This window comes from Ciconia boyciana, chromosome 1 (assembly GCF_034638445.1).
Source record: "Ciconia boyciana chromosome 1, ASM3463844v1, whole genome shotgun sequence".
NCBI lineage: Eukaryota > Metazoa > Chordata > Aves > Ciconiiformes > Ciconiidae > Ciconia > Ciconia boyciana.
Genome location: NC_132934.1, coordinates 138,897,327 through 139,124,694, shown reverse-complemented (window position 1 = coordinate 139,124,694; position 227,368 = coordinate 138,897,327). Strand labels below are relative to the sequence as shown.

The 227,368-nt window shown below is 41.4% G+C and overlaps 3 protein-coding genes across 7 annotated transcripts; 2 read left to right on the top strand and 1 right to left on the bottom strand.

Moving 5' to 3' along the window:
* Window positions 1-18,936: 18,936 nt before the first annotated feature.
* GPR143 (G protein-coupled receptor 143) lies at window positions 18,937-32,475 on the bottom strand. Its single transcript, XM_072852956.1, has 8 exons — window positions 32,092-32,475; window positions 30,286-30,395; window positions 27,211-27,305; window positions 25,761-25,853; window positions 25,160-25,269; window positions 23,722-23,830; window positions 21,053-21,170; window positions 18,937-19,596 (listed from the first exon to the last, which is right to left on the bottom strand). Exons 1-8 carry the CDS (start codon window positions 32,333-32,335, stop codon window positions 19,297-19,299), a joined length of 1,179 nt encoding a protein of 392 aa, XP_072709057.1. The 5' UTR covers window positions 32,336-32,475; the 3' UTR covers window positions 18,937-19,296.
* Window positions 32,476-46,518: 14,043 nt separating this feature from the next.
* Window positions 46,519-173,570, top strand: SHROOM2 (shroom family member 2). 4 transcript variants are annotated; one of them, XR_012040335.1, is made up of 11 exons: window positions 46,519-47,415; window positions 98,260-98,411; window positions 127,855-127,986; window positions 133,303-135,952; window positions 137,936-138,039; window positions 155,102-155,851; window positions 159,558-160,109; window positions 161,026-161,206; window positions 165,905-166,177; window positions 170,711-171,265; window positions 172,608-173,570. XR_012040335.1 is itself a non-coding variant. In XM_072849506.1 (10 exons), exons 1-10 carry the CDS (start codon window positions 47,197-47,199, stop codon window positions 170,975-170,977), a joined length of 5,277 nt encoding a protein of 1,758 aa, XP_072705607.1. In that variant the 5' UTR covers window positions 46,519-47,196; the 3' UTR covers window positions 170,978-173,570. The 4 variants fall into 4 exon arrangements, 3 of the variants coding, with proteins under 3 accessions (XP_072705607.1, XP_072705606.1, XP_072705608.1); XM_072849506.1 differs by having other exon boundaries at window positions 127,858-127,986; window positions 170,711-173,570; XM_072849505.1 differs by having other exon boundaries at window positions 170,711-173,570.
* Window positions 172,614-194,317, top strand: CLDN34 (claudin 34). 2 transcript variants are annotated; one of them, XM_072849509.1, is made up of 3 exons: window positions 172,614-172,700; window positions 191,514-191,649; window positions 192,999-194,317. In XM_072849509.1, exon 3 carries the CDS (start codon window positions 193,057-193,059, stop codon window positions 193,699-193,701), a length of 645 nt encoding a protein of 214 aa, XP_072705610.1. In that variant the 5' UTR covers window positions 172,614-172,700; window positions 191,514-191,649; window positions 192,999-193,056; the 3' UTR covers window positions 193,702-194,317. The 2 variants fall into 2 exon arrangements, with proteins under 2 accessions (XP_072705610.1, XP_072705609.1); XM_072849508.1 differs by lacking the exon at window positions 172,614-172,700 and adding an exon at window positions 189,904-190,250.
* The last annotated feature ends 33,051 nt before the right edge of the window (window positions 194,318-227,368 follow it).

Sequence of the window (227,368 nt, the reverse complement as noted above, 5' to 3'; positions counted from 1 at the left end):
AAAAAAAAAAGAGTACTTGTTCAAAGAGAGACTTGAATTTGAATACAAAGCTTTGGTGTGGTTTTATAAAGCACGGTTGGGTTGATGATTTGATTACAATCATTGCGTGTACACGGTTAACTTCCTAAGCTGCTTTTGGGTGGCGTTTCTGAGAATAGCACGCAGAAGCTCCTGGTCTGCAGGCAGCGGAGGGCAGTGCGGATGGGGCCCTGGCCTTGCCTCTGTCCCTTGAGGGATGCTTGAATAGGCCAGACCTCAGGATTCAAAGAGATGAGGTTGCTCAGTCTGAGTTCAGCGATGCTGCATGGCTGGCTGGCTACATAGCTGACGTTCCGTGGTTGTTCCCGGGATAGCTACTGCAGATAACTCGGCAGTGTCCGTGATGCCTGTTCCTTTTTCCTTCTTCCTTTTTTTAAATTGTCAGAACACCACCTTTCTTTGCCTGCCTACATGGAGGTAAGAAGCCAAGAGAAACAAAAATCTAAAAATCAGTTGGTTTGCAAAGCCAACCAACTGTGAGAGAGGCTGCTGGTCCAGAGTTTTCTATACAGACCGTCAGATTTGAAAGCAGCATATGTGAAAAGCTAAGAAAATTCACCTTTCTTCCCCTCCCCAAGACCCTAAAGACGGGGAGATCCTCAAAGATACTGTAGTAGGTAGTTTTCAGCTAAAATGAGGGCAGCTATTAAGGAAGGCAGAAGATGTAGTTGCAAAGGCTAATCCTAGCCTAGCGGGGTGGTTTTGTTAGGAGGTGGGCGATGGGGAGAGGGAGGCTTTTCCAGGCTGTAGTTCAACACTGATGTCTAAGCCTAGACCTGCAGAACTGCCCTCGGGGGAGCTCTCGCTTTCCTCCGCTGCTGCGGCGGCATCCCCCGGCTCGCGGTGCCTTTCTGCGGCTCCCCTGCAACAGAACAGCATGAAGCAACTTCTTGGTTTTGGACTTTGGTTTTTTTCATATGATATTTTTTGATGATTTTGTTTATAGTTCTTTGTAACAGAAGAGAAATGGAAAACCCGAAGTGACCAAACAGGATTGTGAAAGCATCGAGAGACTTACTGGATTTTTATCATTGCTGGCTGTCTGGAACTGGCCTTGAGGTGAAAAAAAACAGTTTCTGGAAAACCACTCGACTCTGTGGGTTAGAAGGATACTGAATCTTTTATGTAGAAAACACTGGGTCCCTTATGGGGCACTAAAGGGCCTGACTTACAGGGTTATACACACATTAACCCCATGCTACATCTTAGAAATTTCCTTTTAATTTGTTTAAAAAAAAGAAAAAAATAGCTAATTTTAGAGCCAAGTGAAGTGCACTTTGTCAAATGTAAGGGTCTGCTTTGTTTTTGGGTTTCTTTTTTCTTTTTCCCTTTTTAATTTTTCCTCCTTTTTTTCCTCCTTTTGCCTTTTTAAAAGATGTGGTTCTTTGTCAATTGCAGAAATGTTCTTTCAGCCACTCACTGAAATTCTGAATTCTGGCTTCTGCAGTTTTTATTGTCTGTGTCAGACTTGCAGCCAGACTTGGTTCTCATTTCATCATTTCCTAGGTTCTGTTGAAACAACATCAACCCTTATTTTGTTTCTCCCCCACCCACACTTTCTTCAAATTCACCTTGTGTATTGTAGCTCATTTGTTTTAAGGAGAGAATCAACAGATCATATTCAGTGTCTTGAATAAATTGCTATATTTTGATATTAGAGAATTCTGTGCGTGTTGTTCCTTATTCTTTCCTGGCTGTTTTGCATCCTGCGCTTAAGGGCTGGGGTTGGGTGATTTAAGTTGTAACGTGGTGTCACGACCTAAAGGGTTCCCCGGCCTGCGGGTATATAAAGATCGAGACCGTGGGTTTGTAGCATTTTGTAATAACATAAGGGCATGGAGGCTTTTTCCTCTGAATTTCTCTACGTTATTACAGATTGCCACAAATACCACACAAATCGCCACTAGCAAGGGTACCTATGATTAAGAAAGCGAATGTATCTCTCTCTCTCTCAAGCTACTACAAATCAAGCTATGCAAGCAATAGTATAGCAACAATCAGTAATATAGCAGCAATCAGTTATAGCAATAATCAATTATAGCAGCATCCAATAATAGCAGCAATGAAGTATATATATAATATTACAGGTTACAACAAAGTTAATACTAGCGAAGCAAACTTATCAATAATGTAACAGCAGATACACTTCTGATAGGTTACTTACATGCATATATGTGGCACCAAGCACATTAGATCCCAGAAGGGACCCAACCATCGCAGCGGTGGGAGGACAAACCAGAGCGGCCCCAGACGTGGGCTTGGTGGGGGAGCAGAAAGGCAACAGGCAGAGTCTCGCTTCGAAGATGATCCATGACACGGAGTTTGGAGTCAGCCAGGCGTCCCCAGCGAGGGTCCAAGGTCTTGTAGAGAGTTCACGCAGACCTGTTTAGGAAAGGGACAAGTATGTGCAGCACAGCAAGAGAGAGAGACGCTCTATTTTGGATAGAAAGTCATTTTTACATCCTAGAGACATAAGAGGGCGTAGGACACCACCACTTTGAGCAGCCAATAGATGCTGTTAATACCTGATTTTCACCTGGGACAGCCAATAGATGATGATGATTTCCATTCTCTCAGACCAATTTTTATTTTTCGGGACTTGACCTGTTCTTGCAGATAGAACAGCCTATGGCATTTACCAGTTCTTGCTTTCTCAGGGTGTTTTCCTCTTTTTCCAGTTTATTTTTCACCTTTTCAGACAGTAAGTTGCCATTACAGCTCCTTGGTTTTGTGCTTATTGAGGGTATGTCAGGATGTCTCTGGTTTCTGGTACCCAGCTGCACTTCAAAGATGCTGGCTGTGCTTCGCCAGGATGCTTCTGGTTCCCAGGCTCACAGCTCCCAGGCTGGCGGGCAGTTTCTCTCTCAGCATTTCAGTAGGCATCTTCTGTTCAGTACTTCTTCCCTTCTAACCAGGTCACCTTTATGGCTGCTCACATCACATGTTTATTGTTCAGTTTTATTTTCCCCGCTGTGATGTATTTATTGGAAATCTGTACCACTGGTAAGAAACCAATTTGAGTAAGATGGGGTTGAAGTACTTTTTAAAAAGTTTCCTGAAAAAGAAGTTTCTCCAGATAAAATAAACTGGACTCTAGTTCTGATCGAAGTAAATTGTTAATTTTTCTTTAAGCTAGCAAGGCTTAAATTCAACCGTGCTTGAGCAGTTGGAGGTTTTTGAAGAACTTCAGAATATTCCAGCTTGTGTGATGGGATCGCAGTCGCCCCTCTGGCAGGACCTCCCATGGGCACCATCTCATAGCTCCTCTCTCTGCCTGGGGCTTGCGGCACTGACACCTCAAAGGATACGGTGGGGTTTTTTTAGCTTTAACAGGCTGAATGTTGTGCGGTCTTTAGGCTGGGATTTATTCCACAAAATGGTACCCACAGTACTGAGTGGGGGATTCAACACGAAACATGGCATTTTTGCTTTGTGACCATGTAACACGCTGACCATTCACCTAAGCTAAGGCTGAAAGATTGTCAAAAACCTTCAAAAGGAATTAGCACTCCGATCAAACACAGTCTTACATCACATCATCTAGTTTTTAGGTGTTTAAGGACCTAGAGTTAGGATTGATACACAACATTTGGGAAGACTCAGGTGCTAGAAAAAATGGTATGCTGATGACGAGCACCTTACCATGTCATCAAATACTCAAAACAGAGGAAGTAATGCCTTTTCATGCCACTTGTCTCAGTTCGTGCTCTGAAATTTGCACAGCATTAACATAGAATTAATTCCCTGTAACTGTACGAGCTGAAAGCTGTAGGACAAATAGGTTTGTTCAGCTCTCACAAGACGAGGAACCACCAGCAGTCTTGGTAACAGTTTCTCAAAATAAAGAACGTGAGAGCTAAGGAGGCAGCCACAGTGGGGCTAGAGCTTTAGTAGGTAGCGCTACATAAAAGCTCTCACTTTACCTGCTGCTTGAATAAACTCTATGCGATGGTCCTATTTTTAGTCACATCATTTCCAGGCATGTTTCAAGAAAATGTACGACTGTCAAACTAAAATTGTAGTTTAGTTTTCCTTTATTTGTCCTATAAATATTTACTTAGCCTGTAAACTATTTGACATCTTAACACTGGAAGCATTGAGCAGTCCTAAACACTTGCTTCTCGCTTCTGTCAGAGCACAATACAATAAAAGGGTATTTGTTAGAGCTGTTCTGGGAAGATGTAATATTGCAGCATCTCCCTCAAAACCACTTATTTCCCTGCCATCTTCCTATGTATCATTTCCCATCAAGGGAAAGATCAGCTTCATCCATTAAGAGCACATGCAGTTTCATATCTAAGCTCCATGCTCTGAAAAGCAATTTTTAAAGCTTTGAAGTCTCTTAAGTGAAGAAATGACTCACTTGGCAAGGAATTTATCATCCTTGCTGACTCCTTTCCCCACAGGAAGGAAGATCTTTGCTTCCTGAGAGATAGGTTTTTTCTACTTCCTTTTGAATATACTCACAAAACCAAAAGAATACAAAACCTAATAACCACAGGAAAGCAGCAATAGCCTCTTTTCCTGCTGCAAGGTCTAACATCTTCTACCTTCACAGAAGAAGCCTTGACTTCACTGTGTAAATCATTAGTATTTATCTCAATACAAAAGATCAAGAAAAGATTCTGCTCATCTCTTTCCAAGTGCTTTCCATTAAAAACCGGGACAAAGTTGGCATCCTCGTCCTTCACTAGAGTAATTCAGCACAGTAAGAAATGCACAACAAATGAACGGGATTTAGTTGCAGAGCACTGCCATTCTGCAGTTCCAAAACTCAGAATTCTCTTGCTAGGCTCCTGAAAATCAGTGGCATCAAGAGAGCATCACGTCCCTATACGCTGTGTTGCAGTTCCTGGAAAACTCAATGTTTTCTTTGAGGGCAACAGAGAAAGGTCAAGCCCTTAGAAGGGTTTTTGAGACTTTCTACAATCCTTACAGCCACAGTGTCCTGCCAGGGGGACTGCAAGAGATGTCGAGTCCCTGCAGAGAGTGCCATCAGTGAGGACACTTACGGTGGACAGGATCAGAGACTCCTGAGAATAACAGAAATCTGATGGGAGAAGTCTGCAGCGTGGTGTTGCCATCTTTTAAGTCCTGGACAACGGCTTCTTTCCCAGAGGCTAGTTTGGGGAGAATCATGAGAAATTCCTGCGCAATGAGATGACCATGTCCAATCATCCACCCGCTCGCCTTCCTCCTGGATGACACAGGCAGAGAGCCTGTGGTTCCGTCAGCCCACACAGACACATTTTTTTTCATATCATCTACATTAAAGGTCCAGGTCTCATGACTCAATCAAGGAATACAGATCAAAGCAATTTAAAAAAAATCAAACCTTTCTAATCTACCAACTTTTAGAATGGCATTCTTACTTGGGCCTGCTTCAGTACAGAGACATTGCTGAGGACTGGAGTAAGAGCTGTAAAGATCTTTTCACGGACAAGAAACATCAGCTTTTAACAGAAAATCCTAGATATCCTAGATAGAGTGGTTTAAAAAAAATGTGTCTTGGTACAAAAAAATCCTCTGGACCCTGTGCCAGAGTCTGCAAAACATCCATAGATTCAGGTGTATTTCTCCAGACGCAAATTTGGAAACTGAAGGTGTTGGTATGGGAATAACCACCATTTCTCGTCACTGCAGAAGTTCGACCAGCCCGCCTGAGACTGGGGAAGCCAACAGAAGATTAACTGCATACATCACTGCAGACCCCTTAAAACAAAAAAACCCCATTTCTATCAATACAAACCAGCAAATTTCTGCCTGTTTTTTTTCCTTCTGCAGTGTCAATGAAGTGAGCAGAAATTATCAGCGCTCAGGTGGGGAGAGAGGGACTGGTCTATGCGCAAGCCGAGAACATGTCCCACAGCTTTCCCTGCCAAACCTTACATAAAATTTACTGCTAAAAAAACCAAAACCCACCCTGATCTATTTCTTGAGCCAAATCTATTCCAGTAGGACCTGAACTCACAGCAGCACCTTTAGCAGAAAAGAAGCCATTTCATCTTATTACATATTGCCACTTGGTCACTCCTTTCCACGTGCTGAACCACAAAAGGTTTGGTGCTCATTCCTCCTTCAGTGGAAAGATGAGCTGATCGGTTCCCAAAATGAAATTAATGTAAGAGAATGAAGAACATCTTGCTTTCTGCTCTATTATTTTGACCTAATTCATTAATACTGTCTTTCTCCTGGCTATTCCCTGTATGTCTTGGGCTGCAGAAGATATTATTGCCCAGTAAGAGCTGTTTATCTGGAGTCTCTTCTTGATGGACTTTCCCTTTGGACTTGCTTCTCCTGAGCAAATATCCTACAGTAGCTTCTTGGAGACCCATGTAATAGATTATTGCTTGAGTTGGTTGAAATAAAACAAAACCAACCAAACACCCCAGGTGTCACTGGCAATGGCCCTGAAAAAAAAATGCTGAGAAGACAAAGCAATGGCAATTTAATGAGAAAATGTTGCTGGGGTTTTTGATGGTGTTTTTGAAGGATATTTGGGGGCAGTAGTGAATTGCATGTTGAAAATTTAATTTCAATGAAAATTTAAGTTTTGGTAAACAGAAAGCTTGTTTATCATTCCAGTAGTGGCTTCCGGGGAGCTTGTTGTCATTGGTTTTTAATAAAAGCTATTAACATCTGGGGGAGAACCACCAAAAAAGTTCTAAAACAACAAAAAAAATTAATTTAATAGTTAACCCATCATCAGAAACTATGAAGTTATAATTTTAAAACCTAAGGAGTACTTACATGTGTATGCGCGTGTGTTTCTGTGTCAGTGTGCACTGACATATGGGTTTGCGCCTGAATATTTATGTTTCTTTCACAAGTGTCTACAGGAGCAGGACAAGAGGCAACCCCACAGTTTCGTAGGTATGATCAGCATCTCACCATCATAAAATGAATCCATTAACTGGGTATCTACAGTGTGGTATCTTCATAAAATAAACTAAAACAATACATACCATTTTTGTCTCCCAGTAATGTACCAATAAAACTAATACCTGAAACAAGTGTCATGAAAAAAACCACCCACTTTTTTTTTTTAAGGTTTTACAGCCCGGTAACCAATAGGCTGGTGCTCAGGCAGCTGTGCTGACAGACACCCATGCCGGGGGCAGGCAGCACCCAGACCCTCCCTTGCAGCCCCAGCGGGAGCCCTGAGCACGGGGCCGCAGCTCCCTGGGCTCCCCCTGTGAAAATAAATGGTGCCAAACTGGAGCAAGGGGTCTCCTACCCCTTGATCCTGTAGGGTCAGCATCGCTTGCTTTTCTCCCCTCCTTTTGGCCCAGTGAAGCTTTAATGTCATGGGCTGGGCGGAGGGGCTGCACCAGGCAGGAGCAGGACTGGTGTGATGGCCGGGCGGCAGCAGCAGCACGGGCACGTGCGTGTCCCACCACCCCGCTCCCCGTGGGAGGATAAATGCATCCAGAAGGGAGGAACGATTCTCAGACCCTTGTGGCTGCCTTTGTGTCTTCAGCTCATCTGCTCGTGCCTTTCACAGGTTTCCAGTTATTCAACGTCAGCCTCAGTACCATGTCAGTCATAGAGCTCCCTAGCGTCAGACCCCAGCAGACAAAGCAGAAAGGCCTCTACTGTATTTAAAGATATTTATTAAAAAGTCTTTTGTCTTTAGCAAAAAGTGTTTTGTTAATGTAGACGTGATTTTTTTTCATTTTAAATTCAAACATTATATTGAAGGAATCTGGGTATACCAGCTTTCAGACTCTAAAATCCCTGGGCAATAAGGAAAAAGCCTCCTTATCTAGCCGCCGCCGTATTGTTCTGGGTGTCACTGCATTCCTAGGGGATGGCTGACTGCCTGACACCGGGCGTTAGCAGAGCTGGGTTGTTACCCAGAGCACTCAGCATGGCGGGGGGATGCCTCTGACCCTTGGCAAGTCGCGTCTGGTGCCTTGAGGAAAGGGCTGGTGAGAAGAACGCTGTGCTCCCCGTCACATGGAGGCGCATGACTAGGGCAGGGCGGGAGGACGCCGGTTCACTGCCACATAAAATGTGGTGCTTGGTTAAGTGCTTTAGCCTAAGGAGAGAGTTGCGTTGTTGGGTCTTTTTTTCTTTTTTTCTTTTTTTCTTTTTCTCAAGGAAATTCACTCAAGATCTGCTGTAGCAGGCAAAACAGGAGCAGATGCTATCATGTGGCTACAGCTGCCATGAATGGCTGCCAGAATTTTCATGCTGTCCTGAGCCTTGGTGCCCTCTGAAGGGGGAGGACACTGCAAGGGCAACCCAGCCAACACAGCCGGTTCCTTACTCTGTGCAAAAACCCCACTGCATTGTTTTAAACCTATGTCTTTAAAACGTACCTTTTTAATTGGCATGATAAAAGAGGTCGTGTTTGGGTATACACATTTTCAAGACTTTTCAGGAGGCTTTTCACAGATGCATAAGTGTGTGGTACCTCTCCGGAGGCAGCTGGAGAGCAAGGATCCAAGGTCTCCATTTACCCTCTGCATCCCTCTTGGCTACGCTGTGTGAAAGCGTTCAGTAGGTCACGGGAGGCAGAGGAAAGCTGGTGAAAAATGAGGTTAGGGAAAGGCTTGGCCAACAAAGGTTGTCTTTGCTAACAGACACACAGTCATCCTGTTTCCCAGAGGGAGGGAACCCACCTCAAGCCACCATGGCTCTTTTCCATCCTGAAAGCCCCAGGTTCCTTCCCACGGAAGTGAGGGCAGAGATTGCCTGAATCTCAGCCCAATGTGACACCAGGGCACAAAGAGAGACCCCCAGTCCCCTCGGGTACTGCCACCCACAGCAGGACAGAGCCGCAGGCAATAGTGAGCTGCCACCTCGCCAGCCTCCCCAGGTCAAGGCCCTGGCTTTGCAAAGAGACAAAGGTCCCCTACGGAGAAGCCTGAAAGCTTAAAAGGCTTCTTGCCACCCCAGAATGCGATAAGCCCCAGCGACCAAGAGATGAAGGAGCAGCACAAAGTCTTCCCACCGCTTTCATCACTGGATGGTTTCCACGATGTCAGCAGGCTCACTCTCCACTGCCGGGAATGGGAATGCAGTCCTGCTGCTGATAAACCCTGGCAAAGTAACGAGGCCTGATGAAAAAGATGCAATAAGACCCCCCTTCTGATGTTACAAAGAGAAGTGGGGTCTTGAAAGCTGTCTTGGGCTTGTTTTAATCATAGATCTTCTCATTTATAAACAAGTGATAAAGAGGCCTTTTATACATGGTACGTCTTTTCCAGTGGATGCTTAGGTGGATTTCATGGCTGTCTTCCTATTGCTTCCAGGTGACAGTGGGCTTTTTTTGGCATGCTGATTTTTTTTTCAACTGACTGGTATTACTTCTTAAATTGACTGTGTTATTTTTATACAAATACTATTTTTACCTTTGGTCAAGCAAAGAATATCCCATTTCTTCTATTGGCACTTCACAGGGCAAATTTACCTGTTGTAAGATTTTATTCAGATTAAAATCATACCATACTCATATTTGTAAATATAAATGACAGGATGATTTTCATTCAGAGGCTTTATAGAGAGACACGCCAACATGCATGGCTGTTAGAAATAATTTCTAACCACAGCAGACTAACACCTCCAGCTGCAACTCCCTTCCTTTCCAGAGATGACAGCCATCGTGTGATGCGCAGCAAAACCCCCTGCTCCCTCATTTTCCTGACTGAATTCAGTCTCCAGATCCCTCAAAAGGCTCAGACTAGAAAATGCTTGGCGCACGCTCCCAGCTCAGAAAAAGTAACGTGAGCTTCTTCAACATTCATTACTCTGTGCCCAACACCTGACCAAAAGACCTAACAGGGTGAGGGTGAGAGCCCAGATCACAGGAGGCTTTGAATCACAGAGCGGTTGAGGTGGGAAGGGACCTCTGGAGGTCACCTGGTCCAACCCCCTGCTCCAGCAGGGTCACCTGGAGCCGGTTGCCCAGGACGGTGATACGGGAACTAGACATCAGGCCCAGGCGCTTCCAGTTCTTGCCCCCTGGGGCAGCTCCTTCAAAACAGATGCCTGCATTTTGGGAGCCAAATTAAGACTACAACCTGTTTCCAGAGAAGCTGACACAGTGTCACTGGATGACAATGGGTTTCGATCCCCCACTAATGTAAAACTGGATTCACACCAGCACTGTGAGAACCGAAGCTCTTCTTAACCCTCAAATGCCTTTTATAACAGAGCCTTCCCTTGGTCTAGCCACCAGGTTTTTAACCTGTTTAACCAAACAAAATGGAAACCTGAATTCAAACCAGCCCTCTACAGCTTGCCGTGTAAAAGCTGCACTCTTCTCACAGAAGGTTTGCCATTAAAAAGTAGTAGGAGAAACTCCAAGCTGGGTGGAGAGCTAGTGTCTGCTGGGGAGAAAAGCAATCACTTCTTAGACTATTTCTCTGTATCTCTGCTAAGGAACTGCAAAATACTATGTGCTGTCTGCCAAACTCTCAAGCAGCAATAATGCTCAGACTGATGCTCAGCATCAATAACTCTCAGATCACATAATGCTTCACAGGGACTGAAATAGTTTTCAGTGATCATTCTGACTAAAGGGGCCTTCACAGCTTCTTGTGGCTGAGACTTTCTGTCTGCAAAATCCTAATCTTATCTGGAAGTTGCCCAGAATATATCCCTCACTCAACATCATAGGGCATTTTTATTTCAGCGGGATTGCTCATTTCACCTTCATCAGAAGCTAATTCGTTTTGGAGTGAGGAAAGGGAAAAGTAGGACACTTCCACTCAGAAGTATTTGTTTCCTCACCCTACACAGGTAACTCCCTGCTGGGAATTCTCCCTCGTTATCCTCAGTACATATTAATATCAGTTAACATGCTCGGGGTGAGCACCCACACAAGGTGGCATTCCCATGTCCTACACATTTATGCTGCTTTCACCGCACCCTGCAGCCTCTGGCTTGTACACAGCCAAACTCCAGCTCTGGCTCCATGCACTGGTTTTATGTTAGTCCAATTTCCCAGACACATTATAGCTTTTCTAAACCTAAGGGCTATAATAGTCATTTGGGCACAGAAGGCACCTATGGTAATATAGATAACCAACAGATATCTTTTTCTAGTAGGTCTTTAACACAGTATTGCATTTTCACCTCTCATTCTGCTTGTAAAAGGTACTTAAAATAAAGACTGAGATAAATGTAGGCTCAGTCACACAGTCCTGCAAAAGCAAATATAGCTAACAACATATTAGAGTCAACTCTATGTCATTATAAGTGATAACGTTAACTAATGCTCCAATAAATACAATTGGCCTGAACCTGCCTTATCCCATACTAACTTGTGAAAACACACATGATGTATGAGACACTGAAGGAGCCCATCAAATTTATTTTGTTTTGTTATCAGGTAACCACTTGACAAAATAATCACTCCTGCAAAACGCAGAGAAGCCTGAACTAATTTCCAGGGCTCTAAAAACTCCCTAATCCTGAAGACATTCAAATCGAGATTTAGAGCCGAGCTTTCTACCTCTGAGACATAAATGTTTCTATATTAATTAGAAACACGGGCTTTTCTACGTGTGGATGCCACCTTTGGGTCTCAGCAATGTTTCCATTATATTGCGTTTGACCCAATGCACACAGTCCCGTTGGCTGCGGTGGGTTCCAGCAAGGTCACCCATCCCTTCAGCCTTCCAACCCTCACTCAAGTGATACCATGAACAGCAAAACACCTTCTCAAGCCTTTCAATTACACAGCACATACAAAAGCATCCCTGCCCATGCTGGTCCTTTCTGTAGATTGAGCCGTGCAAGTTCACAGCCCAGCGGGTCCTCGCTGTACCACACATTTAAACACACTGAGCGGGGGCAAGGGGAGGCTAGCCGAGAACACACTCTAAACCATGGGGCTATCAAAGGTCTAGGGATGGCTACAGTGGTTCTCTTTCTAGGTATGATGGTCTGATTTCTTTTCTAGGACTCTTTCAATCTCGTGTAGTGTGAGCACACAGAAGCTGGAGAGAGCTAGAAAGACACCCGTTCTTGTTAGCTGCATGGAAGAAAGTGCTTTAGTTCACTTTGGGGTTTTGTTTTGGGTATAAACTCAAGTGCTGCCATCACTCAGTGAATTTTCTCAGCCTTTTGAAAACTTTACCTACAAATGCCCTAATGAGTTCAGCTCTCTGAATGTTTAAGACTTTGCTTAGAGAGGTGCAGTGGGAGAAACAACTTTCCCTACAGCTCACAGCGTATCATAGGGAATATAAACCGCACGGGAAAACAGATTCAAAAGCATCCCTGGATTTGACTGTGCTCCCTATTTTTCTCTCAGTAAGACTGCATCTTCTTCAGCTGCCAGCCTGAATGTCCACACAGATGCATGCCTGTTTCTTAAAGGACGAGTGACCCAGACATCATAGAATCACAGAATTGTTTAGGTTGGAAGACCTTTAAGATCATCAAGTCCAACCATTAACCTAGCACTGCCAACTCCACCACTAAACCATGTCCCTAAGCACCACATCTACACATCTTTTCAATACCTCCAGGGATGGGGACTCAACCACTTCCCTGGGCAGCCTGTCCCAATGTTTGACAACCCTTTTGGTGAAGAAATTGTTCCTAATATCCAATCTAAACCTCCCCTGGCACAACTTGAGGCCATTTCCTCTTGTCCTATCACTTGTTACATGGGAGAAGAGACCAACACTCACCTCGCTACAGCCTCCTTTCAGGTAGTTGTAGACAGCAATAAGGTCTCCCCTCAGCCTCCACTTCTCCAGGCTAAAGAATCCCAGTTCCCTCAGCTGCTCCTCAGAAGACTTGTGCTCCAGACCCTTCCCCAGCTTCGTTGCCCTTCTCTGGACACGCTCCAGCACCTCCATGTCTCTCTTGTAGTGAGGGGCCCAAAACTGAACACAGTATTCGAGGTGCAGCCTCACCAGTGCCAAGTACAGGGGCACGATCACTTCCCTAGTCCTGCTGGCCACACTATTTCTGATACAAGCCAGGATGCCATTGGCTTTCTTGGCCACCTGGGCACACTGCTGGCTCATATGCAGCTGGCTGTCGACCAACACCCCCAGGTCTTTCTCTGCTGGGCAGCTTTCCACCACTCTTCCCCAAGGCTGTAGCGTTGCATGGGGTTGTTGTGACCCAAGTGCAGGACCCAGTACTTGGCCTTGTTGAACCTCATACAATTGGCCTCGGCCCATCGATCCAGCCTGTCCAGGTCCCTCTGCAGAGCCTTCCTACCCTCCAGCAGATCAACACTCCCGCACAACTTGGTGTCATCTGCAACTTAGTGAGAGCGCACCCTATCCCCTCGTCCAGATCATTGATAAAGATATTAAACAGAACTGGCCCCAGTACTGAGCCCTGGGGGACACCACTTGTGACCGGCCGCCAACTGGATTTAACTCCATTCACCACAACTCTCTGGGCCCGGCCATCCAGCCAGTTTTTTACCCAGCAAAGAGTACACCCATCCAAGCCATGAGCAGCCAGTTTCTCGAGGAGAATGCTGTGGGAAATGGTGTCAAAGGCTTTACTAAAGTCCAGGTAGACATCATCCACAGCCTTTCCCTCATCCACTAAGTGGGTCACCTTGTCGCAGAAGGAGATCAGGTTGGTCAAGCAGGACCTGCCTTTCATAAACCCATGCTGGCTGGGCCTGATCACCTGGTTGCCCTGTACATGCCGTGTGATGGCACTCAAGATTATCTGCTCCATAACCTTCTCCAGCACTGAGGTCAGACTGACAGGCCTGCAGTTCCCCGGATTCTCCTTCTGGAGGTAGATGGGCGTCATGTGCTAACCTGCAGTCAACTGGGACCTCCCCAGATAGCCAGGACTGCTGATAAAGGATTGAAAGTGGCTTGGTGAGCACTTCCACCAGCACCCTCAGTACCCTCGGGTGGATCCCACCTGTCCCCATAGACTTGTGTGTGTCTAAGGGGTGCAGCAGGTCACTGACCATTTCCCTTTGGATTATGGGGGCTTCATGCTGCTCCCCGTCCCTGTCTTCCAGCTCAGCAGGCTGGTACCCGGAGAACAACTGGTCTTACTATTAAAGACTGAGGCAAAGAAGGCATTAAGTACCTCAGCCTTTTCCTCAGCCTTTGTCACTATGTTTCCCCCCACGTCCAATAAAGGATGGAGATTCTCCTTAGCCCTCCCTTTGTTGCTAATGTATTTATAGACATATTTTTTTCTTGTCTTTTATGACAGTAGCCAGATTAAGTTCTAGTTGGGCTTTGGCCCTTCTAATTTTCTCCCTGCATAACCTCACGACATCCTTGTAGTCCTCCTGAGTTGCCTGCCCCTTCTTCCAAAGGTCATAAAGTCTCTTTTTTTCCTGAGTTCCAGCCAAAGTGCTCTGTTCAGCCAGGCCGGTCTTCTTCCCCACCTGCTCGTCTTTTGGCACATGGGGATGGCCTGCTCCTGCACCCTTAAGATTTCCTTCTTGAAGGATGTCCAGCCTTCCTGGACTCCTTTGCCCTTCAGGACTGCCTCCCAAGGGACTCTGTCAACCAGGCCCCTAAACAGGCCAAAGTCTCCCCTCCAGAAGTCCAAGGTAGCAGTTCTGCTAACTCCCCTCCTTACTTCTCTGAGGATCAAAAACTCTCTCATTTCATGATCGCTGTGCCCAAGATGGCCTCCAGCTGTCACATCACCCACAAGTCCTTCTCCATTCACAAACAACAGATCCAGCGGGGCACCTTCCCTAGCTGGCTCCCTCACCAGCTGTGTCAGGAAGTTATCGCCTTCCACACACCCCAGGAACCTCCTAGACTGTTTCCTCTCTGCTGCATTGTATTTCCAGCAGACATCTGGTAAGTTGAAGTCCCCCGTGAGAACAAGGGCTGGCGATTGTGAGACTTCTCCCAGCTGCTTATAGAATATTTCGTCTGTCTCTTCATCCTGGTTGGGTGGTCTGTAACAGACTCCCACCGTGATAGCTGCCTTACTGGCCTTTCCCCTCATTCTTACCCATAAACACTCAACCCTGTCGTCACCATCATCAAGCTCTAGACAGTCAGAACACTCCCTCACATACAGGGCTACCCCACCACCTCTCCTTCCTTGCCTATGCCTTCTGAAGAGTTTATAGCCATCCATTGCTGCACTCCAGTTGTGCGAGTCATCCCACCATGTTTCCATGATGGCAACCATATCATAGTTTTCCTGCTGCACAATGGCTTCCATCATCTCACTTGTCTTAAAATTACATTAGCTACCGTGTGGTTTCATGATTTCCATCTGAGATTACTGTGAACTTGAGGAATCCATGAAAATTAAGAAAATTTAAGATCAGATAAGTTTTCATCATGAATACACAAGGACAACTTCTGAATTACAAGTTAAGTCCTATTATACGGGGGATGCAGTGGGGGAGGAATCACATTTAGCATTTCACTTTCTAGCTTTCTCCATCTATTTGGTCTACAAGACCAGAAGAAGGGCTTAATGAGAGGTGTAGTTAGGATTTTGGTATTCAGACATATGGTGAACCTCATAAAAGCAGAGCTTTGGTATGCAAGAAGCTTGCCTATTCAAGTAGTTTATGATTTTACTAGTGCTCATATTGCAGCTTTGCAATTAGCCTGAACATCTGGCCAAATAAAATAGTAATTAAATGTATCAGACTGGCAGGTCAAATACAGTCCTATGTGTCCTCTCCCACCAACAAAGAACAGCTAGGAGCGTTTAAGAAACTATTACAGGGTATGAGAGGATACTTTTCCTGAAAGTTTTTATTTTATCTTTGAGGGCTTAAAAATAAGTTTTGGTGAATACAGAGAACACTTACTGTGTATGGTTGGATTTGATAAGCTGGCTGGGAGGCGAGGAAGGTGTTAAATAGAGGCAATTCTGCTGCACTGCCCTGTGTGCACTGATACCCTTTTTATGAGATTCCACTACAACAATTTTATTGCAGTGCATGGATTCAACTTTTGTTTTAAATGTACCTTTTTTTTTTCCTTCAGTAAATGCAGGAAGGCTTTGCTGTGCTCTGGTATGCGCAAAATATAATAAGCCAAAACGGACAATTGCTGTACTCTCAAAGCGTAGTACTTTAGCTACACGTATTTTATTAGACAATATCTGATCTCGTTCCCCATTTACTTCTCCTCCGAGTCACACTTTGCTGTTCCAGAGAAACAGCTGCATTCCTGCTCGTGAACTGAAGAGCTGTGTGACTGTGGAAGAACCCCCCTCCCACAGATAGTGTGAGATGAAGACCATAGATTCTGACTGCATCTATGGACTTCAGTATTGACAAGATCTTTCCCCTGTTAACCCAAGCCATGTTTGAAACACACCTTAGAAAACAAACGTTCAGGCCAGAGGCAAGCACTTCCCACATTCACGGAAGCAGCCTGCCAGCACGCTCCTAAAAATAAGCATTTTTGAAGCAACCCTTTGTACTATCAGAGGCTAGAAATCTGGATGCAGAAATGAGCACACTATGATGACTATGCAGATACAAATCATGGTCCAAATGAAAACTAGGATGTTTTTCTATGTGCTGATAAGCACAAGGCTCCTATCAGGAGAGGGTGGATGGCACATTTAAGGAGCCAGTGTTTAGGTCGGTGTTACAGCTATACTGTCCACGACACGGTGTCTATAGCGTGCCCTCGCTGGCTCTTGGAGCACACACTTAGTTTCACCCAAAATGAAGCCGGCTGCGGCAGCCGAGGCTGCCCCGTGACATGCATGCAGCAAGCACAGGCAGCGGGGGCAATCGGGAGATGCACTTCAAAAGCACGCTCCTGATGGGAAGAGATGGGCACACCCTGCAACACTCGGAGAAAGCAATGCTTTGCTTGAGTTGTTGAACGGTGAGGCAAGAACAAGGTCCGTGTGGGGTGAAATCAAATACGGTCATGGTTACACATGAGCAGAATCAATCAGCACCCCATTTTAAGCCATGGAGGAATGTCTCAGGTACATTCGCCAGAGGCTGGGAACAGCAGGTAAGGAAACTCTCCTCACACCTACTTCTTTTGCAAGTTAAAAACTGCTGTGGGTTTGCTCTGCCCCACTTCATGTTCTCAGTGCATCAGCATTAGCTTAGTTGTCTTTAAGCTCTCAGATGAGTCGTAATCTTTCACGATGACATCCCAATACAGAGACAGGCCACACACATCCCAAAGGCAACCTTGGAAGAACAAGAAAAGGAGGGGACAAAAGTGCAGCCCTTGCAGGAGGCTGTCCCAGCACGGGGGTGCTCCAGCACCAGCAGCCAGCTGGCACTGCCCAGGGGCTGCTCATGGCCTGGGGGGGCCAGGGCTGGGGCACCGTGTCTGACCCTGTCCCACACATGCCCTGGAGTAGCGAAAGGAAGGAGGGATGAGTTGTTCAGTCCTCTCACAGGGCCTCTTGCTGCAGCCTGTCACCTCCCAAGTGCTTTCGTGCCGCATGATTATTCCTGTGAAGCCAGAGGCTGTTTATTTGGGTTTGGGGTTTCGTAGCTTGGCCCACACCCTAGCATCTGAAAAGGTTTTCCACCAATTCCACCTCTGCCTTTTTCCTGCTCTTTTGAACCCCATTGTGATGGGTATTGTACCGAAAATGTGATCTCTATTTCATAAGGATCAATATAATCTGCTCCCAAGTCCCTGTGCTTTCTCTTCATACTTGGCTAGGAAAGAAATGGCTGTGATGAAAAGAAAGGACCTGGTGATCTGCCAGTATTTCTGACAACTAGAATAGCAATATAAAGCCATAAAACCACAAAGATTTCTACAGGGCACAATGTAAAAGATTTGCTACAAACCAACCACAGCTCTGTAATGCTCTGCCTAAATAATTATTGGATCATTGTTTAACACCTTTGTATCAAATGATTAGTTCAAGAAGGCGATTTATTTAAAATAGCAAATCAATATTTTTCTTTATAGTTTCTGCTGAGCCTGCTTCTCTAACCATCCTGGGACTTCCCTGAGTAACACAGCAGCTTAAGCTTCATGTTATTATTGCGCTAAACTTTCAGTTGTCGTTAATAATTATTTTTTTTTTTTACTAGCTGGGACTGAACTGGATTGGAAAAGAAAGGTGTGGACAGCCAGTGAAGTTCAGCCAAAGTGGATGTGAACAGGGTTTAAAAAACAGGTTTTGGGTTATGCCCGGCCCTGGCCACATGCTGAAGGAGGGAGGTTCCCTGGGGTCAAGGAGCTCCCCCTGTGCCATCGGCCAAACTGTACTGTAAACAGCTTCCAGCACAACCAGACTTAAATCATACTACTTCTACTTTTGATATGAAGTTAAAAGCCTGAGGTAGACACGACCATCATTTTTTCTTAACTTTCAACCAATCCAGGAAATTGTTTGGATATAGGTACTTAGGGCACTGCACCAAAAGAGGTATGTATCAGAGAAGATAAGGAGCATGGATTTAGTATCTCTTAATTCAGCAGATGAAAACATAAAATAGAGAACACCTCAGAGAAAGGACTATTGATTCTACTTACTCTGTTTTTTGATGAGCACTCAGATCATCTAGGTGTTTTTTGCAAATGTTATCTCTTAATGCACCTGCCCCTAACAGTCATAATCCTGTTAGACAACTACATATAAGGATCAAACTGAATCTATACTAAAGAATAGTTTGAAGGGTTATTTTTGCTTGGACGAGGAGTGAACTGGAATCATTATTCTGAAGTGTTTATGGAGCCTAGACTGGGCTTGATTAAAAAAAAAAAAAAAAGCCTTTCAGCTCCCTAGATAAAACCAAACTGAAAATTCATATAAACAAGCTAAAGGGAGACTATGTCAGTGAGATTCTACACAAACAGGGAATATTTGTGCTTATGTCAAAGTTTGCTGCTACTAATGTTTTACCAGAGTGTCAAGGCTGGAAATGGTGTCTCAGAAATCCTAGAGCTGTAATTCTGGGTAAGGAATTTTATGCTGAGCAAGGCAAGCAAGGCAACACATTTAAAAGCCCAACATATTAGTAGTCCATTTATTTAAACAAAAGACTCTTCTACCATATGGAGGTTACAAGAGATTAAAACAGAATGGATGAAAATGAATCATAAGTAACATACATCTTTGCAGAGATATCCTCCTGCTGAAAAATGATCAGGCTTTTATACCTTTTAACACATCTCTCATAAGGCAAATGAGGACATAAACCATAATTTCTCTCCATTGCACACGTTCTCTCTCACACAAATGCACACGTTATAGGAAATGCCATTAAGCCATTGGGCACGAACCTAATTCCAGAGTATGCAACGGTTCACACAGTGACGTGGTTTTATGAGTCTTGACAACGTGAGAAGTGGGATCCAGCTCTGCACCTATAAACTACCAGCCCTGGTAGATAGGAGAGCTCCTGGTTAACCTGTCATCACCACTAATGTTACCTTCAGACAACATGCTTATAGCCTCATCGGTCTGCTGGCTGTCAGTTGTCGACACCTTCTTTGAATCATGGATGTTGCTTTGGTAGTTCACTGGTGAGGGAAATGCATTTTCACCCACAGTTGATGAGGACATCGATTCCCAGGGTATTTCTCTCTTTCGCCATTTCAGGTCCACTCTCCATCCCGTCCAGCCATAGAAAGCTAATGTGAAGAGGAAGCCTTGCATCGGATTAAGAACCCCCTAGGAAAGAGAAGTGCAACAGGAGTTACACCAGCAAGGCTTCATTTTGAACTCCAGCAAAACACTTTGCATGCATTAACAACTTCCCTTTCACTGAACAACTGCTGTCTTTAAAAGATGCGATTTGCATGCAAATAAAAGTGTATGTTGTTCCCATTGCAGACACAAACAAGTCGGAGTGAAATACCAAGACCTGTTGTTCTAATATGCTGAGGCCATCCCAGTGAACAGTAAGCACTGAATGGTTTTCTAGCATGAATTTTAGCTGGTCAGTCCCCTGGTGTGTTTTTAACATTCCCCACAAGCTCTAGACTTTTTTATTCACAAAAGCAAATACTACATTTTTCACTAGAAGCCAAGTCAAATATATGACAGACACTAGCACACACAGAGTCAAGTTTTTTAAAACAGCAGCAATTGATCTGTCTGGAATTGCTGCAGATTCCTGAGCCAATGAAAATGTCCATCAAAGTGGGATGGAAAAATGGGGAGAGACACTGAAAAAGAAAATCCCAAGTGATTTCCAAAAAAATTGTCTCTGTTCCCAGTGCCGTGGGATGCTTGGCAAGTATACGGCTTTAGCTGTTTCCATTTTTCTCATGAGAAAAGAGCAAATTATTTTTACAGCCAATTTAAAAAATATCTCAGTTACTAGACCTGACCTCTTGCTCTGCAGGTGAGCAGGAGCAAGGTCCCTGTCACATGAACCTGTTCACTCCTTGTCAGAGGAGGAGGTTGTATCAAATGAGTTGCATCGCTTAACCCTTCAACCACAAAACGGCTCAAGGGCTTAACTACACAAAGCATGCTCAGGCCTTACAGGTATTTAACAGCTCCAGAATAAACTCTCTTGGAAAAAGAACCTGCAATATCACCTCTGAAAAATCCCTTGTCAAATATTCCAATAGGAGAAAAGAGGTTAGGGTACAGTAGGAGGCCAGCATCTTACAGATATTTTTTGGTGCATTGCTTTCAAGATTTTTCATGTATTTGTCCCCAAATGTCATAATATAAGATGCAACTATTCTTTATAATAAAGAAAACCCTAGTTACAAACAGAGAATTACAAGAAAATGCCCATTTTATTGGGGAACCTTCAGGAATCGTGAGCTAAAACTTTGTAGCTTGCATTATGGCAGAGGTTAGCAAGGTTAGACTAGAAATCATTGTAGTGGTCTGTTCTGTATCTTCAACTGGGTAGCAAACACTCACAGAGAGAATGCATACTCCAGTAAACGGGAGAAAAAGTTGGCCTTTTGGTACATTTTTGGCAAAGTTTATATGTGAAAAGCAGTCTCAGTGACTGCTCCTTCCTCTCTCTTACTTTCTGCTTTTCCTCCTTGATTTTCAGAGTGTTTATATCCCCCAAAATCATAAACCACCCACTACACTGGTGCTGTTCCACCAGTCTTATAAAAGTAATTTCTAAGTCTAAGCAATGTCGCAGCTGAACTACCATTATAATCCATGTGATCAGTGCAGCACTTCTGACGTTTTTCAGGAGCATTTCATTGATATCTGGCTGCATTTCAAGGTAGAACAAAAGGCTCTCGTTGACGATATTGGATGACCAGCTATTGCAGGAATAAAGAAGAGGAAGAGAACAAGACAGTTATATATACATATGTGTATATGTAAAATATGCTTTACTTTCAAATTATAGAAATTGGGATCACTAATAAGGAGAGTAAGATTTTTTTTTTAATATTAAGTCTCAATCTGAAGGGACCAGTAGGTCTCTGAGATCAAAAACTTATTTGCTAGCCCAGGCCTAGACAAAGAAATCAATATAACAAACAAAGAAACAAAAAAGAAACTGATCATCTGAGCTTGCTGCAGAACAGTAAATTGCAGGATAAAATGGAGATTATAAATAACTGTGATCCATAATGGGAACATCATGCATGCTGACTTCTTTTGCTTGTGTCTTGAAAAGATAGTGCTCACAGATAAGAAAACCAAATACATGCTTGGGTGTTGTAAAAGGCTGCAGAAACTCTAGCTGGAGTTAGAATTTCCAAGTTAGATTCCAGCAGACTTTCAAAATGTACATAAAAAACCTACAAAACAAAAACAAAGTTGACTTTAAAATCCTTGAAAATGCCATCAGCTGCTTGGAATAAAGGTAATTTCTGTTTCCAGAGAAGGATAAGCATAATCAAACCTCTTCCTGTGAAAGAAACTGGGGATATTCTACACTAAATAAAGGTTATAGTAAATGGTTGTAACTTCTTATGACTTCTAAACAGTCAGACCAGTGTTTCTTTATAGTTCTACTGCAGCGTCAGAAAGGAAACTATCAGCATCCATGTCATACTTTCTAAAGGGGTTTACACACATCCTTCCTGCAATTATATTTTTATCACAGTGTAAAACCTCCGGCTCTCCCCTCCCAAATCTGCAGGCATCTCTTCCACCCCATGTTGCCCCAACCTGCTGTCTTTGACTAACTCATCTCTTATTTGACCTCTGGGATGAAAGGGCATCTTCCCTAAGCTTCTAAGATGGGACTGCCTCAGTCTTTCCCTGCAGTAACCTTTGAGAGAGTTTTTACACTCTAAAGCTTATGTTTTATCAGGAGAACAAAATCCAAAACTAGAGTCGTGTTTATTTTTTTTAATAGGAAAGCCCAGAACGAGACGGAATGGAAATAAATGTCCCCACTGTATCCTTGGGGAATTGGTCCTTTCTTTCATGTTTGCTCCCAGACCAGCAAGCTGGCCACCATTCCTTAGGTTGCAACGCACTTCTGTGGTGCCTCTGGGCTCCAGAATAAGGCTCGCTCTTTCCAGAACCCTGGAAGCCTGGCTAAATCTCTGCTCCTCATTATTTCAACGATTTCCAGGAAGCCACGCTGCAGGCTTGTTCACTGCTGTCTCTCTCTCCCTCTCCTGCTGGCTACCCCACCCTTCGCTCTAGAAACCTCTCTCCCAAGCCAAGCGGACTCTATTATTCCCCAAGAAAAGACAATCATTTCCCTCCAGAGCACTCCAGTGTACAGCAGCCAGGAGAAGATAAAAAGGCAGTCTTTCTCCCTGCTCAGCCTTTTAAAGCAATGTAACATGCATTAATGTACCTGCGTATAAAAAAGTTAAGTAGTTGTAGAGACTGTGAAGTTTGCTCAAGTCATTTCACTACTCCTGGACCGTTTCCTTCCTCCCCCTGTCACTTGTGTTACCCACGTAGGTAGTAAACACTTCACAGCAGTGACCACTTCTTGCAAGGTCATTGCACAGACCCTTGTAGAGTGGATCACCACCCCTTCTGGTGCCTTTATTGCTGTGTGGTAATTGTGAGATTGCAGTAAAAACAGTTTTCTCCAAAAGCAGGACATATTTCAGCTCAGTTTTGCTGTGTCCTCCAGTTCCTCCAGTTCCAGTCACCACTCCGCTGGATGGTGCTGCTGGAGCAGAGGTGCAGGGATTTGGGGATGAGGTGTGTACCCTCCTTCCTTCCCCACTTCCCTTGTTCCCTCTCTCCTCTCCTCCCTATCTCTTTCCTGTCCTACCCCAAAGTACTGTTTTCATGGAGGAAGATGGAATATTAAAAAAAAGATTAAATGATCGGAAATATCACCCACAATCATATGGCAATTTCTTTTCTGGCATATAACCCTGTATTTCCAGTCGGTATCCATGCTTTTTTCACGCACTTGAGATCTGCAGACCACAGAGGTGGCTGCATTATATAATCATAGTCAGGGCCATGAAGGCAGTCTTAGAAGCATATTTATTGCAGGTTTTCAGCTATGTGTTTGGTGACAAGAGGCTCTGAGAAAGCTTGAGTACAGAAAACCATCTATCAGCCCACAGTGCTGGGGAGCTGCTGTTCCAGACAGCTTTAGCCTATGCCCAACCTTTTTTTTTTTTTTCTTGCTATTGTTTCTTGGGGTTATTGTTTTCCCTTTGGTTAAACATTTTTATCATTTCCTTGCAGCCTTGTGATGCTACATGAGTGATTCAGCTACTTTGTGAACTAGTTTAGAACTACTTCTTCCTTAGGCACCTTCCCTTCCAAGCATAAAGAAAGACAAACAAATGAAGCAACCCATCAGACTCTATGCTTGTCCCTGACCTTCTCCAGCTGGGAAAAAGTCAGTTTAAAACAAAATAAAGCACCTCTTACCAAATAACAAATACCAGCATAATTTTGAAGAAGCGGATCTGGATCTCTGTCCCCAGACGTCTTTCATTCTCTGTATAAATCCCTTGTCTCCCTTTGAGTAAGGAGGCAACTGGAAAGCATACAATTATGTTCTTGTTAGTATGTATGTGTGTATCTTGTTAGTTACAGGCACAAGGATCCAGAAGACAGATGTCTGTGAAAAGGGAACAAAGGAACGGATGGATTTGTCTCCAGCAGCAGTTCAGAAGCTGGAAGGACCATCATCAAGGAATCTCACATACAGCTTAATACTAAAGGAAAAGAAGTACATCCATTATGGATTCCTAAAATGAGTGATATCCCACTAGCTGGTTTTTCTTCTCTCAATCCCACTAAAAATAGAAAATAGTATGGTCAACATACTTTTATTTTATAACAAAAGGTAGTGCTTGCAACTTCTATGTAATGTGTGATATAATTACATATTTATTATGTGATGTTTAGACTATTATGCACATTATATTTCATTATGCAATTGATACAGCATTGGCTACACCTCTAGAACTTGAAGGTGTAACATCAGCAAAACTAGACAGTTACGCCACATGCTGTTCAGGTATCACAAGGAATAGACATATGCACAAACACAAATATACTCAGTGTGTATTTTCCCATAACAAGAGCAGCTTTTTATAGGAACAACTGTTCCTTTGAAAAAGAGTATTACTGAGGGATGCAGGATAGATGGGATGAAGACTGAACTGAGAATACAAGGTCTTCTGTTGCTGTTTTTATATATTCAATGTGTAGATGGTAAGTATGAATTCAGGTACTGCAAACATCTAGCACTGGTCATATTACATGCAAAGAATGCATTGAATCTGTGGCTTTTTTTCAGTCTCATTTCTTCAAAGCACTGGATAATAAATTAAATGGGAACTTCAAGATTCCATCTGAGTTGTGTACAATTCCCATTTGTTTCATAATCTCAGAATCAGGAGTGACAAAATTCTGATCATATTTTATTATTTTTTTAGCTCCAGGGCTGCCAAGAAGTTAAATCAACTATCAGGTCTCACCAATATTATCTTTAAACCAGAACAAATTACATTCCGAAGTGCAGGTTGGTACCAATACTACAGCAGAGTTAAGCATCCACTATACACTGCCTCAAATACTTTAAATCAAGAGTAATTTAGTAACATAGAAACACCTTTGCCAACCTGCAGTAGAGGTTTATAACAGCATAGCTTGAGTACGTCATCAGAGTGTGTCTCTAGGGCAAATTTCCCATCAAGATGGTATCTTCATTTCAATAGGCAACTCCCTCCCACCCTTTGCTGTATCTTTATGATTTAATGAGGAGCTATCTCACATCACTGAATACTCAGGCATGACTTTTTACAGTATTGTTATGTTGCTGAATAATACTGATTGATGCTGGCCATTAGGAACATACCTGCTGATACTGTCCTCCTAAACAGGATTGGGTTGACCACCAGCACTAGCAGGAGTGGGGCATAGGTTGTTACGTAATGTGGGATTGCATGCTCCAAGCCATTTTCACAGCTGAGAAGAAATCATTAACAGCTTATGCATTTTTTTTTCCACAGCTGACAGTTCTGGCTATTCTATCTATGTCACCTTTAACATAAAAAAATAAAAGGAATTAAGCAAACAAATGCTAAGCTTTTAATTCACAGACCTTCGCCACCAGTTCACATGGGACACAAAATTGATTTTTAACATGTACTGTCTGTGCATTTTTCTCAAATTTAAATGAACAAATACAAAGCTAAAACCAGGAGTGGGAGAACAGTGGCTCATAGCAGAAGCTATATCACAACCCTGCAGCATGCTCAAGTGCCTGTATTGCCTGGCATATTTCTTCAGGGCCCCCTGCAACCCAGGCAGGTATTTCTAGAATGCTCACTTACTCATGCTTGTCAAAGAGCAAGAAAGCCCAACCTTTGGATGTCTGTCTCTAAAGCTGACCAGAAGACATTCAAATGACCAGAGCGCGCTATGATTTCACAGTCTGTTCCCAGAGCCCTGCTCACCTGGAGAGAGAAGGGTAGTAAAGCAGTGCAATTCCCTCCACACAGAGCATCACTGCGAGGCCCCACGTCATCATATGGTACAGCACAATCGTACTGCAGGGACCAAACAGGACAGGCGTAATTAAAGACACCAAACCTTACACTTTCCACATTGCAACATAAAAAATAGGACCCTCACTGAAACAGCTTTACAGATATGAAATGGTGCAGAACAACACTGACAGTACACTAAACTAAGCAAAGCAGGTGGGGCTGGGGGGGACCTTCAGAAAAAGGATGAGCCAAAGCTGTTGTTTAGGCTTGCACACAGAAGTCCTGTGTACTCCAGCCTGCAGGGTGGAAAGCCTTTCCTTAACCCCCAAATCTCCAGAAGGAACCCCTGCATCCATCATTTCTCCTGCCGAGAGCAAATTAGGGGACTGAAACTTAAGAATGGAGCCACACAGTCAAATAAACCACCCTTCTGTAATTTGCAGAGAATTATGTTTAACTTTGAGAGTTGGATACAGCTCCCATCTTAGGGAGATTCAGATCTGTGTGTGTAGAAAGCCTTTTGATGTTTACTCTGATCTTAGAATCAAGGCCAAATACACATCTTTTTTTTGGTTATCAGGGATGGGGGAAGGAGGTAGGTCCGAGTTGTTTCAGACTAGAACTATGGCACTTCACAACATCAGGTTTATCCTCCACAGGCTGAAGTTAACTCCAAAATCCCTATTTTGATAACATCTGCCAGACGAACCATGTCTCCAGTATCCATGACTGCTCAGTATCATCTGGGAACCAAGTCACATAATTCCATGTTTAGCAGTAGCAACTGAAGGTCATTTTGCCCTTCTAACACCCAATTTAGAAACACCTCATATTTTCTGTCTGGCATTAAAGCATGGTCCTTTCCAAAGGGTTTCGGTTCTTCTGTTACAGGCATTGCAGAAAAATGTATAGTAAATACACATCGTTCTTCTTAAAAACTTTACAAATGTGATCAGAAGCGTAATAATGACAACACTGAGAAGTGGATAAAATAGAAAATCTGAGAAAAAAACCTGGAGAATGAACTATAGGAAATTCATCACTTCCCCCTCCAGCTTTTTTATTTTCAGGATAACACTTCTTTTGCCAGAAGAATCAATTTCAGGTACGGAGTAGGGACACAAATAGTTATCTCGCTGCAATAAAGTTTATAGAGCCCAATCTGCTCCCTATTTTTCCAAAGCTTAAATGAATTCAGTTACATTTAAATTCCAGTTGGACATAAACAAATCAATATCTGAGCATTGCCCTGGCCATTTAAGCACTTAGCACACCACTCATCCATATCATTACCTGATAACCATATGAACATCAGATGTTTGTACAAGCTTCGCTTACACACATAGATAGCTGCAGACAAACATGGACATACAGTGTTGGAAGAAAAATAACAAATTCAGAGCTTTAACTCTGGTACCTCAGTCCAGCTGATCTTCTTACCACCAAGTAAGAATCAACGGCATAGCAAAATAACCACCAGAAGCCAGCGCTATATAATAGCTGGATCCACATCTGCAGGGAAAAAAATGCTAAATGTCACAGCTGCTTCTCAAGTACCACTGGGGACAGGGGAGGGACTCAAACCTTTAGCCTGGTGATTTGTTCTTTAAATGTGTGTATTTTCCAGTTGAGATTATGAAGTATGAAACCTTACTCAAAATCACAGGAACAGCAGTGCTGCAGCCAACGGGTCAAGTCATAGGTAAATTGAACGGCATTTGCTTTCGCAGCTTATTCTGTTGTTTAGAAAACCTGTTATTTACCTCTCCAGTCCTAACCCTCAACGTTGTGAGTGAAGCCCAAAGAAATTTATAGTGAGGATGGTTTAATTTTAGGTTACATTTTAGTAGTTTCTCAGTAGCTGAGGCATGAAAATATAGCTGAGGTCAGTCATCACCACCGTGTGCCTATGCATTGTGGGTTCTGCATGCGACGGGCATTTTCTCCATGCACAAGAATCCGATTCAGGGAATGGTTATTAAGAAAAAAAGGTCATTAACAAAAATGTCACTCACCCTCTGGAAAAGTATCCATACTGAACTCCCTGACTGATTTCTTCAATAAAAATTGAAAGGAAACAGGTTCAAGTCAAGTTAAATTCCACAGCATTCATGAGCTGACCCTGTGCATTTTTCCCATGCGCCTATATAAGATAAGTGACCTTTCTTTGCCACTGTTTATAAATTCCAAATTTCTTCCCCATAGGAGCTGGCTCTTTATAATAGTCTGGAACTATTTTAATATTCAGATTACCTTCCCTCCGAGCCCTCTTTCAGTTCTTATCTGAATATCCTTTATCATGGCTCTGCAGTGGTATCATTTTACAGCTGGAAACCAACATACTTGTTACTGAGCCAAACATCAGTGAATAGAGACCTACCATTCCTTCCTCCAAAGGCAAATCAAGCTGGGAAATCAATCTTTCACCATGGGTGTAGACCCTACCTCTAGTCATTTGCGGCATGAATTATTCAGTATTTAATTCAAACACCATGACATTTTCCTAGTGCACAGGAGCCAGAATATAAAATTCCAGTCTTCCTTCTAATGCACTTTATCCATAGTACTCAGCATGTAGCTTCATCTGCACTTTTACATATTTGCTGCAGTTGAAAAATGCACAATTTACTATACATACACACACATATACAAAAATAAACTGCGGGGTCTTTCCACCCAGAAAATCGAACATAGACAAGACTGTCTCCAAAAATAATATAAATCAGATGCACTTAAAACCAAAATCTTCATGCTATCTCACTTTTTAGCAAAATGACACATCTTGCTGCAGTACCTGAGAGGGCACCCCTCTGCAAACCAGAGGGTGTTATTCAAAGGAGATGCCTAAAGGCCTCACCATTTGGAGTTTGTATTGGCTTGTGGTTAAGTGAAATAAAAAAATAGTACTAAAAGAAAAATAAAATAGAATCAGAAACATTTTATTAACACAAGAATACGTTAGGGGAAGTGAGTGGAAGGAGGGTTATTTTTCATTCCAATATAATTAAATCTAAATTTAGCAAGTGACTCAAATTACAGCACTTTGCTGGAGCCCAAGAAAGGGAAAATAAAAATTGTGGTAGACCGCTATGCTGCTCACCATCTAACCTGAGATCCACATGAAAAACAAACAGTCTGCATATAGTAAGTTTGTCACTGTTTAAAAATACTATTTTTTGTGTTAAGGGCCAGAAAGTGACGTTTAAAACATAGGTAAACATAGCTTTTGAATAGGATGTCCTTGCTAAAAGATATTGATGTTGCTGGTTTCCTCTTCCTCAAAGAAAAAAAAACAACATTTGCATCTAATAAGCAATTAATTAAACATGTATGATGGAATTGAGAATCGATAGATGCGTACAACTGATATTTGCTTCTGTGGCACAACACTATCATGTCTGAAATTGTCATTATATAGGCATATAGGGTACAATGAGTTCAATTTGGCACATATTATTTTATTTAAAAACTACTGGAGCGGAATGATTTTGTTTACATGCAGCATAGCTACTTCTATATCGTAAACTTTGAATTGTAAAGCTAACACTGTTATTGCTCATGCACGAATTCACTGGGCACTCTACATTCCTATTAAATTTGGGTGAAGTGATGATCTGTCTTATTTGTCATTCTCCATGTTTTAGTAAAAAACATGGCCTTTTTTCTTGCACAGTAAACTCAAATTATATGTCTCAGTACTGCGATTGTAATATTTGAAACTGAGTTTTAATCTGCACTTTTGGAATGCATTTACATTTTCTTATTCTTGCATTTTAATCCAGAAGATACTTAATTAGACTTGGCCAGATGCAGTCATTGAATGGCCATATAAGCAGCAATCTGAGCCATAATCCTACATGGCAGGGACAGCCCTTCTGCCAGCAGCTTTGCGTCTTTGGGTATATTTATCCTGCAGTCCCTCTGTGTCTCAAACACACGCTCTCACGCCACAAAAGCTAATTTGAGCTACCCGAGTTGTTGGTTTCAGTCGGTCCCCACTGCCACTGTGCAGGCTGTAATTTCTGCTGGAGAAGGTGGGCAGATACCCTCATGCTATGGGTGCGACGGAGCTGCCGGGACATTAGCAATGCTGTGCCAGCACAAACCAAATCGGTGGTTCCACAGCCCATTCGGGAATGTCTATACCCTTACGCCTCCATATCCCTGACTTCGGTACAGGTGTGCCCTCCACTGTCCCAGCACTCCCGCGACGAGAGAGTACTACAAAACGCTTGGGACCAGCCTGACCCGCACTGCCCTGCGTCCTCACGCGCACCGTGCGGCATCTAGCACCCTGCCCAGCCTGATCCAGGCTTTCGGAGGGAGGCATGAACGCACTTGCAGGGGTGTGGCAGAGGCTGAAACCACCATATCCAGGCTCTGACTCACAGCCAAATTTCCCTTCAGACGCAGTGGTTTGCCTTTCGGGCTCCCCACACGGAGGGACTGTCAACCGGGAGCAGGAGGATGGGGAGACGATCTCTGTACCTACCGCGCTCCCCACGCAGAAAGCAGAAGGCCACACGTCGGTCCCGTTCACCACAGAAATGTTAGCTATGAAGCCTGGGAAGCCTAGCCATACACTTGACCTGAAGATCATACCTAAAGAAAAAATATGTATTAATGCTTTGAATCTGCTGGCGTGATTCGAGTCACATGCTTCTCCCCAGCCACATATTTCACATTGTAGCCCAGATCTTGTGCGCCTACAGGAAGGCTATGGCGGCAGAGGAGCACATCAGGAACAACTGTGCTATTTAAACGTCGGTGTAATCGTTCAGGGAAAGTAGCCCCAAGAGTCTGAAGATGCTGGGACTTGAAATGCTATGTGGATTAAAATCTCACTTACTTACAGATACTGTCATACACTTCCCTAAAATAAATTGGGTAGCATCTAACAGATTGACATAAAACAGTAGCTAACTATTTACAATTTTATCGGCATATATTCATATGCTAATATTAATTTATCTATAATCCCTCATTGCAGAAAAAAGTTATTTCCCACTTTTCGCTGTCTTCATTTTTACAAGCAGCTCCTTTCCTCTCTGTCACAGGACTGAACAAAGCAGGGGTTCGGAATTAGGTGAGAAAAATACCCGTTTTTTAAAATGAACTTACAGTTTGTTAGTGAGATTTTCTAGGTTTGCTTGAAATAGGCATTAAAGCACCAACATATAGCAGAACAAAGCCACCAGGTTTCCCACCAAGAGAGAAGGTTTCCCATGCACCAAAGTGAGTCTAATTCAAAGACAGTGCTGGATGAATAGTTTGAGTCTGCCAGTGAAAGAGAAAGGGAGAAAAATAACTTTATCTATTGCTGGCCTCATCTGACTGAAAGGACCTTTTCCAGGTGAATGCACACACGTTTTTTCCATATCTCTCTTTCTTTATTTCCCCCTCTAATGTTTGTTTTAATATTGGTACTTATTATGTACCATGAGAGAACCTGGCTAGGTATAAAAGGAGAAAAGACCTGAAATCCCACTCCCTCCCCAGGCAGCGAGAGAGACTTACAAAACAGCAGTACTTCTGTTATCTAATGTGAGGGAAAAAATGTTATTGTAGAGACAAACTCATCCTGTATTTTCATAGCATGTGTCATGGTAATTTATACCTAATTTAGCAGTAAATGCCATAGACTGATGGGACAGATTTAGACACATTAGTTTCATTTTGACTCATGAGTTCTGTTTTATTCTCTGTTGTTTTATTCCTCCAGCCTATCAGCCAGGGGCCAGGCAGCCGGTTGTCCTCGATAAGGGAGCTTCGCTCGCATTTCAAAAGCCTGTGTCCAGCATGATCTGTGTATAGCTGCAATTCAAAATCATTTGCTGTCGATGTGATGTGCCCAGAGAAGTGGCTGGCACACGAACAAGACAGCAAACTTGGTCTGAGAGGATTTAAAGACATATAGGAAGTGTTTTTCAAATGTAGTCCTAAGGATCAGCTAAGTGTTTGATGTCAGCTTTAGTTTTAAACGTGCTGCCTCGCCTCCACTTTTATGCCTTACTGTGAGAACCAGCCACTGTTCTGGATTGTAATTTGTTTTAAAGCAGAGATTTTGGTGTAGATTTGTCAAGAGCTTTTACTTCTATTAAACTATTAAACAAGGCCTTTGTCCCCCAAAGGGCCATCATTTTCTGATCTCACTTAGCCCAAATCTTCCTGTGAATATGTACAGCATGTTTCCCTCAGAAATCGCTGTCGTCCACTCACCAGCTCCATTTGGCTATGGTACCTCAGAGCAACAAGAACCTGCTACAGCAAGGGTGAGGGACATCAAGCTGACGCTTACCTAAGCCACCAAGGATGTCACAAATGGAGATAAGGAGAAGGATGGTGGAAGAGGAGGAGGCTTTGGGCATCTTCCGCGGGCTCTGTCCCTTCTTCGGCAGGAGCTGCAGGATGGTCAGCAGCAGACTGACGGAGGCGCTGCCAATGCAAACTCCGCAGAAGACTTGGGGCTGGAAGCTCATCACTAGCTGTGTAGCTGCATCCCGGTTCGGGCAGCAGTAGGTTTCTAACCTGGGAGAAGCCATGAAGCGTCCAGCTGGTGGAGGGGCCCCACGAGCAGAAGAAAACGCTGTTGCTTCCCCAAGGCAGCGTTCGCTTTTCCTTCACCCTCCCCATTAGTCCTAAGTGGTGAGAATCACGCGATCAATGGATCATGTGCTGCTGCCTGCTGCTGCTGCTGCTAGAAGTAAATCCCCTAGAGCTGCCTTTCTCAGCCTCTCCTAGCAAGATCAGATCCGAACAAGAAAACACAGTGTAATCTGAAACATGCCCCATGCTTGCTCAGAGCCATTGGCAACAGTTCACTCACATATTTCTGCTTGCACAGTATGTGATACAGGAAGACTTAAACTCACCAGAGCATTGAAGATGGTTTAAAATAAATAAGGATGCAGATACCAAAGGAGAAGCATTACATTTTAATTGTGTTTCTCTTTAGCCCCATCCCACACAGCACCCTTTAATTACTGCAAATTAATTAAAAAGATGAGTCCAGACACAAGCAGTCCCAGCCTTTACAGGGAGGAGCAGGGCTATAAATCCACACCCTAACCCAAATCTAAATTTTAGTGATCCAACCCACCCATCCCTGTAATTAAAATTAGAAATATGATATCCTATCACTGTAGAAAGAAATTACATTTAGAAGACAATGTTAACCTCATCCTATTTAAACCGCAATCACAAAAAGTCTTCTCTTTAGTCTGTACTGTCTGCGTCAGATCAGCTTGATGTGGAAAATTCCATGACTTTTGATTTCTCAAGAATAATTTTCTTTTTTTTTTTTAATTTGGTAAGGGTTTAATATGAAAACAGGAATTTGACCAGTAATATTTGGTTTTACTTTATAAGCTAGACAATATCCTTTAATTCAGGGGTCCTATTAGCCACAGCAGCAAATACAAAAATTAACTCTCCCCTCTCAGATGAGTTTCAAGCTCCTTGCGTCAGCCCTCACCCCTCCAGAAAATTTGTTTGTAGGAACACGTTCAGGAAATACAGGAGGGAGCATTGCCAACATACTTGAAATGAACTGGATGTTAAATAACACATTCATGGATTTTACAATTAGTCCTTGTAAGAACAAATGACCTAACCTTTAATTTTTTTTTTCCAATGTCCCAGCTTCATAATTTTAGCAGAAATTATGAAGGCCTGATGAATGACAGTGGGATGTTTTGTGTGCAGGGGTTATAAAACACAGAGGCTTCAGCCGGTATGTTTGCCCTCAGTACAGAAAACAGCCGTCAGTCCTGGGTAAAATGGTACCTACTGAGTTCTTCATTACACAAGGCACCTTATACGCTTGATCCCAGCGCAAGAATGAACCCCACCAAGCTCATCAGCCTGCTGACTGCTGGTGGGGGCCCTGCAGCCTCTCGGGGCGGGACGGCCATGGCAGGGCTGGGGTGGCAGCTGGAGCCCAAGCTGCCGGGCATGTCGTGCGTCCACCCAGCCTGCTCCCAGGGGACTCCCCAGTTCTCTGCCCGGGCTACGTCACCTGAAGAGCAGGATGATAGCTTGCAGATTCAGGCTGCTACACACAGGTGTCCACACATCAGCAAGGTGTCTGAACTCTATAATGGGAATTTAGGCATACACATCATTAAAGACTCTGAAATCCAGGCAGCTGAGTTTGAGGCTGGAAGTTACCTGGATGTTTTTGCTGCTTTCCAGCACAAAGAGATTTTCCTGCTCCATGGATGAGGACAGGTGACTGACCTGGATGTTGCAATCTTATGCTTTGTTACTACCATGTATACAAAAATACACTGGGGACAGCAAGGTTGTGAACCAGATTGCCCTGCTCCAGAAATACAAACTCTTGTTGAGGTAAAGGAGAATACCTATGCTCTGTTGTCAATACAAGGCTCTGTTGTCAGTACAAGGTTGGGACTCCTCAGACTTCATTCCACCTCTGCTAGAGCAGCAGTGCGTAGAGTTGCCACCTCTCTGTCAAGATACTGCATTGCAGTCTACCTGGCTACTAAGAATCAAAAATTACATTGATTCCACAGAGACAGATTATTATTTAAAATAAAGTCATCATATACCACATAAACAATGCAAATACATATAAATTAAAATAAATTATGTTTGCTCTCATTTGAAGCTGAATTTATATTGCCTGGTTTATACTTAGAACAGCAAAACTTTTAGATTATTAGACAGAAACTGTTGAATAGAAGCCTTTCATTTCCACTACCAGTTTCTAAAATTGTTCCCCTCACTATTCCTGTTGCCATTTTCCTTCTTTCAAAAATTTGAAAAGCATGTCAAGTTGTATCCTGATCATTTGTTCTAGCTTACAGATGGGAATGTTTTGTATGTTTTGCTTTTTCTGCTTATCATCTGTTTTTATTGATCCTAACCATGGTTTTCTAGTTTGCCCATGTGGATTTATCATATCATTATTTTAACTTCTCCCTCCCTTTTATTCAGCTACTTTGAAACGACCTTCATTCCTCAATTGTAGTCTTATACTCTGGAGATTATTTTTTTTTATGCTTCTCTCCTTTTCTCTCCACAGGTTTGCCAGCTGTGCACCCTACTGTTATTGCTTTACTTCTCTGAGTGGAGGATTGCTTTTTAACCTCTTCTTCTGAGTCCCTTCCCTCTTACTTTCTCAGGATCTGATGACACAGTTACTTACAGAGGGAGTGATTTTTATTGGAAGCAAAGAATATGACCTGTAGCATACCTAATACAAAAAGAAACTAAGGTGACTCATGAGTGAATGGATACCTGCCATGACACAAGTAGGTGTGTCTTTACATGTGGAGATCTGAGGCTGAATGAGAGATGGATCTGCCAAACTAATGAGCCATCCAATATCTCAACTGGTAAGATCTAGCTAGTCTCTGGCCCTTGTTGCTGGGCTCAAAGTATAAAGAGTCAGAACAGTCAAAGAAATTCAAAGCTGGTTTGGTAGTCTTATACCTGAGATTAATTTGGCTTCTCATGATTATGAAAATAAGAGGATAAAAGCTTGGGACAAAGGCAAAGGAAACAGAAAAGTAATGAAAGAAAGAGAAGAGTTATTTTGCCTTGTTAAGGAACATCATTTAGTATTCAATAAAACTTACATCGTTCTACAGGTCCTAATTCCCTTCCTTCTGAAATTATTGACACAGTTCCCACTGCCGCCAGTGGTACGAAACAGACCCACGAATATGGTATGTCTCTCATTTCTGCACCAAGGCAGGATCTCAGTTAAGCAAATGGTGTAGCTTGGAGAAAACCATTTGCACACATACAAGAAACATTAAAAAAACTCCTTCGCATTGCAAATACCAATCAATCAAGTACAACATTGCACAACACTGAAAATTCCAGTCCTGGTTTTATACATTGGCAGCGATGTGCTCAAGAATGAGAAAAATACTGTGCTCCTTGCAAGGAGAACAGGCAGGTACTCCACACACACAGCTTTTAGAAATACCTACTCACGCTCTCCTCGGACCTGGGACATAATGTTTCAGTCCAGTCCATGTTCACCATTAAGATGAAACACTGGCTTGCCTGCTTCTAAGGGAAAGCAACAGGTTTACAAAAATATGTCAGGCATGCATTTCTGCTGTTAAGGAGTGTGCTATAGCTTATGCTTGAGTGTGCAGTTACAGATACTTTAATCACTGTTTTAATTAAATCTGGGACTACAGCACTGGTTTACAAAGGAGAAGGAAACTTATGGATATAGAGACAGAGGAGAATTTATTTTTACGTTCAATGTACCACTGCCTGAATTTACAGCTCCCAATGAAGATCTTAGCTACCTTACAAATGTAAAAACTGTATTTTGTCAAAGGTTCATGACGTCACAGTCTTTTGCACATTACCTGACAGAGCATTTCCCAAACTGATGAAAGCTGGGTCTGTCTTCAAGCTAAATGGATGCAATAAAACCAGTTATGGACTCCCCAACAGATCCTGCAATATGTTCTTAAAGGACTTAACACACAAATATTCTATATGCTTAGCATTGTTCTTCATTTCATCCACACAGACCTCCTGCAATTAGATTTACTTTGGAAGAAACTATAAGATATGTCCTTCCAATAATTATTAGTACTAATTTTTAAAGCTAATTTTAAACTGGCATTTCACTTAATGCATAACTGAAATGAATGGGGAAATTCACACCCCATTATTTCTATTTCAAGTTTTCTGTAAATTTAGGCAGGGATATTGGAACAATAGAATCACTTTGAATATTCAAAGCGATATTCAAATCATCTGTCATGATTATAACAGCTACACACTCCATTAAAAACAACTGGAAGAAAAACAGAGGTATCGCTTCCCTTCTCTCAGTGATTTGAATATAATTATAGAGTTGTAAATTATTAATTTACATTTAAGGATGGTGAACATTAAAAGGATGAGAATGAATGTCTCTCCTTTGCATAAAAATAATAATGTTTGAGTTATTTTTGTTTTCTTTAAGAATGAAAACACAAATACATGAAATGAGTGTGCATTTGAACAGCTCAGTAATTGTGTGTATTTGACTGATGCAACCATGTTACAAATATTTTACTGACTTCTTATATACCTTCTCCAGGGAATTGTTACCCTACCTGACTTTTGTGAAGAAACATACAAAAATCAGTTATTGAAACTCTGCCTATTATGCATTTAAATTAGTAAATGAGGTCTATATGGATGAAGTACAAAATAACTGAGTAGAAAAATGCATCCATAAACTGGAGAAAACAATTTTTGCTTAGAGACTGGAAGAACAAAATCCCCACTTCTTTATGCCAATGCTGAGAATATTACAGTCTTTGAACCTGCATTAAGACAGATTTTGTGCCCACATTTCTGGACAAATTCCACCATTAATCATTGTTATTGTTACATTAGTTCACAGAACAAAAAGATACCTCCCTTTCAGCGTACATGTAACAGAGAGACCTTGTCCCATACCTACACAGACTACAAGAGACACAGTTTGCGCAGGAACTGACTGATGAAAAAGACTGTGAAAAGAAAGAATATTATCCTCTCCAAACACAGTGATATTGAAAATTGGAGCTTAATGTTCATAAGCGTGCCGAGGGGACCCTGGTCTACAAAGATATTGAATGTCTATCCTGTCCTCAGTATCTTCCAAAGGTATCCTAGGCCCCACTACTTCTGCATTCTCTTTTAGAGGTTACGTTAGTTGGTTCCCTCAGAAGAAATTAGGTGGGATACTCTTACATCCTTGTTACGATTCTTAGACTGTGGGATCTTGTTAGAATTTATCTCCCACCACCCAGAAGTTATATTTTCAAAGCCCATTAGCACTAGAAAATTATCTCATAAAGCCTCTATTCCCAGGCCAATCTACGTAACCAAATCAAAATATGTTACAGCACTAATTTCAAAGCTCTTACAATGCAAGAAGTCTCCATGGCTCTGTTAATTAAATTTCTAAAAATGTCAGTGTACCATGGCCAGTTAGATGGTCTTGTTGAATGCTGTAACCTCATATTGAAGGGAATTCTGACAAAGTATGCAGTCACCACAGAGACCAGCCGATGCTCCCCTTTGAAATCCCATGAGCATCACTGGGTTTCTTCCCTCTCCAGTGGCTGCATGGCCAGCAGTCAGCCCTGCCGCCTGTTGGGACTGGGTGAAGGAAAGTCGCAACCTTCTGCTCCACAAGTTGTTGTCTGGTAGTTTCTGAAATGAGCAGAAAGCCCAAAAGCATGCCTTGGCTGGCTCAAGGAATCAAGAGGAAACTCGGTAATAACAGCAGAAACATTATAGTGCAGGAAGCACTTAAGATTCACTCTTTCGACTTTTCTGTTCTTCAAGACTTCATGACTTCTTCATAACGTCTTCTTCATGATCATGACTTCATTGTCAGAGGTGGACTTCACAGTCCAGGGTGGACAAAGTAATGAGACTGACCCTTCAGCATCCAAAGTAGTTTACTGGGTACACTCTTCAGGCAAGCAATATGGCTACACTATACGCTTATATTATAGCTTGGCTACCTCAGCTGCTTCCATTAGTAAACTTCCTGGGAGCACGACTCCAGGAAATTGGTTGGTCCTAAAACTGCTTCAGAAAATGCAGTGTTCTGAAAGAAATCCTCTGTATACCTTTAATACTACATAATTAGCCTGGAGAAAAGGAGGCTGAGGGGAGACCTTATCGCTCTCTACAACTACCTGAAAGGAGGTTGTGGAGAGGTGGGTGTCAGTCTCTTCTCCCAGGTAACAAGTGATAGGACGAGAGGAAATGGCCTCAAGTTGCACCAGGGGAGGTTTAGACTGGATATTAGGAAATTTTACTTCACTGAAAGGGTTATCAAGCATTGGAACAGGCTGCCCAGGGAAGTGGTTGAGTCCCGATCCCTGGAAGTATTTAAAAGACGTTTGGATGAAGTGCTTAGGGACATGGTATAGTGGTGGTCTTGGTAGTGTTAGGTTTACAGTTGGACTTGATGATCTTAAAGGTCTTTTCCAACCTATACAATTCTGTGATTCTGTGATTCTGTGATTCAGACTTTCAAAAGAAATTAACCTTTGGGGTTGTAATAGGATCGGTGTTATCACAGAAGATGGGCAATAAAACCACTCCCCACCCTGAAGCTGTTTCCTCAGGATGTTACTAACAATGCCCCACTGACATGAGTACACTCTACGCTGTAGACAAAATTCAGGCTAACAAAGCAGTACCTCCCACAGCAGCCTTGTCCTTTCTAAGTCTAACACAAGCCAGGAAAAGCTCATCTGAATGTTGGCACCTCTTCTCATTTGTATGACTCAGTAGGATTCCCTCAAACCTCCCCCCTCAAACTTCCCATCAACTGCTAACTGTTCTGCCTTGGTCTCCTGAGAGAGGAGACTACATCCATACCTTCAGTATAACGGGGCACAGCAGTCTATGGGGAGGTGGCATGCACAGAAGGAACTTCTGCCCCCTATGGACTCCTGGGCATGCCCAAACCAGCCTTATATCAGACATAATATCACCAAATTCATGTAATATCACAGGTCTGGCACTGCTGGACCATAGCCACTTGTGCATACCTGATGCTTTAGGGCAAACTGCTGTAGCACTGCAAAAAAACCCCATTTACTTCATGCTGCACGCATGCTTAGATGGACTCTCACAAGATGCTACATCCTGTGACCTCCACCTGGACACAGTTCATGTTCTGTGTAACCAAGCTGAGAGTAGAAAGGTCATTTGTAATGAAGGATTCGTGTCTATTTATAGAATGCACTGAAAGATTTATTTACACATTGATGATGATAGGCAGAAAAAAAGAAGGTCTGTTTGGGGTTAACTAGCAAATGAAGACAAAGTCCAAGTGAAAAATACCAGATTACAAGGCTTTTGTCTGCTCTCATGCATACTCTGGCCTCTTGCTATTTATCTACCCTTTTAAAAGCCTTCACAGCATTCTCTGCAAAAAGAGCATTTGAAACGCTCCCTTTGGCATTTTCCCTGATCATCCCTGCTGCAGTGATCATCTTCATCAAGTACAGAATTTAGGTAAAACATTCTGTGATATCAGAGTTCAAATGCATTAAAGACTGCTTGTTAGCCTCTGAGGCTATGTCCCTCAAGTAATTAAAATGGGCCAGTGCCTGGTTTTTGGCACCTAAGGGCAAGTGGCACAGCACAGTTTCTATAGAGAATGTTATCACGTAACGTGTGTTATCAAAGAAGATGGTCAATGAAAAACACTCCCTAATGTACCATGATCAGAAATGCAGCAGCAAGAATAAACGTTACAAATGATGCTTCACTGAAATGATGGAACTTCATGAAGCAAAAAAAATATCCCAGGTTAATGAACACATAATTTACATGACCAAATATAGCTATATAGTGTATACATATATATGCATATAGTGCTGAATTCTCTTCTACAACTAAAAAGGGGTGGCTTCATTCATACTGCTTCATAGTAAGTCACTGGCCCACGCTATCCCCCGAACTGTGCCCCAACATTGCCTAGTTAGCCTGCTGACAATGAAGCAGTACGGACTGTCATGTACCAGTGCTTCAACCTGTGTGCCCTCTCTCTGCTTTTTGGTTTCTTCGTAAAGTGGTAGTCTGAGATGTTGTAATACGAATTGACAAAGGGCCCTAACACAGGAACTGGAAAAGGCACAGGTATACAGGTACCAGAGGGACTATGGCCCAAGGCATGACTTAACTTGTGCCTGAATTTGACTGCCAGCTGAAAACCCCATCCCCAGGGAAAATTGGTTACCTATTCACCTCCTCTTGTTAGGTTGTATGTTGTCTTCTGACTCCACATGAGGAGTTGCTATTGCCCTTTTCTTTGACTTTCAATCTTGTTATCATGCAAAATCATGAAAATTATGAACCCCAAAGTGGGCTATGAATTACAGGAGTCTGTGTTGGACTCATCTCCTTTTTCTCTGTCTACAGTTCTAATGGGTCTCAAGATCTGAGCCAAGAATATTATTGTCAGCAAATCATGGGCTTTTTTCTCTTGGTCACTCACAGCCACAATTTGTTCCACAGTGAGTGCTCTCACCCTCAGAAAATTGCTCACAAAGCATATGTGTTGTTGTGAGAATACATAAGAATTGAACAAAGTTTGAATCAAAAACTTCATGCGGATAGAAATACCAGAGTATCATATGAAATGCTATTCTTTCACAAATTTCAGCTTTATATAAAGCCCTAGAGAAAGAACACAGAAGCATTTTTTTTTGGTCCTAAAGAACTGAAGAAGTCAACATATATTTGAGTATCTATCTGAAAGGCTAAAAACTTCTAAGGGTTTCTCCAGCACTAATTATGTGCTGATGAATCCTTATTTGCAATACAGGAGAAACAAGACACACTTGGGAAAGGTTTTTAAAGTGCCTAAATCACACAGGAGACATCCTGATGGAGTGTTTCAATGTGGTATTTTTCATTCTGGGAAAATGGATAATTTGTTGAAATCAAAGTGTTTTGCAGAAGAGCATGATTATGCTGAATCTATCAGAAGAAACACGGCAGGTTTCCAAAGTAAACCCTCCTGGTTTCCAGCTATGCCAGGATGTCTGTCTCTTGGGCTGCGACCCAACCTGTTTCTCCAGGTTCTCAGGACTTTCAGACTCCACAATAAACTGTCAGCAGCTTGCCAAACCTTGAATTACTTGATCAAAAAATCCATCCATTTCTTCTACAGGAACTTCTTATCACTATTTCAGTTGTTTTGGTCTTTGTGATGGTTATTTTCAAAGACACTAGAGTTTCAAACAGGAAGGAGCTGGAAGCCACTGTGGAACTAGAAAGCTACGATTTAATCACTATCACTGAAACGTGGTGGGATGAATCTTTTCATCTTCACTGTAGAGACCACACTATACATACATCTCTATCTATCAACATTTCTTCCACCACTGGTGACTAAAATGATATTTCTTCAGCAACTATGGCAGCTGATTACACAGAAGAAGCTGCATTGGTACAATTCTGAAATAGCTAGGTTATTTTGGCAAATGCCACTGAGGACATGTACAAGTCCACTCTGCCTTTTTGCCCGAGGATGCAACCCCTGTAACTGAGGTGACAGAGCAGAGCCTGTGCCATGGATCAGCTGCTCCCTTTCATAGCCCAGCATCTTAACTTAAATTGTCGATGAACTATACACACCCCAGGGCATCAATTTTTTATTTCAAATGGCTGAGGCACTTTGTCTCTTCACTGAACTGTGATGCTTGGTGGTTACCTCCAGGAAAGGAGTGGTAACAAACAGTGGGAGGTTGTAAAGGCTTAACTCACCTCAGTTCTTTACGATTATGAGTCAGAAACCTCTACTTCTTTCAAATTGCTCAGCTGCTGGGAAAAAAAAAACCCTGCTGGCATTGCAAGGTCCAGCACAATTAATGCTCTCAAGGCTGAGAGTAAAACACCCTATTCTACAGTCATCCTGCAAGTATCTCGCACAAGTTAATGCAAGGTGTCTTAAGGAAAAGATATGTGGTGTATAGCCACAAAGGTGAAACAGGCTGTGCCTTAGCAGCATACTGTGCCTGATACTGTTTAAACACAATCCTGCCATAGAGGACTTTATTCACAGTTTTGGTAATCTCAATGATTAAGTAGGGACCAGGTACGCAATCTGTGCAACAGAGGGAATGAAGGCCGAGTAAATTCTGTAGAACAAAATTTCACTTGAAATTGTTAATTAAGCTTCAAGTACCAAGGTAGGAAGACAGAAGAAGTACTGTGGAAGGAGCCTGGTTTACTGCAGAAAGCTTTTGTTGTTACAGGGCAGGGACTCGCAAGCTGAATTTGTGGGAACCATCCCTTAATAAAGTTTGATAGCTCCTTATGCATGGCGGGAGGAGGCATTTGGGGAACTTTTGTGTATCACTGTAAAGTATCTTTGATAATATTAACAGCACATGTTATTACAGAAGGGAATACTTCTTATACCACATTGGTCATAGCTGCATCATTCTCTGTCCCTAGCGTGAAAGTCTGTTACTTCCTTTGATACATTTATGGCACTCTGATGTCTCTTATCTTGCATATCTACCTTCTATTGCTGACTTTTGTATACTCAGGCAACATTTGACAAGTGAAACAAGATGTATGGGAGAAAACTGAGGGTTTTGCCACTGAGGGTTTTGTTAGACAAATACAGTTAGCATTGGTTTTCTCATTGCACAAAAGAAAAGTAGTATTTTAGAATACATTTACTAAATCCTTGTTCTTTATGACTATCCAAAACCTTATGAAGGCTGGCAGAAGCTGCAGAAATTCAAGTAATAAAATTATCACAGTATTTTAGGAAGAGCATGAGTACATGTCTCCAGCTGGGTTCTGAACAAGCCTCAAATCCCATAGAGAGGGAGGATATAAAAGATGTGAAGAGAAATTTGACCAGTATGACAAAAGAGAATTTCTGTCTTTCTTTGGTTTGTCAGACTTACATGTATGAGGAACTTTACACAGTGGTCTCTTAGTTTTCCATTGGTAACATTAAAGGAGAAAAGGCAAAAAAAGGTGTCATGCAAAATAAAGAAATCTGATTTCTGAACTATCAGCTACAGGTTGAGGATTTGCCTAACGACTGTGTCAGACCATCAGGCTCTAGGCAAACATAAGCTAGAAAATTGTTCTTTACTGAGGTCTCTCTTAATCAGGAGTGTGAAAGCTTTCAGATATTCTTTCTTTAGGCAACTGCTTCCCCTAGAGCTACATGTCCACATCTTCCACTGATGTAATTACAGTAGCAGAGTTCAATGGTTTTCATTTGGCTTCCTTAACATAGGTGCCAGTTCCTGGCTCTACATATTCCAGTTTTAAAATCTGTGCTCAGATTTCTGCATCATTTTCAATACTGGATTTATAAGACCAAATCAAAAAGCCAGAACAGTAATGTAGAACTTCAATTTCTCATGGACAACAAAAAGTTCAAGACGAAGAAGAATGAATGTTTGCCAGTTGAAAAAGAGGGGATACAAGCAGAGAAGACATTTTTGGGAGCACAATTTGCTCTTCTCATTAATGATGTAAACGATTTTATTTCCGTTTCATTTCAATGTGCATACGTAGGTTTACACTAAAGTTCAAATTGTTATTCTGGATCTTTCTTTTATTATCATGCTTACAAACAACAAAATCGTATACTGCAGCTCTTTAAAACTTCCAGCTATAGGTTATTGAGTATACATTGCTGCGTAGACAACCTGATATGTGTTACACAAACATAACTGAACACTTTATCTCAGATTCCAAGAACAACCGGAGACAGGACATGGAGAAAACTATTTGTATTTCCCTTTACCTGTGCTTTTTTAAAATTATCATTACTTGTCTTACAATTAGCACTTCTTTATATGATAGAAAAGAATTAGAGAAGAAATCTGACTGAGGATCTGCAAGTCATTTGAGGCCTTATATAACTTGATGCAAAACTTAGCTTCAGTATAAGGTTTGGATTTAGCAGGATCCTCTCAGTAAAGCCTTTGACACCGCTTCCCACAGATTCTCCCAGAGAAACTGGCTGCTCATGGCTTGGACGGGCGTAGACTTCACTGGGTAAAAAACTGACTGGCTGGGCAGGCCCAGAGAGTTGTGGTGAATGGAGTTAAATCCAGTTGGCGGCCGGTCACAAGTGGTGTTCCCCAGGGCTCAGTACTGGGGCCAGTTCTGTTTAATATCTTTATCAACGATCTGGACGAGGGGATCGAGTGCACCCTCAGTAAGTTTGCAGATGACACCAAATTGGGCAGGAGTGTTGATCTGCTTGAGTGCAGGAAGGCTCTACAGAGGGACCTGGACAGGCTGGATCGATGGTCCAAGGCCACTTGTATGAGATTCAACAAGGCCAAGTGCCAGGTCCTGCACTTGGGTCACAACAACCCCATGCAACGCTACAGGCTTGGGGAAGAGTGGTGGAAAGCTGCCTGGCAGAAAAGGACCTGGGGGTGTTGGTTGACAGCCGGCTGGATATGAGCCAGCAGTGTGCCCAGGTGGCCAAGAAGGCCAATAGCATCCTGGCTTGTATCAGAAATCGTGTGGCCAGCAGGACTGGGGAAGCGATCGTCCCCTGTACTCAGCACTGGTGAGGCCGCACCTCGAATGCAGTGTTCAGTTTTGGGCCCCTCACTACAAGAGAGACATGGAGGTGCTGGAGCGTGTCCAGAGAAGGGCAACGAAGCTGGTGAAGGGTCTGGAGCACAAGTCTTCTGAGGAGCAGCTGAGGGAACTGGGGTTGTTTAGCCTGGAGAAGCAGAGGCTGAGGGGAGACCTTATTGCTCTCTACAACTACCTGAAAGGAGGTTGTAGCCAGGTGGGGGTCGGTCTCTTCTTCCAAGTAACACGTGATAGGACAAGAGGAAACAGCCTCAAGTTGTGCCAGGGGAGGTTTAGATTGGATATTGGGAAAAATTTCTTCACCAAAAGGGTTGTCAAGCATTGGGACAGGCTGCCCAGTGAAGCAGTTGAGTCCCCATCCCTGGAGGTGTTGAAAAGACGTGTAGATGTGGTGCTTAGGGACATGGTTTAGTGGTGGACTTGGCAGTGCTAGGTTAATGGTTGGACTTGATGATCTTAAAGGTTTTTTCCAACCTAAACGATTCTATGATTCTATGTGTAAGTTGGTGCCATTTGGATCCCCCTTCCATGGCTCCTTCTGTCCCTTAATCATGAGGGAACCACAATCATCCTAATCAAATATATTTCTCCTGTTTCTGTATGTGCTCCCATCTGCTACTGGGATTGATGACCTCAGATGCTCGTAATGTTGAAACCAAAGTTTTCTGTCGGTATTAGAGAAACGTAAAGGTATTACAGAAACAAACTGCTGCCTTTAGATCAGGGCAGGAGGGTTTTCTGAGGAATGAGTCAGCTGAAACAGGAGTTAGAGGATCAGACTACATAAACATAAGGGCCACTTTCAGAGGCAAAATATGTGAACTGTCACATATATACAAAACCTTGAAATCCCACTGCATATACCAGGCACCTCCTTGAGACTATGTCACACGTGGAAGTACCCTAAGGTTCACTAGTCTTTCAGAAACTAAAATACAGATTTTCCTGTGTCTTAGATCAAGCAGTACTTCACCTGCTCGGCAGTGAAAAGCAAAGGACGATTGTGTGCTGGTACTCAGGTACTCCAGGCCAAATCCGGTCCTGATTTAAGCCACTGAAAGTTCCTATAAAGTGATGCAATTAAGCTGAGAGAATGATGCCCAGCAAGAAATAAGCCCGGCCCAGCCCGGCCGCGTTTCTGACCCCTGAGGCCTCCGGCCCCGCGATCCCCTGGCGCCGGGGCGGGCGGGAGCAGCCCTCGGGGGGGCCGGGGCCTCGCCTCACCTCAGCCCGGCCCCGCCTCGCCCCCGGCTGCCGCTAGATGGTCTCGGAGGGAGAGCGAGGCGGGCGGGCCAGGCACGGCACACGCGAGGGCCTCTCCCGCCCCACAGGTGGTGGAGACAGTGCGGGGCAGGGGAACGGCCGGGAGCAAGCACCTCCCTCGGCTCTCGCCGCGGCTGCCCCCTGACCTGCCCTCCATGTTGCCTGGCTTCCTCCCGCCCCGTCGCCCCCACCGCTTAACCCTCACCCTCCCGGCCGCCCTCCCCAAGCACCGCGGCGAGGCGGGAAGAGCCGCCCCTCCTCTCTCCTCTCCTCCCCTCCCCGGCCGGCGCGGCGCGGCCCCCCGCCGCCTGGCACCGCGAGGGCGGGGCGTCCCTGGCCGGGGGCAGGCCGCAGCGGCCGGCTGCCCCCTTCCCCCAGCTGCCGTGAGGCCGGAGCGGCGCGGCCACCCTCCACCTGCTCGCCGCTTTTGTTTGGGGACCGGGGGTGAAGGAGAGGCGCGCCCGCCCCTGCGTGTGGCGGGGCGGGGGCAGCACGGGCACGGCTCCGGCCCCGGGGTGGCTCCGGGCTCACGGACCCTCTGGGTGCCGCCTTTGTCTGGCGGCCGGCCCGGGGCTGCTCTCCTCTCCCCTTCCTACTCCTCGCCCGGGGCGATCGCGCTGCGGCGCTGCCCGCTTTTGGGGAGGGGCGAGCGGCTCCCCCGCTGGGGAAGCCCGCGGGGGAAAGCGGGTTTCGCCCTCTTTCCGGGGCGAGAGGGAGAGGCGGGGGCGCTTCGCCCCGCCGCGCTCCTCCCGGCGTCCCGCGTTGCTCGGCGGCGTTTGCCCCGCCGCCAAGTTGCCACAAGTTGGAGCCGCCCCCCTGCCGCCGCCGGGTTCTGGCCTCGGCGTGAGACAATACCGCGGGCTGCGGAGGAGGAGGGGGCGGGCGGGAGCAGCTCTCGCCGCCGATGGGGCCGGGCTGGATGGCGCTGCGGGGCGGGTAGGTGGCTCCGCGGGCTGCCGCCGGCTGGCGTGCACCGGGGAGCGGCCGGCAGAGGCAGGCGAGCCCCGGCCACGACGGACGCCGCTGGCGGCGCGGGGGCTCCATGGAGGACGTGGGGCTGCGGAGCGGGCGGGAGCGGCTGGCCGGCGGCGACCCGCGGCTCGGCGCCGTCCTGGTGGAACCGGCGCCGGTGGTGGTGATGGTGGAGCAGCGGGCAGCGGAGGGCTACAAGCTGGTGGAGGTGCTGCTGACCGGCGGGGCCCCCTGGGGCTTCACCCTGAAGGGCGGACGAGAGCACGGGGAGCCCCTCATCATCACCAAGGTGAGAGGTGCCGGGGGGCGGGGGCGGTGGGTCCCGCCGGCTCCATTTTGGCGTGCCCGCGGCGGTGACAGCCCGGTGGTGGCAGCGGGCCCGGCCGCGCCGCCTGCCCGCAGCCCGGGGTGCACCGCGGGGCTGGGCTGCTGCGGCGGTGCCGCCGGCGCCAGCGCAGGTGCCGCCGGGCCGGCTCCCTGGCGGCGGTGCTCTGAAGGCCCCAAGGCGGCCGTTGGTGCCCGGGGAGTGGTGCCTGTGGGTGCTGGGGCACCCGCCGCCCGGCACCGGGCGCATCCGAGCGCGTCTGGGGCAACAGGTTGTTGGGCGCCGGCAGCCTCGCCGCTCCGACCTGCTGCTTCTGGTCGCTCTTACTCCCCATTAAAAACCTGGCGCAGGCGTTGCGGGCGCTGGTGACTGGCTGGGGGACCCCGCTGCTGCCAGCGCAGCCCGGGACCCTGTGCTGGGCCCTTCCCTCCCTCCGCGCTCCTGGCGCAGAGGAGACTAAAGCCCCCGGCTCCGAGGCTGGGTTTTCTCCGCTGCTGTTGCGCTTGCAAATTCAAAATAATTAGGGTAACCTTTTGTATCTCCCTCCTCCTTTAAACAAAAGGTCTTGCGGATAGTGACCAAATCCATGCTCCCAAGACGGGGCGAGGGGGAGGCTCCTGGGTATATATACACTTTGTGGTTGCCCCCCCCCCTTTTTTTTTCCTCCTCATTGCTTTTTTTGTATGTCCTTGTGCGCTCACAGCTTTAATCTCAGTGTATTGGGCATGAGTTAAAGAAATACATCACATTTTCTAGAAAATATTTTTCATCTGGGTGTGTTTTAACTTAAGAACCCCCATCCCCAGTAATTGTTGGGTTTTGCTGTTCAGACAGCTTTCTTGTTGCACAGTGAAAACACATTAAAATAGATCCATATGTAGTTGGAAAAAAGTCCACATTACTAAAGCACGTTTTGCTCAAGGTCTGTAGGAAAGTTATATATGCTTTGTCTACAGGTCCTGTGGATTCTGCCTGTTCCCATTTTAGAAGTTCACAGAATGTCAGAGGTCAACAAGTCGTGTTTTATCCACAGCAGAAATTCTTCTAATCTTATTTTTCAGTTGTTTTCATTGTGAGTTGTCCAGTTGGTTCCCTTCTCCCACCCTTGAAGCAGCTGCATTATGGGCTTTCTAAGTTAGGACTTCTGAAACCATCTTTTTCTAGCTCTCTTCCCTACTGCTGTTTTTCAAGGAACGACAGTCAGTGGCAGAAGATGTATATGCTGAAAAATGACTGCATGTCTGTTGGCCTCTTACCAGTGCCCTGAATTATAGAATATAAAACCTGGGAGCGTTTGAGGAAAGGAGAAAAAAGCTACTTACTATGTATGTACTAGCTATCAAGTGCCACATCAAATAATTCCACCTCTCTGGTAATGGCTAATAAGTGCTACATCTAAAGACTGATCAGTGATACTTATTCATAATGTTACCTAGGTATTAAGTAACAGGCTTAAGTATTTGTGGCATGAGGATGTGGCTGTGGTATGTGGAGAGATGTGGCTGAGGATGGGAACCTTGTAAACTGGGTCTGTTGCAAAGGAATAATGAAGTAGAACCACAGCATTGATACCTCCTGAAACCATGCTGCTGTGTGGAAGAGAAATCTGGGTCCATCGGTGCTGACCTAGGAAGCAGAGATCACCTAGATCCTTGGGTCTAAATTTTGGAGTGTATTTTCATTTGCCATTGTTGGATGCAAGTGTATAGAACTAGCATTGAAACCAGGGACTGCAGCTTGTGTCCCCCATGTCCCCAGGAGTCCAATCCTTTAGCTGCAAAATCTTCCTCTTGGTTTGGCCCACCCATCTTGGTGTTGGGTTTTGTTTTTTTCTGTACTGCTTCTCGTGGTGGAAAGCTACTGGGAAGAACAATTTAGTACTGGGTGGTTAAAACAGTCCCTCCTTGCAGCAGGAGATGTAAAGTTTGTCTCTTCTCAGCTGAAGAGAGCCCTGAACCCGAGTTACCCCCTTCCTGAGTGCACATGGGGATCTCCAGCCTGCCACAGAAGGGGGGATGCTGCTTCACCTGCGCTTCTCCTTTCCCTGTGGCATGTGCCGTCCCTTCTCAGGTAGGCTGGTGCCTGGGCAGTGGGGGTTCTGAGAAAACCCACTGGACCAAATCCTTCAAGATACCTATACATGTGGAAAAACTCCCGGTTTTGTGGATTCAAACTGTGCTTAAGTGTGAGCTGGCTATGGAGCTCTGCCTCACTCTAGTCCAGGGTAGCTCTGGAGAAGTGAGGATGGATGACACCAAGTGCCACTTCTTAAGGAGAGGAATGTGATAAGGTGTGAATGGAGTCTCAGATAGCAGCTACTTAAGGAGGATTTCTAAAATTCTGCCTGTGTCCTTGCTTACCACCGTCTCAAAAGCAAGATCAGCCTTTGAAGAAAGTTGCTCCTTTATGTAAATGCTGGAAGGTCTGTGGTGTAAATATTTCATGCTTTCCTTAGCATATATGGGACAACTACCGTAACTGTCTGAAAAATAGCACCAGAAAATACTGTAATTTAAAAATTAGTGAGCAAGTGTACGTTGTTCATTTTGCAGCGCTTTCTGTGTAGCACACCTCTTGGGTGTTAGTTTCTCTGGTTGCGTGGCTATTTCACTTGCTGACAGCAAGGGAAACGTTTCGTAGGAGATATCATAGGGGGAGTCTAGGGCGAGAAGAGCTGCAAACACTACTTGGGAATTTATTAGCTGGAAATCTAGTCAATTAAAACAAGAGTGTCCTTAGATCCACCGAACTACCAATAATCAGGGAGGGGAAGGCATGCTAAAGAGGAGAAAATGCGTCCAGTCTCAGCAGGGGGATAAGCGTGTGCTCAGCTGCTGGAATGTCGGGAGGGAAAGCGCTTTGCCCAGGGAGAGGTCAGCCCGCAGTCACGCTGCTGGTGCCCCGTAGCGGGCCCTGCCCTTCTGGGCTGAGCAGGCTTCCCTGCTTCATGGTAGTGTTTCTTTCTCTACTGAAATAAGACTTGGAGGAATAGTCCTGAACCAGGTAGGTAGAATGTCAAGTTCACCTGCCAGGCGCAAGCCTTTTTATTTTCTTTTTTTTTCCCCTTGCCGTTTTTGTTGTTGCTGCAATAGGCACAGAGAAAAACGGTGCATGATACAGCTTGCTCGATCTTTAAACATAGCTGGTCTTCTGAAAGTTGCCCCACCCATCTGCAAGTGGTGTTGCTAATATTTAAGAAAAAAGTCTTTTAGCGTTGTCGTTGTGTTGCTTACTATTATTTTTATAATGTCCCTTTAAAAAAAACACTTTAGATTTTTTCTGATCTTTGCATGTGTGTATGATAACATTCCAAAAAAATTGCCCAAAGGCAGCTTGTTCTTGCCTAATTTGACATCTTGAAAGAAAGGACTTGCTTTTTGTAGCAACATGTGTATTTCAACAGAAGGTGCAATGACAGCCTTGAGGACTTTAATTAGAAGTCTCACAAGCCTCACTTTATTTTTTCCTCTTTTTAAAGAAATTAAGTAAATGCTGAAGAGGAAGATCTTACTGGAAGTAATGAAAATGAAAAGTCAAGATACTCAAGTGTGAATCTTGTGAAAATCTCCCATAGCTGCATTATCTTGATTATTTTTACTTTAAAATGACTGTTATCTGAGATGCGCAACTTCTGGTGTCAGTCACAGTGTTGATTGTGGGTGATGGATAGAAAGTCATTTCACTTCCTGTACTAACAGTATCCTTAGAAACTCTGAAGTTGTTCTGCAGTCAATGTTATCCTTATTACATTAATAAATATGAAAACATCATAGATTATGCATTTCAAGAAAGATTGATGTATCATTTAAATAAATTCCTCTTTAGTATCAGCTTTACAAGGGCCTACAGCCATACCTCCTCAAGCTATGATCTCATTGCAGGCTAATCAAGGCTGGGCTTGGCTGGTATTTCGGCAAGATTTCCAAGTGAAACCTGGACTGTTGCAAGAAGTTGTGTTGTTGACTTAGTAGATGGAGTTCTTGTCTCCTGAATCAGTGCTGAATTTGTGCCCCAGCTGGAGGTGCTGTCTTTCAAGAAGCAGCAGTATCAGACAAACTCCGAACCTTTGTTTATTTCTCTTTATTCCATTACGCATTCCTAATGTGCTGCTGTCTATGGTTAGGTGTGAATTGTTATTTGTTTAACCTAATAATTATTTAAATTGTATAAAGGAGGGCTTTTCTATTAATTGGCTGCAGGACTTCTCCATGTGACTTGTATCTATTATGTCAGTAGTAAATGAAGTGATTACTGTTTTCATTTACATAATTCTTTATCCTTTGGCCTTAAACGTATAACTAAAAGCAATTACTTAGATTGCTATACTGCAACAACATTTGGAGGAAAAAAAAGCTTTAATGGTGCTGTATACGAATGAATCAAAAAAAGACATTTTCAAACATAAATACCAGTTGCCTCCCTCAAGTTAGGTGTTTGAGGTGAGCTGCGTTGCTTGTAGACATTAACAATTCTTCAAATTGGCTGTGAAGCTTGATGTCCAGAAAACCAGCATTTAGTGGTAATCCTGGGACGTTACTGACCACTTCAATGTAAATGCAGTCATTTGTGTAAACAGCTGATTTATAAGTTATTAGGAACCATTGTACTGTGGCTGAGAAGGAGAGTTCTAATCTAGGTCTCCATATCCTGATGAATTTCATTTGCTTCCTTCAGTTTTAGAAAGATAATCCATGAAGGAGTATCCGTTCTGTTTTCTATCCATATTGTCTTGGTCATCAAAAAAACCAAGGAAAATTGCTGAGCTGTATGGACCATATTTTGAACATGTATCTTAACCAGCACTTTTAAATTAATGTATCAAATCACATTCTATATTTCTTTTGAAACCTTTATTCAATTTCTCAACTTATAAGAGGGTTTTATTGTTTGGGAAAGATTGGTCTGAGTTGGATCTTTTCTTTGTGCTGTTAAATTTGATAGTTGAGAAATTTTAGGAAATGTTTGTATATTAGAATGAATGTTTCAGGACTAAAATAGTATCATGTAGCTATTTATCTTTTTCCTTGTCCAATATGTTAAAATTTTTTTTTTCAGTGCTGTAGAAACTGTTTTGAGTGGTGTTTACCTTTGTGTCTGGTTGCTGGATCCCAGGTCTCGATTATTGGAAGAGAGGAGTTGGTTTGCTTTGCAAGAGGGTATTCTTGCTTTTTACTTTGGTAAGCTGATTGATGAAGGGAATGCTCTCAATTTTAGCACTTCAATGGCTTTTGGATGAGCTCTTTATTATGACTGTTAATTTACTGGCAGAATGGAGGCCACCACACTCATAGGTGGTCTAAATGATCTGGCTGTGGAAGTCTGAAGCCCAAGAGAGGGTTTTTTTGGCAAGAGCATTAACAGTTGAAATGCCACCAGTACTGGAAGTTGCATTTTAAAGCTATCTTGGGTATTGCTACAGGTGATCTACAAACTGTGTAGGGAGTTGAAATGAGAGGATGGGTTAAAAGGCTTGTGACTCAAGAAGTTTCAAGTCAGTTGAGTTACATGCTTAGAAGTCAACAGTGTGAGAACGTGATTTAAGAAACTGTGTGTGCTTGCGGTCCTGAAACTGCAGTTTTCCTTTGTGCATTTCACACTACGTTTCAGGACAAAAATCCTCCTGAGAAGGAGTTAGAATGCTGTGTTTAAAGCCAGAGCTAAGAACCTTCCTCACAACAAGCAAACTTTTAACTTCTGGAAATACTGGTTGCTTCTGAATTGCTTGTTTTTCTCTCCTCTGCATCTCCCCCTTCTAGCTACTTAAGCAAAAACTGTCAAATCTATCATGATTTTTTTAGTTTAAAACAAAATACAAACAAAAACATTCATGTCTCTGGTGTCTGGCAGAGGAATTGGTGTGTTTTGTGGAAATAGTTACTGCAATAGGAGTTAGACAGTGGGATTGCCTATTTGAATGTTTGTTAATTTAGTCTATTTAAAGGACAATTTAAACTTCTTTTGTTAGTAGTGTCTGTTGCTACTTTTCAGTATGAATTTTGGATGCTACCATAGGCATTAGCATAAAAATAAAAGACCAGCAAGAGACCTCTAGTTATTGCTTGCTGTTGTCAGAGGATTGCCAGTAATGCCATTTATTACCTAGTTATCCGTCAGGCTTGTGTTTTTGTTTGCTTTTTTTTGTAAGAGGAAAAAACAATGTGGGCTTGTGTGGTGTTTATGCATTTGCTACATATGCTTTACTCAATGGACTGTATATATTTTTTCCTGTATAACATAATTAATTTTGTGTTCTCCTGCTTAATGAATATTTAAAGTATGGGAGTGTGGAAAGAACAAGGTAAATGGGAAATGAAACCTGGTCATGAATAGATTAGAGAAAACAACTGTTTAGTAGTAACCAAGCCAATATTACATCACATACATCAGCTTTTTGTTTTCTTGAGGAAAACCATTTGTGTTTAGTCTTCTTATGTATTTGTAATCTATATAGAGAATACCTAATATGTATATAGATTTAGTTCTGTGGGTCATTTCACTACAGAACTTTGAGATAGGTCCCAGTCATTAAGCAGATTTTTTAACTTGCTATATGTTTAAGTGATACAGTGCATGAAATGTTTCCCAGAGAGGTCAACTAAAAATTCACAGTTATGTTGAGACTTCATCCATTTAATCTATGCAAATTTGCTTTCTATTGTCTGTGTTTTGAGCCTATTTGATATAAGGTCAATTGACTTTTTTTTTTTTTAAATATATATATAAAGAAAAATACTGATGCCTCCCTGTAAAACTTATGAAAGTCTTTCTGGGGTTTTGGTTTTGTGGTTTTGGGGGGATTTTTTTGGCTTATCTTTAAGATAAGAAACAAATTTGGAAGCTTTCTGACTCCACATGGCACCATATTTTCAGTTTCTTAAAGGTTATGCAGCAGGTATGCTGTGTTATTGCCCTCCGCCCAAGAATAGTATTGCCACTCTGGATTTTTAGTAGTTCTAGCTTTTGTTCTTCTCGTAACTTCACCAGTATGGTCAAATCAGAGCAAGACAGAATTTAAGGTTTATAGAATGGGTGACTGAATGCTTTTTGTTTGAATACATTAATTCAGTGATGGGAAATGTCTACAAAGTTTTGAACTGTAACCAGTTTCCAATTCAACTTAATGTACTTGCAGAATGTATTTGTATCCCTTATGTATGTTTTGCCTAGCAGCAGACTTTTGGTGGTGTTCAACCCAGACTTAAGCAAGATGTTTAATAGAAGTAGATATTTTTGGAAAGTCATTTGTAGTGTTTAAATTAGACATAACTTAAGTGCTCCGAATTGCTTTCTGAAGGTACCTACCATTTGCTGTCAGCTGTGTGAGAAGCTGAGGAAAGGCGTGCTTCCTCGATACATACCTAGATTCCTATGTAGGTACCTGTAGTAAAATGAAACATACTCAAGCAAGATTATTGTCTGCATATTTGCAATGTGTGTGGCTATACCCCAAACTGTTGGAAAATTCTTTTTCTCTGATTGTGCTTTGTTTCTGAACATCACAAGAACATAGCTTTTCAGTTTGATTTATCAAGCTTATCGGGGAGAGTCGTAACCTACCCAGGACAATGACATTTGTGAAGTTAGGAGAGAACTTACTTCCTTTCCCTGTAAGTTAATACAGTATCAGTATTCAGTCTCTATTTAATTCAGAGCATTCTTGGTAAGCACAGGTCGGGTCACGAAGATAAGAGAATGGCTTCTGCAACATAACAGGTTATTGGGGGATCTTCTTAGTGGCCTTTGCATGTACCTGAGGGTCATTGTGGAGTGACAAACTCGCCAAGGCAGAAAGAGTCGACTGTTTGGTAAATGCTGGAAGTGCAGCAAATTGCTGCTTTGAGAAACTAAATAGCTTTTTTCAAGTACACAATTCTTGGGTTGGCTCTTAAAGTAGAAACAGGTGGAGTAGAGTGCTTGACTATAGAAAAGAGGTGGTTATTTCAAAGTTCTTCTGAACCTCCTGAACCCCTGGCAAAATCAACTGAAAGCTTTAAACTGTTTAGGCAAAGGCACAGTAGCATTGACACTGAGGGGAAGGCTTCACGTCCTGTGTCCCTATACTTCTTCTGCCTCAGCCCTTATAGAAAGGAACCCTTCCCCTCTGCCACCAGCCCTGCTCTCTCCCCCTTTAAATCTCTCTCTCCATTTCTAAATTATTAGATTCTTTGAGATATTTAAATTCTTCAACTTACTTACCCACATCCATCAACTCTGATATATGGGTTAGGAAATATGTTGTTATGTTTCTTAGATACAGAGTTTCTAAAGAATTTTACTTAGTCAAGAAGTTTTTGAAGGATGTAGAGTGGCTTGTTGTTCAAGGGTGGTACAAAAGGCAAAAAACAGTCTCAGTGACTGAAAGCTGGAAATAGGGAATACATGGGGAACTCTACTGCGCTGCTTGAGAAGCTGTATCTCTTTGCACTGTTACTAGCTATCCCATTTCATGCGTTCCTGCAGTCATTTTTCTAGCTGAATGAGCTTTTAGAAGGAAGAGTAATCATGATCGGGGGTCCTCTCGTTATGGATGTAGGTAGCCTTATTTGATGCTTTCTTTGCTTCAGGCTCTTAGCTGTTCTGTCAACCTTGTTTCTGAGATCTAGACCATTTCTGTAGTCACAGTAGTCTAGTCCTTTGCTATGTGTTTGTGTTATCTGCAACAACAGGGTATCTAATGTTCTGATAATAGCAGAGAGACAGTTATCTAAGCAGTTTGGCAGAGATTCTAAGAATGCTTTTGCTGATGTGTGAAGTTGAATTCAGTTTCGTTTTGTTGAAACTGTAGCATAACCTGATGAAACCAATTCAGAGCTTTTTTAAATGGAAATGCATTAACTTCATTCTAACTTGTGCTTTTTCTTTTAAAAGGAAAAAGATCCAAGTGTTAGTGAAACTTACTTGAAACAAAATCCAGAGCCTTTTACAATGGCCAGGCACTTCAGTTTTAGAGTAACAAGTTCTTCATCCTCAGTTGTTCTATTACATTCTCTCTGTAATGGACTTGCAGTCAAGTCTGAATAGCTGAAGCAGGGAGAGATCTGTCAATGGGGAGCATGAGAGTACAATAAATTTGTTCAAAAGTGAAGCACAGGTACCTACTGCTGTACTCGAAATTGCAGTTTCAGTACTTTTCCTCTTCAGTAAAATAGCCAACTGTTCTCAAAATCCCTTCACAAAGCTATAAAACCAGATTATTTTGGATTTTTTCTGTCTCTTGAGATAAAACATACTTTGTTTTATACTTGCTTTGAAAGCTTCCAACATAAGCTATGAAACAAAGCAGCATCTCCCAGCTTCCCAAAAACATAAACTATTTAGCATTCTTTAGGAAATAAACCTCTGATTTGGTTCAGTGAATACTGTAAAAGGTTACTGTTGGGGGGTAACAATATTTTATTTGGAAGCTGTGTATTTTTCAGTAAAATACTATAATCTTTTGGGATAGTATCATAGAAACATGATTTCATGGTAAAGGAAGCGAAACGCTTCCTACACAGTATCAGTTAGTCATCACTGTGTTCATTTTCTTAAACAAATTAGATGCAAAAATGAGTTTGTGGGTGTCTAGCTGGCCAATACATAACGAATTCTCCAACTCCTGATGAGTATTTGAATTCTGGATAATGAAGTCATTACAGTATTGTAAATTGCTTTCTTTCCTCTACAAATACATATTTTGTTGATCCAGAAGAGAGGAGAACATTAGATTTTCATTAGAGACATTTGCAGTTGCACGCTTTTTTTTTTTAATGGAATAGCAAAGCATCCATTTCACAGTCATTCATTTAAATGAAAGAAAGATGGAAACGTATTGTGTTGGCATAAGGTGGTGTTTTGTTGGGTGTTTGGAAACAAGGAAAGAATGTTAAGATGATAACAGGGAAAACTTGAAGCTTTATATATCTATTAGATATAATTAATAGTTAAGTCAAGATTTAAGAGGAATGAACACTTTCCGAATTAGCTTTTATAAACAATTTGTAATCTCTTTCTTACATTACTATTTTGGTAAGGTGCCTTTATTTCTAAATATAAAGGCTTCTGTAAAATTAAAAAGCAGTGTCTTGTTCTGAGGCTGGAAGATGTTATATAAATACTGGATTCTCCTAAATGCAGCTCTAATGCCATAATGTTATTTCTACTTTCCAAAAAGTTGGTAGGGCAGAACTTTAAAGCTCTAAGGTAAACTTTTTCCCCCTTTTAGAGTATGTATTCTTAGTATGTGCAAAAACTTCTGTATTTCCTATTCTTTTTCTTTTCCCTGTTTTGTAAAAGGTAAAACAACAATTTGCTCCCCTGCTTTAAAACTTAAACTACAGTGATTTATTAGCAAAATAGATTTTATTTCTATAGTCTTTACCTTCTGGGAACTTGATGTTTTTCCTGACTGCTGGGGGAGATTGCTATCGAGAGCAGGGAAAAGGGCTGTGCCTTTCCTGACACCTTGGAGACCTGAGGAGTTTCTGTGGTTGCTCAATCTGATGTTAGGGAGGGGTGTAAGGCAAGTCTTTTGTTGCTCAACTGAATTTCTTCTGGCTGATTAAGGAAATCATCATCCTAAAAAATATCATCGTAGCCGTGACCTGTTATGTCAAAGGTGTAGGTGATTAAAATGTGAGGGTGGAGAGGCGCTTTGGTGGTAATTTGGTTCCATGAAGCCCGTGATGAGTCTGAGTTTGCAAAGCTTCAACACAGAACCCTGTGAGAAGCAAGAAACTGGAAATGTTAGTGAATTGGAAATTGGGAGATCTAGCAAATACATTACCTCATTTGCCACAGGGTGCTTGTGTGCCTGTGGGGGGTTGTATGGCGGCTTTGCCTCAGTCTCTGGTGTTGAATAGGAGTAACAGTATTTCCTGACTTCACAGGAGTCTGTTTCTCATGAAAGAGACCTGACACTGAAGTGCTGAAATATTATGGTGACAAAGACTTTATAGTCTTTCTAGTAAAACCCAGAGCCCAAATATATGGAAACCCTAGGAGCACATAAAGAGAGTTGTCTTAAAAGGCCACAGTTGTGCAATTTTGTCAGGAGTAAATTCTTCACAACAGAAACCAATGCTTTGTGCTTGTGTATCTCCAACGTTGGTCATAAATAATAAACTGAAGTGTACAGTTAGATCTCTTTCCACAAAATTAAAGGCCACTACATGCCCAAAATGCACAGATGTTCTCAGTGCCTCAGAAAAGTAGAAGAGGTGAATGGAGTGAGACAAGCTGTTGGCACCTGAGTGGGAGGAAAAAAAAATTAATGTGGACTTCTTATATGAAAGGTCAACCAGACATTTGAATCTGTGAGATTTGAAACATTTGTTAGCAATAAAGCTTCATAAGGGAGTACATTTTGTAGCCAAAACACATGTCCTTGCTGACCACTTGAATTTCCTTCAATTTCTGATGACTGACCTACTTACAGCGCCTCGATAGAAATATACTCAGTGGCTAGAAGACCAATGGTGAATTTATGGTTCATCATCATCGTCTAAGGTGATAACATAGGATACAAGTTTCAGCAGAATGAAGGGAGCACTTAAATGTTTTCTTCGAACTGCAGACAAACTTAAAAATTTGGTTTCTTCATCTGCACATCACCAGCACTAATTGGAGTCTACTATTTGCTCCAATATGTCGTATCAATGATTGGTACAATCACCCCGCATTTCAACCTAAAGGCTAGCATAGACTTTCTGTCCTAAATCCAGTGCTGGAAACAGCAGGTCTTTAGCAACCTAGTTTATTTTGCTGAAAGCTGACTGGGGAAATGTTGCATGAGCAATTTAATTAGCCGATTAGAGGGAGTGGAGATGAGCAGCAGGGAGTGGCAACATGGTGGTATACAGTCACACGCCCCACAGTGACTTACAGGCTGTAGTCCAGCTGACTTGCAGTGAAAATTAATTTGAAGTTTGGAAGTAATTTTAGAAAATAGGAGATAAGCATTTACAACTTCTGAGTTTTCATTAATGAGCAGTCTGAATCCAGACCTGTAGTCTTTCTTCATCCTGTAGTTTCAAAAAAATGCATCTAGCCCTCTACTGAGGACAAAATGGACACTAACTGTTATTAAGATCTGAGTAAAAAAGAAAGCGGTTTTGCTTATTTTAGTTTTTTGCTCCCAAAAAATACTTCACATGTGAAAATCTAGGAGAGCATGTGCACTAAATCAACACTAAATTAAGTCATGACACATTATAACTAGGTCTGCATCTGTTGTGGGTACCTCTTTGTCTAAAGGCTTGGAATTTTCTGGGATATTTATTGGTGCTGGCTGCAATTTGTTATGGCCAGGTTTTCTTCTCTTTGAGTTCTAGAGAAGTTTCTGTGTAGACTTTTTTGTGCAGCTTGTTTTGATATGAAATAAAAACTTGGTTGTATACCTCTTAAGAACATACTGCTAGAGATTTTGCTTTTTTAAAATGTTTTTGAACTTTGGACTGAAAAACTTTCTTTTAGATTTCTGATTTGTTTAACTTCTTTGTAGCAGTTCCAGTGCTAATTTAACTGCTTCTTGGTCACTGGAAAGCTGTGTCTAGATCTAGACTGTTACAAAACATTTCAAGGAAAATTCTTCATGGATGTGTTTGACTCTGTTAATAAGACTTGGCTTCCACCTTCTAAAACACAGTTGCAGTCAGTGTCCTGAAAATCAGCTCCCCTCCACCCCCAAAACATCAGTCTTTAGACACTGGACAGTAATTCTCATTTGCAGTAAATTGATGAGAGGAAGGAGAAGGCGTGGTATTTGGCCATGAAATTTGGCATGTTATCATGTATGCTTGTGAGGAGTCTGGGCTAGGGTTGTATATATAACACTTAATTACAGAACTCTTAAATCATTCTACAGAGTGATTTGCTCTGTAATTTTTATATTCTTGTAATAGTTTTTGTTTAGTTGCTTTTACTTATTTTTTTAGAGAAGACAAAAGAAATGTGGCATCCTAGTGGTGTCCATGTAATTTTAGCAACTGAACTGCAATTTTTCGAACTAACAGGAGCAATGATATATTGTTGTTTCCTGTGGGGGTCAACAGTAGAAGGGGACTGGAGTACCTTGCCCACCAGGTTTAGGTTTCTCTGCCACCAAAGGTATGTTGGATTCAAGAACTCGGTCTCCAGCTTCTGGAGGGAGTGTGTTGTAGTTGCCTCTTCTTCCCAGTGCTTGGTCCCATCCTTTTCTGAATTTCCTTTAACCAGTTCCACTTTTACCTCTTTCTTACCTAGAAGTCTTATCCCTTATCGTTCTCCTCACTTGAGTGGTTCTGGACTCAATTCCACAGACAAAATCTTCTTTCTTTACCATTTTCTCTCACTCTGCTATTTTTGTCCCTAGCTCCAAATGTTGTTCTGCCTTTTTCAGCCACGTGCAGTTTGGCTTACATGGCCTCCTTCCTTTTTCGTTGGCATGTCTCTGCTTAAAGCTCTAAGCCTACAAAATGTTTAGCATGGAGGATCTCCTTGCAGGGCTTGCAGTTGGTTGACATTTCTGATAGCTGGGCACTTTCAAAGGTGTTTAACTCAAGCAACATAAAGCATATACGCACGTAGACAACCATGTGCGCATCCTGGATGCTGTCAGATATACCCCATTACTGAAGCAGGGGTCACTAGAGCATTTCAAATTAAGTTGTCAGTTTTGCTTTTTAATGTAAGCATTTATTTCTTAATTTTATTTCTTCATTTGTTTCTTGGAACTGGATGAACCATTGAATTGGATGAACCATTTCAGTTTAACTTCAAGAAAATCGAAGGTTTGAGGCCAACGTGCACAATGGAAAGTTTTTGCCTAACTAATTAAAGTATGGCAAATTCAGCAATCACTGAAAGAAAATATGGTCTCACAATGGGAAGCATCGAACAACTTTGATTAGTGACATGACTAATACCACCTGTGGTTAATTACTGAAATAGACCTTAGAATAAGACAAGATGATTTTTGTCAAACCATGGCTTAGATACTACTTTATTAGAAAGGTTTAATACAGAAATAAGAGCAACAAAAAGATGTCTGCACTTGTTTGTATTTAAATTTATGGTACAATGAAGAAGTCGAAGAGAACTTGGAGGAAGAACAGTGATTTTTATTTTTTTTATAGTTGTATTTGAAATTAATGAGTCTGCTTTTTTTAATTCAAAGCCAGAGTACATATAACAGACTGTGATCTGGAAAAGTATCCTGGATATTGGTATGCCACAGAGCACATGGGTTTTTTTCTGCCTCTGTGACTCATGCAGCTAAGACGTCTCATCCAGCTTTAGTTTTGAAGAGAAGAGTGTCTAGCGAGGTTAGTGGATGTTTTGTAGTGTTTGATGATAGTTGTCCAGGTGATGATTAAATTGTTGTGAAGTGCCAGAAGAATGTGTCTCCTTTTTGAGGTATTCTGAGAGTTATTTCCCTTTCCAATTAGGCTGTGAGTTGAGGCAGAAGGAGAATGATGTAGTAGTTACACATTTTAAAAAGCAGAACTAACTTTAATGTACACTGACAGAAAAGGAATTTTCCATTCTTGAGCACATATTATTCAAAGCTTGCAGTTTTGAAAGGAAAGCAGGAACACCTTATGACCTCCAGCACATTCCAGTGTTTTGGTTTTGAGGTTTTTTTTGTTTTGTTTTTAAAAAGTGACAGTTTCAAATGCATTTTGTTCTTATGTGATTTACGTTCACAGATCCATTTTCTGAACTGACCAAAATTCTGATGATGGATGCCAGTTTCTTCAAGGGTTCCAAGGTTATATAATTAAAATTAAATCTCAGAATTCCTAAGCTTTAGTTACTGAATGCTGGACCTCAATCTTAAAGCACTGCAAAAAAATTCCCCTGTAAGCTCTATCTCTGTTACAGCACTTCTTCTTGTAACGCTATGCAACTTGTACACGTGGACTCTCTTAGAAGGGAAGAAGAGCCTAAGATTTTTAGTATGGAACCATGTGAAGTTTAAGATGCAGTGCCATCACAAAAAAGGGAGAATGTGGTCTTGGGTGTTACAGACAAGGGTACGGTTACCATAAATAGGTGGGGTTTTTAATCTGGTGCACTGACAGTTGACATGGGCTTCCAGTTTGTTAAGAGGATGTTGAAAATTGAGTAAGGTGCTGGAAAGCAGCATAAGTTACTTAAAAACTGCCAAAATGTATTTTACTCAAGTAAATTGAAACACAGACCAAAATTCAATAGATTTTTAATCTAACAAATGTGAAGACTTGTCATCTTTGAAATAATAGTAACAGTTTCTAACCTTAAGAGCAAAATTCTAAGGCATATTGCTTAATGTTTTCTGTTGCTTGGTGGTTTGGTTTTTGGTTTTTTTTTTTTTGAAAGATACTTGAACAAGTTATTGGGCTCAGTATCAATGTAGCTGGAGGAAAGCAGATGAGAAATAAAGTTGGATTGTGAACTGATAGACCCTTTTAGTATTTTGTCCATTCAAAGGTATTTAGTTTCTGAAGAAACAGAAATGGACATGGGGATTCCAAACCAAAAAGCTTTGAGTTGTATGATGGCAGAGTACCTGCTAGCAAATCGTAAGATCTGTAATCTATAAAGCTGTTAATTAGTCACAGAGGAACTGAACAGTGAAACGTTTGACTGCTACCATTCAGGTTAAGTACAGGAAGAAATGGGGTTTGTTTTTGTAATGCATTGTGTTTGCAGGATACTCAAAGGAAAATATGTGGCTTTGTTGGTAGTTAAACACAGCTTTGAATCCCTGTTTTTCCATGATCATAAGATTGTTTATATAAGATATGAGATCAGATCTTACTCTGAAATAGTACAGTATTTTCATTTATCAGTTAAACTCCAGGTGACTTTTAGATTAGAGTGGATAGTGTTTTGAATTTCTTCAGTCATTCCTTATATTTTATCCCTGTTTTCTTTTTTAAAGGACAGCAATTTCTTCTGTCGTTCTGGAAAAATCACTGAGATTACTTAGATACAAGTTGTAATTAAATGATTCTACTTAATGTCATATCTCTATATAATGTTTCTGTATTTTGTATTATTTCCTGCTCTTGTCAGTGATTCTTAACCTTATGTTTAGTGTTGTGTTAGTGTTGGAAGTAAAGCTTTCTTTTGTAGGTTTTTCTCTGAGTTGTAGAAAATCCTTAAATCTGCCCATTCTCTTTTTAAAGGGCCCATCTTAGCAGTGAAAATAAGCTCCTTAAAATATTTAGGGTTGAAAATTGTTTTTATTTCTTAATTTGGATTCCTTAGTTTTCTTATTACTTGTACAGTGGTTTTAATTCCTTCTCATAGTTTGGTGTACTGTCCCTAATGATGTGTAAATATATCTGAATCATAACCTGTTTTTAATGAAAACAAAAGATGATGCTGCTGTACGCTAGGTAGGAACATGTTAAAAGTTCTTCAGTACTAAGGTATAACAAACCTCAGTGATGATTTCTTCCCCACATCAATGGAGGCCTATAGTTTTATGAAATGCTGTTGGTGCACGTCTACTTGTTCATATCTGTCAGGCATTTCATTTCTGCTTTTGAGTTCAGATTATTTCCAGATCCTAGAAAATTAGCTTTGTAATAAGGATGATAAATTCCCTTTGAAAAACAGATGCCTAAAAAGATGCTGATTTTTTTTAATTTTTTTTTTTTACTGGATGTTGAGCCAAACAAAATCTCTCTTTGTCTGTCTGAAAAATCTGTTGGCCACAGGATTTTCCTGTGCCATTGTTACTGATTTATCTGCTTGTGTTCCTTGGAAAAAATTGGAAATACTCACTGCATATTGAAAACAATAGAACAGTGTGTGTAAGAATGAGCTTGTATGGGTTGAATTGCCACCAGCTTTTTTTCACCTGTAGAGCAGCTTCATCTTACTCCTTGAAGCATGTTGGCAGACAGTTCAACTAAGATACTGCAAGTAGTGACATGGCAGTAGAAAGAAATATTTGAAGCAGACTTAATATCAATGCAATAACATACTGGGTATTGCTCAAAGGTAAGCTAAGCAAACACTGCTTAGGGGATTGTATAGTACAAGCAGACCATTATTATTATTTTTTTTTTAAACTAGATCTGGTTCTTCTGGTTCATGTGCACTTAATGTCAAATATTGTCTGTCTTTTCTGCCAGCAGTATATATTCTGAGTGGAAAATACCTTTAGAGCCCTCTACTTCTTAATATTGATGGACAGAGTAACCACTTTTGTAAGACTGGCTGGCTACTGTCACTTAGTAAAATGGCCAAAAATGTGTGTAAGCAATCTGTGACATGGTAACATTCATCAGCCTGCAAGTGTTGATCCACCTTTGAGACCTGCATTGAAGATAGTAATGGTATAAGCATCAGACTTGGTTATGGATTTGAACCTTTGTGCAACTACTTGCAGCCTTTTGCAACTAGTGACTATATCTGCTAGTGGTGGCTCCCCACTTTCCTAAGAAATGCCAAGTACATAAGTAACCGTACAGGATAAGGCATGGTGTTCTGGAAGATGGCTATCTAGCAAGAAAGCATGTGGACACACCACATGTTCTCTGGTGATGTGAAATTTACTTCCCTTTAGCAAAACAAGATGTAGCCCCTCCCCTCTTAAGGCTAGCCCATGTGGATCATAAAATAAACAGAAGGATTAAAGCATAAGGTTGTCCACTTTGACTTGGTTTAAGCAATATACTCTATAGTCTGTAGGCTTCACATTGAAAATTAAACAAGAAGTGCTTGAAGAAAATGTTGATGTGCTTTGTTCCCTTAATACATGTTTTGAAGATGGAAGTGTGAATTTCTTCAGCTTGAGTCTGAGCTGTACCACTGGCACCGGTGACAAGAAACTTCAGTTTGTTCTGCTGAATCCTCTCAGATTCCTCTCAGAGGAATCTGTATGTCTGCCAAATCAACAACGTGCTGGAAGCTGCCTGAAGAGTACAATAGCAGACTTTCTGAAGTTTTACAAAATTGTAACTTCTTGAAGGTGAAAACCTGTGCTTTCATATTGGAAATGCTCAGCCACACAGCTGTGGGATTTGGTATGCCACACTTAAAGACAATCCCATGATTTGCTTGGGGGTGGAGACCTGTGAGGGTGTGCAGCAGCACCGGAGGTTATTGCGCAAGATCACCATAGCAGCAATTTGTGGTTATCTCGGTGGCTGTATCAGTTTTGTGCTCGTAATTCTCACAAGGAAAACTTCCTAAGGAAACCTGTGTCATACTGATGTACGGTAGTTCTGTCATAACCCGGCTGGAGTCAGCTTTGTGACTCGTTGAGGATGGGAGATGTATCAAGGCATAGTTTCTGGTTGCTTTATAGTTTCAGAGGGAAAGATCTGCGGGGAAATAAATGTGGCTAATACGTTTGCAAATGAGATGAGCTCTTAACGTGCAGGTCATGAACCATAATGATGTATTGGGCGTCCTCACTGATGAGGAAAACATCTTGGTCCTGCCAATCAAAGATTTCCATCAAGGGCTAGATGTATTTTTTCCTGATCTGCTCCAGTCTCTGTATAATGACTGTGGCAGGAACATTTCTGTGTATTCTCAGAGAGCAGCTTCTAATTTGTTTCACATTTTACATTTCATACATTTAGAGAGAACCAGTATTTTCAGTGCTAAGAGAACATATCCTGCTGGTTCACAGAGGAAAAAATAGTTATAGGGTAGCTCTGGAAAACTTAGGAGACCAGTAATTTCAGTTGAAGTTATGTTGCCTAGGAAGATTCCTGTTCACTTTATTTAAGTGTGCATTTATGGAGTCACTGCAAGTAAGAAGAAAACTTATGTGAACTATTTTTATTTAGTCATAAGTTCATGTGACTGGACTAATTTTATTTGGCCTTAGTATTCCGAGCTTTTGTAAGAACTGAGTATTTGCCAGCCTTATTTAGGGATTGCAGTTGCATTTTCCTCATGCAGCTTTAAAATTCTCAGCTAACATTGTTTTATTTCATAAATGGTAACTATTGTCACAGGTGAGACTGTTGGTGATGAGCCTCTGTCAGTATTCACTGATAGAATAGTGATTCATCTGTGCAGTCCCAACCAGAGAGCCTGGTAAGCTAGCTGTGCTTTCAAGTCAGTAACATTTCCTTTTTTAAAATATAATAAATAATGATACAGATTTGTATCAATCCATTGCGTTTTTCGAAAGCTTCTCTTGGGCATTTAAGCTCAAAATAGCCTTACCACTCCACACGCAATGTTGCCGTGAATCTTGGAGGCTAAATGGTACCATACAGTTGAAGGATTTTTATGGAATAAGTATATTGCCCTTATTTCTCTTCCTTCATCATTGGATGTGTTTGTCCTTGTCTCCAGAGTCAGAGCTCTGTTTTTTGTAGCTCCTTCATTTGAGATTTATTCATAGGATGGCTCTGTTCTACGGATGCTGTCTTCTAGTGCTGTTTTTGAAAACCTTTTACTCTTGCAAACAACAGCTGCTACTCCTGACTATCACAATATTGCTTAGAGACAGCATGACCTTGCACCTCTTTCTAAAAATGCCTTACCTGTAATTGTTGACAGTATCCTTTACTTTCAAATCAAAAAGGAAATTATTTTTTGTTAGTCTTGACTTGCTAACATCGTGCATTTTATGGTAGCTACTGTATAGCTAGTTTAATGTGCTCTTTGTTCTATGGATTGATTTCCTCCTTCCTTCCCCCAGCCTTCCTCCTCAGCATGGTGAGACAGGGATATTGTCTGGGCAGTCATGTCTGCTGTATCTAGGAACATGAGGACAGCCGTAGTGAGTAGGGACAAAGTCTACCAGACCTCATTTCCTGCTTTTGGAAGTACCGGGGAGTTAATAATTGAGGAATGGTTCTAAGAAGCAGAAGTATAGTGTTTTTTTTTTTTAATTATTATTTCCTCTCTTTCCTTTCCTTTTGATACAGTCTTTTAATAGTCAGCAAGTTAGGGCTGTCTGAATCATTCATACCTGCTTTTAAGAAAAAGGTGCTATTTGACACAGCTGTCTAACTGGCTTTATTATATTTCTGAAGAATAACTGTCCATCTCCATTTTGTGGATTCATGATAATGTGTTACAGATTCCTGTGTTACAGACTAATATAAACTACTATATAATAGTTCTTCTTGCCACATCTTTTCTAAGCTCAAGTCCGTCCTGATTAAATTCTCCTTATGTAAACATTGGTCAGTATCTCTAAGCAGCCTGTTCTTCTCCCTTACATTTCTAAATTCTGCTGGATTCTTGTTTGGGTGGGATGACAAGAATTACATGAAACTTTCAGTTTATGATAACATAGGGGATTGATTGACATGGTACCATCATGTGTGAGTGAGAAGGGAAAGCCATTCCCTTTCTGATAATTCCAGATGTTTTATTTGCTTGTCTGCTGTTAACCACTGAACTGCTGTTTTCAGAGCATGGCCTAATGTGATGCAAGTAAAGATCTCTGGCCAGCTCCCCAGTGCCTGCCTATGGGTCTGTGTTGATTGCTTGTGGGTGCGTGGGAGAGTTTTGTGTGTGTGTTGCCTTATCTACAGTGACTTTAAGCAATGCAGTCTTTATTGTGTGGCTCTTTGCAGCCAGTGCAGCTTTGACTAATCCAGGTAGTCTTGCATCATCAGTAAACTTTGAATTGTTCATCCTCTTGCAGATCACTTATTTAAAAAAAACAAAACCAAACGCACAAAAAACAACACTAACAAACAAAAACCCCAACCAAAACTCCCAAAAAGCAAACAAAACTCCCAAACAAAAAAAAACCACCCTCCACAGCACAGGCCATAGTGTAGATGCCAGTGAGACTCTTTCAGTATACTCTCTCCATTGTGAAACTGGCCTTTTTATTGCTATCCCTTGTTTTCTCCTAACTGGGCTTTTAGAGAGGAATTTTTTTAATCCCATAGTTTCTTTTAAGAAGTTTTGGTAAGAAACACTGTCAAAAAATGTAATAAACTTGGGGGGGGAAGGTGTATTGCTTGGGTAATTCTTCATGTTGAGTCCTTCAGAGAATTGTAACACAACTGTGAGAAGCCTGCAGAAACCACACTCTGCTGCTGTCTGCTGCGTGTTACTAATGCCGTCTCTTCTGTAGGGTGTAAATCGGTAGAAACTATGGTACTCATGTAGTTACCTGAATTTCTCAGGACTGTTGTGGGGCCACTGTAGAGCTTACTGTCATATATTGCCTTAATTTTGTGAGGTAGCAAGGTAGTTTTAAATGAGAGGTTATACTCTGCAGCATGAGTTGCTTTAAAACATAGTGTACTCTTGACTTGTTGAAGGTGGTTATGCGTTTGGGTTGGGGTTTATTTTCTGCATCTTGCTGATGCTTCAGTTTGTGACTGTTCTACTGATTCTTTTGTAAGGAATTACTCTGGTATGTGGGAATTTCTTGGACTTTCTCTGAAACTTTTTTTCTCAAATTTTACAGAATGCTTCACCGTTAGTGGCAATGCAACATCTTGCTGAGTGCGTCTGTTGTACACAGATCGTTACTCAGGATCTGCAGAGTTTGTGACTGCAGCTCCAAATTATTGATTTTGGCTTCCCAGATCAAATACTGAGGCTCCTTTCTTGATCTCTGAAAGTTTCTAGTTCAGTTCTTGGCATTCATTAGAATAGCAGCATTGTGATTTTAAGTGAGCAGAAAAGGCTGTATACAAGATAAAGCTGTATGGTCCTATTGCTCTTTAGAGAATGACTTGAAATAAAACCTGATTTGCAATGTGAGTGATGTGCTTGATCTCATAGACACCTGGCCAAAAGCAGTTTTAACAAGCAGCTCTATTTTTCATTTAATACCTATATTAAATGGTATCCTATTCCTGCTCCTATACCTTGTTTATAAGACAAGAACCTGATCCCATTTTCTGGTCAGGGATAATTACCAGCAAAATCTGAACATGCATTACTTGAGGGTGGGGGGCAGGGTGTTGTGTAGTCTTGCATAATAACAGTCCATAGCTTAGTTATTTTTTATAAATTATTAAGCATTCTTTAAATTATTGCTTAATCAGGTAATTGGCCCTGTCTTCTTTCTAGGAGGCAGCTGTTTCTCAGTAAGACAGTCCTATTTGTTGGACTCCTGTCTGTCCAGCCAGTCCTGTTCTGGATTTGTTGGACAGTCCTGACTTACTGATCTTAAAAGCTTTTTTCATATCTTGTTCTGACTCTGAGGCTTGACATTTGAGGATGGCTGGGCCCAAAACCACTTGCATACATTAATAATGCTTTGTGTGGTTTTTCAGTATGCTCTTTTTCTGTCTGTGGTGTAGCATTACCTGGCTGTATTTGTTTTCTTCCATTTCTCTAAGTGCTTAGACAACATAATTCACTTATCTGGCATTGTCCACGTATGGACATCATTCGCTTTTCTCAGGCTCTAGGAAGCTGTGCAGCTTTTGTTCTGCATTAAAGCCACAGTTACAACGTTGCTTCCCTTATTTCAAGAAGAGTTCTGAGCTGTGAGTGAGCTTTCTGAAATGACAAGTCTTTGGATAATTGTTTGGTTTTTTTTTTTCCCCAAGGTAACTTGTGCCAAAATTGAGATTATTGGAAAATAAGGGCATGTAAGGTTGTGTTGTGAAGTAAGTTTTACCCAAGGGCCTCAATCCTGCTTTCAGGATTTGTTCAAAGAAAACACTTCTCTCTTTGAATCCCATTTTGGCAAAAGAAACTTCAGTGTAAGATTGAGGCTTCCTTTGTAATCTCCTTTTTCTGTTATTTTGTCACACCCTTGTTTACTTACATCTGTATGAACTCAACTATGCTTTACTTAAGAGAAAATACTGTTAGTCCCAACATACTGTGTGGGCTCACTGATGGGAAAATACAGCAGCCTGGCTTCTTAGCTGAGCTGTGGGTTTGATTTACTGTAAATGGGCTGATTAACCGTAAGATGCCATACTGCTGGTGTTTGTGTGCAAGGAATCTATGCAGCATTTATGCTGAGTTGCTTACAGTTTTCTGTTTCTGATCAATGGATTTGTTGTAGTTAAATATAAGGAGATAACATTGGTATAATAAAACTTGAAATAAAATGTAGAGAAATAGGCAAGACAAAAACTTGCTCTTTTGTGAGCTGCTCAGTTTGTGCTCAGTGTTTCTAGCTCTTTTTCAAGTATAGACCTAGCTCAGATTTTTGTATTTTGTTATTAAATAACTGAGAAGAGATTTGTGATTTGCACTTACAGTTGTTCTGGAGAGTCTTAATAGAGACTAATTGATGAAGGATCTGTGCTTTTTAACCCTTTCACACAGAGGGATTTAGCAAGTGCAGTATTCCAGTACTTTCAAAGAAAGAATAGAACGGTAGTCTCTGTTATTACTATGATTGAGGTAAATTAGGCTATCCTAAGGGTGTCGTTGTAAAAACCGTATCTTTTGGTATTTGGTTGTTTGAGGTTTTTTTCTGTTTGGATGACAAAAGAAACTTTTCAAGAATTTTGTAGTTGATGGACCCTCTCTCTTCAGTAACTGAGATAAGCAGTAAAATTCTCATACTAGCAAAATTCTCATATCTGTCTGTTCAGTAGAAGACAGAAGTCTGTCATCCAGCCTTATCATTCTACCATTTTGTACCATCTGTAGACAATTAAGAAAACAAGGTAAGAAAATATTGTTTGCTTTTTGCTCTGTATAAATAAATGGAAGTGAGCATAATAGCAGCCAAAGGAAACATTCCTCCCTGATTGCAGCAAGGTTTGTCCAAAATAATAGACCTTGTATTTTGTAAATGTTTGGTTTGCCTCTGATGTTTAACATTTTAGGCTCTTTAATGTATTTGGGTGCATACCAGGCTAAGTGTAAAATTTCAGAATCCATTGGTGGAAGTCGTCTAAGACAGGACCACCTGCTGTGTTTGCTCTGCTGTTTCAATTGCTCTCTTACACAATTTCTTCCGTTGCAAGTTGAGGAAGATGGAGGAGGCCACTCAGTTAAAGTATTACTTGGCATTGAGTGTTTATGCTGGTCACCACTTTCCTAGTTTTGGAACAAAAAGTTTTATAAAAATGACGTGTCTTGGAGTAAAAGTCTTCTAGATCCACAGAGGAATGGATCCACAGAAAGCCGAACCAAGGCTGAACTGCTTCTGCTTCCCGTGAAGTGATGAGGAGATCGTGAGACTGTTGTTTCCTGTGCACATCAGTAATTATTCTTAGGTTTTAACACTGCAGTAGCTGTTGAGGCTGTGTATGAAGCTAGCTCTGTCACTCTAGTCACAGCACTACTGCTGGCTAATGAACAAATTGTTAACAATAATAAATTCTTCAGGCTTTAAAAGTGTCTTCATGTAACTAGTATTACAGAAACAAGAAGCACTTTAGTATGAGACTAAATAAACCATGCAGAACTGTATGGTAAACAGTAATGATTTTGGCCAAGAAGCATCTGAGTCAGCACAGAAGATGGTCTGAAACATTCCTTCGTCTTGTGCAAAAAATAAGGGCTTTACTTGTATGGAGAGGATAGTGGTGGTCAGCATACCTCTAGTTTTACAAACAGCCTTCTGCACCTGTGGTAGAAAATCAAGTTTGTGAACGTAATCCAAATGAGGGCATTGTGTCTCTACCTTACAATGTGCCTGTGACTGTCGACTAAACCAAAAGCACGGTCAAAAGGGAACCTCCAGAGTTCGTAAGCAAAATTACGTCTTGTCCTTAGTCCAGTCCTTCTCTGTATGAGAAGGCCTCTCAAATGTTTGTAAACACTGATACAGAATGACTCACAAATCTTTGAGCCATTTAAAATGCTCAACTCTAGCAGCATTTCAATTAAAATCTGCCTCGAGGAGCTGGTCTTCTGGGTAAGGTGGTGCTGGTGTGGGAGACCTAGAAATCATGCTTCAGAAACTGCTGCACACTCTCTTCTTAGCCATAGTTAATGCTTGGCAAATACTGTCAAGTGATTAAATTTGCACCTTACAAGTTATAATGAGGAAATCATGCTTTAATACAACTTAAAGTATTAAGATAAATCACAGGCAATTTAATGCCATTTTAGAGGCAACTCAAATGCATTCTGCCACCTGGGTCTGTCACTTACATAGTCATGTCCTGGTAACAAGGACAGATTTTACTTTCTGGACTCTGCTGCACTGAGCATATATTCAGTAATGTAAACAGGTACAGTAATGGAAAAGCAGTGGGTAGGGGAGCGTTACACCTGTATGTAAGAAGCCCTGTGAATGTTGACTGGTAAGAGTATTTTTAAATTTCAAGACCTTATTTTGTCCAACTCTGAGTTGGTTCACATAGGAAAGATGTTTTGGGCAAATCCATCTTGTATCAAGAAAATTAAAGGATCTAAATAAGAGACATCTTCACTGTCTACAAAGAAAGCATCTGTAGCTCTTATTTTTCCACACTGAAAATAATGCTGCCTAGTAGACTGGATTTCATTTGCACCATTACTCTGTAAATACTCTAATGGCTAATGATGTGGGTCAGTGGTAGAATGGGTGTCTTAGAAGCCATTAGCCTGTGCATTCTTGGTTGTCTTTTGATAATCTTCATTGCTGCTAATCTTTTAAAATTTATCTGAAAATGAGCAACAAAAATTTTGAGGTGATGTTGTCCAGGTTTCCATGGCAGCAGTGGAGATGGTAGTCTTTCACAGAGGTAATTTTTGGTCTGGTTTGGTTTTCTTTCTGCTAGCTCTTCTGTCTGTATGTTTTTACTCTCCAGCTCTTAGTTGTGGTCGGTCCATGTCCTTTCTACCCCAGCCCCCAACTCCGACACTGGAACAGCTCAAGGTCAAGAATCTGGCTGTTAAAGGAAACTGTTTTGTTTTGCATTAAGATTAATGGAGCTTTAAACTAACCAGGAGAGAAGGATTGTTCTGCTGAAATTGTTAAACACATCCACCCTTTTCAGCAGACGGGTTTTTGTTCTCAGTAGTGCTGGAAATGAGTCTTTAACAGATTGCACAAGCAGTAAGATATTCAGTGCAAGCACGTAATTCGTTTTTTAATGAAAGGTGAGATTGGATATGTATAAAAGTGGTGATCATAATTAAGAACTTAAGTAAACCCTAGACCATAGTATTGCTCAGTAGGGGATCATTCAGTTGGAAATAACATAAAATTATAGTCCTATGCCTTTGTCCATGTGTATGCTTTATGTTAGATTACTCGAACAATGAGATACACTGACTGATCACTTTTCCAAGTGATTTGATGGATACATGGAGAGAATACAAGGAAGGGCCTCTGAGCCCTCCTTGTTGTCTATTCAAAAGGCGTAATGGATCCCACCTTTTGCTCTAAACATCTTCAGGATTCCTTTTGGGAGCGATATGGCAGCTGCTTAAGTGATTTTGGAACAGAAAAATCTGAAAGTAAAAGTCAAGCAGAGGTGTTCTGTCAGTAGCATATTTCTCATATGTGTAATCAGTTAACTTCTGATGCTTTTTCTTCCCCATTGCTTTCCAGACACACTTTGCTAGGCACTCTGTCTGGCTTGTGCAAGCATTGAGAAGCATGACCAGCAGGATGGCTCATGCCCTCTCTGTTTAATTCCATGTATTGGAGGGTGCAGTACTGGAAGTAAAATATGGTATTGCCACTCAGTTCTGGTTCAGTCCAGTATAACTTTGGCTGACTACAAGCAGGCAATAACTTGCTAGTCTTTCTGATGAGTAGGAGGAGTTCACTGCATGTGTGCTGACCGCAAAAGCCTACACTGTCATTTTTCACTGAGAGGTTACGCAGTCCAGAGATGAAATGTTAATGTTTCCTTTCAGCCGTACACTTCCAAATTCTTGAGGCCTTTTTTTAGCCAGTTCACTTGCATTTATTGCTGGCTAAAGTATTAACATCTTCTGCTGTGCAGTACTTTAGAAGTATAGTTATCTATTTTTATGTTCTCCCTGTAAGACAGATGATGAACCCTAGGGGGTATAAAGGCAAAGACCAACAATTGGGGGTTTCTCCTGCAGCTGGAGTTTTCTAAAGAAAATAAATCAAATCTGAATTTGTACAGGAATGTTTGCCTTGCATTCCACACACTGAGTCAATTTATCTCAGGGGCTCTTTTTCCTCCTCCCCACCCTCTTTAAAGGCTTGGTGACTGGAAAAAAAAAAAAAAAGGAGGGGTGTATGGTAGATGGTAGAAAGAGATTTTGTAGCCACTGGTGCCAGGAATCATCAAGGAATGCTTAAGTAGTGCCTCTTGTGACAGCATCCAGTCTATTGGAAAAGCAGCATGTGCCATCTGGCTTCGATTTTGACTTAATTAAATGCATGCAGCCGTTTTAACAACTCGGCTGAGATTCAGCTGTCTTAACATTTTGTAAAGAGCTAGAGTTCGTATTTTGTTGGGGAAGTTACAATAGTCACCTGATTTATGTTGTTCAGTTCCCTTTCAGTGTGGTCCATGCAGTTTGCTGATATTTGAGTGACAATTGTGTTTAAATAAACTCTTAAGACTTCCTGACTCTTCGAAGTCTGATTCAGTAGGGTTTTTCCACTCTAGATTCTGGGATTTTTCTTAGAACTGCAGTTATTGTGGAATTTTTTAATAGCGAAAGGAGATTCTTAAGTACAGCCAAGTCATTTGTCTGGGAAAAAGGCAAACTTCTTTGTTGAAGAAGTCAGGTTACTCCACCCGAAGACTCCATATCAACGGCATTTTAGCTCTGAGTGGGGAGGCAGGAAGGGGAAGGATGGGGGGAAGGAGGAGGATGCTTTCTTTGCTATTATCCAGAGTCGTCCTTAATGCAGAGAATAGCAAGGAACTACTTTTCATGGCCAAGCGAACCATCTTGTACTGATGAGAGCCTGTCCTTTTAGTTCTCTTATCTGTTGTTTCATCTTGCATCTTTACTCTAAGAATAACTTACCTATGCAGATGAAGGATGTTGAAAAAAATCTCTGCAAAATCCTACCCATGCAATTGTAATTTAAAAAAATACTTCTGTGTTGTTCTGAGTGCTAGGTATCTTGATTTTGAGGCTTTATCATTTTCACCTTTAAAATTTTCAAAAAAAAAAATCAAGGGAAGACATTCATAGAAATAGTATTATTTTTATTTAGCATCTAGGTGAGGTGAACAAAGACTCATTCAAATTGCCCTTTTTACTTCTAGTTTTATCAAGTTGACTAGTGATACTGGTGACATATTAATGTAAAATAAGTCTTCTACCATATTTTTGAAACTTCCAAATGGTCAATTTTTCTCTTTTTCATCCATCTGTGGAGGATTACCCCATTTGTTCCCATTTTTATGATTGGGAAGGGTATATTCTTGGAAGGCCCTTGCTGAAGAAGGATTAGTTTTATAGTTACATGTGCAGGAGTATCTGGCCCTTTTCTAGTTCTATATTGCAATAAAAGTTTTTGCAATGTTTTTTAATCTTTCTGGATCTCTTATTTTTAGCAAGTTATCCTTGGCCAGTTGCCACCCATTGTATGAATGGAATTCTACAGCTCTCATTATGAATGTCAGTTTGCTTAGACCTCTTTAGCTGATTCAGTAAGTACAATATCTAGATCCCTCCTGCTGTGTCTTAACAGCTGTGCTGCAGGCTTTGGATAGATTTAACATTTCATTTACATCCTTCTCTTCCTCCCCCCACAAAACAAACAAACCCTCTAACCTATAATGGGCACTCTGGCCTGCTCGTTCAAGAAAGAAGCTTTATGAGCTGGTCAGCAAGCCTTCACATGTCCATTTCCCTTTACCCATTCATGTTTGAAATCAGGATTTATTTAAAAAAATTTTTTTTTTTAAAAAAAAGCTGTTTGGACAACCTTGGTGATTGGTCTGCTATCTGTAGAAGAAAAATAGCATGAAGAGATATCTGTCAAACTTTGTCATGCAATTCTGCTAAATGTGTCTTAGAGCCTGGCCTTGAGAGCCCTGTTCCCAAGGGTGAGGGACTGCTGGATTTCTGCTTTCATATGTGTTGAATTCTTGGCCTCTGCATTCAGACTGCTGGAAAGGTTACAAATAATATTTCTTGCAAAGGAGGCACTTATTAGCGATAACCAAGCAACATCTTCCTTCTAATGTTAATCTGATTACTGTAGGACTAATTGACTCAAAGCAGTTGAGAATCGAGGAGCTTTAATTTCTTTTTGCCCACGTGTATGTGTAATCATCAGGATAAGGAGAGGCTGGGTATTTTGAACAGCTCAATTTGTTTGGAATGAATTTCTCAAAATCACTTTGCTAATATGCATTGCATATGCATTATTATTTTTTTTTTACTGCAAAGTTAAATAATTGAATGGAGAAGCCCCCAAATCTTTCCTTTTGTTGATTATGAATTGAGTATCAGAGCATGAGATTCTTTTTCCCTGGTATCAATGAATTTAGATTGTTTTCCTTGTGTTTATCCCAAGTCGTTTTAGTGGGATTGCTGCATGGTCTCTCTGGGCTTGAGGGTAGCACTATTGTAGTGGTAGACATGCTTTCATATAATTTTCAGAAAGCATTTGTCTACTTTTCTCTGATTTTGGAGACACACCAGCAATATATACAAACCACATTCACAGTTTTACTTACCATGAAACAGCTAAGCAAGGCAATGGAAGCTGGGATGTTGGAAATAAATATCATTCAGGAAAGTTATCTGATTGTTCTGCCTGTTTCCTCTCTGACCACATATTTATTTGTTTGAAGGAGACTCTGTAGGACAGAAACTTGAGCCAGAATTAGGTTGGGATAAGAGGAAAGGAAATGATTCAAGCTAGCAACTCTTACTCAGTGGGATTGAAGTTGGCCACAAGTTCATTTGGCAGCACCTGTGATTTAGGATTGTGGGGCATCACTTGAAGAGCCCTAAGAGACTGCAAACTAGAGAAATGCCTGAAATTGTAACCAGGTTATGCTATGAGTCCCTGATCTGAGAGCAGGAGTGTGATTTCTTACCTTCATAGTATATGTGCATCAGTGCTTGGGAGCCCTTTCCCAGCTGATGGTGTAGCAGAGGAAGCTTTGGGAGTTGACTGTACAGAAGGTCTAAGAGTTGAACCTGCTGATTAGTGGCTCAGCTGTAGAGTAAGTCAAGAAGGGTGTAAAACAACTGAAACGACCATTGCTTTGAGTGAGACTGCCTCTCTACAATTCTTTGGCTCTGCTCTTGTATGAAAGGTAGTCAGCTTATCTTCTTTAACCTGTTACTGAGTTCACTTCTGCTTCTTCTTGATCCACAATTTTAATTTCAGTTGCATACTTATTCTAAACTTAAGCAAAAATGTTTGTTTGCTTTGTACTTGTAGTAGATGCTCCCTGTAGAGGACTGAATTGGTGCTTAGTGTTTTGATGAATCACAGTGCATTTTCTTGTGTACTTCAATTGTAAGTTCTCTGTATGAAGAAACAGTCTCCTTGAACTATATTCTTGTAGCGCATAGTAGATGGGTCTTGGTGCTTGACTAAGGCTCTAAAAGACCATGATGGTGCAAGCTTTTCATTGTTTGTACAGTTAACTGTGGTTCTCCATTTCCTAATCTTTGGGGGAACTGACTTTTGAACCTGAAGATATTTTTGCTGTTTCAGTTTGCAACACTTACGGTATATAAAAGTGTATGCATGTACGTGCATATAGTATGAAATGGGGTAAAAGGACTCCTAAGGTGAAGATTACCTTTACGTGAATATCTTCATCACCCCTTCATATTTCTAATTGTGAATCAAACAATTAGAGGAGGGAGTTCTAATCAAATAAGCAAAGAATGTAAAAACATGAGGTCTCAAAGTCCAAGAGCCTCACCCCTTCAAAAACTAAGGAAGAAAAGAGCTATGTAGCTGACTTTTCTAGGATTGTTGATCTACTTTCATCCAATGTAATGCTTTTCATACAAGAATTCAAAAGTCGTTACACTGACTACAGTTTAAATTTTATTCAGAGAACCAGCACTGTGTCTTTTATTAAAACACCTGTACATTGCACTGAAAAATAAAATCAGCATCTTCTGTGTGGCATAATTTACTTGGTTATTATAACAGAAATTTAATTGTGACTTTTGGAAGTGCTGATTGGAAGACACAAGACACTTACTGAAAATTGAAAATTAAAAAACTTACTTGGAGTTTGAAAACACAAAAGCAAAATAACTTTTCCTCTCTATTCACCACCTTCTCCTTTGACTACTGGAAAAGAGAGAGAGGGTCAACACTTTAATAAACAGCAAGGAAGATTTTTGAATAAGTTCTCTAAGACTTTTTATTTTCAAAGAATATTTGCTTTAATGTATTTTCAAGTATAATATTTTGACCAGCTTCAGTTTTATGCTTTCACAGTTGTTGAGATTTTTAATGACAGGAAGACTGCAGGTTTCAAATCATTAGGGTTTTGTACATTAATTATGATACATAGCCTTTTCTCTGCCAAAAGAATTGTGATGATAAATCTTGAGTGGGAAGTTCAGGTTTTTTTACTTGTTGTGTGGATGTGTGATGAAGGGAGCTTTTAATAAGGAGAATATCTCTGAGAGAAGAGAGGTTAAAGCAAGCCAGCCTCATTTCTTCTTAAATGTTTGGAGGTTTAGACCTGAGAGAAGAACGCGTCTTTTCTCCAGTGTGGATAGGCCTTGGATTTTCTGGATTTTGTTGATTGAAACCTGCTCCGTGACATGTAGACAGGACGTGTGAAGATAGACTTGTTCCACGGGCAAAACAGAAAGTGGAGGGAACAACGTACCTTCCTAATGTAGGTACATTCCTCCTGGCAGGCCAGTCCTGAAGGGTTAAGGTGGTCCTTACAGCACTGAGAGTGCCACCCCAGTCCTTGCACCTTTACAGGCTGTAATACAGATAATGCCAACATACAAAATATCTTAGTTACTTGTATTTACAAGGCAGTGAGCAGTATGGAAAGTACAGTCGCATCTGAAGCAATACAGCCATGTGCATGTTTTGTAGGTGGGGATCTGGGCTGCAATAAACTCCTTAAGTTATATTGCTCAGATGTGAAAGCAAAATATTATTTGTACAGTGACAATAGGTGAGTGTGCATATAGTAGATAGATCCCTTTTAAAATATAGGAGGGCTACGACCTTGCATTCCAGAGGAGATTAAGTAGAAAGCATCAGTAAAAGCCATCTGTAATCAGATTCTCTGCACAGTTTTTCTTTTAGTGCTTTTGATCCGAGATGAAACCAATGAGTGATGTGAAAGTCGCCTTAGCAGAGCATGAAACTTCCTAACTTCATGAATTTGGCACATGTTCAAATGGCTCTGTGTGGGGTCAGTTGTACTTTAACCTTGAGCTTTAGGCATGCTGCTAGAGTGTCCAAGCATTTGTATTTGTCCTCTTCTTTCCTTGGTTAATAAATTCTGTCTTAAAAGTGAAAATATTTAACAGAATGACATTTTTTTCATTTTTTCCACAAGTCAGATGTTAAATGTCACGATCCAGATATCTCTTCTTTTTTTTTTTTTAACCACTTTCCAAATGCAGACTACTATGTTAAATCATTTCAGTTTGGCAGCTGGCCAAAGTTAGCTGAGGAGTTTCTTATCAAGCCTAGTCATTCTGCAAGCATTCCCTTAAAACTCTCCTTGAGTCCAGAGAAATGAGCTGGTTAGGTCTTGCTGTGTTTCAACTCTGCCTGCCCGGCATCTCAGCAAACTATGAATTTAATAGCAATGTGCTCTAGCATTAAATACTTTGGAAGGGATCCTATTTTGCTGTTGCTCAATGCAACAAAGAAATAGCAAATATATCACAGTATTGCTTTCATGCCAATTAAAGCAATAGATATTTGGTATTTGTGGTTATTCCACACTATGGGACAGAGCTTGATGTATTTTCTGTAGCAGTATTGTGTTTGTACATGTCTTGTGCAATCTGTACAACTTCCTTTAAAAAAAGAAAAAAAAGCTTTTCATGACTGGTGTTGTGTGGCAGTTTCCATTAGTCTAAAAGAAAACTTGTTAAATGTCAACATGTTTAGACATTACCCTAAAATAATTCCTTAATGCTCTCCAGTGTTGCCAGTGTGCCCATTTAACAGAGAGGTGTTTTGTCTCTTCAGCCACAGAGCAACTGCTGAAGACTATACCTCAATTGACTGGGTTATTTTGCTTTCTTTCCTTCTCCCCAGTTAATTGATTTGGATCACTTTTTTGCTTGGCACGCTACTTAAGTCAAATAGGTCTACAGTAAGATTCATACTTTGCTACATATCTTACATGCCACAAAAAATGTTGTCTTTTTTTTTTTTTTTTTTCCTACAAAGCTCCTTAAAACACTCTTCTGCACTTCCATGGCATTGACCGAGCAGACAGGCAGATTTTGAAGGCTGTAGAGTGGATCTGTATTTCATCTCTTCCATGTATCGGTTTGTTTAGCCTCTGGGATGTGATCATTTGCAAACAGTGTACAGCCTAGTACAAACTATTGTAAATTTGTCAGCCACAAAACAACAGAGAGAATCCCTAACTCAAATTTTATACATTGTAACTTTTTCCTCAAAGGCAAGCTGCATATTTGCTAGGCTTAGGCAAATCTGTAAATATTTCAATCTTATTAATATTGCAATACTGTAAATTTTTCAACGCCATTTATACTTGAGATAGTTATATAAAGATAATATTCAGTACACTGCAGAATAATGCTCCAGCGTAAAAACAGTGTGCTTGAAAGCAAAGGGAAGGGTCTTTATTTTAGGGTGAAAGGGCAAAACTGCTACTTCAAATGTTCTTTAGTTTTTCTACGCTGTAATTAGCTGATGTTAGAGCCTGAGTGTTTCACAACGGCGATGGCTGGGGTGGGACGGTTGCGAGAGAGCCTTCAAGTAGGCATGAGGTCACCTTCGGGACCTTCTGTACAGCACCGTGTTTGCACAAATAAGAACACAGTTTACGAAGGCATTGCGTAGATCTTTTTGCACCCAAGTGCCCATGGAACCTCAGGGCCGCTAGGAGATGTCTGTCCCACCGGCACCCTGGAGCAGGCAGGCGAGAGCTCTAGGAGAGGCGGCGTGCTGTGCAGCGAGGCCAGCAAACCTCGCCGCTGCCTCTCGCAAGGGCCGATTCGGCTTTGCTTTCTGGTCCGGTGCCAGGAGGTTGCTGTGAGTTGATGTACACCAGCTGATGGAATTACCCTTTGTTTTCCCCCCTTTGGTAATAGGGCAGCATAAAAGCAGCTGTGTCACAAATGAATTTTGGTAAGGGCATATTTTTATTTAGCTTTGTGTTCTTTTTCCCATTTTCTTTTTTCTCTTTCTTTTTTAATTTGGAAAATAGCTGTTACTTTGGAAAAAGCTGATACGGCCTTGTAGGTTAAGGACGATGCTCCTCTGAAAGGAGGCTGACTGTTGGGGTTTTGGAGTTCGAATAACTTCTTCCACTGTGTTCTTAGGAAATTATGACATGTTGCAAAATGGAGTTGCCTTAAAGGTGCTTTTTTTAAGGTATCATTTGCTGTACTGAAAACATCTGCAGTGTGGAAGTTGATTAAAATGTGACTTTAATTATTGTTTTTCTTTAGCACAGGATTTGAGTATGTGCTGATAAAAAAAATCTTACATAAGATTTATTGGTAAATGAGCTGCACTCTTACTTCTAATCTTGTGATAGAAGACTCAAAGTTTTTGAAATTAGTATCTTTTCTGTCCCTGTGCTGCTTATATTCTAAATCCTCTTGACAAGCAGAGCAACTGTTGTGCTCCTTGTCCATATGTATAATTAACAAGCTGCTTGTATTGCCTCCTAATCTAGATTATCATCCTGAAGAAAAAAATTTTTTCCTTTTGCAAAGAGAAGAGTGAAAGGCTGAGGTGCAACGTAATACCAGCATGGAGGAATAGCATTACCAACTAATAACACTATTAGGAGAAGCAGGCTTGTGTTCCTTATCACGAGACCATTTTTTAAGGTGCACAGTTTTTAAAACTTGGCTAATTTTTCCTTGTTTGCATTTGACAGGCTCTCTGCAAGAATCCTGAAAATGCACATTAGGATTTAGTGTGAAGTAAGCGACGTTTTTATTGAGTTTTGAACTCTTAGTTTCCTGTTTGTAGGAAACTTCTTTAAATTACATTTTTACAGCTTTGAGCCATTTTAGTGAGTAAACCATAGCATCGTTAAGTACACTAACTTACATGTTTGTTCACTGTTTTGTGCTAAGCTCTTGGAAAATTGATACTGAGATAGCCAGCTATAGTTCTGATGTCAGATGATATTGCTGGGTCTGTGGCAGCAGGCTGTCTGGTCCTGTATCTTTTAGAAGATCACTGTAGAGAACATTGCATGTGTAATAGAGTTTATGCAACCTGTATTCCTCTGGAGATTTGTTTACGGTGAAGTAATGAATGGGGAAAACTAGTAGCCTTTAATGCAATCAACACTGTTGTGGCTATGCCAGGTAGGACTAAGAGCATGAATTTCTGAAGCAGAACGAGTAGGCTCTTTGTAGACTTTCTTTTTTATTCCTAGTAAGTTGCTGTACAACATAGCTGTGTATTGGACCCCCAAAAGTGCTTCAGTAATTTTCGTTAATAACTAAACTGTCCAACTTGGAGGCCTGTTCTTTGCATGTTGTGCCTTACTGATAAATAGGAAATATGCTACTCCAATATGAAATCAAGTACAACAATATTCCAGAAATAGCATATGGATATTCCTCTGGATCACAGCCTTTAAACTTCATGGAAGAACCACCATACAGAAAAAGTTCTAGAGTATGAATAATAAAACTGTGAGGAATTCAAGAGTATGTACTAAAAATATAGTACTTTCAGAAAGTTAAGTAAAATTTTGAAGCAGTCCCGAAATGCAAACAACAACTATAGTAGATAACTGGTAAAGGAGGGAGGAGAGAGGGATTGGTATTTGTAATGAGAAAACTATGAACAGAAGACAAAAACAAACTTGTGGTTTGGATAACCACATGGAAAATGCAGCGAGATTTTGTTTGTAAACTTAAACTGGATGATGCCCAGACAAGGAAAGACCTGTGGCTGATAACTGTTATGGATCTGTTGTAACTCTAAAATCCTGTATGTAGCCAACCAGTCTTTCCAGCTTCATGTAACTAGGTGATATTTCAGAGTAAGAAAATTCCTGCTTTTTTCTGTACAGAAACATAAACCAGTGGCTTAGAAAATGAAGGAAATAAGAGGTACTGTCTAGTAGATACACCATGCTTCCTTTAACTGGTAATGTCCATGCACTTGAGAGAGCTTCATGAAATGTTTTGTCTTACAGTTACTTTGTAGAGCTTGGAAAATAAAGTATGTGAACGTGGGAGAAGTCCCTGCAGCTTTCCTCAAATAATGAAAAGGGAATTTTAGGTCTTTTATTGCACAGTTGTCTGACTTCCTGCATTTCAGTCTTACTCATGCTCTGGAAACCCCCTAATATAAAAGGCGGCAGTTCTTCCCTCTGAGCTGCTCAAGAGGTATCAACCGCAGCCCACATTGGCACAATACTGTGGCTGCTAATATCTGCTGTGTGGTACAGACCCAGACCAACTTAAATGGACTATTGCTAGCCCATCTCTGCCTTCCTGTATCTCGGAAAGAACAAATGTTTCTCCGCAGTTTACTAGAAGTAGAGAGTATTGTTGAGCTCACTGGGAAGCTGAGAGTTTTGGGATGTACTCCCAGAAGGCACATCTGCACCTCTAGAGACAAGAACAAAACCCAAGAACACCGGTGCAACTTTCCTCCAAATTCACGTAGCTGGCATGTCTTTCTGGTGTGTCTGTGTAGTGCTCTTCTCTCACCAAGGTGCCTTTGAAGGTACAGACCTGTGTTTCTGAAACACTAGATGTACATAAACAGGAGGAGCTAAGCCATCTCAACTTAGACTTCTCATAGTCCTTAGCTGTTCTTGAGACAGAGAAACTACCACCACCACAGGAAATAGGGATAGCTATCTAATAAAGTGGTTTTGTACTGACCTGATTAGTAAGTAGTATGTTCTTACTTTCGACAGCCCTCAACTTTGATCTGTAGTAGTAATATACTCTTTTAATATTAAAAACAAACAAAAGCAAAAGCTTCAAATCTGCTCTTAGGTATACCATTTGTTTTACCTGTTAAAAGGGAAATTGTAGTTCTTAGCAAAAGTAGCAAGGTTCATCTTCAGGAGCTGAGATGACAAATATTAAAAAATACATTAACTGGTGTTCAGCTGCATAGCTAGGTGCTAAGTGCTAGAAATAGGTAATCCAGAAACCTCCTTGTCAAGCAAGGAGCTGCTTAAAGAAATATCCCAACATGAACATCTGTACATAGAAACTGTCTGAACTCCTCATGCCCCGCCCTGCCCCCCCTCCCTTCATTCAAAGAGGAGAGTCAGGACTGCAGTAGCAAAATGAACTTACCACAAGTTTAGCGTGAACTCCTATTTCTTCCCTCCCCACCCCTTTCTTTTTTCCTTCCTTTTTCTGAGTTGGGGACTACTAATTACTCTTCTTTTAAAACTAAGCCAAAGTAGGCAGCAGTGAAGTGGTGCTTGCTTATCTTTTATGCTCTATCCAAATGTTGGGATGCCTGTCCAGAAAGTGGGAGACGCTTCCTTCCTCTGCCTGGAGGGTTCGAACCCACACTTCCTACAGCTGGGAGAGTGCCCTAACCACCAGGCTGGATGCTGGGACGTTGTGGTGCTCCTCACTCGTTGTGTGGAAGGAATGCCGGATGGGTGGGGCTGGGGTGAGAGTACAAAGGGAATGTGATTGTTGTTGTTGTTTTGTTTTTGTTCTTTTCCTTCTTTTTTTTGTGTGGACCATGACTGGGATGCTTTTTGGAGGAAAGGTGAGCGGACGGTCTTAAGTACAGGTTTCAGCTCACGGTATTTTACGTCAATAATGAGTAACATAAAGTGCATAAATACTAGTGGAAGTAGAGAGAGAAACCTGCAATTACTCTTCTCTATGAATGTGCCACATCTGTTAGATGTTTGGCTAAGAGAATGCCTTTTCCCTTCTTAATAAGTTGAGATTAAAATGTATTGCTGCGTCATTATCATTTAAAGGACGGGAGATACTCCATCACCTAAAAACCCAACCTATTCAGCTGCAGCCCAGTCCTCAGCATAACTGAGAGAACTGCTCAGTGGTGTACCATTCTCTCCAATTAATGTTTTTTCATCACCTTAAAGTACACCCACTTATTCTTCAAGCAACTATGAATGAGGAATCCCAGGAAGGATTTACCGGTGGGTAAAAACTCATTCAGCCAAATTTTGAGAAACAGCCTGTTATTTCTAAAGTAAAAGAAGGCAATTAACTGCCTTGGTGGAAAGATTGCATAGACTAATGCACAGCCTGAAGTAAGCTTGAGCTATAGATTTTAAGCTTCAGCTGGGAAATGGTAGAAGACTCAGCTGGATGATGGATTTACCCAAGAATGCAAGACATTCCCCAAGTTTCTGGAAGTGACATGGTTCAGCCGTGCAGGTAGCTGTGTACCAGTGAAGTCTAAGCCTGCATGGTTGGTCATCCAGAATGAAGGCAGGCATGAGGCAAAGGCAGCAGGCATCTTCAGAAATCAAAGTATTATTAGAATTACATGCCTCTGAATGCAGTTTTTATTTAAAAAAAAAAAAAAGAAGTAGTTTTCATCCTCCTGATTGAGTTTGTGATGCAACTAATGTAATGCTAATTATAGTCTTAGATGCATAACAGAATCTTCACCAGATACTACAGTTTCCCGAATCACAAAATGTTGAATTATCCTGTAGAAGGCTGGTCAACCTCTGTCCCCAAAACAAACAATGCAGAAATATGTTGCCTATTTCATTTGGAAAGCAGAAGGCTTTCCAGTTGCTGGTTTAGTCAAACCTTCAACTTTCTTTTAGGATAATAAATAAAATCTTAATAAAAGGTTTTCCTACAATTTAGAGTGTAAAAATTACTGAATTTAGAGAGAATTTAAATACAGCACAAACAATTTTGCAGTATGTAGCTGTTGTAATGTAGTATGCAGTTTAAATATTTGAGTAGCATTCAGAAGAGTAGATTGTTTCTCTGCTGGTTTTAGTGACGATAGATATTTTTGTTGAACTTGACATGTAGCTAAGTCCTGTAATGCTTTGTGACCTAATGATCTTTGCAGGATGAGTTTAAGATTTGCTTTGAAATTTCAACCTTGAAGTTCGTGTTTAGAAAAATACTCCTCCTTCATGATTGAATCTCAGCCTACATGTGTAGATCTTATGCATAAAACAAAATTCAGGGGTTTTGTCTAGGGAATCCTTTGTACTTCACCATTTGACAAATCAGGTCTCTGCTCAAAATACGCTTTTGGGGGAAGGCAGGCTGTGGTGACAGGCTTGAGAATGAAAGGCAAGTTTTGAATGTAAGTACTGCCTACAGTGGGCAGGCTCTCCAAAAGACCATATTGCTTTTCTCTGAAGATGGTCATAAGAATACGCCTGTGGGAAATTGTCAGGACTATCAAACAGTGGGTTAAAATACTGCTTTGCTCCTAGCTCTTGCATACTTCAGTGTTAGGCTTTTAAGACCTGTCTTGTCTCAAAGGAAAGCAGCTGTTTCGTGGCGTTCATAAATAATACAGACGCTATCTTGTGGGTTCTACAAAATACTCAGTTTCCTTAACCATGTTACAGACTCATTTCAGAATGTCAATACAGGCAGCCTTTAATGGTCTGTCAGTTATCAAGATGTGCAAGTTCAAAATCTCCTGTGCAGTACGGTATTTAGAACAGCCAACCTCCTGGCAATGCTGACATCCTAAACTGGCGTGCTAAGACATGAATTTTTCATTAGTATGGTTGCATACTGCTGGAATACATGCTTCTGAGAAGTGGTTGTGTTCACCAGCATAGGCAGCAGTGGGAGACATAAGCCATACGTATGATGACATGCACATGTGCATATATAGTGGTCCCACCACCAGTGTGGGAAAATAGAAGTGTAATTATAAATTTTATCCTGTTGTGCAAGAATTATTGTACAAACATTCTTCCCCAAAATTCCACTCATACTTGAGCAAGTGCTGTGCGGTAGAGTTGTGACTTGTGCTGCATGAACAGGATGTGTCTTTTAGTAAGTGCATCTGCACAGATACTTTTGCCAAACAGAAATACAGATGTTTGTCAAACTGAGTAGTTTTGTCATAATTAAAGATAAACCTTCTTAATCAGGAAAAGCAGCTAATCGCGTGTGTAATGTTTTGATATTTCTTTAAAACTTTTAAGTCTTTGGAGTAATGTGCCTGCTCTTAGAGCTAATTATGTTTGGGACATGTGTTATACAATGGAGCTTTTGAAAAAGAGCTACAAATGAAAGCCAATTTGGAAAATGTCCGTTCAGAGTAGTAAGCATACCCTAATTGGAGAATATAAGAATTCTCCTCCGCTACATCACAACTTACTGCTACATCCATGCAGCCTTTTGAAGCTCCTATTTGTATGTTTTGTGTAAATTTCCATTATTTTAATCCATGGTGATTTTAGTGCATTAGTTGCTAATTCACAGCACAATCCTATAATTTCTTAAGAAAAAAATAACCTTTGTCATGTGAGTATGAATTACATGACCCAGTATAATTATCTTATTGGTTAATTATCTCTCATTAATCCTAGGAAGAATTAGACCGCTAAAGTAGAGAAAAGGTGGTAAGATGCTCGCAGAGATGCCAAAAATGCTTGCATACCTAATTCCTATGGTAAAATTTTCATGAGGAAAGAATTTCTTCTAATGTTCCGTGATGATATTAAGTAATGGAGTTGTAAGGAATGATGTATAGAACAATTACACAAAATGAAGAACCTGAAATTAAGAACACCTAGGTCTGTTTAGAAAAAAGGAAAGCTTATTTTTTTAAGAAAGTTTGTTTTGTTTTGGTTGTTTTTTTTTTTTTAATCTGAAATATATGGCAACAGAATACTGATGGTTAGGGGGGAAAAAGGGCAGGATACCATAATGCGAATGATGCCTAGGGGTATAAAGTGCTATAGATTAGTCCCTCTCCACAGAACTGGATTTTGCTTTTTTCAGGTTTCTGACTCAGAACAGACTTAAGATGTTGGTGCTTAATTCTAGCTACATGAATGTTTCATGCCCCGCTCAGATGAGTATGTGCCCTAGGAAGGTAGGTGGGTACTATTTAATCTTGTCAATAAACTGCATAAAAACACTGGTAGGCTCTTTATTGACATGCTTTTATTACTGTGGCATCATGAGAGATTTACATTGATTGTATTAGCAGTCTGTCTCTGTAAGAGTGACCCTTTGGTGTTCGACCATACCAGTCCGCTCAGATACTGCAGGTTGACAAGGTGGAACAGCTTGGGCAGAAACTGCCATGCAGTCCTTTCTGCAACTTGCTTTGTGAACCTTGTTTGGTAATTTTAGAAGCAATTGTGTTGCAGTTCCTGCCCTAGAAAAATATATCTAATGCTGTATTTAGTGTTTGCTTTCTTCATCTTTTCGTGTTGAATTCTGGGTGAAAGTGGAGTGGGGGGAACTCTCTTCCTTTACTGGGACACTAATAAACAAGAACAGAGGAGAAACTAAGGGCAAGGTTGCCCAGACGTTCTTTGTTTCTATAATAATATGCATTTTTGTTTTCTTGAGGGTCATCCCACTAGCTTCCGAGTTTTTATTGCTTTAAGAAAGGAGAATTCAAATTGCATACGGAGTGCACAGCAGAAACATGGGTTTGGTAGAGTGGCAACAGGTATCTGCATCTATTCAGTTTGAAGTACTACATACTTACAGTAAATGGGGTAGTATAAATTATATAATGATGAATTAAGACAGCTTTAGGGTTTATTGCCTCTTCTAACACAGGGATGGGGGAGGAAGGAATAAATGTGTCTTTTTGTTTTAACTTGGCTTTAAATATTGGAATTGTTGAGGAAGATGGTGGCAAAGGAAGGCTTCAGTCTGTAATTTGGGTGCTCTGTGAGCCTGAATATCTGTTCTGAACAGGGAGCAAAAGTTAATGCAAAGAACAAAGTAAGTCTGTTGTCAAATTTTTAAATCCTCAATTTTAGGAGGAGCCTCAGCCTTCTTTTGAAGGGTTTTTTTGTTGTTTTCTTTGCGGAGGAATGGGTAAGGGAATTAACAAACAAGACGTTTTAAAATTCAGCACCTTAGTGAGACTTCTTTTTCTTTAAAGTTGAGTAATACTGCAAAGGGGAACTCTTGTTGAAGAAATTGCTATTAGTTATTATGAGAGCAGGTCATTCTCTTCTCATTAATGCTCATGTCTGCTAGGTTGTTTCTTAGACGTGTAACATTGTGTTCTGCTCACTGCACTGCATAGCAGTGGATTCCTAACTGAATACTTTAGCATTACTTTTACTTTTGTGATAAAATCAAGTTTTCAGGAGTTGATAAGAATATTCTTACAAGAATTATTTGGAATGTTATACTTGCTCACTGTCTGAAAAATGAGCATCTGTGCTATGATAAAAATGGAAGACCCCAAATAGCAGGCGTGACTATAACCCAATGATGGTATGAGTTTGTCAAGGTAAGTATTCTGTTAAAAATGGACTATTTGAGAGAAAGTATTTAAAATAGAAACCTAACACTGTTTGTAAAATTCCTGTGGCTTTTGGCAGACCCATCACAGTGTTTTTTTGAAACTAATAGGCAAGGAAGCAGTTTTTTCTGTTGCTGAGTCTTAATTAGTGCTGCCTGTGTCTTAGAGGTGTTGCTTTTTTCTGGAAACCACAGCAGTCTATAGACATAGGCATAGATGCAACTTAAATTTTATGTAAAAGGTTACATTTAGACTGACTGAATGAAATAGGTGAAATTTATTTTCAGTAAGTATTCTATTGCTACTAGGTCTTTCAGTGTCTTCCTTTGAGGCATGTCAAAGTTCTTCACAAACAAACTATAAGTTGATGAAACCAGACTTTCCCTTTGTAATTAATGCACAACTGGACCTACATGACCATACAGACACACTCCTTTTTTTTTTTCTTTTTTTTTTTTTCTTTGACTTGTCAGTAAGTCCTACCCTTTCCCTAGTTATGCAGTGGTTTTACAAGCTGCTGGATTGCATTCAGTATATTATTGTCAAGGGCACATTGACAAGCTGTGACATTATTTTCCTGGGATGGACAGGAAGGCAGAGAGATAAGCCAACCTTGTTGGAATTGTATGGTAGTTGCAAAGTAAAAAGCCTTGAACCTTATGATCGTAAAGATTACTTTGTCAAGTTGCATTTTTCCTCTTGGAAGTCTGTTCCTGTTATCAGTTCGAAAAGATAAAATGTGAGTTGTTTCTATGCATAACCTTTTTTAACCATTCTTATCATTGCTCGTAGTAGCTGAAAGTACAAAAATGTAGACCTATAAAAATGCTTAATGTTAACTGCACAGATTACATATATAAACAGCCTATATATATATAATCATCCTTAAGTAAACTTGCACAAGTGAATATGGCTAAGCTAACCCTTTCAAACTTCTCTGGTAGAAGGTTTGTTAGAATAAGTAAACTGCATATAGAGAAAGAAGTTCTCTTTTGGCTTTCTGGCTATTTTTTTTCATAGCACAGGTACGTGCTCCTTTCTTATATAGGTTATTTTTTTCATTTTGGAAAAAAGATAGAAAGGTATGTTTAAGAACAGTGTAAGATATCCATGAGTTCAGATGGGTTCCTCTGGGTTGGATGCCATTAGCTTCTGTAAAATGCAAAACCAGACTCTTGGCTGAAAGTAAGTGGGAGTTATTTCTCAGTAATTCTTGAATAAGACGTGTACAGCTTGTCTGGACGAATGCTGTACTAAATAACAGCAGTAGGAGGGTGTCTAGATGTTGATGAGGTGCTAGAAAAAATCAAACCTTGAGCCATGCTTTGCAAGTGTTAGATTGGTGTGAGGGAGGAATGGGACTCGGGTTCTCCAGGTTCAGGATCAGCACCGACAGCAGGCTTCTTCCACCGCCCCTGCTTCCAGCATCTCCATCTTTTCCACTCTTGTCTTGGCCTTATTCTTACTTCAGGTAAGCTGGGTCCATTTTTGCTTTGCTCTGGTGCCAGCCTGGGCTTGTCAGGACTGTAAGGGCTAGAAAGCTTCCCTGCCGGACTTGTGCTACCCAGGAGAGGCTCTTGCATAGAAGGATCCCCAAAGGCTACAATTTGTACCTATTCAGTTGCTCTGTGGAGGTGGAATATACGCAGGCCTGCTGGTGTGGGTTAGGTGGAATATGTGAAAAGGCCTGGATATACTTCTAAATGCTATTGTGGTAAATTTAACTGAATTGGAAGAAGTAAATTTTATTCGGAAGCTGTAAAATGTGTCTAGCAAAGTTTAGGTACTAATAGCAAAAAACCCCCATCCCTGACACTATGCAGTGCCACCTTCCTTTTCCTGATACATTAGCTCTATGCTTTCAAAGCATCAAGGGGGTTTTTAGTTGTTTTGTTTTGTTTTAATTCTAGTACAAGTGTTAAGCAGTGATGAAATGTTTCCAACTTCTATTGCTGAAACAATGGAATCACTTTGAAAAAAACTTCAAAAATAAACATCTGTTGTTCAGTTTTTAAAACCTACAAATCTACGTGAAGTCTCTCTTCCTGATACTTTTCATCTGGAAATTGTTATCATTAGTTTCTTGGGGCAAAGATTCATTACATTTTTAACTTCAAATACTTTAATTGGTCCTCAATTTGCAGAGCTCATAATGGCCCTGTGATTTAAATAGACTAAGACATAATAACAGTATCCTCTTAGAAATAGTAACTGATGATTTATAATCGGAAAGGTCTTCTCACAAGCTAATGGTAGGTATTATTTTGAATTTATGTTGGAATAAAGTATTAATCAGTTTATGCATATGCATTAATTTTTAAAAAAGGGAAATGGTGAGTGTTTTACCATACTTTTTAAACACTTCTGGTTTGAGGAACTCTGAAGTTAGGTTTCGGCCTGGAGTCAGTTTTTACAGCTGTAATAAATCCCCCAGAAAAATGGGCTGTTCTAGTGGAAGTGACAGGAAGCCCTTAATCAAAACAGTGGAGTGGACACAATTATAAAAATTGAATAAATACTTAAAGAACTGTACCAAGTGTCGGCGTTTCAAAATATGATGCTTTCTTTAAAACAAAACAAAACAAAGATTGCTGGGCAAATATCCAAATGTTTAAATACACCAAAGAGCAATTAGAAAGGGCCCTGATAGACTGCGTCCTATTACTGAACTCTACCCTTTAAAAAAATGTTTCCAAATTGATTTTTAAGAACCACCTGTTGACAGAAGGCAGTGCTCCTGCCAGCTCGCGGTCTGTGCGGCGCGATGGGGGACGCTTTGAAAGAGCAGCTGGCCAAGGCGGGTTTCTCTGCTGTTCAGAGGTTCTGTGACAGTGACCGTGAGCCATTGCCTTCAGGTCTAGGGAGGAAAGAAACTGCTGTTAGGGAAATGCATTGCCCTGGACTAAACGTTCCTAGAATTCAGTGCTGTTTGCTCTGATGTTTAAACATAATCTGGGGAAGAGCAAGTATGGACAATGGCTGGTGGGGTGTGAAATGATGCTACCAGGCAAAAGGGAAGTTCTGGCTTCTGTGTTAAGGTAAAGTGTCACCAAATGCAGCAGACACTTACCTGCCTGATCAAAGTGCAGCCATTGCCTGGTTAATACTATTGGGTAGAATTGCATAGGCCCAGATTTTGCAAGTTGGTAGCATATAGTTAAGCTTTCTTTTCTTTGTATGCTGTTCCTTAAAGTTCATGTTGGGTGGTTAATGGTGGTTGTTGGACCCGCAGTCTGTGGGGAGAGGTGGTTTGGGGTTACGGGTACCCTCAAGTGACTTGAAAGTTTGTGTGGAATTCCTTGCTTTGCTGCAGACATCCTGCATCATTTGGGCCTTGTTTCCATATATGCTTCTGAGCCCGTCTCTAAAAGGGAGATAGAGTTAGTTCCATGCGAGGTGTCCTTCCAACAGTCTTTTTAATGTCCAAGTACTAAATCACAAGTGGGAGAGAAAGGATGTGAAAGGATGTAAAATCAAATGCATTAGCCTTGCCCAGCTTCTAGAACATGCGTGCCTGTGCGAGATGCCTTACGTATACACACCCATTCTCTTTGGACCAGTTTGGTCCTTTTGCAGTTTGCACCCATTTTATCCTGCCTCAGTTTGACCCATGAGTCTGGCTGGTGAATGCAACCCTTGCCACTCAAGACTGCATTTGCAGAACATATAGCTGGAGTTAGGTCAGTTCGGTTACGTTTATACTGATTCCTCAAAGTTACACAAATGCCAGGCTTGAACTGTAAAGGTATTTCTCCTTTGTTTAACTCTGTGCAAAGCAAAATAATTAACACTTCCTACATTTTACTTGTTCTGAAGATCTCATATGAAGATTGTTAGTTTTTTGAGAAAATTCCATATTAGATGCTTGTAAGACAAACAACCACAGAATAATTTCTTGGCTGTATGAGAAGTGAATTATGATAAAATAGTTTATCATAGCCAATAGCAGAATGCTGATAAATGGTGCTGTTTCTTCCTGTGTTTGTCTCTGGGTTTGGGTTTCCATCCTGTCTCCCACCCTGTCCAAAGAGAGCATGGACAAGAAACTGTCGTCATTATAAACAAAACTAGATCTCTTGTGTGACACAGCATTTCCCCAACCTGTCTCCTGCTTGTTTATACAGGTGCCTATAGAGGAATGTGGGTATTTTAAGTAAAGCATCAGACCTGATAAACACAGAAGTGAAGGGGTCACATTCTAGAAGTGGTGCTCCCCATCAACACTACAGCATTTTAAAGCTGCAAATATAGGCCATTATTTTCCCTTTCATGTGTATTACCAACAGTGGAAATACAGACTTGTAAGTGTCCTTTGAGTGTGTTTGTGTATCTAGCTGTTAGACTTTCCTCCATGGCTCAGCTCTTCCCCCATTTCAAGGCTCTCTCCTTTTCACAGGAAGAATTTCACATACCAGTTACACGTGTGGTGTTTTTTCAATCACTTTTTTAATCCTGTTATCTACATCTGCATCTTGTATCAGTGTCTCTTCCTGTTTTGTGGCTATGGTATTTTATAACCAAAAATAAATTTGGCATGATACGACAGTTAATGCAGATACCATTATGATGGCAGAACTCTGCGGTTCCAGTCCTCCCTGACGCACGGATCCCTTTGCTGTTGGCTGTAGGGAGGTCATCAGGGACAGCAGGGTGAGAGTTGGAGGCTGTCTAAACAGATGCTTTTAGTCAACAAACATCCTTTTTGTCTCCTTTTGAAAACACTTTTTTTGGTAGCAATATCAACATCCCTGCTAAGGATAGGAAGTCATGGTGTTTACTGTTGCTAATTTAGCATAGTAAGAGGGGTATGATTTTTTTAATACATATCGAAAGCATGGTTTGAGGGCATTTCTAGAACTCTCTACTCATCCAAGATAGGCAGTGTAACTATACCTGTTTTTTGAAGGCTTATGTCTGTTATTTATAAGAAGATAAGGTGTTGATTGTTTTTCTCGTATGTGTCTTGTTTCCTGCTATTGTTATAAAAACGTTAAGATGCATACTTTATGGGCGTTCAGAGATGCATACTTTATGGGTGTTCAGTGCCTGCAAGTACTCCAGACTGAGCAGAGGGGTTGTTCAGGGTTATGTCCAGTCGCATCTGCCTGCTCACAGTGACTGAGGCAGATCTCTTCGTGTTGACTGTTCTTGACAGACTTCATCTTAACACCTCCCTCTGCATTTGCAAGGCTTTATTTTCAGCTATCAGTTTTTCTGGGCACCTGAAATTCAGAAAGAAATTGGATGTTAGTTAGATGAATAATACGGACTTAAATCCTGAACGCGGCATAGCATAGTTAACTCTGTAGATGGATGACTGGAATACCTTCATGTTTGAGGCATGGAAAATAGTTGTGAAATTTTCAAGTGCAGATGCTAGTTCTAAAACGTTTACGCATTTTGGTTGGGATTTACAATTCTAGTGAAGGTCTGATGAGATGGAAAGTTTTATCAACAGGTGAATAAATAAAAATAATAAAGGGTAAGACTAGTAAACAGAAAAAGAGAAAACCTGAAGGAGAAGCTGGAATGAATGGCACTGTCCAAGTTTGAGCAGAGGAGGCAGGTTAGTAGGGCAATATTTTTGAAGAGGTCTTTTCCTCATAGTTTTTTTTTTGGCTGTGTTTCTTTAGATGTGTGCAAAGCCTAATGCTTTTTTTTGGTCATTATGACTAAAAGACTTCTAGTGAAGAAGAAATTTTCTGAAGAAATTTCTGAAATACAATTTTCTGAAGAAATTGTATTTTTCCTGTCTAGCTAACTTTTCCATTTCCACTTAAAAGTGCATTGTCAAATGGAACAGCGTTCATGCAGCCATTCAGGGATCCAAGTACAAAAGGTTTATGTTTAAATTTGTTCAGCTCAGAGAGACTTTTACTTTGAATGGATGTGTAGTTTTTATTCTCCCTAGCTGCAGCTGATCTGGAGGCAAGGTATTAAAGAAAGCCACTTCTAGTTTTCATGAGGACAGCTTCAGCTTTGTGCTTAGGGTTTGATTTTTAAAATTTTTTTTTGAGGGTTTTTTTGATTAATGTTGTTTTGGACAGCCAAAGTCTCTTTGGAAAGCTTGCACTATGTGGAATGTGTAGTCTCCCTGCTGAAATGAAAACTCAGAGGGGGTAACTGAATACTCCCTGCTGTCCGTGCATTGCCAGCCTGAAGAAAAAACAAACACACTTACTGAGAACAATGAACATTCCTTGAAACCCTAGGAGACAGATTTTTGCCTTTTTTCTTTTTAAAGACAAAAAAAGACCCTGTTGAGGTCTTCAGGCTCAGGTGGCAGGGCCCAGGGGCTTCTCACCCCTTGTCATTTGGTTGGTGCCTTGCTCAGGGCGTAAGGGCCGCAACTGGTTGGCATCTACATTTTGGAGTTTAAAATGTGTCTACAAGATACTTTCCCTATTTTTTTATTTTTTTTTTTAAATCTGTTTGACCTTCTCCCTACAATTCTAGTGATTCCACTCTGACTTTCATTAACATTCTCACACTGACCTTCTGGGCTTCAGACCTTCAAACACAGTTTATTTAGTAGAAACCCAGAAATGCATCTGAACACTTGAAAGACTTGCGACTACCTGTTAGGAGGTTTGAGATTCATGAGTCCCCAGCTGCCTCTTCTCTTGTTCAGCTCTGCCTGACTTCAGGGTCCCTCGTATGGCAGCCACTCCGTATTTGACATCCCTGAGCTGAAATCTTTCCTTGCATATAAGTGATTTTCACTGCTGCTCCCTTGTTTTCAGCTTCACTGAAGTTTTGCAGTGATAATTCGGTATTCTGGTAAATTCTTGATGTTCAGAGGATACACAAGCAGGTCAGAGGCAGGTCATAGCTTCAGAACTAGAGGTATCGGGATGTGGAAACTTGCTCTGTCTTTAATTACCTGTGTTTTTATTCAGATAAGGAGTTCTGGAAATTAAATTTTTTCTTTAGTATTAATAATGAGCATTTTAGAATGAGGTGTAAGACTAAGCATTTTATATGGCATTCTTTTCAGCTTAGATTTACAGGTCTGAAGATTTTTAAGAACATTTATCCTAAACTTACATAAAGAGAGCTTTTATGTGCCTGCAATGAGATTGCTAGGATGTATGAGATCATCCTAATGTACTTTCATCAAGAGATATTGCTTTATTTTATTAGGTTATTTAATTTATACTTTGGTTGCTGGAGTGTCCCTAAAACCTGTACTGTGAGCTTCAGAATTCTTGCAGTTAAGTTTCCTCTGGATTTATCTAGTTGTTGATTGACTTGGTGCCTCAGAAGATGGCAGTTCTTATGAAGCTTTCTGCAGCTGGGCAATTACCAGGATTTCTTCTTTGTAGGTTCACTGGTGTTTAATAATGTGGAACTTGGAGATACTGTAGTCAAGGCACAATGTAATGAAGACCTAAATGAAAGACTTTGCTTTGAAGACAAAGTGTCAAATCTACAAGATGAGGTGGGATATGGTTTGTGAGTAAGTGAGGGAGGAGTAAAACTAAATGCGTAGATCATGAGCCCAAGCAACTGAGAAGCCGGAGGCTGCGTTGACAGCCAAGGAGATGGGAAGAAACTGAGAAAGCCGAGGGCCTGAATTGCAAAGTGCTCAACACCTACAGCTATATTTGAAATCATTTCAAACTGTTGGTACTTGCTAGTCTGGCTGATCGAGCTTTTGGGATTTGTTTTAAATTTTAAAAATGGGTAACTCGTAATGGGTTTGTTTCCTTCATTGGGGTGGGAATTACCAAAAACTGACTCTAGGTTATCTTGTGTGTGTCTTGCCACGTGTTATGAATAGTTGTGTAAAAATTCAGTGCATGCAAGAGATGCCTGTGGCAGCAAAATAATCTTCCAGTGAATTTCCCTTAGTATTGCTGTGTTCTTCAGCAGTGTGACATGCTGTTTTTCTTCCTAGGATCTCAGACTATCATCTCTTCCTCTAGCCAGAGCTGTTAGTTAGCAGTATGAATTGTAAATTCTCAGATATTTTCCTAAATGTTGTATGCCTGATGAACATCACTTTATTTTCCAGACCAACTTGTTATGCCATATTTTGGGGTTTCATAGCATGCCATATTTTTGGAGTTGGCTCTGTGGTTAACGTTATTGACTATATGGTTAATATTATTGATTACCTTCTCTAGAGAACCAGATTTTAAGATGCCTGCCCAAAGCTCTATTTGCAAGTATGATTACCTGTCCTGTATTGAACAGAGCTCAAGATCACAGATGCTTTTGACTCCCAAATTTCCATTGGGTTTTCTGGTTTTCTCAGGTTTCCCCCCTTCCATTTCTTTCCTGTTCTGATTGTCTCCATGTCATTACTCTGTTTATAGCGTTTTTAAATGTATTTTTAAAAATCATTATAACCACTTAATTACTGTATTGTATGAAGCCAATATTGAAAGCCCATTAACTTATTTTAAAGGTGTCACTACGCAAGCGGAATGATTCTACCATATGATATGCTTTTTCTTCAGATTGAAGATGGGAGCAAAGCTGCAGCTGTGGACAAGTTACTGGCTGGGGATGAAATCGTTGGCATCAATGACGTGGGCCTCTCTGGTTTCCGACAAGAAGCAATCTGTCTGGTGAAAGGTTCACACAAGACGCTGAAGCTTGTAGTAAAAAGGTAAGCTTGTGTCGTTCATCTGGAAAACCAAATGTGTTCCAGGCTATAAGCTACTGGGCAACTAAATTTGCCAAGACTTGGCAAGATAATGATATTCATTCAGTGTTGTTAATGTGCGTATTATGCGGTGTTACCTCCTTCTTGAACACAAGACTCTTTATGGATGAAGACGTAGGGAGAGGTAGCCTATTGATCAGAGCAAAAACTGAAGCAATATATTCTGTGAATACTGTTGTGATGTGATGAGTTCGAGACTATTCCTTTCTGTCCTCCTGAAGTGCAGGGCCTGAAGCAGGCTCTCCATCCTGGCCTGCTTCCCTGCCTTTGGTGTGCAGACACGGGGAATGCTTTTTAGTGGGCTGTGAAGAGCGAGTTACATGGGAAGCTTTTGGAAAAGTGTTTTTGCGCTTTGTGAGAATATTTGAGGTCTCAAGCGTTTCTTACATGGTTTAGGTAAAGAGTACTTTCAGTTAGTTATTAGTGAAGGGGGAAAACTGAAACAGTTCATCAAAACAGACCATGATATGGTAACTTTTTGTTTTGTCATTTTGACTTATGACTTTTAAGTTCACAGTTTTTTAGCTAACTTTAATTAAAAATAAATTTCATAAAATAATTTTGACAAAAGTGAAGAGATATTAAAGTAGGTTAAATCTTGTAACTTCTGAATAAAATTTCAAACCAGGAAATTTGAACAACAAAAGATTTCTCATTCATTTCCTACTCCGATGAATCAGAACTTTCTAATTAATTACTTTTATCAAATTATACCAACCAGTCTTTCATGAGAGAATTTGGGTGTCTTTGTTAGAATCAAAAAATAATTTTGTTGCAACACTGAAAATGCTGAGAATTGGGGTTTGACAGGTATGATGATCCAGTCTGTGAATATAACCAGTGTTTGAGGCTGTCTTAACTGAGGACTATCTTTTGTGAAATAGCACTGATAGGTAAGAGAGGTACAAAAGCGTGCTTTTCCCCTTGGGTTTAAGAAGGTGTTTTTGACAGAAGGAATTATAGGAACCTGAATCTCTTTCACAGGTGATAGTTTATATCCTCACCAATAGCTACTTCCGGAAGCTCTCTCAAAATTTTTGTATCAGTAAAGCTAATAAATGCAAAATAAAATGCATTCACAGCTACTATAAATCATGTTGATGTTCAGTTTCAACTTGCACTGGCTATTCCAGTAAAAACACTTTTGCTAGCAGAGGTTACATCAGCTGTTTCTGTCACAGAAAGGGAGAACTTCAGGGTTGAGAAGTTTTATAGACATTGAAGAATCTGCCAAGACAGCAAATCTTAATTACTATGAAAAGCTTCAGACCAAGTGGAAAGATTCCCTCTTTCTTGATGCTTTTCAGTTTTATGACAGTAGCTTGCTCAGAATCTGTGAATTCTGATCTATCTTTGGAAATGGCAGAAAGCTTGATGCTGAAATACCCTCATAAGAGACAAAGCTATGCTATTCTTGTCATTCCCAAGTACTTCACTCCATGCATGTGATTTTGGAGAACTTTCATACAGCTAATCAAGCACCGGTTTGCTGCTGGGGATTTGTGGCCATTCCCTGCAGGCAACAGAGCCCCATTGCTATGCATGCCTGCATGCAGTTTGGTGCAAAGCTGATGGATTTTCATCAGTCCTTTCTCATCCCTCCTTTTTCCTTCCCTAGCACATGTGCAATGGGCAAAATCAACTGTGCTGTTCTAGCCAAGAGGCTGAAATAGTGGCTGTTGTTAGGGAAAACATTTTTGTCTTACATTCATGAAGATTTACATAGCTCCCGAAAGAGGCAAGAGCCTTTTGGGTCATTGACAAGCCTGCATAATATTAGATAAAATTTCATAAAACTTACTGAATGAAATTAGCTAGGGGTTTTTGTCTGTGTTTTTTCAACTTTGCTCTTTCTCTTGGAAAGTTGCCTTAGGACATCAGTCCTTTGACGGTCAGAAGCCTTTTAACACCCAGACTCATTTTATTCTTGGCCAGCTTGTTCTCATGCACTGCTGTCTGTGTGCTGAAATAGCTTTTCTTTTCCTGTTGGAAGTTCAAATGATGCAGGTTTTTATAAAAGCCTTGTTGCATGCTTTCTTCCAGAAGTTATGGTTTGAACAACAGTATTGTTTTGTTCTGTTTGCCCTAAATCTTAGGCTGAATTTTTATGAGTGCTTTAAACAGTCCTGTCTTTAAGCAAGCCAGTTGTTTAGTCTTTGTATGAGCACTCCTGCAGGTCTGGATTGAATTGGATCAGGGAACTGATCTGACTGCAAAATTACTTGGGGAAGTAGGTTTTCAGCTGGATAGGACCACCACTTTCAGAGGCAGTCTGCACTTTAATTAATTACAGCAATCTTGAAATAGCTGCCTTAGCATTTTTAGACTATTTCAGTCTTCTTTAGATCCATCCTTACAGTTCTCTGGGGAAACTGGGGATAGTCCCACAATTCCCTTTCATTGAGTTACACATAAGATGAAGGTATTGATCTGCAAGTTGTCTTAGCATCTTTTTGTCCGCTTGCCCTGTGTCCTGTGTCCTGTGATGCTTGTCTGTAGCATTGATTTAACATTTTATTTTCTGTGGGTGTCAGTGTGATAATCTGAAGCACAAAATAGACAAATGGTTTGAAGTTCAACAACCCCGTCCTGAAGGTTAAAAGAATCTTTGTTCTAATCATGTTTGTCCTTGCTATCTGTGAGAGGTAGCTTGGGAAGCCAAGATCTAGATTTTGTGTTGAAAACTTTTTTTTCCCTAGGGTTGTTTGTGGTATCTATTTCTAGACTGATCCAGAAGTGAAAAGCAAACTTTTTAAAAAATTATCATGATGTGGAAAAATTACTTTTTAACAAAATTGTTCTGGAAAGTAGAGAAATTCCTTCCTATTAATGTCAGTAGAATTAATCTAGGAAAATCAGGTTTTATTTGTTACTGCTGAGAAGCGTGTCCATGTGAAATTTGTCCGTATGGGTCACTCCTCCACACAGTAATGCCACATCCTGATCTTATATTGATCTAACTATTTCTGTACCTGGGAAGCAGTAGGGCATGCTATTTTCAGTTTAGAAGTCTGATGTACCTACAGCCAAGACCAAGTGAAAAAGTTTTGCCATAGTGAGTAACGTGTTGCATTCACAATAATTAACTTGTGACTGTGGCAAAAGTTTCTCAAGGGGCTGGTGTTGTTCAGCAGTGGTAGCTGGCTTCCACAAAATTATTTTTAGCCACTACTTTTAAAGAGTCTGATGCTTGGCTTGCATAGGAAAAATAACATTGGTCTCTAAATAAAAGTGCCCACAGTACCAAATACTCAGTATAAATGTGCTGGCTATCGGCACACGCACTTTGCTGTACCTTTTGGAAACATTGCATAGTTGCAGTCTAAACCAGATCAGGACTGTGCAACTGGCTCAACAACAAACATGATGTTTAAGTGACTTACAAATATTGATGGTTGAACAAGCACGGTGTACCTTTGGTCTTGGATTAAAAGAGGACTCAGGAGGCTTTATGTTGTTTTCTCAAGTGGATTTGTCAAAACAACACATCTTAATTACATGCTGGTTCTTCAGTGTAGTACTGAGTCGTTTCTCAAGTAGATTACTTTCTTAGGAAAATGGAAAGGAAAGTGTGCTTAGGACACTTCTTACAGGAATTGTATGTGGATTTCTCTTGTTTTGGAAAAGATGTGTGCATGTCTATATATACACACATGTAAAATGGTTCTGAGTGTTGATACTGGGGTGGCTACCATATTCTGTGTAATTTAACTGTTCTGCATACACTGACTTAAATTCCCTTCTAGTTATTAAATATAATCTCCATTCCTTTGCGCATGTTAGACATAAGCGTATACCACAAATCCATGAAAGTTTGGAGTAGTTTTGGAGTAGTTCTGGCCACATTGCGTACACATGTGAGCGGGCATGTTTTCTTTTCTTTTATATAGCACTTCGTTTTGGTGCCTTTATGTGACGAAAGTGCAAGCTGTTTTTGCAATGCTGGGGAGTCCCTTGTTACAGGAGAGGGAAAGAGAGTGAGAGCAAACACATCAGAAGTGTAATCTGAATGCTGAAATTTTCTGTGCAAAATCCTAATAAGGGAAGTAAATGTCATGATAAGTGAACTATAAACATGTAGACATGGAAAGTTAGGGTAATCTTTATTTGCATGGCACTTCATGAAGACAGCCAGCCATTTAATTGAAGCACAGCAGAAGGAGAGTTTTTAATGAATGTCCTGAGGGCTCTGAGATTGTACAGTACTGTCTCTGAGACCTGAGCAGAAATCTGGAAATAAAAATCTGACAGTCGTTTACAGTGTTCAGATGGGAGATCACTGAAATTTTGTCATGTTGTGAGCGGAAACATGCTCAACACCACCAGTGACCTTTCTGTAGTGGGTTTTGTGTAACTTACCAAGGGGATCTAGTCTTAGCCATTTGTGACTTGTGGAGCAGCTAGCTGTGCGCTTCATAGCTCCTTGTGGCTGCAGGAGTACTGCCAAACTTGGCAATATCAATTTGTGAGATGACTTGGGAAGATGAGAGATTTGTGTTTTCTGTATAATTACCAGCTACGGATGGAGGACTGTGAATTCTGCCTCTTACCTGTGTTTGGCCACTTGATAGTTCTGGTTTTGTAAACATCAAAATAGTTAGTATAGGAAACAAGTAGAAAAATACATGTAGTTTTGCAGATTTTAAGCAAGTATTATACATATTTAGTCCACAGTTATGGCTAAGTGTTGCTCAATAAACCACATGCATTTGTGGAGAACCGCTGTTCACTAGGAGCAAAATATCTTTTGCCATTAAATTTGATTCCATTGCTCCTGGAACTAGGGTTTGTTACGGCAGAACAAATAGCAGTGATTTCTCTCTTGTTGCCCAGTAGCCGTGATTCTTTTGAAGATTGACCTTGGCCTTGACTGACCAAGAACAGATTTTGTTGTTGTTTGTTTGTTTGTGTGTTGTTTTTTTCTTTTTAATGCCTGTATTTTCAGACTTCGGAAATAGGTAGGAAACTGCAGTAGGGCTTTCCAGGGCTGTATCTGCATGCACGTACCATTGCTGTAAGAAGTAGGCAGGTAGCCCCTCGCAACCCATGTTTCTTGGAATTGATGTGGGTGTGGAACAGCACGTGCTGGTGCAGATCTTCGGTATACGTACTTTGCGAGTGGGTATTTGTAAAAAATGCACACAGCTTTCAAGTTCAAGGCTGGAACGTTTCTGTCTGGCTGCAGTTGATGGAAGGGCTGCAGGGTGGTAAATCCCCGTTTTGCAAATTCACTGAGAAATGGGTCAGTGCATTGCTGTGGGCCCACTCTTCTGCAGAAAGCAGGGTGGCCAGTTTTAAATGTGTGCCAGATAGGATGTCTACCAGCCCCTGCTCTTAGCCAGGTCTTGTGATGGAGAGAGGAGCAAGCCATGCATGTTGGGATGTGTGACAAGGCATCACCAGGGCAGGGCCTCTATCTCTCTCCTTTGGTGCTGCCGGTGAGCTACTATGGCTCATGGAGGGACGGCAGGAACCAGATAAGCACAAATGTAACGTGTTGTGCAAATTGCACAGCACCTACAGGCCTGGTTCAGGAGCCCTTGGCGTGGATGTCCTGTGTTTTCAGGAGTGCTTAGCAATCCCAGCAGGATCTCCCATGAAGGAGTGCTTAATGGAGCAACTGTCAAATAAGCCACTCCTGTAGGTGTAGCCACTCTTGCCTCCTCCATGGGTAAACCTGGGGCTGGCCAGGCCTCCACTATGCTGCTGCTGCTCCTCCTCCTTCAGCTGTGTGATCCTGCGTTACCGATGGGAGGCACGGACATGACAAAAGGAGGAGCGCACACTTTCATCTTGTATTTTCAACAAATTATACCTTGGAAGAGCCCTGGTGGGGACAGTTTCCCCTGGTTGCCTAACTGTTGGTGCAGTCACTTAACTGACATGGAAACAGTGTGAATCCGTGTTCCCTTCACCATGACCCTAACCATACTACCCAGGTGTTTGGATGTTCCCTGTGCCAGCTGTCTGTTTGGTGGAGTGTACATCTAAAAAGCACTTTTATTTCTTAATTTTCTGCCCACCTCACCCATTTCTTAGCTGCGTTAACGTGATTTGATTCACGCTGTTAGTGACACACTAAAGGGCGCTTGAGGAGAACATAAGCTTCAGTTTCTCCAATGGATGGTGCATTGTCCCTGGTTGCAAAGAGCAAATTCTTGTCTTGTGTTTTTGGATGTTTGTGTTGTACAACTGTCGGGACTCTCCCGATACCGATGTTGTGACTGACACGTTTTTATGTTGTGGCAACTTTGATTAATTTATTTCTTTACAAATCTGAAAAAAACAGCCTCTAAAACCTGAATAACAGAAAGCCAAAAACACAACAGATGTCACTGTGTTTTACCAAGTCAACTCCGTTAGGGTGATGTTTGGAGTACTGGAAAGGGCATAGACATTTCTTTGTGGGTAAAAGGAATCCCCTATAATTTGAATATGCTTATTCAAAAGGTTACTTGTGGCAATGATATTCAGTTTTGTGAAGTAATTACCAAAATTGGGCTATGTTGCTTTTTTGTGGAATGGAATATGCATCAGGTGGTAACAACCTGTGAGTCATGACTGGTTTTTAGGGTTTTTTTTGTTTTTCTTCAGTCCTGCAAACACTTGTCAAAATGGTTAATTTTGAGCATGAGTAGTCTCATCTGACTTAGTGTGAGCACTCACATGACTTAAGATGAAAAGGTATACAAGTGCTTACAGGATTTAACCAGAACTTTTTACCAAGGCGGTACATTGGATTTATTCTTAAAACTGCTTTCCACTGGTGAATTTCAGTGTAGGTGGTGGGAACTGTAATATGTAACTCCTCGGGTGAGAGGGGGAAACAGGTGAGCCTTATAAAATTTGGGGGTCTGAAGACTTACTCATTTCACATAGTACTTTCACGTGCACACACACAGGGTTTTTTTGTGTGTTTGATAATACTGTAGATCTCTGCAGACTCCTGACTGAAACAGAATTGTAACCTCATCCATTAAATACCAAATAAATAATGTTTTTATGTCAGGAATCTTCTTTGCATTTGGAAGGAATGCTTCTGTATATGTTGTATGCATTTTGAAATATTGAGTTTGGGATTGCTTTTAAGCACTTGAGAGCATTGGGTTTTTTAAACACTAGTCAAGAACTTTGACAGGCACATGTGCAACTTCAGGAGAGTAGTAATAATACTCCTGTTTCAGTGTTTTGCAGTTCTCTGTCTAGTACTTTTATTTTAGGTTACATATTTCACTTCCTGAAGATTAAATGACTGACGAGATTGAGAATTTGGACACTTCTTAAATGTTTCAGTGCCAAGTAGCCTACCATGCTGAGTGGAGATATTTTATGCTCTACTTGGTCAAGTGACTACATGTAACACCTTCCAACTTGAAAAGCTTATAAAAAGGTTTTAAAATAATTTCTGAATCCAGCCCTTAACTGCAGAAGTATGACCACTTAAAAGAAGGGCAGGAATGCAAGAGTGTTGCAGCTTTAGTTACTGAATAACTGAACAAATTTGCATCTTATCTCTTACACAAGAAATCCATTATTTTATGGTCGTTGCTGCTGAATCTGCATAATACTGGATCACCTGGCAAAACAAAGTCTGCCAAAGAGAGACAACTACCACACTGCTGAGTTATATGGCCCTTGTGCTTTTAGTCCAGCTTCATGCTGAGTGCAGAGGAAGGACAGTGACAAAAGCTGGGGTTTGGGGAAACTTCTGCTGTGTTGCAATTGAAATCAGAGTCAGTTCTTTAGTCTGGCTCACAGAGCAGCCTTGCCAGCAGCAGGGCAGCTGAACCAGGGGTGGCATCTGATGGGGAAGAAAGTGCTCTGGGGGATGGTAATGTCTTCAAAATCTGATCTGGCATAGGACATGTCAGAGCAAAATAGCTTTCCCAAATAAAACTTGAAGTATCTCAGCTTGTGGCGTTGTCTCTGTGGAAGCTCAGTAATTTGCATCATGTGGCTATAGTGTTTTAACCAGGAATGAGACGAACTAAGGCTGGGCCATCTCCTGAAATGCCCTGGGACTGGAGGAACTCTCTCCCCACTCCCATTTTTGGGTCACCTTGGATGTGGTTAGGTAAATCACAGCTGAAATCAGTGTGGGAATGTACCACACCTGTGTAGAAACACCAGTTGGTATTTGGAATGTGGTTTCTGAGGACGCTCAATTCGTTTGGGACAGCTATCAGAACGGTAAGCTCATTGCCGTAAGCGGCTGGGAGGCAAAACACACCCATTGTTTCTGGCCACAAGCAACGCAAGGGTTTCCACGGCCGCATGCTCCAAGGACACGGCAAGTTCCTTCTTGCTGAAGGCAGCGTGTTGGGCCGGTGCAGGCAGCTGCGTGCTGCTGTGCTTGCGAACTCTGTCCTGGGCAAAGGTGGTGGTGGGGAGCGTGTCCAAAGGCTGCTCTGATTCCTGTTTCTCGCTCCTGATCCTTCGCCTCAGCCATGGTGAGGCAGCCTAAAATCCCCCGTGTATTTTGACTCCTGCTGCTGCTGTTAGCTTTTGCCCTGTCGAAGGCTGCGTTTTTCTTCAGCATTACTGGTGAACGAAGCCTGTTTTTGTATTATTAATTTTTGTATTTTTTGTATTTTGTATTATGTTAAAGGTTAATTTCTTTAGCACCTTACTTGCATAGCATGATAATTTTCAAAATATTTGAAAGTAAACCCTGCTGGAACCAGTGTTTATAGCTGGTTTTTCCATATGTGAAGCACTTTAGATGCTTCCAGATGATAAATACTCATTAAAAAAAAGTTTTATTATCCTTTAGAGGAATTCTGATAAATCATGGTGAAAACTGAGGTAAGAGAATGACATCAGGAGTTTAATACTATCTAGCCATCAAAAGGTAGCGGAATATGCACAAAATAAGGATGAGGCAAAAGTATTTATGTAGCTTATATAATATAACATAAATCCCAAGATCAACACTTTTATCTCAGACATCCAGATGTGCCTGTCTAGTTCCCCAAGGCAGAGTGAGGAAAAACAGTTCCAGAATATGAAAAGCTTTATCATGGTAGTCTATTGTGAATTTCGCAGGCAGGAAGATTGATGGTGTCATACCTCCTACAACTTAATACCTCATTGTCGACAGTGCATATCTTATTTATAAATGAAATTGCTGTTCCATCCTGCTCAAGCCTGTGCAGTTGGGCTGAGGTACAAGGAAAACCAGAGCAAACTGTGATGGTGAAATCCTCATTTGCTCAAGTTAATGACTGAACTCTTTAAGGGCACTAAGACTTGGTAATTTATTTGCATTTATTTGTTTTCACAGACCACAGCAGAGCATTTTGCAGGTCTCTCTAGTTTCTTTTTATGTAAAATGCAACTTACTAGGTTGTGGGATAGGAAAGGAGCCACTCTGCTGTGCTGTGACAAGGTAATACTCCTTCCAGCCTGGCTTCTTTTAAAAGAGGCACTGTTGACTGTAATGCGGTGTTGCTGTTTGCTCCATTTTCAGACACAGGCTGACTGGCAGACGGGGGTCGGACCAACTAGTTACCTGACGCTTGGGAGGAGAAAGCCAAGAGCAGTACTACTGACTTTATAGGTCTTGCTATGCTTGAGAGCAAGGCAAAAGGCAGTTGTGTAGATCTTTGTGTGAATTTTGACAGGTGAGAATAGGCATTTAAGGTAAGATATGCTGCTTTGCTAAAATTTTAGGGATTTGGACAGATACCGATGTCATAGAACGCTGTCAGTAACTTGTCTGTCAAAATACTGGTTCAATTTGTCATTCTAAGACATCTGAATATTAATAGGTTGCTTTTATTACTTCTTTTCTATCTTTTAGAGCCGCTCCCTCCCCCCAGAAGTCCCTAAGTTAATCACATGGTTTTTTGGTTTTGGTGGTTGGGGGCTTTTTTGTTTGTTTGTTTGGTTTGGTTTTTTTTCCAAATTCTATGTCAGTTCTTTTTTAGGGATACTTTTTGGGATTCACTTCCTTTTATGATAAGATACTGGAAGCTGAAAATGCAAAAACAGGAACTCCTCCTGTTTTGCATGGAAAAAAATGCTGCAGTTCCATTTGCTGCTTCCAGAAAAATAGGCTGATGTTGTTGTTGTTGTTGTTAGAATTTGTCAGCACTTTTCTTGGAAAGGTAAGTAAGAAGGGAGTACGAGGTATTCAGATACTCAGTGCATAGAGACCAAAAACTAACAGCAAAGCCACAAATGCAGTTTTGATGTTTTAGCTAATTGCATTAAGTTTTAGTGAGTTACAAACGTTCAAAAAAATGGTGATATCAGAAAACAACCTGTTAATTTCAGGTGTCTCAGTTGGAGTGAGTCACTTTAAAGGTGCCTACAATCCAAAAACTGCTGAGTAATCTGCCTTTGAAAACAAAGAGAAAGAGCACTGAATGTGTCTCAAAGTCCACGTTCAAAAATGGAAACACCCAGAATCTCTCCTGACTTCTGAAGATCACGGCTATAGCAATTAAATGTCTGAGGACTTCTTTTAAATGTGCAAATAAGACTGCCTGACCACAACAGATGCATTTTTTATTTGTTTTTATTCGGAACAGCTTCAAGTCTGTAGTTTTCCCCTTGGTTGAATCCTTTGCTGGTAGCGCTCTCTTGTGGCTATTACTTTCATTAAATGACTTAAAAGGGATTTCAAAAATATGTATATAATTTAGAGATTTCTGCCTTAGAACACACACAGTCTCTTTTGGATAAGCATTCCTAAATTAAATATTTTTATTTAATTTTAAAAATCATATATTTTAATGATGCAGGAAAGTCAGTCTAGACAAAAGCATCCCAAATGTGCTTCCCAGAAGATCTCAAAGGCGGCATGCGTATTGAGCGTTCAGGTTTTTAACCGCTTTTCATCTTTGTATTTTTGGCGAAAAGCCGTGTCCCTGAGGAAGGACAGGTGAGAGGCTCGGAGGGGAGTGAAGTCCGCATTGGCAGCCAGTCAGGTGGAGGAGAGACTGGGACGGGCACCTTTGGCAGCAGGCTTGATCACAGATGCTGCTTTTCCTGTGCTGCTGCTCTTGGTGATGAGCGGGTTACTCCCCACAACTTTTGTTATTAAAACAAACAAAAAAAGGATCTGGGAAACCTTTCCCAGTGAAACTGATATGCGTGTTCCTGGTGAAAGCTTTTCACCTTGAATCGCTGTTTTCTGATTCCACGGATGGGAGAGGAAAACGTGGTGGTGGGCTAACTCTTGACATGTTCTGTTTTCAAACTACAAAGCTCTTAGCTGGTGTGTTATTTTTCAGTAAGGAGGTAAAGCCTTCTGGAAGCTCAGATTGTGGCATGCAGTGGCTTCCTTTGAACTAGGAACATACACTTTCCCCCTCTAAGAAAAGAGCAGTTATTAATGAAAAGTTGTTTGGTACCACATAGACTCGATACCATCGTGATTACAAATCCAGTGTCATAGCTTTATAAGCACGTCTGCATTAATACCAAGTGTGTGAAGTTGGCTGTAGGCTCCTTTTCCTTCTACACTGTAATCCAACAGCAACTAGAGTAATGATCCCAGGTTATTTATTTAGTTGTACTCTCTTGGAGAGAGGCAGGTTTACACTTGAGATAAGGCCTTGAGTGAGAGGGGTCTTTGCCCTCAAAATACTTGACTGTTGAAAAGTCTCTGTTCTTCGAAAGGCTGAAATCTTTGTGCATGGCATTTGTCTGGTCACCCACCTTCCCTGATTTTTGGATCCTATGAGTAAAATAAGCACAGTAATAATCCCAGTCCTTTCAGGGATATTTTTAAAATTTCAACTACTCTTTTATAAATGCTTTCATAGCAATTACGTGACTGTTTATTTCCAGCTGTTTTCCAGCAAATGTAGTGTCATGCCCAACAGTCCTTGTAGTGAAGGTAAGATGAGCTTGCTTTGTCTGTTTGCTGTTCTGGCTGCAGTCTAGCAGGACAGCTCGTCAGTATCTAATTGCAGATTAAGACTGGAAAAAGGATTTTTAAAGCCAAATTAAAAATCCTATTAGCCAACTATATTTTGAGGTTTAAGTTTTCCTTTTCTTTAAAATTAAGGAGATACATGCTATTTAACTTGTTTTTCCTCTTTTTTTACCCCTGTAATTCTAATACTTTTTCAGGCAGTGGATTCAATAGTACTCGCTCTATGCAATTTATTCTTGTTACGTAGAGTGAAGATGGACTTCCTGCTGGAAATTCAGGAAAAAAGCTCTTTTGTCCACTTGATTTTACTTCTCTGTTTTGCCAAATAAGTCACCAAGTATAGAATAGTATTTGTCAGCTGGACTTTGCATCCTCATTCACACAACAATAACTCCATGTTTTTTTAAACTTTTTGAAAAACTGTGTTAGAGAAGTGACCCATCAAACAAAAGTCTGTCTTTCTCTGGACTGAGTGTGCACGTGCACATACATGCATGTGTGTTCATGTTGATAAGCAAGGGATAATGCTAGCTTACCTTTATTCAGACTGCTTCCAAGACCCCCTCATTATATTAGCTTTAACATCTGTGAGAAATCAATACTCTCACCTTTATGCGAAGTGCAGTCATTTTTTGATAGAATATTGCAGTCTGGCTGGGAAAGCTAACAGCAGCCTGGCCATCTAACTTCCAGCAAGTTCACACAGCGGAGCTATTGGACTTCTTCAGAATTGTGTAATTCTGCTATATGCTGTTTTAACTAGATTTCTTATTAAAATCCAAATATGCCTGCATAAAATAAGACCACTTCTTGCCCTTTTGCCAGCCTCCTCCTCGCTCCTGAAGTTTGAGGATTTCTGTAAATCCACGGTACTTCCAGCATTTGCTTTGCGACTATAAGCGCATCCTCCTTTGACCTGTGAAAAGCCATTCATTTTTCATATGCAGGATGTGGGTCAGTCAGTTGGTAAGGATGCTGCGGTGCAGTCAGCTTCTTGTGGCAATCAGTCTGCTATGTTACAGCACAGAACCAATAAAAATGTACAGTTGTTGTGTGTTTAGTGTGATGGGCCAGTGAACCTAAGGAAAACGTGGTCTTGGCATGTATGCCAGTATATAAGAAGAAAGTTTCTCACTCTCCTGGGCTGATCCTTAAGGATACAGCAGAACTAATCTTTTTCATTTTCCCCCAAATAAACTCTGTGCAGCCTGTTACTGTATCCTTTACATCAGGTATGATCATGGTCAGCAACCGTAGCAAGCTTACATGTGCAAATCTGGCCAGCAGCAGGGGATTAATGGTGTGACTATGGAATAAAGCTTATTTTTTCCAAAGATTATTAAAATAAATTGTCCTTTGAAAGAATTCCCCAGAACTTGTAACATGAGTCTCCCTGGGGGATGGAAGGACGTACCTGCCACTTTTCTCCATAGGCGATGATTTCCAATGCCTTTCTGAGTACTGAGGTTATTTATTTCTAGGGATATCACAGGCTGCCTCTCTTTTGGGGGAAGTGCTGCTCCCTGAGAAGACTGGCTGGTTGGTTTTAATGTATAGGAAAAACATCTGTAACTCTCAAATGCTATTGACAGCCCATCAGATCTTAGGAGGCCCATGTTGTTCTGGAGATTTTCTTTTAGCTTTGCTCCTTGAGCAGATTTGTCATCTCATAGTTGACGTGAACTTCTTTACAATGTAGTGCCCCAGAGTGGACTGTTCACCCATATATTTGCCTAGAAGATTGCAAAAGGAAAGGATGGAACAGCTGAAAAAAGCAGTTTCAGCGGCATAATGTCAGTGTATTTTCCACATGCCATGTCAAACACCACTTCAATTTAAAAATAAAAATCCCCCCTCCCTCCTCCTCCTCCAGGAACAGTCCTCTGGTTTCAGGCTTTGCTCAGCTTGGAAAAGCCAAGCTCCGCAGGCAATGTTCACTGGGGTCGGGCAGCAGAGTCTCTGGCATGACTAATCAAAACTGCTATGGCCTCTTAGCGGGGAGCGGTAACAAGGCTCCTTTGTGAGTCTAATTATATACCCTAAGCTGGCACAGCGGCGCGGATTAGCAGGAGGAGGACGGTCGGTCGCTGAGGGCTGCAGGGTCCCATGCTCTGCTCCGCCAGCATCACCCGCTTTTGCCACGGACGGAGCCCAGGTGGGTGCTGCCTGCACCCCATGCATGCTGCCCCAGCCCATAGCTGGGGCCCCATTGCTTCTCCCCCAGCCCCGTCCTGCTCCCTGATGTGGAGGCTTGCCCGCTGGCCAGGAGCCATGCCTGATCCCTGAGGAAGGGGTCTGGGGAGGAGGCACTGCCTGGCGCGGTGCCTGGGTAGGTACCTAGGGCTGCACCGGGGAGGGAGAGGCTTCCTGCCAGGCTGGCCAGGAGGCAGGGCACTGGCACCCCAGTAGCTCCAGCAGCTCCTCACCCCTACGGCCCATCGCTGGGATAAGCAAGCGCTTGGGGTGCCTTTCTCTTGGCTTTTTTGTATCTTATTAACTTGACTGGGGGGGGGGGGAAGCCATGCAGGGCTGTCTTGAATGCCTCTGATTAAAATTTCATAATAGGATTGTTGAATTGGAGTCGGCAGATGTTGAAGAGGGGAGGTGACTTTGAGAAGATATTTTGCGGTTTACTTGCCAATTTGCCTCCCGTTTCTCACGCAGAGCTGGCTTCAGCATGCTTTGTGTTGCTGAGCAAAACCACTCATCTCCCAGCGAGGCTGTGCACTGGGATGGTTTGCAGTTGCTACTTTCGAACAGGTCTGCAACTAGTTTTCTTGAACAGGTCTTTTCATCCCAGTGTGTATCATCAAGACAAACGGAGTAGCAGAGTTAGCGTGTTAGTGAAACTTAAAGTGTCAAGGCCTGAGAGTTATTCAGTTTTCTGCTTTTATTGGTGTGAAAAGAAAATTGAATGGAAAAAGTTTCCCAGGCTGTGAGGAGTTTGCCAACATGCACAGAGGTTACACAAGGATGCAAAGGGATTTTTACAGAACAGTGCAAGAGGAAACGAGTACGCTGATAAATGTGTGAGACCAAAGTTGTTTGTTCCTCCCTGTAAATCTAAAGAAGGGATTGTGGGATTTCTTTTTGGGAAGGAGAGGTATATGAAGTAATGAACAAAACCAGGAAAAAAAAATATTTTAAATACAGTTGTCTTATGCAGTTTGGTGAAGGGGAGGGGTTTAAATGATAAATTTGGCAGAATGGGATTTTTTTTCTCACTGCCAGTCCAGTCGCTGCTTCCTGCCTTTCAAGAACATATGCTGTGAAGGTGGGGTGCCGGAGCAGCGTGGGCTCAGGATGTGTTTCTGTCTCTATCTGCTTAGTGGTGACCAGACAGAGCAGCCAGCTCCATTAGAGAAATCCTTAATCTAGTGAGGCTAATGGAGCTTCCCTCCAGCGGGAGCTGCTCGAATAGGAACTGCCCATTGTATTTGTGGGGCAGGATCCCAGAAGAGTTAAGGTCAACTTCTGCGGGTTACTGTTGGTTTATAATAAAGCATAGTAATACATAGCAGAGCGTTGGCACGTAAAACACATTACACATTTCTGCTGAGCTCACTGAACTTCAGGTAAAGCTATATAATATTAGACTTTCATTAATCACTTGGAACACATATGTAGTATTCAGTGTGTCTCTTTCAGTGATCATCTTATATATAAGAAAGATATCTTTTCTGTTCTTTGAGGCTGTTTAAACTTCCCTGAGGGAGCTCTGTGCCACCCTAATGCCAGCGTTACAACCCAATTTTGTTTTCCAGCTCAAGAAGACTAAATCTAGTACATATAATGCAAACAGCTGAGTATTCAGTGTTAGACAGAGCCCTATTCACTGCTCTGGGTTTAAAAATAGTGATGTAGTCGCAACTTTCATGTGAATATAGTGTCATTATTTATTATGAGATTGTCCATAGATACTTTCCATCAGGATCCATACCTTGGTTTATGCAGGAACAGTGCATGGATGAATTCAGTTATTAAACTACTCAGTCACTTCAGAGGGATGCTGAGAGCCTCTGTGGCTTTTTAACACACAAGCTTTAGCAGCAGGAGTAACTATTTATGAATATTAGCTAGAGCTTTTTTTCCTGTATTTCGTCATCCATTGTAACTGATCTGGCCTTGGAAAATCATTGAGGTAGTTTCCGATGTGATTTCTTTGTATCCAAGCACATGTTTCAACTTGCGGTTTTTTAGTTTTATTTTTGCCAGATTGACTCTCTTGTAAAACTTATTCTTGGTGATAATTAGGGTGACTAAAGATTGAGATCTGAAGTGGTGGTGTGAGGTGGGCTGGAAGAGGAATAGTCTATTGAAGATCTGTGGTGTTATTGCTGTGAAGTGATTCTGTTTTCAATCTTGCTCGGAAAATAGCTTTTATTTTGCTGTGAAGTGACTGAACCCAGCTTTCAAGTCTAATGATGTTAAATTAGGTGCATATCTTGGCACATTCAGTTTCTGCAAAATAAGCCTCAAAGCCTGCAAGAACATTACCCACTAAACAAAGTCAGCTCTGCTCTGGGAATCACAGAAGTCAGAGTTGTCTGGTCACTTTTAAACTTCCAGCTCTAAGTGGTTTTAAGTGTTTTAAGGCTGCCATACATCTGCTCCAAATAAGGCCTGTATGTATTCCCAGGGTATCCAAATCAAGGGAAACAGCAGTGTTGCAGTTAGTAGGGTAAGTAGGGTTTTATTTTTTTGATCAGCAAAAATTTACTGAAGACTTGAGTGTCTTTACTCAGTGGCTGGACTGGAGTGGGTTCCTCACCTGGACCAGCGTCTCGGGCCAGCGTCTCTGGGAGCTGCTGCCTGAGGGGCTGAGCCGCAGGGGTGGCACAGGGGACGGTAACTTGTCCGTGTCCACTGCCGCTTCTCTGGGGCAGGGGGTGAGGTGGCTGTCGTGGGTGAATCTTTGGCAGAGGTATTGCCAGTTTGATATCCTTGCGTTCATTGCATTTCCTTTTCGTGAACTCGCAGTTTGTGTCTGTGTTTCTGGATGGGTCTCATGTTATTGAGAGGAGTAAAGAAATTAAGCCCTCTGTTTTCAGGATTCAGACATACCCCTCCGTTTGTGTGTGTGATGGAGGGAGGAAGGTTTGGGCAGGGGTGTAAACAGGGGCAAGTCTGTGCATCCTGTAGGTACAGTACTGTGTGCAGGGAGGGACCCGTCTTCTCCAGGCATAGCTGCTAGTCCCTTTGCAATAGGAAGAAGAGTATCGCTGTCTCTAGATGACCCAGATACTCATCCGTAAGAGAGACGATGCAGGGGAAGAAAGGTCATTCTTATCCGTTGGTGCTTCTGTGGCCATCAGCTGGATCTTAGTCTTGCTTAACCACTGTGTGATAAGGATCAGCACTGTCTTGTAGCAGGGAGGGTTGAAGTTGGGGCCCGGCTCTGTTTCTGACAGAATAAAATGGCAGGAGATGAAGCGGGATGTGGAGCCAGCCCCAGCAGAGGGGCCAGCTTCTTTCACTTGGTTCACTGCAGCCCCCATCTCCCCTCTAGGGACAGAGGGCGGTGGCCTTGCCTTTCTCAGGGTAAGGCACAGAACTGCAGCCCTGCAGGCTGGTAGGAGCTCTCGGTGACAGCAGTGACAGTGTTACACCTGCCCATGCAGATCTCCTGTACTTCAGTGAAGAGTCTCTACACACAGGGTTGAAGAAATTGGGACCGGATTAATATAGGCATAGGAGGAGAGGAGCTCATGCTCCAAGAAGTTGCAGGAAAATATCTGCTCTTTGCCAATCAAGAAATTGTAGATGGATGCGTAAGTGTTTTAAATCGTACTGCTTCTTGTTATAATGCTGTTACAGCTGCAGTCATCAGTTGGAGTTTAAGAAGGGGATATAACTTGGAATTGAACAATTAGCTTCTCCACCTGAAACTTGAGCTGCCCCTGGGAGGTAAGGAGGGAGAGGTTACCTCAGAAGATGATTGTGCAGCTATAACCACCTTATGCCTTGGGCTTCCAACACGTTAAGGCAGCTGAGATTTCACGCCCAAATTATGAGCTCTGTAATGTGCCAAAACTCTAATGTCTGTTTTAATCGGAAAATAGTTACTATGACAATAAAAATCCTTTTTTAAAAAACGTGCCATATATCACAGAGTGATTTACAGTTGCATAGCTATCTCCAAATGTCACATTCAGTGGAAGCACCATAAACTTTTACCTGCACTTGTATGTGTAGTCCAGAAGGGGCTCCTCCAGAAGAGGGTTTTATTTTTTTCTCCCCCCCCTGCCCCTCCCGTATTTTTTTATGCAGCAGTTTTTCCTTTCAAATCTCTGTTGTCCTTCTGAGACCAGGATGCCTCGAGGGAAAGTTTCTGCATAAAAAGCTTATTCAGTTCTTTATTAATGTGGAAAATACTCTAATTTTTTTCTACAGTATTGCACTCATCTTTTGTCTCGGTTATGGCTAAGCTGGAATAAATGGATCCTGGATGCTGTGTGACATTACCAGTGTTTATTTGAAAGATTACCTGAGAATCTCAAGTGTTGTGAGAATAGGCTGAGAAGAAATATCTGAATACTTAACAAATGCAAGCTCTTAAATAGATCAGCAAAAAGACTTCATGTGGGCCTGTTGAGTTGATTCTACTTCTTATTCCAGTGTTTTTTCTGGCTAAAAAGGACTATATCGTTGGTAATGGAGACCTGCGGTATTGTTCTCAGTATTTATTTCATTGAATATCGTTCCTGCAGTGCATCTGCTTTAGCCATTCCTTTTTGTGAACAATTTTACTACATAATGTATAGTCGAGGTTGCATTACCCTCTGCATTTCTATGCCACCACTACCAGCATGGTTTCAACAGAGGTTTAGAAAAGGCTTTTGGGTAGGGAAGTTTAAATTGGGCCACAAGGTTGTCATTCTGTATGAATTCCCTTAGTGGTCCTGTTGGCTGGTATTATTTTCAGTATTCCTTCTCTTATATTTTGCTGAACCCAAGTCATTTCTGCTGCTGTATTTGGGGAAAAAAAAGTGATGTGGCACTTGAAAAGGTTTCAGAATAGCTGTGGGAAAGCCAGAATTTGACTACTGCTCTGACGTAGAAATAGTTGGAGGGTTGAGCTAGAATACTGATGCAAAGTTCAAGAAATGGGAAACTGAGTTGTCCCTGGTACGGCACTGTTGGTCTTGTAACGTCAGGACATCCATACCTCCTGTGGACGTCCTGTGTGGTGGTGGTCTTGATGATGGTGTGGTGGTGGTGATCTTGATATTACAGCTTCAGACTGGACAAGAGAGGGTAGTAATCATTCCCTGAAGAAAACAGAAGCTGTTTGTGGCCAGTTTGCACCGGTTTTAGATTAGGAATAAGATGGTTTGTTATTAGGGGTTGGTATGCTGCTCCTCTAGCTTCTGCATTTCAGAAATTGGATAAATAATTCCCATCTTAAGGAAGGACAGGTACTGGGTTAATTTTTAGGCATGGAAATTTATAATTATGGTATTGTGAATCCAGAGGTGTTGAGAGTAAGATTTTTATAGAGCTTGAGATACTGCTTTTGAGGTCTACAGGCTGGAGAAAGCTCAGTTGCCAGTGTAGGGTATGTCAGGAGTAAATCAGGGTTGGGTGGACTGGAGCAGAGGGAACTGAGAGAATTGGAGATTTCTTTTTGAGAAGAGTATTTTGTTTGGTGATCTTGTCTATGTACTTCTGAAATGTCCTGTGGATTCTGGTGGAACAGAAGGCAGATCCTTGTCTTCCTGTGTTTTCTTCATTCATGTTGAAGGTCAGTCAATATACACATCCACACATGGTGTGGGGTTGTATTTTTTTAGGCATACTATGTTGATTATTCTTAGCTCGTAGATAATGTGGGGGGTTTGCATATAGATATGTTGAAATTTTGTAGGTTTTGGAAGGTTCAGCTCTGGAGCCTAATTCGAATTCAGGCCTGCAAATTGTCCCTAAACTAAATAGATTTTGAAGGCAGTTTATCGAAACCATTAAATAATTCTTACCAGCCATTGATAGAGCTCTTAGGCTAGTTAATTATACTAGATTTGACACACTGGATTTAATACATATTCAGTGTTTTCCTACATGTTTTAACTTGGTTATTAAGTGACTACAGCACCATCTTCTGTCATTGCAACTTTCCCTCTGATGCTACAGTAGACCCACAAAAAAGCCTGGCTGGCTGCCAACGTAAAGACACAGGTGGGAAAAGACTGTGTAGGAACAGGCCTGCAAAGGGAGTGCAAGTGTGCCACGTTCTTGGAGAGGGGAAGGTGGGAATAGCCAACCTCAAACAAGTATGGGACAGGGGCTGGAGAGAGGAAAGGATGCAAAGATGGGGAGGCGGTGACGGCTCTCCATGGGGAATCGCACTGGTGACTCCATCCAGGGAGATGGTTGAGCTGAGTGAAGAGCTGCCAGTGTGGAAGGTGAGGATACAAAAACTTGTTGGAAGGAGCTTCTGTATTTGCTGGGGATTAGGAATTGGGTGGACTGCTGTTAGACCAAGCTTGTTCATTGCTTCATGGTTATTCAGTTGTTAACAGCTTTCCTTCACTGAGACATAATTTTCTTCAACTATAGTGTGTTTTCAATATATTTTAACCAGAAAGGATAATAGTTTACTATTTGGTAAGTTAGAGGGATTCACAAAGTTGATTAGGAGCCCAACTTTCATTTATTTTTTTCTGCTCGTCAAAGTCATTTAAACTTTGAAAGGAGTTGAGTATGCTAGGGCAGTCGTAGATTTGTCTAGGATGGCAAGGCTGCTAATAACTTCTTTTGCATGAAAATTTTATTCTTTATTTTTAATTTCTATACACGGGTTTCAGTGTTCCTTGAGACTACCAACTGTTCTCTCTCTCAGCTGTTCATCTTCTGCAGTTTGTGTGTCTGTGTGTGTTACGTGCACGGTCTCAGATGTCTGGGTTTTTTCGCCTGTGGCTAATCCAGCTGTCACTGGACAAGGGGATGTAGGCAGCGGGGCTCAGCTGTCTGAGGTCAGAGAAGAGTATTTTCATATACCGGGCTGATGAGTTTTCATCATTGGTTCATCCCATTCCAGTGAAGTATGTCACAGGGGATTTTCCCAAACTAATAGATGCTAATACACAAGGAGAGGTGGTTCTGACAACAGATGGGGTGCGTGCTGCTGTTAATGGAGAGAAGCAGTCTTGAAACAAAAACTCTGGTATGGCTTGAGTGTTGCCAGTAGTAATTTGAATTTGTATATGTGAGCCCTCCTGTGTTTATTTTGGAAAACAGTGCACAGCTGGCAAACTAACAGTAATGTTGCTGGTGACAATTTCTAATATTAAGACTTCACCTTTAAATGTACTTTCCTAGGCTATTGAGCTGGCATACTAGTTTTTTTTTTAAATCTCACATAAGCAGCACTTGATCAATTACAATGTGAAAGCATTTCTATTTAATCTTCAGCAGATACCTCATACAACAACTTTCAACAAATTTTCATTCCCAATAAAGTTCCATTCAGGGATTTTGTTTATTCAGGGAATAAGTGTGATGAAAGAGAGGAGATGGTGTGTGTTGTTTTTACAAAGCTCACTATAGATTTGCAGATGTAAAAGGCATTGCCTTGAAATACTTACCATGATGATATTTACTAGTAGTTTTTCAGGTTTATTGCTTACCACAAACAGGCATTTTACACATTTTAAGTTTAATCTCTGTAAAAGTGAGGGTGTGATGTCTCCACACAGTTAACTTGAAATTTCAAGTCCTGATGTTTCTGCCTCAGCTAGGAAGGCCCTGTTTGTTGGCTTTTGAGAGGGGTTTATGCAGTCACTGCGTGGCTCACCCAAAGAAAGCCTAAATTTACTGTCTCTCCTTGAAAGGACATTTAAGGCTCTCCTGGATAGACGGTGTGAATGCTGGCATAGAGTGTACTTTAGAAAAAGCATTTAAATTGCTGCTGTCTAAGCTCAGGACAGTGGGAAGTTGGGGCATCCAAGGCTGAATCTGAGTGAAAGGCAGTAGGATACCCTTACAAAAAGGGAACAAAGCAGTTCAGGCTGTGATGCTCTAGAAGGAAGCAGGGAGACAAATTCAGAAGTGGACTGTGGGTCAGGTTTTAGCGGGGTTTAGGTATATTGGGAAGACCAAAAACCAGTGGTGTTGAAGTGCAAAACCGTCAACCTGGTCAGAGAAGTTGTGGGCATATTTTGAGTTTTGAAAAGCCTAAAAAGTGACTTTGCATATACGGATGGGAATGTGTGTGCATGTATTAAAAAAAAAAAATATATATATATATATATAAACTTTTTTTAATAACCCATATTGGTTATGAACGACAGACAGTGAAGGTTTACTTCAAAATATATTGTGGGAGTTTTTTAGTTTGGGGGGGTCCTTTAATATGGGATTGTTGCATGAAAATTTTCAGGGGGCTTTCTGCATTTTTCTTCCTTCTTTTATTCTTTTGCACGTACACACCACCCCCCCTTCCTTTCTTAATTTTCAAAGAAAATGAGGAAGAAATAAAGTGGGAGAGTAGCTGTGTTCAGGAAAGGTGTTCAACCTCAAGTTTTGGATGCTTTGTCCTCCTTTTAAAATCACTTTTACCCATTGCTTGGTTTTCTGTTACATCCAAAGATACAGACAGGTATGTCGGGAGGCAGGACAACACTGAAAATGGCAAGGGGAGAGGAGGAGATTGTATTGCACTTAACATAAAGCTGCTTTATGGAATTGATAACAACCGTTTGAGCCTAGATTAGGATAGGTCATGATTGTACTGAATTATTGAGAATGACACAAGAAGCTGTTCACATTCCTTATATAGCTTTTCTGCTGGACCTTAGTCTTTTGCCAGATTTTAGGTACTTCATTCCTATATTACCATGGCAGATGGATCTGCCAGTGGTGACTGAAGTAACGGGAAGTAATTTAAATTCTACGAATATAGTTGCCTGAGAGAAAAAACACTTAATGTCTTTGTCTGCAGAGGGCGATGACTCCTTCAGTACTCTATAGAAAGGAATGTTGTTTGTCTACTTGAAGGGAGGGTAAGAAGAAAGAAAGATTTCAACCAAATAAGTGCTCATTCAAAAAAATACTTGATTTGTTCAGGTAGAAATTTTATCTTTTTTTCTTTTTAGAAAAAAAAAATCATCCTGTTCTAGTTGTGTGCTCCCAGATTAGGCAGTTGGGTGAGGTCTTCACAATCTGAAGGGAAAAATATATTGAACTATTTTGTGAAGGAAAACTGGTGACAACACTATTTCTTCTTATTATTTGAGGCCTCTGTGGGTAACTGCAGCTTCATGGTGGTTTTCAGCCTCCTTTCGCACCCCCAAGGATTCAGGAGGAGACTAAAAATATCTGAATAATGTTTTTCATAAATTGAATAAGTGATTTGGTAGTTTTACAGTGGCTTTTTCCATACCCATTGAATTGCATTGTATGTTGCTCTGTGAGTGTATTTGAATCCATTGAGCACAAGATTTTTTTGCTTTTTTTGGACTCTTCCCCCCCCCCCCCCCCCCCCCCGCACATATAGATTTATAAAATTCGTTAATGAAGTGTTGGTATGTCTGTCCCATTGTATGCATGTTATTTTAAAGGAGGTGAGGTGAGAAAGCTGGGAACTATGAAGTCATTTGGGATTTATAAGGGGACAAGCAAGGGCACCTGTCCTGTCACTACAAATTCTTGAAATTTCTCTACGTGGAAAAAAAACGATGGATGAATGGCTTGCTGAGGAGATCCCAAAGACTGAACTTCTCATAGTTACTTGCCTGGCTGGCATGGGGCAGCAGTGTTCATAACTAGCCATCTTAACAATGTATGAGAGGATTTTTTTTCCATAGGACAAACAAGTGCAGCATGATTTGGTTTATTTGGCTTTTAAACACTCCAAGGGCACCTTGTGAGACGTACTATTCAGTACGTGCAGTGTCTGAGCGTGCTGCTTCTTTGAGAATACCAATGAATCGTGCATTTTAAGCACGTGTAGGTTTCTGGTTTATCTCAGTTCTGCAGCCTTTCTGCATTTCCTTAGCATCGCGTCCTTCACGTGCAGGCAGGGCAGCCTTGTAGCCATTTACCTTACAATGGAATCGGGACAAATTCCTGGTTGTAGGCAAGGTTTAAAATAGCCAAAAGCAGTTTGGACTTCCTGCTGCAACTGTCAAAATGTGAACTCTATTAAAAACAGAGCACTGGAGAGAGGCTTTGCGTCACTACTGAAAAGTCTGAGTTGCATCTCAGTGAATGGAGGGAGAAGAATTTTGTTTTGATAGCTGCTGCTGAATTTCACTATATTGACTAGTTCCCAGATTCTGGGGCTTGCAGGGAAGCTGTACCTTGAAACACGGGGACTTGAAGCACTGTGAAACAGTGATCCACAGCTTTGCGAACAAGAATGTTCTGTAGAAACTAAAGTGACTGAAAATGGAATATGCTTTTTTAAAGAACCTTTAATGTAATCACTACAACAGTTTTAACTCAGAGAATTAGTGCTGACAGTGTGTAACAGTTCTTTGTAGACACAGCTCAGTTCTGACTGAGGCTACTGACTCGTCCCTCCTTTTAAATTAGAAAAATTGGTAATTCTTGTCTAAACCCAGGTTTTATTTCCTGCTGCTGCTGCTACAGATGAGCAGCAGGAAGCATTGTATTCACAAGGACTGGCATCAAATGCCCGCTTCTGGTTAGATGTGCCACAGGGGGAACCCTGACTATAAGTAATTACTACTGATTCGAAGCGGTGCTGTGAATTCCGCAGTCTGAGCGCTGCAGCCCCTGGGAAAAAGACACGACCCTGCAGTGTGTTTCAGAGTCACAGAAGAACAGCGTACCACTGTTAATGGCCTGAGGAGGGATTAATTGTCATGAGTAATGATAACAATAATAATAAACAACGAGGAGAGCTATTGTATTTTCAGAGCAGATGCCTTCATCTTGGCAGGCCTGGCGAGCCGCGCTGGGCTCCCGCGGGGCTGGCTGGGCGGCGGCCCCGCCCCTCCCCGCCTCGGGCCCCGCCCCTCCCCGCCTCGGGCCCCGCCCCTCCCCGCCTCGGGCCCCGCCCCTCCCCGCCTCGGGCCCCGCCCCTCCCCGCCTCGGGCCCCGCCCCTCCCCGCCTCGGGCCCCGCCCCTCCCCGCCTCGGGCCCCGCCCCTCCCCGCCTCGGGCCCCGCCCCTCCCCGCCTCGGGCCCCGCCCCTCCCCGCCTCGGGCCCCGCCCCTCCCCGCCTCGGGCCCCGCCCCTCCCCGTTCACGTGGAGATTTAAAAACCTTATGGCAGCTTTGTGCTGCCTTCATTAGCGTGGGTGAAACCCGGCGGTGGGGGGCTTTATGGTGAACTGGAAAGGAGTTTTGGGGTCGGCCCCCCCCGCCCAGCTCAGCCATTTTGAAGAATTATTTAGGTTGAATGTGAAAAGTAATTGTGTGGATCGGTAAACTTTGGGCAATGTGAGGACATGAAATAACAGAAGATAGGCTTTAAAAAGGGAAGTGGCTGGGCAGTCCTGGTTAAAATGCCCCATTGGTATGACTCTTCGTTCATTTTCACATTTCCAGAGTTTTACCTAGAAAATTCCTGTAGGAACTGTTCATTACCTTGTTCTTGAGATGGGTCAGAGTGTCTTTGTGTGGGTATGTCAGCGCTGCTGGTATTAAAAACACCTCTTTGAGCTGAAGAGAAGGGGCCAGTAACGAGATGAATGACAGCCAGTTTTCTATTTCAGAAATACTGTAGGGCCTCTGTCACATGTAGCTGCCGCTACTTGCAGTGGAAGATTTGCAGCCTTACGCTTACCTGTGAGCCAGCAGTCAGGCCTTCCGTCTCTGTTGATTTAGTAGAGGGCTGGAACAAAACATTAACAGGCAAATAAATCCTAGCAATTGCTTTCCACCTGGATGCAGGCTTCTGGCACTGCCTGTCCTCCTTTTGCTTTCGGACTCCAAATGCAAAAGCCTCTCTGGTAGGGTTACAACAAGGGTGCTCTTTGGTAGATGGGAATAAAGCAGAAATTCTGTTGTGGGGGGAATACATGCCTCTTGCTGTTGTATCTGCTGGCCTTTTATCTGAATGGTACCTACAGGAATTCAGAATGTGTCTGAAAACAGAGAAAATGGCTCATATTCATTGATATTTTTGTTGTGTGCTGAGATAGTTCAGTTACTATATTCAATTTCCTGTCTACTTTCAATTTTTAAGATATTTTTCTGATTTTTCTTGTTGTTTACAGATACATCTGCTTGTCCAGTTTAATTATTTTTCTCTCTTGGTCAAGGAAGTACATTTTCTCTCCCCCCTCGCCATCCAGTCAACCTCCTCGGTATTGCTGCAGCAGTCTGAGCCAATATGTCTAATCTCTATAGCCTGTGAAATTCAGAATGTCTTACTGACTTCCAAGCAGTAACTATAAAAGGACAGATTTATTCTGAAAAACTGGATTGGAAAGGTTGTTTTATTGCTAAAGTATTTGCACACAAATGTCACTGAGACCACTATCCAACAGATTGCTTATAGTCAATAGAAGTTGTTTTTTTCCCTTTGTATCGTATCTTCAAAGCTTATCAGCATTTTCCTTCCAGCAGGTTTTGTAAAAGCACTGGTAGAAAGACACTCTCGGTGAAATGCTTTTATTAATGCTTCCATTAATGCTAGAGGTTTTCTGGGTTGTAGGTTCAGATGATCTCATTCTGTCACTCAGAATTAATACAGAGTTATTACATTAGAATATAAATGCTCAGCTTCCAGCATCTTTAGTTGCCTGCAAAATATTCCTGGTTTGAGTCTTTTAATCTTTTCTTTCCAGTATTTCTACCCATTTGTGCTGAGTTTTGGAATCAATAGTCATGCTATGCTCCATTTATTGTTAGAAAAATTTTGTTTCTTGAAGTGCAGGAAATAGTAAATGTAATTAAATGGTGAGAATCCAGCAGAAAGCATTGTAGACTATGCACAGTAAATTAATGTTTAGTCATGTTGTGGACTTCAGCGAAAGCAGGTGTCTGTGTGATTCCACCCTCCGGGTATCCCACCAGTATTTTTAGGCTGTTCAGGCTATTATGTCTAAAAAAAAAAAATAATCTCTCAAAAATATGTGCGTATCCACAAATACAAAAAGTGAAACAGAACTTGTAAGTTCTTGTCCACTTGACTTGCCTCACATCACAACTCAGGCCAGTCTGTTCCTCCCCTTGCTTGGCTGCTCAGGAAGATGAAAGTGGTGGTGGATATTGTAGCACAGAAAATGCCATCTGAAAATGATGTTCATGTGGCGAGAAACTATCTTATGAAGATCTTGAGAAGTTCCATGAGGTACAGTACTGACTTTACAAGTGCATCCCTTCTGTTCCTTCCCATTGATTGAATTCCTCTACCATTTGCCAAATCCGTAGCAAACCATCACAGAAGTCCTCTTTCCCAACCTTCAACACTCCAAACATTGCTTGTATTGTGCTAGTTTTCTAGTCCTGTTTCCTTAGCGGTGCATCATAAAAAAGTAATTGTCTCATAATAGATAAACCTTTTTGCTGAATTGATGCCTAGGAGGTCTATTGAATTTGCCTAAACAGGTATTTGTGGTTTGCCGAGCTGGTATCAATATCATTAGAGGTGAGCTGTGGGGAAAAAAACCCTTCAATGTTCTGTGCAGCTGAACAGTGGAACGATTTTTTTCCATACCTGAACACAGGCTTGGGGCCCTTGGAGTATGCAAGGACTGTCTGGAGCCCAGCATCGCATGGCTGAGCAGAACCTTTTGCACTTGGTTGCACTGAGAGTATTTGGGCTTCTCCACTGATTCTCTGAATTTCATTTTCTGACAAGAAGGAACAACATAGTGATGCTCTGCTTAACTGTTTTCTCATTGTCATGCTGGGAAGAGTAGGCTTTTGTTTATGGAAACAATTACTTCTTTTTTTTTTTAGTGACAGTAACGATGCTATGCTTCTTAGTGAAATTACAGCTTCCCTGTAGAATTATTATTCTCCTTTTGTAGTCCTGCATGCAGACTTTGGAAAGGCAATTCATCATATCTTCCTGAATGTACTGCAAAAAGCAGTGTACTCAAATTTGACCTGTTTTGAAGATACTGGGTTTATAATGACCTTTAGTTTTGTACTCTATATCCAGTGGCTGTCTCATAACCCAAATTTATAAAAAGGGGGAATGAGTAAAAAAAAAAAAGGAGAACTGCCTTTAGAGTTGAAGTTGAAAATAGGGAACACTTTCTCAGCTTAGCAAATTACTTTGTAACTTAGACAAATTACTTAACCTTGCAGTAATAAATTTCATAAATACATAGGTAAAATACACAAGTGCATTAAAAAAAACCCTCAAGAGCTAAGGTCCTGTAAGCCTTTGTTTCAGACTGTGGCTTGGAAGGATGGGATTTGTCTCACCTTATACCTCATCTAAATTTTAAATTACACTTCCCCCAAGATGAGCCAAAGAGAAGGGCAGGATGATTTACCTTCAAGAAGTTCCTACTTCGTTCCCGGGTGACTGAGAGGGTCTAGGCAAATTGTCTGTACTCAGGATCTGCTCACTGAAACAGAAGTAGCTGAATTCCACCCAGACTGCTTATTTAACATTGAGGAAAAAGAATACGCTTATTTCTTGAGTGCCGAGAGGTGTTATAAACAGCAAGTCCTTGAAAGGAAGTGCAAGCTGTTGCTACTAATTCCTGAACAGAAGGACGGGGCAGAGGAGTGTAGAGCAGTTTTGCAGAAAGGTTTGCAAGGTACAAAGCTCTAACAACTTACTGTTGTACTTCTTAGAAGGGATCTCTTCAGTTACATGAGCATGTACATTTGGAGGTGATATCCAAGTAGATATTTGGGGACTTTGAATTGCTGAACTACTTTTGAGGTGTATTCTTTAGAAAACAAACAAAAAAACCCCCAAACAAACAAAAAACCCTGCATACCGGGGGTGCCAAACATTTCAAGAGCTGAAGCAGAGTGTGGCTGGAGTTAAAATTATTAGTTAGATCACCCATACTAACTTGTATGAAGCAATGTACATGGCTTTGTTTCTTCCTGTTATTAACTCTTTTCTTCTCACCTCCTCCCATAAGCACATACCTACAGTAAAACCTTGCCAAAGCCCTACTGTACTGTTGACATGTTGTAAAAGAGTCATAAGTCGCAGTGTGAGCTTTAACTGTTAAAGCTCTGGATACGTGTCATGTACTTTAAAATTTGTTTGCCTGTTGCCGCCCCTCATAAAAACCACCCCCCACCAAAATAAATAAAATTAAAAAAAAAAAAAAAAACACAAAAAAACTGAAAACCAACCAAAAATCCACCCAAGCACAGACCTTGGAGAGTATTGACGTTTCACTGCATCTCAAGCATTTTAAAGGAATGCTGGTGTCTTTTCAAAACTGGCATGCAGGTAGAAAGTTGTCTCATTGGCTGTCATTTGAAGTCATTATTCCTCTGCCCTATCTGTATAGCATTTGACTACTGCCCTGGTAGATTTTTTGCTGCGTGTCACCTTACTGAACTGCTTGCATTAAACTAGTACACTCTAACTCTCTCGTTTTCAGAAGAAATGACCTAGCCTGCAGGCCTCACTCCTGGCACGCAACCAAATTTACAGAAAGTCAACCTGAGACAGCCACGTCACACCTTTCCTCATCCAGCGCCTGCGCTTCCTGGCACTCACGCTATCATGCAAGGTGAGTCTCTGTTTAAGTTACATGCATTAAGCTCCAACAGCGAGACAATAATGATGTAGGTCATGACGTTGAAAGTTTTTTAAAACCATGAATGCAGAATGATTGTTTTATACATCTTCAGTATTGCCTGTCCTTTCAATGCTTGAAGGGGGAGCATGGGAAGTTTGACATATGGAGGAGTGGTTTTCAGAAACAGTATGTGATATGTGCGTGTGACTGAAAGGTAAGAAACTAGCTTTAAAGACACTCAAAAGATTGTTTCTTGCTCTGCATTTCCTTTCAGTGTCCACTGGTAAAATCCTAAACCTTTGTAAGTGAAAAGAAACCATCAAAATTCACATACTTGAAGTGAAATAGTAAAGGGAGAAGAAATTGAAAAATACGGTTTCAGACTATTAAAAAGCCTTTTCCTAAAGGGGGGGTGCAGAATGTTTTCCTGTTGGACTTTAAGGTATTACTGGTTTTATTAGTTAAACTGTCTGTCTGTAATCTGATCTTCCCTACAGCTGTGCTTTTGCTTGTGTAGAGAGGTAGTAAGACCAATGATTTTCAGTCCCTGTTTAAAGTACCTTAATATTTGTTAAGTCTCATTCAGCACTACAGGAGAAAGGCTGACACTCATGCAGTTTTAGTTGTGAAACTTTAAACTTTGAGGTAATGCCTGTTTGTGTCTGGTTACAGGTTCTTGTTTCCTGCTGGTAGGTGACATTCTTCAGCATTTTCACAAGGGTGTTTTGTTTTGTTTTCCTTTTGTCACTTTTATCTTCTCAGTTCCCATTGGGCCAACATACTTATACTGAGTGTTAAAGAAAATGAGTCTAATACACAATCCCAGTTTGGAAAGTAGGCTTGTGTTTTATGTACTTACTGCTGTACATTCTCCGTCATTAGTTCCTGATGTTAATTTATCGTGATAGTTAAAACAGAAGAACATTCATACTTTAAGATTTTATTTTATTTTTCATGTCATTTTTACAACCTTTTTTACATTGTTTGTTTTCTTTAGGAGCTCCCTACTGTTTTTAAAATAACTTGCTATCTGCCCTTGAACAAATTATGAATGTTAACATTTAGACAGAAAGGTATCTTAAATGCATTTTGTAATACTTCATTAGCAGGAGTTTTAGCACATTATATTTCTCAAATCCTCGATTATAATTGCTGCTGTTTTACACTGATTTAGAGTTTGTATTTAAATTTCATGTAGATGGGCTGAATAAGATTTATAGATTTGAAGACAGTAAAAGTCCTTGTACATAGAAGCAAAATTCAGAAAACTCTAAAAACTTTATGGAGTTCCTGGTCGCAATACTAACTCAAGACTATTTCTACTTTCAGTCTACTGAGTCTTTTGACGGAGCCGTAAATCAGTTTATGCTTCCTGTTCTTCCTGATGGTTGTCCTTGTACCTTGTGAAAGTAAAATATCACAAGACACGTGTCTCAAAGTGTGATTTGATAGGAGCTGGGTGAATCACAGTATTTAAAAAAGAAAAAAAATATATTAATTTGGTTCAAGGCCAGTTTGAAATGAGCTTTGGGCAGGAAATTGTGGGTGTAAAGGAAAAGGGGGAGGGGAGTAGAGCAATCCTCTCCCCCCACATATCAGAAATAGCAGCAACTGCTGGTAGACATCAGTATTAATAAAAAGGGTAAATTCTGCTTTCTCAGATGCTGCTCAAAGATTTAGTGGCTTTAGTCCAGTCTAACATCAGGGTTCCCAGGGCACTGCCATCCTGAACCCCTTGGATGCCTGTGCTGCCCACTTGAAAGGTGATGTATTTGGGAGATCTGTCAGTCCTGGTGTCTGTTGCCCAAGACTGTTTCAGTGGCAAAGCTGACTTCAGACTGTGGCTGCTGGAGACCCATCATTCCCAGAGTGTCAGCCCAAGGATTTGGGTATTTTGACGTTCCCAGTTGCAGAGGGGGGTTCTCTGGGCTTGCTCGTCTGCAAAAAGAGAAGGTGAGCAGCTTCAGAAGCTTCAGCAGCTTCCCCACTTTCAAAGTACAATTCACAAAACCAAGAAGCACCATGCACTCGAAGTCAAGCACCAAGCTGAATGGGATGCACAGCAATCAGTAGCTGAAAGCAGCAGTATGCAGGGAGATAATAAAAGTATCCCCAGTTCTTGTCCTTCCTTGAGCTAAGCATCTGAGATTTTAGGCTGTGAATACCAGTCTCCTCTGAATGTGCCTGCCTACGTTCTGTCTGTGAGCGTGAAATCCAAATCACTTGTAGAACATAGAGTTCAATCAGGGGGAGAGATGCTTTTGTTCTCTTCCAAGCAGAATATACCTGGATTTTGTGTGTCGGGCAGGTGGGGCGCAGCTGGACAAAACAACCCTCTGAAAATTGTCCTTACTACCTAGGTAGATGCTAGATGAAGCTATGGGTAATTTGATTTGGTTTGGTTTGGGGGGGTGGGGTGGTTGGTTTTGGTGGGAGTTTTTTGCCAGCCTGCTGAATTTGGACCTTTGAAAAGGTGCATGAAGCTAGAGGAAGACAGACAGACCAGAAGAGACTGCACCAGTGTAGATAGGAGAGAGGGTAGTTCTGGAGCCCAGCTCTCCACATCCACCACTATATTGTGTATTTTTATCATGTGACTTTCCTTCAAAAACTGTAAGCTATCTTGGGAGCACTAGGCCAGGTCTAGGTGCCTCTCACACAAGGCTAGAGTGTTAGACCTTGTAAGCTTTTGGTGCCTTAATTTCCCTCTGTGAGTCTTCTGCTGTCTTTTTCACAGAAGTCATACCTTAACAACATGGATGCAGCCTTTTTTCCTAGCCCACCCTAGACTAAGGCTGAGTACACTTTTCTGGGAGACGTGGATATGAACTATCTTAAGTTGCTGGAAGTTTAGAGACTTCATTTTCTTCCAGTAGGATATACTATGATAGAGGACCTTATGTGGTTTGGTGGTTTTTTTTGTTTTTTGTTTTTTGGTTTGGTTTTTTTTTTTTGGTGCTCCTGGGTGTGCAGTTGAAACCAACAACCTCTTCTACTTTGTTCTGGCCTTACAGGTGTGGGTGTGAGGCAAGTATGCTTTGAGAAGGCTGCTTAAACTGAATTTTTGGGGCAATTAGGGTCAGGTACATCTGGTCTGTAATCCCATGCGGTCTGAATGTGGTCTGATTTGCTGAGATGATGCCGTTTCTGGGAGGGCCCAGAAGCAGAAACTCGTACCCCAGGGTTGGGGGAGTGCTTATTGGCCAAAGATGTTGTTTGTAGATTATTCCTGGACTTTACCTGCCAGACTTCAACCAACAGCATAGGTGCTTTTGTGAATCCACTCTAAAATAAGCTATTGAGAGAAGGTTATCCTGGGATACCAGACTCTGGTAGAGAAATGGCTTTTGGATTCTCTTCCATGTCAGGGTTCGTGGGAGGATTGCCCTGCAGTTAAGGACCACAGGATGCCATGCTTTGCAGTAACACACCATCAGAAATTTTCCTGTTCTTTCTTTGAAGCTTTTGCTGCATCTGCTGGGTTTCCATTAGCCATTTTCTAGCAGGGCTTTGACCTCTTATGCTGATGATCTCTGCTTCACATTTGATACCAGTAGATCTACATGAGACTTGTAAATTGTAAATTGAGACTTTCCTGCACAAGTGTCATCTTTATTTTAATCGATGCCAAGTATCTCCTTACTGCTGAAGAGGAGGGAAATATCAGCAATTCATAGCAATATCTGGCTTACATTCTTCATTAACAAAGGAGATCCTAAAAATGACCAAGGCACTTTTTACACGAACCACAGTATCTGCCTAAGAAGACAATTAAGATGTTTTTAAGTATTCAGCAAGATGTTTTAAAATGCTGAAAATAAAAGAATGAAAGAACAAAAAACCCACAAGATGAGGCCAATGCTAGTGTATCTTGTTAATAAAATACTTTTAGAAAATAAGCACAAAGTATACCTTGTTATTCACATAAATTGCTTTTGACCATGTTGTATAAAAAAAAGTTACAAAGGCTATAGTAATGGGGGGGGGGAAGCAATTATCTTGTTAATACTGAATTCCAAAGAACTGTTTAGTTGACCTTTGCAATATTTTTGACAGAAAAAAAGATCTGTATCGCTCTTTGTATTTTTTATGTGGACTAATCTAATTTCATTGCTAGCTTTCACAGGTTTCTTTACCGCACAAGATTTGATAGATGCTTCATATAATTATAGCTACAGGGAAGTGGAATAATTCTGGGATTTCTACCAAGGGGCTTTGCATGCAAGGGCAAGAATTTGAATTTGGTATATAAAAGCAGGAGGGGCTGCCAGTGAAGTTCAAACAGGGAGATATGATGAGAATAATTGGAAAGACTATCGTCTCAGCATCAGTGTGTCAGATTGACAGGAGGTGGGTGCTGTGAAAGATATAAAAGAAAAGAAAGAAAACAGAACAAAACTGATGGGGTAGGAAAACAACAGAAGCAGCAAGATTTTGAAATGGTGTCCTAGGCAAATGATCCAGAGAAAGTACGGTGTCAAAGATGATGTTTCTATAGAGGAAAGAGTGGCAGAGAGGAACTGGTGGTGGTAAGGATTCTGAAAGGAAGGTCAGAAGTTTAGTTTTGGCCATGCAGAGCTTACGTTGCTCTGGCATCTCTTCCTGATGTTTTCCTCTCAGTATTGTGGAACTGGGTGGAATTGAATGACATTGTTGTAAGGGTGTCAACCTGAGAGTGGTTTGAAACCATATTGGCAAGGTGCATGTGGAGGCTCAGAACTAAAATGGTGGCATTTGAGGCAAATGTTTTTAGTGAACCTCTCTTTAGAAATGAAAATACTAAATGAATGGGCAGATTTTGATAAGCCGGATGAGGGAATAACTTCATGAGCTGAAAAAGTTTAGAGTAAGATTACCAAAGACGAACAGGGAAGTATATGAGTTTAATAGCCGAAACAATCAGGGTGCGTGGAAAATAAGCTGAAAAATAAGTTGGTGTTTGTCCTGGGAAAGAGGGAGCTAATGGAGCTCAAACTAAATTTGGCTAAAAGTAGAGTCAACAATTCGCAGAGGGAGAGGGGAGCATTCAAGGAGATAAATGTGTATGACTTATTGGTAAACTTACAAAGGGAAGTTGAGTTAGTTATTAAGGTTTTAAGCTTTGAATCAGTGGCAGAGTATAAAGATAAAGCCCTGACTTTGTGTTCAAACTTCCAATTTTATTACATTGTTTGTCCTGAGTAACTGCTATGCAGATGGGTCTTAACCAATGTTAGTAAAATTGGTGGCTATATATTTATAATTATGTTGTGGCATTTTTTGACTGGTATATTTACGCTGAGGCTTTTTGTTTGTTTCCTACCATAGTTGTTCTTCTCATGACCTGTCAAACTCGTGGGATCAGTCAAGTCTACATCGCACTTCTGACCAATTCAGCTCTTTGGGAAGTATGGACAGCTGGGACCACACTCCACAAGTAGCCCAGTATGGAAGACTTTCTTCTGCAAGGTCTAACAGTAGCATTGATCATCTAGGGAGCCAAAGTAAGCGGGATTCAGCCTACGGGTCTTTCTCCACGAGTTCTAGCACCCCTGACCACACTCTATCCAGTACAGACACTTCTTCAACAGAGAACATGCTATACAAAGTAGGCCACTGGGAGACTGCTAAGCATGGAAACAAGTCTGGCCAGTTCTTGAATGACAGCAGTGGAACAGAGGACAAACCTGGGTATTTGCCAGCTCCCATCCAATATGAGAACAACAAAAGTCCTAGAATAGAGGAACACCCCGATGGCAAGCTCACTAACTCTGGAAGATCCAGTTTTGGACCTGTCTGGTATGTTCCTGATAAGAAGAAGTCTTCATCTCCTCCCCCCCCACCTCCACCTCTTCGTAGTGACAGCTTTGCTGCTACCAAAGGCCATGAGAAAGCCCATGGCCCTGCGTACTCAGAGGGTGCCAGCACGCAGCACTTTACAGTCCTGAACCGGTCTCAGCCCAGGAATGACTGGAACTTGGAAACTGTGGAGCAGCAGCGGCGGCCCTCCAGAGCATGTGACAGGAGGGTCAGCAGCTCAAATTATAAATCTGATCTCAGTTCAGAACACACTTTTTCTTCGACTGGTGAAAGGTACAATAGTAATGCAGGAACTGTGAACAAACTGCAGTCGTCCTTGTCCAGCACTGATGTTCGGTTTGCACAGCCTGCTTACACTTACCACCACCAGCACCAGTACAGTGATGAAAGCACTTTTTTTCACAATGCAAGGATCATAGCTGCACCTAAAGATCAGCAACATTATCTGTCCTATAGTGGCATTCAGGAGTTACCTACAGATCATTTTCATGGCTACAGTCCAAACCAAGCCAGTCTGCTCAACACTTCCTCTTCTTTGAACAGTGCTGCTGAACAGAAGTTGGACAACACTGGACAGAGTCGCTATTATTGCGTGACAGCAAAACATCCTGCTCAGGGAAGCTCAAAGCCACTACAACTCAAGGACGACAGCTGGAAACCTGCGGTGGGGACTGATGCATCGCTTGGACCTCACGAAAATCCCACAGTTGTCACAATGGTCCAAAAACCAAAATACTATCTACCTCAACAATCTGTTGAATATTCACTGAAAGGATGTGAGAACAGTAGTCATTACCCAGTGGACAGAGAGGGGGATGCTAGGTGTGCTGTAGTAGAAGAAACTAGAAAACCCAATCATGCTGAAAAGTCTGGACAAAAGAAAAACTTGGAGAGCAGCTCTGAGGAAAGTGAAACTAGGTACGGTCAGCAGGAGCATGTAAAGGGCTGTGTCCTTACCACTGAAAACAGATCTGCTCAGAAAGATTTCAGGTGGGGGAAAGATGAGAGTAGCAAGATTTCTCCTCAGAAGACCCCAATGTTGCACTCTTTAGCTCAGGAAGGGAAAAAACAGACTGACAACAGCCCAGAAGCGGTAACAGAGCGACAGGCCCCATTTGACACTCACCTGTCTAAACAGGCACGAAGGAGCGATCGTTTTGCAACAACCCTGAGAAATGAGATCCAAATGAGAAGAGCGAAGCTGCAGAAAAGTAGGAGCACTGCTACTTTAGTAGGGTCATCTGAAACGGAGGAGTGCAATGAGACCTGGAAGCCAGATTCAACAGAAAATGTCACCACCTCCCCAGACACTAACTTTACCAGCACATACAAAGATCACCTCAAGGAAGCACAGGCCAGGGTCCTGAGGGCGACATCCTTCAAACGGCGGGACTTGGAGCCCAGCCCCGCTGAATATCTCCCCAGGTCACCCGAGCGGAAAACTGGTAGTTACAACTCTTCGTTATTGGCTTTGGTTTCTGAAGATGTGTCTGGATTCCTCGAGGCTACGCAAGGTAAACCGAACCCTACAGGGAGTGGCACCCATCACGTTTCTCGTATCGGAGCCAGGAAGAGGTTCACAACAGAGCAAAAACTGAAGTCTTACTCTGAACCGGAGAAGATGAATGAGGTGGGGATGTCAGAGAATGAGTGCCGTGCTCATTGCCGTCCAAATACATCTGAAGAAGCCCTGGGCTCATTTGCAGACAGGTGGAAATTTTTTGAAGAAACAAGTAAGCCTTCATATAGGAAATCGGCACAGAAACCAGCTCCCCCTGGTCTAGCTGAGGGACAGCCTGAGAGGACGGATAGGAAAGCTCACGGTGGACAAGAGGGAGAGGAGTCGTGGTATGAGAGAAGAGGTCGGGCAGCCTCTGCTGGACTTGAAACTGCACATGCTTCAAAAGATAACGTCCACCATAGTAGCAGCAACAAGGCTGCTGATAGGATTGTGAAATCTGAACAGCCGCAGCGCCTGGGAACCTTTGCAGAGTATCAGGCGTCATGGAAGGAGCAGCGGAAGCCGATAGAGCCAAGGAGCTCAGGAAGGTACCATTCAGCTGATAATATCCTTGATGCAGGCCACGAACAACATGAGAAACCCCATTACACCCACGAGAGGTCTAGATCATCCCCTTCTACTGATTTCTACAAACAGGTACAAGTGTCTTTCGCATTATCCTTTAAATGGGCAGGGGCAGGAGAGTGGTCGAGCGGGAAAGAGACAATTTTTATGAAAATTTCCAGTTTAGGAACACAAGGTAGTATGGTGTTTGCCTTTTGTCATTAAGGGAATAATTCTTACAGGTAGTTCTCCTAAGTAAAATTAAGATCAAAGTTTGTATTGCACGGGAATTGAGTGTAGCAAAGAGCAATTGGATCAAGTAATTTCTTGTGTGTTGTAGCCAGATGGAAGAAAACAACCTGGTTGATTTGATAATATCCTCTTTTTTACAGTAGAGGTATAGGAGGATGAAAGCAATCTTCACCCAGAGTTATTTCTTCATTGGTGTGGCTGCCTTCCCCATTTTAAGGCTTTCAGTTCTCTGAAACTATGAAGAAAAATGTTCCAAGGGGAAACAATACCTACTTTTGTCTAATTTTGTTAATGGTCCAATCATTTTCCATGGATTTCCTCTTTTCTTCTAAACTGGCTTGATGCAAAAGCTACATAGGACAAAACTTCTGCCTAATAAAGTTTAGAGATTAAAAATATGCATGTTAATGTTAAAGCTACACTACAGCAAAAAATGAAACTGCTTAGTGTTTTATTTTATGTCAATTGCTTGATTTAAGATGTATAAATTTATTCCTGAGAGAGATGCCAAATGTCTGTTCAACTTGCAAGTAAATATTAAGTTAATTTTTAACTGAGCAGGGCCAGGGAATGGTTGGCAGGTTGCAGGGGAAGTAAACAGAGAAACCAAGTCTCTTAAGTTCTCTGTTTAAAAGATGTTGTTCAAGCTGCTACAAGATTTCCTGATGTGTATAAGGAGTCGTAGTGTGTTCAACCTGTGTTGAACTTCACCTTATGCAAGAAAAGGATTGAAGCAATGCAGTTGTATATTATTTTTTCCTTTTTTTAATCTCTTGGTAAAAACATTGCATCCATATGTACATACACATCCACACAGCACCTCCTTGTGTGTGTGTGTATATACAGGGAGTAGAATGAGAACAGCTCAAAAAGAAACAAAGTATGTTGATCTCTAAAAGTTGTGGATTCTTTTTCTTTAAGTTTTTTGTATCTTTAAGTTTTGCAAAAGTTATTTTTTAAGTCTGCGTGCAGACTTAACTATGCGGATAATTTACGAGGGTAGAGATTCCAAGCACTGGGAACATTCACCTGGAAGTTATTTTGAAAATTAAATTAAGTAAATTATTAAATAATTGCCTACCCAGCAGAAAAATCATCATATAATCTATTCTATGTATGCATTTCTGGTTTATTAGTCAGTGCCTTTAAGTTCAGTATAGGCCTCCTGGGGCAAAAAGCAGACACCTGTTTAGGCACCTGGAAAATATGGTGGTGAGTGCATTGAAGATGCTTACAACAGACTGAAGTAAATAAAGATGTTCTTTCGCATATATGATTCAGATGATTCCAGTGCTAATGCGCAATTAAGTTTCCTGTAGGTTCAGTGTTTGTAATGCAAAGCTATGCTTTGGGTGTGGTTGTTTGAAGATAGTGAGATAATAAAATTCTGGAGCCGCGATGTTGTGTGTTTTACCGAGAAACTAAAGTACGCGCTCAGGGATTCAAAAGCCGGTGCGTACTTGCCTCTTCTAAAATGTGAGCAACTCTTCTGTAACTTCTTTGCTGCGTGTTTTTGTTTTTTGGTGGTTTTTTTTGTCTTTGCCAAATGGAAGTTGCGAAGGTTTATATAAAAGTTAAGCTCTTCTGTAGATCAGCACAGTAGAGCAGTAACTCGAGCACAGCCAGGTCCGTAGTGCTGCGCAAGAGGTCACATAGCATACTGTACCACTTAAAACCAAACAAGCTTAAGACATGCTATGCTGTTGACTTCATGTATATTCAAACAGAGCAAACCCACAAATAAGAGGTTCCATAATCATAGATTTTTTGGGAGTCTGAAACATGATGACTTGGTGTCTTACTTGTGCTATAAACCACTTTTAGGAAGTCTCAGTTGAAGTAAGGAGGCAAGCAGAGGATTTAAAGGAAGATGGGGAGCATATTTTCTCTAAAGTTAACAATCTGGATGAAAGGAACTGCACTGTAAGGTAAGTATTTCTTAATTTCTGGCTTTAGGAGATTTCTTATGACAACTCTGATCTGATCTTTTCCTGACTCAAACTGGAAGTTTTGCTGTGATGATTTCAGAGTTTTTGCAATGGCTTTTTCCCTTGTTTCCCTCCTCTCCACATACTTCAACGTGCATGATAGAATTAATGTGGGATGGAAATTTATGGGGACTCTAGGGTGAGTTCGAAGAAATTGTCAAGTGTTGAGTGTATTATGGTTTGTTTGGAGCCAGATGATTCTTATTAGTGTGCATGAAACGATTCAGATATTTTTCATATTTATCAGTTACAGGTTTTTGGCGGGGGGGGGGGGGGGAGGGGATGCTTGAGGTTTCCCAAAAGAGTTTTCCAGTATTCTCCTTGGCAAAGACAGCATGCTACTGAAACACAGTAGTGCTGTAAACTGGACTTTTCTCTACTTGTGCCTTTACAGAATGCAGTACATGAACAGAAGCCACCAAAAGTTGTTTTCCCATTTGATCAGCTCTGCTTTTCTCTGCTAATTCATGTTTTAATTAAACTGTACAATATTTTCAGACCCTTTTCAAATGTATGACTGTATGCACAGTGCAGTTCAAGTCCTTAAATGTCTAGGAGGCGGGGGGGGGTGCCCTCCTCCTGGCCTGCAGTTTGCCAGAGCTGTTGTAATGTAAGCAGTGATTTCAGTGATCGCTGATACTGCGGCTGCTCAAGTGGTGTGTGGCAGCTGAACTGAGACTGTGCACACACCGCTGTTGCAAGGTTTGATAGCTCCGGTTTTTGTAACAGAAGAAACACATGTATAGGAAAAATAATTTCTATGGGCTTTCCTCAGTTCTATAAGTGGTATTAATCAATCAAGGGGAGAGAAAATTATGAACTGTAGCAAACACGTACTCTAGTTGTGACCGTAAAAGCTTGTAAAAAAATTTGTATGTATTTGTGGTTTTATACGGTTGTATTTTGCATCGCTTATGGCCCAGCTGAAGAGACCATCTGCTATTTTGCTAATTCTTAGTAGCCCTTTGTACTTACCGTAGTGATTTCAAAATGAATAGCCCGTGAGGGTGTGAATGTGTGCGCCTGTGTGCGCGCGCGCGTGGAGGGGAGATTGGGCTGGAGGGGAGGGAGAGGGGGAGGCGGCAGCATGATCGGCCGGGAGCAGACGTGCTTCTGTAGGCAGACAGCATCTCTGGACAAGTAAAATGTTTTCCATCCACCAGTGCTGAACCCTAGTCACAAAAGCATGTGAATAATACTCCTACGCCAGCATTTTAGCAGTGTTTGTGCAGTACAATTCTTGCTTTATAATCATGGAATCCATGAAAATCACATGACTGGGTACCAGCTGCAATAACGTTTTGTTGTTGGTTTTTTTTTTAAAGGCAAAATCTATTTTGACATACTATTTCAGATGTAGTATTTGGCCATTTCACCGCATTACAGGAGGTTTTGTAAAATGATCTCTTTCGCAGTCTTTCCCTCAGCACTTGTGTTATGCAGAGGGTTTATATGTCTTCCGTATTAAAAAAAACTAACTAAAAAAAAAAATCTCATTTGGGGATTTAATTCCTGTATTGTGAACTACCACTGCATGATGATGAATGGCTGTCCTATGGGAAATAATATGTATTTCCATGTACTCTTTTTTTAATAAAGCATTCCTGTGCTCAAAAGGAACTGGACTCATCATGACATGAATTGATTTTATGATTTTTGAGCTACCCTAAAGGCATTTCGTTTCCTACTTTTAAAAGCTAGCAATCCGCAAATGGCTAGCAAATATACCTAATCTGAGATATATTCTAGAACGTGAATATTAACCAAACCTAAGGTCTTCCTTGTGGTCATATTTAATATTTTCTTTGAAAATTTGGGTTTGTATTATATTGCTGATGGCCCTTACTTTGTGCTACTGAGACCTGTGTGCTACAGCTGCCTTTGTGCTACCAAAGCCAGCGTGACTGTGCTGGACACAGGAACATCGCTTCGGCATTCGTGTGAGTTAAATATGCAGGGACCCAAGCTGAGAGCCAGCTCTGGAGTCCACGAGTGCCTTCTCTGGGTTAGAGACTGCCCAATGCTACAGGGTGCCTCTGGCCTCACTCCCTGCTAGTTGTTTTGCAAAAAAAATGAATAATTTGGGTTTGAAATAAACTTTGAATATTTACTGTTACAGCTTCCCTGATTATTTTCAGGAGAAATATGAGTCTTTTTAATGCACTGAATCTAGAATGAAAAAGGGTTGGAGTATTGTAAAAGCAAATGGTTAAAAATGGGGAAAAAAAAAAAAAAAAGTGCTTGATAAGCAACTTTTTTTTCTCCTGGGTTTTTGCTGCTGGTTCATTTTGCTATAGTATTTTTTTGGTGCTCTTTTTTTAGCACACAGTTGCAAAACCTAAATTGACAATCTTTCTGAAAGTTGTTTTGGTTTGTTTTTTTTTTAAAGTCTATGAAGATAATTTGTGAACTCCTTTCATCTTTGGGCTGTATTTTTCCCCTCTGAGATTACTGAGTGCTTCCAGTGAATTCAGGTGGTTTCATCTCCCTTTTCAGAAAAGCTGCAACATGTTCTTCCAAATTGCAGTATTTAATTGCCTGGAGTATTATTTTTATAGGAAGAGAAAACAGCGGTCCATATTGGCCATTCTCATCTCTCATGCAAGAACCAAGCCACTCTTGTTATGAACTTACAGGCATGCAAGCAGTCATCTGACATGAGCTAAAGATTTTTATATCAAGGTTCTATGCAATTCTAAATGTTTTTAACTTTAGGACCACTTTAAAAGTTTTATGTGAGTCTATTGATCTGTGAAAAAAAAGTTGATGCTTTTTTGTTTTTAATGATACTACTCTTTCTATTTCTAATTAGTTACAGAAGCTTAGCTTTTTACAGATGTAAAGTCTGTCCTTTAAACAGCTCGGTCTCTCTGTATTTGTCGAATGACACATGCTGGTTATATAGTTAACTTCCCTATAGATGTCTCCATAATTTCTAAACCGACATAGCCCTTCAAAAAGTTAAAGATGGAAATATGTGCTCTGGCTTGTAGTCTGTGGCTTCCTGCAGGATGACATGGCACACATAAAAGTCAATCTGCATCAAAAGAGTAGTGCTTTTTCATCTCATTCTTAAGATTGCCATCTACTAGCGATGTTCACAGCCATTGCTCTTATTTACTTTCTAAGAACATTTGACTTGTATCTCTATTAATTTGTTTCTGCAATGTCTATGAAAATTACATAATTTCAAAAAGTGAAAAAGGATTTATGAGATCACAGGTCGCAGAAAATCTTTCAACATTTAATAGGTGTCAAGTACAAGAGCATGTGCCTGTCAAGTATGGGACCACAGCATGACTCAACTCTAACTAAACACTGTAAGATGTTTCTTTTAGACCTTTCATGCTGTACTAGTTGCTCCTGTCTCAGCTCTTGAAGACAGAGGAACAGCCTTTACCATACAAAAACAAAGTAAAAGTCATTCTTGATGCCTGAGTTGACCTAAATGTGCAAGTTTAATGTTGTAACCAGAACTATATAAGCAAAATGTTTTCACCTTCCTCCCTTTTCCTCTTGAGGAAGAAATGGTATAATCTTGAGCAACTGCTTCCTTACAAACCAGTGAAAAATGACTTTGGCAAACATTTCATGCATGTATTAACAAGCTTCAATATTTTATGGTGCAAAAGAGGGCTAAGTTCTCTGTTCTGTACTTCACCTACAGCTGTTGTCATTTTTCATGTAAATTCTTCTAAAGGAAAGAATATTTCCTATCAGTTTGCTAAGTATAGAATGACCTAACAAGTAGTATTTTGTAGGAAATAAATTATAAAATATGCATGATTACTTTTTTATCTGATGTGCAGTGTACAAACAATTTCTATGTTCATTTTATTCAAGAGCGTATAAAGTGAGCTTATAAAGTCCTCTTTTTAAAATCAATTTAAGTATAATAAGGATTGTTATAAAGGTTTAAGTGCTCTTTTTTGAGGGAGATGAATTATTCAGTTAAAGGGAGAAGAAAACATGCTTTTTATGCAGCCAGAACATACCAGTTTGGCTGAAGTAATGCTTCAGATATCTGAAGTCCTAACGTAATGAATTTACATGTGAAAATGCCTTCTTGCATGAAGTTAAAAATAAAAAGTAAATTGCAATTTTCCCTTTCCAGCAAGTTGTGTGCAGCTATTTGTCGTCATCGGGAGGAAGTGCAGGAGAGCCAACATGCATCCTCACAGGCTCTTGGCCATTAACAAAGAACGAGAGCTGCCGAAGCCCTTTCTACTTACATTAGCATTTCTTTATCATTAAGATATAGATTATTAAGGCATCTGCCAGACCACTTTTTTTGCCAATGATGTCATTGTATGTATCATATGGACTAATGGATGATGCCGTACAGTCTTGGGCTGTTTCAAAGCTTGTATTTTGTCTGAAACTGGGAAAACACTTCTGTGGCTCTTCCCATGCATATAGAGGCAACAAAGGAGAGAGAGTCCAGCAGCATCTATTCATGTAGTGGGAGTCCCCTGCCACCTTTCATCTTCCTTAGGTTTCTGTAAATACTTGTAATTAGTACAAGTTTCATTGCCCTGAACCACTATGCCTTTCCAGTGTACTAGTGTATCTGACTGACTAGTAACAGCTAAATAAATACCACGCTTTGAGACAGCGTAACCTTGAATCACTGATACGTGAAGGAGGTTGATGGAAGTTGATTCTTAAGGACAGTCATGCTAGGGCAGGCCAAAGGTCTACCTAAGCAGGTTTCCTTTCTCTGACTGAACAGTAGCAGATGCTCGGAGAAAACAAAAATAACGCAAACACGGAGCCATGCTGCCGGCTATCCTTGCCCAACCTCTGCTGATCTGCAGCTAAGAGGTGCAATCCTAAGTATTTGCGGTTACAGCCCTTGATGAATTTTTCTTTCAGAAAAGTGTCTAACTGGTTTTGGACCCACATTGACTTTTGACATCCATAGTGTTGTGCTGATGTGTTGTGTGAAAGAGCACCTCTTCTGCGGGGGGTGGGTGGGGTGTCTCCTTTGTGAAAGCTGTTGTATGACTTTGCCCATCCATATTTTCTTCTTCTGTGTCTTTCCACATTCTCATATGTTCCTTTTGGAGCAGTGGGAGAACTGCAACAACATTAGGGTGCACTATGAATTCATAAAGTTTCCTTTATCTTGACCTTTTTTCTTTCTTTTTTTTTTTTTTACTGCTGTGGAGTACAGCAATGATCTGTTCATAGAACGGTTTGTGAAATCCAGCTTTTCCTTCCTGCATAGCAGTAATTTCAGTTATACATCATTGTATATGTTGCTGAGGTATAGGAAAAGCTATCCTGTGGGTTACTTTGCATTTATTAAATCTTAATTTCATCTGTTGTTTTATGGCCTATTCACTCAATGATAGGAAATCTTTGGCTTGTGTCTTTATTAGTCAGAATAATTTCCTCACAGCAGCAATTGTTGCCACCTTCTTTTTCACCTCTTTTGTAAATCATCTAGATCTAACCAGTTCTGTTAATCACGTGATGATGCAAGTGAGGACTTTGTCCCATGGCAGTCAAATTTTTAAGAGCCTCTAGTGAGAATCTTTTTTTTTTTTTAAGACTCTTCTAAAAATCCAAATAGTCTCTGTCATCCAGATCAGTGTTGTCCACGTGTGTAGTGACTCTTTCTAAGAAGAATAATGCATCTGAGACATGGCTTTTCTGCACGAGCTCAAATGATTCTTTGTCATTTTAACATGCTAGTTAGTGCAGCTGCTGAATCTCTTCATATCATTTCTGCCTGTTTGCTTAGTTTAGATGTTGTTTATAGTTCTGAAGTTCTCCAGATTCATAATGAATATCTTTTTTTTAAACTCTTGCTCTCTTTCTCTCATTCTTTCTCTTCAACACCCTCACACTTTCCCTCCCCAAACACTGCGTGTGTCCCTTTGCTCAAGCAGTTGCCCACGTATCAGGGGAATGGGTAGTTGTGCATCACAGATACTATTTCAACAATTTCCTATAGGAGTTTCGGGTGATTATCATATAGTCCAGGTAACTCATGACTGCCCACTTAATGGTGGACAGTATCTGAGAATAGTTCCCGCATAGGCTGTTCTTTGCTCATGGAGATGTGAAGGGGACTCCATGGCTTTTTTTGTTTGTTTGTTTTGGGTTTTTTTGTTCTACCACTTTTAAGAATTTGTACCTCAGCCTTTTTTTTTTTTTCTTTTTCTTTTTTTTTTTAACCTTATTGTGTTTATCTGTCTTGCTAGAATAGTTTTGGATTTTCCTCATTTGGGTAGGACTTTAGTTCTCTGGTGGATGTCCTTTTAATTACTGTTTAACCCAGCTGTTGAAGGGGACAGAGAGAGGGGAGGAAAAAGGGGGTGGTCTTCTGGGTTTTTTGTAGGTGTTATGCATTTTCTCTGAGTTTCGTATCTTGTGTCTTCTGTCGCATGTTATCTCTTAGCATTATACCATCTGGCTTGTTCCTTTTAAAAACATTCCTCTCATGTACGTAAATGCCCTTTTCAAAATTAAATACCACAGTGTGGATTCTTGATCTTTCAAGAATGATTAATCTAAATACATATGGCCACTGGCACAGGATAGCTCTCCAAGTAGCACAGTTTTGAACCAGATTCTTCTCATACCTGAGGATCAAGGCAGGAGTTGCACGACAAATTGTCCCACTTGTAGTCTTTTTCGTCCTCCTGTTGTCCATTTTAAAACTTTCAGGCTGCTTGAGCCGAGAGATGTGTGGTTCTTCAAGAGCATCCGAAATGCATTATTTTGGGATCTCAGACTGGTTGTGGCTAAGTGAGAGTGCTAAAGCTGGCAGGCTCCTCCCATTGCCTTCCCATTCCTCGCTCTCCGAGCGGTGCTCAGCCCAGCGGCTGTCAGGTGCATGTCCTGCAGGTCGGTGTGATGCTCTGCTCTGGCTCACCAGCAGCTCCTGGATCTCATTAAATGGGTGCTGGACTGTCTCCAAAGCCTGCACTTGGTTTATAGTACATTACAGTAATGTAGCCCTGTTTCTCCCCCATCCAATTTGCTCCTTCCCCACACCCTTGAAAGTGTGGCTTCTCCCTCTACCTTTGTTAGGTGAATTTTGAATCCCTGTTTCTAAACTTGAGGGTAGCCACCTCACATAGCCCCGTTTGTCTACTTCCAGCTTCTTATTACGGAGTGAAGTTCCTTTCCCTTAATTGCTGCTGGCACATCTGTTCTCCACTGCGCATGCAGTGACAGCTTAGGGGTATGCGAGGCCACCGTGGTCTGATAAAAGGAAGTGTTGGAGGGTAGTTTCTTCTTATGGGAAGTTTCCTCCCCTGCCCCCAAAGGTAAGTGTTACTAAGCGTGAGAAGCTGGGAGAAGTCCAATATGTGATTCTGAAGGTACTGAAATTGGGGGCAGGCAAGAGGAATGGCACACAAAAAAGTTTGTGGAGAGAGAAACAAAGATGATTTTGTAAGCATTAGTCCGTTTTTGTGTTCTGGTTTAGTTTTATTGCTTTCCCTGGAAAGAGGATTAGAATGAAAACTATCTAAAGACTTAAGTTTTTGTTGCTTGAAATCCAGCTATTTTCTTGTGGCTATCTTAATGATAACAGTTGAGTAGGGAGATTAGAGATAATATAAGGTATAGTTTCCAGTGGTTATACTCATAAAAGCATCATATGCTGATGTATTGTAGATTTTATTTTCCCTTAAGTAACTTGATGAAAAGCATATTTGGAAATAGGTGACTGATTTGTCTCCTCAGTGCGGCAGTTCATATATTTCGAACATATGGAGTGGCTTTATGGCGTTCTGGTACTAAAAGCTAGCCTGTGAAATGTTCACCTTCTGCTATAAGCCTTTAGGCAACATGGATTATGATTTGCTGTCACGCAGGAGACTGTTTATGCTAGTAAATTGGAGTAAAGTTTTGTGCTAAAAAGTAACGTGACAGCTGTAACTTCCATTTCTCTGCATGGGCCAACCAGACTTGCTACAGTCTGTTAACCAGTTGTGTTGTATTATGTAAACGGGTGAGTCTTCTTGAAGTCATTCTCTCTCTATCTTGACATCAAATAGACAGCTTTGGGAGATATAAAAATTTTAGGGCAGATATAAAAATTTTAGGGGAGGATAATAACTGGATATCAGTGCTGTATCGTAATATCTAAACCGCTGTATGTGATTTTGCATGCAGTTTAAATAACATTTTCCTCTGAAAGTGGTCATCTTTAAAATGATCTTTTAATACATATTAAAGCCTTATCCACAGTTTCGCTATTAAGTCTTTAATGTGTTCTTGTAGAAAAATTGAAAGGAGCTTGAGCTTTGCTCTGATGAAGGCCATGATGCCTTTGGTTTCTAAAGATGGAGCGTGGGGGTGGTAATTTGCTCATGCAGCATGAAAGCATTTAGTTCTTTCCCTGCAGAATCTCCTGCAAGAGAGAGTGCCTGTACACACAACACATGCAAAAAAAATTCAAGCTGGAGGGCTGTTGATGAAGACTCTCCTAAAATTAAAGACTTGGTTATTTGAACATTGTATAGAAAGGAGCCTAGTAACACACTGATCTTTTAAAATAATTTTAAATTTAAAACTTGTGGAACTGTTGTTGCTGAAATGCAGATCATGATTTTCACAAATGAAAGGAAAAACCCTTAAAATTAAAGGACTTTTAAAATCTCTCTCTCTTTTTTTTTTTTTTTTTTTTTTTTAAAATAACCAAATCCAGGGGGTGGGGGTGGGGGAAAGGAAAAGCTTTGAAGTCTCTGAGATCTTTTCCCTGAGGTCAGAAGTTTCTGATGATGTAACATACAATACAGACCAAGCCTTCACTTATCAAGGTTAAAGTTGACGGAGCTTGTATGAACTTGTCAATCATAGGAAGCAGGCAAAAACAAGCCAGCTGTTGTGAGGCATGGCTTTGAAAATCCTCTGTGTTACAGTAAATGAGACGCAGAGGTTGAGACAGATTCAGTTCTGTGAGGCTTTCAAACTGGCTGGCACATTTGCAAGGATGCAAAGCTCAGATATCCAGTGAATATGGGTAAACAGCTGTAAATCCTGGTAAGATTGTCTTGTCTTTAGTGTTAAAGCGTGAGAGAAACAGCTAGAGGCGTGCGCCTTAATTACCTTTTTCTGTCAGTTCTGAACAGAAATTTGCAGTATTAATTCATACAGTATTTCTTTTGTTCTCCAGGTCTTTGAGTACAGGCTGCATCTCCTGTCCCTATCAGCAGAAGCTACAGTAGCAAATTAGGAACAATGCAATGCTTGGTACAGAATTGTATTTTGCTTAGCGTAATCGACTGCTCTGTTCACTGATGGGTTGGGAGAATGGGGGAAAAATGTGAGTTAAATCCAGCTAAGATGCTCTGTGTGCATATGCTTGCACACGCGCGCTGTTTTTAGCAGCTTTTGTTTTCACAGTTGGCATCATGCACGCTGGAATTAGAATGCAGTGCCTTTTGAAAATATTTGTTTTCTGGACTGAGGGCTGCAGTGCCGTTGTTGTGGCTCAGGGTGCCAGACTCGGGGTTCCTCTCGGCTAGGGGTGGTGCGAGAGCTTTTCATCTTGTTATTTTCCTGGCAAGCCTGTTACTGTGAGTGCAGGCTCGCACGAAGACCTTTTCCACAGCAGCAGGAGATATTAGCTGGGAGTGTAAGAGAATTGGATGTGACTATTGGAAGCAAGTGGTGAGTGCGGCTCTGAGTGAAAAGATGGCTATTGAAATGTGTGCATATGCATGCTAATTAATTTAAATAACTGGTTTAGAGGTGTTTTTTTTTCCTTTAGAGATGAGCTATGTGTTCATTTTGGTGCCTGCCTGGGAAACCCAGGTGACCTAGCTATTATTCACAAAGTGTTTCATTTTATAGCTTCTGTTCTGTCAAAAATTCTGTTACCGAATTTTTGTTCAGCTGCAAGCAGCTGTTTTTGATAGTAATGGCAACAAGAAAATAGCAACAGCATATCAGGAAAAAAAAGTCTAGATGTAAAAAAAATAAAATAAATCAAAGGAGTGGCAACTGGAATGTCGGGGGTTTTTTTAATAAATTGACAAAACAATCATTTTTCTTCAAGCTTTTTTTAATGTGACTGTGATTTCCTTGTTAGTAGTGTTGGAAAGTATTGTCTTTTGTCTCCGCAGTGGTTGCCATTTGTGTAATATGATGGCTCTTGTTATACTGTTGGGATATTCTGATGATTGAATTCAGTGTGTAAGTACAGAACATATTATCTGGTTGACTTAAGTGAGCAGAAGTCATTTTAATTTCATGCAGGCAATCCCCCTGTGTGCTAGGACAGGCATGCAATAGATAAAGCAAGTAACAATACAGCCATAAAAATTATTTTTTTATCATTGATTTTTGATGTGCAGCAGAATGGAGGAGGGGTTTTTATCTTCTGAACTAAGGAAAGAAAAACATCCCCCCCTCAGCCCTTTCCCACAATATTCTTCCCTATGCTGTTATAAGAAATCTAATTTTAATCGGATTTGATTTTTGCTGTTGGCCTATGTGTTGTGCTGTTATCCGTGACTGACTGGCCTACATTTCATCCATCAACATATCTTTGCTTATCTACTGCAGGATTGGAGTGGGTCTGTTAAATTTGTTTCGGATTTTCATGGGGAGAGAGGTGACATCTTTAGAAAGAGAAAGAATGTGAGATGAAAACCCATTGCTGCGTATGTTGCCATGCAGGCAGGAAGGGAGAGAGATTCTGGTGGGATTGACAGACTGGCGAGCGGTGGCTGTTATCATATTTCATTCTGTGACAAAGGCAGGTGATAATGCAAGGGCTGTTAAGCGAGGGTGACATTTTGCTTTATCACATTGGGTGCAACAACTAAGCTGTATTTACTGGGACTGACTAAACAGATAGCTGCCATCAAGGCACAGATAATGTTAACAGGCATTCGGAGACAGAACTGGAAAACCAAGACTCACATCATGATAAATGTGTTATAGTGTAACAGTGATGTGCCATGGAGTATACTTTGTGAAATATCTTGCTGGTTTTGTACCTTCAGTTGTCTTCTGAAGTATATCAGGGCATCTCCTTTTCTTTTTCTCTTTTCTCTCTTCCTTTCTCTTTGAGAGGGAGCATTCTCTTGTCATTCAGCATTCATTATTCTTTTCATCTTAACACATGCTTTGGTTTTAAGACCATTTGCTTCAGTAGTGCTTCTGGGATTCTAGTTGCTGTCATCTGTCTCTTCAGACCAAGGCAGTGAACAGCTCTACTTCTTGGTAGTGACTTCTGTGCTGTGCCTCTTCCTGGCGTGACCATTATGGTACAGTCATGGTGATTAAATGATCAGTTCTGTGGAGGGTCCTGTATTCTATGCATTTGTCTTTAAAGATTTCTAAGTAGTTTTGTAGTCCAAGCTCTCATTTGGCATCCTTGGAATATGCTTCATGTGTCACTATATGGTGGATAGTGCATGCTATACTGACTCAGTAGTAATAGCAGATACAGTGCTCATCAGAAAAATGGACCACTGGTAATATCATTGCCCTTGTATTGGATGTCCAGATTGTGGTGTTCTGGAGTCAGTGTCTCCTTGGCATTGCAATATTAAAACCAATTTGAGGATTTCAAAACTTTTGGGGTACTGGTGCCTCTGAAAGAAAAAGATGTGGGACTCAGATGAGAATTCAGATGCCTAATAGAAGAAAGATGTCTGCATGCAAGTGAAGTCCTGACTCAAGTTATAATCCATAGAGATCTTGGGCTTGATTCATTTGGCTAGACACAGGTGTCTAGTGAGACCTGAGATAGCCCAGCATATCCCACTTGGCTTCCAGCTCTTTAAAGTTTCTGAAATGGTATAAGACACCTATGTTTGGGTAACTAAATTGATCCCCTAGGCAGTGAAACCAATGCGTGATTTGCTTGTAGAGATAACTGTAGGGTGAGCTGAACCTATTGGATTGCATTGAGCGTATCAATATGGATTAAAAAGTGGTATTAGACCTCAAACTTCTTCCTAAATTTCCAACACTCTTACCCTGTGCATCCTGTTCCAACTTTGTAGCATCCTGTTGCGGTCTCAAGCAGAACTATACTGTGTAGAAGAAACTACTCTTTATTTGCAGACTGGTGGAGAAGTGCTTTTGGATCCCACTGTGCCAAGTGCCAGGCAGATACACAATGAAAAAATAGTTTCAGCACATAAAGTTCACAGCTGAAAAAGTAGCATATCGGTGAGGGCTCTGTCTATAAACAGCTTTGGCATAAGCAAAGAGTGTGTTTCACAATTGAGGTAAGCCACATAATTATCTGTTTTGAGCCAGGTCAGCTCCTTGATTAAATTTTCTGTGGGGCTGTACAATTCGTACTGCTAATACAATGGAGAGAGTGGGAAGACAAAATCAGAGTGTAGTAAGAAGGAGACTGCCTCTTTTGGCAAAATATGTGCATTTAGATCAGTTTAAAGTGACTGCAAAACTGTGACCTTGATTATGAGGGCGTTGTTGCTGTTGTAGGGTGAAGACTCTTATGGAGGAGTCTTACTCAGGTATGAATGCCTTTTCCCAGTGAAGCTTGTAGCGTTTGAGAAGGAATTTAAGCTAAATCAGAAACAGCCACTCCATTTGCTCTCCTTTGCCGGTTAGTTAGTGCAGGACACATTGTTGCTTACATAACCATGCTTATGTTTTATGGCGAAACTTCTGCACAGAGGTCAGGTCTTTAACAAGCGATGCATTTTTCAAATGTTGGCTAACGCATTTTTGCAAAGCTTATCTAGTCTGTGATTTTAAAGTTGCAGTGTCTTGTGGCACTGTGTGGCTTGGCCTGAAGCGTTCTCAAGAAACTGTAAATCAGACAGATAAAAATCAGACACATTGAGTTGATCAAAGTGACTGTCATTTATTGAGGTACAACGTTCGATCAGATTGTTCTACCTCTATGTCCAGATTTACTCAAATCCTAAGTATGGGGCAAATGAAGGAAGTGGTTTGTTTTTTATGGCAACCAAAAATGTTATCCTTCTGATAGGCATCTATACATGATGATTCATTTTGGTAATTGCTCATTGACTCCACTGGCAGGCACCTATTAATGCGTGCATGTGTGTATATGTGTATATATATCTCTCCATGGTTTAACTTGCCTGTAACAGCTTACACTACTGTTACCTGTCTCTGGTTTGTTAGAATAGCCTGTTGTGTTATTGCTGGGGGGCTAGGGCGGCTGGACTAGGGAGGAGGCTTGTTGATTTCCCTGGCTTAGTGTTTACTTGGCCTTTACATTTCAGTCGTGAGCATGTACGCCCCAAGCTAACAGAGCCAGAAGGAAACAGAGAGATGTACTTGTCCATCTGGGTAGAAAATACTTAGTGCCATTATGGAGATGCACATTTCCACTCCCACGGTAGTAAGCAGTGGTGGTGTGCTTGGTGGCTATGGCCATTATGTGGAAGGTACAAGCCACAGAGCAGAGCTCTTCCCGAGCTCACCTGGCCGACGAGCACGCAGTCTCTTGTGTCTCTGCACAGACCTCTTCTAAATGAGAGCTTCTCAAAAACGTGGAGGACTGGTTTTTGTAATGAAGCAATTTCTTCTTTCTTGAGTTAGAAGCATATTTTCAATTTCTGCCCCCCACCATTTAGATATGAAAGCTCCTATACTTAATTCCCTTTATCTACCTTAAATACCAAAAGCAGGTACAGTAGAAAAGGCTCATGTTAGCCTCCTGTCCTAGACTCACCCTTATGGAATACCCCTTTGTGTCAAGAGCGTAAGTCTGTTGATTACACTTCCTTTGCAGTTCAGGTTAAGTGAGTGGTGTAAGTCATCTGACAGTCAAAGCTGTAACGTCATCGCATGCCAGGGATGGGGAACGTGGCGTGAGCTTCCCCGATTCTGTTGCATCAGGAAGGCTCTTGCATTGGAATAGTTGTGGCATTGTATCATGGGGATGGGGGAGCTTTGCGTTTGAAGATAACTTAGTTTAACGTTTTTAATGGTGACTGGTTTGTTATCTAAAATGAAAGTGGTAATTAAGTCAATTGTCATGTTTTCAGATGATTTGAAACTGTTTTGTCTCTCTCACTTTGTGATGTTTGGTTATAAATGGTAAGTTCCTTTCAGTGGTACGTTATCCTTGCATAATCCTATGGGCCTCATTTCCAACAGAACCGTATTCTGGGCATATCGTTACATGAAGCACTGACAGATTTAAATTAGCTTAGTGGGCTTCTTGGTATTGATAATAATGTAACACCTTTGCAGGTTCTTGCCACTGTGTTCTCCTGGGGCTTGAAGCTTGCTTTCTTTTCCTCCTTTCTGAACAGTAAGCTCAAATCTCTCCAAAATAATGTGCTAAGCATGTTTTGCATGAGGACCCACTCACGCTGAATGCAAACTAGCCTCAGTGTTGAATGTAGCCACCTTTCCTTGGACCCATTTTCTGTGGCACTGCAAAATGTTTGATTAATTTTGTGGAAGCTGTATGAAGGCACGTATGTAATCTCTGAATTTTATCTCCACGTTTGCAAATGTAGCATCTCTAAATTTCTCTGTGCTGTGATTCTTTATTTCCTTTTACTCTATTTTGGAAGGTGACAGGACTAATAAAACATTCATTGTTCCTGAGCCAGGGGAATATTAAACAAATTTGGTTACATGCTTTCGATATGTAAACCTGTCAGATTGGTGGTATACTCTGTCCTGTTTACTTCCACCAGCACACCCACTCTTGATGTGCATGCGAAGTTCAATGTATACTTTGCAAACTGGCTGAGGTCATGCATGTAATTTATGTCTTTGTGACATTTTGTGCTGTGCCCTTGATTCTGCCGTGCACCTAAGTGCCGCTGTTATACTATCTTATGTTATGGCTTATGTACGTGAAGATGAATAGAGAGGCCTGAAGAATTTTTTGGCACAGGTTAATTAGGAGAAAATTGTGCTCTATGTGGGCTACCTAGACAATGAAAAACACTGATTTAAACACACTGTTTCATACTTAAGGCCTGCAGTCTTCATTTGGTAAATATTTCCATTAAAATTAGTGGAACTATTTACAGACCCAGTTCTGCTTACATTGCACTTACTAGGGAAAACCAGCTGACTCTAGAGACGTCATGTAACCAAATCTGAATCGTGTCGGTCTTTCTGGCCTTACATCATTTTACTTAACTGTCCTTCGTCTAATGTTAAAATAGGAGTCAATAAATACTGTTTTGTAAAACAGAATTGACTCTGAATTTTTCAGATGACTCGAAGTTGTCTGAACCAATTGCTTTTAGTTGAGCAATATGAAGAGATCTGAGTTTGAACAATATTCAGCTCCTCATTCATGTTAAATTGAAAATTTATCTGTTAAAATTGAATTTTAATATTTAACACTTCACATGAAAGAGAGAGATTGTGCATGTGCCTGTTCGGGAATTAAATGGTGAAAAATCCATCTCTCTTGGAAGTATAATGCTATTTTATTACTGACAGGTAAAAATCAGTGTGAAGTACTATTACTAAAAATCCCATACATCAGGCAGTTTAATTACAATGTCCAGATTTTTTTTAGCACTTTTTTCCATAAGTGCTAAAACATCACAGATGCAAGGACTAAAAAATAATAATTTTGAATGTAATTTGATCGTACAGGTGTGAAAGTAGAACCCTTATTTAACCAGTTGTCTTCCCACAATACTTCATTTTAGAGATTTATTTTAATTTAATTAAAATAGTAATGCAGTGTGTAATTGCTCCAAATTTTTTTCTTCTTGAATTTATAATTGACTTAACCTATTACTTATTTTATGTGCTTTTATCTCAAATTTTGTTTTCATACACACTGATGTTAACCGCTTATAGACTTATTCTCAAAACTGGTACAGTTTCAGCTTACGCTGAAAATTCAAGTTAACTTTATTTTATAAATAGGCTGAGAAAGATGCCTCTTTCACAGTCCCCTCGAAAGAAAGCTTGAGTAGTGCACGTCTACAGGGTTACTATTTCAAAATACAGAGTCCAGCACTGTCGGTAGCACCAGCAGCTCTCTGAAGCCTTTTACTTCTCTGTTGCAGTTTCTTTTCTAAGCTCACAGTGTCTCTTCAGCCTTCTTTAAGCAGAGAGCAAACCTGTCTCCTCTCGGGGCTCCAGAGGTACTTTTGTTGTTTGGGTTTTTTTTTTTTCTGCCTTCTGTTTCTTTCCCAGTTTGTCTTTATCTGGTGAGCACAAATGAACTACATGTCTTGTGGCACAGCACAAGCCTGGAGCTGCGAAAGCCTGTTTTGTGGCTAGAAAAATAGAGAGTGTAAAATTGGAATAAACCCAAAAATATTTCTGTCTAAGATAAGGCCTTTTTGGCCATTGTTTGTCATTTGTGCTGACAGGGCAAAAGAAGTTCAAGTTTAAAATAGGCCTGACTGGAAAACACTATCCGTTCTAAGTTTTCTTTTGTGCCTTTTTTTCCAGGAGATGTTCATTTTCCCTTTCCCAGTTTTTCAGCTTCGGCAAACATTTTCTTTGCACTCATTTCATTTTTCAGCAGTTATGCAAAAATTCGACCTCCAGATTCATAATTAAAGTCCACAGTATTCAATTCACATTTAAAATGACACTGAAGCATTAATTTTTGCACATAGAGAAGAAACTTGTTTTCCGCCCTTCGTTACTGACTCTGAAGCAAGAAGAGAATTAAATTTTAGTATTAGGATTCCTCTTCTTGAGACAGTTTTATTTTCTACCAACATTTGCACATTTGGCTGTGCCACATACATCAGCGCTGGAGGTATGCTGTGCATTTAACTACGCCTTGCACACTGCAGCGCCTCGGGTTACCCGAAGGTTGTGTCACATCCTGTGGCACTCCATACCCTAATTTAGCCTGACATTATGCTTCGACTCATTGTATTAGATTAGGTACACCGTGTGTGCCCATACATGAGAGGATGTTTTTGTGCCGTACAGTTACCGTAGATTGGAGGAGTTGGTGTTAAATGTTGGATGTGATCTCGGTGTTCAAGCTTCCTGGATCGGTGTGGTGGCCTTGCGCCAAAGGAAATAAATCGGCAGCATGCTAACGACATGTTCTTCTCTCTAGGCAAGCTGACACAGGGGCCCTGAGTGAAAACCCACGGGAGAAGAGGGATCAGCTGGACCAGAATTTAGGCCACAAGTGGAAGGCATCTGTCAGACCTTTGCATGCACAAGAGCCTACGGTTCTGCCTCACGAGAGCCGAGGGAGGTCTGGGACATTGCCTAGTGATTACCGATACTCTCAGGAAAACGTGAGCGAGAAGAGCAAGGATCGTAGCCTGCCTCATCTCCCCTGCTCTGAGCCACAGACCTTGAACGAGAACCACTCCTGTCTGTCCCGGGGCAAAGGAGAGGAAAACCATAGGGTAGAGCCGGCACTGCTGAACAAGAAGCGTGGACCTGCTCCTCAGAGGCCACCACCCCCTAAAAGAGATAAATACAGGCGACCGGATAATTCTGCGCTGTCACTCGGCACCTCTTCTGAATCTCTGCTGGTAGCACCCAGCCAGCCCTTTCTGTCTTCATCCCCCAGCTCCACCGAAGTATTTGCCAGTCACTCCTCTCTCTGTCAGAGTCCTGCAGCTTTCAATGGAAAACTGAAGAGTGCTAATCCACAGCAAGAATCATCCACAGAGAATGTTTGTCAGCACTTAGAAGAAAAAACGCACCTTAGGTCTGAGTCTGTATTATCTTCCAAGTATCGGTATCTTCAAAAACCTGGCATGGAGACATCAAGGTCCCCTTCTCCTCAGTTTGCACCACAGAAGCTCACTGATAAACCTCCTGTGTCCGTACAGGATGAGAATCCAGCCAGGTACTAGATGTTACTCCTTTACTGTTTTATTAACACTTTTTGCCCAGGTAGACCTTATTAATGGTTGACTGTTCATTTTCTTTACTAAAAACACATCCTTTGGGCTCATTAAGTATGAGCCATCGCAGCATGTCCTAAAGAGACCTAAGACTTGTGTGAAGTTCCAGTTGGTGCCGTTAAAGTCCTTTGACTGGTCTGTGGCTTCTTTTAGATGACTGATGCTGCTCAGGTGTTGCAGCTGGTAGTTAGTGGAAAATGAAAGGGATGTATTCAAATGGATTTTCCACTGTAAGTCTGGGCAAAATCAGAAGATTCCCTGTCATCATTTCCCCTACCCGAGTCTGTATACGAATATGAATTGATATAGGGACAAAGCAGAAGTGGGAAGGGAAGCTGTATCCTTTGTGAGAACATCTGTTTTGAAAGCACACGCAGTAAGGTACACTGCCAAATCATGACTGTTTTCATGTTGCTTTTAAGATGAAACATGGCACTCCAGGTAGTCTGTGAAAGGGTCCACAGCACTGTTTGAGTTGAGATGGGCTGAAGATTCAGCAGGAGAACATCAGTCCTTTCCCAGGCTAGATAAACTCAGAATTAGACAAACCGACTGAAATTAATTGATCGTTGTGTCTGTCGTATGCTGCTAACATCATAAAAGGTTATTCTCCCACAAGATAACAAACTCTTCCAGGAAGCTCAGGCATTTTAGTTTTCATAAATCCTTCAGCACTATAATTCATGGTTAAAGAAGGAAAACAACCTCCAAACTGAATGAATGCAGAGGTTGCTTTTCTGAGCAAAAGTAGTTGGAATAGCTTTTCTCTACTGTAATGTAAATAGTTGAATAGACTCAATCATGCTGTTTTCCAGTGTGCCTTATGACACTGAAAACATGAATCACTTTTTTTCCTAAATGTGCCTTGATGTTTTTCCTCTTGTAACCAGAGGAAAAAAAATGAGATTTAATCTTGCAGTGTTTTTAACACAAAGTAATAATATGGTTTACTATGAAAAGTGCGACATGTCATGTGAACCCTAGCGTCTATGTGCAAAGGTAGATGATAGTAATGACTTCCTTAATGTATTGCTCTGACTTCCTTAATCTATTGCTTTATGCATAGGTACTAAGGATGCATAGAAAGCGAATTGTATTTGTCTTTCCTTCTTACTAAGTTTTAGTGTTGAAATGAGCACTGAGGTGTGCCTAATTATATGCCCATATCTGAATGATAATACATTTACCCTGCAAATCTTTCGTTAACATTTAAAATTCTTAAGCCCAGGCAGCTCTTGTTTGTGCACAATGTATTGTCCCCAGTTAATAATTACATCACTCAATAAAACAGGTATGGCAAAAAAGGAAAGATATGCAGGCCATACCTCTGAACCTTCTATATGGTATTTACTATATGGTATTTATTTCATATGAGTAAAATATGTCAAGTAGATTTATCTTAATATGCAATTAAGTAGATTGGGTTTATTACTTCTGTTGGCTCCTTGCATATGAGCTCTTGGACATGCCAGTTTGCATGCTGTGGGCAGCTAGGTTTCAGCATGTAGCTGTTTACTCTTAGGAACGTGTCTTGTTTATCAACAGGATAAATTGAGTGTGTAGGGTTTCCTGCAGCATTTTAGGTAGAACAGTGTAGTGTGGGGAAATACTGGTGGTGTGCAGAACCCAGCTATTTCCAAAGACAACTGTTTAGCAATTATAAAGATGAAAAGAGCGCATCAGTAGATGTGCATCAGTAGATTTCCAGTAAACGTACGCTCAGGTCAAGGAGTGACTGTGCTCGTGGTTGGAGTACAGCTTCGTAATGGCCACAAGCAGAGTTGCTGCAAGTCAAAATTTCATGCCACAGTTCCACAAATGGAAAACCTTCAGAAATCAGGAGGATAGTGATTGCAGAGACAGAATTTCTGAAGCACCTGCTGTTGAACTGTCTTTGCTCTGACTGAAATCAGTTGACTTAAAGATGCCTTAAGTATCTGGAAAATCTTTTACTACGCTGAGAGGAATGTAGTCAGTCTCAAAACAGATGCCAAGCATTTTAGGTAAAGAATTGCAGTCAGCTCACTTCTCTTCCAGTTGCCCTACACACTTACACATGCATCTTGCATTTCCCCCACGTTCAAAGATGTGTTCCTCTTCACAGTCTGGTGGAGTCCAAAAGGTGTGGGCTTTATTTAAAAGCAAACAAAAGACAGGGCTGGGGGCAGTGGTAGGCCTCTGCCGAGCTCTGCTGCAGCCAGGAAGAGAGCCCACGTCTGCAGGCAGGGAGCTGGGGCTGAGCGGCGGACACAGGAGCGAGCTCTTTAAAATGACAGTCGCCTTGAATGAAAACACCCTGATCGAATGGGAGCGGGGGGGTTCAGCATGGGCCGGAAAACCTGCCCCAAAGGTTGGATCAGTACGCCAAAGCATGTCCACAAAGCACTTGAGGAAAGTAAATGCCTACTGGGAGGCTGGACGTCCATTCAGAAACAAATACACCTTTAAAATATAAGATACAACTTCTGAAAAATATGAAGTCAAACAGATTTTGCTATTCCCTACAAAAGAAGAGTGCAGCATAACAAAGTAGAAGTTTATTTTTAAGGAAAGTGACACACCCACACTTAGAGGAAAAGAGCCGTAGTATGTCTTGCTCACTTATCTGAAAGGCGGCAAGCAACCCAGCCAGATGAAACCAGATATTTTAGCTAGTAGGCAATGTTCCTTTACTTGCTGTAGAGCTTCCAAACCCACATTATGACAATAATTTTAAACTTTCTGCAAACTCAAAACCACCAAACTAGACTTCAGTTTCTTATATGGTTTACATCCAGTACAGATGTTTCAGTAATGTTATTTAACATGTTATTGTCCAATTTAAAAATCTAAGTTAGCCTCCTCTTTAAATAGCTTGCCTGTGCTATGCAGTACAGAATTTTTGCTATAAGCTTCCCTTAAAAGGAGTATCCAGAATTGTGTTATCCTCTTCAGTGGCTGGTTTTTCTCCTTTAAGTAGAAAACCAGGACACTCTGGTGGGATCTGTTTATTAAACTTCTGTATCTTGTGTGAAATTTTACAAATACAGATTCTTTTTTTTAAATTGTGTAATTACGTTTTGAATTATTTCCAGGTTTTCCATGTGTGATTATTTGTTATTCTTGTAGCTCAGCAAAGACCTAGCTTGCAGGATGCTTCCATATGGTCTGTTGTCTCTTCCCTTGGAAGAGCTGGGAGTTGATGTGAGGGCATCACAAACTCCCCAGACAGCTAAGCCGCCTGTCAGGCCAAAAGCTGAGGCCACTGTTGGATCTGTGTGAGGCAATGAAGTTGAGCTCGAGGCGTGTTTTCCTCCATACGTGTGGCAACAAAGGGTTAAAAAGCAGTTCAGCAGCACTGTCTCAAATCTGAGGCCTGGCTGCTGAGATTGGACCCTCATGTTCATGGAAACAAACAGAAGTCCTGTACCCTGAGTATTGTGCAAGGCTGATATTAGGATTACTTACAAATGAACTAATACTATTTAAAATGTGTGGGCAGAAAAGAAAACATGTAGATTTAGGTTTGAGATACAGTGCAAGGACTATTCCATTACCTAGATCTCTTATCTACCTTTTTTCATATTTGGGCTTCCCCTCTGATTTGCAGATAAGAATTGAGATGTAAGGTTCTTCCATTTCTAAAGATGAATTTTTCTTATTTTCCAGAATTGAAAGGGTTATAGACAACAATACTACGGTGAAAATGGTTCCCATCAAGATAGTTCATTCTGAGAGCAACGCTGAGAAGGAGAGTCGGCAAAGCCTTGTCAGTACTATGGAGCCTCCTGCTTTACCCAGTGGTTTGGAAAAGGACCAAATTAAAACACTCAGCACTTCTGAGCAGTCCTATTCACGATTCTGTGCTTACACGAGGCAAGGTGTAGAGCCAGAGCCAGAAGCCAGAACCAAACCAGCTGACCCTCAACCAGCCGAAGAACCTGGGAGCAACTTGAAGGACAGCAGTGCTGCCACACCAGCAGTCAGCTATGTAAAGGCCAAAGAGAAGACCTTTGAAGACTGGAAGTCAGAGGAACTAGCCAGAGAGATTGTGGGAAGAGATAAATCTCTAGCCGACATACTAGATCCTAATGTGAAAATAAAAACAACAATGGATCTGATGGTTGGAATATTCCCTAAAGATGAACACCTCCTAGAAGAAGCTCAGCAGCGCAGGAAGCTCCTGCCAAAAGTTCCTTCTCCAAAAACTTCAGAGGATAAGTGAGTATTGCTTTCTGTAGGCCAGTGGTTCCTTGTAAGCCGCTGTCCAAAGTGTGCCAGTTTTCCTAGGGGACTGAAGGTGAGGATCTTCCTGCTGTTGAGGTTTGGGGCTTTTCTAAGACTTTTCCATTAGAATAGCTGTCAAGCATAATACTGCTCATGATACCATTAATGATAGAGAAAGAACAGTGTTGTGCAGTATGAAAAGTTTCCCAAGACCTGGTTGAAAACTATTTGTCTACGAACTTAAGGAATAATTAACTTTTCCCATTTCATAGTGATTAGATATTTTACCAAGATCATCTGGTCTAGTAACTGGATAGAGAAGGAACAATATTTTAGCCTTTTTTATGTGCTGAAAATTTGCAAAGACAACTTGAATTGGGCATGAGGCATTTCCTGGAAGTGAATGAGAACAAAGTAAGAAAAGTTTTAAATTCCATCCATGTTGATGTTCTGTGGGTCTTTTGTTTTCTTGATACGAGTTATCAAATTAAGTTGTAGCCTTCTCAAGAAGTTCACATGTAATTCCATAATCAAAAAGATAAATACTTATGTTGTAGTATCCCACATTTGGCAGTCTGAAAGGATGCTTTCTATGACACTGAGGTCTTTGCCCTGCTTAGTAAAATGTAACTTCACATTTTGTTTCCAGCTGAGATATCTTAGGTGCATTTCACTCATTGTAATGGTGAAAGGTCTTCTGCACTACTTCAGTTTTAGCTTTTGGTGGGCATGTGCTGAGTTCACAAAAATTTTCTTCACAACCAGTATTTATTTATCCTATTTCCGTAGGTAATGGCTTTCTGTTGAACGCCCTGCTTGCTTGATGAAATGATGGCTTTAAAAGATTGTCCTTTCTTTTCAGTGATTAGGGCGTCAAGGCAGTTAATGAAAGTTTTTTACTTTTTACCAGGAAAGAGGAGCAGAGCGCACCATCTGCCATCTCCCTGACAACCAATTCTACTTACTACAGCACATCTGCACCGAAGGCAGAGCTGCTGATTAAAATGAAGGACATGCAGGAGCAGCAGCAACAGCAGCAGAGCGAGGATGATTCTGAAGACGAGCTGGATCATGACTTGTCAGAAAAAAAGGTAACACATTTCTAAAAGTGTAACGGGAGGCTCTTGGTTGCGTGCATTTCATTAACTGTGAATTTGCTAGGTAAACAGCCCTAAGTAAAAGGCCTTCTAGATGTACAGGATCACTTGGAAAATCAGCCTGTGTTTTTTTAAGGGCAGGAGGGATTGTTAAGTGTCCAACTGTGAATTTAGGAACTTGATATTAGGTGCTTTTTGCAGCTTGATACACATTTTGGAAGGTCCTAAGGGGAAAAGTTTTGGGGAGGTTATTTTCAAAGATTGTTTTCCACTTGAGATTTTAGTGTATTTCTCTCACTTGCTATATACAAAGGAACAGTAGTGCTTATATATCCCACTGTAACTGGTGGTGGTTCTAGTTGCTCCATATTTTTGAAATTTAGGTCCAAGATTTTGGTTTGTCATGAGAGAGGGGGGAAGAAACACACACACACACACTCTCTTCACACTCCCCCACGCCTTTTTTTGTTTGTTTGTTTGCTTTCATGAGCAACAAACCACTTTGCCCTCTATTTCTCCTACCTCCCAAATTAATAACAGTAGTGGTGGGAGACAGCTACTCATTACAAGGGAGGCAGTCTTCTCCACTCTTGTTCATCCTCATCCTTGGTGTTGTATTTGTGATCGAAGGTCAACATAATCCCCTAGGTGTTAAAATGATGATATAATGCATTTCTGTGGTTTGAGAAAGTGTTGTCCTACGTTAAAATCATCGCACTCATCTCATTAGTGATTTGGCACAAAATATTTTAATCTTAGTTCCCAGTACAGCTAAACTGGAGGAAATGGTCTGTTTGATCAATTAAAGTGATGTACTTAAGTCTGTTTACCTAAGCCAGTAATGCAATGGTGTGCAAATCTTATCTGTTAGTGTCAGCTCTCTGCTTAATAATCAACTGCCAGGGTGCATTTGGTAATCTAGTCCCAAATAAATGTCTTTTAATTAAATATTGGGAATATGTTTAGTTGCTAAGAATGAGAGATTCGTTAGGAGATTCCCACCTCTGATTCAGTGCAGGAGTGGATGCCACTGCATTTGAGGGGGCTGTAGTGTTTTTTGTTTATCTTTTTTTCTTCCTCAGCCTTACCTCCCTCCCTCTGCCCCCACTGCATCATACAGTTCAATACAGCATGCACTGCCCGGGGCATGGCTGGCTGCAGCGGGACAGCTGCCCTTACCCTCTTGCCAGAGAGCCGCTGAATCCAACAGCTGTACTACTTAGACAAATTAAGGATTTCACTGCATTTGGAATAATTTGGTTTTATCTGGTGCCACACATGACAGTCACATTCATCGATTTTGCTAGAATTAGTTTCCTTCTCATTAATTATGGAGTGTATGCGTGGGGAGGGGGTTAAAATTAAACCTTTCTTGTTTGCCCAACAAACTAAATACTAAAACTTTTATAAGCAAAAGTGCCATTTATTTTTGTTGGTGTCTGTTAACAGGAAAATCATGTTCACCCTTTACATACTCCTCCGTCTGTCCCCCCAGCTCCAGTATACACCACTAATCATGTGACATAGGAAGTATTTCATGAAGAACTTTTAGCAGAGCTCCCCCCTCTTCTTCTCTGAATATATGTATTGTCGTAGCCATGCACATATTGCTGTTTACTTCTCTCCCTGCTCCTCCACGTGTGTTAGGACGCAAGCACTCAGTTCAGTGGGCTTTCATCTTGGATCTTGTCAGAAAATGTATAAAACTCATGGTAAGTGGGTCAAGGCATCTTTATAAAACAGCCAGAATATGTAACTTGGCCCAGCTTCACATATTTGGCAACAGTTTAACAAGGGATCATTAAGGACCTGAACACTTTAATAGCACACTTTACGACTTCAGTTATTTTAGAGGAGGCATACGCCCAGAACCTGTTCCTTGATTCCTAGAAATTGCTCAGTTCTGTTACGAGATATCTTAATTGCAGTCCACTGTGGAATGATTGTAATATTTGTCAGTCTCTGCTCTGCAAACCAGAAATGTGTGGTGCTCTTTTTTCATTTTGAAATAAGTATAGGAATCTCATATAGAGTTGTTCAATTTTTTTTTTAACTTTTTTTTTTCTTAATTTGGGACGATCCCTGTATTCCCAGCTAGCAGGAATGGAATGTGTCTCATGTACTGAATTTAATGTAGGTTTACCGCAATTATAAAATATTGAACAGATGTTGAAGACACTACAGGAATGTTTTTTGTAGTGAGGAGAATCCACATGCGGCTAGGAAGTGTCTCCTTTGCCTTTAGGAAAGTTTCAGCAACTCTTGAAGAGTGTAAAAATAATTGAAGAATACCAGGTTTCTTCTGCTTTCAGGCCTGAACTTCACATGAAATGGGGTGGTGAGCTGAGAGCAGAGTAATTTACATAAAGCATGCCAAGCAGTGAACCACCTGAGCAGCACTCTGAGCTACTTTCTGTGTTGCTAGTCAGATCAGCAAGAATTACTGGAAAAAGATGCGGGTTTTTTTTTTGTTTTCTTGTTTACTGGTACAGAATTCACAGCTATAAATTATTAATCTGCCAGCTTCAAGATGTAGATTGGAGCTCTTCTGGTTCAATAGATATTGAATGTAATACAGGTTTTCTGCCGGTTAGCAAAAGCACATAGTGAGCTCACAGTTGCTGCATCCAAAGGCTGCTTCATCTGGGTAGGAAGCAATCAGTGATCATAATCCAATTCTTAACAGATATGACAGTCTTAAAGAGGGGTGAGTACTTATGGCCTTCTCACCTGCAAAAGGGGTCCTTTAGAGGCTAGCTTCAGCTGCTTGGGGACATCTAAATAGGATGCTACTGGGAAAATGGCTTTTTTCTGTTTTTTAAAAAAAGAAACTTTACGAGAGAGCTGATCTGGGTTGTCAGACCAGATTGGTAAATGTTGAGCACTTTGATGGCTTTTTTTCATTCAAGAAAGTTGCAGCAGAGCTGCAGAAGTGAAAAACTCAAGATAGTAACGTAGAGCACAACAGTATCCTGTTGTGTTTCAGATAGTAAAACAGCAGCATTGTGCATGTGCATGTCATCTGAGGGAAATGAGAGCGTAGCACTGTGACCTACATAATCCAAATCAAACTGCATTTGCATTGAGAGAAGGGGAAAAAAAAATAAAATCCTGCAGATTAATCAGTCAGTAAAGCAGGCATCTGTAGAACTGCTTACTACCTTAATCTTTTGGGCACCCAGACTAACAGATAACCCAAATCCCGATTAACCTGGCCTGAGTATATTAAATCAAAAAGGAGAAAACTGGCCTGGATAATCCATGTGTTGAATTTCTACCTTCAAAAAGGCTGTTAAATTTTCAGGGTGTAGTTGCTTTCTGTTAAGATGGCAGATTTTGTTGTTGGTGGTGAGTTTTTGTGTTCCCAAAATAAATTGGCAATGACTGTTCAGTGATGTCTGAGAGCAGTAGCTGCTATCAGTATGATTCTCAGTAATCATGAAGGTTTGTAATCAGACTTGCATTTAGAAAGCAGAGTTCCTGAAGAATGTCATGAGTAATTTTTTTCAAAAACAAATTGAAGTGGTACTGTGAAATAATGACTATTTTAAAGGATGTAATTTTCATTTAGAATTTGCACTAAGAGGTGTATGTTTAGAGAACGCTTTGGAAATTTTTCTTACCTGAAATTAGCTGAATACTAAATAGGCTTCTGCATTTAAATTAATGAGGCATTTTTAGGGTGTGATTCATCTCATGTTAGGGTAGACAACTAGCTGAACTGAATTCCACCCCTTGTGCACAAGTGAAAGCTAATGGACATGTAAGAAATAAGTCCTCTTGCCCAAACACAGGGAGGTAGCTGGGCAGCAAGGATGGAACACAGGTCACTGAGGGAGGAGATCTGGGTTCTTGGTCTGGCTCTGCTGGTGATGCACCTGACATGCTTTTTCTAAGCCAGGGCATGTGCATCCCAGGCAATGGGGGATTATACTAGAGAAACCCCGACAAACTGCAGGTGAGGTGGTATATTCGCCTGGCATGGGACAGTGACAGCCAAAAAGATGCTTGTTTGGTCCTTTAGCAGAGACACTTTGCACAGCTTTGCACAGGGCTGCTTTGTACCATACAGAAGTAGATTTTGTTCCCTGTTCTGTGCCACAGGGATTATGTTTTCCCTACAGAAATGTTGTAAGACAGTGTTAATGCTAAGATTTTCTGAGAGTGGAAGGACTGCTATTGGAGGGATGCTAACATTATGCAGAAAGGAAGAAAAAGCTAGACAGTGCCCTAGTTTTAACTGTGTCATGTGGAAAATACAGGATTGTTTTCCTGGTACTGTTTATCTTCCTAAGTGTGGCTCTTGAGAAAGGTATTATGGACCTGGCATTTACAGAGAAAAGGATGCGCTGTACTTTATGCTGTTACATAGCAGGCTTTGAAGCTGTTCAAAGAAGAAGCAGGAATGCTTGCTGGGGGGGTGGAAGTCCTTCATCTTTTGCCACAAAGGTAAATTGCTTTAACGCAGGTCTCAAGCTGAGCATCGTAGACCTCATGAACATCCTGAACCTTTGAATCCAGAGGCATAGACCTTAGACATATACTTAGACATATATTTATTTGTAATGCACTCATTGTCAAAGCCACATGGCAGTTTCAGTGTATTAAAATGCTAGATTTCTGACATAACTTTCAGAAGTGGGGAAAAATGCAGTAGTGCTAATAAATTCTCATCCCCTTTATTTTCCACAGCAAGAACTTATTGACAGCATTAGTAGGAAGCTGCAGGTGCTGAGGGAAGCACGGGAGACACTTCTGGAAGACATCCAAGCAAACAATATACTGGGGGAGGAGGTAGAGGCCATTGTGAAAGAAGTCTGCAAACCAAATGAGTTCGACAAATTCAAGATGTTTATCGGTGACCTTGACAAAGTAGTCAACCTCCTGCTGTCGCTATCAGGTCGTCTGGCCCGGGTGGAAAATGCCCTTAATAACCTGGATGAAAATACCTCTCCGGAAGAACGGGTGAGAAAGGCCAATAATAACATCACTGCATTTAGTGAACCTGGTGTGGGGGGTTTTGCTTGGTTTTGTTTCTCTAAATTGCAGAGCTCAAGATGAGGGATAGTGAATGGATAAATATCATACGGCCATTTTCTTTAGATTTCTCTTTGCCTTGTTTTTGCTTGGAATACTAAAACTACAAGTGGCTTGGTGAGGAAAAAGTGGTGTTTTGGGATGCAACATACTGGAAAACAGACTTAGCAAAAGTTTAAAGAAAGAGGGGAACTACTGATAAGAGTGTAAAAGGGAGACAAAAATATTCTAACAAATCAAGATAGGAAAAGGAGTGTCACTTTGTGCTGTAATGCAGAAAGCTTACAGACTTCTTTATACTCAGCAAGGATCTTAATAAAAGTCTATAAGGTTGTTACAAAGAAAATGTTTCTCATCTACTACAGCTTCCTCCACAAAGCCTAGCAAGGAACAAGAGCAGGAAATGACAGAAGGACAAGTCTTAAAAAAAAAAAAAAAAAGCCAGGTGGGGGGGCAGCAGCAGCAGGGGGGAGACATTGCAAAAAGAATTTTTCGATAGAAAACATGTTTTACCCAACCAGAATAGTCCGGTAGTGATGTGGAGGAATCCAGCAGATGTGAAAATTTCAGGAGCATTCGAGGTGCTCTTGCCTGTTGGATCCCACCTCTGCTGGCAGCACTTTGTTTAGCTCCAAATCCCAACAGGCCTTAGCTGGGAAGCAGATATCTAGCAATACAGATATGCACCAAAGGAGAGATGTAGACATGTGTGAAACTTAAAGGCTAAAATAAATAAAGAGAGAGGGTGGGGGACAGGTATGTGTCAAGTGAGTTTAGCTTCTACAGTTAAATGAATGCGAAGTGGGAATTTTGGCTTGTAGCTGTGGACTGAAATGCCAGCAGTCCACCTAAGTGTTGTAACAGAATTTTTTCCGTGGGCTGTGGATTCATACTTTGTTTCTTCAGCATGCTCCATTGTTTCACCAATAAGAACCAGTAAGTGCTGGGACTAGTCTGAGGCTGTGTTTTTGCTGTTTGGCCCTAGCTGCTGCCAAACATACTTGTTTAATGGCTGTCCAGACCCCTCTCTGACTGAGGCGAAGGGAAGGTATTTGACAGCTTATTAGAAGGCAGATCAAAGCTTCTGAAACTTAAAGAAATTTAATCCTTCTTTAGACTTCCTTTTTGCAGGTTGCAGTTGCCTAATGGGCTCAAAGATGGGAGTGTGAGCTGGGGAAAGAGCTACCAGATGATACGAGCATATAAGAAACACAGTTTGAGAGCTGTGATAAAAATAGCTTATTGGCTAGGTGTGGAAAAGGAGGAAGGTGAGTAGGTGGTGTAGTAAGGGTAGTCAGAAATCATCTGTGTGCTCTGCTGTCAAATGTAGACTGACAGAAATCCAAATCCCTAACATATTTTAATCTCCATTCATCTTCTCATGCACTGACACCAAAGTCTTGCCATAGTAACATCAGAAATATATCTAAAAGTGTTGCTCAGAGTTGCTTCTCAGATGGATCAAGTCCCCAGGTACTTTGACTATAAATACAATGCATATAGGGTTACATGTGCATTTCTTTGAATTTAGGCTGGTGTGTGTGGCTTTTTTGGTTGTCCTTTGGTATTTTGTGGGTCACATGATATTTGGTGTACTACTGATGTACCATATAAACAAAACAGGGGAGATTACTTCCATCCCTGGGGATCATATCCCTAGTGATGACTGATTTCTTTTAACAATTTTTTTTTAAATCTGTTGTTGTCTAATAAACACTACTCTGATAGTTTTCCACTTTCTAGGAACCACCAACAGCTCGGCAGACTTTCTAAATAAACAGTCTGTCAGCAGGCAAATAATCACTGCTGAATTAATATTCTTATTATTAGATGCTTTGTCATAGGTCTCCTTTGCCACAAGGAACAGTATCAGGTATTTCAACTTTAGCTTCTGAAAGGGGCTTCACCTGAAATAGCTACCAGCCCCCTTCCTTCCACACAGTGAGACCAGTGTCCTCTCATTACTTTCCTTATCAGTTAAAGCCAGAGTGTGTTGAGAACCCTGAAGTGCTGAACCAGCAGTCCACAGATGTAATCAGGTGCCTAGACCCACAAAACCTGTTATTGCAAGACTAGGGACAAGTACCAGGGATAGTAGTTTAGGAACTGGATGCTGGGAAGCCAAATGCATGGAGGGAGTTCCTTTCAATATGGCTGTGGTTCAAAACAGCAAACAATTCTTCAGAAAGACTCTCGATAGAAAGAGCCAAAGATTATTATATCAGAGGAGCTTCAGATGCCCTGTGTTTGGCTGGGGCTTCAGAGCAATGCTAACTGCAAAAAACCCTTCTGCACTCTGCTTGGTTTTGGTTGGTTGAAGATGGTCAGATGAAACCATCTGACATCATTTACGCCTTTAGGCCCGGCGAGCCATTTACCCATTGCTCAAAGAACCTCCTCTAGAATGGTGTCTTGAGCCTGCTACAGTGTGTTTCACTTTACCCTTCAATACAGGCTTTCTTGTGTCAGTCATCTTTGACAGAGGTAAAAGCAAATTCAAGAGGTATCTCATTTGCCTTCTTCCTTTCTGCATCCCACTTCTCTTAGGTATTCCCTAAACCTCCACAAGGGCAGAGGTACTAAGGTGTCATGCAAAGTTCATAACGAAATTACTGTTTACTTCCCTTAAACTGTCAGGTTACTCATATTCGTCTTAAAGTAATGCCATAGGCTTGGTAAGAAGAAACCATACAACTTAAATCTCAGGAATCGTTATGAAGGACTAAACATTTGATTGGTCTTGTGTCTGTTGACAATGATAGCGAATGGCTTGAAAAACAGAGCTATTTCATCCCATGGTTAGGCAGGTAACTCTACAACTGAGCTACCAGCTGGTTGATATATGCCCTCTTGTGTTCATCAAATTCCGTCTAACTCTGCTGCTGCTCAGCGTATGCACAAGCTGCAAGGCTGCCCTGGGGAGCGGTCTAGCCATGCTCCCAAGTTTGGGCTTGGCTGCTAGTTCACCTGATGAATTTAGGAGAACAGTATTTCCATCTCTTTGCAGCAGATAGTTCTGCTTGCAACTTGCAGTGGGATTTTTTTTCCCTGGCATAAGCTCAAAGGAAGATTAAACTGTGGTTTTTCTAATAATGTGTGATTTCTGTGACTTGTCTTCCATAGCTGTCTTGAATCCCGAGTTAATCTAGGCTGTGTATTTTAAGTACATTGAGAGCGCAAGTCTGAAAGCGTTTCACCCTCTGAGCTTTGTGCTGTCTATAGAAAAAGAGGCAGCACAGGATATGCGTGCAACTCTGACAGATAGGTCTATTAAAGCTTGCTGGTCTGTATCCCCCTTTGTCCCATACTTCCATCTTGAAAAGACTATTTTGTAGTCTACAAAAACACTTTTCTGTAAATCCTTTAGGCTTATTATAGCATGTGTGATTTAACATAAAGTCCAAATGAAAAAAAGGGACACATTTATTTGAACAGACTGTGGCTTATTTGAAGACATAGGTTCTCAAAGAAAATTCATCTCTGAAGCAAAACTAAAACTTATGGAGTGGTACCTCTTATGGGCACTTTTTAATTAAGTTCAGAAGTCTGTACAGGAATTCTTGATGTCAGAGTAGGCCAGCCATACTCTGTCACTGGAAAAAGGCAATCACTTCGAGGCAGACATCTGAAATAGGTCAGATTGATAATGCTCCTTTCTTTCCATATACTGCTAAAGGAGTGTAGCTGAGCGATTCAGGTGGGGCTGTCTAGTGTGTAGACAGGTGAAGTTAGGTGAGATGAACCTCACCCTTCTTGCTCATACATATGTGTGAATGGGATGTAGCTCCTGTCTTTCTTCGTGTGTTTCTCCATTCAGCCTCCCTTTTTCCTATTTTGTCTCTTGTGAGGGCACAAAGCCCTTTTGGGAAGATAATGCTTTTTTTTACTTTTTCTTCCCTCCTGTTGCCTTGTCACAGCTCTTGCTCTTGCTCATGTCTTAAGACCACACGACTTCACATCTCATGGAGAAGCCATGCAGATTGCAGCAGAACTGCGAAATACTGCAGTGTCAGGAGCTGTGTGAGAACAAATTGCTCTGTTAATTAGTTTGGTTCTGGGTTCTCTAACCAGAGGTGTTTAAGTGTGGAAGTTCAGTGCTGTGTATTGAAGATGAGACATTGCTGAGTGAAGTCTTAATTTGGAGAACTTGGATGTTTCTCAAAGGCAACTGTATTTTATATAACTATTTTGAACTATTAAACAGTAAAGTAGTCTTTAAAGTTCTTGCTATTGAGGCCAATAGAAATTAATGGTGCATCTTTCATTGCTTCATTTTTTTTTCCTGTTTGTTAATGCATTTTATTAGAATAAACTTCGAGGAGCAATCTCATTCTACCTCTCTAAGTATTCAGGAAAATCTTTGTGTTTGCAGATAAAACAAACTTGAGACTTAAATACTGAAGCTGTTGTCCCAGCCCGGTGAACCCAGTGAATTTTTAACAGTTTTTCTTTTCTCCTAAGCGGACGTTGGTAGAGAAGCAGAAGCTGCTGACCCAGCAACACGAAGATGCAAAAGAACTGAAGGAAAACCTGGATCGTCGAGAGCGTATTGTCTTTGACATTTTGGCGAACTACTTGAGTGAGGAGAACTTAGCAGACTATGAGCACTTTGTAAAAATGAAGTCGGCGCTCATCATTGAGCAGCGAGAGCTTGAGGACAAGATCAAGCTGGGGGAAGAGCAACTGAAGTGTCTGACCGATAGCCTCCAACCTGAACGGCTCAAATAAGAGGACTGAGTTTGACCAAGGATGTGAAAAATGGGAAAGAAGGAAGGGATGGGGGAGTTTCCAAGTATACAAATGAGTATCTTGGCTTGTCTGAGTGTCCAGTGGAGAAAAGTGCACAAGAGAAAAATAGCTCTCACAACAGCAATAATGCTCTCTTTCATTTTTTTGAGATGATGTATTTAATTTTTTTAGAACACATTTTTATTGCTGGACTCTACAGCTGTTTCTCATTGCTTAACTTACAGAAAGCTCCACAGAAAAGGATAGACTCTTAACCTTTCTGCTTCAGTAAGTTGAAAGTCTGTGGCAGTTGTGCATGCAAACAATAATGTTTTTTAGAATAGGTTGTATTCTTTCTTTATGTTCAGATGCTGTACAGACTGCTGGGAAACCCAACAGAAATTTGTGAATGCACACAAATTTAGAAGCTCTAAATTTAGTGGCTTTTTATCTTTTTTTAAAGACACATTACATAGGGGAAGTGTGCATCTTATAGCTAATATATTCAGATTGCTGAAATGTAGTGTCACTCTGATCCTGTGGCATCAGACACTTTTTTTTTAATATTGTATATAGGATGGCACTTTCCCCTTGCAGTAAATAACTTTAAAATCAGTCTCAGTTAAACACTTCTTAAACCAGCTTACAAATCACCTAATGGCTACCTTGCTGAAGATTTTTTTAAAATTATTTTACAAGACATATTTGTACACCCTCTTACTGCAATGCAAGTGATTTTCTTTACCAAGTTTTACTTGATTTAAGAAACAGGCTGGAAGTACTGTGCTGATTTTGTTCAAAACATTTCTCATCTAAATTATTAGAAGGGTCATTTGCTCTTTCTTGTGCTTTTTATGCATGTTTTTATTCTTCCTCCCCCAAAGCCGCTACACTTTATGAAAATACATGTAGGCTAAGGACACTGCTTCTGTTTTTCTTCTGACTGCTCAACGTTGTGATGGTTTTATATAGACAGTTAAGTTATACTGAAGTTGACCTACGTAATGCTGTTCATTCTTTCCTCTTTCTCAGACTACCAAATGCAATATAAACACTTCTGCCATGTAAATACTGTGCATTACTCGGAGCAACTCTGCTTTGTTACTGTGAACATACGTGGGGTTTGTTTGGTTGGTTTTTCCATTGCACAATGATAAATGAGAGGATGCTACTTCACAGTATCAGATTACTGGTTGTGTTCTAGTAATCCTGCCATTGACTTATAACAGATTATTTCCAGTAGCTCTAAAAAGAGGTGCTAACTCATGTTTTAGCGCAGTAATAGGTTACGCTGACTTGTTCAGATACCTACAGAGAAATTCTGTAGCGTCTAAATGTCAAGTTCTATGTTAAGATAAGAGTTTTGCAGGCAAAGGAAAGTCTTGGATGACTTTGTGTATATGCCATTTACATTGTAGTACGGAAAACATTTATCTCTCCGTAGACAAACAGGTTGCCCAACAAGAAGCCATTTTCGAGGCGGATGTGAATGCCAGTCTGTAGCCAAGCAGGTTGAAAAGACAAGTAGTTAGGTGTTGAAAAGAGAGAGAAAATAATTCTTCCCACTATTCCTGCAGCGGCAGCATTCACAAAAGGTTTTCTGTCCTTACCTGAACCCTCTCTTTTGCAGGGAGAGAACCGGAGAGGTGCTTGCTGATCAGCAAATTCCTTGCAAGCTGGGGAACTAGGGAGCAAAAATCTTCTGGAACCAGTTCCTTTACAGGCAGGTGCAAACATTAAAAGGACTGTTGCCCCCCTTATAGTGCACTACTTTGGATACCTGGACCAAATCTTTAATGAAATTATGTTGATGTGTATCAGTTGAGGTCAAATGGAGCTACCATTTGACAAGACCTACAGCTGACCTTAGTTTCTTCCTCCTAGTTCAGAAATGTAGTCTCTGGCATCTCACAGTTATTTGCTGCTATGTTCCTAGGACAAGTGATCCCTCTGTCCTTAAACTTATCCCTTAACCATAACAAACCCCAAACTAAACAATTCCCAAATAAATTATGCTTGTCTTTTAGCTTGGAGAAAAGTGTGCATTGTTTTATCTGTGGCATTTTAAAAATTTTACATATTGTGGTTACTCTGAAATGTGTATGTGAAATGTGAATAATAATATAATTACAATGTGTTTGTATACAGTACTTTGATTTAGATCTTTCTGATAAAAGGTAGCAATATTGTGAATGCTATATATATTACCCTTTTCACAGAACAGTTGCGTAGACACCATTCTCTCCTTTCCTTTTTTAAAGCTGTGTTGAAAATCTCTCACCTCGGGAGCCTGAAGATGGTTGCCTCCCAATGTTATATGTAAATCTGTAAATAGCTATACTGTTGCTTTTTGAAAAAATCCGGTGCTAATGTTTTGCCTTTGGCATCCTGGGGATGGCTGTTTCTTCACCTTATGTTGTTCTCAATTCTAGATCTCTTTGTATAGTGAAAGATTTCCACTATGTTTCTCCAACTGTTTGGATCCTGCAGCCCAGAGTGAAAATGTACAGTTTTCCTGCCTGACACTTAACACTTACCTACTGACAAATGGTATTGCTTGACTTTGAGAAAATAAACTGTATATTTCGATGTAGAGTTAGTTTTTGTGTGCAGTTTCAACTGTCAAAACCTACTGTTTTGCTGTGCAGTGTTAGCCATCTTGTGGTGCCCATCAGCAGTGCCTGTACCTTTTAAAGGCCAGGCCAGTTATCTGATGGTCTGAAGTAGCTTGCTCTCTTTTCACAGATTATTTAACATGTTGACTTAATTGATCATTCTCAAGTTCCCAGTGTAAGTAAGTACCAGAAATGTGTTCATGTCTATTCAGTATTTTAAGTGTGTAAGTATGAGAGGGCAGAAAGAAAGATGTGTTATGAGGTGGATAAAATAAATCAGTCTCTCATGACTTGCAGAGTATATACCAGGGAAGGAGTTAAGATTTTTCTACTTGGGCAATTACACTGTTTCGGCTTCATCCCGTGTTTAGAATGATACTTTGTATGGAAATATCTAATGTCAGTGGTTCTCAAGATTTTTTGCAAGAACACATCACCGTGAACTCTCCATCTCTAGCAGACTTCCACAGAAACTGTTTTATTTCAATTTAATGGGGGTCTCAGATTAACTGCAGAATCTTCTGCCTTATTGGGAAACACTGTCAAGTGTGCACAAATTTGTTGTAGAGGTGACCACAGATAATGTTTTATGGTGTGATAAATCATCCTGGAAATCAATTGTCTGTGAAGGTCTTCACCGTAGAAACTATCTGGGAAAAGGAAGTTAGGGAAGGAAAAATACTTGGCTATTTGTAGGATTTTTCTAAACTTCTAATGATGCTTTTCACCCCGTTCTTCTCCCCCTCTGTATGTACATGGACCCACCTCTTTGTGCCTGCTTTCCTGGGCACTTCCTTGGCATCCTAATGCAGGATGGCAACTATAGGGGAATAACAGTCTAGTTTTTGTGTACTGTTTGAATTGGAAAAAATTGCTTTTCTTTAAACTGAAATTAGGCTCTTTATTTTCTGTTCTGGGGTATTTGAGACCCTCAGATTTCAAAGGAGTGACTGTTTCACAGTGTTCTTTCCTGATCAAGCTCTGTTGATTAATTCTGATGTACCAAATTGTCTCAGTTTTTACAGCTGAAGTAATCTGTTGGCAATCCAGTAGCTAGCAAGGCGTTATGATGGGTGCGCAGTAGAACAGTAACTCCTATTCTAATGGTGTCCAGTCATTTATTGCAGAGGTTCATAAGTTTGTCCTAACTAAGGGCTTCTCAGTTGTGGGATTTTTAGAGTATAAATTGTTTTTTCTACATACTTGGGTGGAAACTGCCCACAGAGTAGATGTTACAAAAATTAATAATTACATCCTAAAAGTGCTGGGCTATGTATTATCAATTGTCAGCAGTAGTAAATTGGACATCACATTCACTTACCGCAGTTCCAGTCTGTAAGTTAACTAATTACAATGATCCACAAATTGTACGATGGGTTACCCATGTGGTTTAGCAGTTCACCTCTGAAATCCTGGGTTTCATTCTCCCTACCTACTGTTTTCATAATGTTCCTATGAATAAAGTTGTTCCATTTGAAGTAGGTTAACTTAATTGTAATTTAATACACCTCAGGAGAAAATCTGAATTGAAGTAGATTCAGTGTAGTTCAAATAGCAGAAGGTAATTTCTCTCCCAGACTACACCAGTGCACCTACAAGCAGAGCAGGTATAACCTTACCTTTTCAAGATGGGCCATGCTTAGGACCTTTTTCTCAGTTGTAGTCGTGTGGGCAGACACTTTATACGGCTGTTGTTTATCTTAGGCTAAGAGTTTTATTTCAGTCAAAGCAGCTGAGCCTTTCCTGAGAACAAGGCTAGTAAAATGGGGTTCTTGAGGGTTTTTTTCCCTCCTATGTTAAAAATTCTCACAACGGCTTCATTTGTAGGTGCTTTGATATCTCTGTCTTAGAGGCAGTCTCCTAAATTTGGCAGGGGGGGATGGCCTTGTGACTAGGCTGTGCCTGCTGCTACTGCCAAACATGTCAGCATTAGTGGAGTCTATTGCTACAGATCTAATTCTCACTTCCTCTAATTCTTCTGGATGTAACAAACTGCTAACTGGTAAGGTTAACAAGAAACTTACCCACTAACTGTCATTACCTATTGCCTGCTGCTGCTTTCAAAAACCTTGCCTGGTGCTGGCTGCTGCCATGGGTGGGATACCGAGAATATCTGGACTACTAATGCCGTGGTTTCTAGCATCTCTTCTGGGACGAAGCAGGACGAGGAGTTCTGTGCATCTCCTACTCATGTAGGTGTGAGTTGCTAACCTGAAATACAATAGTACCACTAGAGAAGAACCAGATTCCCACCACATATCCACTTCTATTGAAATCTTTTTATTTGCTATTTGTGATTGCCTATCTTGACATGGGAGAAAATTTAATTAAAGCGAATAGATTTGTGACAGGGGAGCTGAAGATCTACAAGGTGTTGGAAGATACAGAAGAATAATCATACTTATTTTTGGTAACATAAATCTCCAGCAAAACCCTATCTAAGTGAAGCCTGCATGCCACAAGTCACAGGTGAGAATACTCAAGAATTCTAGATCTGTGTTCATGGAGTTAGTGAAAGAAAGGCTTTTCTTAAGCACATAATAAGTTGCAACTATGTTAACTAGACTTTATTCATTCCAAGCAACTTTCGTAAGAGGAGCCATTATTAGCTCAGAAAAAGCTGTGGTCTGACATGCATTAGCAAGAGTTGTTAGTTTGCTGCTGTTCTTGTGATAGCATCATTTGCTAGCCTCTGGATGGAGAGCATATTCTGTAAACCGGGTAATGGATGTATAGTTACAAGAGTTCTACCAAAATGTTCTTTTGGTAGAGCTGTAAAGTCCAAAAAGCCTGGGAGGAATTAAACAAATCCTCCTGATGAAGATCGTTTCAAGCATTTAGTTTCAGCATCTGTTTCACTTCCCAGCTGTCTTCATAAACTGTTTGTTACTGATAAATGAGGCTTGTGTCTTTTCGAACAGCCTCAGAGAAATACAATGAGCAATTGCAGACTAAATAATAAGCAATGGAATATAAGATTATTTATCTCCATATCTAAATAGAAAAGCATGAGTCTTGTGAGTACCATTCATAGCCACTCCCAAGAGTTACAGCTTCAGCAGCTTTCACATGCAAGTACGGTTCCTCCAAAGATAAAAAGGGAAATCAAGCTGTGATGATCGAAGTGGCCAACATTGACTGGAAAGGGGTGTGGAGGAGGTCAAGTTCTTATTAGTAATGGGGTGATACAGATCTCAAGGAAGTGAAAACTAAGAAAACCTGGAAGGATCAGTGCCCTGAAGGAAGAAAAACTAAATAAGCAGTAAAGTGCATCAGGGCTGTGGATTTCCTGCTTTGCTCTTTCTCCATACCTGATCCAGCAAGACCATACTGTCTCCATATGCTAGGGCAGGCATTTTTCATTACTGTAGTGTAAAAAAACATTGAAGTATCTTTGAAACTTAAACTTAAGCAACTTAAATTTCAGGTTCTCAGGTCTCACTGTGTTAGGAGGAGACCATCGTGCTGTTAAACGCACTTAGTAACGCCCCTTTCTTGGCTTGGGAGACGCTGGCATGGCTCTCTGGCAGTAACGAGCACTCGACATTGAGGAGTCGTCATCCTTTTGCTCTAGTCATCCTAAATTCTCTAAACAGCCCAGCTAGCGAGGTGTGCTGAGATGCTTAAGTCACCAGGGCTGTGAGATGAGGGTGTTTTTCATCTCGTACAGCACGCCACACGTTTACCAAGTGACCAACCTGGCTTGTTCTCCAGGGTTTTGCTTCCACAATTGCCACCTCTTCAGAGCTTGCTTTACCAATCAAAAGGTTGAGGGCAGAGCAATATCTAATTCCTGCTTAAGCTGGAGCATCATGTGCTGCCAGGAAAGTATGACTTAGAAAACCAGAAGCAAAGCAGGCCTAAATATCCAACCCAGGCATTTGGGTATCAATAGGGAGTGGAGGATCTTGCATTTCTGTACCTAGGACTACTTACATACTTCGTGGTAGGCAATCGGTGAGTTAAAAAGCAGGAACAGTCCAAGGAGAAGGGTGACTAGAATCTGCCCTGCTGCCCTACCTACCCTCCAGATGCAAGATATAACATCAGGCTCTGAATCCAAGCTTAAAGTGCTGGCTAACTGCAGCATTAAGATAAGTGCCAAAGGCTGTTGAGGATACAGCTAGAGATACACCTTCCTCCTGTTTTTTTCCAGCCCGAGGTGCCTGGGTGCAGACACTGATACTAATATCAGTACTGAAGTCTAACTCTTCCTCTTTAGTGTGTATGGACTGCTAGATCTGGATTAGCATTTAGGTACATAGCTGGGGGCCTAAATTAGGAGCCTAATTGCCCTTGATTCCCTCTATAGGCAAGCTGAGATAAGGTTGCCAAAAGAGCTTGGTTTAACCCAGATACCTCTCCCTTCCCCACCTCCTCTTTCTCTAGAAAGACAAAGCTCCTAATTTAGGCATTGAAATCAAAAGTGGGATTAATCCATTCCTTAGGTGCCTAACTCAGTATTACATTCTAAAAGCCCAGGTATTGCAGTACACAGCATTAATTGCAGGTCCATTTGTCAAATGCCTGCACATACTGAATCCTTTTGATTTGAATATAGACTATATGTCTCTGGGGTTTGAGATCCAGGGATTGTTACAAAACGCTGTTCAGTCACTCTGTTCTCCAAATACGCTGTGTGTTTGTATACATGTGTAGGCTGAGAAATAAACAAAATAGGTTTTCCTCCTATTTTTACTGCAGTGGGGGAAAAAAAGAACTAGGTGAGTAAACTCTGTTGTCACACTGGTTTTGCAAAGGTGGAGTTATTTAGACTAGCATTTTTATGCAATAGGCAGTTCACCACATAAATGAGAGAGGTGATTACAAAAGAGGTCCAGTGGTAATGGTCGGCACTTGCCACATACATGGCAAACAATGAAGAGGAAAGTTGTATAGAGCAAGACTGCTAGTCTGGGTGTGATCAAACAAATTTCCATTTACATATGGTGACATGCAAAGCAATTAATCAAGGAGCAAGTGATGGAGATCACATGGATGGGGTGATGGAATATAGACCAGAAAGCAGTGGCTCTCAAAAACTGCATGGGGTCACAGTGAATGAACAGCTCATATGGACTCTACGCTCTAGGAAAAAGGCTGGAACAGTGCCTTGGAAGAGAAGGGGAACATGGGGAAAGTAGTATCTTGCTATGCAATATTACTGAAAACTTTCTAAACTGTCTAAAATATTGTGTCTAATTCTACTATCCATATCCAATGCAAAGGTGTTGAAAAACTGGGAAAACATGAGAAAAGACTCATCTAAATTATTAGAGGGTAGAGAGGCTACCAAAACTGAGATTTAAAGATGGCTATGTATGCGCTACCCAGCATCACATACAAAACAAGACTCATTTAGCAGAGAAAGTCCTATCAAGAACCAGCGAGCACAAGACAGACACATGAAAATAAAAATGAGGTGCAAATGTTCAAGTGTGGCAGGAGTACAGTATTGGTGTCATGAACAGTGGGGAAAGCGTGCAGTGTGAAGGTCGGGCGTTCAGTCTCTGGAAGTCAGGAAATTCAGAATGAAAACTTTATGGTCACCATAAATCCACCTTTCGTGTTTGAAGGTCTTACATTACATGGTCACGTACCAAGGTGTGACTACTTTGGTAAATATTTATATTGCCAATGGTTTTATAACTGGTCTTAAAAGAGCAGAGGTAGTTACAACATGTGGCTTTTGTAGACTGACAGGCAGGAAAAGTAGGTGGGAGTTTGCAAGTCCTCAGCTTGCAAATGGGGCTTGAGTGCTCTGGGTGGCACATCTCAAGTCAGATGATCTTTCTTCTTCCATTACAGACCCTCTCCATGCATGCACCTCCAGGAATTGCCCCAAACTCTTCTCCGTATACTGGTTAAGTTAGTTACTAAGTTTGCTTTTGTTTTTCCTCACGTTTTCTGAGATAATGCATTGTATACGGGCAAGTCTCCTACCAGCGCTTCTGTACTGACAAACTTAGCTGTCCGTAAAAACATTTCCCTGGGCCAACATAAAGCTGATCTCACTTCATCAGCTCCTTCCAGGTGGTTGTCCCCCCTTTTTGAAACTGTCCACCATGTGTGCTGGAGCACACATCGTTGGAGGATCGATGGCCTTGCATCTCCTTTGCCTTGTAATTTGTAAGCTGGCTACATAGTGCTTTGAGGGAAAGCGGGGGCAGTTTGAAACCTCTTTTCCCCAGCACCCAGGTAAAAGACAGACTAGCGCAAGGATAAAAAGTAGAGCTGTCTTACCTTTGACGCAGAGTTGCTGCAATAAAATGCTTTCGAAAAGCAGCTGCCCTTCACATTTTTAAGGAATATGCCCTGTCTGGAACTCTTTACAGAACTGCATCCTTCTGCTCCCCACCGGTACCCTGCTTTTGATGATAAGACAGTTCATAAGAAATCTATTTTGCTTTCTGCAGAATCCTATTTTATTTGTGTTCTGTCTCGCCAGAACATTTGTACCTATATCGTACTGCATCAGGCTGAATAAGGTATTGATCAGTTGAAAGATCACAGTCATTTTTCAGCTATGACGATAACCAGGAAGGGGGGGGTAGAGGCACAGAAACCCTTTTAGGGTGTCAGTAAAGATCCTGAAGATCTTCTCATAGCTGAAGTCATAGCCATGATGAGCAACTAATCAGCTAATGAGCAACCAGTGATTCACACGTTTCTCCTAAACCTCTCTGATTTGTGCAGGAAGTTGCTTTGTAAAGCTTTAAAACCCTCATGATATGTTACCAGCTAAAGGTTTCTATTGATCTCTTACTTTTGTTCCCTTTACTGGAAATTTATAGGAATTTGATTTTCTTGTGACTTCTAACGCCTGATAAGAACAAGCTGCTAAGGCAGCTCCAATGAAGTGAAAAAAGCCTGGCGTTGTAACACTGCGTGCTCCCGCAGTGCAGAAACACTGCCAAGGCGGAGCGAAACCCAAGTGTGACATGTTGATAACATCCTCCCATCAGGTGGTCTTTTCCACTAGCTCTAAAATGTCAACAAGTCTGAGGAAAATGTCTTTGTTAAGCTTTGAATGACCTACTTTTGGGTAGCTGGGAATAACCAGAAGACTACAAGAGTGCATCTAATTTTAGCAGCCCTTCATTTTGTGCATGCGAGCTTTTCTGTTCTGCATCTCCAGGAAAGACATTGATTTATTGCCGAGCCAAAGACAAATTTTGTTGGTTTTAAATCAGCCCCATGTTGAGTCACGATCACAGTGAAATCATCTCTCTTGAAATTATTGAGTCTGTAATTGTCATCTCAATTTTGCTTCAAAAACTAATACTGAGCCCATTCCAAAAGATCTATGGTTGCTGGTCTCTGAAGAAAACATCTAAACAACCCATGCTGGAGATAATCTGGGCAGCTGTGTTCTGTTTGTTTCCATTTCCCCCTTGGTTTTAATTGACCGATAGTAAAAGGGTAGACTTCTTCATAGGAAGTTTCTGCAAGTCTTCTAGCTCAGTAATAAGGGCAATCCGGGAAAAGTTACGTACAAAAAAAAGAGTTGTTAGTGTGTCAGCGGGGACTCTGAGGACTCTACTGGTGGCATTGATGGAGGACTACAGATCTCTGACATAGTTTGGGTAGAAAAAGCACTAAACAAGTATTTGACCATTGATAGGGATATTAGTGCTGTGCGAGATTGTTTGGAAGGAAGCAAGTCTAGACATGGGTGAAGTACAGGCTTCCCAGCTTCCAATGCCTAAATTGGACATTGAACACTGTCTCTCTTGCTAGAAGAGACAACATATAATGTCCCTCATATAATGTCAGAGTGCACTGGAGTGTTAGACTAAAACATGTGTTTAAATCTCACCCACACTGGACAGAAAAAATATAAACAGAACTAACACAGAGGATGGTAGGGAATGGGCATTTTGGATGCTTATTTGGGACTTCACAAAATAGAAGAGAAATCAAAGCCAGCAAAATGCAATGACATAATGGCAGTAGCACAACAAAGCTATTACCAAGTTCTCTGGAGGCAGAGGACCTCCCAGCTGATGGGATGAATCATAAAAGCAAGCAGCATCCGCTGGCAGCTATGAACGGGGTGAATGTAGTTTGGGATTGTGTTGAGTATCCGATAATGCGTAGTGTTTCCCTGTGGAGTCTGTTGAGCTTGGCAGAGAGTGCCTTTCTTTAGAGGCAAGCCTCGGGCAGTCCAACTGCTGCACGCTCCCAGCCTTAGCCAGGCTTGGCAGGACAAAGAGAGTGACAACCACTCTAAAAGCAAAAGTCAAGCTCTTTAACAACCGAGCCCTTTGCCATGCTATGACAAGAGCACCCCTGCCCCAAGGTCATGTTTAGCAACACAGGGAGGATCCTACTGTGGCCCGTCCATCCCACCACCACTGGCCACCTCCATCTGCAGAGGAACATGGAGCCTACCCACTTAGAAGGCTCCCAACCCCCTCACCTGGAAGCTTTCTTCTCCCTTCCTAAGGCATGCATGATGAAGTGCAAGGGGTTTTAACCCTTTCAAAAGCCCACCTTGCTTTTGAGTATTTATTCTTGCAACAAGTGTCCAGTGGGCTGTTTATGGGATTAGCCTCAACAGTGGGGCAACGATTGCAACAAGGTCATCGTGCATACTCTGAAGATGCATCCTCATCTTTTAAGTGTCCTGCTTTTCAATGTCATTTAATGTACTGTTGATAACGTCTTTGTGATCTGCGTTTGAAGAGGCACAGGCAAAACAGGCAGAGAGTCTACTGCTGCTGGGCTATGAAGCACTTTGTCATGTGAGCTGTGTCGTTTGGTAGAGTTGTCTCATCTCTGAATTTCCCAGGTTTCAAAGGACAACTTAGTCTGGCCACAAAGGTATATAGTTAGGAAAGGTGTTTATGTAAATAATACTTTTTGCAGACTCAAGCTGTGGGTTTAGAGGCCCACACTTAGGTTCAGTGTTGGATTTGGAGAGGTGTTGGCCTGATGATCTGCTGAGGACAAGCGGTGACAAAGAGTGAGGATGCAACAACTCTAATCCCCAGTTCACCGATCACAGACGGGCAAGCTGCGTGCATGGAGGCTGCTGTGTTTGCTGGGAGAAGTGACCTTTGTCTCGAAACAAAAAGCGAGAAAGTACTTGTACCTGAGCCTCCAAGCTGTTCACGCAGCTCTGTCTGCTGCCTATTTGGTACCACTTGTTGGGCAATGTATCTTGCACAGCATCTTGATTTCAGGCTGGTTTTCTTAACGTGGCAAATGAAAGGAAAAATAATTTGAAACAAATATTTCCTGTTCTGTGGAATTTAACAATGAAATTGTAAACCACAGAAGGGACTGGGCTTCATCTAAAGGTCTTTGAAGTCAGCAGAACTGTTCCCACTGATTTCAATGCGCTTTGGGTCAAGGCCACAGGAGGAAGAAGGCAAATGTTTTCTGCCCAAAAAAGTATTAACCATTGGCATTCAAAGAACAATAAAGTCTGATGTGTAAAATGTGTTCCTTTAAATAAGGCCGGCAGAAACTTATTTAATTTCCATCTGCTTCCTAATAATTTGTCACTAATACACTAAAAAGGAACATGTTTATAGAAGTCATAATCATATACTGAGAAGAAAAAGCACTTAATACTGTCATTTGCTTCCTATCTTGTTTCCATTCCATTTTGTGTGTATTGTATTTCGCACTAATGTAATGGTGCTTATGCTGCTGGTTATGTTATCACAGAGTAAGTGCTGTAGATTTCCAGTTGAATTAAACTTCGCTGCACTGGTGGTGGTTGACAAATACATCAAAATTATTATTATTCTGTACAATTTAAAACATCACAATGGTTGTTTGTGACTGAGAAGAAATAGGTCAGAGATAAAGAATTGGGGGGTGCAAGGCAGTGGTGTTCTGGGAGTAGTGTAGGGGTTGCCAATCCTGTCGCATGGTTAGTCAAATAGGCTGCGTGCAACAGCTTCATATGCAAAATCAGCAATAGGTTTGCCTGCAAATCTTGTCTCACACAGTTATTAAATCCAAGAAAAGGAATCTATCTGCCAGCTGCCTACTGCCCAAGGATGCTGTCCTTCTGAATCAGCAGACCCATCATCCTGTCAAAAGACTGTACTCAAGTCTTAATACCTGACAACAAGCCCATCGGGGTCTGTATGTGTTGGGGCTTTTTGGCATGCAACAGCAAAGCCTGAGTAGCTGAGTTTGCCTGTGCAACAAGCTAACACCACCTAGTTCTGACCAGCCAGAGGAGATCCCGGCCTGTTGAGGTGCAGAAGAAGAGAAGACCATGCTGTAGCCAGGCTCCATTACCTGCACATGAAACCAGTGAATCAGCATCAGCTGGAAGATACAGCAAGAGAGGAGGGGAACTGGATTAAAGGCGATGCAGAAAACTGAAGGATATGGATTAATGCCATTTTGCAGCTTGCTTTAGTGGTGGCAACAACCAGCCATGGTGCGTGTTACAGGCGACAAGAATTTTTTAATGAGGGCTCCCCAGTTCAGGATACTTCTGTGAAATAAACTTCCTCGTCTTTCAACACCAGCCCTGGAAATGTCCTCCCACTGTAGGAGCCAGTGCATCATTTGGAGATTAGCATAGTTCATCCTAGGTTTCAAAGAGGAGAAACCAGAACAGAGTTAAGAACTCTCCTACCATTTGTAAGAACCATTATTTACATTCACGGGAAAACCACAAAGCAAGGCACACAGAATATAATTTGAAAAATGTGTTGTTTTGTTGTTTTTTTTTTTTTTAAAGCATCTGAGATAGCAAGCATGGTACTATTTGTACTAAAGTATGGGTACTGCTAACCACAGTCCAACAAGAGACCAGTTCAGCTTGAGTTTACTCCTTGGAAAACCTCCTCCTTCTCCCCTACATTTCTTCCCGCTACAGAGCTGCACTAATTTGGGTTGCATAAATACAGGAGGAAAATTCTAACAAAGAAGAAAGCGTTATGAAATCACTTCATTCCCTTTCAGATGAGAATTCTATGTCCTTCAGGCTGTCAGGCTGGGACACTGTGGTGGTCTCAGGCTGGAAAATCATGTAATCACAAGGGCAGATTTTCTGAAAGGGTGTCTTACAGAAAACTGAATTTTCCATGGGAGTTATCTATATACTTCAGTAAGTGCTTTAGAGCAATTAGAAAAAATGGCATATGGTAAAGCTTTCATATTTTTATAATATGTTAATGATTAACTGACTTCCTACATCTTTGTTGACTTAGTGGGAGAGTGACAAGGAACTGTGAGGTACCTATTTGGTAGCATAACATGTTGGACAATTTGCACAGGCATTTTTTTCCACCTCCCTTCTGGAACTTGCTTCATCCAGCTGACACTGCTTCAAAGCCTTAGGCAACTCTCAGACTCACAGAAGTAAGTCTCCTTCTTTTTTTTATGTGACTTATTTTATGAAGTGCTGATAGAGAACAGATGGAGAGAGATTTAAATATTTATTTGTTTCCTATAAAGAATATTTTCCCAACTGGGAACTGAAGAATTAAGTTTTCAGGCATTAAATCATAGGGATATTGCTAAGAAGAGACCTTCTTAATTACTATGCTGTTGGGTTTTTTTAAACTCCCTTTCTGCTGCAAGACTTAGACTGAACAAAGGATTTGGTTAGTAAGCTATGTCCAGTATAGACCAATAAAGCTGCATCTAGGCTACAAAACTTTACAAAAGCAGGATTTGAATGTTAATTTCAAAATGCATGCGGTGCCTGGCAATATCTAAAGCAAAAATATTTGCTTAAAACATGAAATAAACGGAAATAAATAAATTCCTGCTTACACGGGCTGGGAAGAATAACTTTGTGCGTATTTTATATAGGCAGAGTTTATCATGAACTTTCTCTTCAATGTGGTTACAAGTTGCAGTAGAATTCCTAAAGCAAAACCGTCTTTCAACAGGCAGACGGGCTGCAGACAGGGAGACTCATACTTCGCTCTTCTGTTGTTACAATTTTTAGTGTATTTTATTTTAGCTCTGCTCTCACCTACAAAGAAACAAGTATTGTCTCCCATCCTTTTGGAAAGCTCTTCTTTCAACCACCCACCCAATGTCTACGAAGAAAATCTCATCACCAGGTTGCTTTGTGCAGGTCGTGTGCTCTCCGATTCCCCCTTCCGTAGGCAGTTCCTTACGCAGTCGGCACAAGCAATGCGTGTTCCTCCTGGCCGGGTGCCCGTGCAGCACGTCCAGGCTGATGCTCTGGGTGCTTCAGGCGTTCTTCATTTCTCCTGCAGGCACCGGGCAGCATTAGCTCCCCTTCTTTTGGCTGGAAGGTGACTCCTCCTGGGTGACATCTTCCCATGCCCCAAGCCTGTATTCAGTGCCCTCATCTTCCCGGTCACGTGTGAGCTCTCTGGGACCTGGATGTGGTTGCCTTAGTCACACTCCTGAGCCCTTCGTGCTCTTTTCTCTGTGCCAGAGACCCAGAATAGGCAAGCTTTGGGGCTTCCCTCTGCTTTCTGAAGCTTCCTGAGAGGATCCCATCTCAACGCAGCCAGTGTATCTGCCTTGGGTTTGTCACTCCTGGCACATCCCTAAACTGTTCTACTTAGGCTCTAAATGGAGCTCCCTTCAAGCCAGAGGCAAAACAATCTGTAGAAACTATGATAATATAGGCTCAGCTGGGTTCTGGGTCAAGCCTACTGCCATCTCGCTGCCTACAAGCCTGCAACGTTTCCTTATTTAACAAGAGCTTAAGGTGGCAAAATCTTTTCCTGAAACAGGCAAAGAACGGTTACACAGCTACTTTTCAATGTATTCTTACTCAGTGGAAGAGAAGTGACGATTATTTTGGTTTACTTGTTTTGAAACACAATGAGAAAGTGGAAGCAGCAGAGTTCATAACATTGGATATTGGCGTTTGGGAGGAAGGGGGTACATAAGGTGTGTTAAATCTGGAGATACTCTATAATGACTTTTAAGACTCTGTGCTCTACTAGATTGTCTTTTCTAATTGAAAATGAGTATGTTAGTGACAGCTGAAACCTAAACATGAGACACCAGGGTTCAAGACTTCAGGAATGTCAGGGAGACTGTATTCAAAGAAGGGGTCATAAATGCAGCTAACTTTGTATCTAGGAAAATAGGAGCAAAAGAATTGCCACGCTGAGTGTTTGTTTAAATGTCTTTTGAAGAAGCTAGGAATAGACTGATTTAGCAGCCACTGCTGACAACTCTTGTGGCAGGGACCACAGCAAGAATATAACGTTAGAGATAAATCCACACTTCAACCAGAGCTGTGCTGAAACAGCGATGACAGAAGGACAACAAACTTTTCTGAAGTTCTCTTCGAGACACATCCGAACTCAAGGGTCTAGAGCATTAGTACAGTCTTTTAGTATCATGTCAAGGAGCATGCAAATTGTGTAAGACTTCCACAAATTCACATGACAAGCCCCAGCTCCATCTCGCACCTCCCTGCAACCTCTGTCTGTGTCTGAGATCTTATGTTCCAGGTGCTGATGACTGGCCCATCCAGCTCTTCAGGTCCCAGAGATGGGAGAGAGACTGCAGAGAGAATGCTGCTGCTGGGGAATGTATTACTTAGCACACACCAACCTCTAAAGGACCTTTGCTAAATGGCTAACTCCCTCCGTGCTGCTGAAAGCTAGTGCCGTCTGGCCCTCAACCCATCATATGAAATGATGCATTTAAAGACAAGTCTTTGCAAGGTGATTGCATGGTTGGGGGCACTCTCTTATGCCACCCTACAAGTTGGACATCACCCCCTGGCACAGGCCTTCACCCCAGGAGGGAGTCTGAGACCCAGTAACCTGAAAGGCCCAATTATATTTAAATGCACTAATTAAGAAATTATGCTAGCTTTTTTTCCTCTCATCATTTACCTGCAGGTTTTTTAAAATCTTTGTTTCAGGAGCTTATGGCAGGTTGAACTTTAGAAAGCAGATCTGAAACCCAGCTGAGGCATACAGACTGCTGAATGTAATTAAAACAGCTTTTCAGAGGATCCAGTATTAATTCCAGAAGTCAAATGCATTTGGTGCCATTTTGGTTTCTCTGTTCTGAGAACTGATACCATAGCCACAGCCTTTTGTCACTAGCAATTGCTGGAAGTAAAAGAAGTGTTGACAAAATTTCAAGTATATCTCCATTTCCATTTGCTCCTGCTGCTGAGAACATCAGGAGGTGGGACTGTGGCCACAAAGAACTGACCTTTACCTCTTAGACTGCAGCATTTCATTTTATTCTTTTTAAAGGTGAGCCTGATGCACAGATGACCCAAAAAAGACTCTGTGAAACCACTTGGCAGTTGAGAGAGCAGCTTGCTTCCATTTTTTTCTCCTAGAAGCAAGCTTGCAGCTGTAGGAAAGTCAACACATCTCCTGGGCATCCTCATCTGTTTCTTGTAACTAAGAGGGAGAAAGTCATGTCTCATTCTGTCCCTGAAGTATATTGGCAATGGCTCAACACACTTTTCATAAACAGCTACTCACTGTGCAATGCTTGATTTAAATAAAAATAAGCTAGACAAAAGGATCCTTCAAGTTTCTGGATTTGGATGAATTCACTAGCACGTATCATCTTTTACCGTTAGCTTCTGTCTTCTCTGTGCAAATTTCCTTTGAATGCTAGCAAGTTTACATTTTGCTTTTACTCAGGTAGGGTATTTAGTGAAAAAGATCTCTGTGAAGGAAAGCCCTTCCAAATGAAGGAAATGAAAGATGTATTAAGGGAGAAAATGATAGCAAGGGACTATCAGGTGAGACGCCTGTACAAGCAGCTCTCCTTTTTTAGCTATTGTTTCTAGACTTCCCAAAGACTGTCTCCAGAAGCTGCTGGAATGCTTGTTGTATTGGGCCGAATCGTTTTTAAATAAAAATGTTGATGAAATCATGGGACACAGAGAGATGGAACCACAGCCACCTCTTAACACACTTCTCTTGCTTCTTTGGGTGAAAAGGGTTTTCAGTCATGCTTTTCGTCCACTGGCATATACACCACGCAGACCTAGCTTGTTCCTCCTGGCAAGATTGCTTTTGTAGGCTACCTCTGTCCCATGAAATCACTGGCATGCAAACTTTGAAGGCTGAAATCTGCAGCTCAGAGTGAGCTTCCAAATCAAGAACCGCACGCCAGTAACACCAACTAATTATTCAGAAGACCTCCTGTAGCTGACTGAATATGGGTTCATTTGCCTTGGGAAATTTCATATAGCGATCGTGTTACATCATTGTATTATTCAGACCTTACAGATAATCTTACTGTACTAATTAAATTAACTCAAAATATTTGTATAATCACTAAAGCATGAAACCAGCCAATAGATTATGCCAATGCTGTCTGTGTTAGCACAGCCTGCCATATGGTCTGGGCTTTGAACTGTATTTTATCCAATATAGCTCTAAACATGCAGGGACTGAACTTTCACATTTTTCTCTCGGAAGGCTGAAAAGGGCATTTGCACAGGGACCAAAAGGTTTCATTTAAAAAAAAATTATTTCTTCACTTTTTTATGCGAATGGCAAGTTAGTGATGGATCAAATTCTTCCTTTCCGAAGGGGATGCCTCTGTCTTTGAAACCTACAGGAGGGGCACTGCTGGTGTCGGAGCCGAGTTCAGCGTCCGCATCACCTCCCACGGATGGGGACTTGCGCAGGGTCACCCCATCACCCAGCCGGCACGCTGCTGCCGGGAGCCGGCTGCTGAGGCCAGAAGGTGGGCCCTGGCTGCTAAAGGGTGGGTGCTGCTCCAGCCTGGCTGCTGTTAGCCCCAGCCATGCGCAGGGCCCTGGAGCTCTTCTTGCTCCCAGGTTCCTTCCTCCCTCCCTTCCTCCCTCCCTCCCTTCCCTTCCTTCCTTCCTTGCTTACTTCCTCCCTCCCTCCATTCCTTCCCTCCCTCCGTTCCTCCCTCCCTCCCTCCCTTCCTTCCTTCCTCCTTCCGTTCCTTTCTCCCTCCTTCCTTCCTTCCTCCCTCCCTCCCTCCGTTCCTTCCTCCCTTTCTCCTTCCGTTCCTTTCTCCCTCCTTCCTTCCTTCCTCCCTCCCTCCCTTCCCTTCCTTCCTTCCTGCCTTCCTTCCTTACTTACTTACTTCCTCCCTCCCTCCGTTCGTTCCCTCCCTCCGTTCCTTCCTCCCTCCCTCCCTTCCTTCCTTCCTCCTTCCGTTCCTTTCTCCCTCCTTCCTTCCTTCCTCCCTCCCTCCCTTCCTTCCTTCCTTCCTTCCTTCTGTCCTTCCCTCCCTCTCTCCCTCCCTCCCTTCCTTCCTCCCTCCCTTCCTTCCTTCCTTCCCTCGCTCGCTCGCTCCCTCCCTCCTCTCCTTCCGCCTCGAGGTCTCACAGCGGGGAGGCCGCTGCGATGGGTGACACCCTGGAGGGGGACGCCCTCTGCAGGTCACTCCCGGTTTTCCTTGCCATCCGCAAGCCAAATGTCTATTATTTTTTTCAAAATGCTTGCCACAGGAGTCCTGAAAAATAAAGGTATCTCGCTACATTTGGGGGAAAACGAGTTTCCCTGAGGCTCGTTGCCCGCTGGCAGGCACACGGCGTGACCTCGGCCGATGCCGCGGCTGGGCCGCCCCGTGGGATGCCGCCGGCCCACGGCGTGCCCAAGGTGCCGTGGATGCTGCGACCTGCAGCACTGCTCAGGCTTAGGGTTCGTGTCAGAAACTTGAGACTAAACACGTGCTTATCCAAAGTCTTCCCTTCAAATCAATGCTTCTGGCAAGCGGTACGTGTCTGTTCTCTTTTGATGATACCAGCACACCCTACAGTGTGTTTATTAATATTCGTAACGATAGAGACTGGAACCAGGAGCTAGATCTTTGTTTTAATTTTGTCGTGTTTTCGTATGGCAAGCAAATTCCTGTAACTATTTCACCTTGATATTTTGCTCCTTATTGTCTTGCTGAATCTTAATACCAAGAGGTCGTAATGTAGGCTTCTGTCTGATTTTCCGAAACAGGCAAGTATGATAACTGTAATTCAATGTCATCACCGATCTCAAAAGTACTTCTTGATCACCTTGATTTTTCTCTAAGAAGTCAGTCAGTACTATCAGGTTAGATCAAATAAGTTCCAGTGGGCAGGCTGTGGAGAAATGAGCCAAAATGAATCATTTCCTACATAAACCATTTTTTGTGTCTAGACGTTTGGTAGCTCATCTAAAGCTCATCTTTGTTAGCTGGTTATTCTCCAATGTTTGCAGAATTTTTGTATAAGCCTTGAACTCTTTCACCCTGCGTGTTTGCTTGTTCTGCGTTTTTTGTGAATCTCACAGGAAAAAAAGGTCTTTTCCTAATTTTTAATTTTATAATTAAATTCTGGACACCATTCCAAGTAACTTAGCACATGAAGGTTTGATAGAGGGCTCAGTAATCGTGGATACGATCTCATTTAATTCTGTGGGAAGACAGGTGAGTAAATTCAATCCGTGAAGACGTATACTGATACCATACTCTGAGCAGCTCTCAGTGACATGGATCGGCCTCCTTGCCTATCTTCTATGACCTTGATATCAGCAAGTTGTTTAAAGGAATGTTTATGATGTATACGAAAAGTGTTACAGAAATATGGGCTCTGCACAAAATGGTATTTCAGCATGGTTCAGGTTTGGCCTCGTGTGCTCAACTGATTCAAACAGAAGCAGAAGGGAATCAGCGCAGGACTCCTTTGATCGCGCTCTTTTCTGCCTAGCATCTTCCCGTCACTAGACACGTACAGAAATGTCACTGTTTTGATGTGGAACTGGGACAGAAAGAAAACCATTCAGCATTTCTTGCGGGGCTACTATGCTGTATGGCTGGTAACAACTGTTAATTAGATGGGGGGGTTATAATCACTTTGTAAATAACGTAGCAGATTGAGATAGCATTTATAAATTGGTTTCGTTTTAAGTAGATAAAAACACAGGAGGCTATTCCGGAGCAATTTCCTCCATGCAAGAAAGGGTTAAATGTACATTTGCAATAATGGAGATTAATATGTCCCGCAGGCAATCAGGCCTATCGGAGATACCTAGATGAACTGGGAGGCCAAAATGACAAAATTGCAGAGGTTGCCGTGTTTGGCTGGCGTCAAAAAACACTCTGTCCCATCCTCTTATCACTGGCATCAGCTTCGGGACTGAAGTAAGTACATAGTGGGCACCAGCATGAGAAGATGGAAAGCATTTGCTTAAGGCCATACTGTTATGAAGATATTTTTTATTTAATATTTCCACAGCTGGATTTTTGCAGCTAGATTGTACCACTGAATCTGTTGTTAGGTTAAGATAAGTAAATAGACAAGTTATTGCTTTAGTAACAAAACATAGTTGCAGATCTATCTTCTTCTTAGAGTGAACTTGGTACAGTATTTCTTGTCCTGAATGCAATGGGAGCAGGAGAAAAGGTATTTTAGATAACTCATAAAATATAAAGATCCCTAGAACCTTTGAGATCTACACAATAAAATCGAGGTCACATCTTCTCTGATCACAAATCATTCCTGTAATTGTTCAGAAGGTTGTATGAAAGACATGGGAAATTAACAGATTTTTTTTTAATTAGAATAAACCCCTAATTTGCACTCAAAATGTACAGTCAGCAAACAAACCTAAAATCTTTTGCTAGGCTAAATGACTAAAATCTTTTCCACCACAGCGTTAGGATGATTTGAACTGGAGAAGTTGGGCAGGTTATGAACGAGTGTGATTTGTGAAGGTAAAACACTAAAGAAACCTCGGTTAAAGTTTGAGGCTGGGAAAGCAATGGCAGCTCATCCAGGCTCCAGCCCCTCACAGAGCAGCATAGTTCTGATTAAATCAAGTATTTCTGCTAATGCATTCACAGTTAAAGAATCTAAAAATGGTCAAAGTTCAGTGGTCATTATTAGACTTTGTGGCCTGGATTTCCTCACGCCTCTGAACTACGGCGTTTTCTCTCTAACGCTGGTCCCAGCAGCTCTCAGTAAGGGCAGCACAAAAGCAGAAGTCTGTTCAGGTTGGGTTGCTGCACCGAAAGCACAGCTGCCAGGAGAGAGGAGCATGGCTTCTGCGGCTGCTTCGTAGGATCTCTTGCAACAGCCAGGATCCCGAGGATTTTGTCAGGTTTAGTTTCTACTAGCCAGTAACACCAGGGCTCCCGATTACACGTAACGTGTATAAGGACCTTTGAACGTAACGGTTAATTACCAAGGAAGAAAATAACTTGGAAAAAGATGTGAATTTCCCTTTTGGGAATGTAAAATGGAGATTGTAATGGAAGCTAATCAGAGACCCTTTCTTCTCCTTGTGATGCAATGAAATACACAGAATTAAAGCTTAGATGTTATTTGTCTATGGGCATTAAACTTCAACAAATCACTACAGCTGGGGAAAGATGACTACCATCCTCCCTCTGTACGTGTATTCTCTCCTGCTTTTTCACTAGCAGGCTGACCTGTTCACACGAATAATTGCCTTTGCACACGAATAATTTTATGCTATGTTTCTTTCCAGTGCCTCTCTTTCTTCGCATGGCAACCGTGTCTGCGACAGAGTAGAAGACCTCCAGAGGATGAGCTCCCTGGTCAGCACCTCGCACCTCCAGCTAGCCGCCTTTGCTCTGGGTACGGTAGGCTGGATCCTGTGCACCGTTTCAATGGGAATCGTGGAATGGAGAGTGTGGCACGTGGACAACACCACCGTCATCTCCTCTGGCATTGCCTGGGTGGGGATTTGGAAAGTCTGCTTCATCACTTACCTTCACGTCTCGCCTGGCTATAAAGAACAGTTCTGCCATAAATTCAGTGGCTATGACTCCTCCATCCCCCATGAAATTTATGCTGCTCAGGGTCTCCTGTTGATCGCCATGTGCATGGGCTTGCTGGGACTGACTGCCACGATATTTGCTCTGAGAAATGTTTGTATGGGAATCGCTTACAAAACTCTCATTACCCGTTTCTTCCTGGTGGGTGGCTTCTTCTACATATTGGCTGGTCTGTGTGTCCTGATTCCTGTGAGCTGGAATTTCTATTCTGTAACACACAACCAGAGCATTGCTTTTCCTCCTTCTTACTACATGCCCTCCAGCCCAGCGGCACAGGAAGCTGGTGCTGCCATTCCTATTGGGATTGTAGCTGTCATCCTTCTGCTGCTTAGTGGGACTTTTTGTCTCTCGTACAGATTTCCAGTGACCGCAAACACTATCACGGAATCCTGAAAGGATAAATCCCCCCCATGCTGTTTCAGAACAAGAGCATCGTCAAGAGAAAAGGATGGCAGCACAAGTGATTTTATAGTCAAGGAACTACAGAATTTAATTTTAGTCTATAGTAGCCACAGTATTTTGTTATATGAACCAGCTGAATCACCATCTTAGTTGTCACATATGACCAGAGGTTCATCTTTGAGATAATTGCTGTTGAGCAGCAACTGTGATTAAGTTTTATCGGTTGTCCTCTTTTGTATATACAAATGTTATTAATTCATTTTTTGTGTAAGATATTTACCATGCTAAAAGAGCTGACTCTGAATTAACTGTCCTGTTAGAAAAATGTGAAATAATACGTGTGAAATGTGAACTTGTTTCCTTGTTGATACTAAACTATGTTGTCCATTATTTAATTACAACTGTAGCAAAGTATGTTTTGTGACAAGTCAAGACTTTTAATACCAATAATATGAGTGTCATCATGGTTGTGTCGAATGAGTCTTCCCTCAATTGTCTTACAAAGGTCTTGCCAGTGTCTCCTCTTCCTCCAGGGCACATAAAGAGCTGTGTCTTTAATGCTTCTATTTTTCTTTCAAGCTATTTGCATTTTAAGTTGCAACACGTTTGCCTCTGGGCAAGGTGCGCTCTTAGTTCCTCACTTAGGCAGAGCCAAAAAGTCTGCAAGCGTTTGCTCCTTCATCAGACACTTCACCGAATCCAAAGGTATTGCAAAAGATGGAAACAACTTCTACAAGTTATTACAAAACTGCTGTCAAAATCAGAGCTCTCGGTAACCGGGAATATTCAGTACAACTTTCAGGGTATGATTCATTTGACCTGATGTAGACATCTATACTGAAACCGGTCACTTTAGGCTCCATTTATAGTCAGCGTAGAGACAAAGACAGCCTTTTTCCAAAATAGATGCCTGGAATGTCTGGAAGAAGACATGCTCCCTAAAAACCTGTTTCTTTTAACCCACTGTAATGGCTGTAATAACTACAGTTGCTAACTCTGGCATACACAACCAAACGTCACCTAAGCTAGATAAAGTTAGGTTAAATGAATCTGTCATTTAAGTGGCATTTCATATGCCAGTGCCATTAAAAAAAAAAAGATAAATGCTCCAAATGCTGCAATAAGGGCAATTAAAAAAAAAAAAATTAAGTGGCTGGGAGGAATGAGTAAACTGTGTTGACAAATGATCTCTTGAAAAGAGGTCCCTCAAAAAGTTATTACACTTTTAAAGAAAAGCTACAGGAATCTAAGTAATTTAGTTTTAGTCTTTTATTTATCCTCCATTTTCTAAAATACTCATGGATTCAGAGAAAGAAGAAAAGAAAATGTAACAAAAATGTAATAATTGTACCTTACAAGAAAAGGTAAAATGTCAGCAAACCAGATCTTATTGCTTTTGGCTGTTACTACCGCAACTTGTCCTAGCAGTCCAGTTTTTCCTCCACATCTTCCACATGGTCTCAACTTTGTTGTACTGTCTGTACAGAATCTCTACAGGACCTTCATTTCCCCTCCAGTCTTCCAGTCTCTTCTGAAACAGCAGCTTATCTCATCATTGGTAATTTTTTCATCTGCTACAAGCGTTTATCTTTTGACTGTTTACAAGGCTGTAAAGCACTTTCAAGTGGTGTTTCAATGAAGGCAAGTGATTTAATAGCTTGTTTATTCTATATTGTTTCTAGCTTGATTTCTGCTATACATCCTTTACAATGTTGGTAGGTTTCGTTTTTAAATGTGCAAGTCAATAGAACTGTTATCTCTTCCCACAGGGCCTAAATAATATTAGATTTTATCTTATTGTAGTTGTAAGGAAAAGAAAGCTCTATCCATGTGTTTATGCCAGCATTTCCCCACACTAATAAACCACCAATATTCCCTGGCAAGGAATTTGAACTTTAACAGAAAATGATTGATTCTTCAACTTTTTTTGAGTTCATGTATGCACAGAAATGTCAATAACTACAACTGTATTTCTCAGCTATATTCACTAAATGACTGGGTTGAATTTACCTTTATTCTTCTCTTGGCTAAAAGAAAAAGCAACAAACAACATCAGACATATGCCAAGTTTCTGCGTTGCTGCCACAGCTGTTTCCACCAGGGATTCTGTTGATCTGTCCAGATGCATGGCTATAAAACACTGGTGGTGTGTCAGACATAGGCTAGACGGCGAGGAAATTCCCCATCTAAACACAGGAACAGATTACCTAAGGAGATGTCACCTCCGAAGGAGATGTTACCTAAGGAGATTTCGTCAAAAATAAATTTAGACGAATAGTGCCATGAAGACGGTAGGTATGAGTGAGCCTATCTCAGGACAGAGGGGTGATCTAGATGGAGCTCTTGGCACCCTGTCCCACTGTACCTCCTAGGTCTCTAATACAGTAGTCTATCAGCAGTCACATGGTGCAGATTATATGTTGATATATGATAAAATGTAGTCTATGGTCAAATACCAGGCTATATTAAAACTCCCAGCCCTTCCCTGAAGAAAAGATAGGAGAAAAAAAACCCTGGCTCAAAACAAGGGAGAGGCAAAAAAACTTCCATTGATTTCAATGTGATTGAGCCTGTCTAATCTTGATCCCTCAAGGCTGTGTGATTCATTAAATTTTAGTGAACGTTTGTGTTCATTAAGATTTTTGTATTGGAGGAGAGTAAAGCTCCTGTGCTTTTACTTCGCCAGCGAGGAGGCATAGTTTCTTTGTGCATATTTTCACGACTCATTTGTTTCAGAATTTGAGGAGCTAAGTTATCTTTCAGTCGGTCAGTTTGTTAACATTTCAGTTGTGCTTGTACAGTTGTTTTTAGGGTTGTCTGCAAAATCAGGCAGCTGAAATGATTTCAATTTAAAACTCAAAAATATAAAACTTTTCTGGAAGGCTATTTTTAACCTAGATTACTTTAGGGAGCTATGCTACAGCCTGGCCCCGCAATCATTTGTAGTAGCACAGTTGAGGACAGGCGGCAAGCTGTAGTGCAAAGACAGGAGTGAGTGGTCGGGGCCTTGAGGTAGAGAGATAAGGGGCAAGAACCTGTTAAGCAAATTTCACCACTGAAGAGATCATATCGCGCAGCTCCTTCTCCAGCTTCAGTGCAGACCGGGACCTGCCGCCTCCCCAGTGACAGCACCGCTTGCCTTGTGGGCTCCACCCTGTCTAGGAATGTCTACACGCTGGTCTCAGTCTACACATAAACCAGTCTCGCTTTATTTTTTCTGAGTTGACAATAAACATGTATCTTGTGATTCACTCACATATCTGAATTCACTGCTGGGGGAATGATCTGAATACCACGACTCTCTTTGAGTTCTGCTGGGTATCTAGGTGTAATGGTAAGGCATCCATCTTTGACCTCCATAACATACTCCTTGGCAATAATCTGCCACACGATGTCTTTTGTTAACCTTATTTATGCATACCATCTACCTCACCTGTCCATTCATGGCCGCAGACTAAAATGTGTATGAATATATATTCAATATTCTTCTCGAAGATGGGTGCTCAAATAGCAGATGGAGCTGAAAAGTGCCTAATAGTAAAACAAGCCGATAGCACAAAGTCTACTGAGATTTTCTTCCCTTCACATTCCAGGTGAATATGCAATTCTGACCAACATCATTTGTGTTCAGGCAAAGGCAGAGGGAGGAACTGGAGATGTTGTACTACAGAGTAGGTGACCAAATAATTATTTGAGTGAAGTCAGTAAACAAAGTTTTTATTCAAGTCAGCAGTTTTACATGAAGAGAGTCTTAATTGCCGATTGTGAGTTCTTGAGCTGATTAAAAACAATGCTAGTCTCAGAAAGAAATGCCTTTGTTGTCATGTGGTTTATGGTATATTACAATGATGAGAGGGAGGGTGGTTTTCAGGAGAGAGCTATTTTTAGACCTTGGGCCATTTTTCCCTTAGAATGGAAAAACTGAAATGTCACAGGCAATTTCCTGCTCTTTAGGCCACTAAAATACTTCAGGACAAAGAGTTTTTGCTTAAAAAATGTAAGTCTGGCTGGCATAGTGTTTAACAGCAAATTGTTTTCTTAAAATAGGAAACCAATGTACGTTAAATTAAAGGTTCCCAGAAGAGACATGTTCTCTGAAAAAAATATACCTTTTTCAAAACTGAACTGGGATTCCTTTCATTCTTGCCAACATCTGTATTGTCAGATCCAGTATCGGCTCATAAAAACATATTTTTCAGCCGACATATTCCCTTTCCACTACTCACATAATTTAATCTATTTCCCTTGCTTGAGAGAGGTAAGATTGTTCAAGAATTAGCACGGTGGGTTGGAGTGTTTTGGCTCTCAACTATTGCATCAAAACCAACTAGACGCCCATCAAGAAAATGTAAGTGAATCTCATCTCAGAATTAGAAAACCAATAAATACCGGCTCACAATTGGGAATGGGGTACAGTATGCACTGTTAAGATCCAACTCACAGAATGTCATGTCATCCCCTTTCTCTTGGGATATATGTGGAAAAGACCAAGTGCAAGGATAATTCCCAGAATGATATTTTGAAGAAGCATATACATTATGGGCAGGAATTTATACCCAGCACTGTCCACGGTTACTGCATGTGAGGCTGGTTTCCAGCAGCTGAATATGCAGACCCATTATGGAATAAATTGGTAAAGGTAAAAAAATAGATCTCTCTTTGAATTAACATTGCCAAAATATTGCCAGATACCTGAGATCAGCTGATAAGAACAATTTGTACCTGCCCATCCAGCCTGCCCCACATGGCCTCAGGAAAGACATTGCAAGTAGGAGAGAAAGCACATGGGAAACTGGAAACTAGAGGCATTGCACCCACTACATAGGTGTATCGCAGCTGCCAGCTGACTGAAATTGAGGGGGAAAAAATCCCTTGCACAACAGAAGTGTTTAAAAAACCCTGAAGGCTACGGAACTGGAAATGAAGCATTCACAGCTTGGGGAAGAGATTGGAAATATCAGTGCTATTGCTGAATAGCAGTTCGAAGGTATGGGAATAAAACTGGCCAATATGGAGATGTTTCATCTATCTCTAAAATAACTATATAATATCTGGTAGCTAGCCATGGCCAAAAAAAAGGACTAAATGTTGGGGTGAATTTGAAATTACTTCAAGCCAGATTTCTAGCGATTTGTCCATGTAAAGACGTGGTCATGCACTTCCTGGACTTTCAGAAGTCCTGCTGAAAAGCTTAAGCTGTCCATATGCGACTTTTGGAATAATTAACGTCAGCGGACTTCAGAGCCTTATTTACATCTGAGCTTTAATATTACAAATATCTGTAAAGCCTGACCCATAGTCTTTCCATACGACTGTTTCCCATTTGTAAAATAAAGATAGTAGCAACTCACAAAAAGTTACGGCAAGAAATACATTAAATACTAGTATGATGGGAGCCACAGAAGGAACTGAACTAGATCTGCTGAACCACTGGGTTTTGTTTGTACTCCAAAGCCATACTCAGGGATGCAGAAGTCCCTTGGGTGTGTGAAGCTGCCTTGCTGTTACTAACAGAGCAGAGGCAGAAGAGGAATGGTGTCATGCAAGGGGAAGGCAGGGGGGAGAGGGACAGCAAGGGAAAAGGAGGGAGTGAAAAGGAGAAAGAGGTAAATTCCAGGATGCTATAAAAATACAAAATATTATCATTATTTGACATCATGCTAATAAATATGTAATAAAAATTTCAACAGGCAGAAGGACTGACTAACAAGTGATGGGTCAAATATGGAAAAAAAGATGAACAAGAAAGCAGGAATCACGTGTTTCGAAGAGAGGTGAAAATGAACTGAAGAAAAACAGAGGAAAAAAGAGGTCGATGATACAGAAGGCAACACTGCAAAAGAGCAGGGAGGGAGCCCACTGTGCTCCCATCTAACTACACCGGCTTCGGCAAAGTCCTTCTTGGTGGCAGTGATTCAGGTGGGAACCTTTTGCAGCACTGAGGATACCAGGGACCTGACCGACCAAGTGCAGGCAGCAGCTGCATGTGCTGAACCCCACTGTGCTGCTCAGGCCAGGCAGTAAAATAACATACTGTACTTATTTTGTTTCCCGCAACGCGTCCATCCTCGGCCGTGTTTGCCTATGGCTGAGGCAGTTGGCAGAGGTGTCTGGACCATGCCCTGTTTGGTAGCACCTTCAGCTGATCGGTGTCAGGTACGCTGGGCTGGATGCTGGGTGTCACCTCCCAAGAAGCGCTGAGCATGGCATACCAATGACAACTCCATCATCTCCTCCAGCACTGCTTGGGTGGGAACTGGGAGACTTGAGCAGTCGCTGCAGAGTCTCCAGGGACTTCTGAATAAAGGCCTGTCACAGAGTCAGACTCAGTGAAGACGTTACCCCCTGGAAATCTTGTTTGCTCAGATGCTTTCTCTGGCTGCTACGACCCTGGGAGCACTAGGAAAAACCTACAAGCTTTGCTCTAAGAAATATTCATATATATATATTTATATAATATTGTGCTCAAAATCCACATATCAGCTTTTTCCTAGCTGGGGGGATATTGGTAATGTTCACTGGCATATGTGTGTTAATCCCTGTGAGCTGCAATTTCTGTTCTGCAGCGTGCAGCCATGGTGTCTCATTTCCCCTTCTCCCCACGCCAGCCCGGGGCGCAGGAAGCCGGTGCTGCCACTCCTACCAGGATTACAGCCCTTGTCCTGCTGCTGGTGAGTGGGACCCTTTCTCTTTAATATAAACATGCTATTGTGCTGGATGCCAAGGCTCCTTCTGATAACACAGGCTTCAGATGCCTGTGAGAAATGTGGGGCAGGGCTACAGGATAAACATAGCAACCCAGTGACTTCATCTGCTCAAGGAGCTCTCTGGGGTCAGCTGTGACTCTTCAGTGACATTCACAATTTGCTGTTTGAATTCCAGGGAACAGAAATAAACTATGCGACACATTATTTTCACCCAAAGAATTATTTCTTATTAACTAACTCTGAAACACAGCAGCTATGTCTCAGTCGGGTAGCTGAGTTCACTTCAGTGTTGCTGATGAGTGTTATTGCTAAAGTGACCTTCTGCATAGGTGGACTTTGTTTTGTTTGTTTTTCAGAGGTATGTAAATTCAGTGTTCATTTAACTGATTTTTTCCTACTGTAATCAAATGCTGTATCAGTGGACTCTACCAAAAGGCACCTAAAGGATGCTTTTTTTAACATCATTTTAGAACTGACCTGCACTAGTTCACACAGAGATCATGGCCTGCATTATGCAGGACGACAGACATGATATTTGCCATGGTTAAGTGCAGCTTTAAATACGATAACCTATGGTAGGAATAAAATGGGATTGTTGAAGTGACTGTACTTTTTAATGTAAGGGTTTCAAACTAACTGGTATAATACCCCTCTGGCAGGAAGGTGCTCAGCACATGCCAGTTCATCCTATCTTTCTGTGAGCACAGACCGTGAAAGCATACCCCATGAACCCATCAATGTGACTAGTTGCAAGAGTGCTAATACCTTATCTTCTTGCCGCTGTTTCTCAGAAAAGTTTGTATCTGCTAGGACATCTGTCTATAAATAGCTTCATTTCCAGTGAAAACTCAGGAATTCTGAGACTTACTTACATTTTGCAGCTGTACATAGCAAATGTTGCTTGGTTTGCTAATAGTCCAGAATTCCCACATGGTCCTGGTGACATTCAAAGCCAATGAAGACAGTCACCGAAGCTGGTGGCAGTCTTCAGTGCCTCCAGGGTCCTTCTAGCTGCCATGCTCAGTCCAGGCCTCCAACGTTGCTGTCAGGTGCTGCTCTCTCTTTTGAAAGGCTGGTCCTCAACACAGTCGAAGACGGCATTGCCATCACCCATACCCTATGCCAGGAGGAGTTTTGTCCACAAATTTCACAAGCTTAGACATGAACATTTAAACAGCAGTCATATGAAGGTTGTTATTACCGGTCAGAAAAACTTGCTTCTGACAAAAGCATTGCTTGCTTCTCAGAGACCTAGCAGTGCTTCAGAAAATCTGTTTCATTACTGAAACTTTGTATATGCTGCTGCATATACCTACTCTGGAGTAGGTATAACCAAAACGAACCTGAGTGTGAAAAGATAATTCAGGCTTTTAGCCTGAAAAGTGAGTCTTACAGGAGTCTGATCACGGAAATCAAAGGGAATTTAGGAAAGTACTCAGCATCTTGCAGGACTGCTCTTTAATTCTAGTCTAAAAAGGCTAAGCTTTGATATGCAATGTAACTGCTTAAGGACACGCTATCAAAACTTCTTGCTTTAAGCTAAAGAAAAACTAGATCGTTTGAAGAAAACTATCAGAAGTCCATACCACTTAAATTAGCCCATTAGTCTATTTGCAAACCGTTTTGTTTCTAGAAAATCTGAAAAGGAGCTCCAATTCTTTTTAAATTACCTAAATTAAACCCACCCTTATTGTAATGGCCGCTCCAATGCCTTAAGAGATCTAAAAGATTTTTTTCTTGTCTAAACAAACAGTGCAAGCTGAAGATCAAGAGTGAGACAAAAGAGCACGCAAGCATACAAGCAATGAAAGCACAGGTACAGGAGGCATAGGAGAAGAGCAACACCGAACAGGAGAATTATTAAAAAAGGTTGTGAGGAGTAAGGAGGAAGAAAGTTGAGTGAGTCACTGAGGACAAAACTGTGAGAGAGGCAGGAAAAAGAAATGAAGAAGAGAGAAGCGGAAAGTGGAAGAGAGAGGAAGGCGATTAAACACAGACAGGGAAGAGTAGAGAATAAAATCTGGTTGAAGGTTCAGAAAATACAGTTTTTGCCTGTGCAGAATTCATCCTGAAATTGTCTTTTACTCAGAAAATGAGAATGGACACTTTTGCTTTAGGGATTCAGATTCAGAAGGAAGGCAAAAAGAGTAAGTTACACAGAGAGATAACTTAGCTGGCCTGTGATTTCATAGTTGACGGAGGGCCTAGCCCTCAAATCTGGAGAGCATAGAGTTGGTACATCTGGCAGGGGGGAATGCAAATTACTACAGATTTATATAACACATAAAATATATTTTGCAGCAGACATGAGTCTTGGCAGTTCCTGTCCTCATACTAGTATTCATCTGCCTAAGCCTTTCTCAGAAATTAACTTTTGGAGTTACAGGGGTTGGTAAATGGATGGCCAACATCTTATTTGGGATGACCAACATCTTCATCCTGAGCGGGTACATCCATGTGTCCTGCTTTCGGCTGGGATAGAGTTAATTTTCTTCCTAGTAGCTGGTATAGTGCTGTGTTTTGGATTTATGATGAGAATAATGTTGATGACACACTGATGTTTTAGTTGTTGCTAAGTGGGGCTTACACCAGTCCAGGACTTTTCAGCTTCTCTGCCGGGCACACAAGAAGCTGGGAGGGGGCACAGCCAGGACAGCTGGCCCCAGCTGGCCAAAGGGCTATTCCATACCATATGGCGTCATGCTCAGTATAGAAATGGGGGGAGTTGGCTGGGGGGCAGCGATCGCTGCTCGGGGACTGGCTGGGCATTGGTCGGTGGGTGGTGAGCAATTGCATTGTGCATCACTTGTTTTGTACATTTTTTTATCATTATTATTTTTTTTTTCTCTTCCTCTGCTGTCCTATTAAACTGTCTTTATCTCAGCCCATGGGTTTTACTTTTTTTCCCCCCAATTCTCTCCCTCATCCCACTAGGGGCAGGAGGGTGAGCAAGCGGCTGTGTGGTGCTTAGTTGCCGACTGGGGTTAAACCACGAGACCATGTTAGTTTCTCTCAACTAATAGCTTTCTCTGTCCATTCACTGCAGTCTGATGAATTATGCTGCAAGAGGAAGATTTAACCCCAAAGCCAGTTTAATCCATTGTTTACACAAAATCTTAGAAATTGTGCTCAGTTACTGGAAAGCTAGCAGAGGAAGCCCATGTTAACACAGCCTTTTACAAAGCTCAGATGAATTCAGTGCTGGTGAGTAACCAAAAAAAGCAGAAAGTCCCAAAGAAAAAGAGCTCTTTGTCTTTTAAAGCATAAACAGTTTACAGCAGAGTGGATAGACTTGATAAGAGTAGCTTCTGCCTTCAAGCTTTTACAAATAACAAAAGGTTTCATATCACTCCACTTTGGCAGATTGGTGTGGGTGACCAAAGTCTGGATTAGGAACCACAAAAAAGCTGTTACCCAGCTCCTGTGGTAAGTGATCTAATCACTGTGCAATGGCTAGACGAAACTGTTGGGAGATGCATTCATGTCTGCGAAGTACCCAGAAAACTGTTTGCATTGCTCAGACTACACCTGGATGGCTGAACTAACGATCAGTGATTTAATACCATTCAGAGTGAGTAGTAAGCAAGTAGCTACAGATACCAGCTTGGTTTTAGGACAGGCTGCCTTTTTGCCAAATCATCACTGGGAAAAAGATTATCAGATGACATCATAAAATGAAACCATTTAACATTAGTTGAGAAACTGGGCCTTGTCCTATAATAGACAGACATGAAGATTAAATATGCTTTAAAACTCTACTAACCTTTGTTCAGCCTTCTCGGAGTAACCACCTGGCAATGGGATTATGAAAAAAAACCCCCACATGTAATTTGTGACGTCTGTGCTACTTATTTGAATCCCCTTTTCTGATCACTTGTCAAATAATACTTCACTTATTTTGCATGAATTCTTTTTCCTCTTTTTTTATTATAGGTATTTCTGATGGGCTAAATTTTGCTTCTTGAAAGGCTGGAAGGTTATTATTGAGAGAACTAACTGATTCAACCCTGGGGATTCTTGCAGAAGGAAATCGTAAAAACTGAAAAGAATTGATCGTGACTGAGAAACTCTTTACGCCCATGAAAAGCATAAAAGAAAGTTTCCTTCTTATGTATTTAAGGAAAATTGTTAGAAGAGAAAGATTCCTCTTAAAATAATTTGGTCAAGTGTTTTAGACCACAGATGCAATTGCAGTGCTGTTGACTTGCAACTGTCAGCCATGGCTCCTTGCCACATTCGTTTAATGGAAATCTACCTCCTTTAACAATTTCAATGTTGATTAAATAAGTTTATCATTTTAGAATGGAATAGAATAGAATGGAATGGAATGGAATGGAATAGAATAGAATAGAATAGAATAGAATAGAATAGAATAGAATAGAATAGAATAGAATAGAATCATTTAGGTTGGAAAAGACCTTTAAGATCATCAAGTCCAACTGTTAACCTAACACTGCCAGGTCCACCACTAAACCATGTCCCTAAGCACCACATCTACACGTCTTAAATACCTCCAGGGATGGGGACTCAACCACTTCCCTGGCAGCCTGTTCCAATGCTTGACAACCCTTTCAGTGAAGTCATTTTTCCCAATATCCAATCTAAACCTCCCCTGGCACAACTTGAGGCTGTTTCCTCTCGTCCTATCACTTACCTGGGAGAAGAGACCAACACCCACCTGGCTACAACCTCCTTTCAGGTAGTTGTAGAGAGCGATAAGGTCTCCCCTCAGCCTCCTTTTCTCCAGGCTAAACAACTCCAGTTCCCTCAGCCGCTCCTCACAAGACTTGTGCTCCAGACCCTTCACCAGCTTCGTTGCCCTTCTCTGGACACGCTCCAGCCCCTCCATGTCTCTCTTGTAGTGAGGGGCCCAAAACTGAACACAGCATTCAAGGTGCGGCCTCACCAGTGCCCAGTACAGGGGGACGATCACTTCCCTAGTCCTGCTGGCCACACTATTCCTGATACAAGCCAGGATGCTGTTGGCCTTCTTGGCCACCTGGGCACACTGCTGGCTCATGTTCAGCCGGCTGTCAACCAGCACCCCCAGGTCATTCTCCCCAAGCCTGTAGCATTGCATGGGGTTGTTGTGACCCAAGTGCCGGACCTGACACTTGGCCTTGTTGAACCTCATACAATTGGCCTTGGCCCATCGATCCAGCCTGTCCAGGTCCCTCTGTAGAGCCTTCCTACCCTCCAGCAGATCAACACTCCCGCACAACTTGGTGTTGTCTGCAACTTACTGAGGGTGCACTCAGTCCCCTTGTCCAGATCACTGATAAAGGTTAAATATCCAAATTAAAATCTTAGGACAGTAAGTTGAAGATTTTTTTAGATGCAGCCCACTAGAGTGAAATCAAGCAATAATTCTTCATTGCTACAAGCTCCTGAAATTACTCCTTTGGTTTACCTGCTGGAGACCTGGGCTGGCATGAGGAATGTCTTGGAGCCAATTTCAGACAAAAGTTTGGATGCCCACATGTTAACGTGTTCTAACATGTGAATTTTAGAAGCCCAGAAACCAGAGTTTTTACAGCTTCGTTCCCAGCACAGTGAATGGGAATAAAATTCACTATTTTTCTTCAATGGGTTTTTTAAAAAACCAACCACCTTCAAACCTTATGCACAGCGCAAAATACCCAACAGAGTTAAATATCTGGAAACTCTGGGGATATCCTGCTCCTCTGATCCTTCTGCTGAATCTGGGTCACCCAGTGACAAACCAAAAAAGCAACACTTTGATCATACAGAAAAGCTTGATTGCACAGCTGGGGGCTCAGCAGTGCTAACCACAGGACCTGTCTCATTGCTCAAGATAAGGAGGGCCTTGAGCCCAGGTCACTCACTTTTAAAAGAAGCGTGCTGTTATGATAGAACATGGTAATTAATGTCCTTGCAGGCATTTTTTAAGGTAGCTGTCACTGCATGTTGTGAGGGGCTGGATTGTCTTGACAAGAGTCAAATGTGCTCTGTCTGCAGCTGCTGGGTTTTAGGGTATTCCAGACGTGTGTGTGGATCATGTTTTTAGAGTCTAATGGGGCTTTAGCAGGAGTTACCTACCTGGCTAGGAAAGTCTTGGGCTCTTGCTCAATACAGAACTTCAAGCACCATTAAAGCTTTGCAGGACACAAAAGGCACAACTTAGACTTTGGACGACCCCAGAACTCAGACCTTTCCTTCTGTAAATTCATACTCATCACGTGCACTGGGTTTTTCACTGACTGTTTAGTTTTCTGCACAGCCAATATCATACCCAACAAAAATGTGACAACAGCTGATCACCTTTACGTTAAAAATTTCTTGCCCATCATTTTTTACATTGCCTAATTGGAATTGCTTTCCATATGTTAGGGTGGGGTTTGTGTATAGCATTAATGCTTCCAATAGAACGGAAACTGTGGTATACTGAGGATGTTACTTTCAGCTCATCTGTGGATGTTTTATGGTTCAGACGCCGGAAAGCCCCACATTATTTGAAAGAACTCTTCTAAAAGTTTTTGTCATTTGTGTTATAATCCTCCTGCCTCCACAGAAATTACTGCCAACCAAGACTGCCCTATGCTAGCTGCTGCCACGGAGATAGCATCGATATGCTTGGCCCTCTTTGCCCTGTGGAATATCTCCAACAAAGAGTTTAAAAAATATATCACATTTTGTCTAGTGGAGGGAATATTAAACATCATTCCCAGAAATGCTGTTTTAATGTCACTAATCTTGAGTTCAACTAGCAGTTAAAAATCAGGGCATTTCTTTCTTTTTCTCCTGAATTCAATTTCTCCTCCAACCCAGGAGGAGGGTTCCTCCTCAGGAAGCTGGGGATGCTGTTTCTATTGATTTCACTTTTGCTGTTATGCCATTCTTGAGTGGGGTCTTAATGATCTTTGGCAGATATTTTTTTATAGGGTACATTCTACCAATAAAATAAAATAGTCTAAATTTGGGCTCTTGCAAACAACAACAAAATAAGATTATTTCTGTCGACTCAGAACAAGCCTGTCTTCCTTGTAGCTCTGGGTTATCAATTGATTCATGGTGCTCAGAGAAAGTATTTGTTACCAATAGTTGCTCTGGGACTGCCTGTGTGAAATATCTTGCATTTTTAAAAGAACTTTTGCAACAAAAACCTGAGACCAACCTCTCTCACACTGCTGTTGGATATCTTCCATGGCAAAATTGTACGTATGTAAGGGCTATCATGGATCTTTCAGCAATTCACAGAGAAAATCTTTATCTTTAGTTTGGCTAGCCAGTTTCAAACTGCACCTTTAAAACAGAAGTTTCATAAAATCTCTGGAAACGGAATAACAAAGTGAAGGATATCTGTGCTTGGTAGAAGACGGAATGGCATCTCATATGTTATGTTTTGAGGTTTTGAAAAGCTTTGGCCTCTTATCTGTTGCTTTCATTAAAGTTCTTTACATTACGCACTTAAATATATCTACAGTGTGGGTAAGCAAATTCTGTCACTTGTAACACAGGTGTTGCACCTGTATAACTGGGAAGAGAAACCAGCTTTGGGTGTCCTCTAGTGAGTGCTGTGTCTCCTACTGCCTCCTGCAGGGTATTATCCCCTATGGAGGCCACACATTGGCCTGATCTCACCAAATTCCAATCTGATACCTGTGGGCATGTACAGACACTAAAAGACTGAATGCCTTTACATCATTAAAGTTAATGGATGGTGATATTTTATGTTTTAGACTCAGCATCTCATTAAATTGTCTTTGAAAATAATACATTATTATTGATTGATGAAGTTATAAGCTATAGCAAAGTGAGGAATTGTTTATCTCTACAGCTGGTATTTACTTCCAGCTGTTGCCTTCTCTGTCAAGCTATTCTTTTATTAAAATTAAAAAGGTCTTAAAAAGTGAAAGAAAGGGTGGGTGTTTGTTTTCTTGATGATGTCTGGTTCATGTGCAGACTTTCTACCTCTTAATGTCCCACACTTTGGGAAGCAAAACTTGATGCATAAATTTGTTGTGGCACTGCATAAAAGTAAGTAAATCCTACATTTAAAAGCACAAGAAATTAGTAGAGAGTGGTTTTTAAAAGCAAGGACTGCAAATCTGAGAAATGTCATCAAGTGGGCAAACTTGTCAGGACTGGGATGGGTAAATACTGTCCATAACGGCCATGTCAAATATTTGCATGTTTTTAGGCTAGCTTTACTTTCCATGGCTTAACTCATGCATATGTCCACAGCCACAACTTTGTGTTTATTTTCACCTTTCAGAATGTATGAGGATTAGAAAATTTAAGAATAATCTTTGTCTGTCTGGAAAGGGATTGTCCTAGAGTGGTTTTCTGCATTGCCACTAAGATTCTGCGGTTTCTTCTGCAGTTTCCCCCAAGTGCATGTGCAAGGGGGCTGCAGAAGAGGACACAAGGAACCTTAGGCAACACAGCTGTGAGCCCACTGTACCTGCCTTACTTCTTTTTGCAGCTGAGTCACAACCCTGGTCTTCATAGTAAAGGAAGAAGAGGTAGGTTTAGCACTCCATTTTCTTGCCTTTAACTGAACTTGTAAGGGGAGGTACACACCTGCCAACGATTCACTAAGAAAACCAGCTGAGAGTTCAGCAGGTGGGCATCAGGATGCATGAGTAATTACCTTGACATACCCAGAACATCACAGAGTTTGCTGTAAATGTGCAGGTCAACACAAAGTCACATATGTCGCATACGACTAGCACCATTGTTTTGTATTGCAGAGGGGTTTTGGTAAGTGTGAACTTGCTTCATTTTTGAGAAAGCTAAATCAGAAGAGTCACTCCAAATATGCACCAGATGATACACCCAGTGTTTTCAGGGAGGCAGTGTTGGTGATACCAACATGTATCGCCATTCTGTTGGTGAGGGCTGTTATGCCTTTAAAAGGGATTCATCCTCGTGGGCAGCCAAGGAAAACAAGTGTCGTGATCTCATCAGCATCTCCCACTTGTGTTATCTGAATGCAGAGTGTTTGGAGTTTGGCTTTACAACCCCAGCCTTGCCTGCACTGACCAGCCACGCTGGTAGACATGGGGAGCTGCAGTTCTCCACAGGGCATAACTGCACTTCAGAGCTCCCATGTGGACCATCAACATCTCATTCACTGAGTACGATGCTGTGACTCCAGCTGGTGGCCAGCGGTCTCAGCTGTGCACATCTGCATCTGAAAGTTTTGCACCTGCTCCCGGTTATCCCAAGGGTAATATGGTCCCGACATACTCTGGGGGAAAGCAGTTGCAGTGACGAAGATTTCCCAAAAGTCATTATCTGGGCCTTTCTCCTCAGACAAAAGGACTCCCAGGAGGGTCAGTTCATTTGGGATGTCCCTCCAGGGTTTGCCTGGGTGGTGGCAGTAAATCCACAGTTCCTTCCCTATGGCACTTCTGTTTTGAACAATAAGCAGACTCAGGGTCACAAAAAGGTGTGGACAGCCTGCACCATGCTCATCTGTGAACAAGCCAAAGCAGAAACAAGGCAGGTGTATCAGCAGCAACAGAATTAAAGGTTGTTGTCACATGCAAGGCTTTATACAAGGAATGGTGGCAGGGGAAGCAAGCCGGTAACACCGCTGGTGAGACAGACACAAGGACTACACAGGGCATCCTAGGGTGGCCTGCTGAGGGGTCTACAGTTGAGAAAGCAAAGCTTTCCTTCAAATAGCTTCAAACCATATGTATGGTTAATAATTGGGATGTTCATTCCAGGAAAAATAGACAGGTCTGAGAGAAAAGCCTATGAAAAGGATGTAGTGTAAATGTCAGGGGCTCCTCGGGTTCATTTCTAGGCCAGTTCTGTTCAATATATTTACCAACGATCTGGATGCAGGAGTTGAATGCACCATTAGCAAGTTTGCTGATGATACTGAACTGGGAGGTGCTGTTGACTCTCTTGAGGGACAAGAGGCCTTGCAGAGGGATCTAGGAGCATTGGGCAATGATGAATGGGATGAAATTTAACAAGTCAAAATGCTGGATTCTGCACCTGGGATGGAGTAACGTCGGGCACAAGTATAAATTGGGAGAGGAGTGGCTGGAGAGCAGCCCTGCAGAAAGGGATCTGGGGGGGCTGGTCGGCAGCAGGCTCAACCTGCATCAGCAGTGTGCCCTGGCAGCCGAGGGGGCAAACTGCACCCTGGGTGCATCAAACACAGCACAACCAGCCGGTCAAAAGCAGTGATTATCCCGCTGTATTCAGCGTTGGTGTGGCCTCACCTCGAGTACTGCGTGCAGTTGTGGGCCCCAAAATTTAAGAAGGATGTGAAGGTCCTTGAATGCATCCAGAGGAGGGCAACAAAGCTGGTGAAAGGGCTGGAAGGCATGTCCTGTCAGGAGTGGCTGAGGACTTTGGGGTTGTCTAGTTTGGAGAAAAGGAGGCTGAGGGGAGACCTCATTGCTCTCTGCAGCTTCCTGAGGAGGGGGAGTAGAGAGGGAGGTGCTGATCTCTTCTCCCTGGTGTCCAGTGACAGGACGCGTGGGAATGGCTCAAAGCTGTGCACAGGGAGGTTTAGACTGGACATGAGGAAGCATTTCTTTACCGAGAGGGAGGTCAAACACTGGAACAGGCTTCCTAGAGAGGTGGTCGATGCCCCAAGCCTGTCAGTGTTTAAGGGGCATTTGGACAATGCCCTTAATAACATGCTTTCACTTTTGGTCAGCCCTGAAGTAGTCAGGCAGTTGGACGAGATGATCATAGTAGGTCCCTTCCAACTGAAATAGTCTATTTTCTATTCTATTCTATTCTATTCTATTCTATTCTATTCTATTCTATTCTATTCTATTCTATTCTACTCTACTCTGTTCTGTTCTGTTCTCGGGGTCCTCAGCACCCTCGGCTTCAATGGACCGCTCTACTCCTGTCGAGCGCCGTGACTCGGTGCCGTGGGCTTGGCACTCCAGCACTGCGGAGCTCTCTGGAGAAGGTACGTGGCTTCTTGCCCCCTCCCTCTCCCCCAAAAAGACACTGGAAACTGTCAGACAGCTGCCGGAGAACCGAGGCCAGCACAACCTCACGGCGGCCCCGGAGCAGGCCGGGGGGGGGAACAGCCCTCCGTGCCGCGCTGCCGGGAGGCGGCAGAGGGCGCCCGGGTGAAGCGCTGGGCCGGGCCGGGCCGGGCCGGGCCGGGCCGCGCCGCCCGCTGCCGGGGGACGGAGCGGCGGCAAGTGGGGCGGTAGGAAGCGGCACCCCCGCCCCGCGCTGCCCGCCAAAAGCCGGTGTGTCTGCCGGAGCACCGCCGTGCCGCCTGTACCCTTCACGCATACGCCGGCAACGAAGGCTGTCAGAAGAAGAGAGGTGGATTTAACCGTTCCATAATCCATACCCGTGGCAGGCATTTTAACAACGCATTAAACTGCCAGCACGCACCGCCGAGAGCAAATCAATGCCTTTAAAGCGATTTTTCTCTCCTTGTTCAGGCCTGGCAGAGCTGTGTGGCAGTATGGGAAGGAAAGCGTCTCTTTCTTAGATGGAGAAGGAGCGAGGGAGACGCAGGCCCAGGTCGGCAGGTGTAGGCGCTCCAGAGGCCTTCAGCTGCCCTGGCCTCTGCCTCTGGGTTAAGAAGAGGCCTCATTCACAGAGAGAGCTTCGTCTGGAAGTCCAACCCCAAATCGTTTTCCTCCGAAGGCTGCCTCTCTCCGCTGTCTACAAACACAACACGGGGAAACCAGACTACCTGTCCAGACAGAGGAGGTTTTTAAGGCGATTTATTGTAACCCCCCCATAGCACACCCACGGAGAAGACAAGGTGAGGTAGCGTGTAAGCAGTGCATCACTGGAGGTGTCCAAGAGCAGGTTTCCTAAGTGCTTCTCGGGAGATGCATGGCCAAGGCGCTGGAGAACTGGTTTTGATGCAGGACAGATGTGATAAACTCTCTACATGCCTTTAGCCCTTTTTCTTTTCCTTTTTAGCCCCAGTCATTTAATTAATACCTTTTATTATTTTCATTCCTAGTTTCATTGAATTTTTGCAGCATATGGTGCAAGGTATATTAGTTGTAGTCATTCAATGAAGGTTGGTTTTTCTTTTTCCCCAAAATAATACATAGTTTAACAAACTTGAGCCTTTTTATTTTATTTGAAAACGGGCATTTTTTTTTACTATTGATGTTCACAAAGTGTTTGTTGAAGTCAAATTTAGAATTTGCAGGAAGGGGAATAAAGATGCCCTTAACATTTTTTTTCTGAAATTTCAATACATTTTGTCTTATTCTACTGACTTTGAAGTTCTAGCACTTCTAGAAAATCAATTTCAGAAATTCATCCGACTCCAGTTATCCAGGACTGAGACCATAAAGCTTGTTGAACCATGCAATATTGGCATGCTGTATTGAGCTAGAGCCCTCCTAGGGTGCTTGCTCCGTTCCCACACTGCACAATGCTACTCTGGTGTGGTAAAAGGATGTTAGTGTTACTTGAAAAACATATGTTCCCATATTACAAGAGAAGGTACCGCTATGTGTATAGCACAGGGCAGAGTTAACTTTACATATAACATTTCCAAGGTTCTGCTTTGTTACACGGAGAATGAAGCTTAGAGGCACCGGTCTAGTACAGGAACAAGCACTGTAGCATAATTCTGTTTTAGTTCTCCTGGAAACTGCATCTGAGTATGGCAACATGCTGGACCACTCTATCTGCTGCAGCCTGGGCTGAGACAGTGACTTGCATGATAATTTATTGATGTAGTTACAAAGGATATGCTTACTTTACAGCAACTCCTTTTTTTAATGCCTAAATTATACTACTGTATCAAAAATAATTACTATTATTCTGAAAGACTTTTTTCTTTTTCTGTTTTTAAGGCAAAAAGGCAATGTTTGTCTTCTGAAGACCTCAGTTTCCTACTGCTGGGGAGGTTTTTCTCCTTTCTCTCTTTAATTTTACTGGTGCTTGACATTGTTTGGTAATCTCCCCTCCTTGGAGCTGCCACATCTCTGACAGTTCAGGAAAGCAGACATTACAAAAAATGAGTCCTAAGAAACACACTGTGTATCACATGCCAAATTCTTATGAATGTTTCAGGTTGTTCACATTTTAATCTGGCTGAAGAAGTCAATCTGGAGGAGGGCCTGGACAGGTGGTGATGAGATGTTTGGATTCAGTTTCAAGGCAAACCATCAAGTGACATTTCTTATGCCAGTAAAAGGAAACCAACCTGAGGAGCCTTCTGGTAAAGACTTCCTTCCTTTGGAGAATTTATGGAAAGAAAAAAAAGCTTTTTATTTAAAAATAACTTGCGGTTCTCTCAAAGACACAACTAGAAAGAGCCTTGACTAGGTAGGAAACACCTGATTTTTTTTTGTATTCTCTCTACTTTTAAATCTATCATTAAGGTATGTGGGTAGCAGAGTATGACATCCACTTTAAACTGTATGATAAACATTCAGAAGGATTTATATAATTAGATGTTACAGAACTAAGATAACACAATGGTGCAGAAATCTTATAACTATCAAGGACAGCTAAGAAGTTGCCCTTTGCTCTACCATTTAAGCACATGCTACTCAATCTGGTGTCATTCCACACTGATTTAAGGAAGCTGGGAGAAGAGGCTAGCTGCACAATGCACTGTACTCACACACTGTTTGGGCTGGGATTTTTCAAAAGATTTAAGGGTGATTGGTGCTCAACTGCTTTTCTTTTTCTTTGACTGGAAGTCAATATTGGACACCTAAATCTTTAAGTTCCCTTCCATTCCAGCTTTCAGGTTTTTATCTAAATGAAAAACTGAAAATTCAACTGGGGTGGAAAAGGGAAACTCCTTAGCAGGTAACATTGATAGGTAATACAAGACAGAAGACAGAAGGCAAAAACTAACTATGCAAGACTAATATTGCCCAAAAAATGAATGGTGCTACACCTAATTTAACTCAGATGCTGTCATGACAGCTCTCATTTGGGTAAGCATTACCCATACATCTACTTTCTAATAAAGATCTAAAAAGCTGGAAAGAAATTGCAATACTGTGCAGCAAGAGGGAGTGTTTGTGTGTACATAGGTATGTGTTGTGCCCTGCCTAGTGGCATAAACATTTTTTCTGGCTGAAAATTTTCAGGCTTGGTCTGGGTTCCAAAATAGATTGAGGTGGAAAGAAAGAACTTAAAGTAACATTAATGCTGGGAAAAGATCTTAGACCTATATATAGGCAGCTTTCAGTAACTACAATGGTATGAAAGATGACAAAACACATAATATGAAATACTGAATTAAAACAACAGACAGAACCATGAAATAGGTAGAACTTCTATTCTTTGTTCATAATTTTCAAATTGGCTGATCACCAAAATGCATACGCCGTGTGAGCGAGCAGCTTCATGGATATGCATGAGTAAAGATCCTATTAAACAATTTCTAGGACTGTGGCCAATATTGCAAACACATTCAAAAGATTTTATTTTCTTACAAACAGGAAATAAAAACCCACAATCAATATTAGTAATTAAATTGGTTTATTTTTAATTGGCATATACATAATAGTAATAATTGATGCATTGGTTTTTACTGCAGTGCTGCCATAAGAATCTGTTTGGCTATTTAGCTTTCAAAAGACTTCTGAAGACTGCAGTTCAATGTTTCCTTGTAATACAAGCGATTTCCTTTGGAAAGATAGCTGGTTTCTCTTTTGGTTACTGTGCTGGCTTTTAACCTGCAGTCCCAGGAGGAGGCAAACTGGAGGCTGTGGTTTGTGAATCATACCACTATCTCTGCCTCTGGCATCACTTGGGTAGGAATATGGAAAATGTTTCCCTCCAAACTAGAGGTGTCTGTTGAATATAATGTAGTGTGTAGCCTTGATTTTCATTTCAATGAAATATTCTTCCCTCTAGAAATGTTTGTTGTTCAGATGCTTGTGTTCTGTGCATGTTTCGTGGGAAGATTAGGAATACTTTTCACCTTCTCCTCATGGACTGTATTTATGGAAACATTTCTCAAAGACCAGTTGGAGGTGAACATGTGAGGCAGGAGGAATGTCATTAGATCTCTTCAGGCTTCTCAGTCTCTGCAAGCTGGAATTTCTATTCTGTTGTAAACAATGGAAGTATCTCCTTTCCTCCTCCTTTCCGCCTGCCCTCCATCCCAGCCAGGCAGGAAATGGGGTTTGCTCCTCCTCTAGGGACCCTGTATGGCTTCGCATTGCTTACATACGGGATCTTTCTTCTCTTTCTCCAATAACCTGCAAAGTCTTCTGTCAAGATAAATCCTGTGATCGGGCCGCCGTAGCTATTGATCAGTGGTGCACACTCAGTGCCAGCAGCCAGTTGCAGGAAGCCCTTTGGCCTGCGATCCTATATGTATAGGTAATATTTGAGTTAGCTGCGAACAAATAAAGCTGATGGTTGGAAGTTCACAAAAAGAAAACTGTTGTTTTTGCTAACTGGCTAACACTTGCAAGGATTTGGCAATGTAATTGCCAGCTGCTACAGCTTGCAATTGATGTCACCTTCTCTTTGTATATAAACATTAGTCATTTACTAAAGAATGTAAAAAACAGGTGTTCAGTGTTCACTGGTAATCTGTTCTTTTAATGGGATGCTGTAAGATAGCACCTGACATAGAACAATTCCTTGTATGCTTGTTGTTATTAACATAAACACACTTGTACTGTTACTTATGCAGTGCCATTGGTATGCATCGTACAGAAAAGATAAACAAAATGACGGATGCCTAAGCCAGATGAAATTACAATTAACCTAATGACAGACAAAAATGAAGGAAGTGTGGCAGGAAAATGTGAAAGAACATAAAAATCACTGCAAGCTATGCTTGCTAACTTTTTTTTCTTTTTAAAGAGGCAGCATTAGCCTGCATTTTGTGGCTAATACAGGAAGTGAAGGTTGAAGCTGCAAACTAACAGAGAGAAATTTGGCTTCCAGACATGACTCTTTAAAAAGATTTTGAAATGCAGGAGTGCTTTTCACACAGGATGAGAAGACATATTGAAGACCAAGAAATTTACATGGAAAAAACCACAGTGATTTGTGGAAAAAGGGAATTAAGCTATCTTCTGAAGGTGTGTCCTCCGGAGAGCTTTAAACTTAACCTTCCTATCAGCTGTATAACGTGGCAGGACTTCTGATGCTGTGGCCCTGTCTACACTCAAACCTACATATTTTGTTTGAACTGCCAGGAACAGATTTCATTAGATCATTTCAAATTTATGGGTAGAGAAGTCCAAAATTAAATTAAGAAAGCATTTAAATAAAATACATCTAAATGAGAATGTATTAATAAAAGGTACCCTTTTTTCTACAGTAGGTTTTAAATTTCTCTAAATGGGGTACACAGAGACATCTACATGTAGCTGCTTTGGCAGTGGAAAGGCTTGCTAAATCAACATCAGGCCTCCCTGCTTTTCAACCCACCAAGTACCCACTGAGACTGAGATTCACCCAGCTGGCTGCTGTCCGGTGCTGCCCTGCAGCCAGACTGCCGGGTTGGTGACTTGCAGCTCAGGTCCCGCTCTCACAATCCCGACGGAGCTGCCTGGCTTTTGGTTCCCCTCCTCGTTCGTGGGGGCACAAGGCAAAGGGAAGGGGGGCACACAGCAATGGGGAGCGTCGCCTTTCTGCATGGTGTGGGTAGTGGGGTCTTGCTCGTGGGTACTTCAGTCATTGGAGCTGGAGGTGAGCCTGTTTGCTTTGGTGAGGATATAACGGCTGCATTGAGGAGTGATTTGTTCAAGTCATATGTTCACATGATGTGAAACATGCACGTTTTACGTATGTTGACTATACCCTAACAACGGACTGTCCTTTCTCATGGTAATTGCAATGGGATGACGTGATTTATGTCGCCCTTGAAAAAGACAACATAGCTCTAAACTAAAGACACTGGACTTTTTTTCTCCCAGGTATAAGGGGGATGCTAAAAATGAGAATGAAGAAACTGCTGTTGCTAATTATGCTAATTATGGGCTAGCGTTTAAGAATGGTAGGATCCTGTTCTGCTGAAGAAGGAGCTTGAAAAGTCAGGACAGACATGTATAAGGAAAGTGTGATACAGTATTAGTCAGTGTAATACACAGTCATAGCACACTGGCAGTCTAACTGCAGTCAGACTTTGTGCAGATATCATCAAATTGTGTTTTGAGGATTAGTGGGGTATCTTTGAAGATATTGCTGAAGCGGTCCTCCTTGTCCAGGCAAGTTACACTGGGATGATACACATTCAAAAAAAGAACGATCCAAAGAAAAAGTAATCTCAGTTTTCATTCACATATGGTAGTCACAACTACATTTTTAATGTAGGAGATAGACAACTACCTAAAAGTGGCAAATTTTTAAAAAGGTTAAGTTCTTCCAAAAGAGTGTGAAATGCTCATCTGGGGGTGAGCAATCAAGCAGCACCCTAGCAGAGCTAAAACATTTTTCTGAGCTTGCGACAACATCATTTTCTTTTTGTCACAAATTGTCATAGCCTCCCAGCCAAAATTATTGGAATTTTTTCCATTGTGCATGAAGGATTTTTACACAATAATTCCATCTATTCTTAGCAAGATGTTCGTTGGTGTGAATTCTATCTATTGTTAGAAAGTGTTTTTGAGAAAATATGATTCTAATCTTGTGGCTTTTTGCCTTGATATCAAGAGAGTTACAACCAAATATGCAGTCATATCTTTTCTTAATAAAATCAAGTTACGGGATTATTCATAGAGTAGTAATAAATAATGGTGGTGTTGGGGGGGAGGATTATATGTCATTTTACTTCTAGTAAAATGATACTCCCAAAGGGTAATGATATTAGGAAAATTAGCTGCTATTAACCTAGTTCATATACAGTCTGTCTCATAGAAAAAAAAATAATGCATTGGAATAATCTCTGTGGAAAGGAAAATGTAATTTATAAGTTTTTCCAGCCAAAAGCAAAATTCTGCTATTTCAGCCCTGAAACATACCACTGACATATGCTTCAAGGGGCATATTTAGTACAGTGTGGTCCTAAAACTTCATCATAATGTTGACAGCCATGGCAAAGAAAGAAACCACAATCAGGAATTTCACAACGGAAAAGAGAACACCACCTGAAATGGTCATTGCTCATTTTCTAGACTTTCCTTTATTCTCACAGCCAAATAGAGGATATTCTAAATATGCTGACCAAAACTTCAGCAGAGCTAGTGGTTACGGAAAAGGGCATACTAATAATGTATGCCAGCTGGATGGCAAAAGGAAGATCCAAGGGACTACTATAGCTTTCATGCACACAATTATCACATGCTGAATAACATTGTAAATTAATGCTATTTTCTTTCTTTTTTTCTTTTTTTTTTCTGTGTGGCCTCCCTATTGTTCTATCAGATCTGATAACGAAACTAAATCAGTATAATCCATAATCTTCAATTCAGACATAGATTAAAATCATGTGTCACCAGACTTAAGGCACATCACACATACTGTGTGGTTTGGGGGTTTTTTGGTTTGGTTTGGTTTGTTTTTTGTGTTGATTCAATTCCATGAAACATTTAGTGGCCTGCAGATTTGTTTTCTCCCAGTCATGTCAGTGACTGGCAGAAGTGGTGTCTGAGACCTACAAACCAAGGAATAATTTAGTAAGCAGCTCACCTTTTTAGGACAGCCAGGCCTGGAAGCTGGGCGTGGCAGCCCCCTTTCCATCTTTCGACTGGATGTCTGCAGGATACTAGCAACTGCTAAAAGGAAAAAGCTGCAGTCCCTCAACTTTCCCCCATGGAAATTTCCCCCTGGCAATCCCAGTGTCAGAGCTTGTGAAGGAAACACTTGCGGACCCTTGGACCCACAGAGTCTAACGTCAGCGGCACTGGTCGGTGCCATGCTGGTTATCCAGGAAGGTCTCTTTAGTTGCATACTTAGTGTCATTTTAAACCTTTCAACTTTGTTTTTGACAGAACTTTGCATCTTTCACTTTTGCGTCCCAAAAGCTGAAGTTTTTAGAGAATGAGGCAAGATGCTGTGCAAAAGGAAAGTCTGGTGATTAAATCAGCTGCCTCCCGCCCCAGAGAACTGTCTTGTGGCCTTGCCTTTGCCACAAAATTCTTCATTCTTTGTGATGATGGGCAGCCATTTGTAACAGATATTACTGTTAGTATACTGATAGTATCTTCATCATCTGCTTCAGGTAATTCAAAGTGTGTAACCTGGACATAAAATTCCAGAGCTTCTGAACTAGATGCCTACATTGCTGGGGGAGTCAATGGAGAGGAAAATACATTCGCTTTTCTAGGGGCACAGAGGAGAAGTTCACTCTGCTTGGAGCCAGACCAAATCTTCAGTGTTACGTTGGCATGACACAAGGAGTAACTCAGCATGGATCAACTCAGCATCAAACCATTCTGAGGGTACTGACGTTGACATAAGGATTCTTCTGTGCAGATGAGGCATTGTATCAAGTAATGAATAAAAACCTAAATTTTTAACTTTGTGCCAGATTGCTCTGTTTAGTGACAGAAGCTCACTGCTGGATACTGATCTTAATTCAATATAGTGAGCTCAGCAGATGCTTTTCCTCAGGCTGTATTATTGCTATACTAAGTATAGCAATATGGTTTTTACAATACTAGGCATTACAGAAACTTGCAGATTTTCCTATAGTAAAGGTAAAATAAAGGAAAAGAGCCTTGATTTTACAAGTTTGATTTTAAAGGGCTGAGAGATCTTAGAATTAAATTTTAAAAGCCAATTACAGGTTTTTAAACACTGGAAAAAATTCTAAGCAGCCAAAATGACCATTTAAACTTTCCTTAACATTATATGTGATCCACTGAGAATGGCTATATTTAAAAAATAATCTCTGGGCGTCAGTTTAAATGTAAATGTTAATGTAAACTTAACAAGAACTTGAGGATAGCTGAACTTTAAAAGCTCTCGGAGCACAAAGAAGTCTTCTGCCTAGGTAATTTGTGTAGGTAGTTTTGGTGAGACAATGTTCACTAAGGGATGACAGAGGACAAAAATTACAAAGGACAATCATCAAACGAATTTTGCTTGGTTTTATTTTGCTGTTTTGAACAGCAACATCTTTGCATATATCCTGCACCTAGCAATGTTCTGTTACACCACTATAAAATATTGACTTGATTTCTGAGTGTGTTGTTGGCTTAAAAGAACAGCATCCATCCAGCTGGGTTGGCAGTGCTGTCCAGAATCAATTAAAAAAAAAAACAACACAACAAAACCAAACTCCAACAAAAAATTAAAAAATAAATAAAAATCCCTGAACAAATATCAATGACTGCTATATAAGAGGAACTATTCTGGTTATGAATGTAATACTCTTATAACAATAATATAATAGTACTATGGCTGTGTTTTTCTGATCTGGGCATACTGGGGAATTCTGTAAGGAATTCTGCTTTTCTGAACTGGTATAGCCTTTGGGGGTGCTGAAATTCAGCACTTCCATGCACATCCACTGCACATGAAACATGCACTGAAGGCCAAAATAAACCATTTAATTGTATTTTTGCCTTAATTTCAGAAAGGACAGACTAGTAGGGACTATTATCCAACCCTGTTTTCTTTGGTCATCAATTTGGTCATCAGTCATCATGGTGAATGAGGGGCAATGATCACTACAGTCCAAGTTGAGTGAAATAAAGAAGAGATTTCTTCCTCCATAAGGCTGGGAAGATGACAAAAAACACATCACAGGAAGGATAGAGGGGGGATATGATGCATCTGCATGGAGAAGACAGAGAATAATCACAGTTTCCTTTAGCACAACAGATGATAGGAGGCATCAACTGGTAATAGCACAAAGGTTCAAAACAAAAGGTAATACTTCTCAAAGTGTATAGATACAGATCTTTGCCATATATATTGAGGATGCTAAATGAAAATCCCTTGGGAGGGTTCCCTGTTGAATACAAGGATAGCAGCTCTGGGCCAGAACAACCTGAGCTGGAATTCGCTGGAGATTGAAAGACAGTTCTTGAAAAATGCCACTATATGTCTGATTTGTCCTTATACTCCTCTGGGCAGCTGGTAGTGGCCACTGTTAGAAACACAGTACCAGGCTGGATGGACTTTGGTTTGGCTTGATACAATCACTCTCACATTACAGAGATTTTATAGCATGTTTCCAGTATCCGAATCATGGCACGGATTGTCAGTGTTATTCTCGTATTGCTGAACTGGAATGTATATTTACTGGAATGCATGTGAACTGGCATGTTTCTTTAGATGGAGAAAAAAAGGGGGTTGCATGGGGTTGTTTTGTGTTGTTTCTTTCCCTAAGAGTATGCAATACCACAGACAAAATACATCTTTGGATGAAAATGAAAAAATTAACAATAATAATGTGCTTTTGTAAAACAAAATGGGGTATATTCTGCACAGCAAACTTCTTGTGTTGCAATAAATATCTCTCCGTTGATGTCAATGTGAGAACAAGCATTACAGTGTTGTTGAAGTAATTGGGAGTCACTGAGTGAATGTGCTGGGGAATCCTGCAGAAAGCCTATATATGGTAATTTATCTAGAAAGTTCTCTATTTCTGTTTTTTAAAAGCTTTATGCAAGACAGTTAATACATTTACCATCTTTCCAATCGACACAAGACACATACCAGTCTCCAGGCCTTCCACCGAGCACCCTGTCCGAGCGGTAAGCAGCACCAGAAGCAGGGAGGGGGCCTCCTCGCCATGGGGTGGCATGGCACGCACGCTGGCTCTGAGGCCAGGAGGCAAAAACCCATGTCCTGTTGGGGCTGAAATGTGGTGGTCTGTGGTCACCAGGTGTATAAAAGCATGCTGGCATGAGAGGTTTCTTTGTAAAATCTAACAGGACAAATAACTCTCCCTTACTTTAAGTATAAAGTGAAACGGAACTCCAGAAGATAACTTTTTTCCTCCAAGTTTAAATTAACTAACATTTGAAAAACATCAAGCTAACTTCAACAAATTTTTTTAGACAAGTTGCCTTACAGCAACTTGTTACGATGACACAAGTAACACAAAATTGTCATTGCAGTCACTGAAGTTAGTATCATATGGGCTAAATATAGTACAATAAGCCTTAAATTATAATCTCAGTCAGTTGAAATTCATTTTTGTACACTGGAGTTCACAATTTTCTCTGCTCACATCTCCACAGGTTCTCCCTAGCACCCACCATCTCGTCTTTCAGCCTTTCAGTCCTCTAGGTCAGTTCCACCCTCTCTTCCACCATCCCGTTTTATTTTGGGCACATGACAAGTCTGAGCTCAGACTGAATCTGTTTCTCAACATTATTTTTTTAATAAAAATTAATAGCAGCATGAATAATGAGGCAGAAGGAATAATAATGTGCCAGTATACAATCATACTGCAAATGGTTTGAACCATTAAAGCGTTCCAGGTCCTCTGTGGCCAATTGCAAAGACCTGGATGGAGGAGGAAAAAACAATTGTATTCTGCCAGGAGAAGCTGTTAAATTCCTGTGAGTGAATGTGGTCCTGACTTAATTACCACTTCCAAGAGCCTATTTATAGTTGTCTGGGAAAGCACTTAAGTAAAATAGGCTTAAGTTTGCAAATAGAATAAGTGGGTGAGTATTCACAGTGAAGACAGAGATGAGAGAGAGGCGACTGTGGAGTAACTACCCCCTACCCTCTCAAGCCCTGTGGTGGGATGTTAGAGCAGGAGTTTTATATTGACCGAACTAGCTTGATGACTCATCAGATCCCTACAGAGAATTTTAAAAATCTGAAATTTTAAATGTTGTGCAATTTATGCACAGCACTTCACGATGAGCTTCAGACTTGAAAGTTGACTGGGACAGAACATACCACAGGAAGGCACATGAAAAATTTCTTGTGTCTCCATGAGAAAAAAATTCCAAAACTTTTCATAATTATAAACATCCTAAATGTTTTGAAAGATAAAATGCTGAATCTGGGCATGTAAATGGTTGGCAAGCTGGAGTATAGCGTGAAGAATGGGATTTGTCCAGGGGAACGTGGTCAGTGGGATTTCCTGAGTACGAGCACTTACACTGTTCAAAGCAAATACTACTGACAGCTGATATAAGTCAAGTGAAACGTTATATTAGGAAGATAAAGAGAAATTCACATTGCCTTTATCCCAGGCCTTTTTAGAGACAAATGAGTAGGTGCCATGAAATGGAGGATTAGAAAAGGATATGCAAGCTGGATGTAAGCAGGCTTGCACACTCAGAGGAATTGATCTATATTTAAATCTACTGCTACAGTTATTTAATATCTAACTTCTGTATATTTCATAACTTTTATGTTTGCAGCTAATATAGTCTTATTAAGCTGTGAAGCCTAGAGGAGTGTATCTTACTGTTTCTACATAATTTGGTTTCTTTAAAATTTTCTGTTCAATAATTCCACCTATATACTGTGTATTAAATCAGTGTCATAAATGAAGAATTTTGGCATGCCATGGAATTTCAAATGTGCATTATAAAAGCACATTGTATACATATTTCAAGGTTTTATGGGCATAATTATGTGAGAACAAATAGTTGTGTATACATTTCATTGCAGTGAGTATCTAAGCACTTGATTCGCATTCATTCAAAGGCTAACCACACCCTTAACACTTGAACTAAAAATACTGTAAAGCACTATTCTCTTCATGTGCCCAGATGTACTGTCCTATTTGTCATCTACCTCACGTGTCATTTATGCATAGTATGCACTATGACAATGCAACTCTTTATGCTATTTCCCTACTGGGAAATGAAGCACCGAACAATAGCTTGTTATAGTTTCCTTGGTTGGATGTGGACTACTGACCCAAAGACTGTGACTACAGACCTTCCATGGTCCATTTAATTGGAATTACTATGAAGAAAAGAAGCAAGGGGAAAAGTATAAATGAGTACAAAAGGCTTGTAGGACTACTTCTCCTTTTCTCAGATGGACTTGTTGCTGCAGAATGAATAAATCTTCCCCTATATACATGCCTCTTGATAAAACACCCTTGTTTATGAAATCTTTGAGTTACACTTCATGTTAGATTCAGACTTCTCCTCCGTTTTTTTCCCCACTGATTTGGCATTTTCAGTCTATTTTCCATGTGGAAATACCCTGCCTCAAGAAGAGTATCTTACCAGATCTGCTCAGTGTGTAGAGAGAAAGACTTGCTTCCTTCACGTGTACACAGACACAGCTCCCTCCTCTGTCTCCCACCCTGAAAGTCCTCAGGGATTTTACATTTCTGCTTTCCATCTCGGCACCCTTCACACCTGTAGCTGTGCCAGAGAACGATCATCAACAGACTCTCTATTCCCAGAGCCCTGCTCTTGGCTGCTGACAGCAAGCAAGGGTCGAGGGTTTGCTACTCTTCATTCCTCTGAAGCGGGTAACTTGATCACGCTTCCTACTACATTCCAGGTCTCTCTGTGTTGTCTATTATGCCATCCCTGAACCCCTATGTAATCCATGGGGATTGGCGCTTGTCCAGTTCCCCTTCCATGCCATCTCAATTGCTACCCCTACGGAAGGGCCAGTGTCCCACCTTGTCCCACATACTTAAACCCAAGTGTCAGATCTCTCCTTTGCCCAGCGACCCTCTGAAGGAACTTCAGACACTGCACCAGCAAAGCGGGGCAGCCAGCCTGGTTTCCACCCTGCTGGAGGATGCTTGAATCTCTGTATGGCAGCCTAAGGACAGCCTTCCCCCAAGACAGATTTCTCAGCAGTAAAGCAATTCAACCAACTAATAGGTTGTCATATGCATCATGTATATTTGTTTTGGAGATATGTGTACATGTATATGTGTGTGCATCTTTATCTCTAATTTATCTTTATATTGATATTTATATTTTTACATACCTGTGTGTGGTGAGGATACCTGGGGGGACAGAACTAATATGTCCTAGTCTCTTATAAACCTTTTATTCAGTTGGATATGGGAAAAGTAGCAAGCCCCAGCTTGCAGGATGAGTGTGATAGCTGGCCATCAGAAGGACAATGATGATGAAGGAGCCTTTGCTTTGCCACTCCAGAAGACATCTATGATCGCAGAGAAGTGACAATTTTTAGTTAGGTGTGAGGACAGTATATAAAGGACCCACACAGGCTGGACGATATTGGAAATGGGAAATAAATTGCAAATAAGTGCTCACAACTAGAAGATGAGGATGGCGTTGTTGTTATACACAATGAAATAACAGTTCTGACTGGCTGCCATTTTCCAGCAATTGTGAGAAAGAAGTGGAGTGCCAAAATGAGGTTGGGATTTTTATGCAGAATTAAGGGCTTTTCCTGTGGACAGTAGGAAAGTTGGAACTTGTTATCTACAACCTACAGCGGGAAATGTTATCTACATTTTCTATGGAAAATGTTGTGATATCAATTATGGATCTGGGCATAAGAGCACATATAACTGAGAAGATGTGTAGGTAGAATCTGTGATTATAAACTCTGAAGATGGCAAGGGAGGGTACATGAAGAAAAGCTACTTATGTAATTTTGAGTTAATGGGAATAGGTGTGCCCGAGGAATGAGTGAATGTGTGAGCAATGTTTGTGGGTGGAAAAAAATGGAAGGAAAGGAAAACAGGTGTGGAATGAAGGTGTATGAAATACATGAGAATTGAGATCTGTGTTACGTTTATACAGAAAAGATATAAGTGAGACAAGGGACTGATATAAATTTACATAGATCTACCTTTATATGAAATATGATATATTGGCATTTGTGCAGATTGATTAAAATATGCACTGCAAGCATTTAATTTCCTGTGGCAGACTTCAGTCTCGTCTAAGTCTTCCATGTTATTACCCGTTCCATACTATGCAGGTTGTCTTTGTTTGGCAGAGAGGTTTCTTTCTGCAACCCAAAACAGAGAGATGCTGTGTTGCACCAGGTTCTCCATCCCTCTCTTTCCCTTTACCCTAATGAAGCATGACAGACAAGGAAGAGGAAGGAAAAGAAAAGGGAGGGAGCAGCGAGACAGGCTCGGGAGGGTTTCATTCTAGGGGAAGGATGGCTCAGAACGCATTGCAAATTAGTGCCTTGGCATGAAAACTACAGTGACTTTTTCAGGTTCTTCTCTTCTTGCCTTTTCACGTTACTCAAAAATAATCCTTGGCTCCTGAATGCTTTGTTCATTTCCTCCCAAGGAACAGGCAGAAGGATGAGGTAACATCCGAGGAAGGGTACCATTCTGGCCTGAAAAATAATTGAGAGTTCCTGCCTGGCATCTTGGCATGAACATGCTGCAGACAGAGGGAGATTCTATTCTCATGAGACAACCGCTAGCCCTATCATTTCCTACTGGTTACTGTAGGCAGCTCTGTGCACAGTTGGCTGGATTCTTGGAATCACGTTTTTAACAGCTTTGTTCATGAGCATTTAAGAAGCTTCAGCTCCTAACTGAAGCTAATGATTTTTCTAAACACAGAGAGCCTAAAAGTGAAATCTGGAGTCTCGGACAATTTTAAATCTGAGGTTTTTAGGACATGTTCTCATGTTTAGCCTGCAAACTTTGCCCAGGCAGAATCTAAGGATTTTTTTCACATTTGTTCAAGATTTAGGGAGATGTAACCTATCAGTTGCAGAAGCAGCTACAGTGCACCTGAAAATATTTGACCTGTCCTTTACATAGCAGCATATGCATCCTCAACTGCATTTATAATAAATCCATGAGATCCAGGCCACACTGGACATACAGCTCATGTTTTACACAGAACACGTGCATCATAATTCTGCCTGAGAAGCCACAGCCCAGCCAAGTCCTTTTCTGGCTCTAACCAGGAGCAATTTGCCAAAGTTAAGACAAGAATTTAGTCGAAGGGCTATGAGCTGCATGAAATGTTCCATATTCAATCTCGTCATTTCCCTTCTTGCCCACTGCTGTATTGAGCTCCCCACCCCCATTTGAAATCTTTTTGCTGCCTCCGTGGTCAGTCCCACACTGTTTCTGTAACCTCCGCCTGTAGGTTCTTCACTGAAGCTTGACCCTCTCTTGGGACTCTGGGGACTGATGAGGAAGAACCAGCCCATGTTGGAGGGCGATGCTGCACGTATCCTCA

Coding starts and splice junctions, on each gene's coding strand:
- GPR143 (XM_072852956.1), bottom strand. CDS start 32,335: ATGGCTTCTCCCAGGTTAGAAACCTACTGCTGCCCGAACCGGGATGCA. Junction 27,306..30,285: donor CTTTCTGCGTGGGGAGCGCG/GTAGGTACAGAG, acceptor TTTTCCCTGCAG/ATGTGGATCCAGCTATTATA. Junction 25,854..27,210: donor AGAAGATCAGCTGGACTGAG/GTACCAGAGTTA, acceptor TGGTCCCTGCAG/TACGATTGTGCTGTACCATA.
- SHROOM2 (XM_072849505.1), top strand. CDS start 47,197: ATGGAGGACGTGGGGCTGCGGAGCGGGCGGGAGCGGCTGGCCGGCGGC. Junction 98,412..127,854: donor CTGAAGCTTGTAGTAAAAAG/GTAAGCTTGTGT, acceptor TCTCGTTTTCAG/AAGAAATGACCTAGCCTGCA. Junction 160,110..161,025: donor CCAAAAACTTCAGAGGATAA/GTGAGTATTGCT, acceptor ACTTTTTACCAG/GAAAGAGGAGCAGAGCGCAC.
- CLDN34 (XM_072849508.1), top strand. Junction 191,650..192,998: donor GCATCAGCTTCGGGACTGAA/GTAAGTACATAG, acceptor GTTTCTTTCCAG/TGCCTCTCTTTCTTCGCATG.